Source organism: Aulostomus chinensis, chromosome 21 (assembly GCF_037954235.1).
Source record: "Aulostomus chinensis isolate RoL2024-O1b breed Wild chromosome 21, RoL_Achi_v1.0, whole genome shotgun sequence".
Taxonomy (NCBI): domain Eukaryota; kingdom Metazoa; phylum Chordata; class Actinopteri; order Syngnathiformes; family Aulostomidae; genus Aulostomus; species Aulostomus chinensis.
The window spans coordinates 5,362,293-5,650,650 of NC_141340.1; the positions used below are offsets into that span (position 1 = coordinate 5,362,293).

A 288,358-nucleotide genomic window follows, 5' to 3' on the forward strand; every position below is an offset into this window, starting at 1 on the left:
CAGACTCTCAGCAAGATGAGGGACATGCTTTGCCACAGATTGTCTGCTGGAACATCGCTAATAGAGTTTGACCTCTTCGCCTCCTGTTAAAGAAATCATTCTCTGCCGTAGCCTTTTGGCTCAACATGCATCGCAGGTGTCTGGGACCATTTATCACCTAATTACTCCCCTCTGTTTATAATCTGCTGAGAATAACAGCAGTATTGCTACTTTCACATGATTAACTGCTCAATTTTCATCATTATTAATTGGTTTAAGATTTTGATTAACAGTGTGTGCGGTGTTGGCGTTTGTTCAAACCCACGTATGTAAGTGGTTAATTGTGGGGCGATTCATTAGACGTACTCCGATAAAAATAAGCTTTCTTTGTTTCGGGGTTCGAGACATTTACCTCCGGTGTGAGACGCTTTCTTCTCTCACGCAGAGGATGATAAAATGAGATGAAACATAACCTCAGCCAAATGGGGTCTTTGCATACTTATGCATGCGGGTGAATATTTATTAGCGCGATTAAACAGCAGGAAACAAAACTCCAAAGATACTCTGTTTTCTTCCTTCTCGCACATAAAAAATAAAAATAATCAGCTGCTGGTTGATCCCAGGGAGCCTGATGGTGGTAGAGAAATGGGGCCCCTGCTCCGGTGTCAGCTGGACGGCTCCTCACTGGTGCTTTGAACAAGAGGAAAGGAAGGGAAGGGGAGATCAAAGGGCGCCGCGGCAGTGAGGTTTATTCTCCATCTCTCAGCGGTGCTCACAGTCGGCCTGTCTTCAGCTAGAGACACATCAGGCCTGAGGTTTATGTACTCTATAGCTCCACCACTCTCATTATACTGGTCCCAGACCTGCATGGGCAGTATAAATAATTCTCTTGGGATGTAGGTGTGTGTGTGTGTGTGTGTGTGTGTGTGTGGGCGAGCGAGCGCGCATGCAGACACAAAAAAGGGTCAAAAAGGGGGAGGACAAAGAGAAGAGATTAGAGGGACTGGGTGTCAAAGAAGAGAAATTCACGATTTTTGAATTTGAAAGGGAAAAACTCTGAAACTGACTCATCGTCGTTGCATCAAATTTCTCTCAAAGTTTGGGCCAAAGTTTTGAAGTAAAATGTGAACTACGCTCACCAAGACCAGGTAGCTGCTCAGCTTTCAGCGACGGCTCCTTTAAAAGGTCAGGAACGACGACCCAACAGTGGGAAATATGGGGTTTTCGCTCCGTAATGTTTCAAAACGCTTCAGTTGTTTATGTATTGTCGCCTTCTTAAAATAATTGCCTGTCATTTTTTTTCAAGTTTTTCAGAAAAAGAAACAAAAACCTGGAGACAAAACATCATGAGGAGTTGATTCAAGCAAAAAAAAAAGAAGAAAAAAAAAAGCAGCAATTATTTTAAGTTTTAAGAAGGTGACGCTATGTGGCTTGGAATACTTATCTTGTGTTTTAAAAGGTTTTATTTCTGTGCTATGTTTTTCTTGTTACACATCAAAAAGCCTGTTCATCACAATCTGTCCAGCCTTGTTAAGACACTACAATGAAATGGTGGTAAAAATGCCCGTGTTGCTAAACTATGTCAAATGAACGTTTAGCTTCAGTTTGACAGGGAGGACGGAAAAAAAAAAAAAAAAAAAACAGTTTCAGCTGAATCATGTTTTCTCACATTGCCCCACTTTTCATGAATCCTGACTTTTTTATGTTTCTAATTCACTCGAAGAAGACACAATCTCTGAATTGTGCCTTTTGACAGAAAAACCAAAAAAGAAAAGCGATGTCTTACGCAGAACGCAATCCTCTTACTGGCTGTGACGTCAAATGGAGTTGTGCCTTCCAGCTGTAGCTCTTTTGTATGTGACAGTTACTCCTGTATTGTAGGTTAGCATGTAGCGTGTACATTGTGACCTGTGCAGGGATGTGGGAATGAGTCCTAAAGTTAGCAATGTTGCTAATTAATCCCCCTGTTGCAAAGCTAATCGTGTTGTTTTTTTTTTGTTTCTTTATTGGTTTGCGGCTAAATGCATGAAACAAAAGCTGTTGGTCACAAATATCGGATATTTTACCTCTCTCCTACAAACAACAACACACGAATAAGAACTGTACCCATGTCATCACGCCCAAAAAAACGGAGGAAGCGTAAAGATCGCCGCACTAACTGCCACTCAGTGTGGTTCGTTCTTAGCATAACGTTAGCTTTGCGCTTCTGATAAAAAGTACCTCGTTTTTTTCGGCAAAGATAAAGCTGAAAGTTACGGTTGACTTCACATTTGAGCTTAAGTGTTTGATTTAGTCATTTCAAACCAGAACCAAAGATTCTTCAGTCCACCGTCCACACATCAAACACAATTTTCACTGACGCATCTATTTCCCTCAGATATGGCCACGTTTTTAAAAGCGACCAGTGGAAGAAGATATGACTTCAGTAGATGTTCATTTTTTTCAGGGACGGCTCATCAGAAATAAAATGTAATACAATTCCATAGGCTCCTGTTGAGATGTTATACATTCATTTTTGATATAGATTGTTGATTTTATGTGCTAAACTAGGTCAAAAGGCCGTTTAGATTTGAGCAAAATTAATTCAGTCTTCTTTCCTCACATTTCCTCTTGCCTCTAACTCACCCTGACTTTTTTTTTTTTTTAAATTTATATCTTTAAATTCTGATTTTCTAAAAGAAAACACGTCTGAATTTAATTGCCTTTGGTGGTTGAATGAAATTAAAAAACTTGAGGAGCAACGTCTCACACAACGTACAATAAGAGTGGGTGGACAATCCGCTCGCTTCGCACCAACCCCAGTTTTCACTCATTTTGAAGATTTTTTTTTTTGTCCATAAATTTGCATTTTAAACACATGACCAGAGTGTCAATAGTAAAGGAACGTCAATACAAAGATGAATTCAAGTGATTATGAAATGATGCACCGAAGCACGCTCTAGTGATGATTGGCAAAAAAAAACATGTCAGGGCAACATCAGCATTAATGAGCCATAATCGACAATGGCCTAATTAGCAGCACTTTGTACTTTTACGTGGTTTCATCATCATTAGCCAAGCCTGGCTTGATATAGCGCTGAACATGTGGGTGGCATAAGTGTTTGTTTATCATGTAGACACGGAAAATAGTTACATGCTACAACAGCCTCGGTGGAAGGAAGTGTTTCTGTAGGCCTGTACGTCTGCCATCAGGAGGAGCTTCGGGGCTAATTAGATCTCAAAAGACTCCTGAAACTGTGGAGGAAAATGTGCATATTTTAATAAACAGTGAGATTTACTGTTAGGTGTTGGGTGGTGGTGGTGGTGGTGGTGGTGGGGGGGGTGGAGGGGGTTCAAAGGAATTCCAGCTGCATTATACATTCAAATCAGGATGACTAATAAATCATCTATCAATGGGACTATTAAATCCATCAACAAAGATTTAACACCACTTCTGTGCATTTTATATAAATCACCATGACTTGATGCAAATCCATCCGGCTGAAAGTTGTCGAAAAAGTTCACAAGTTTGAATCCGTTGTGGATGGTATTCATTGATCATGTCTCCCGCTGATTTACATATTTTTACATGAGTCGACTCGCTTAATAATTCACCGGCTGGTTTTTTTTTTTTTTCTTTCTTTTTCTTTTCCCCCTTCTGTTGTCGTTTCAAGGTGTGAGCACGCCGGGTTATTTTCCTAATAAAACTCAATAGTACAATGAGAAGATGGAATTATCCTGGTTGTATTTAATTGAGTTTGACCAGGTCTCTGCTCAGTGTCGGTCTAATCTCCCCGCAGCACTGTAGTCTCTCTCCCTGGGAGACAGGGGAGGCCGATAAACTTTGAAGCTTGCGCTGAGAACCTGCTCGCTGCACCCTCTGCATTATTCATGATGCAGGGACTAGAGCATCTTCAAATGGCCTGTCATTTCCTTTTACCTTCCATCACAATAGCCATATGCTGCACACACTGGAGACGGGATGGAGAAAAGCAATCTGCGGCTAAGCTTAGCCAAACAGGAACACATACATACTAACAGAAACATTCACCGGTAAACCCACACACGGGTGGTGCTGGGTGGGATTGGGGGTGGGTGGGGGGGGGGGGGTATACGTGGGGAGGCTTGGGAATTCGAAATCCGCCGTGGCATATTTCAGGCGTGTGCCATTCAAAACTAACCTCCTCCTACTTGCTTCCACCCCACGCAGGCGCTAAAGTAAACAGATAAAATCGCGTCGGTGAAAGGACAAACAAAAGGAACAAGCTTAACTTTTCAACAATTTTTTTTTGGTTTTTTTTGTCAAAGATCCATCTGAAATTTTGTGACATTTTTGGAAAGGTAAGAACGACGCCGGTATAATTGTTCTCATAGGAGATGGATGCCAGCGAGGTATATTTTTTTTGTTTTTTCTTTATTTTTGTTTTTTTTTTCACTGGGAAAAAAAAAGTGCGTAGGTGTAATCCTTCTTCTCATATAAGTTGCATGCTCTTCAGTTCCTTCGTTCTCCTCTCAGATCCGTGACGTTTTGTCATCCACCCCTGAGTCCTCTCAGACAATGTTCTGCAGCGTTATTTGTATTTATTGAGTTTGTTTGCGTGACAGAACCACACAACACACGTCCCTCAGAGGTAATTGGGATTGCCGTCATTTGTCCTCCCTAATGTCTGCCATTCAGCGTTAACATATCATTAACTCTTACTGGGACCGTTCACTCAGAAAATTAGAGGTCTCCATAGACCCCCGGCTCCATCAGCATGGCAAAACCGGTTGACACCTTTCCTTTGTAGTTCTCAGGAGAGAGAAGGAGTGGGAGTAACGTTTGAATTTTAGGTGGTTCTTGATTGTATTCATTTGCTTGTCTTCGTGGTTTCAGCCGATGGTATATGATATTTTTTTTGTTCCCCTCGCTTTCACCTTGAAGGAAAAAAAAAAAATGGCGCTGACAGATTGCGGAGTGTGATCAAATTGCAGAGCTCCGAAAGGTTTGACTCATATCCTCCTCAAATAACCTGAAAGTGATTCATTAAATGGTATTGTGAAAACCATGTCCTTGCTGAATGGTTGAGATGAACCCAGCCGCTTTGATACCTAATGACAAAACATCTGGTCGATTGTTCCCATGCTGGGATGGAATTGCTGTAGCTCTTGGTAAATACCTTGTTTTGACACATATAATGGCATGAAGTGTAACTTGTTTTTGTTGTCTCACACATTTAATAGGTAGGCGCTGTAAAGTGGCGCCGTTTGTCTTCTGTGTAATTAAAGGGTAAAATTAAAGAAAAATAACTGTTGTTGGGGCTTTTTTTTTTTTTTTAATGTTCTATTTCAATCCAAGGTCAAATTTCTCACTTTTCTGAAAACTAAAATATGTTGGATAAGCAGTGGGGAACAAGACGTGCAGTGACAGGATATTAGCCATGTTTCTGGAGTGAGTGTCTCAATAAAAATGTTCGGATGAAGGCTTAAAGTCAAAAGAAGGAAGCCACCAATGGCCAGGACAAACAATTGCTGTAACCTTTCCTCTTTGGTGGCTTGTATTTGTAAAATATTTGGGGACAGCCTTTCCAGCTTTTCATTTGTTCAGTCTAAAATGTCCCTGAATCTTTTGAAATCTGGGAATGTGAGTGTGTAACAACAGGAAGCCAGTTAGCAAGCTAGTAAACAAGTTAGTTAGCAAGCAAGTTAACAAGCTATTTAAGAAGCTAGTAAGAAAGCCAGTTTTCGAGCTAGACTCCAAGCTAGTTAACAAGCTAGTAAGCGAGCTAGGAAGTTAGCTAGTTTGTAATCTAGACTCCAAGCTAGTTAACGAGCTAGGTAAGAAGCTAGTAAGTGAGCTAGTTTGCAAGCTAGACACCAAGGTAGTTAGCAAGCCAGTTAATTAGCTATTTGAGAGGGTAGTAAGTGAGCTAGTTTGCAAGCTAAAGACCATGTTAGTTAGCAAGGTAGTTAAGCTATTTAAGAAACTTGTAAACAAGGTCATTTGTGAGCTAGACACCAAGCTGACACCACATGAAAAAGAATCCTAAATGGTGATTCAGGAGGGTACCCCCCCCCCCCCCCCACGCAACATATATTTGTACCCTCAGAAACAGTACCTCTCGCTTACGTTGCTTGACCTGACATACACCGTACCAGGTCTCTCACCAGTGGATACCTAATTACAACTTCTCTCCATGCTGTTGTGATTACTGTCAACCCCAAAAGGGGGAAATAAATGTTGTTTATTACAGCTTTAAAAGGAAATTGGGCCAAAGGGCGCATCGTCCCAACTTCTTAACGCCGTCTTATCAGCGTCCTTGCTCAGACACACTCCTGTAAAGTTTCATGGCTGCATCCAACACGGTTGTGATGCTAGTTAGGTGACAAAATCTGTCTACACACAGACCTGCCAAACTGCCAAAACTGCCTCAGGACAACATTCTGCAATGATGACACACACTCACAGACTCACAAGGTGGCAACACCACCAGCCAAACGCTGGAGCAGCTGGGAATGATGTTCATAAGCTGTTCCTGACAATGTGGGAAAGTTATGACAAAAATAAAACATCGGGGTGCCAAGGCTTCCAAACAGAAGGACTCAGAGCACATGGACAATCCTTTAATTCTTTTTTCATGTATTTGTCATTTAATGGGGGCGTATTTATTTTTTTGTATTGTTATATAATCAAGCAAAACCTAACACCTCCCATTACTTTATTTAAAGAAAATTTGTATTGATTTCTCTAATTGATGAAGAAATTAACGTAATAAAATACTTATATATTAAGCTATATTACAGGCTTAAATACTTTTATGGAAAACTCTGTCAATTGAAGAATATATATATATATATGTGTGTGTGTATATATATATATATATAGAGAGAGAGAGAAAGAGATATGGATATATAGATATAGATACATATCTACAGTTATGTAATGATATCCCCCCCAGGCCTAGTAAACAAATAAATGTATAACTTATTATTGCTGTTATATGAATGTTAACTACCATTATCCGAATGAAAAGTTACAGCCAAGTGAGACCGCTTGAAGCAGTCAAATTAGAAACATATCCCCGAGGTTTTCTGGCATTTGAATAATAATCTCTGTGGCTGCGGGACAAGTCGGCTCTCTTATGGGGGCGAACACCACATACAAGACAATGGATGGTGGCAATATTTTCTATGGATGGCCATTAGGAAGTCACCGTACAGAGGTAAAGGCTGTCTAATCCCCGCTGCTATGTGTTTTAAATTCAGCAGACAGAAGGAAGCTGATCCAATTCCCTGCATCCTGCAGGACATAGTTCTGCATTTCCTCTGCACTTTGATGAAACAGCAGCCAAGCTGTCCGCCTCCATTAACAGCCCCTCTGATTTTACACTGTGCTCTGACAACTCTCTGTGTGTCTGCTGGCGTGTGTATCTGTGGGTGCATATAATAAATATGGTGTGTGCATATGCCTGTGATATATGTCTCGGGATGTGTATGTTTATGCTTCAGCTAGGAGCTTGAGGTGAAACTTCCTGACTGGGATGGAAAAACACAAAACATATGGCGTATATTTAACATTTTTAACAATGTATAAAACCACATTCAGAAACGTAGCAAGCCAAACAACTACATTTATTACAGAGACCCATTGCCCGTCATTTCTTTTTTCCGTATTAGCTTGTCACACCATATATCCTTGTGTTTCTGTTTGTTAACAAAATGTCACATTTGTCTGTGTCCTACACGTTATCAGAAAAATGGTGTTTTGATGCAATTTCCTTTCTGAGAGCTCTGGAGGTTCGAGGCCCAGTGGGTATGTTGTTTTGGCCAAACAGCAAACAGAGTTATCTCCCTTTACTAATGGAGCAGGTCAAGAACTCTGCACTCTTTATACTCTCTTCAGGCTAATTTAGATCCTACGACTCCCCATAAGAAAAACTGGGGATTAAAACCTGTTGGACTTGTTGGTGGCTATCTGCCTCGACCAGCAGGGGGCGCAGGAGAGTCTTTGACGTGGTTCAATTGAGATTCTTTCCATTAAACAAAAGTTTAATGTTGATTATGTTGTTGATGATGTTGTTGATTATTGCTAATGTTTCCCTTCATTTACAGTGCAAACGTGTCAGAGGGTACAGAGGACAGTGCACCAAAGTCTTTTTATCAATCAGAACCGTGCGGTAAAAGTTCCAAATAATCACAGTTTTGATTTGAAACCATATCGCCCAGTGCCAACATATGACAATAACACGTCCTCTTTCCAATTGTTTTCAGGTTCAGTCGGTTAATTTTGGAGAAAACCTTTCATTAAACAGCGACAAAGTCACAGTGCGATATCAGCCTCTCAACCTCGGATGCCTGCTGCAGCTACAGATTGAAGCTTAACTACCTGCAGCATTGTGACAGCAGGAAGCCGGCCGTATTAAAACAACATGCGGGGTATTTTTATTGTCAGATGTCATCTCTTTAGAAATGTGTTGTGAGACTGAGGCAAGGTCACTCTATTGTGTACCAGACTTGCTGCTTTTGTGCCCCCCCCCCTCCACCATTGTATTTTCTACATCACACAGGATCGTATCAGTGAGAACATGGCTGGTGGCTTAAGGGTCTTGTCAGTTATGTAGAACCACAGGGTAAAAAAAAACCCCAAAACAACAACAACACATGTTTGTGTTCCGTGATGACGTCTACAGTTAACTGCAATAAACCGGTTAGAGTTTGGCCCGTGAGCTGCGGCGAGCTCGTAATGTGCCTTAAACTGCACGCGTGCCCTTTCAGGCAGGAGAACAAGCCTCCTCAATGTCAGCTTTCTCTCCCACATGTTGAGCGCTTAGTTTGCCATGCAATACAAGATCTCCAGGCCTGTTTAGTATTCACCCACTTGAGTTTCCTAAAGGTTACCAAACCTAATTAGACATTTATGCAGGATCTTCAAAGGTCCCTTCGTTATTAATGATGTGCTACTTCTGAGGACTGCATCGATGGCTTTTTTTCTGACTCGGAGAGCACACTCCTCACAATATGTGCATACACAATGGAGGCGAGAAGACATTGGAAATGCAAGGGGAGGCTGCTGACTGGCTGGTGCTGATTACTAAAATACTACCAGACTAACACTCACACACACATACATGTGGGAACATGTTATTTCGCGATAGTCTGGTACAGTGTCACATACTCAGCTGTCAGTGCGCGAAAAAGGAAAACATGTCCTTGGAATTGTGTCGGAGGAGCAGAGGTGGAGGGAAAACTTTCCAGGGTAACCCGTCAGCGAGGGGAGATTGATTGGTTAATTGAGTGGATTATGGAAAATTACACTCAGCGAGCCCTGCCCCCTTCATTGCTGTTGCTACGGCTTTGAGCGCTCAGTCCTCCCGTGGTACGTAATGAGTTTGATAAGGCAGCGGAGTCGGCGCTCTAACTTGAGGAAGAGCAGACCGGGGAGGGGCCGGACCACAGGTGCCGTCGTCGGCCCATAACAAGGCAAGAAGAAGGCAAACGTAGCCTCTTCACGTGAGTACGGGACATCATTTTAAAACAGACTGTGAAAAATGCTCAAAGTGGATTTGATTGATTTGGACTTGAAAAATCGGAATGATGCTGAGAAGCTCGACAACAGTTCACCGGATGAGCCAATCAGCTTGCGGGAGAGGAAGTGGGCGGGTCCCAGCACGAAACCAAATGAAGGAGCAGTTCCCAAGACCATTTTGTGTTTTTTTTTTTCTTGCTTTTTCATGATCAGATGAGAAAAAAAACATTTTATCAACATATTTGGAGATCAACATATTTATGTGAAGACTGATTCTGAGGAGACAGGAATATCTGGAGTATAAATATTTGCATCTCAATTGTACACTGAAGTGAGTCAAAGCAGGTTCTTCGGCTGTAGATTGGTTCGGATAAAACAACTTTTTTCAAGGAGTATTACACACGTTAGCAATTTCTCAATAAAGACTAAACCAAACAACCAAGTAGTCCTAGTAGTAACAGTACTAGTAGTAGCAGTAGTAGAAGAGGAAGTTTATACTCTTCAAAAAGATCCCATTTAATACAAGTATATTAAATATTTATTCTTTTTCAAAAAAAGCCAAACACCTCAAGCAGGAGAAAAACTTTTTTTGCTCAATCTGAATTTCGACGTTGTCGTCTACCTTTTCTAAAGCAATACTTCAAAATACATTAATAGAAACCCGATTTGCATTGGTGCCTTAAGAGCAGGACCAGCAACCGCTCAATCATTTCCTCGTGCTTCGAATTTTCAAGTACTTCAGGAAAAAAAGAAAAAAAAAAAAGAAACACAGTTGTAAAGAATAAACTGCTGCGACACCTCCGGCCTCTCCCTGCCCTTTCACACCACAAACCAAATCTGATTAGCAAATTATCATGCAATTATGCAGCCGTGCTTACATCCAGCCTCAGCAGCTCCCAAAGGTAAATGTAGTTGACAAGACACCCCAAATAAAACGCAAAGGTCATGTATTATTTACATTCAGAATTGAATCAATAATGAATGACAGCTAATTAGGGGGGGGGGGGTGGCGTCGCTCTCTGCGGTGTCAAAGTCGACTAAATCTACTGTACGTCGCTGTGGAGTTGAACAGAAAAAAAAAACTTCTCGCTACTTTAAAGATTTTGGGTGTCTTTCAGCTGAGGAGGCTTCACTAATCATCTGTGAAAGTGTATTGTGTGTGTGTGTGTGTGTGTGTGTGTGTGTGCGCGCGTGTGCGCGCAAGCTGGCACAAGTGTGTGTCATCATGGGCGCGTGTGTGTTTGATAATAATAAGGCGAGTGAAAATGAAGAGGAGCTAAACTGTGTAAGTCATTTCTCATTTCCTTGCTTCAGTGCCTGTCAGAAGAAGTTGTCTGGGGCTGCATTTTGAATGATGGCTCCGACAACAAAGAGTGAACAACAAACCCCGTGGCTCCGAGGAGGAGGAGGACGACCGACTGATGAAGGGAGGAAGAACACAGGAGTGCAAACACGCTCATATTAACTGTGTTTCTTTAAAAGAAAAAAGAAAAAAAAAAAAAAAGACCATGCAAACATGCAGTAAAACACTAATAACATGGCCTGGAAAATACTCTGCAGTTGAAACAGAATAGCGGGAGAAAAAAATGACCGGTACATTTGGCGCTGGTACACTTTTGGAAGGACCTTTCAAAGGGCTGATTTAATGTGAGAGCATCAATCCTTCAGCAGCACGGGGCCTTGACAGCAAGTGAAAGTAATCTCTTCTTTATTAATGGGACTTTTCACTTTGGACCTGAGGCCTTTTGGTATTCTGTAATAATAGATTCATACAACAGACTTAAGGAAAGAACAATATGAAATCAGATATGTTATGAAAGATAAGTGGAAAGTATTTCTCTCTAAATTCAGCCGTGTCCTTCGAGAAGAGGAAGAAGAAAATGAGATCGAAGTCTGTAGTCGGAAAATAGCTTCCTCGCTGTGAGTTCTGATGCAGTGCCTCATGGTTTGTTCAGGAGACAAAAATCCTCGGAAATAAACCACCATTAAGGAAAATGTGTTATTTAGGTACTTTAATGTGTTTCGTGCCCAACATTTAACCTCACTCATGAAATCCTCTCACGCGCAAACACATTCGGACTTTTTAACCCTCTGTTCAGTCATACAGGCAGGAAACAAAGATGTGGAGCGGCTGATTATGCTCATGGAGGAAACTGATGACATAAACAGCAGGAGAACATTAATAACCAGTAGCTTGGTCACACACAGACTGGTGTAGGAGGTTTAACATACCAAGCTACATCCAGCTGAGATCATGCAGCGCCCACGTGTGTCTCAGTTGAATTTAAATGCTCATAAAGCTGAAATCAAGAAATGGAAGTGTTGAGAAATCAGTTGAGGCTAGAGGCATCAGGGAGGTTTGGAACATCGAAATGCTCGTGCCGCATGCTTGGCTTCTGAAAACGATGGTCCTACTTCACAATATGTGACCCTTCCAGAAGGTGTGGACCTTTATTGTGCATTTGTGTATGTGTGCATGAACAAATCTGTTCTCAGAGGCTCTCGTTCTTTACCTGATACCTGTTGTAGTGTCAGCCTCATGAAAGACTAAACTAAGGAAGGAATCTAAAGTTTGTACGCTTAAACTGTTTTTTTTCTTCTTCAAACTGATATAAGAAATACTGTATCAAAAATTATGAACTGAGATAAACCTGTGAAGAGTTCCTCCTGCCCGTTTGAAACCCAGTAGGAAACTTAGTTTGACCCATGTCTTGCTTTTTCCTTTTCATGTGGGTTTTCCAGAGTCCCCTCCCTGCTGCTTAAGTCCATTAGATGGAGGCTAACATTTCCAGGGTAATGGCCAAAGTCTTCTTCCTTACACAAAGGTGCTCGAAATATGGATTGACCTCCTTCAGCTATAAACCCCCCCCAAAACTCCACAAAATTAAGAATTTATGACGGAATGAGAAACATGACGGAAGAAAAAAAAAATCTGTTATAACTGATAAGCTCCTCATGGGTTCCCTGGCCAGGTGGAATTTAAATTTTAACACTAATTTTTAAGGCTCATAAGCGGTTAGATCGAGAAAAAAAAAGACAAATGTGTGTGTGTTTGTGTGTGAACAATGGGTGTGAAATGTACACACAATCTACATGCATAAATGTGTAAATATGTTTTTAAATATGTACAAAACATGTATAAAATACACACATACAGAGAGACATATATGAATCTCTGTATTTGTGCATATGTATGAGTGTCTATAGGAGTATACACACAAAAGTGCATGTGTATGAATGTATGTACATATGTATACATGTTTGTGTTTATGTATGTGCAGTCAAAATATGAACATATATATGTGTGTCCTAACACTTTTATGTATGTGTACATTTATACATATTTGTGTGTATGTATATATTTACATACATAAAGATACACAAATACATATGTACGTAAATGTATACATATAGACAGATATATACAAATACATACACATACATGAATACATACACACACCTATAAATGCTACATACATACAAAAATATATACTGTATATATGAATATAATCACATTTATACACTTACAAATAAATACACACATACATACATATATCCATACACATATAGGAATATAAGTATCTGAATGTATGTATGTGTGTATGTACAGTATGTGTGTATGTTTGTGTGTGTGTGTGTACATGTACATAAACATATATAATTCACACATGACTATGTACATCTATATACACAAACATACATACACATATATTCAAACCTACACACATATACATAAAAGAAATACATATACACATAAAACAAATACATATATACACACATAAAAATCTACTTACATACTCAGACAAATGTACAAACATACTTTCACACACATACGTACATAGACGTACGTATTAACAAATAAAAAAACATACATACAGTATAAACACACATACAAATTTATATTTGTACTGAAAAACACATGACCCTGATGTTGTATATATATGTAAGTGTGTAGATTTATGTTAATATGCAAGTGGTAATGAGTGTGCAGATATCTACATATACACAATATACCTGTGCTTATATGTATACACACACACACACACACACGGAAATGCATGATGTATACACATACTCTTATATACATACATATGTGAAAGACTATATGTATGTATACATATGTAAATACATATATACATGTGTGCATATTTAGACAATTATATATACAAGTACACATGCATGCATAAACAAACCTTTATATGCATATATGCATATGTATATACACACTTCCACATATGCATGGATACACACTTCAATATTTACACGTATTTAAATGCACAAATATAAACATATATACATACAAACATAAACACATACATAATATATGAAAAATACACATAACATAAAATTAATAAATCCATAAATATATCAAACACAAACATTAAAACATACACACTGATATATACACAAACATATATACATACATACATACATATATACAAATATATCTACATATATTCATACAAATACATTATGCATTCATATATATACACAAATACATACATACTGTACACACACATACATAGATACATCCATGTGTGTAAGTATCTATTTATATACAAACATACATATACATTTATGTATGTCTATAGGTATTTGTGTTGTATATAACATGTCTCTATGTATATATGTGAATAGACATACACACAAAAATGCATATTTATACCCACATAAAAACATACATATATTCACATACATGTTCACGCATACAAACAGGCATAAATAAGTTCACACATTCATACATACATACATATGCATAAATACACAAAATCACACATACACAATATATACATTTATACACACATACATACATAGCACAAAGAAATATACATACATACACATAGATATTTATGCATAGGTTTATGTACACTTATGCATATATGTGTGTTTATGTAAATATGTATGTATGTATGTATAAATTTATGTATGCAATTGGGAGTGTGTTACTACACATGTATAAGTATGGTTTAAGTATGGTATGTGTATATTTATGTGTATACATGTATATTTCGTGTACATACATACATACATACATACATACATACATACATACATACATACATACAAATACTTATATACACAAAACACACATACACACATATGTATGTATGTGTGTATATTTGTATTAATGTATGTATGTATGTATATTTGTATGTCATTATATGTATTACGTATGTGTAAAAGTATATATGTGTGTATCTACTGTATGTATATATGTTTGTATGTGTTCATATATGTATGTTTATGTATGTATATTTGGACATATGTATGTGTTCTTTTAAGAAAATGTGTTTGTATATATGCATGAGAAAATGTATGTGTATGTAAAATGTATATATCTATGTGTGTGTATAAATGACTTAATGTGCATATGTATGTATGTTTGTAAGTATGTATGTATATTTGTTCGTCTAAATTTCTTTGCGTGTTCATGAATGTATGTTTAAATAACTTATGTATGTATTTGTATATTTGTATGTGTCTATATATTTATGTAAGTATGTGTCTATCTATGAATATTTGTATGTATTTGTGCGTGTACATATTTAATATAATAGACACATGCATGCTTACATATATGTGTCTATTTGTGTATGTATATATATACATGTATGTGTGTATATATTTATGTTTATTCACATATTACATATACACACATACATACACCAAATCATATATATATGTATATATGTATATATATATATAAACACATACATGTATTTTTGTTAATAAATACATACATAGACATTTATATGAAGTGATGTATAAATGTATGTATATATGTGTGTATTTATATATGTATGTACATAAACATAAATGTCTGAGTTCAAGTGTCTATATATATGTATACAAATATATGTATATATATATATGTATATTTATGTATGTATATATATTTTTACAGATGAATATGCATGTGTTTGTATGTATGAATATATATGTGTAAGTATATATTTATGTGCAAATAAATGTGTGTATTTATATGTCTGGGTATAAAGGTTTTTAAGTATTTATCTAGGTGTGTAAGTACAAATGTACATTTATGTGTATTTACGTACATGTGTATGTGTGTATGTATGTATATTTGTATATTAATGTGTTAATAAGTATGTGTATGTACATGTGTGAAAGTATGCTTATACATTTGTCTGTGTATGTAAGTAGATTTTTATGCATGTATATATGTATGTATGTATTTGTGCAAGTATGCGTATGTATGTATTCGTGTATGTATGTGTATGTATGTATGTATGAATATTTGTACGTCTGTATATAGCTGTATGTTTGTATGTGTTTTTTGTGTTTTATGTGCATATTTGTATGTCTACATGTACATATGTGTATACATGTATGTTTTTTATGTACGTATAAATATTTATTTTGTATGTATGTTAATTTACATATATACATATGCGCACATACAAATATGCATGCATACATACATACACAAGTTCATACATACATAAATTCATTCACACATTCATACACATGAATACATATTAAGACGAACAAATACACATACATACACATAAATGGAGAAATTTATTCATGCGCAATATATTTTCACACACAAAAACATAAGCATACACATACATATTTATATTTACATAAATAATAAAACAAATAGATATACATATATAACTACATGCATATACACAAACATACATTCATATACAAATATACAAAGATATCATACAATTATAGACACATACTGTACATACACACAAGTGTAAATACATAAATACACACATTCAACATACCTACATATACATATATACAAACACATCCACATAAACACACATGCAAAAATAAACATTTATACACTAACACATACATTTATCAAACACACATGCATTCATACATACACATTGATTTTAAAATGAACAACGATACATACATATACATATATACAAATACATGTATACATATATGCATACAAATACATAAATACATATATACATACAAACATACATACATTTATCCATTATTTCACACATGTGTGTAAGTATACATTTATATACAAACATACATATACATCTATGCATGTAGAGAGGTAATTTGTTTGGTATATATGTATGTGTTTATATGTATATATGTGAATATACATACACACAAAAACATATTTATACACACATACAAATACATAAATACACACATTCATACCTACATATATAAACACATAAAAATTTACATAAATGCAAACACACATGCATATATGCACATATATACATATTTATACAAAAATACAAACATACATAAATTCATTTAACATAAATTCACACACACATGCATACATGTTGAGACTAAAAAAATACATACATACCCACATACATTAACACATACACATATACTTAATGACATTTATACATACACAAACATATGGAAATACACACATATATACACATACAAACATTCACACATGCATATAAACATGCATATTTGTATATAAACACGTACATATATACAAACATACGTACATAAATAAACATACATTCATAAACATACAAACATACAAATACATACATATTCATGCATAAACATAAATATGTACTACCCTATATATATATATATATATATATATATATATATATATATATATATACATATAATTTATATATATATACACACACACACACATTCATACACACATTCATACACATATACATACATACAAATTATACAGACATACAAATATACATACATATGCATCAATATACAGAATCACAGATACACATACAGTATATACATATTTATACAGACATACATACATTCATTCATATACACATATGTGTATGAACAAATACACACATACACATATATATTTATGCATACATACATCTATATTTATGTATAAAAAGTGTGTGTATACATATATATATATATATATATATATATATATATATAAAATGGGGAGCATGTTAATATAATTTTAAAAGTGTGGTTTAAGTGTCTATATGTACATATTTATGTGTATTTACGTACATTATGTATGTATGCACATTCATGTGTTAATGCATATGTGTATGTATATGTGTGTGATCGTATGTATGTACATTGGTCTGTGTATGTAAGTAGATTTTTATGTATGTTTATATGTATTATGTGTGCAAGTTTGTGTATGTACTGTATTTGTGTATGTACGTGTATGTGTGTTTTATGTGTGTATATGTATTTCTATATGTATATATGTATGAATATTTGTATGTTTGTATATGTCTGTATGAATGCATGTGTGTATCTACTGTATGTATGCATATTTGTATGTGTTCAGATATTTTTATGTATATATGCTTGTATGCTTGTGAATATGTGAATATTTATATATGTATGTATAAATGTCTTTATGTAGATATGTATGTTTATGTGAATATATATATATATATATATGTATATGTTTACGTGTATCCATGTATGTCTGTATATGTGTGTTAATACATGTGTGTATTAATGAATCTATATTTGTATTTATGTATAAATGTGTAAATATGTGTATGTGTCTTTGTATGTATGCATATTTGGATTTGCACACATGTAACTAGATTTGTATGTCTGTATGTGTATGTGTGTATACATGTCTGTATGTGTGTATATATGTGTGTGCATATATGTATATAAATTCAGGTATCTACACACATATATACAAATGTACATATACACAAACACACACATATGTATTTATATTTATTTTATACATAATTTTTTGACAGACAGTTCCAACTCTCCCATCAAAATTAAATTTGTACAGGCACAGCCAGGACAGCTCATTTACCTGCATGTGTGTGTAAAGGTTAGTTACATCCTACAAAAGTGTGTATCCGGCCAAACAAAGGGAAAACAGGATATTACACAAACAACAGCCAGCGCTCCTTGCTAGTATTAATGGCGCTTGTGGTTGCACTCGGAGCTGACAGATGACCCTTTCTACCATTCATAACGACACTCTATAGCCTTTTGTGATGCTCGCCTTTTAGCTTTAATGAGCCGGGATGAACTGCAGTCTGATTTGTCAAAGGAAATGGAAGTCCGTGTTTTCTTTTTCATTTCGCACTGCAGTCAAAATAATGATTGGTGATTCTCACAACCTCAACACTTACATGTCAGTCTGATCGAGCTCCTTTTTGCTTATTTCAGGAAGAAGCTGCTGCCTCAGAAATTGAATTGCAAGTGTATGTTGCAAAATTGGACACGGTTTCCCTGAGAGTACGTGTTATTGTTATTTGTTTAAGGAGGGCCAACAATATCACAATCATCACCACAAACGATATATGAATTGGGCCAAATGTAGTCTGTATCTCACAGTGGGTTAATCAGTATTGGTGTGTATGATATCCTAAATGTGCCAATATGAAATCTTTTAATTGAAGAAAATTCAGAAAATGAAACTCTGGGTAATTTACCATTATTAAATTCCCTGTTTATTATTTCATCTTAATGCTGGTATTTTACAAAAGTAAATAGGAAGTACAATACAAAAGCCAACATTTACAACGAGATGTAATAACAACAAAAAGAGAGCACAGACATAAGCATCAACAAATCTAACAAAGAAAATGATACTTGAGGGCTTTTTAAAGTCATAAATTCCCCTTGTTTTTATTTGATTTCATTTTTTGTATCTTCCAACATTATTAAATATTACAATACAAAGGTTTACAAATATGACAAGATATGTCACAACAAAAATAACACAGACATAAACAAAATCAACATGTTTTCAACAGCAGAGATGACAACGAGATAAGTTTCCCAAACATGGTTTTGATATACTTGTTCAGTTGTTTTCAAATTTGACATTTATTGATTCCTATTCTTTGAATTTTTGCACTTAAAGTTTTATTTCTAAACTGTAAAAGATCATAACCCTAACATTTGAAGGTTCACTGTGAAAAAAAAAGTACATTCTCTCTCAGCAGACAAAAGGTTTTATTTTCGAGGAGAAAAACATACCCTATTACAGCGAAAGCATAGGTTCTGAGCACCATTACTGGATGGAGACGTAGAACACAGATCTTTACCAAGGTGGAGGTCAGAAATATAGTTTTTCACATGTAAAGTGGGTCGTGTATGAGCGCCTTTTCCTTGGACTGGCAAAAGTTTTTTTCTGTGAGCTGCTGTGATTGAAGAGGATTCACTTGAAAGTTTTGTGTTTTTAATGAAGTTGAATATAAGCAGTACAAGTGAAGCCTTTTACATCAGCACGGTTGAGACGATTGTGTTCATGACAGTTAGCACACGTACTGATGCAAGTGAATGCCTTGGTTGCTCTTGGTCCTGTCGCAGCTTCAGGAGAAACCAGTAGGCTGCTTCATTTTTATTAGCAACTATCAACCATTTGAGTCAAACCGATGCTTGTGATCACATGACCTCAACATCAGAAGTGATAAATTGTTCCAGTGAAAACAAGTTCATCACAGGTGCCAGTGAACAGGGAGCTAAAATATCTAGAACACTTTCAAAATGTATTGTAGTACAAAGTAGCGTCACTTCTTACATGCTTAGGTTCTAAATTGGATTGAAATTTGTTTCAAACATGTAGATATGGAGGATAAAAGTTACATTTTGGGGCGGACGAAACAAAAAAAATGGCATTTTTGTTTTGTTGCATCACCTTGATGGAGGTATGCGCCCTCTAGTTGATTTTGTAGGAATAAAATTTAATTGACTTGACTCATATTTTAAATGTTGACTCTCATGCACGCAACGTATGGCTCTGGGTTACAGGTAGAAATATGACCTGTAAACAAAAACGCTAATTTCACAACTGAACTTTTACTTGAACAAGATTTTTGGCAGAATGTAAGTTCAAACAAATTATAAAAGAACTCCATATATAAGCTTCCTCTATCTTGTTGGAAGATGTGAATACTATATCAGTGTCAGGCTGCGTAGAAGTTATGCATTCACATAATTTATTAATTTGGTGATCCCAGTTCCAGAAACCGTATGACCAGAGGCAGTGAAGACACTTGCCTCCATATCACAATAATCAATACTGAGCCCTTCTAACTAATTTACCTTGTTTAAATAAAGTGGCACCAGCAGAAATGACTTCCACGTGAAAGCCCTTTTTACATTCATCAGACTGTTAACACCCGCACGTGCGCGGGAGTCAAATCTGACAGCAAATGTGTTAAAAGATTATGCAAACTTTAATATTTTAGGATTTGGAGAATACATTTCCTGCAAGTTATTTCATGTGATCTTCTCGTCCATTAATGAGCTTCCCCTCATCGCCAGTTTCAGGGATTGTCAGTTTGAAATGAAATTAATAATTAATAATGCCGTGTAGAAACTTTTGTGTTTTGTTGCTCATCTGAAACTAACTGCAGGCTGTTTTTCGATGGAGAGGATGACAATGGCGGCTTGCTCTTGTGCTCTGAGGCAAATGGATTATTACCTCCACCGTGGAGGGTTTGTTTTAGTCCCCGTCAATCAGCAGGATGATGAAAAAAAATACATTTGCTATTTTTCATGATTGAGAACTTCCAGTGAACAGAAATGTTGTAGAATTGGTCATAAAACAATTTAAATTAAAAAAAAAAGTGAAAAAGAAGGCTAATTAATCTGAATCATAATCTTTCAGGGTCACGCCTTTATAGATGTCGCTAATATGGATAATATACAAATGAATAATAATTCATATTCTGCAAATATATCCATCCTGTTTCTGTAAAATGTCAGGCTGATTTAAGCCAAGTTCAGACATGCCACAAAAGTGGAAATACAAATTACAGCCATTAAAGGCCCACTTTGAAAATCCTGTTCTTCATGTTGCTCACATGTTCATGTGGCATTTTTCTGACACTACAGGACACATTGAGAAAAACTGAGCGCAAAATTGTGTTTCTGAGTATTTCTGCATTCAAGTCGCTGTGAACCAATCGAAAAGGCTCAGGCAGACTGGCTGTCACACATCACTAAGCCACTGGGCGGGCCTCAAGATCTTGCCCTGTTCGCCCCTCTCCGCCCGCTCAGACTTGTAGGAGTAGAGAAGACGACGACGGGTCGACAGATATGTGCTGTAGCAGGTTGCAATGCTAAGAAGAAACATTAGCTTTCATAATCTACACCTTAGTGGGACAGAGCAATGGAGGAGGTTTCTTGGTCATAGCAGCATAACGAACCACACATGGGTTTGTTGTCAACACACCACCTTAAAAAAGCTTATAATTTGCAAACGGGGCAGCGTGGCTCGGAGGTAGAGTGGCCGTCTAACAACCAAAGGGTCTCTGGTGCGATACTCACTTCCCCTGGTGACCATGTCCAAGTGTCCTTGAGCAAGATACTGAACCCCTAGTTGCTCTTGGTGACCCTGCGACGGACTGGCGACCTATACAGGGTGAACGCCGCCTATCGTCCAATGTCAGCCGGGATAGGCTCCACCCCCCTCCCCTGCGAGCCTTAAGGGACCAGTGGTATAGAAAATGGATGGATGGATGGATAATTAGCAAATTGAAGATGGGCTATGGACATTATACTGTTTCCATAAAAAGCAAAACGGCAAAAAATCCTGCTATGGAAACACGGCTTTAAAGTCTTGAGTCTAGGATCCGTCAGTTTGTAATCTACCTGCTCTATAATTATGCTCATTTTCCCCAACAGCAAATGAATGATGCCATCTCTCGTCAGCCAAACCTTAAGGCGCACGTGTCATTAATGATTCTTTTAATGGATCTCAAAATCCTTTCAGGCACCTTTTCAATCAACACACTATCTGCCAAATGAAACCCCCCTCCGGTGAGCTTTGTTGGGCTTTGTGATGACTTCAGGTTTGAAAAGAAGACAACCTGAGCTGCAGAGCACGAGGGCAGCTGACGGAGGAAAATCCCTCACATTGCTATAATGGGTATAATTACACAAAAAAAGGGCTGTTAGGTTAAATTACCCATGATATTCGGCGTGGGTCACAACAGAAATCCAAAGGTTAAATGACACCAGGAGTAGAATGACTTTTGACATCACACAAGAGAATTATAACAGAAGATTTTAGGGGAAACGCCTACAAATTGGACTCCTTGACGGTATGGCAAAAAGCATTTTTCTTTTTGTGCACATCTGTGTCTTGAGAAACCATTGTAAGACAATCATTTAGTCTAAAAGGCACTGACTGAGTAGATTGTTTCCAAAAGTGCAAGCTATTTGGAGGCTGACTTTGAATTGCACTGATGTCTGGAAATTGTCCTGCTGAGTTGCGCGCCTACTCAAGAGAAGCTGAGCAGATTCAAGCAATTATTTGTTTTTTCCCCCTTATCATATTTTACCTCTAGCATTTCAGCTACCTCCCAAATAGGCCTGTGCATGAAATTCTTCAATATTTTTAAGCAAGAACTATATCCTCTCTGGCTGGAATACTGACCTTTGCAGACAGCAAACAGCCTAATTAGCGGATGAGAAGGTAAAAGGGCTGGATCTTATCACCAAGCTATTACCTCAAGTCACCCTGCAAGCAGCCACCCACACTGCTAACTGTGAGTGTGTAGCGTTTGCCAAGAGTTTCATTTCCTTTATACATTTCGATTCAAGCCTCAGCCAACTTTCTCCTCTCAACCTTTGCTGGCGTTTGGCTGCCAGTCACTCATCTCTCATTGGATGACGAGACGAGTGTGACGGGCTCTCTGGTGACTCAGCGGAAAACAGAAAGTCATACAGCGTAGCGGATGTTCATCAGGTTTATTTGATACAATTGTGTAGATTCACCTTTGTGACAATAACCTTATAAGGAGGCAAATCTCGTTTAGAAAAATATTTGACCGTACAAGTACCAATCGGGAAGATACATATGAATAAATAAAGTACAATTCCAATACACACATAAACCAATATGAGCCCGACTACAACATATTCTTTAGAGTGGCACAAGAATGAGTCCTAAAATCCTGGAAATGAGCTAGCATTGTTTAACACCAGCTCCTTCGGATTTGAATGAGATTTTGGTTAAATGTCTGTGGTTAATACCAGCTTACGACATGTTTTGGTCTACGGCATTAAATACTTAAGTAAATACCACGCTGGTAAATTTTGAGGTGGTATAGAGGGGCAGAAGTAAGCCAGCATTGTTGGAAACCCCTAGTCCCCTGTTGCACCGTACCACGCTCCTGAATTCAACAGTCATATTATATGTCTTTAAAATGGCTAACAAGTGGCAACGAAGGCTACAGAGGTCGATGTGGACCTGAAACAACATCAAGGTAAAAACAAGTTGTGGCAACATTAAAGTTACGTGTCCACGGTGAAGTTCATCGATCACCAGATGTTAGCTTACAGTAGGACTTCCAGGAATTGAATTTACGCTTCCAAAAAAAAAAAAAAACTCACAAAAGTGGTGTTGATTTGTGATTATCTTGCTCAGCAAAATGTGTCTCAAATGTTTGTTGCAACAGGGTTCATTATCAGAAAAAAATCACGTGGCTCTTAGTCAATATGCTAACATCCAGGTTGGCCACAAAAAAGTACACCATCACTGCCTCATTCTATTGCATTTATCAAATATTGAAAATTCCCCCATCGGTAACACCGCAGGCACATTACAGAGCTAATGTCATATTTTTTAGAATGACAAAAACCACAATACTGTATGAGTCAGGTTGTCAGCCTGCCCTCTGACTGAAAAATCCCCTGTAGACTTCTCAGTATGTCAACGGCAGTTATGTGGGTGTATTACAGTTTATTTTTGGACCTGTGGATGATTTACATAGCCTGTTGATACACAGCTCAGTATCACTGCAGTTTGTGTACATGAACATGAGATTCCTGTTGTTGTAAGTAATATACTTAGAGTGGAAGTGTATTTAGTGTGTGCGCCACAATGTGGCGTTAAATATGTCACACATTGGATGGATGCTGTAATACTGTAAAGTCTGCAGCAACGCTACATTTGTAAACTGTCAGACGCCACACTGTTCTGCTGATCTTAAATTGCTCGTTTTGACACAGCGACTTCTGGAAGTAACTTTCTATTTGATGCACTGGAAGCCCATTGCCTATGGAGAACCCCTGGGTTTATTTTCAGGAGGGTGGGTACATTTCAGATTGACTTTTGTCTTGGAGATTTGATAAACCATGGACAGTGTGCTAGCAAAAGCAAGCTAACAGGCTACGAGTCAGTTAACAAGCTACTGATTTTGTATTGGCGTGTGGAAATGAGGCTTAAGCGTTTTTGTAAAATAAACCTAACCGGACCTTTACCATATTGGCATGTCACAAACCAAATTTTTCATTGAAACAAATTGTTATCCATAAATGACAATGTTTTGTAAGTGGTGTAACCATTTTTGACTGCCCCAGATAGTTGGTGAACCACGGACTCAATTTCTCTACTACCCCAATTTAACGCAAGCAAACAACTGAAAAGCCTCAAAAAAAAAAAAAGAGGAAGCTTTGTGACTGTGTAAATAAATCCACCTGCATAGAAGTGAGCATAGAACGACTCGGGGACGTAACTCAACTGAGACAGAACCAGAATGGTGGGCCTTCCGCGTTGTCGACAACATGTACTTTAGTGGTTACTCTAAGGAATACTGAAACTACGACGCGGTACAGCCTTACATGTAATCACTAGTTCACCATGCCTGGGAACATTTCGCTAATGCTTTTCAAATCAACCTATGAGACTTTCTTTCATTAACAAATACTATAATTTTCTCATCCCCTGCCCTATTACTCTGTAGCTGAAATGGATTTATTGATTGAACGTGAAGAAAGACGCTTGTGGTGACAAACTCACTGTGAATTATTAGCAGTCTTTCTTTCTTGTCACGCGCACTGAGCTCTGATGCAAACTCCTGTTGTTGGAGACGCATGCTTTGTGCACCCGTACGACCACCTTGACCTCTTATTCGAGAGGCTTTGCAGCAGCGTAATTATTATGCAATTCCCGTCTTCGCTGCTTATCATTGGCACAAACGCAAGAGTTCACTTGTCAGTAAAACGTAAACAGAAGTTCATCTTGGTGTGCAAATGACCAAAGGTGACATTGTTGTGGCGAGGGCAGCCTTGTACGAGTAGAAATATCTGCTTCTTCTAATCACATACGACTGAAGACGTTCGATTGCTGACTTTAACTGACCGTTGATATTGTATAGTATAGCTATGGATGCTGAAAGTTGATGCGGAATGATCATAGAATGTAAAAAGTTATGGAGAGAACAAAGTACAACAAATAAATATGAATCCAGTAAAACATATATGAGTAATTTCAGGCCTTGTTGGATCTTCTTGCCCGTCAGAAGACGGTGTCCTCGTCCCCTGCGCCGTACCAAGGGCTGAGTCTCACCAGGTTAGGTCTGGGATTGGAAACTTGCTGCTCAGGTTTGTGCTCATTTGGATTTGACTCCAATGAGCTCAGGGACCCTGTGCAAGACCCTGACCCTTCATATGCATAGATCCTGAGGCAGTCAAACGGAGGCACACAGGGATCCTGATCCGCCTCTTCCAGCCTGTCCAGAATAAACTGCCTGAAGACCTCATCCTCTGGCCCGATGAGGTGAGACTCTCGGAGGGACATCCGGATGCTCGCCCGCACGTCTTCCCTCTTCAACCTCCTCTCTTTCCTCCGTGGGTGGGGGCGCAGCGGGACAATGAGCTGGCTGAAGTCTTCTCCACCAACCTTCGGTTGTTCATAATAGAGAACCTTTTGGGACACCGTCTCTGGCAGCTCCAGCTCTTTCACCTCCACCTCCAGCTCCTCCTGCTGTTTCCGCCTGTGTCTTCTCAGTATCAGCATTAGAATTGACAGCACTGTGGACATAACACAGCAGGAAGCCATTACAGTTAAACACCAGGGCACAAAGTACCTCCGGCGCCGGATGGAGCTGGGATTTTTTTTTGGTGATCTATATGGAGCCCTGGGACGGCCATGGAGGGGAAAAAGTATATAACTTGTGGTCAAAAATTGCTATTATTTTGTAGCCACAAAATATAATTTGTTCAAGCAAGTGAATTTAATTTGTGGTCATGAAATGTAATTTGTTCCCAAATTCAATTAAAATATGGCAATTGGATGAAAGATATTCCCACAATTTCATTTATTTGTGGCCACAAGATGTAACTTGTTCCCACAAGTGGATTGATTTATGGTCAAAGAATATTAATGATTCCCTCAATTTAATTAGTGTGTGTTCCCCTCAATCATATCTTGTTTCTTAAATTCCATGAATTTGTCATCACAAGATATCTCTTCCTCCCGAAACCGAATTGTTCCCACTGTTCCATTAATTTCTGGCCACAAGATGTAACTTGTTCCGTCAAGTGAAATAATTTATGATGATAGGAAATAACTTGCTCCCTTCTCTCAATTTGATTAATTTGTGGCCACAAGATATAACTTGTTCCCATGCTAAGATTGTTTTGTGGGAACAAGTACCATCTTAGGGTCACTCATTGTTTTTCTCTCTATTGGCCACTGCAGGACTCCGTAGATTAACGCAACACTTTTCTTCTTCTGCAGCTTGTAGTACAGGTAAAATAAAAAAAAAAAAAAAATTCTATTATTATTATTATTACAATTATTATTATTAATTTCAGCCTCACAAAAGCGAGGACATCTCGTGGTGCAGCTGTCTTTTAAGCGGGTGCTTTGCTCAACAGACAGAATGTTAGCGTAGCAGGTATTGTCATTAATCTTTCATGTGATGGGCACAGGGAGGACACAAAGCAGCCGAGGTCATAATAAAGCTCTTCACTATGCGAACCCATCAACGTCCCAGGACAGCAATGCGACTGATGCATTGTAACCAATACGCCTCTCGCCTGACGTCACTGGCCTGCAAGACTTCAGCACCTTACGAGTGTGTGTGTGTGTGTGTGTGTGTGTGTGTGTGTGTGTGTGTGTGTGTGTGTGTGAAAGGCGTGCTGGTGAGGTGGTTTTTTTTGTAAAGGAAAAAAAAGGGGGGGTTTTGAATTAAGAAAAAAATATGTTAATGAAATTCCTAACACAAATTTATATACTTGCCAAAATGTCGTGAGGTGGAACAGCTTTAGCTGAACAAATCTGCTGAAAAAGAGTGACTTGTTTACAACAAAATTTCATGACAAAATAACAATTCTTGAAATTCGTTTTTTTTTTTTTGAATTCATGTTTTTTTTTATCCTGTCGAGAGTCAGATGAGTGGGAGAGAGCTGAGACTAACACACAGCAGCTAACGGCTAGTTATCATAGCACAATGAATGGTAGCAACGGGGAAATATTAGCAAACCTTCAAAATACTAGGCAACAACATTTACCATGAAATAATTTGAAATTACCAGACACTCTAAATTTTGAAATTTAACACATTATTGGACACTGCTTTCTCGGCAAAACTGCTGGGCTGACTGAGTTGACGCAGCACCTTCATTGTAACTTTGACCAACAGAACGTTTGTTGACTGCTGCGGCTAAACATGGCCGACATTGTGAAAGAGGATGAGGAGGATTACTTCTGGATAAACCAACATTCTGAACCTGAGCTAGCTGAGGACTTTGGATGGAGCTATGCTAACGTTTCCCACCCAGTCGTTCATTGTGTGCAGCTAACTAGCGGTTAGCCTGTTGTTAGCCAGCTCCCTAATTCAGCAGAGAGGAGAGAAGGGTATCTATCATCCTTCCTGGCTCTGGGGAGGATGGCAAGTTAGCATATTTCCCCAAAAGTTAGCCTGTTCCTTTTAATGACTACACCAACTTTTTTGGGGAGTATGATGTTTCTATGAATAACTTAAGAAATCAGATAGCTTTCATTATTCAAATTTTCACATCTCATTAGTGAAATCATTTGTGAATCCACAATGCAAAACCAAACAATTCCTAGTTCATTCTACCTGCAAACATCTGTAACAATCTTGTTTAGCCAGACATCTGTTCTGTCAATCTCATTGTGGTCTGAAGAAACACTTTCCAAAATATTGACTGAACAAACCCGGTGGTAATCCTGAAGTAGGCATTTTACTGTTTGAAGATCTGAGGATGCATAAATGGTTTTCTGGTAATACTGTGGAATATGTCTCCGGTGTGATCAGCATCAGCATGGCACTGGGTAGAGACGCTGAATAAAACTTCCTCTCCCCTCCGAGGGAACATTATTATTGATCATCTTTCATTTAAATGAGCTAATCATCCAACCTACACATGATCGCTCAGGATTGGGACAGAAATGATTTGGATGCTAGATAACGGAGCTAAAAAATCCCAAAAGGTCAGAGTATTTTCTTCTTCCTCACCAGTGAACGTAACCAAACAGACCAGTAACCCCAGCAGGGTCTGCAGGCTAACCCCCATAGACAAAGCCAGTGCTTCCACCCCACTTGAAGGACAATGGCCGGTGGGCTGGCAGCTGCACACGCTGATGGTTAAGGTGCTGGTGCTGGAGAGGGCCGGCGAGCCGCTGTCGGTCACCACCACCGGCAGGAGGTAGTGGGTTCTGTCCTTGCGGGTGAAGGAGCTCCTGCGTGCAACGATGCCCGCGGTGTTGTCTGAGAATGATGTCAAGAGCGAGAAGTGCAATTTTAAGTTACAAAATAAATCAAATACAAAAACAAAAAACAAACCATGAGCTTTCAGCGTGATATTTTTGGAGGGAATCCAAAAAAATAAACCCAACAAGTGAACCAACACACATAATGGGATTCAGGAAGCACGCTTTCAGTAAATAAACATTTCAGAGTGAATAAAAGTAGCTTGGAAAAATCTCTTTGGCTTTTTTTTTTTTTGTGGACTTATGGCATATGTTATGGCATTATGGCAACAAATTGTATCTTTTTCAGAAATGGTAAGACCATTTGTGTTTTAAATGTTTCGTTTATTGCGTGATTTATTATTCATTAGCTGCTTGCTGACAGGGCGGCTGCCGTTGCACGGACAATCACACAAACAGCAAACCTGCATAGATTTAATTTTCATTTGAAGTCGTTACCAGTGTTCAGACTCACTTTAGTGGGAGTTATTTTATAATTCAGTCTTTGTCCTTTCTTTAAATCTCCATGTTACTTTTTAGTGCATTTCATCCTCATCGTCCTGTTTTTATTTGGTCACGTTTTAGTAGACGATAGAAGAATATGCAGTAAATCCAATCTCAGTTCAAAGAAAAATGTAAATGTGACTTGTTTCAAATTGATTTACCATCGCAGTGGTGAAGCGTAATCAAAGCCTTGGAACAAAACTTACATTACTTTTAATCACAGTTTAGTTCATTTGATGATTTGAGTCACGGTGGTGCAGTGGTCAGCACTGTCGCCTCACAGCAAGAGGGTTGTGGGTTCGAGCCCCGGCTCCAGCACAGGGTCTTTCTGTGTGGAGTCTCCATGTTCTCTCTGTTCCTGTGTGGGTTCTCTCTGGTACTCCAGCTTCCTCCCACAGTCCAAAGACATCAAGAGAGGACGAGGCTGATTGATACTCTAAATTGACTGTAGGTGTGACTGTGAGTGTGAATGGTTGTTAATCTCTGTATGTTGGCCCTGTGATGGACTGGCGACCTGTCCAGGGTGAACCCGGCCTCTCGCCCAAAGGCTGCTGGGATAGGCTCCACCCCCAGTGACCCTTAACAGGATAGAAAATGGATGGATGGATGGATGGATGGAGTTCAGTCTCATTTTAGTTGATAAAACCTCAAGTTTTGGTCTGAGTTTATTCAATTTGATTAAATCAAGTTTAGTGGAAGAAACGTTTACGATGTTTTAGTCTCATTTTCATCATCAAATTAACGTCACGTTAACATTTGGCTAAACTCTGAGCCGTCTGAGTTTCACGGTAGTTAATTTGATTATTGGTCATTCTCATCTTGTTAAATGGGTAAAAACCTCTTTAATTTTTAGCCTTCGACAGCAGGACTCCCTGTTTGTTCGTCTCTGATTCTCGTTTCAGTCGACTAAATCTCTAAACTAGTCCCATTTTAGTCAAAACCTCTAGTTAGTAGTCAGTTTGATTGTTGTTCATTTTGATCATATTAAGTCAACTAAACCTACTAGAGTTCCAGTCTCATTATACTCATTTATAATTGTTTATTTCAGTCACGTAGTCGAAATATTCAGAGGATTCTGGAACCTGAAAAGGGCAGTCGATGGAGGAATGTTTTTTTTTTTTTTAATCTGACTTTTCTTTGATGAAATTAATAGCAAAATAAAGGGAATGACTCATTTAAGTGCGTAAACAAACAGCATTCTCATGAAAGTGGAACCTGTGAGAACATTAGTATTCCTCTGCTGCGCCCTCATGCAGTCGTACAGGCTGTGGTGAAGGTGAAGTTCACCATCGGCTCGTGGGATTATAAAACTGCATTAACTGTTTGGTTTTTTTTGTGTGTGTCGGGGGGAGGGGGGGCAGAAATCGTCAACACAGCAGTGATATATTATTATCTTTTTAAGCTGATATGACAAAAGAAAACAGCTGCTCACATTGCCAGCTATTACAGAGCAACTCTATCATGCCTCTGAAGTTTCGGCTACCCGGTGAGTGCACCTCCGAAATTCCCTTCACCTTCAACTTCTGTTTTCTCTATCAAACTTTGAGGGAAGCGTATGTGACATTTTAGTTGCTAAATCCTCCTGCAGTTCATCGGCTCGTCGCCGACTGTGCGCGTTTGACGTGTGGCGCTGAGCAGGTGTACGGAGGGTGTTTCAAGCTCGGTCTCTTTAAACAGCTGCCTGCTGAGGCTGTAAACACCGAGAGAACCGGGAGAGTGAAGGAAAACAGTAACGAGGCGGATAAATAATGAGCTAAAGCTCTCGTTGCAGGTTTAAGTTCATCATTACGAGTTGTATCTCACGTGGCTGTAATCCCTCCACGCTGCTGCGCCATTTGGGCCTGTAGTCCGTGATTCTGGCCTGTACGGACCTGGTTATGCTCCAGTGTGGGCCAGCTGCTACCTGGTCCAGCCACACCGGACATCCAGGACCCTCCTCCTAAACTCTAGTGATTTCTGAGCGCTGGCTTGCTGCTTGGAAAGCAAACACACGCCTCTTACATGTTAAGAGCACATTTACTGTAAATGCAATGTTTTCCCCCCTGCATTTTCTCAGTAATGATAAAATGAGAACGGATGAACTTCCACTCAAACCTTTTAGAAGCGTTGTTCTTTCTTTTAACAAGCTCCTTTTTTTTTTGTTCATAATCATTCCACAGAATATTCTGGGGTTCTTGGAAGATGAGTGAGAATGTTGAGAAACGCTGGTGGGTGAAAGAGTTTGTTGTAAACTTTTAGCCACTTCTAGCAGTAGTGATGCAGTACAACCAGGAGCCGGTAAAAACAACGGAACAATATTTTTTTTAAAGGCAAGATTATTTTCGCATAAGTTTTTTTTCCAATCATTTATTTGAATACCATGATCCATCTTTATACCCTCTAGTTCCATTTCCAACTTCAGTTACATCTGTAAATCAAACACTGCCGTAGCTCCAAGGCTTCGTTTTATATATATATATATATATATGTATGTGTGTGTGTGTGTATGTGTGTGTGTGTGTGTGTGTAATTATGAGTTGTAGTACTAATGGTTGCTATGTGACAAAAAAATCATCTAATTTCATCTAATTAGACATAACCTTGATTATCTCGTATGGTGAAGTTGGGATTGATGTGTTTCTCGGGGACCATGGAGAAGTAGAAGTGGTGTCCCTCGGCAGGGTCGTCCGGATCCACGGCGCTGAGAAGCTGAACGAGCTGAGGAGACACGAGGGGCGCGTGAGCGGGGAGCAGCAGCAGCACTGCAGACCTCCTTCAGTGGGGAGTCGGAGTCATGACATGCAGCCTTCAGATCCTCTTTCTGGGAAATATGACACTCAGAGCCAAATAGCTCCAGTTTAACGGTAACAAAAAAACAAAAACAAAAAAAACCCCAGAAATGCAGGAATCTAATAAAAGAAATGAGAATTTCACTGACCACTTTCAGAGGCACCCTCAATGCAGCGCTGTAAATCAGCAGCATCAGTGCATCATAATATACATACCTCCCCCGCCTGTGTCCCCTCACAGATATATGGTTGGTAATCTCTAGCAAGCCTTGGCACGTTGTCGTTTATGTCCAGCACTTTGATGAACGCCACCACAGAGGAGGATAAATGGTTTTGCGCTGCAGTAGTGAAGATAGACACTTGCTGTCCACTGGGTGCATGTATCATAAATGCTTTGTAAAAGCTCTGTCAGAATAATACTTAAGACCAATAAATGCTCCTTCAATCATGACTCTGCTATTTCAAAAAAAAAAAAGAAAAAGAAAGAAAAGGAAGGAGCGGTCGAGGGTTCACCGCTTTCTTCAACCAAGACAATAGGAGGAACGTTGTAAAACAGCAGAGAAGCACATTTAAGCGCTTGTTTGACTCCGGAGTCGCCAAAGGTTTATCGTCTTTGCACTGCTTTAAATATTCCTGACATGTTTCTCATCTGAATAAGGGTATTGTACCAGAGATTCTCCTTACTTGTTTCCATGGCGTCAACAGTCACATTGTACCAGTTTATTGTCTCTCGGTCCAAAGCTTTAGCAACAATTATAGTTCCATTATTTGGGTCTATTTTGAAAGCTTTTGCGGCGTTGCTCCTTTTGTCAATGGAATATCTGGAAGAAAAAGCACACATATTTAGCAGGGGAGGTGGTTTTCTGGGCAAACAAAACATCATGATACCGCAGGGAGATTAATTACGCAAACTGCTCTTTTGCAAAAAAAAAAAAAAATTGACAAATATTCAAGAACAAAGAGAGAAACGCACACACACACACACACACACACACACAGTGACCAAGAGACAAAACAAAGCCGTAATGCAGAAAGAAGGTACACTTGTTTGTCGTGTTTCATCGGTTTGATGAGTATTGTTTTTCATTTTGACCATAATTTCTCTTTTTTTGAAAGTTGAAAACAAACACAAGCTTGAAGGAGCTGAGAAACTAGTTATTTGATAAAAGTTACAAAAGATCAAACCGGAAATACGTGGGCACAGAGCGGCCATTTAGAGAGAAGAAGGTAGAACTGAGAAGTTGTTCCCGCGTTTTGAATAGTTTGAGGCCACGAGTTGGTTATTTGAATCTGCTGGCTTTAGGTTAGACAAACACCGGGTGATACAAGATGTTCCCACACTTTGATTAATTTGTAGCCCCAAACTAATTATTTCCAGTACCCAAAATCATACAAAGGGTGGCGTGAAAACAAATGAACTTGTTATCTCATAGAAAACAAATGAGTCAAGTTCATGGGGACAACTTATAGGTTCCGTCCAAAATGTATCAAATCGTAGGAACAAAGTTTGACTTTGTCTCCGCAAACAAAACAAATTGCGGGAACACGTTACATAAAGTGTAAGCAATTACTTCTTTACAGCCTCTCCGCAACTTATCAGTTTTCAAAACCTCTGCTTTCACACTAAATAAAATAAAGTAAATAACAGAATAAAAAACGTTCGTCACCAACAGACCAAGAAACGCAGAATCGTGTCTCACAGAAACCTTTGTCCTTTCATGACTTTAACGCTTCTTAATACACCCCAGCAGGACAACCAGGAACCAAAACACAGAGCAAGCGATCATTTCTGCGAGCCACTTCGTCAATAGGATGGAAAATAAGCCAATCTGGCAAACTTAATCATATTTCCTAGAACTTTGTAAACCCCTAGAATGTCAGCTTGAATTTATTAATCAATGAGACAGTGTCACCAAAGGGACCGTAATAGACACTAGGCCGGGGATGATATGCAGCACCTGCCACTCTTAAGCTCTGCTGAAATGGACTACAGGCACCAGAAGTGCTGCCGTCTCCTCTGCAACGTGCCCCACTTGCAAATGACATCAAATCTCAATTCCATATGCCACCTCGTACGGTGCTTTATTACATTCCCACGTCCTAACCACGTCGCTTTGTGATAATACCATGACAATGGGCAGAAAAAGCCTGGGAGGTTTAAAAAAAATGTTCATGATTTATTCAGCAGGGCTCATTTCCTACTAAAGTAATATGAGATAAATATGAACCATGTACAGGGTATCTGGAGATCAAGGGTAAAAATGGATGCACCGAGCCAGTAACACTATGTGAAATTGAATAATTTTTCACCCTTTGGAGGATGCTGTCTGGGGCAAGCTGTCTAAGGATGTTCCGCCCCCACCAGCCTTGGTGTCTACCTCGTCATTATCATACTGGCAGATGCAGTTCTTCCTCTCGACGCTTAGGAAGCTTCACTTTACCTGATGGGGCTGTTGACTGTGTCGGTGTCCCGGGCACTAACGCTGCCAACTACAGTTCCCACGGCTGCATTTTCTGGAACTTTCCACTCATAGACTGGAGCGAGGAAGACAGGAGGCTCGTTCACGTCGCTCACGACTATCTTCAGCGTTGTTCTGTCCGTGAACTCCTCCAGAGGCAGAAAAGCAGTGTCCACGTGATCGTTGACTGCCTCTGCAGCAATCACAAAACGTCTCTTTGTTTCGTAGTCCAAAGGCTGCGAAAGACAGAAAGGGTCTTCTTTATTAAGATTATTTTTTTAAATTTCGTGGCTGTTACAATCAAATCCGTCCTGAAAGCTAGAAATAAGTTAGCATGGTGTCTGCTTCTCTCTACTTCAGGTCGATGGCTTTTTGGAATTTTTGTTTTGGTTAAATGCCTAAAATGAGGCCCGTGCTTAGCACTAGGTTAAGTTATTTAAAATGTTTGATGTACAGCACTATAAAAAAAAAGCCACCCAAGAGCAGCGGTCGCTAACAAGGAAGGGAACCAAGATCACACCGAAACTACGAAAAGGGCGAAGTTAGTTGAGGTGACGCGATACTCTAAACAAAAAGTAGTAGTAGCAGTTGCAGCGTGCTGCTAGCAGGTAATGTTTTGCAGCAATTATCTTTTACCATTGTTTTAAACATTACCATGATCCACCCCAAGCTTTAAGTGCCATTATATTTGCTATTTTTAATGTAGAAGACTTTTTTGTGTTTAAGCACAGAACTATTGACACACGCTTACACCGTTAGCTCAGAAATTAGCCCAGTAACTACACATGACTTTACAGCAGTATATAGCTGTATAACCATCATAGTTTAGTCCATTTGATCTGGTAGCATTTGGAAAGTCACATAATTGAATCATTTATCCACATTCCAGTTAGCTGCCGGCTAACGGAACCAGCGAGGGAGTGTTGCCCCCGACGGAGCTTAATGAGCATTGTGTGAACTCAACTGGCGAAGGCACTAACGTAAGGGATGTTCATTCGTAGGTGGCGTACGACGCACTATAGCTTTAATTGCTACTTTCGTGCAATTCTTAAACCTGATCAACACAGGAAATCAGTGGAAAGCACCAATCAAGAAAAAAAAAACGAAGTAATTTTTCCTTTTCTGATGTTTCTATTCGGCTGTTGTAACTTTTATGAAATACGGTTTACAAGTCTGTTTCATTTCTCTGCTTGGCAATCAATGAATCTTTAATCTAACGTACTGTAAATCCAATGCAGAGCAGAAATCACCTTGGCCAGCAGAATCACTCCCTCTTGCGTCACCGGGTCTGTCTGGATGATGAAAGTGGAGCTTTCCTCCAGGTCTTCCAGGCTGTAGGTCATTCTGGCATTCATGCCAACATCACCATCTTCTGCCAAAATCCTGCCCACCGTGGTGCCCACTGCTGCATTTTCAGGGACGGCAAAGGTGTATAAATCTGTAAGAGCATCGTGTCGACACCATTAGACTGATAAATGGATGTTTTCTGGAGCAAAGACAACAAATAATACAAGTTGTGTGCGCTTAAATCTTGCCGACGCGGCAGTGAGTTGCTGGTGGCTGGTCAAGAGAACGTGTTAAGAAGGGAGGACATTTTGGTTGAGGGTCAATTTGTGTGAGTTACAGATAAATTGCGGCAACTCCACATAATCCTAGTCTGAGTCTAATAAAAAGATGAGAAAATATGATTGTGTCTGTGAGCCAGTCTATTTGGATGGCTGCCACAAGCGGGAAGAACTCAACAGGCAAATAGCTGCTGCTGCAAGGAAAAAACATACACACACACACACACACACACACACAAAAACCTTGCTGATAATAATATGCAATTATGTGACAATACAGAGGGCACAGTTCAAAGTGAAATATAGCTGTGCAACATTTATGCGGCCTTTTCACTGACCGCAGGATACAGTAGCTGGAGCATCGGATGTGATTGTGGCATTAATAGTTAAAAGTATCATCCTTGCTGTCTCATTTCTACTGAATTGATTTCTTCCCAGGGCATTCATTTAGTGGGCTTTATTGCTACCACGGCTAGGTTTGTTTCGAAAAGGTCATGACAAATGTCCTTTCATGTGTGAATGATTAAATTCATCTAGAGGCTGATGCATGTACGTGTGGACATGCAGATGAAAAGAACCTCTCTTCCTTCCCTCCGTCCCGCTCTCATTCTTTGACTGTCTCCTTTTAATTTTTGCTGCTGGCTGAATAATATATAAAGTCAAATGCAGCACGAACCACCCACCCGTACCCCAACAACGCACGATCAAATAAATACCTCCCGGGTATAATATTAAACATGTCTGCAGCCTGCAATGCTTTGTACTCCCTTATTGATTTCATTGAGTGTGTATGGCCTGCTGTTTGCATCAGAGTGACTCATGAAAGTGACTCACGTTGCTGGAAGTCGGGCCCGTTGTCATTGACATCAGTCAGGCCGACTGTGACCGTGGTGGAGGAGGAGTATCCACCGCTGAGGCCCAGCATATCCTTCACCTGCACCACCACCAGGTACTGCTCCCTGGCCTCGCGGTCCATGTTGGGCCAGGATGTTACAATGATCCCTGCAAGAGGAAGGAGATGAGAGGCGGCTTCATCACAACAGCACCCGTGAATCTGTGCTTAATAAACAAACTTAGCCTCAAGTAGTCCATTAGAGAGGCGTGCAGCATTGGCAGTAAACATAATGTTCTCGAGATTTAATCAATACCCAGAAATATATTAGGAGGCTTTCTGATGACTTGAAGGGTCCTCTGTTGATGGAATGGAGGCAACAATACAAATAAGGGTGAATAATTTGATTAAAAAACGTGGATGGACGTGAAAATGAGAGTGTGTGGATGGAAACAGCTTCTCAGCAGCCATTCAAGGACAGCGTGTGGAAGGCTACTCGCGATCCCCTGCCGACCACGTAGAAGCACTTGAGTTTCCATCCAACTGTCAGGTGAATCTCGCAATTTTTGGGAATGGCCGTGAGCCACATGAGCCATCCTACTGGTTTGGGGTGAATGAAGTCTTTTTAGAAGATGGCTGTAAGAGTGAAGTCGATGAAGAAGAGGTCCCCCTCGTCATCTGCTGCTGTCTAAGGGAGAGACTTCTGGAGGACTTAGTTTCAGTTGGTACGGTCGCAGTTGTCCTTTGGTCCCAGTTTGTGTTGCGCGCTATCAGGACAGGACAAATTTAGGTGACATCCATGAAGACGGCGACCCCGCGAGTTTAAGATGGGCCACATTGGAATTATTCAAATGCGCTGTTTCAATATTCCAGATAGCAAAAACTCTTTCAACCGTGTATAAAACTTTATAGTGTGTGTTTATGTGAACATGGGGAGCATTTTCTTTCAGAATTCTGACATTTGAAACAACCTTTTCCAATAAAATACTTGAAAAATACGTTCATGGAAACAAGACTGAAGATAGGGCTAGCGTTAATTTAAACTTGTAACTTCAAACTAATTTCAGCTTCAGACTCTTTGGTTCCTCTACAGACATTAATCTATAAAATGAGCTCCGATATTTTTTTTTTCTCTCTCAAAATGGACTTGCAAACAGACGGTCAGTGTGGTTTGGGGAATTTGCTACTTTCACAGAGGGGAAGTCATTTGATGGTGAGTTTGATGCCCAATTTTTAAAAAAGAACATATCAGACAGTGCAGAGCGAGACAAATATGGAGCCCCATGGTCTAAAAGAATAAAAGATTTAGTACTTTTATCACATTTTTTGACTACAGGACACTGTATCCATGGCTCCAAAAGTAAAAACTGCCCAGTCTAATACATTCATTTACATGTAAACATTATTCCACTGTCAACAATGACCGCCTCGAGTCTTCCTCATCAAAGTCAACAGATGTGTGTGGGAAGAGCTGGAAATGACCTCTGTAAGAAAATGTGGTGTCAATTTGCATTTACTGGCCTTAAGTTTCTGTCAAAGATTAAAAGGCCCCAGAAGGAATGGTGTAATTTGTCAATAATTGAGACAAAGTTGCCTGGGGAATTTTAACAATATCTTGGTTAGAAATAATCTAAAAGTGGTGGGGAGAGGAGGGAAATCCTTAAAGCTGTCTTGACAAACTGAAATTAGAAACATTTGACCTTTCTGTCCTTCTTAGCCCTTTTTGTAAGAAATGGAAACATCATTTCCTGCATGGTCAAATCTCTAGTGAGTCTTCATAATGACTAAACTGGCTGTTCGGAGGGGAGTGCGCTCGTAACTGATGGTGGGTAGAGGAGGGTAGAAGTCAGCTCGCCGTACCCGTCTTTGGCTCCACGGAGAAGTAGGGCTCCCCCTGCAGGATGGAGTAGATTAGCTTGGCGTTGTTTCCAAACATGGGATCATCAGCATCTGTGGCTGTCACCTGGGCCACTGTGGTCCCTGTTTGGGAGAGGGGGGTTGGGGGATCATGCAGTTAGAGTTAGCTCAGGCAGCGGTTCCAGTCGACGGGGAAATAAAGTGATTAAGCCATACTCCCGCAGGGTCTGTCTGTCTGGCTCAGGGGGGTGGGGGAGCATCGAAAATGGAAGGGGGGGGGGGGTAGAAGAGAGATGTTGACAAAGGGCCGAGGGTTGGGGGGGAGGATGGGGGGTAGAGCACTGGCCTTTCACAACACAGTCAGTCTGTGCAGGTGTGTGTGACAAGCTCTCCAGTCCTGCAGCGATATCGCTCACACTATCCACCTGCCTCTCATTTGCTCTGCTTTCCAACTCACCTCTCTATCTTTCACACTTACTAGCCTTCTCTCAGATGACCATATCCTTTTCCTCACCTTGCTCTCCATCTTTTTTTCCCCTCTCCACTCCCCCCCCCTCTCTCTCTCCTCTTGTCTATCTCACTCTCTTTTTCCAGTGAGTGCTCCGTCCTTCTCACAGGCGGGGATTTACTGCAGCATTTCTTATTCGAAAGTCATCTGCACTCCAGCACCCCACCCCACCCCCCCACCCCCACACACACACTTTCTCTTTTCAAGTCAAATGCATTATGATTTATTACAAGAGAGATATTATACTGCAAAAGCAGATTACATATAAATTGAAATGGTAATGTTTGTGGTATGAAAGGGCACTGGTTGTAATAACATTATTTAAGAAATTTATCCATAAAGGCATCCAAGCAATGATACAGAATCCAATACATTTAACTTCCTGAATGTGGACGGATGACAGACATTCATATCAACCTTTTTGTTCATTATCGTCAGCCAGGATTGCAGTTGCCGGGAAAAAAAAACAAAACTCTTTGAAAATGTATCCTTGGAAACAATAAGCAGCTCATTTAAGTTCAGAGCGATTGATTCCAAACAGGCCCTGCAGGTACGAGCCATTCTAGTGAGGCTGTTCACTATAGAATGCTAATGTCAGCATGCTAACTCGCTCATGTAAATGCTAATACGCTGATGCTAAGCAGGCTGTGTTTACCGTGTTCATCATCTTGGTTTAACTGCTAACATTTGCTAATCAGCGCTGTATTTGACTATTAAACAAAGTACTTGACAAATTGGATTTTGACTTGGTAATAGCTCATCAAAGACTTTCAGAAGCATCCTCCGAGGACCAGGAGCGTTATCGCCTCTGTCAGGTTTTATGCTAAACTCGGTGGCGTTGTCGCCTTCTTGGATGAAAGTTAGCAGCAGAATGTCTTTTCAAAATCCGTGGTTTCCAGTGGGTCCAGGGAGAGTTCATAAACTGGCATATAAATAGTCAGTGACGATCTATCATGAAATGATGGGATGTATTACATGAACTAGAATAAATAAACATAATACCCCAACCATCCAGGTGGCGCTCACACGGGCTTTACCACGGTTGGTGGGCTTCAGCTGCACTGTAACTGGGCTCTGGGTGCGTTAAATATGCAGGCTAGCCGAGGTGGGTGCTGCATGGGTCGAAAGTGTGCTACATTCTTTTATCATGGGCCCTTTATCAACCCATCTGGGTGAAACCGTAAGGGGACCTCAATGGAAACTGCAAATCTGAGCGGGCCCCAGATGGGTGCAAAGTCTGGATTTGGTCACGTGACCATACGATGTGCAATAGTGAGTAGTAGGCGAGTACTAAAATTTTTATTTTTTTTTTAAATACCAGATAGAAATGCACAGAAAAGCCAGATGAACTAAATTCTTTTAGGTTTGGGATAAACAGCATGACCCTGTTGTAGCTGTTGGTCAATGTTAGCGCAGCAAGCTAATCCAGCATAGCTTGGTCATGCCACATGTTTAGTAATATGTCTTCTAAATCAGCACTCAACTTTTAGATTGGTGAGTTCAAGAGCTTTCCAAGGGACGGGTATCGGAAAGATCTTTTCAGAATTAACAGTCAGCGCGAGTGCGCGCGGCTGTTTTAATCAGTGCTTTCACGAGTATTAAGCGCATATAGGAGACTCACCTCTGCTCCCAGGTGCTGACCATCAGAGTGCTGCCCACAGACCTCTCTATTCTCCACACAACAACCTAAACTCTAGATTCAGCAAAATCCAACACACAGTTTGCAAAACATATACACGCCTTAAGGTGTGTGTGCGCTTGATAATATTAACTATGCCCCTCATAATAGCTTGCACAGGGGTGCATCCTAACAACCTTACGCCTCAGACTCCGGTAGATTTTGTAAAAAGATGTTGCTGGTGAATTTTTTATATCCCACTTCCCATGTTTTCCCATGTTGTGAGTAACACAAATTAAATTAAATTGAATTTCATTAAAGTTGGTTGGAGGCAGAAATCCCAAAGACAGATATTAAAAAAAAAAACAAAAAAAACCAAACCTGAGCAGATAAATCCAAACAAGCTGCATGCTTAAATTTAATTTGGCCTCATGTTTCTGAAACATACCAGGTGGACACATCTCAGGGATGCTGGACACATACGGTTCGTTCTGGAACTGAGGGGCATTGTCATTGATGTCCTGCACCTTGATGATGAACTCTGATTGGGGCTCTTCTGGTTCGTTGGATCTCCTGTTGATAGCCTGAGCTTGAAGGACATAAAAGGCTTTTTCCTCACGGTCAAGCTTCTTCGTTGTTCGAATCTCGCCAGAATACTCATCTATCTCAAACACATCTCCCGCCCCTTCTCCTGATAATATGTACTTGATGGAAAACTCGCCTCGGTCTGAGTCAGATTTGATCTGTAAAACAACACAAAAAAGGGAGGAAAAGTACATGAGAGCTGGATAATGAGGGTTTTTCATGGTTAACTGTGAAACATGCATTTTCCAAAGGAAGTGCTCTATCAAGGACATGGAGGGCATTCAATCTGAAGCGGTACCTGGCCAATAATGCGAGGAGTGGGATCTTCCTCGGGGACAAACATCTGTTTCCAGATCCAGCCTCTCTTCAGGCGATGGTGAACATGAGTGGACCCCTGGGCCAATTGTTGGGCTTCCAGACTCTGAGTGGCTCTCGTATCGTTCAGCATCCCGCCAGGAATCATAGACAACACCGCCAGCGCAGCCAAAACCCTCATTTTTACTGTCCATCCTCGCGTTGCCTCTGCGCGTCTCATGGTTAGTGGAGAGACGATAGAGGTGTCACTGGTCCAGTGCTACCAATTCTTCACTCAACAGCACAGTCATTCATGATCCCGGCAGTGCTGTAGCCCAACTTCTTATTGTGTGGTTTGTATGCAAATTCATGTTGCTGAAATGGAAGTTAAGAGTTTAATTAATGGCTGCAGTCAGAATTTACCAGCAGTGCTCAGAGTTTGCAGAATGAGGGTATTGAAAGATATACAAGTGTAGTCCAACAACCCCCCCCCCCCCCCCCAAAAAAAAGAAACAATAGTAAGTGGTCTCATGCAGTTAGTCTGGGAGTCCAGTTTCAGTTCATCCAAATGATCCTTGTACGAACCAAAACCACTATAACACTTTTTATTTTATATATATATATATATATATATATATATATATATATATATATATATATATATAATTTATATTGAGCAAAACAATATTATAGATTAAGTACGGAGGCTAAGGACGGCATCAAAACAAAACATAAAAAAAAAACAGTTTGGATATCTTGAGATTAATTTTAAATGATTTGGTTTCCTTTTTTTTTGTATTATAAGATGAAATAAGGTAAAAACATAACCAATCCCGAGTGAAGTTCAGGTTTTTCTTATCTTATCTCATCCTCTCATGCAACAATCACCCTGCCATTGCAGTGTCACAGTATTTAAAAAGACAAAAAAAGTAATCTGAGATAACCCAGCTGTTTTTTTTTTCATTACCAAATTACAGTTTGAATTATCTCGGTATCTCAACCATGCATTAACTCGCTAGCTCGAGGAAAAATTAGATAAGAAAAATGAGCTTGTTAGCACAAGAAAACAAGCTTGGTTATCTAGAGATAATGCATTCATTGTTAACTTATCTCGAAAATGAATAGAAGTACTGAGGTGCTGGGCCGCTCTGAGCTTCCGTACATTATTGTATCCTCTCAATAACATTGCCAACTGTCTGTTCTTTAAAAATCAATTCCAAAAAGAACCCCTATTTTTAGGACGTGGCAGGTAGTATCGACAAGAATGTAGCCTAGTAGGGCTGTGATGCCGCACCATACCAGGAACCACGTTGCGCTGCGCAGCTGTATTCTCTTTGCCCATCTGTACTGACTGGAGAATTCATTGCACAACTGCAACTCAGACAAACAAGACAATTTTTTGTAACAAGACAAAGACAACCACTCAGTCGGACCTATTCGTGTCTCTCCTTTGTTTTACTTGTTTTTGTCTTGCATCCTGCCGTCCTACACGGGCAGCTGAAAACATCCCTCAGTTTTAGAATTCACACAAGGCCCTGCATTGTGTCTCATGGTGGTGGTGGGGTGAACATCCTGAACGTCATTCTTTAAGCATGACACTGCACTCTGCAAAATGACTAATGAAGACTTCTAATTAGATCAATGTCCCCCCCCAGACATGGAAAACAAGACGCACACATGCCGCTGACAAGCTATGAGTAGAATCAATGCGGCGATTACAGCGTGCGCAGAGATCAGGGTCAAGGAGGACAATGAGAGCCAGAGAGGACAGCAAATGAGTTTGTACCATGAAAATGAAGTAAACTGGTGTAAAAACCACTAAAGATAAACAAATCAGTCAGTTTTCTTCGAGGCTAAACCGTGATTTCTTTTTTTTTTTTCCCTCTTGAGGGTACAGTGTACTACATTTGTCCAAACAGCTCAGTGTCTAATATCTCGTATCACTGCTTTGTCATCTTACATGGCCGCTGCAATAACTGGTGCCCAGGAATATTTAACCTTTCATTTTCCTTCAGGATTTTTCCAGTACAATGAGAATATGGTTACTCTACTTGTTATCTCTTCGGTGAAGGTTTGCCCTTCCACTTTCCCAGCATTAAGACTTTCTACGTCTCCGCTGCAGTGAAAAGACGTCGGCTGGAGGCATTGTTGTTCCAGTGATTATGTATGCAGACTATCTGGGTCGCCTTGAGGGAATTTCTCCAAATTTGCCTCAAACATCAACTGGGACTCAAAGACGACCTGGCGGTCAAAGGTCACTGTTGCCTCACATAAACGCCGTATCTCTGGGATACCTTCGTTCTGTAAATCTGCAACAAATTTCCACGGGGGCTTAGAGATGAACTGAAAAGATATCTTAGGAACACCTTGAGAACATTTCTCAACTATGAGAGAAACATCCACTGGGACTCAAAGATGAACTACAAAAAAGGTCACACCGACGATCACACATCAAGGAGGCGTACAACCGAGATGTGGGATTTCCAGCTTCACATCATTTGAAAAGCAAAAAACACCTTTTGTCAAAACTCAACCAGCACTCAGGGAGCTCAGTTATTATTATTACTGCTCTTATTATTATCATCATTAGTATTATTATTACTGGGTTGTGTAAAATGACAACAGCCATAATTCTAAAGAATTTTAGTGGAGCTTTTTTTGGGGGGGGGGGGGCATTTTTATAGCAGTACATAATGGTCATGTTTAATCTTGTAAAAGTAAATGAGCTGCCAAGACCAATTTGTAACAAGCTGCTGAAATCAATTACTGTTGTGGGTTTGTGAAATTCAATTTCGATAGAGAACATGAAAGAGTGTACGCTTATGTGTGTCTTTACAGGCCGTATTCATATCTCCGAGCATTGTGAAGTGACATTCCAATTAGTGACCAGTGAATCGTGAGCCGTTATGGTCTCTCACGGCCCGGCCAAAGTGAACACCTTGAACCAAAAGTAGACAACAAGCCTGCGCATGTTGTTGTTGTCAGCCTTTTGCAGGTCACCAGATGTTTAGGTGCCATGATGACAAGATTGCTAGAAATATGTGATTAAATTATGGAGAAATGACGGGCAGGAGAAACACTCTCCGCTCTGGGTCTGTAAATAGCAGAGGTGTGGGCACAAAAACTAGTGGATGTGTGACAACTTTCACGATAGTGACAAGACCGAAGTGTGATTTCTAAACCATCAAATATGGTGATTGATATTCCACATGTAAGCCTCTCTCAACAACACAGGAGGGTGAAGGAGTTCCGAGGAAGGGAAAGATCAGGAAGCACCTCTGAAGTCTGGTCAACTTTCTCCTACCAGAGGACGTTTCTTCACGTAGTATGCAGAGCACCCTGTGCTTGACAGCCATTCATTACCTCTAATGGGCCTTCCTCCCTCCTCCTATTTCAGGCAGACCTCCAGTAGCCTGGATGTACAGTACACTAGTCGAGCACATGACAGGATGACAATGAGCTGCAGTTTCACAATGTTAAGCACTAGATGCACTGAGACAGACACATTATTTTCCTATATGGGGGTGTGTTGCGCTGTGTCGTGGAAATGGTTCCGGCATGCTAATAAAATGTCTAATGTCTAATGTAGCGACGCGCAGCGTGAAACGCACCAATAAAGAAAAGCAGCTTTGGCTTGACATTGTGGATGACACATCAAGATCTACATTCGCTGTCAGAGTTAAATGCTGCTTGGATCTATGTAGGAGCCTTACGGGTAAAAAGGAACTTGGATTTTGTTGGGCGGAGGTTTTTGCACCCTGCGCGAATTTCCTCGCAAAAGTCATGGTGTATGTAGTTGTCAAGCAAACGTTTAAAGATGCCCTCAAAACTTGTTACACATAGAAATACGCCAAACAAATACTATTATGTGCCAAACAGCAGTTACAGTCACTACGCAAACACCACCCACTCACATCCCAATTCCAATTCCATGAAAAATATGTCTTCTGCTCCTCTGTAACGTCTGTTCTGATCTGGTCTCCGTTACGTGTGTCAGCTGAATTTCGGACCGGGATCCAACAGATTTGTGATGTCACAAATCCTGCTCATGGGACCGCCTTTTAAAATCACATAAACACCGAGCTACGAGAAAAGGTACTCTTTCCTTATGTAATGTTGTCAAACTCTGCACATGCATCATTCTACACACTACAACTCAAACATTCAACTGTGGGAACAAACAAATAAGCAAAAACACATTCTTGACCAGATAAAACTTTGAAGATCAAGTAAGTGACGGCAACTACTATTATTTTTGGGCAATTATTTTATTTTGAGGGAATAAAGTAGGCGACCCAGTTTTACTAAAAATGGGTGTACAGGCAATGCTTCATGTGATCCTTCTTTCACGTGCAAATTGTGATCGGTCTTTCCTGCCAGCTAGAGTCGGCCATGTTGTCAGTCAGCTGATCGGTCACAAGAGAAAGATTCACTGTCGGAGCTTATCCAAAAAAATGGGTTTCCATCTGTTGTTTTGCCCATTTACTCATTTTCAACAAAAGGCAAAATCCACCTCATGCAAGTGTGAAGACATTGCTGTCAATTTGAGGGAGTTGTTTTGTCTTCTCTCTCCATATTTTTCAGTTTCCATCAACCTTTTCTGATGTGCTACTTCGGAATAGGGCACTGATAACACGGCCATGGTGCACTTCGGTTGTTCCAAGGGAATTCACGTTCGCTTTAAGCATGTTTCAATTCATAAAGCTTTTTCTTCTTGCACAAAACTTCTGACTTGATCTCGTGTCTGATGACCGACGATGTAAATGTTTTAGCTTCATTCTAAATATAGGATCAGATCTTCTGATTCCTTCAAATTTACTTGCAATGTTACAGGAATATAAAAAAAACCAACATCTGTTCAGCCTCGCTTCTTTAAGATCACCCTTCCGAGACAAAACGTCCTTAATTGGTCATTTGGGAGCTCGTGGTGGGACTTGTTGTTTACTGTTCAGCTCTGAGAGACAGTAACACTGTCATGGAGTTTGTTTCCTAAATCAGGACCCCGCATGAGTCCACGGACAGAGTTACAACAACAGGCCAATGTCATGCAATCATGTACTTGTTAGAAGGTCATTTGATTTTATTACACGCGCAAGTGGAAACGTACTGTGTTTAGCGATCCGTCATGAATTTCCACTGACATTCATCAGCGATGGTGCTCTTGTGCTATTATGTGCCTCTTTTCTAGTCCGTAGAAGGAAAAAAAAAAAACAACAACAATTAACTGAAGCTGCTGATTGCAAAATAAACAAAAAAATAGAGGATTAAATTATAGGGGGATCTATGCAAATCTGATTAGCATGATGGAAAGACGTTTTTTTCGGCAAAGTTGAACATCAAGTTTCAAGCAGCTGTAAATTAAACTTAAGAGTAGCAAGACGTCGAGTCATTTTTGTCTGCGAGCCTTGAAACCCGGAAGTCACTTCATATTTGTCTGATTGTCAGAAGTCTTTCTTTACACACGGTCCTGCAGAGGTGGGTTGGATATTCGTTCATCACAGTAAACTGATCTTGTAGGGATGAAGCTAAAATAACAGCAAAAAGAGGTTGTCACATGTTTGCGATTACTCCAATAAGAAAGATTGAAAAAAAAAAAGGTTAAATACTCCGTAGAATACTTTTTCTTAATGCCGCGCTCTGAACGAGCTGCGTGCACAATTTCCCCCGTGATAGAATTCCCAGAAAACTCGTGTTTTTTTTCGTGACATACCACCTTGTGGGTTGTAGAAATGTTGTCTTCGCTGAGACTACCAGTTTAAAAAAAAAATAACGCAGTCTTTTTTTTTTAACTGTAAATGACTGTCATTTGATATTCTATTTGTGGCGAAACACTGTCCTATAACAGCGGGGAGAGAAATGCACTGATTTCTCACTGCGACAAACACAAGGAACCTCAGAACTGACTTAAGATTGATCGTACAATTATGTATTCAACCATTCTCTTCCCTCTTCATGTTGAAACCCTTTCTTTTTTTTAACATTTCTCGATACAACAACCCCACAAGTATATGAAATTGCATCTAATTAATTTTTGACAAAAGGAGGCACTGCATCCTCCGCCACACCCACCTGTTTGTGTGAGCCTGCTGTCCCCCAAGCCACTTTTCACCAACCGCCGTCTAGAAAGATCATCACGGGGTGTAAAGAAACACAATCTACTTAACTAAATACCCCGGTACTGGAAAGCAATTCACTCGCCACAATAGCAGAAGCAAATGCGAGAGGTTCTCACAATGAGTAATCCCCTGTGCTGACGACCTCCCCCTTTTTTTTTTCTGCATCTTCTCCCCCCCCCCCTTTTTTCTGTCCTTCTCAAACTTCCCGGGAAAGAACAAACACAGGCTCTATTGTCTTGCGCTCGCATCTGCAGAACACTCACGGCCTTCATCGCCATGCAAATAGTCAGAGCCCAGACTTACAAATGGATTTCTATCTGTTGGATTTTTTTCCTCACTCTCTCTTCTTTGTGAACAATCCAGTGCTTATTAGAGTGGAGCCAGAGCATGGAGGGATGCTAATTCATCCACTGTAGGACCACTATTTCTGCTAGCGATAGGAGGGCAACAGGCTGTTTTTTGACATTCAAGCCGAGGGAGCACGCTGTTCCTACACGCCTTCCTCTGATAACGCTCGCATTTAAAACTTGACCTGTCATGACACCGTGTTGCAAAATCCCTCGAAAGACTGTTTGTCTTCCACGTTCTCTGAGTTCTTTTGTGCTCTGGTGAGTGCGGCAACATATTTTCATGAAACATCAGCTTATGAAAAGTTATGCACAATTTTTAAGCAGTGTCCCGCCGCACGAATGCCCAACAACACACGTAATCTGCATGCCTGCATAGCAACAAGAGCATTCCTTTCATTCTTAATTAAAAAAAAAAGCAATATCTTCAGGTAAATGTAACACAGCTGTTAAGGTTTGGTTAGGGTTTGGGTTACAATACAAATAAATACATGCAAGCATCCGCAAATATCCTCGTTAGAAAAACCCTGTTGGTCCCCATCACAACGGCTCCAAAATGTTCCTACGTCTCCTTAAAAACGCTCACTTTGTTGCCTGAACTCCTATAGATGCCCAGATGTTTAGCTGAAATAATTTAGGATAAAATTATTGCAATTTCCCTGGCAGAACATGCAAAAGGGATTAATAAAGTAATTTGTCTGTCTGTCTGTCTGTCTAAAAGAGAAAAAATGCCCGGTCCTTTCACCAGGAGAAGCGGTGGAAATGTCCGGCCGAAAACACTTTGCTTTGTTGGCAGTGCAATGGCTGCGATGTTGTCCTGCCAGCTCATGATTACACGGGTTATGGATGTAATTAAAAAGAGAGTGAGCAGAAGCAACCTGATAGCCACCATTGCACTCACAGGTTTGTCACTTTTCAGTCATGGTGTTGGTGACTAGTGATGGGCAGTAACCCGTTTCTGCCATCAAATTTGTTTTTCTGTCATGGGGTAATCGAAGGCCTGATTGTAAGAATCCAATCTGCTAAAACCTCTGACAGGTAAAGCATCCATCCATTTCCTAAGGGTTATCCTGTTAAGGGTCACTGGGGGGTGGAGCCTATCCCAGCAGCCTTCAGGCGAGAGGCGGGGTTCACCCTGGACAGGTCACCAGTCCATCACAGGACCAACACAGAGAGACAGACAACCATTCACACTCACAGTCACACCTACGGTCAATTTAGAGTATCAATCAGCCTCGTCCCCTCTTGATGTCTTTGGACTGTGGGAGGAAGCTGGAGTACCAGAGAGAACCCACACAGGAACAGGGAGAACATGGAGACTCACACAGAAAGATCCCGTGCTCCAGCCGGGCCTTGAACCCGGTGCCTTCTTCCTGTGAGGCGACAGTGCTGCCCACTGCACCACCGGGCCGCCCCGTGATAAAACATATCCAGAAAACACCAGGTGATTCCTGTTTGCACGAGTCACAAGTACTTTGATTACATTCTCAGGTAACACCAACGGTTTTGGTGACCAAACAACATTTTTGGATACAATAACCAAAGGTCACTCAGTCTCCTGAACATCATCTAGACATGCGAACACCTGAGAGCTAATTACAAACCGAAAAAAATGCCAATAGATGCTATCTTCAGAAGATCTAAGGAGGGGCGGTCCAGCATTGTTGTGTTTCAATGTCGCCCAAAGTGCCTGTACGAGCCCTACCTCAGAGCCTGTGACAGGGTGGAATTTGCTATTTCGGAAGTTGAGATTAGTTCTCCGTGTGAACTTCATGGCTCCAGTTCTGATTCCATATCAAACAGAGAAATGTCAGGACCTGCTCTGTGACATTTAAAACCCCCACTGTAGACCTTGTCTAATTGAGCCTCCCTCATTATAATGATGGATTGTGGACCGACCACAGCAAAAAGAACATCAGGGATGAAAGCGACGGTTTGGCGCTGGTAAGAATTATTTACATTCCCGCTCTCTTCTTCTCTCTAAGTGCAGCACTGAATCTGACTATCTCTCAGTCTCCGGTGACATTTCAGGGGCTGTCAAATAATGAGCACAGAGTAACGGTCAGCATATTTGCGACAAGATAAAGGTGAGTCTGGTCAAATCAGCATTCAGCGGGATGTCATGTTGTATAAATAATCTAGGCGCTAATGGTGATATACTGCTTGCGTATCCTGTGTTAGCTGCTATCAGCAAAGATATCATTTGTTTCATAGGAGGCTCCAGCAGAAGATAATGTGGCTCTGACATAAAACAGACGATTTTATTCAGCCGATTATTGAGTCCCCCCCCCACTCTGTTGCTTTCTCTTTGAAAAACAAGTTATTTTCTAATCAAAGAGTGACGCGAATATACAGTTCACAAGTTCAGGCTAAGAAGAGATGAAGGACTGGACTGTTCACACGCCGTCATGTTCGTGGCAGATGTGCCCTTCACGGCTTACATCCATATTGGCACATCGTTTCGCTGTAATTGGAAGATGACTAAAGCGCCATTGGTATTCAGCTCAGTCCACATGTGGTGAATTTGATGAGGATGTCACATTAAAAATGCATGTTCCTCATATGTTCTTTGGCCTTTGTCTTTAGCCATGGGAAACAGCGGACACTTATGACAAATAAGGACGGCGCTGACGCCGCCTGAGGTGGATCTCTCCGTTCGACAGGAAGCATCAGCCTCCCACCACACGTGCGAACGTCAACCACTGATGGAGTGGAAAAGAAACCGGGTCGCCATTCTTAGAACTTCATTACAAAAATAATTCCACGAAAAAAACCTACTTCTTCACCTGCCATGAATCTGCTACAACATGCACACTCAGCACTCCTGGACAGCGAGAAAACTCCTGGAACGAGACAGCTTTATTGTCTTCCAGACGACTGATAATGCAAACTACAGCTTGAATTAATTCACTTTCAGGGTCTGTTTCTAAAGCTTTCAGCAGCTATGGCGCTGTGTTATGTTCCCAGCTGTAACAACTCATTTAAATCTGCTCGGATGTTCACCTCTGACTTTCTTCCATTCTGTAGCCAATTGCATCTTCGGGCTCTTGGGTACTTAAGCATTTAGAGCTGTCTGCGATGACAAATTAATAGACAAATTGTAAAAATAGAAATATTCATTTATTCATTATCTATACCATTTATCCTGTGCGGGGTCGTAGGGAGCTGGAGACAATCCCAGCTGACATTGAGCAAGAGAACAGCAAAGGATGTCCTACCCCAGAACCTTAGTGCTGTTAGGAGGCACTGCAGAACCACTCTTTACCATTCGTGAAAACACAGAAGGAAGCTCGTGATCAACTCATAAACACGTAAGATCGTAGTATGTGGCTGGAAAAAAAAACAGATGCTAATCTGAAGAATAAGTGCCGTTTTCATTTGGAGGATAGGGCCTAGGACAGCGCGCTTAGCGGGAAAGTCTGGACCTCCTGGCCAGCTGGGGCCTTTCTGTGCAGAGTTTGTGTGAGACACATGCATATTAGCTTAACTGGCCATCCAATAATACCAGACATTGGAAAGATCTCCGCTTACTGATGTCTGGGGGTTTCTGACTGCCAGTTAGTTGCCTGAACGGTAATGAAAACAGCTGCTGACAAACCGAACAGAGCCCTTACACTTTGTCAAGGACACAACTTCCTGTACACCTACACCACCATGCATGTCGCCGGCCGGCAACTGCCGCTCTTCGCTTCTCCGTTCTGCGATTTTAAACTCTGTTTGTCGGAATAACACCGGGGATCGTCCCCGATCTCTCTGAGTGAAGCTTTTAGAAACTGACCTGAGAGTCTGTGTTAACTAGTAACTCTAAAATGTCCCGTAGGTGAGAGTGTGACTGGGCGTCCGCCTCGGTGCGTCATCCCAGTGATTGACCGCCGATCTGTACCCTGCATCTTGCCCAATGTCAGCTGAGATTGGCCCCGGCTCCAGTGACCTTGTACGGGATAAGCAATATAGATAACAGATGGATGGATGGACGTTATTACACGCACACATATAATGATAATTTTTTTTTTGTTCCCGAACAACAGCAGGGGATGCTGGACAGACAGAGAGCACTTGTCGTTTTCTCCATTTATTTTTCAACATTATGAGATCAGAAAACACGATTTGTTTGTAGGGAAACAGCAGACATGCTCAGCCCTCTCATGCTGTGAGGATCCCGAGAGCAATCGTGGTTTAATATCCGAACAATCTGAGGAGGAGGATCAAATAAGAACATAATTATGTGAGATTTGCGATGCGAAGGGAAAGCTTTCACGTCACTCACTGGGTGGCTTTTGATATCAAAGTTTCCAACATGTGGCCTGGTATTTTGGTGCCGAACACTTTGAAGTGTTGCTCTTTCAATGTGGCAAACTGAACAAAATTACATGTAAATTGATACTTTTACCAATTTGCCTGTGCATGAACCATTCCAGTTCTCATTAATTGGTGAATTGTTTTCCCACAGATGTTTTCTTCCCCCTCCTATTTTATTTCTTTGGCCCTTTTGGAGATTCACAAATTTAGCTCGTAGCTAATGGTAGGCTAACACGAGCTACAGTACAGCAGCAAAACGAAAAGAAAAAAAAAAGAAGATGAATTTTACAAACTCTCAAGTGTGTCCGCATCCGTTTCCTCCAGCCGCATGTTCAAGACCAAAATCAACAAACACTTGAGCACTTTGAGCCAAAAACATGCAAACAAAAACACTTCCTGTTCAGCGCTTGCTCACGCTAGCAGTCAGTCGAACCAGCGCCACCTCATGGTGGTGGTTCTCTCGGATTCAAGCAGATGTGGATTATATGGGACAATCTTCTCTCCAATTTGTAAAGGGACATTTTTGGTCAGTTTTGCTAGGTTTTTTTTGTTTGTTTGTTTTGCTGTCACTGTTTGCCAAAAGTTGCCATTAGCTTTAAGCTAAATACACGTAGCAAGCTCTGTCAGTATTGTGGAGCCACAAAGAACGAGGGGGGGGGGGGGGGGGGGGACTGTCATCATGACCCCGAGATACCTGTTTAAGAATACTTGAGGGGTAAAATATAGTTTTTGGTTGAAGTATCACTTTCAGGTATTTCAGTTTCAACACTAATCACTCAATTGACCAAATTTTTAGAGCCCATCCACGCTCGCCTCTCTTGAAAGACAGTCATCCCGTTGTTTTCTATTCGATGTCAGCAAAGCTTCATCTTCTGAGTGTGAGAACTGACAGCGTTTCTCAAAGGACTCACTGGAGGAACAAGCAGACTTCTCTCTGTTCTCCAGGGAAATATAGTTTTGAGTTGAGCGTGTGGTATCCATCATGCTGATGAAATGCATAATTAATTCTCATCATTCTTATAATCCTTCTCCAGACTTGACCGCGAAGATGAAAATTACAAGCTGGGCCCATGTCAGCGTGCTGGCTGATATCTATTGTAGTTTTCTCACTCGTGGCGAAGAAATGCAGATGATAAATCGGCAAGGTTACAAAGTATTTACACAAATAAGTTGAAAACAATCGATCCAGTGCACCACTCTGTCATACCCTTAGGGATGTGGTTCCCCTGGAAGAATGCACAATCCCCCTGGCCTGGGTTCATTTGAGACGCAGATTGTGTCTGATTGATCAATGAGAACCACTGCTGAGCCATCAATCTAACAGGAGTGGAATAGGAAAAAGGGAACATTAACATGTATTAGCTGCCGTGTCCTGACAACGTCCTCTACCTTGAGTTGGTGGGAAAGCAGCCACCTCTGGGGACATGAACAAAAGTGGTGAGACCTGCGACAGGTACACGTTATATAAGGAAAACAGGGACGATGTCAACATCTCGGCTCCTTTGTGATCTCATCTCTGTCACAACATCGGCTCCTTATCTCTGTGTCTGGCAGGGGAAAAAAAAATAATAAAAAAAAATCATATCCTGCTGCTACTCCCACACAGGTTAGAGAGTTAATAATCTCAGAATTGAATAAAACTTAAATATCACCTTCCAATGCCCTCCAGGTAATCATGAATGTAAGCCACTGATGGAAAGCATAAAATTGCCTTTTTTGACACGTCCGCGCTGCACTTTTCAAGACAAACAGGTGATTAATGAGTGATTTGAGCAGGCATTTCTGCCAGACAGATGTTCCATATTGCAGTAATCATTGGGCGGAGCAGTTAGGAACTGTTTGTCAAGGTCCTTCTGAAAGAGTGCCATGCATGCGAGATTCATTTCCAGGAAAATGGCGAACATGTTGTGATAGAGGATCTGATAGGATATTCAAGCAAACCCCCTCCGTATGTAGAAGTACTTAACATCCACTTTTAGGCAGGTTATAATTCTTCTCTTATTTGTTTGAAGAAATATAAACTGTGATGAAACAGCAGCTATTCCAAAACATCGAGTGTATAAAAGGTGGACACGCGTCTGAAAAGTGACCTTCCCCCCAACACCACCCTCATACATGCAGGTTTTTAAACCTGGGTAAAGGCGACTCCAAATGTTCATCCATCCATCCGTCCATTTTCTATACCGCTTATCTGTCAAGGGTCGGGGGGGGGGGTGGAGCCTATCCCAGCTGACGTTGGGTGAGAGGCGGGGTTCATCCTGGACGGGTCTCCAGTCCGTCGCAGGGCCATCAGCAGCAATTAGGGGTTCAGTATCTTGCTCAAGGATACTTGGACACGGTCACTGGGACCAGCGACCCTTCAGGCAACACAAGAGGCACCAGCGAGGACTTAAGTTCATATGCTTTGCTTCACTCCAGGCCTTTTCACCTCTGTAGGACAGTGGGAGATGATAAATATCCGCGTCCACTGAGGGATCGTCTAACCCAGGACGCCATCCTGAGTCAACCCTTTCCCACCGCCGACGGAAGCCAAATCTCATCTGGGTTGTTGACAAGCGGAGCAGGAGCTTTACTTTAATTTTCAAGCAAATTAAAAAAAAAAACAAGGCTTCAAGCTTCTTCTTTTTTTTCCTAATTCAGTGTTTTCACTACCACCACCGCTGTTGATCTTTTCAAAGCATTGAGTGACTTTTTTTTTTTTTTTTTTTAAATATCTAACCTTCAAGAAAATAAATTGCTTGCCAGTACCTTTTTCCCTGAATGATTGTGTCCAATCACCTCACACATAACACAACCATTGCGGCTGAACATTTGTATCTCTGGAAAGGCCTCATGGCCGAGCTGCTGGATCGTATCTGATTGCAGAAGTGGACTTGAGGAGGTTGCCTGTGGATTTGAGATATGGATTTAGACCCGTGATGTCACGCAACTGCTGAATTAGTGCAATTGTTGGGTCCAATTCAGGCACTTTGCCTTGCTACCTCAAACAGAAGCTTCTGATTACAATTAATAATTCTCATCTAATGGGCTGAACTCTACTGATTGGTCCCCAGCTGGATATTTAAAAAAAAAAACAAAAAACAAAACATTCAGAGACAGAATTGCAGCAATCAAATAACCAGTGCTGTTCGTCTGTATCAAGCGTTTCACATCCCTGATGAACTCGCACGATTGGCTGAGGCAGAAATTAAAATAAATAAATAAATATATATATATATACAGTATATATGACATTTAATTGACCCATTTATATCAGTTTGACTGTTTCAAAGTAAAAGGAAAAAAATACTTGATATATTTGTAAGAAAATACATTGGAAGTTCTTTCTCACTTTAAGAGGATGTATGGTCAAAAAAAAAAAAAATTAAAAGTATTGACATGGTACAAGAAAAGCCGGCGGATCTTGGCTTGTTGCCCGAAAAACCTTTCATTACAGCCTCAAGCATCAGAAAATGTTGGAAGTTAAAATGTTTGCCAAAGGGCATCTTGACACCAGCTGACAAGCAGTGAGAACATCTTGTTAACTTTTGCCACCTTGATTTTAGCACCTCATCTCGGATGTTGAGAAAGTCATATCCCGGTTGCCTCCTCCACCACTCGGCCACTTTTCCTGCATAAAAAAGAAGCAGCATTTAATTTTACACTGCACATCCAATATTAACCATTAATGTGTTTACATGCACAAGTTTAGCACTCTGCCCAGTAAACGATAAATAATAGATGAGTTTACAAATTACTACAGATTCTGACATTGTTTTTTTTTGTTTTTTTTTCCCCCCCTCCCTCAAGCGGCAAAAATAACTAGAGGTGAATAAATGTCAGTTTAGGGGTTATGCAGTGTAAGTTTAAATATTAAAATTTGAATTGCAGCAAAAATCTGTTTTCGTAGCAGTCAGCCACAGTCATATTCTGCTCATGGCATTATTCATTCAGTCCTGCAGACATGCATCGGCGCTAATCTTTGCCCCCAATGTATTTCAGCTGGATTTCACCTGTTCAATGAAAAAAACAAATCCATATCCATATCATTCTGAATGGGGAATAAGATTAGCTAATATTTTGAAATTGTTTCGAGGATTTATTGAACACTAACATGTTGATGTGTGTGTTTGTCTCTGCCTGGAAGGCTGCTGTCACACAACACACAGTCTTTTCGACGAGGTATGAAATGGTGAAGTCTTTAAAACTGTTATTAAAATGATGATGTGTTTTATGCTCAGAGAATAAAGTAATCTATTTCTGACATTTATGCTTTAGTCCACATTTTAGTGTGGCTTAGTGTCACTAGGCTGCATTTTGCTGTCTCATTTGGTTTTAGTTTTTTTTTTTTTGGTTGTAAATTCCTTTTTTCTTCAGCTCAAACAGCAGAATTGTTTCGAGGGGCGACTCTGTAGCCATGCAGATGTTGCAGGTATAACTAACTTAACCCTTCATATGGAGTTTGAAACTAGGGATTAAATGCAAAAATACAAACATCAATGCATCATCATTACATTTTACCCAATGTTTTGTGGAGGTGAAATGATTTAAATTGCAAATTCCCAACCACAAAATGCTTCTATCAGTAAAAGTGTACGTTTTTGAGTTTGGATCCCCAAAAATCCATTTCCATCTTAAACCCATTTTCCCTCTGGCACTTGCTGCTTAGCTGATTTTACATTTTAAGGGCTGTTAGACTTTAAAAATGTGAATCAATTTAATAAAAAAGGGAAAAAAGCGTTCAGTTTTATGATGCACCACATTGCCGTTTTACAACCCCAAATTGAAACAAAACACTGTTGTTAAATCTGAACACGTCTCATAGCTACAATGCTGTTTCCTGTTTGACAAATGTGTTCGTAAATGAATACATCCTTCCTGCCGAGACACATTTTCATCTCAAGCTTATTTAATTCAAGTAGTGCAAGCAAACGGGGTAGATAAAGAAGGGGAAAACAAATTATCTTCAACATTATAGCAATGTACAATTCAGGTTGCTGAAAATCTCCCAGGATCAATTCAGTCCACTTAAAAGACAAAAAAAGAAGAAGAAAAGATATCAGTTGGGAAACTAGTAAACTTGAATTAGCCGAGTTGGTTTTTTTTGGAAAATACGACTATATGGTGCGTTCAGATTGAGCTCAGCCAAAATATGTGAGCACGCCACGACCTCCTCACAGCACATTGCATGGCGACAACACGACGTGTTCAGATTACATGGTAGGTATTTGGTACGTATGATAATCTCCTGGTTCCGCAGCATCATGTAACTGTCGCACATCGTATTTAAAACACCAAACTTTGGCTTGAAATAAGTAAAGTCCTCTGCGTCGCAACTTAAACCCCAATTTAGATGTTTTTACAAACCTCAAAACCAAGTATTTTTCATGCCTAATCCTAATCTGACAATACTGACTCTTAATGAGACACTTCAATCTTCCAACAGTGAAATTAATCTCATGAAGCTGTCAGTTCTAAAGGATCACCTGAGAAAGATGTCACCGCTGAAACTCGTCTGTTCCCAACTACAGAAGTCTCCGTGTGGGAGTTTTCTTTTCTTGTCATCAGTTAGCCTACGCGCCTGTCAATTTATAGTTGTGCAAAAGATTTTGCTTCATGCAATTGAAATGATTAAAACGAGCTTTTCTAAACTACAAAACAAAATCCCCATCATCCATATTCTACATGCCCATCAGTTGTCTTTAGCGTGGAACCGGAACTCAAATAAACTCGGTTGACACAAGCCTGCGTGTTTGCCGTGGTGCCGCCGTAAAAGTCAGATATGGTGTGACACGGCATTAAGAAGGCGTGGTTATTTTCTGCGCGTTTGCGTGGTGCGTTTCATTTCCTGTTTCACCGAGAGGCTTCTTTGAATTAAGCAGAAACACAATAAACCAAAAGAAATATATCCTACAGCAGGATCCAATACTTCGTAAAGATCATCAAGTTGAAAAATTGATTTTAAAACATGAGCTATTTAAGATTCTGTAAAACTCCATAATCCAATATGGCTGCCGCAGGACAATAGCAACAAAAAAAACGACAGCGGCCTATCTTAGAAGAGACTTAAAGTTTGTCAAGGTTGATCATAAGTTAGCCAAATGGTTTTTGCATTACAGCGTGGACACAAACACAACCGAGAAGCTCCAGCAATACAAAAAAGTATCTTTCACTACGACACCGTACGGTATAGGTGAGGGGAAGTGGAACAAGGCTTTTTGAAACTCATGTTTATGTGCCCTTGCAACAACTTCACATACAAATGCTTAACTTTCCCATTTAAAGAATAGCTGTTTTGTTCCCTCTAACCTCACGAGATGACAAGAATGAATGCTGCAGGAGCCTCAGCCCCAGACAAAAGGACACCTTGAGGGAGAGGCAGGTCTTACTAACTATTTTCACTTCACCAAGCAGTCAGAGATGGATATGGTGTATAAACAGTGCTGACTCTTTGGTCAGAGAGTGGGGTGAAGTATCAAAGGTGAAAAATGAGGGAAGATGGATTATTTAATTGAGTGTGGGTGTTGAAAAAGATACCAAGTTTAAACGTCAAATATCAGAGATTATGGCTGGGACGTGTGGAGGATAATACGAGCGGGAATGGGAACCGAGGAACAAGAGGACGCCTCAAAAGGGCAAGATGGGGAAACAAGTCTTCCTCACAGCGAGAGGTTCCACCCGTCCCACCTGAGTAGCTTCACATTGGGCCCCGTGACAGGCTGGCCACATGCCCATAGTGTACTTAGCCTTTTGGCCAAAGCATGCTGGGATAGACTCCAACCCCCTGCAACCAAAATGAGTATGACAGTTAAGGTCGTACTCATTTATGTATCTATCAATTATTGAATATTTTACTGTACATTCAAAACAGTTCTAAATGTGTGTGTCTGTGTGTAGATGAGTTAATTAAACCCTGATCAATCACTTTACTGTCTCACCTGAGATCATTATTTTCAATCTAAAGGCGCTACATCATTACTGAGCGAGGGTGAGTTTTCCCTGCTGGCCGAACAGCGATTATCCACCTGGACACTTGAAACTTTCACTCTCTTTCCTTTTAATAAGAACAGAGGGAGTGTGTGAGCAGAATCTCCATTAGACTGGCAAACAAAATTGCATTTGTTCTTGAGCTCAACACAATATCCAAAAGTGGTTTCAGTTTTTAAAGAAGGGTGAAGACGGGCAATGATTTATTGCGTTTTTGTAAAGACGGCTTGATGTTACGTGCGCAGTTCAAAAAGGTGCTGAGAAAATAAATGACTTCTTTGGATACAGGAGCTCCTCCTTATCCAATAAGTTCTCCATAATGAGCTGTAACTTTTAGGGCCATTCAGATCAATTCTGGTGACGTCCTCTCTTTTTATTTCAGTCCTTGGTATCATGTATGATCTCAAACTGTATGGAAGGGAAATTCTCAACTTTCGGGAGGCTCCACCCTAGTCTGAAGTCTGAAGATTTCTCAGAGCCCGACAGCAGCAAGAACAGCGGATAACAAACCCGCACCCCTTCCCCCTTAGCTGTTCTGGCTTTCCCAACTTGCCCGGATTCAGCTGATTTCTTTGGTGTATGTGTACACACATGGTTACTTTGTGTCCTTTTCTGTCGATTACTCGCCTTGTATTCCTCAGATTATGCTTCCAAGCCACTTCTGGGACACGCCTGAAACGCGACGCAGCCTTGGCTTTTGGGAATTAGGGATTACAAGTCATTGTCAAGGGAAATGATGCTCAGATCCAACTCTCCTCCATAGTTAAACAAAACAGAGACATCGCAGCATCAGTTTGTAACATGGGGAGAGCTTTTAAGACATTAAAAATGGATGTGCAAAGCAACATTTTTGATCCATCAATTGTTTTTGCTGCGAGGAGTTTTCATTGGCGGCTGGGCTGGGCTTTCCAATAATGCAAGTGTTTAACCGCAGTGGCACACAAAAGACTTTGAGAAAACCCTGCATTGGCGAACCAGTGCAGACTCTACTTGTTTCCGACCATTTCTACCAACGAAACCATTGAATGTCCCAGTCAGAGTGAATCCAGTAGTCTGGTTATACTGGGGTTCTCATTTTAGAGACTGAAGTGTAAGATCGAAGGCACTTGGTGCAAATTAATCTGCTAAACAATTAATATTCTGGCCGTGGCGTTTTGGCATATAGGGGGTAGTCATACGTGTCTAAATTAATCATTGGTGTGTTTTTGGCGTGACACTGATGTAGCAGTCACGTCTCTTTACGAGCCAGGTGCACCGACACTGGTGACGGTTAGGTGGCGTATCTGCTGGGTTGGAGACACAAACGGATTCTCTGGTCAGGTGGCGACGTTTCATGTGTAATCACCAAAGTTAGAAAGACTTGATGAAGAATTTCAACGGAGAAGAGGGGGTGTTAATTTGGATGCATATTACATGTGCAGGGCTCTGAGGGCAAAGGGCTGTCTCACAAAATGTTAATTAGATTTTATAAAACACATCTGGAGAGGCTGTCCCTCAAGACGTTGTTCCAGGAAACTAACACACTCGTAGTGAGAGGAACAAGGGGGTCAAGACTAAAAAAACTCAATATACTCACATCCACAAAAAGCAAGAATATTATTTTTGAGTATTTTCGGTCCATGCCACTGAACAATACTGAAGTACCAGCAGGTAAAACTTGTACCTCTCTCGCAGCTGCGAATTTCCGATTTTATGCGGCAGAACAACACACCGGATACATCATTATTTTGGCTTCCATCGGAGTAAAACCCAGTTTGAAAGACTTGGACAGATTAGGACAGAATGTGATGAGAGCGTACTAACATAGGAACCGATCCTGATGGTTGGGACTACATAACCAGCCCCCCACTGTCACTTTGTCCATCAGAGCGTCGATCCACAAGACCTTATCAGGCTGTGTATCTGAAGCTAACGGGATGGTGGGGATTCACTTGGCAAATCTACCTCATCTAACTTTTCTTTTGATCTGAGCAAGGCCTCTCGGGTGTGTGTTTCCTAATCAGCAGAGTTGAACTTGTCTGGCTCGACTTCACTTGTAGACAGAGAGATGGAGTCTCTTTGGGCGAGTCAAACGCCACCTAAAATTTATTTTACCCAATTCTGTCAGTCCAGGATTTATCGGATAGTGGAAAGAGTGCATCTTTAGTAACCATTTAAAAAATTCAACCCCCCTCATTCGCATATTCATATGTCACGCAGCTTGTTGGCTTATACATTTGTGTAATGTTTTGTTAATGCGCCTTGTGTAACTATTGCATCATAGATTACAAAGAATTTAAAGCGTCGGAACATCAGTATCATCAGAATAAATTGAATAATTGCAATAGTTGCACTGTCTGGGGTTATTTCATGATGACAAGAGACAGCGGCATACATCATGTCACACTTCCTCACACTTCCCAAAGATGACACGGAGCAGTAACACTTACAGGCAGTTCCTATTGAACGCAGGGGTATCATCCTTCAAGCGGAAGACTAATGAGAGGGGAACAAGCAATGTTGACATACAAAGTGTGTTTCCGTTGTGAGGTGTGCAATCAAAGAGCAACAGACTACTTTAGTAGAGTAAATGAGATCAAATAACATACAGTCGGAAACTAATTTTACAATAGAGATAAATCAATAACCAACAGTTCCCATTAAGAATAGAGACTTCCTCATCCGTATGATTTGTGGTGCTTTTGAACTGCTACATCCTCCTAATTCTAAATATTAGGAATGAGTTGGTTTCATTCACGCGATTCCAAATCTCATGGTTTTAGTCAAAAAGATGGACGTAAACACCCAGCACTGGTGAGGTCAGAAACGGTACAGTCAGCATGCAAATGTGCCGTCAAAATATCTGCAGAACAACATGATGAGTCCATCCAGTGCTGCCTCCACCTCTGTATTAGGATATTTCATCCCTTTTGTTGACGTCAGGTGACTTCTTACTTTCCTTTGTTCATTATTCCCACAGCCACTAGATGGCATCAGTCATTAATGCATCTTCATAGATCTTTTTCACGTCTGTCTGCTCGTTCTTCTGGGGTACGCATGTGAATATCAGAGCAGGCCGGGGTTCTAGGTGGGCAGCCATCTGCCTCGACCAGCTGGGTTTAACTCTGGTGGAACTGTGGCTCACCTAAGTATCATCCTATCACAGGAAGTTGCTGTTCTTTTCATTTTTTTCCCCCAGTTATTTATTCCCATAAACTAACTTGTACAGGTAAAGGCAACAGCATTTTGTCTTTTGCTTCGGCGCTTTAATGATAGAAAGCTAAACTAGTTCAGTTTAGTAGTTAGCTAGTTAGTTTAGTTCAGACGTGAACTAAAGCCAATTTTGACACAGTGATGTCGCTCCTCTCTGCATCTGGTTTAAATATGTGAAAAGAAAAACTCATCATTACGACTTGTGTTGTGACAGAATTGAAAAACAACAATATGGTGTCTGGTTTATGCCAATTTTTTGGGGGGGAATTCCTTCTACTTATTTTGACATCTCTTATAACATTTCTTGACATTAACCAGTAAGATGACAGCGTGATCACACTGACTCACATTGCGGCATGTGTAGAAACGAGGAGGAGGAGGAGGTGGTGGTGGAGGAAGAGCGTGGCTGTTGCTGCTGTCAGGCGGAACGAGGGAAGGGGAGAAATGTTCGTTGAGCAGAGGCAACAATTCCCCTGCCTAATATGATATTTTCATAAAGGAGTGCTGCACCGAGAAAGATGAAATAAAGAAATGCCGTCACCTCCTGCAAAAAAGCTGTCATAAATTTGCTGGGTTACCTGGTGGCACGAGATGATGAATCGACCAGCGGCTTGGTTGTCGACTTTTGCTTAAGTTTGATTTTAAGGAGAATTAGCCACAATTTATTGTAGGTTTTGCCCTGTGTCGATTGTTTGGCAGATGGACGCCATCAAGTTCAGCATGTGATGGTTGAACTGGACAACAGTTCCTACACCACTGCCTTGCTTCATATATGCCGTATATACAGCAACGTACCAAGCTCACATATACACACAGCTGTGTTTGGTGCTCTCTGGACAGGTTGAACGCACCCCAGATCGACTACCCACCCGATACGACTGACCCTGACCCTGCTACTGTGGGTTTCTGCAGGCCAACTCCCAGTTTGTGCATTCACACTGCTGATTTATATTTTCAGAAAATTTTGCCAGCGGGATGTGTCAAAATGTTGCTGTGTGCTCAAGATATTTGTGTAGCAAGAGAACAGAATCATTTACATTTTGTATAAAAAGTAGAAGTTTGGGGGGGGGGGGGGGGTTCTCCGTAATAAACATGGAATACCTGAAGTAGAGAAAAGGAATATATTTAAACACGTATAGTACAAGGAGAGCACTAATTGTCCCCAATAATTCCGTATGCACATACTTTCAGTAAACAAACCTAATTGTGTACATTAACGGCATACACAAGGAACTAATTATTCTTCTGTTTTAATGTATTGACTAGATTACTGCACCCACGTTGCCTCTTTTACATTATTTAGACAAATCCACCTTAAATACTTGTGTGTAATGTCATGCATTTATCCAGATATGGAGCAGAGAGACCAACATCGCAGGAACATGATAGCATCAACATTTTTCAGTTGTGATATCACAGCACATTGAAATTCATTTGATACATTTCATTAGCTCTGATATATAAGCCTGTGCAAATTGAATATTTGTTCATTCGCATACTGACAAATAAATAGCAGTCAGTCAGAGAACATCTAATCTCTAAATCATCTAAATTGTGGTTTTTCTCCTGGCTACAAAGCTCTTAATAGCCCACTAATGCAATATGCATCCTGAAGCAAAACACAGCTTAAAAACAGGCTTCTCCAGGAAACAGAAGTTCGACATAAATTGTCAATCAGTATGAATGCCTAGGGAAGAATGCATGAACCGCATTTACCGTTTCCTGGAGCCATGCACACAGGAGCAGAGCGCAAATCTTGAGGCCATGCAGCCATCGACACACTTCAGCTCACTGTGGTTTGTTTAAAAGTGCAGGGCAGATTACACAAGCTTACACTGGAATCGTCATCTTTCTTCCCCCTGTATTCAGAGCAACAGTCTGACGCCGTGTAAGAAGGGTGATACTTTAACTTGAGTATTAGCAAGAACAGCTTGGTGTCTGTAAACATTATCCAAAGACAGGTGCGACAGATTTTTGGGCAAAGCATAGATATTTTTCTACGGTCCGGCGACAGGCAGGCTTGTAATTTTTTTTTAACGCTGCTACATCAAGATTAAATGTGTTAATCTCGAGATAACTCGGCTTGTTTTCTACTCACTGATTAAACATTTTTACAGCTTTTTATGCCTTTTGTCGTCTCAAGATAACCAGATAAATTAATCCCCTGCGGATAAGACCTGCTATCATCGCTATTTGATGATTTCGAGGCATTATTTGCCGCGGAGGTCCGATGAACTTTTTGTGCTGGTTAGAAAATAAGTTTCACATTAAAACTAGTAAGCACTCAGGAGTTCATACCTCCGCTAAGGTGAACTTTTCTGCCTGTGGTTGTTCTGTGGAGTGAGAGGGAGCTGAAACATGATCATTTTGGGGGGATTTTGCATGAGCGCACAGACTAAAACTGCTCTGTGGTGCAAGTATCACTTCCCTTGTCTACCAGGGGGCGCTAGAGGGCACAATATGTTTGTCACCTCCTGTAAGAGCTAGTTGGCTTGGTTTTAAAATGCTAAATTCACATCAGTGCCTTCAGGCTGGGACTGTAATCCGACATGTGGGGTGCAGGTCTTACGGCTTTGCGTTCTATGGCCGAGTGGTCCACATTGCCATGGTAACGCAGTTTGATGAAAACTCTCCATCTTCACAGTTTTAGACATTTTTTGACCAAACCAGAGACGGATTAGGTCAACCGCCTTTGACGAGGACTTCAAATTGTAAAAATAAAACATGTAATTTCATGTTTTCACAAGATGAAACCCCCCCCCCCCCCACACACACAAACACACACACACCCCACAGAGGTATTAGTTTGAGATTGGAGCAGAAGATATAGTACACACACAGACAGATACAGGTATATCCAGGTGAGAAGTGAACAGTCCAAATGTCAGAGGACCAGACATGGCATTTCCAGCCTTGTTTTCAGCTCTCTCCTCCACCAACTAATCTTCAGATTGCTGAGAACGCTGAAGAATTAAAAACCCTCCACAGTCTTCAACCCTTAGCATTAGCATAGAGCCCGATGCTACAGAACCACACCGCCACACAACTGTATGTTTGTAGATTATTGATCATTTGCATAAAAATAAGTATGACTGTAAAATGCAAAGCCTGCTATTTTCCCCTCCACATGAGGGATCATCCCGGAGCCATGACAAATCCTGAGCTTTGTTCATTGACCCTGCGGGGTCAATTACGTTTGCAGTGAAGAGACACGGAGACCGCCTCGGGTTCACAAGACCGTAGTGTTGGCATGTTGATCGATGGCGGGGATGCTTATCAGCCACAGTGTGTTACAGACACCTAATTGCAATTGATCCCCTTCGCTGTTCCATTAATTGTAAATCCTCTCTCAATCACAAACTCCACACTGCACGTGTTGTACTCTAAAACTAAAACTTCATTCATCAGCCGGCTCCACATTGGTTTTCAATATGAGTACAATGTGGAAGACAGTACCAGAGCTACGAGACACTCGGAGGGTTACACTGCTGAACGTGGCGCCCCGGATGGTTGAAAAGGTCAAGGTTGATAGCAGATAATTGTTCTCGCCGCAGTGTCAACTCACCGGCTCGTGTTATCAAGTCACCAATCACAGATCCCAAGTAGAAGAATAAATCAGGAGGAGCAGGGTTGGTCAGACGAGACTGAAATATCACGGAGAATTTATCCATCTGCAAATGAAAGACTTGCTGATCAGGAGCATGTTAGTTGGCTACCAGCGTTTCAGTTGCAATTTTTACCTCCCATGTGTTTCTGACCAGTACGGCGGTCCATACGTTACAGCCGACTGTGGGGCCTCCTCCTAAATGGATTGGCAGTATTTGGAATTATACTACTTCCAGGGGTTCTCTTGTAGGACAGGTTCCACGCATGTGCACAAAGCTGATGTCTTCAGGAAAAGCGACAGTGACACATTCCCTCAACTCATCTTCCCAACCCCAAATAGGACCAAGTGTGCCTGTGGGGACCCCCCCAAACAAGCCGGAGGCGACACACAGAACTGAACCAGCCCCCTCATGTTGGTAGACAACACAATAAGCCCCTGCACTACCTGGGCGCCTAATAAATAATATTCTAAACTATGCAAGGATCTCTCAGGGAATGTGATTTGTATCTCTCCTGCTACATGTGCTGTATTGCTCACACCATGCAACACTTCCTCCGAGTTTTATTGGAATAAACACAAGAAGAAGCATGGCGAGAGGCTTGTGTTTGACTACAAGGCCAACAGCAATGAAGCGGCTTCCTCCCCCTGGCAACAGAGTGTACATAACTAAACAGCAGCTCCTCGGCAGCAAAGAGAGACTTGCCCAAAGGACAAACTCCTCCAGGAAGCCTTGAAAGAAATTGGTTATTAAATAAGGAAGACCTGAGATAAAGATGTCAGCAGTAATAACGCTTTTTATTTTGACTAGGCTCATATTTGTTTGGAGGGGGAGGTTGACATGAGGGTTTCTCCCACTGCTGGGAGGCTGATCTGTCAGCAGATAGCCTACATGGCAATGCTGTTTCACTGTCGCCCTGCACTGGTGAGCACAAACTAATATAGGGGAAGTGCAGAGGCGGCGCTTTCTTGCTAACACACTTAATACTCCATACACAACTACACCAGTCACTGCTAATGGTATTTTCAGCCATGGTGGTTACACTGGTTTATAGGTCCCAGTGAAAAACACAAACGATGGGACGAACTCTCAGCTCCAACTATTGGGTCATCCTTCTGTCTTCGTGTCATGCGTCTTTCTGTGGGAGCAGAGGAGGGTGCGAGAGGAAGAAGAGTCGCCTTTTTTTCTGAAAAAGAAAAATAGGCTCTCATAAAATCTTATTAATACAGCGTGTTAGATAAACATACAACATAAAAGGACACATAATGGAAATCACCCGGAGACACAATTACTCGAGGAAGTTAATTAAAGAGATCAAAATAATTAAGAAAATTTGCATAATTGTCGTCGAAGTTGTTTGCGAGACTGAACAAATAGGAGCACGGCAACAAGAGTTTAACGAGGGAACTTTTCCCTTTTTTGTTAATTGAAGTTGAGCTCTAACAAAGCACCGGATTTTTTGAGGAATGTAGAAAAATAGCAAGCAGCTTTATCGGGGTTTGTGACCCTCTGACCACAAGGTCGAGGTATAAAATGATATTTGGCTGGAAGTATTAAACCTGTGGATGTTGCCAATGTGTCAGCTCGTGCGAATATACCTTTATTGGCCTTTAGAGAGTCACACAGATGCAACTTTATGGTAATTTTAGAGTCCATAGTTTATGGTGTAATAGTGAAGTAAGACGGGCATTTTCATCTCTGATAAAGCAGGGTGTGTGTGTGTGTGTGTGTGTATGTGTGTGTTATGCTTTCAATTATCTCGCCTGTTTTACCTCAGCAGTCAAAGTACAGTTGCAAAACCATCTTTGACTATGCAGCAGCATGTGTTTCTCCAGCTAACGTGGCCGCATGTTCTGGCCACTGTCGCTGGTAATTCAATTTGGCTGTAGTTAAATGTCCCTTTCGACGGATCGACCGTAAAGCTCAGAATACAGGTTAATCACAAATTCCAAAGGCAGCCGGTTTGACTACGTTGCACCACATGTACGGAAGACTAATTTGGGTGCCGAATGTGGAGTTGTTCTGGACACTACTGTAAGTAATTCTGTAATTTGGCTGCCAACAACTGTCCCTGGGCTCTATTCATTAAATCTACCATAAAGCGCAGAATACAGATGCACACCAAAATTTCAGGGGCTGCCAGTTTGACTTTGTGGCAGCAAGTGATGTCAAATTTGACAGCAACTGAAAGTAATGTCTAGAAGAACGTCACATCAGGCAAAGTGTCCCCTGACAGCTACCTGGGCCTTGACATCTACCATAACGCTTAGAATAAAGGTGCACTCGCAACTTCCCAGGCGGCCAGTTTGGCTATGTAGTAGCTGGTGACGCAAAGGCTAACTTGATGTTCAGGACACTGTCCTCAATAATCCACTAATTTAGTGGTTGTTTAGTGTAATTCTTTACAATGTTTCAATGCATCTACTGTAAAGCTCCAAATATGTGTGCACACCAAAATTACAGGCTTGACCAGCCGGTGTGAGGTCTCTCTGGAAGCTTTCTGTGCCTCTCCATCTACCTTGTTACTGGTGTCTCTTGCTTTGTGGTGTTTAATGTTGGCTTCACCAAACTACCACAAAGGTAAGAATACAGATGCACTCCTAATTTCCAAGGCTGCCAGTCTGACTAGACTGCACTGTGTTTCTGACAGTTAACTTGCCAAACTGATGTTCTATCATTAGTAAATCCGTAATTTTGTCCTTGGCAAGTGTCCCTTGCAAGTGTCTGTGTGGTTCCATGCATCTATCATAAGGCTCTGAATAAGGGTGCACACCAAAATTTCAGGGGCTGAGAAACTGAATAGAAGCTGTTACTACGAGTCCCCTGTAGCTTTTTGGACCTTCGCATGTATCATAAACTTCAGACTACATGTGCACTTGCTTTCAGGAGAGGCTGCTTTAAGTAGAGACATGCACACAGTGGCTTTCCCGAATGTCAATGCCCGGCTCCATCACAGGATCTTTCTGTGTGAGTCTCCATGTTCTCCCTGTTCCTGTGTGGGTTCTCTCTGGTACTCCAGCTTCCTCCCACAGTCCAAAGACATCAAGAGGGGACGAGGCTGATTGATACTCTAAATTGACTGTAGGTGTGACTGAGAGTGTGAATGGTTGTCTGTCTCTATGTGTTGGCCCTGTGATGGACTGGTGACCTGTCCAGGGTGAACCCCGCCTCTCACCTGAAGGCTGCTGGGATAGGCTCCAGCCCCCCTGCCACCCTTAACAGGATAGAAAATGGATGGATGGATGAATGGATGAGCAGGAGAAAAGGACAAAGCTTAACAGTAACTTCATTACTGTATGAATTAAAATTCAAGGCTCCTTTTGTGGTTACAGAAACATTCCGGTAGCCTGTGTCACACGCAATCACCAATCCAATTATTGCGTGTTGCCTGTGCCTCTTTGTATCATTCTCAACACAGAACGCCTGAGATTCGTTAATGAAATGCACATACGGCAAAATAAAGTGTGTTGGAAGCGCGACCAGGGCATTATCTCTGCAGAAGGTTAAAGAGCTCCGATTGGACAACTGACAGCAAACCACCAACAGAGAGCTCTCATTAATAGTCACTCCATGACACGCAGGCTGGCTGGAGCTCAGTATAAGACGGACGCTTCCACTGGCAGGCTCTCAACCTGCCCACTCGGAAATTTTTCGGCAATAAAACATACCTCAGCAAACCAGATGGCTGAAAAAGCAACCGGAAGGGTAAACACATTTCACTGCAGAACAAGCCAATTCTATTAAATATTTATATTCCCCTTTTTTCTTTTTTGCTTGGTCCTGGTTTTTATTTTAGGAGCAATAAACAATCTCCTGTTTTGTTTTGTTTTTTCTTCAGAGAGGCAACAGAAACATAAAACATGATCAGTATGAATCCACTGGGTTTTGGCTTTATAGCTGACTCCTAATCCACCATAAGTGTCTGGTGTCAGAACAGTCTGAGCTGCTGCACATGTTTTTTTTTGTCTCTGTAGAGACCCTGTGGAGGAAGTGTTGATTTGATGACACTGTTTCCACGACGTCTGGACCCAAAAACTATTTCAAAATGTAGCATTCATCGATTTAGATGAGAAAATGAGTACTGAATTTAATGCACGAGAAAGAACAACACATTCAGATTATCTGTGCGTCCATGCAGACCCCCAGCATTTGACCCTAGAAAAGATGAGCATTTATACTTCTGCGCTAAACGTGTGTGTTGAGCTACGATTATAGCGCCGATATTCTAGGATCTCATGCTGCCATGTTCCTCTATGTGCTTCAGATAGCGGCAGGTGAAATAGAGGAAATAGCTTTGGAGATGAAGCTGAAAAATATTCCAAAACAGTCACTCTAACTGGGATAAAAATAAAGAAGGAGTGTGTGAATGCGTAGAGGGAGAAGAAGAAGAAATCAGGCTTATTACTGGTCAAAGTCGGCCGCTCACTTTTGTAGCAACATTGTTCGAGCGCGTAAAACTTGAATTATTTATCATAAAAAAGGATGTTTGTTAAACAGCTGCTCGCCAAGCATTACAGTAAATTCACTTGAAGAGAATCCTCAGAGTGCCCCCCTTCTGGACCAACGGTTTCTCCCTGAGGGGACACAAGTCTCTTTGCTGGGCTCCAGTTATCTTGGAGCAGACTTTTACAACATCATTTAAGCTATTCTCGTCCTTTACAGACAACCTATTAAACCAGCAAATAGATGACAAAGTTATACGGCTTTCAATAAGTAATTAATAAAGTCTTTATTGCACCTGAAATAAATAGGAAATTCCTTACTTGTTGATACCTTTAAGGCAAAAGCGTGATCATCAAACAGTTTCAGAGAGGCGCAGGGGTAGTCTGACTCAGCCTTAAAGAAGAGAAATTATAGGGTATTTCTCAAGAGAGCTGCTCTTATAAGAAATCATGCAGCTTTCTCTCTGTGCACAATAAAGCAGCAGGGGGACGGGACACAAGCCTGCTGTAACCCCATGAGACCTCCGGTGTTGGACATGAATCCAAACATGGCGCTACGTCTTTTATAAAGAAACAGAAGCGGGTAGGTTTGTGCAAAAATAGCGGTATCTGCATTATTTAAAAAAACAAACAAACAAACAAACAAACCAAACAACAACAATCTATTCGTCATGTTATTTCAATACATCCTTGAAAATGTAATTTGTAATGTAAAACATTATTTTACTCACAGAAAAGTATGTCAACAAGATGTGTACACTAAGCCATGTGGCCAGGGGCAGCCATGATAAAATCTTGAATGCTAGCTAACATAACTAGCTAGCAATCCTGATACAAAATTGATGCACTTACCTAAACCTAATAATCAAAATGCCTGATTTGTGACTGGAGGAATCGGGGATTTTACCCTGACAGAGTTGGCCCGGTCTCCCCTGTAAACTGTCCTTAGAGAAAGTTTTACCCAGACCCCTAAACAAGTGCACTCTCATTAAGCTAGAACTCTCTCTCCATGTGCTTCAGACATCAGATAGAATCAGGACACAGGAGAGAGAATGACACAAGGGCATACTCGCCCCAGGGCTATAGCTAAAGAACAATCGAGGACACTGAAGCCGTGTCCTCACTTTTTTTAGCCATCCAGAGAGGGTTTGCGTTCTGCAACTACAAACACGTACTTTGAGTCCTTTCAGGCCGACTGACTCGGCCTGGCTGTACAACGAAGTTTAAAAAGGATGTAACGCTCATTTACCACGACCACCGCTAGCGATTCTTAGCTTGATAGCAGAAGAAATGAAGGTTTAGGGTTGTGGTTTCTTCTCCTGAGGGGCACATGATAACACCAAATCGAGGATATTACAGGGAATTCACTGGACAAAACACAGTCAGACTGCTGGCCCCAGAGGGGGCACAATTCTGTTTGTTAGACACCAATTATACCAAAGCAGACTTTCTACAAAACCATTCAGCCTATTTTTGTCCTTAATAAACAACCTGTAAACCCTCTGATGCCTACATAGACCAAGGACCACCTGGGAATAGTGATGGGCAATTATCAACCTTACTTGTTGATGGTCAGCGAAGTTGTCGTTACACAATCAGACAAAGAGATACAGGGCGCAACCATCTTCTAGTGACGGCGTAGAGGCTGAAGGCGGCCATGTTTAGGAGAAGTCTGTAGTCCTGAAACCAAACAACAGGAGGTTGTAGGATCTTAGGTTTACGAACCAATGCCATTCATGTGCTCGAGGGAGGTAACATAAGAGTTCCATCACGTAACCCAAAGCTCCCCTCCCATGAACCAGTCTGCTATCCGGTACACCATCAAGCTGGCTTGCTCTCCCTGGCTCCCCTTCCAGAAGCTTCCTTCCTCAACTGTTATTAACATTTCCGTGTTTCCCACATTCTGTATTGTAAACTGTTTTCTTGTCTGTAACAACATCTCCTGCACGTCTGTCCCTCCTGGTGAGGGATCCTCCTCTGTTGCTCACCCTGAGGTTTCTCAGATTTTTCCCTGTTCAAAGGGTTTTCTATGGAGTTTTTCCTCAGTCGATGTGAGGGTCTAAGGACAGAGGATGTTGTTATGATGCCATGTGAAGCCCTTTGAGACAAACTGTTGGTGGAAACGGGCTCTACAGATAAAATTGCCTTGCCTAAACTTGAGGCTTTTTTTTTTTTTTTTTAAATTAAAGACGCCAGCATGAACGTTTGTTGAGAGGCTCTGTGGGGGTGGGACAGCCGAGCTTTCACTGTTAGCAATTACGCCCAGGTGCCTTTTCTGCGGTGAAATTTGGGATCATTTGCGAGCTGGAGCTGTAGGGGACTTACTGTGTATTCCAATTTAAACTACTGCATTTACTGCTATCCAAGCTACCGGTTCATCAGCAGCCCCGTGTGCAAGTAGCAGTCACACTCCACAAGACCTCCCATCTATGATAACTGGAGTTTTAGCACTACAGAGACAGACGCCAGCTGCAAACCTTGCTCTTCTCAACTCTAACTGCCCATCACAGACACCCGGGGAAGGGCGACTTGTCCCTGTAACGTTAAGTTAGCATGCTAGCGGGCACAGCCACCTTCAGACAGCAATGTGCGCCACCTCGGATATCCCTGCTCTGGATACACATCAGATACACTGTAATTCCTTTCGATCAAAGCCAAAACTTCACCGTACCCGAAGGATACAACAACTTTAGCAAATATTACACATTTCAAAAAAAGCAAAATAGCCTTCCTGATCGTACTGCGCTCAAGGAAATTCCAGACAGACAAAACACTGGGAAATAAGATAAAAATGCACTGTTGATTGAGGACAGTACTGGAACCTTTTAAGTAGTACACGCACAATCAACAGTTCTCCAACAATTAATCAATCATTTAAGAGCAAATTATCATCGGTGAATGCCACGTTGCTTTATAAGGCAAACTCGGCCCAAAGAGGGCAGAGAGAAACTTTGGTCATTTAGCTCTGCCAGGTTGAACTAAACTAATAAGATTACTTTTGCCTCTGGAGCAGCTCTGCTTCTGAGAAATGTTTATACAACTAAAACTCCAATTTGCTTAATGTAAACAGATTGTCTCTTCAGGCCCTCCCTCAGCTCTGTCCTCCTCCCAAACAAACCTGCCACTTGATCATTCAAGTGCAGGCTTAAATCCCTCTGACAATCATGGCTACAGCACACCATTATGTTTACATTTTGTGCTGTAGATGTTAAAAAAGAAAAACACTTAAACGTTTCTGATCAGTAGGAATGTTTAAAAAAAAAACGGCAATAGAAGTCTAATTAAAGTTAAAAAGGGACATGCGTTAAAAAAAGTATCCGCACACACATTATTTAAGTTTGTTTTCCGCACACCAACAATGGGAAGAAAACAATTTTGTTGCATTAAACAGTCTTCTCCATTGTACTCGCAGGCAGAGCTAATTTGGGGTATGAATAAAATTAACTGGTTAATTGTTACCCTGTAATTAATTCTCACTAGTTTACAGTCACTGAACACAGAGACAGCAACATATGTTTAAGTCACTGTGGCTAGCACTTAAAAAAAAAAAAAAAAAAACAATGACAAGAAAAGATGGTGTGATTATTCCCCATAAAGTCCTACCCCTCCCCAAGTTCCATGTCATGAATAAAGATGTAGGTGTGCTGGTGAAGCGTGTTGTGCAGTGGTGAATTTGAATACATGGTAGTGTCTCATTTCATTTGTTGTACAGCTCTGAAAGAGGTTTACATGTTTGTGTGTTAACGCTGCTTTTTCGTAGGTAATTTAGGTTTGCGTGATGATAAAGCCGGTGTGCAGCTCGCAGGCTGCTGTGGAGGTACAGTACACATCAGATTCTATAACTCCTCTTTGATGTGAAAATTTCCTAACAAAAAGATATTGGGACAAGCAATTTGCAATGTTTTCCCATTGGCTACAGCAGTATTTCCTCTATGTCAGAGACAATAGAGCTTAATTAAAAAGAACACAGTTATCAACCTAATTATTGCTGTGAATTTAGGCAAGTCAACCCAGGTCTCTCATTTAATTAACTAGCCTTCAAAAAGCTGCTTAGCACTCCCGAAAAGTGAAGCCCCCCCCCCCCCCCTCCCCCCGTCCCCCTCCCCTCTTCTCTTTTCTGTTCAATGCACAAGAACAAACAGATAAAACCACCACAAGGTATTGATTTTTTTCTGTATCACATCGGTTCAATTTCTGGTGACGTGTGGCCCAAATTGCTGTTATTCCGAATACATGCAATGAAATCGTATGAACTAACGGGCAAAGACGGGACAAAGAGCCCATTGCTGATGGTATTTGAAGACTTTAGAGACAAACAGGTTGAAGCACACATGAAAAACAAAGATAGCCCGTGCAAGTGCAACTCTTCAAGACTTTCGAAAATAACCTAAAGTCCTCCAAAAAAGTGAAGGATCAACATTTTTGACAATATCACATTTCTATTGCGAAGATCTTCTGAGGTTCAGTGTATTAACCAGTTTTCTCGGTTTGTCCAATCTCGCAACATTAATCTGTACACCAAGCGTCACCGTAACTTGAGGTGGCGGTGGCTCTACTCCCGCATGGCATCTGGATCCTCACATTTCAACCACTTTCACATGGGGTCTCATTCCCTATCGTTACCAAACGCTCGATCAGGGACGGAGCGTAAATCAACGGGTGAAGTGAGACCTTCACCCAGCAGCTCAGCCTCCTCCTCACCACAACAGGCCGCTGCCGATGCCATACAGATATGCAAAGGTGCGTCACTTTATTATGTCAACTCCATCTTCCCACCCTTTTTTGGGAGGGGGGGCTGTGAAAACAAAGGGAGTATAAAACTACCGCATTGTACCCCCCCCCCCCCCTACAAATTTAGTAGTTGGGCTAATGTTAAGTCTCTCAGTTTAACATTAGCTACCAGGTGATGGCGTGAGAACGTGGATGAATTAAGAGTCGTCAAGGCACGGAAATGCACTACAAATGACCAAATTATTGAACATACTCAGTCTACACCATCCAATTAAGTTTGTCTCACAAAAGGTAGTAGCAAACTAAGGCGCAGCTTAAATAGCTAAGCTAACGTTAAAAAAGCTGCTAATTTTAAATACCAAGTGACTAAATTGATTAAAATCAAGTCTCGAGTCTTTTTGAGGACCCAGTTCCCCGACCCTTAACGGACAGGTGGTGTAGAAAATGGATGAATGGATGTGTCCAACCCAAGACTTAATTCTCAGACTAGAGTCCGTCTCTGCCGTGCTGGCCTTTATTTTGTTGCCACAGCTAACGTAAGCTAAATGTAGCCTAGAAACACACCCACTTGGAGAATTTTAGGCACACGGTGTGTAGCAGGTATCATTTTCTTAACATTTAGTATGTAACATTTGCTCTAAAAGCACTAAAAAAGTTAAGAGTGGTTTTGGTCTGTAACCACGGGGCTCATTCATCTCTCACATTAGACACAAGGGGTCCACTATTGAATTAATGGGTGTTTCAAACCGAGTTGCCCTCAATTTTTCCCTCTTGAATTAATCAATGCTCTCACCTCTCCGGGACACCGAGGTGTCACTGGCAACACAACCCCCATCAATGGCCCCCTACTCGTCGACCAACACTCACCTCGGCGAACCTGTCACCAGGTCCGACGTGTTGAGAAGGATGTGAAGATTGAGACGAGGCTGGGAGCTCGTTACCGAGGCCCTTTATTTCTCTCTCTCTCCCTCTCTCTTTTTTTTTTTTTTTAATTACACAACCTCCAATAATAATCCTCATATCCCCAAACTCTGAGCTTTGTTCTCAGCCAGGCTATCAATTTTGTCAAAGCTTGAATCACTGTAATTATATGTTCCTACCAATGGGCCCAGCGGCATCGTCTGGCTGCTCAAATGTGGGTCGTGAGTGTTTTGTGTTTCTTTCCTTTAATCCAAAATATATTTAAGGGAGACGGGAGGGCCAGGCAGGACATGGCTCTACATCAGCCGGTGGGGTGCCTGTCTGCCGTAGCCACAGGGTCCAGTTGGGTGATTTATACCTCAATACCAATGGCCGTGATGGTAATATACTACAGGTAATTGAAAAGAAAATTGAATTAGGTCAACAGAAGCAGTGACAGTCATTGTATGTCACACAAAGGCTTTACAAGTACATCATTGCAGCACAGGCACTATTAAGTGTCTTGTCACCAATTCTAATATCCAGCTACGAGATAATTGTTGCCATATTTCATTTAGACCCCAAATTGTAACTCAATCTAACGTGATCCATGTACTGTTGTTACTGATAATGTTTTGTTTATGGTGTCTAAAACAAGATAAGAGCTTATCTCAATTCTGCCTCTGAAACTGCGAGGCAGCATCCTCAGTGGAGGTGGACCTTCTGTACCCTGTCATGATGTACTGGACGGATGCCCAGGGTGGCTGTAAAGAAAGAAAAACATTGTAAATCCTAACTTGTTCCCAAAATTTGATTAATCAGTGACAGCAACATGTGGCTCATTCTCACAGCTTGATTCATTCATAGCTATGAGAGAGAATTTATCATTGCTTTTTTTTATCACTTATTTTGTAGCTATGAGACGTACGTTGTTCCCACAATGTGATTTATTTGTGGCCACAATAAAACTCGGCCCAGCATTCTCATTAATACACGGCGAGCCCGTATCTCATGGCCAGAAATTCACCAAATTGAGGGAAGGTTGCGTTCTCTGTTCATTTGTCTCATTCTCATCCATGTGAAACCTCAGAAACCCCTTGAGGGAATTTTCCAGTTCGGTACAGACGTCCACTGAGACTCAAGGATGAACTTAGAAAATTATAGAGGTCAAAGTTCAAGGTCACTCCCCTCTCTCACAAATCGATATCTGCCAAATTCTGATTTTCCCTCTGTGGCCATTCTGCTGTTTTCGTGTATGGACTGTGATAAACAGCAATCTGTTTGCCATTTGAGTCCATGCAAATTGTGATATACACACACACACACACACACACACACACACACAGAGGAGTGGTGCAGAATGAGCTTCTCCTAAACGTCAAAGGCTTGAAACGCACGAATAAAACGCCACCTAGAATGTAAGCGAGGGAAATGAAGGTGCAACCCATTATTCACTCTCAGCATCTCTAATGACACACAATGCAATTAACAGATAACAAAAATTAATTAATTTGGATTTACTGCGACATCTTTGTGACTTTGAAGTCACTTGTTTGCGCGAATTAAGCCGTTTTGTTGATGCATGGCTGTGGGAGCTTTTAAGTGCCATGAAGACGTGAGCCATGAGCGGAGTCTGAAATGAGGGGAAGACGACGGTCCAGACTGTATTCCACTCGGAGGAGCATGAGACCGTTGTGAGCGGTGCCAGCTTTACCTGCACCGTTGTCACAATTTGTTAACACCATGCTGCACACTTAACTGTAGCAATCTTGCGAGGTGTAGATATCGCAATTTGCACCTCGAGTCCCTGGAATGCGGCTCTTAATTTTGTTTTATCGAACGGCTTTAAAAAAAAAACAACAACACACACACACACACACACAGCGTGTTTAAATGAACATGTTTGTTTTGCACAATCATATCAGGTTAGTTGATTCAGTTTTGGTGCTGCAGCAGAACTCCACGACTCCCTGAATAAACATCAATGCAATTCCCATGACTTCAGAAATTCTCTGTGATACGGTTCAATTTCTGCTCAGTACTAAAATAAAAGGGGTTTTTATTGTAGCACACACCTGCTACTCCGTTTTTGTGCATTACAGCAACAATCGGGAGAGATTATTGACAGAGCTCAGCCAGGATGAGAACATTAACTTCATGTCGCAAAAATGTGAGATTATTTCAGTGTTTTATTCAGCTCGGTAGAGTAAAAGTTCACAGCTGCCAGTGCAGAAATGAAGGAAAGGAAGGGAAATGAAAGTATAATATGCATTGCTTTCATTCACACAATTATTGCCTCACATGAGGATGGTAATATGAAATGTTCCTATACCAGCTGGGTCGCAGTCTTCTTCCCCGTGTGTTGAATATATTCATGATCTGGCCAGAGGATGCTAATCTCTCCCTCTCTGATTCCTTATATCCTCTCTGCCGTGCGTTGAGCAGCGGTGAAGCTGATCAGCATGGACAGTTTTGTCTGAGGGGATACAGGAGAGGAGACAGGAGTGACACAACTGTGGCCTCCTGCTGTGAAAAGAGAGGAGGTAAAGCAGGAGAAGAGGCCAGCTAGTAGATAAATAGACTAATCTAATTTGTTACCACAGCCAAATGTATTCAAAAGCCTCCTCTGCGCCTCGCTGTCCCGGCCTGTGGTGGATGACGCTAAAATGTTTAGGCAGGAAGGGACACAACTGGGAGAGACTTTGCCCAGAGGAAGTTCAACACCAATACAAGGCCCTCTCTGACACAGTTACTGTATCCTGCATTTAAAATCCTCCTTGCTGCAATGAAATGCATATGCAAATCAAAATCCACGGAATAACCAATGAAACGACTAATAACGCATCTCCACAGTAATGTGGCGCCAACGGAAAATGAAACTGAGAGATGTTGTCTCATCGGAGCAGAAACCAAAAGTACAGATCAATTTAAAATGGCAAATGACTGTGCTCCCAGGGCCCATTTCTAAGAAGTGAATAATAGATCTCTGATCATAGGCTATTACAGCCTGGTCGGACTGGGGCGAGGCTGCCTGACGAATACAGAGAACATTCCTTGACTTTTACATCAAAAAGATGCCTGGGAGAAAATCCTCGGAGCCGTGGGCACCGGGGATCTCTGGGGCCGCGCTACACGAGAAGTACAGTCGAGTCTTGGGTTTCATCTTTCTCGCTGGTCTTTATTAAGAGTGGCGGGATTCTTATTTGGAGAGTAGTGCTGAGTTCACTGATGTTAATGGCGTGTGCCTGTTTCAGATGGGGGGGGGGGTGGCGGCGGGTTGGGTGGTTGGGGTTTTTATGGTGGGTGAAAATGTTATTCATTGAAAGCAGGCTAGCAGCAGCGATTTGAGATGCTAATGCTGGGTCAAAAATGTTCCAGATTCTCAAAACTGAGAGAATTATTGATATCCGGTATTAATAACGTAAAGGTGTTTCACACAGATCAGAGGGGTTTTACCATACACTCGAGTTTGATAGTCAAATGAAACATGGTCTGACACACCGAGACCCAAATTACCCAGTGGCTTTTAAGGTCCTCATGAAACAGCAGAACAGAGTTTTGACTCTGCATATCAATGCGTTTCCAGTGAAAACAGGAAGCTGGGAAGTGACTTTAGTCGGATATTAGCTGGTTTTTACAGGAGCCAAAAGTGCAGAATGACGACATGAGCTATTCCTTAAGGTTAAGACGCGTGTTGCAGGAAAGTTGAGAAAACATTGCGACTTTGTGTGATTGACATTTACCTCCGCCAAGCAAGTAATAAGATCCCGAGCGTGTGGCTGATTGTCCAGAACATGCGTGGTGAAGGCGTTTGACTGCCATAAACGTTCCAAAAACGCTGCAAAAACTCCAAGGGCAGGATGAGGCCTGGAATCCAGCAAAGGCATTGTTTTGTTTTAGAGGCCTGGGAACAAGGCTGTGGCTGAAGCCTGATTTATGCTTCTGCGTCGTGGCGACGCCGTACCTACACCGTAGCCCCTACGTCGTAGCCCCTACGTCGTAGCCCCTACGTCGTAGCCCCTACGTCGTCATTGTGCATTTATAGTTCTGCGTTGAGGGAACGCGTTGCTCTGTAATTCACCGCCAAGCCACTAGAGGGGTGTGGCTTTATCTTCGTATGGTTTTGGGGGACTCTTGTCGAATTCCTTAGTTTTCTTCCGGTCATAGCACATGGGTCAGAGACAGAGACAACAATGGAAGTTGTAAAGGTGGTCATACTTGCGAACCTCCTCGATAACTCTTTCTTCGGCTTGGTCCATTTTTTTTGCGTGTTGCTCTCACCACAGAAACTTAAAAAATAGCGGTGTTGTTGTGCTGAACCGGAAACGTCGTGTGAGCAGACCAATCACAGTCCGTTGACGTTCACGTCGCGTAGTGACGGAGGTGCACGTCGGGCTACAGCGTAGGGGTCTGCGTTGACGGCGTAGGTACGGCGTCGCCACGACGCAGAAGCATAAATCAGGCTTGAGGAGGACTAACGAACTGACAAGACAGGTGATTCAGTCCCACCCCCCCCCCCCCCAAAAAAAAGGGGCGTGAAAAAGACAAAAACAGGAAGTGTAAAACACGCGACAACACATCAGGGAAGTGGGGAAGTGCACGAGAAAATAAAACAGGAACTGACTAGAACCCGATCTAAAACACAAACACAAACTACAAACACACAACTGAAAAAGAAGAAACACCGCTTGGCTAAGAAGTATGAAACTAACTGAACTAAAACTTCCCAACTACACTTTCACACCGTCTCGGCGAGACCGGGACAGAAGAATCCTCCAAGCAGAGCCACATGAAAGACCACACCTTTTTGAGGAAGGCCAATTTGTTTTAATTATTGAAGTATCTCGTCACACTTGTCTACAATGAGAACTTCATATGTGAAATGTAAATTCATATGAGCCAATGCAAATGGAGAACTTTTTGATCTGACTGTCAGAATTGATAGGTGGGTCCTTAGATCACTTTACCGGTGTGATGAGAGATGAGAGAGGAGAAATTTGAATTTCAAATTTCTATCTTATTGCAGTCTGTGCTAGACATATACAGCGTCGATGAGAGTGGACACACGGTAAATGTGGAGTATACTTTAGCCAAACTGGCAATGCTAAAGCCCTCAGAGATTAGGGTTATAAAAAAACCAAAAAAAACCTGCTCATTCCTCTCTCAAGGTTCCTGTCTTTGTAACAATCCTGCTGGCTGGAGTGGTGAAATGAAACACTCCCCAGGTCAATCTGAGGTTTTGTGTGCCTTAAGGTTTGGAATATTTTGCTACTTAATGTATCAGTTGGGGTGTTTCTGGGTTCACCAGGATGCATAAACACCACCGAAAAAACAAAACAAAAAAAGGCTGTGTTTATATAGCACTGCCTTTAGTGTGTTCTTATTGATCAAAGTTGACAGCTACACATGTTGGATAAAGAGAAGCATCATGAAATGTATCTTTATTGCATTATTTATCACGGCTGGCCTGGAAGGGCGACAGTCCCTGAGGTAATATGTCTCCTGATACATGACATCAGACAAATCTCCTGTTCACTCAGGAGGGGTTTTGCCGGAGTTTTAGAAGGCTTTCATTAGCTGTTATGTAACATTTATGTTTGAGGTTGGGAAAATGTGTGTGTGTGTGTGTGTGTGTGTGTTCCTGTGTTACATGGAGAAATATCACCAAATACGAGTACCTAACACTAATTTCAGGTTTTCTTTACAGGACAATCGCACCACAGTCGTATGGGAAAGGTTTACATGGTTGCTAAGTGTGAGATTTGTTTTTTCTGCTGAGCAAGCTCGGCGAATTCAATAACAGAAAAATTAAAACAGATATGAAACGGAGGCTGATTGTTATGACCAAAACATTACTTCACAACTCAAACCACACGATGTTATTAAGAGCATTTGTATTCACGCCGATAAAAATACAGTATCCCAGCTGTACGCGTGCCTAACTGTTATTAAAATATACTAAAACGTATGTTTACAGCTAAATATGCTAGCCTCCAGCAAGCTAACTAACAGACCGCCAAGAGTCTCTGAGCCAATAGCATAAACAAGCTGATATCATGTGTTATCGATGTGTCGTCAGGCAGGAGTTGCCTGCTGTTGGAATTCCTGACAAAATGCCTGAGGAACTAAGGGTTTATTCAATATAGGTCTCAAATGCTGTCGGACCAACAAAGGAGCAAGACGAGGTTCAACACAATGTAAGCCAAAAGACCAGAAAGGGGCCGTGGCCACTCTTCTGCTGGACAGATAAGCTAACGTTTGCTAACTTTCGATAGCAACTGCTCAAGTTAGCAATTTTAGCATCTGACAGGTTCATGTTGTTATTGTTAGTGTGTGATATCATACTGAAATGTATCGCGACAAGATCGAAATGTAGTCTGTTGTGCTTTTAAGTCAGTCAGATCAGATAAACCTTATCAGGCTGAATACACCCAGAATGCACTGGGCTTGATACCATCCAAGGCTACTCTCAGGCCTCTTGTAGCAAAACCCTGTCAGTGCTGCATGTGCTCAATGCTCAGACGTCTGTTTTGCCTCATTTTGTTCGACAGCATAACTGTTCGGTTTTTTTTGTTTTTATTTTCAAGTGGTGAAGAGATCAATTTTACCGTGTAAAACGTGATTTTGTGAAAACTTCCCCCTTATGCCAAACAATGTGCTGAAAGGTCAAGTCAAGGAATGAGTGATAGACTCGGAATCTCATACGAGGTAGGTCAACATGAATCAATCATAACATGCCAGATTTGATTAATGTGACATTATTAACACGCTTTGTATCTACAACACTTGTAAACAACTTAATAGGTTTACCCACATAATCAGAGTGAGGGCAATTATAATGAGAGTACTGCATGTCAACACAGCAGCAGTACTGGTGCTGATGACACGCTCAGCCCCGGCTGTCTGATCTGGCCCTGATTAGATGCTGAAGGCCCACATGGAGATGGAGCGGTAGTTTTCAGTCAGGTGATTGAAAGATGTTTGCAGTTCAGTGAGTGCAAAAAAAAAAAAAAAGAAAAAGTAAAAGAGAGGATGGAGATTTTGAGTTCCTGAAAGAAAAAAAAAAAGAAAAAGAAAAAGAGATTGCTACCAAAACACCCATGGAGTTGAGAGCTACCCACAGAGAACATGACCGGCTAGGAGGGAAGCTCATTTAGTTCATTTTCACAAGAATCAACACATCAGTGGGAAAAAGACACAAAGACTTTTTATAGATATGAAACGTTGTTACACACACACACACACACACACACACATATATACTGTATATATATATATATATATATATTTTTTTTTTTTTTTGCGGTGGAGATTTAGCTTTTCTCTATCTGCAGAAAAGGTTTAGTGTCTTACGATTCCCACACCTGGTTGCTGTTGTTCCTCATTTCAATGCCAAGCAATATTTTCCCCGTTGCTTGATTGCAATGAAAGTGACAAAGTTCGCAGTTCTTCCGCGTAAAGGCTGCCATCATTTTTAGTGTAAGTATCTTCCAAAATTGCAGTTTATTTTCAACTAAATGATCACTTTTTTGTCGCACGTAGCAGTAGCAAACTAGGAGCAGCTGAACTTTAATGCATTGATTGAAATAAAGAATGTGGCATAGTTTAGGTATTTCATTGCAGAAGATTTAAGAAGGAAATGTGCAACAAGCCTCGGATCACTTTAGGCTACCGGTGATCCTTTTAATCAATGTTCAAGCATGAGAGTATTGTTTTAATGATCAAAAAATTGTGTACCTCTTCGGAATGAAGCAGTTACCATGAAGGATGGACTCTATTATTTCCATGTACACTCTTCACCACATTTCAAATTCAGCTCCTTTCATATCGATTGAAAAATGATGACTTAATTATGATAATTCGGTTTTTTCCCCATGTAATTTCCCACTCTCCGCAGAGAATTGTAATTAATCCATTACAAACAACACCTGTTATTCAATATGTTGATGAAGACACCGCTGAGGTAAAACATTGCAGTGGTGGCGATAAGCAGCGCAGCGCATCAATGCATGTGACTCGTACTCTTCAAAGGGGCGATTAAGCTTTCCTGATTGATTTCCCCTGATGAATCATGATAACAGCAGTGGGTAAACACAACAGGCAGCGCACCAAAACACAGGAAGGAGCTTTTTTTTTTTTTTCCCGTTCCTAAAAAGACAGCGTGGTGATTTGTGTCACTATGTTACCGTAACAGGTTGTTAACCTCTTCAACATTAAAAGAATACTTTTGACACGTCCGGAAACGTCCTTTCACACTGAAGCTAGGTGGGGTGATTTATACCACGACAACAAAAAGCGATCACTAGCAGCTATGCTAACAATAAAGATTGCCAGTGCAGGGGAAGGTGGTTAGGCAGCTGTCTAGCTAACTGCAGTGGAAACAAGCTAAACCAGGCAAATTAAAATCTCATCCTCTAGAGCAGGGGTGGGCAACCATGTGCCATGGAGGGCCGTGTGTATGCAGGTTTTCCTTCCAACCAAACACTTTAACAGGTGATTCCACTGATTAACACTCTTCTGTTGCTGAAGGTGTGTTAATCAGTGGAATCAGCTGTTAAAGTGTTTGGTTGGAAGGAAAACCTGCATACACACGGCCCTCCATGGCACATGGTTGCCCACCCCTGCTCTAGATTAATCTTGTACCAGTGAATCCAATCCAAAAAGTGTCCTTTTTTTTTACAGGCTTAAGGTGTTGAGCTTTAAACTGGCTCCCGACTAAGCAACAGCAATGGAATATTGACGTTGGAGCGTCACTAATCACATGGAGTATATAGCATACTTGAGCTTGTCCAGCAGCAGTAGCTAGCATGAGCCACATTTGAAACCAAGAACAAGACGCCATTGACAATTTTCCTCCAGCTTAAGTTGTAAAACATAGGTGCCACTAGGAGAGTGGACTCTCGTGATTTAATGTTACAAATCTGTTCAATCTGTTTTTATGTTCGTGGTAAGAAAAATAAAATTTTGATTATAGATGCTTGATTTTGTTCTTTCCTTTGGAACGAGCCGTTTCTGGCCCTGCTTACTTCCTGCACGCCAACAGTAAGCAACAGTTAAATATTGCAGGAATAAAGTAACTGTTGTTGATTTCTCTTGTTAGCATTTCTTGCCATATCTGTGGATTTAACACCATCAAATTTTATGCAAGGGTTTTGTTTTTTTTTTTACTAATATGGGCACTTGCAAAACTGTGCACATTCCATTTTAAAATGTGTGTGATTAGATTATTGATAGCCAGCTTACCATCTATAATGATGTTTGAAAACTCTGCCAAGCACATCTTGTGAAGATGAACAACAGCTACAAAAAATGTTTAAAAAGACAGCATTCAGAAATGATAATTGTAACCCAACATGAACCTCTGAGCTCTTCTTGTCATTAACTGGAGATTGACGGTGCTAAAAACAGCTCCAACAATGCCTGTCTAAACTTTTTCATCTGACTGAGATGTACACTGAGGCTGCACTGTGAATTCCAAGCCAGAATGTAACGTGATCCTCAGGAAATCATCCTGGATTAAAGTCAAAGTCACATTTTCTATCATTTAACATTCATTTGCAATGGATCAGCTCAGAGCGAAGTCAGACTGACATTCCACATTACTGCACAGGACAAGTTTTTCTTTTCTTGTTTCAGGTATAAGGAGACAGAATTGAATGTTCACTCAGGATTTGAAGTTAAATAAGAAGAAGTCTGACAAGTCGAAATATATACTGTGTCTTTCAAAAAGGCTGCTGTCGGTGCACTGTCACTGTTTATGGTGTTAAGGATACACTGATGTGAGGAATATATAAACACATCTCTCTGTAGCATCAAGTCTAAAATTCAGGCGGCATGTTATTGGTCACAGTTGCTCCACCATATATTAAGGCCTTCAAATAATCCCTCCGGATGACACGTTCTTCTTCCTATAGCCAGCCTTTTCAAACAGCTGCTGCTTTATTGTCTTGACATTTCTGGGGAACTAGTTATTATTCAGACATGTTTATTTAGACTTACTGTCTGATCTTGTATTATTAAACTCATTCTCTCTCTCTCGCTATGCTCCGCACGCTCAGAGGCAACGCGTCTTTGTGAATATCCGAACCGAAGTGAATTTTCAACAGTAAACAATCACGTTCCATATGTCATGAGATGGCAGCTGATACATAAACAGTAGAAGTGTTGGTCTATCTTCACCTGCAATAGGATACAAGAGAAAACTGACTTGGCCAATGCAAAAAGAAGAAAGGGGGGGGGAAGCCCCCATTGAACAGCTTGTGATACCGTCTAGACTCTCAGCCCAAATGCTCCTTTGAACTCTTCAAAAATAGTAAGTTAAAAGCAAACGAAGTGTGAAAGGACTCTAGAGGATGCGGTAGCATGTTAACAAGGTCTGTCATGAGCCGGCAGAAACTTTCAGACTTTTCCTATAATCACAATTAGATGCTATTCACTGAAAACCATAAAAGGATACTCGTTGAAAAGGTCAGGAGTAATTTTTTGAATAATGTGGCTAATGATTAATTATGTTCGGAGATGAATGTACAGATTACAGTGAGGCTGCTCGCTGTGGTTTGTGTGTGGGCGACCAAGGCACTAAGATCGCCTGTTAAGCAACTTTGAAAAAAAGGAGCAAAACATTTTGGATCCAAAATAATGTAATTAAAGAACATGCTAACTTTTTTTTTGGGGGGGGGGGGGTTACACACTATTTATTGGCAATCCTTCCCACAGATAAGAAGAAAAATACCATTTTTTTCCCCTCTGCTACTTAGCTATGACTGCTACTTAGCTATGCTAACCTGCCAGTACAACTGACTAGTTGACCGCTACTTAGCTATGCTAACCTGCCGGTACACCTATTCTATTTTTAAGAGACAATTGAAGACTCAATTGTTCAGAGAGCACCGAGGCACTTAACCTGACTCTTCTCCTCTTTGTCCTGTGGGGTAGAATCAGTCAGAGGGTCCAAGACCCAGCACTTAGTGATTATGTAGCACTAACTGTGTTGTGTGATGTTGTATGTTTGTCACAAAAAAAAAACCCAAAAAAAAGAGGGAGGGGGAGAGCGACACTTCTTCTGCCACTAGATGGCAATACCTGTGACCAAATCACAACTGAAGCACTTTTGTGCTTACTATGGGTTTTTCCTTAAGTCTGAATTCTTGCTTGTGTTGTACGTCGCTTTGGACAACAGCGTCTGCTAAATGAAATTGTAGAACTATTCAGTGCGCTAAGCTAAGTAGCAGTCAGCATGAGATTGGCTGACCGCTACCTTAGCTATGCCAACCTGCCAGTACAGCTGAATAGTTGACCACTACTTAGCTATGCTAACCTGCCGGTACAACTATTCAGTGCGCTAAGCTAAGTAGCAGTCAGCATGAGATTGGCTGACCGCTACCTTAGCTATGCTAACCTGCCAGGACAACTATTCAGTGCACTAAGTGGTAGTCAGCCGGTCTCTGGCTGTGTCACAGCTCCCTAAAGCTCGGCCTCCACTGAGAAGACCAGGCTGCCGCTCCCGGTTATAGAAGTAGGTTTTGATTCTAATGCTGTCAATATAACTTACATTAAGGAGCAAACCGCAGCTCGATGCAGTGAAAGAGGCCAAACAATGACACTCTCAGAAGATGTACTGCCTGAATATCAAGGCCCAGCAGAGGCCTGGACGCTCTCCAGATCTCTTGATATCCTGTCCACGATTATAACAAACACTCAGTAGGACATTGTGTCTCTTTGCTGGAGACTAACCTCTACCGTGAATGAACAAGAATGCAGACACTCTGCATCTGTCATTCTCTGTGAGACCTGAATATTAATGATCATAAGAGAGACTTCCAGAAGCAGCATACCCAATTCCTCAGAGCACATTCCCACAGGATCCTTTTGGACCTTTTGTACGGCCAATAATATATAAAGACTGGGAGAATGTGGCCCACAGAAGACATAACTATATTATTACTTTATTTCTCAGTATTCAGAGGTTATGTCCTGATTACCAGGCTTCATTACCTCACTTGGAGTGAATCAGAAACACAACACTGGCCCTTTTTTGACATTGTTTTATCCGTCTGTCCTGGCTGAATAGACAACAGAGTTTAAGTGGGTTTTTTTTCCTCCTTATTTTGTCCATTTTGCTTGTGCCTACTTTTCTCAGTTCCTATGCACTTTGTGCTTTAGTCCACTATCCAATCTCAAATGCAAGCTTTGGTGCCGTCTTTAGGTTAAGAACGTGGTCTCATGTTGGCGTTGGGTGATAATGGACGATATTCTCTGCCTTACTGTGTCTGAATCTCTGTCAAAAATAGCCTGAGCTTGTATTTTAAAGGACTCATGTGGAAAGCTGCTTCTGGCCCACTTCAGAAATGCGTTATAGTGTACTTTTCGGAATCACTAACATTGTCTAGAATGCCATAATCTGCTCCAGCGGCCTCAGCTAGACGATGTCTTGGCAGGACCTGCCAGTTAACCCAAATATTCAAATTCAGCCTTAATGTTGCGATCAATTACAGTGCATCCCTGTAAGCTTTTATGACTTAGTTGTTTGTGGGTTTGGTGGGAGTCCCAGTTTCCAGCACCCTGACTTCTACCGCACCACATGTAGAATTTTCATTTTTTTTTTATTTAATCCCGAGTACACTCCTTCTGTGACTGGAAAAAAAAATGTTCTCATAACTGTGCAAGACGCAAATTACTCAAACTGCCTCTTTTGTAGTTCCAGCTCCAGTCGACGTGTCCAGTGATGGCATAGGGATTACAGGCTGGTTCCACTTTCTGTGAGAAGGATTAAAAACTGAGCTCCAAGCATTTTTATTGCACTCTTTTAAAGACAAAGAACACAGCCGAAAAAACAAGTAAGACGCGTCCAACGTCACTGTTCCTGAAACCTCAACGTGGCTTAAGGGATGTCTCAATCATGACACCCTGATATCTCCAGCCCTCATTATTTCAGAACAGATCTTGTCCACTCCTGGCACCTTCCTTCTTCAGAGACCTCTGCAATGACCTCTGCCAGAGTGATGAGCCAGAAATGTCCAGAATCTTTCACCTGTATCTGAAAGATGTTGAGATTAGTTTTCCAGGCAAAGTGTTCCCCTCCATCTGTGTACTCCTGAGTGCATCGAGGACTCATTTACCCAAATCTCCCTTGGGGGGTCGGGGCATACGGTAGTGGAACCAGACTTGTGATATATGGGGTGGCCCAGACTACTTCAGGGGAGTCCTGGGTTTAGCAGGGTTGCCAGAAAGCCAATTAATCATAAAGAAAGGCTATTTTCCAGCAAATGTGGTAGGAAACTGTTCAATCTGGCAACGTTAGGGCTCATGGATTTGAAAAAGACTCCAATTAAAAGTACATCAGCAATAAAAAAAAAACATGGGGCATTGAAGGCGGCCAATCAGAAATCAAGGGTAACCAGGACCAACCTGGACACCCCCGGGGGGTTATTGAAAAAAAGAGGTAGGTATTGAACTTCTTCCCCAGGTTCTGAACTTTTGTAATTTAAATCCGGCCATTGTTTCATAGCACAATCAAGAGAGCCATGGTTTTGTTTGGCATACATTTTGCCAATTTGAACAACTATGGAGCCTTTTAAGGTGAGTATAGCCTGGCCAAGCCCTCTACAGGCTCCCTGGCCTAATATTCAATAGCTCCTCGCTTGTATCTCTGATACCAACAAAACTTGATTTAATACGTCCAGCCCTAAGCCCTTTTCTCCTCACCTCCACAAAAGTTAACTTAAGAAGGATCAACAATATATGGAGACAAATGAACATGAGAGAACACAAATATAACAGACCCCAACATCTTTTCTTTACATTACTCATTCTCTGCCATGAACAATCTTTTTCCTATAATGGTGAGTCAGTGATGGGCTGGTAGCGAGCAGTGTGACTGGGGATGCAGATGACCAGAGCAGGGTAATTGCTCTGGTATCAGGGGACTGAACCAAATTGGAATGAGTCTTGAAAGTTGGAGCCACATTGATTGAGAAGCAGACACGATGGCAAGAAGGGCCAGACTTCCTCCATGGGAGAACAGATAAGGTGGATGCAGACAAAAAGACAAGAGTGACCCAGGCATCTATTAGAAGTGTGTGTGTGGGGGCTGAAAGCAGGGACACACATGTAAGCAAGCACTAGTTTTCTCTGTAATGAGCTGAATTGCTGTGAGTGCAAATATTGTCTGGCCTCAATGTGGGAGGCTTCTTTCACCTCACCTCAGGCTCTGCCACTGCTTCATCGCAACACAGTCATCTTGCATCGACGAAGGTTTATTAGCGGCGCCGCGTTCCTACAAAGCATCATTACAACGCGTCTGCTGCACAGGCTCAAACATGTGGACAGTCGTGACAATTAAGCAGTCACGAAAAAGCCAGTTACATTTTATAACTTGTGGAAAGTTGTGCGCAATTCTTGTCGCATCTTTCTACGTATGTCCAGCAACACAAGCACTCAGCACACCCACACAGTCTTCTGCAGTGAGAACCTCAAGCTTAATGCTGAACTTTACTTTTCTTTTTAGTGGAATACATAGAATTTTAGGACAGCTGTGAAAACACTGGGAATGAAGGTTGATTTTGCTATGAAAACACATCCATCCATCCATTTTCAACCGCTTATCCTGTTAAGGGTCGCAGGGGTGGTGGGGGGGGTGGAGTCTATCCCAGCAGCCTTCAGCGAGAGGCGGGGTTCACCCTGGATGGGTCGCCAGTCCATCACAGGGCCAACACATACAGACAGACAACCACTGACTCTCACAGCCACACCTACGGTCAATTTAGAGTCTGGATTAACCTGGTCCCCTCTTGATGTCTTTGGACTGTGGGAGGAAGCTGGAGTACCAGAAAGAACCCACACAGGAACAGGGAGAACATGGAGACTCACACAGAAAGACCACGTGCTGGAACCGGGGCTGGAACCCGGAACCTTCTTGCTGTGAGGCGACCGTGCCGACCACTGCACCACCGTGCCGCCCCCTACGAAAACACAAAATACTAAAACTGCCACTGTCCAGCACACAGATTTAATTATGTCTCGCACAAAGAAACACCCAGTTTTGTTAGGCAGAAGAACAGCTCCGGATATCTCACTAAAGCCACACGGTCTTGTTGATCTGAACAATGTCTCCAAATGTCCTGACATCTTGCTAGAAGCCCACGGTTTTGTCACCGTGGCAACAGCTGCCCTAGTGCTAGCTGCTACTAGCTAACTAGGAGGTCGGAACTCTCAGTTCACTCTTTCATCACCATAGTAGACAGCTATCGGCAGCACCAGCGGTTCCTTTGCTCCCTGGGCAGCTCCAGCAGCCCATAATTTCATTTAATGAACATTTTATTGACAAACTGCATAGTAAACATGTAGAAAATACATAAGTAGTTAAGAGAATAAGAGAGATGCCCACTTCAGGCTGATGCTTCATGAGTGTTAGTGATATGTTTGCAAGCAGAGGCAGCGGCGGCATTAATGTCAAGGACAAGGTTTACGAGACTGCTGGGGCCCAGGGTGAGGGTGATGACAACCTTGTTGTAGCCACAGACCAGAGGCTCCAAACGCCACGCCAGTGATAAGAATGGGACACGAGGGACATCTAACATGTTTACTAGCTCATAAAATATAGCTACAAATTGAAATACACACAAATGGAGGACCTGATCATTACCGGACGGCTGACCAAGCACCAAACATATGCCGGGGCGGCGTCAAGCACAGTCAAAGGTGCAGATGCTCTTGTACACAAGCTGGAACAACAACTAAAACAGTTTTTGAGAAGAAAAAATAAACAAAAATGCCCACTGAAAGCAACAAAATTGTGGCGTTTCATATACTTTCCAAAAATGACAGTTGCAAAGCTTACAATTATAGTTTTCTGGGTAAATCAGAAAAGCAAGATTGGGCTTTTAAGACAGACGACGGATGTGTGTTAAATCAACACCTCAACGGCAAAACAAAAAAAAAAAGAAAAGAAAAAAAAGAAGCTAACAGGTGCGCATTTGACAGCAGAACGAAATAAAAGTCACTCAGATGATGAACTGTAGAGTGATGCTTCATCTAAACGGACCTGCTGAGACTGCAAAGGTAGTTTTGGTGACAAAACCACAAGAAAACTTCATCAATAGAGTAAACGATCGACACTTTGGAACAGCTGTAAACATCTGGGACAGATGCTGATGGATTTGATGGCTTCGTGGATGTATTGAAAGGACGGGGGCAAACCACTTTGAGGTAAAATACGTGAGTAGACAATGACTGAAGGAGAGGCTGAACAGTGTCTTGCCACTGAAAGACATGGACGGGTCTGGAGAAAGAGCTCGAAAACGTTTGAAGACGGGCAGTGTCATTTATCCTGAGGAACAGCTAAGCTCCATAACTACAAGAGCACTTAGTGAGAATTCTCGTCTCCTCTGAAGTCCTCATACTGTTTCCAGAGAAATCAATGAAAATGTCGAGTGGTATTTCTATACCTCTACGCTGACGACAGCTTGAGGCGCTGCGTCATCCAGGTTTTCCGTCCAGCTCATCTCTGTTACCTCTGTAGCACTTCCAGGGATTTTGGGTAACATCTGAAGCTGGAGTACCAGAGAGAACCCACACAGGGAACAGGGAGAACATGCAGACTCACACAGAAAGATCCCGTGCCTGAGCCGGGGCTCGAACCTGGAACCTTCTTGCTGTGAGGCGACAGTGCTGACCACTGCACCACCGTGCCGCCATCACATATCACAAAATGTATTAAAAGGCCTTGAGAAAATTTTCCACAAATTTTCTCTGGGATTCAAGGATGAACTTAACAGATTGTGGTCAAGGGCACCGTCCGCTGCAGCAGCATCTTTTCAGCTTGACCCGTCCATTCGTCCGTCTCATTTCCGTTTACGCCATATTCTGTAGACCCCCGCCTGAAAAAAATTAGAATAAAAATCTCCACAAACATCCACTGGGACTGAAGGATGAACCGTAATGTTTTTGTTTAGTTTTTTTGGTGAGAGTACACTTTCCCCTCACATAAAGACAATGTCTCAGGAACATCTGGAGAACATTCTTCAAGTGGAGTGCAAATATACCCTGGGATTTAAGGACGGATGACCTGAAAAATAAATGCTGGTGGTCAAAGGTCACTGTGACAGGCGTGCATCACAAAGGTAAACAACTGCAGCGTTGGCCTTTGGACAATCACGTTCTGTGTACGCTCGGGACTATGGAAACATACTGCGACTGTGGCGAGAAGTACTCCGACAGTACTTTTGCTGAGATCAATGCACTGATACAAATACCACAAATAGAGTATCTTCAGTCAAAGCACTTACTCCCCTGTGACCATTGCACTGATCACATACAAGCCTCGCGCCATCATACAGCACTGTGTATCACATCATGGGACGATTATAACTCATGTAGTCGTATAAAAGCAGGATTTTATTGTACTAGTTGGTCCAGGTGGAGCGTTCCTCTTGTTCTCTTTGAACAAAACTTTATTCATGTTAAATAAAGTATCCATCCATTATCCCTGATTGGTGGTTTTAAGGGCCATTTTCTCCTCCTAGTCCGTTCCCATCCAGCCCAGATTGAATAGGAGGCACTACAGAGTGGCGGCTGTGTAATTAATAAGGTAATTTTAGATTTTTTTTTATCTTTTTTTTTTTTTTTAACCACAAATAAAGCTGATTTGGCTACTTTGCATGCAGCCCCATTGTCTGGAAGACCCTGAGATAATTAGAAGAAAAGCGGGAGCATGGGGTGATCTCTGGATCCTCATGCACAGCCATGGAGCTCGCCATTCAAGTGCCACTTGTGATCCGTCGGGGTCTCCGCCCGTCGGGGTCACGACACCGGCCCAGCTTGATCAAGCATTCCTGTCTTTTGTTCCCCATAGTTTTCCTCTTTGGTGTTATTTTGCTCTCGGCAGACGTGCTATGTTGTATACGAGCCTTTGATGGTGCAAAATTAAAATAATTTCACGTTTTTAATACACTGAGAGGAAATTAGCGGTGCAGGTTAGTATGGTAATTAGTATCATCTGTGTATCTAATCACAGATATTGAAATTTCTGCCCTCTACCAGCTCTACAAAGCTCACGCAGGGACATACAGATGTCAGTGTCGCTATGATGCATGGTAGCCAGCCTTTCTTCTTTATCAGTGCAACGTACTGTACTCTTCAGCTCGCTCCCAGCAACATACCTCCCCTGACTCCCAGATAAAACATGGGGTCTGTCACACAGACTTGTGCTGAGGCCCAGCAGGGGAGTCCTAATGATTGCAATAAAAAACAAATGCAAATGATTACCTTGGGGTTCCCTCTTGTGTAGAATCTGTCGCTCAGCCGCTGGCTGTCAGGATGGATCGCTGCCATCGTCTGTGGACATGGAGCGTTAGGAAAATAAACACCAACTGGGCCAACGCAGGCAGCAACAATACAATAACACTAATACTATTATGTGTTACATTGTAGTGTGGCAGCCTACGACCATTTTTGGGAAAGAGTAATGGGTCACGGCTGAGCAGAATCCCGCTCTGCCAATCCTAGTGATCAAATTAGCTCGTGTTCATTTGTAAGTTTGGGTATCGCGCTGTTTAACAGCCTAAGCAGCCGAGTTTCTCATTTTTCACAGTGACGACGAGGAGTGTTCTCAACCCATAAAGGACCACTTAAATTATTCAGTTTATTTAAAACTTCAAAGCCAACAAGAGGTTTTGGGTTGTTGTTTTTTTTTCTTCTGCGTATAATGACGCTACATATGCCGAACATTCTGGACAACTGTCGATCTGTGAATCTTACAGCAGCAGAAACGCACTGCTGCATCTCATTTATGAATGAAATCAAAGATTACACAAACTGTGATTATGAATCTATCAAACCGTCATAATTGTGAAATGATTTAAAATGAACACTAACCCCAGATGAATATTCAAGTGCTAAATCTCCTAATCATTTCTTGACAGCGTCTGCTAGCCTTGAAGGTTTATATCACTCAATATAAATGCCAGCTTTCTAATATTAGAATTATGATGCTTGTCGAGATCTCATCTGCAAGTCAAGGTTGTCGTCTATAGAATAGATCAGAGGTTCTCAAGCTGGGGGTGGAGGACTTCTGGGGGTCGGCAAAGAGCCGTGCGGAGAACAACAGTTCCACCGTCAGACTGCCGCCTGTAACAGTTACATAATTTGTCTTGGAACAGTTTTAATTGAGTGTGCGAGGTAAAGTGTGCTTGCAATCGAAAAGTATAAAAGTAAGTATGAAATATAAACTTTATAAAAACAAAGACGGGACTTGTAGAACGACAGTGATTCACTGTTTAAGCAGTCACCTCAGGAGCATGAATGTTGTTCTTTACATAACAGTTCTTTTACATGAACACACGTTAACCGTATCAATGTAAACTTCCCCACCGTGGGACGGTTAAAGGTTTATCTTATCTTATCAAAATGGAAACGAATCATTCTGTGTGGTTAGAAGAAGAAGAAGGGCCAAGAAGACCAGCCTCTTTCTTTTTTTTTTTTTTTTACATTTCAATGTTAGACTGTGAATAAAACAAGCTCTTTCTGCTCCTTCCACTTTGTAAATTTTAGGATCATCAGCATTTTTTTCCTACTGCAGGAAGAGAAAATGGAAATTAGTCCTTGTTGTTGAATGGTTCAATAAAAAAAAAAAAAAAAGATGAGTCACCACAAAATGTGAAGCTCATGTGTAATTAAGTATTTCTATACCACCGTGTTTCCCACAGCACATGCAGGGTCTGTAAACCCGGGTAAAGCCACTAAAACCAGGCACATTCAGTTCTTTCCCTCAGTGAGTATGAGCTGGTTTATTGCATCTTTTTTTGTTTTTGTTGTTTTTGTTTTTCTTCCCCTTGTGAGTCACTTTTGCTGCTACAAATTCAAAGCAAAAAAAAAAACAAAACAAAACAACAACAACCAAAACAAGGTAAACAAACACAAAGTAGCAGAAAGCGGCGTGGAGAGCAGCGGCAGGTTTTTTCCTCCTGTGAGCTGAGATGACAAAAAGCCGTGTAAATTACACTGTCAAATAACTGCGTTTCTTTTCTTTTCTTTCTTTCTTTTTTTTTTTTTAGCAGATGGAAGCCGGAGCTGAGGTCAAATAACCCAGGATTAAATGCAGATTAAACCTTCTCCCATGCATTTTAGCCAGTGGGAAAGGGGCTTAAATGTGTCAGCTTAGAGGACAAGGGAGGTCAAACTAAGAGTATGATGCCCAGTACAGTACATCAGTCTGTCATAATATAAAAACATCCCTGACTGTGTGAAATGAGGCCTCAGGGGCTGCATGTTCCACATGAAATCTCCTTGGTTGGTCCTTGGTGACTGGAGCAGGAATGTGATGTTGAGTATCCGCCTGCAGCTCTTGGTCAACAGGTGACTTTGTGGTGATAGCGCTGGGTGAGATTAGTTCCGTGAAAGTTTTTTGTTGTTGTTTTTTTTCCCTTTTCCTTCAGACAAACACATCATCTTTGGTAAGCATTCTACAGTTTAAGCTGGACTAATCCTCTGGGCAAGATGTACAGCTAAATGGAGTTTAAAATAGATCGCACTTAAACACAGATTCAGTACACATTGATTCAAGGTCAACAGGAGCCTCCACTGATCTCCCCGCGTACCTATAAAATATAAAATAGTAAGATTACAAGCTTGAGATCGCATTACAGCAGCGAAATACAAACATAGCCGCAGCTCTATTGCTACAGCTGGAAATGCCTGCTTTTCTATTTCAGCTATTTTTTATGGTGTGTTGTAGTTATTAGGTTGTTTGGGTCCTTCAGGGCTCAAGGTGCCTATCGGTCAAAACAATCTAAACAACAATTTTATGATTGATTTGTCATGCAGTTATATAACAGGCTGGTATAAAGTGCACACAGGGAAGAGCTGAGAGAACAAATATTGTATGGATATTAATGATGATTCTTTTTTTTTTTGTACAAGGCAAAACAATCCTCTGTTTGGCTCATTTTCTACTGATGTCTCCATCATCAAAGAGGATTCTGGGTGAACAACAGTGCTTATTTAAGGGCTCAAATATGAGAAACAGCTTTTAATATGAATGAAAACTGCTCTTTAATATTAAACAAACAACTGTAATAGTTGGGAAGCTTATGTCTGACGGACCAAAAAAAGATGTTTGGGCCTTATCAGGTTGCACGAGCAAACAGAAAGATTTCAAGTCCTTCATATATATATATATAATATATATATATATATAATATATATATATATATATATATATATATAATATATTATATATTATATATAATACATTATATATATTATATTATATATATATATATTATATAATATATAATATATATATATAATATATATATATATATACATATGGAGTGAGTAAGTACAATATTCCTTCTGCAAGAGGAGAGAATTCCAATGAGCACATAATGTCATTAGGGCCATTCTCAGAGTTTTAGGTGGACTTAACTGTCGGCTGAAATTACTTTTCTAATGAACTAAATTTGAATAATGTATTCGCAGACAGATTTGGAGCGCTGATATGGTGATGATTAGGATATATGACTAAAGACCAGATGCGGCAAACCACCTCTGTGTGATGCATGACACTTTCCCATGATTAATGATGACTTGTGACGTTACGCGCTAGGTTACTCAAACGGCAGAGACAGTTTCCCTTACAGAGAAGGATAAATGCTGCAAAGAACGAAAGTGAGATGAGGATTCTCTTCAGCGCAGAGGAGACAAATAGAAAGCTCAGATGCTCCTTTTTTTGGGGGGGGGGGGGGGGGGTCCTGATAGACAATTGTTGGATATGGGCGAGATTAGCACGCGCACGAGGGTCTGTTTCAATACGGTGCATGTGTTGAATCATCAGAAACGCCGCTCAGAATCACTGATGTGCAATTTAAGAGGCAAAACATGATTTTAAAAAATGACCTACAACTTGTTTCCCCCTCCTTGTTTTTTTTTTTTAACAAAAAAACCAAACAGCCCTATCAGGCCTGCCTGCACACAACCGCGCCTCAAAGGAAAAGGTTGCATCACCACTCAATATTTGAAATGCTCCTGCTGCTTAATCAGTTTTGAGCGAATGATATGAGCAGCACACAAATCAGGGTCCTTTCATTGCTGATAATGTCCTTGAGGACACTGGTGACTATAGACAACAGGAGATTAACCTCTCTGTCTCTCTCTCTCTCTCTCTCACACACACACACACACACACAGGATAACACAGCGCACTTCTTTTTTAGTTCCTGTAAACTTGAGATGTGGTTTACACTTCTTGCAAGCAATTAAGAAAGGGCATTACACTTGAGCCGTGGTGTTAAGTTTTATTTTCGGCGTTGGAGAGCGCGCATACACACAGAAATCAATTGCCTAATAATGCAGGAGTTGTTTGTGCTGCAGAGACACCTACTAGGGTGGATCTCCAGCGGGTTCCAGCGGCTGGTGGACAGAGAGACGTGTATATCTGCAGCGTTTCAGATTTGGACAATTAAGTGTGTGTTTGGTGTTTTGCTTTTTCCTCTGCAAACAAAGGCAGATGTGTGTGTAGATTGGGATTTAAGATTCTGATTTAATTAGCTTTGACTCCCGGGGCAGCCTCTGAGGTAGTTGCTCCTACATGCTGCAAAACTCATTATGGATGAATTAATGAAGTGGGATGTACACTTGGCATCATCCATGTGGCATGCACTGATGCATTATGTATTATTATTTTAGGGGACATTTCATTTCGCATTCCATTTAGGGTGTATACTTGCACATTTCACCTTCTCTCATATTGGTCGGATTTTCCAGTCAGTGGACTACGAGGAAGGGAAGTCTCTTTGTGTACTCAAACTTCATTAATCGATATTTTTCATTTCAATGATCAAATAACAACGCGTAAGTGAACGGAGTCGTCGGTGATGCTTTACATACAGGAAGCTATCCTTCGACTCTGCAGCCTGATGGAATGTTTTTCATCTCAGCTCTTTTATAGCAAGAAACGCGTGTGCAGGTTCACCACCACATTGAGGTCTCACTGCTCTCATCAACACTGATGCAGCGGCAAGCAGCAGATTAACCCTCCCTTTGCTTCGTGTTCGCCTCCGCATTGCGAGTTAGCAATTGGCTGATAGAGGAGCAGCAGATTTTGGGGGTGATAGAGGCCAAAACAAGTCTTACTTTATTAAAATCAACCAAAAACATGCATTACAGTTGGCCTTTGGTGGATTTATAACTTTTATAAAGTAAGTAGTCTGTACTTTGACCCTTGATTCCAGTGAGGAAAATTAAAACTGTCACGGGGGAAACAGTGGAGGATTTGCTCTCCCAGGATGAACACCAACATGCAATAATTTGAAGCACAGACCAAATTAAGAAAGTCACTGTATAAACATGTGATGAGAAACAATTCTGCTCCTAATAAAGATGCATGTGACAGATCCAAAAAGTCCAGCTGAAACGGGGCGGCGAGAGTGCCGAACAGCTATCCTGACACGTGAAACAGACTGGAAAGGCAGGAAATAATGTTAGGAGGAATTTGATTGGGCTGCTAAAAAATGGGTGTGTCAAGGGTGTGTCACAGTAACGTCAGGTGTAGTCACGGTGTGTCAGCAAGAGAACAAACAGTTCTTGGTAAAATGGTAATATTGAGATTGAAAACGGAACCTGAGTTTGTAGACATAAACACAAGAGGAAGCAGGACATTGTTAGATGCTACTTGCTGATGCCTGTTACATGAAAACCCGTTGGATTCTGAGACAAAAATACAAATAAAGGGATTTTTTTTTTAAATAAACTGTTGAGGAGAACGACTTATGTAAACAACATAAAGGGTTAAAAAGACAAGCCAATACTGGTCCACCTTGTAATACCACTTTGTCCCTCTGGAGGCAACAGTGACTCAGCATTCATCAGCTGTTTCACTTTCAGCCCATGCTAAGGAGGTTAGCATGTTTCTCACAATACCCCAACTTTCTGGTGCTATGCTGCCCCCTACTGATTTGGAGCATTTTGTTGTTGTTGTTTGCGCCGTCTTGTGCAGATGAGTTACCAATTTCACCTTTAAATTCCTGTCATGAAAAGAAAAATCCATAATTTTACCTAAAATTAGTATGGATATGGAGTTTTTTTAAGCATGCAGTGCATTACTAAATCATTATACAGTGTCAAATAATCCTGCTGCGCAGAGGCAGCTTGTTTATAAGTAGTAAACCTTTGCTTGCATCACCTATACAACCTGCATGTGAGCCGTGTGCATATGACATGACTACTGTAGGTGATAAACCTCAACCCAGCTTCATAAATATCCTCGCCTTGTTTATTGCATCTTATTGCGCGCCTCGTTCAACAATGCATCATTAATTTAAGAACCTTTCTAATGATTGTGAAATGAAAGACTCTCAAAGAAGAAGCCCTCTCTTCTGGCACTTAGTAGCACGGTCCATACTTGTGTGCTTGTGAAACTGGTGAGCTCATCCTTCACCCATGACAGAAATTACATGATTCAATGGTCCAGTGAAGGAGCTGATGGGCAGCCGGCTCTAAAATCTTAATAAACACACTGTTTTATATACCAGCTCCTCATTTTTCCTCCAACAAATACAGCTTTAACCTTGTCCTACCTCCCCCCGCTCAGCCGCAGAGGTTACGCCTCTACTGACACCTGCAACTCAATTGCAACCCCTCCCCCTTGCTTTTTTTTGTTTTTTTTAAAAAGGGATATGACAATAGTTCAAAATGGGATTCAAGTTCATGTCCTTGTCACTTGTGATCACATCGATACAGCAGAGTATGAAAGCAAATAAAAGCGTGGTTAATTTTCAGTGGTGCGCTTGACCTTCCAGTCGCTCAGGTGCTTGTCCTCAAGGAAACACTCCAGCGCTGCCCGAGGCTACGTCCGCCGCGCTGAACCCACATAGCACCCCAGACAAATGCTCCCATAAAGAGCGTGTTTTCAGCATCACTCAATATGCCGGAGACACAATGCTGGTGCATGTGCAGTGAGGGTATGTGAGCGAGAGAAAGATCATCGATCAGTTACATTTGCATCTATACGAGATAGTGATTTGTGCGCAGACATGCAAAAGAACACAAGTGGAATTTATGGTTGCTGTATTATCACAAATAATAATATTGTACTATATTTTGTACAGCATCTTGTTCAGATCAATGAATGATGTGCAGCTGGAGTTTCAATATCCTCTACTGCAGCTCATCAAATGACAAATTTGCCCTGAATATTGTTATGGGTCTTTTTATAGTGTATTGACCTTTCACAATGATGGATGCTCTTAACCACTGTAATAAGACTTTTATGGTGTGTGTGTGTGCGTGTGTGTGTGTGTGTGAGAGAGAGAGAGGTAAGTTGCACTTTTTTCCTTCTTAAGGTAAAAACAAATTTTCATGGGGAAACAAAGAGTGTAGCCGTGAATGATTCATGAAGGCGTCACACGTCCTCCAACACAAACCGTTTCATCACATTACTGGGATATTTACAGCACTGCTACGTCTCTGCCAGAAGAAAGAGTGCTGAGAACATGATTATCTTGAGAGAAGTGATTGTAGTGTCATTTAATTATTGCTTTAATTAATGCACAGTTCTGCCATCACTTTAAAAGCAGATGACGCTGTCGTAAATCCCAACCTATAAGGCAGTGCCATCTAGTGGAGGTTATGTGTAAGTACATAAAAAACTTGAACAACCCAGTGTTCCCACAGGGGGGGTAGGATCCGCCAAATAAAGCTATTTTAAATATCGGTTTGTTATCAAAAATTCAAATTTATCCAATTTTAAAAGTATGCCTGTGTTAGAAATTAATTTTGATTTATTTTATTAATCGCCAACAAGAGACAAGAAAAATAATTTTGGCCTTAGATATTCATTAAACTAAAAGTCCTGTTGATATCAATTCATTCGTTTTCATCTGAAATTAAAAACAATGCGATCCTGTTTTTTTTATTATGCTTCTTCTTTTCATGAGAAATCCTTTTGGCCCCAAATTCTCATTAAAAATGTAATTGTGTTTTTTTTTCTGAATGAATGAGAAATGTTTTAAATGGACAAAGACAGAAAAAATCAGCTCTGTTTCTCTGAATTAACAACATAGACATTTACAGATACATTTTACAAAAAAGAACATTTATTCAGCTAAAATATAATCTTTCCCTCGGGTGAATGTAAATACACTTTCAAATGTGTGTGCCTACAGTTTTTAATTACATTTCATTTCCAAATATGTGGTTCATCCAATCGTCTGTCACCACTACAGTACAAATCCTGGAAAAGGAACAAATTAGGGATTATAATCCACTGTAATTCCAGTGCAGGAATCCTTCTTGTATTACAAATTTGTGACCACAAGGTGGAGCTCATTCTCCTTCTCTGGTCCAGCCTGCAAGGCAACATGATTTGCCTTGAGATTGAATGACATTTGGTAACCAATACTTTAATTAAAAACCCTGCAGGCTGTAGAGTTTTTGAGTGAAGGGCTGATCAGACCTCAGGTTGTTCACTGAGAAATTCCAAAACGAAGCTCCACTTTAAAAGTGACAGTAGAGAGAGAGTGAGGGTGCCCACGCATTCCCGAAAGGAGCGTTAATCAGAAATAAGTGAAACCATGTGTGGGCGAGCCATGGGTGTGTTAAGACGGCAAGGACCTTAATCTGGTGCAACTGCTATTATGCTTCCACTTCATTCTGCACAGACCACCCCGTCTCTTTGTTTGTTTACGTCACCATGAGGGAGCACATAAAATATATCTGTTCCGCATTGGAATCACAACCAGGGCCCTCGTATCTTTGTCAATCAGACGATAATGAAAGGGGTATCAACCACGCACCGCGATCGCTTCATGTTTGTCTACAATGTCCGTATGAACCGTAAAGCAAACGCCAAACGAGTAATTTCAAGGGAAATTCACTCGCAAAGGTTTATCACTGCGCGCATCGAGTCAGTCCAGTGAGTTATTTTCATCTACAGCACATGGAATGATTCCCCTTCATCAGTTTTAATGGGCTTTATGGGAAATGAGAGAAATAAATTGCCCTAAATGATCAGAGTTGGAATGAATGAATCCTAATCAGTGAGTCAGCATAGTGGAAATGCAGAGATGGAGCTGATCTGACAACAACAACAACAACAACAAATGGTTTGCATAATAATCTGGAGTTTAAAATCATCACAGTCAAGCTTGTTATGTCTGACATTTAAAATCTGTCTGAAAAATGCAAATGAGGTAATTGAGTGGTTCCATGCTGCAAAAACTACTGCGACAAACAGGGCAGTTACAGGAAGACATTTCAAAGTTGCCTCCCAGTTCTGTTTTGTTGAATGTCAAATGCGTTTATTTCGCAGTCATCGGTAAGTGTTTACTACCAAGACTGAGGTTACACAGCTTCCACTCATGTAAAATTTCTTCGGATAAAAGATAAATATGCATAAAAGCTCCCTTCCTCCTCCGTGATCAGCACTCCCGCCATCCCTCGTACTGTTCCTGCAGTATACACAGTCTTTTTGTATATTGCACATATGTTACATCACTCATTTCTGTCATTGCACATTATTACAATCAGACTGTGAACATTCACTTCATACTGGTGTTGGCAAAGGTAGGTACATTTATGTTTTGTTGATATTTCTCTCATTTATTTTTACTACTAGGCTGGACAGGCTTCCACGGCTACTTTTCTGACCTGCACTTGGCATGGCATCTTGATTCACAGTGAATTTATTGGGAAATATTCGCTTATTTGGTTCGTATTCGGTTTGCCAAGGGTCAAATGAGAAGAGTGACTGCAGCTAGCAATGCAGCTAGCAATGCAGCTAGCAAGCCCCGCCCCCTGCTTCGTTACACAAAGCAACGTGACTTCCTCCGACATCAGAGGTTCTAAACTCCGACAGAACACTGTTGCTACTAAAGCCAATTTCAGTCGGAGGCACTTGTTTTGAACCGATATGGTCAAATGCGTTAACCGTAGCGGTTGAGAGGAGATGTAAGATTTAGTCCTTTCCCCAAACCCAAATCCAAACCTGATGAATGTCTGCTGTGCAGGTTAGCCATTTACTGTAGGCTAGCTAACGTTACGTTACACAAACAGTTGATGGTAACAAGGTGGCTTAGCCTACTTTGTAGCAAGTCTAAATGTTCATCAGCGATAAACGTTATTGATAATACTGACCAAAGCAATGTCACGTGGGCTGACTTTGCTGCTAGAAAAGCTTGAACTCCTGTTGTTAGCCAGTTGATCGGTCAAGTTGGAGATAACGTACACCTGATGTCAAAATGTAACTTCATGGTTTTTGATCCACAGCAAACATTTATTGGGGTTGGATTTGGGAAAGGAATAAATCTTACACCTCCTCTCAACCTCTCCAGGTAACGTGTGTCGCTATTGCATGTGCCCCAGGCACAGCGTTTGACCCTGTTGGTGGCCTAAGCATGAGTTATTTGATCAAAACAAGCCCGTCCGTCCGATATTTGCCGTAGTTGCAACAGTGTTTCGTCGGAGTTTAGAACCTCTGATATCTGAGGAACTAACGTTGCTATGTGTAAATACGCAGGGGGCGGGGCTTAAGCAAAAGGTGAATTAGCCCATAACGTCAATAATCCTGCCAAACTCTCTCCCAAGATAATCCCGCTGACACGTTATATCTAATTTGTTTGTTTGTTCTATGTACCTGTTGAGGTTTTGCAGAAGGATGGCGACGTGTCCTTCATTGGCCAGTAGGTTTAACTAACAGTAGCCACGTAATCATCAATGTGATGTAATGCTTTCTAGTTATTGCACTGGACATGGTCGCTGGAAATGGCAAATCAATTTAACGAAAATAATATTGACACTGTCTTGAGATTTTTTTCTCATCAATTCACAAACAGTAAGCGCAAGATGTAAATCTCTCTTGCCCTAAACACAATCTTCTGATGAAATTACTCACCGCGTTAACTTGTTTAACCATTTGATTGACATACTTAATCCAAAATGTATTTGAAATTCACTTGACAGTTAAATGGAAATATGATATGAAACAACACACTGCAAACTCACCTGTTTCTGCATATATATATATATATACATATACATATATACATATACATATATACATATATATATATACATATATATACATATATATATATATATACATATATATATACATATATATATATATATACATACATATATATACACATACATATATACATACATATATATATATACATACATACATATATATATAGACACATACATACATACATACATATATACATACATATATATATATACATACATATATACATACATATATATATATATATATATATATATATATATATATATATATTTTATTCTGCAATAATATAAAAACACCCTGGCTTCTTGTATTTCTGAAAGCAAATTCTAATTGCTACCGTGACGGCACCGTTGCAAAATAATGTCAGGAATAAATCCAGTTCTGTTTAGTTATGTTAATATATTGGTCATAGATCGTTGAAATAATTCATCAAACAAACGCCACAGAACTGTCTTCATATTCAAATTCTCTGTTAAAACTTCAGATTTAACGTCTGTAGGTTGTGACTAGCTTGCTAGCTTGGAGTTTTTTTTAATTGCTGTTTCATGTCGCAAAGGGGGGAAAGAATAAAAAAGCATACAAAAACCGAAAGGGAGAGCCAATACTAACAAGACTAATTACAAAACCAGCACATTTTGTGTGGATAAATGAGATTGGTATGCTAACAAGCGAGTTCCAGATATGCTAACATAAGGATTTTGTCAAACTTAATTAGAACAGTCAGGCAAGCTTCCTGCTTTGTGATAAGCTAACCAGCTACTCGTGGTATCTTCACATTTAACAAAGATATCAGAGTCTGAGAAGGTAAGTAAGTGTTTAAATAGATACTAAACTATTCCTTTAAATCCTGCCTCATTTTGTTTCTTCCACGATTTACGATTTATCCATTTGGCCCGCCACATGTAGCCATCTTGTCATACATTAGTCAGACAAGCTAAAATTACCAGTTCAATGAAAATCAGAGGATTTAAATGGAGGCAGAGTTTAGTTGCTGTGCATGTGGTTTCCTTGGAGATAAGGGGGAAGCAGGTTTAATGGATACTCAGCCTTGAATGAGTTATTGGCTGTTTGTTATTCTCTGCCGAGAGAACCAATTTGCGGGTTACAGAGCAATTAGCTTTTTATGTACAGTGCATAGAGTGTGTGGAGACACCTAAGTGGGACCATCCAAGAGCCCTACAGCTCCAGCACTTTTTTTTTTTTTTGTGTTTAACCTGAGTGTAAAGTTTGAATAGGTGTAAAGTGGAACTTGTCTCATATCATCTAACTAATAGAATATAAGACCTGTCCAATTAAATTGCCACCATTAAAATTACAACTGGGTTATGTTATGGCGCCATGGGGGGAAATGGTGTGACTCAAGTTACCATAAAATATCGGATTCAGTGTCATGATGAATATTCATAAATTGCTTTAATGAAGACTTCACATTGATTAAGCCTTTTCTAATGGGCTGTATCATTGTGAAAGCCAGGATGTAATTGGATTACGGTGACTTTGGGAAGTACTTTGAGACAGTGCCCACATTGGAAATGAAGATGTGCAGCTCGCTAACGCCGTAATTGACAAGGATGAAGATGGATGTATCCAGCCAACTCCCACGCTCTCTCGACACCAAACAGCGGAGTCCACAGCAATGCCCCCTGAAACACCAAGGCAACATTTAATAAGCTTTACAGGCCTTTTTAAGGAAAACCTGTTCCCTTGAGCGATGCCGGTGAAAGGAAAACAGCTCTGCTGACAGTTCAGAAGGTACTTCTTAAAAAGACATCTTCATGATAAGTCTTTAGGAAGTGCGATCTGCGAGGCCTGAATTATACGCGGTTTTTTCAACCCTCCAAATTGAGTCGAATCCCAGTTTAATCCAATCAGGTCATTTCAAATCAACACCTATGGTACCAAGCACTCGCGCCGACCGCCGGCAGCGAGAGAAAGGTTTTGAGCAGCTGGGTGATTGTCAACATCACTTTTTTAAGTTTCAAGTGAAACAAGTTTTACTGAATATTTAAGTTAAAACTCCATTCGGTCTTACGGTCTAAATGAGGGAATTCATTTCTCTTCTTTGATTGGTTTTGAATGCGTTATGCGGTATTTCATGTATCTTCATGTTGTTATGTTGGCTGTGCTGAAAAGGAGAGAGTCTAAAGTACTGAAACTACTTGAGGTTGAAGCTTGACTCTGAAGACGACACAAGGCGCCGTTAGCTTGTTAGCATTTGCTGAACTGACCGAGCGCCCCAGATGTTTATATTCAAACTGTTACAGAGGCAATCTGGAGGAAAATTCCAGTGCAGGTGCTGGCAGGTGAAAGGAAGTGTGACAGGAAGTGATGCAAGTGAACGTCTTCATGAGCTTCGTGCGTCAGTAAGCGCGCTGAGCAATGTATCACACCCCAACTTCCAACATGGAGGATTACATTATGGTGATGAGAAGCTGCCGGTCTTGTGTAAACCTCACCACCCTTTATATGACGAGCTCATTTCAAAGGCAATCAGGATGAGTAGACATCAAAACATGAATCATTCACTCGTTGCAGCTGAGGAAAAATAAAATCTTGCATCAGAAATTCAACTCACACACCAATGGACAAAAAAAAAAAACACTTGTAAGGAAACTGGACATGTTGTGAAGCTGAACACGTGGACGGACACTGCTGCAGTAACAACACTGATTTTCTAAAAGGGAGTCTGGACATAAAACAACAATAGATGAAAATACCTCCTTTTTTTAAATCTAAATCGTCAAGTGCAGTAAACCATCCTGTGTGTGTCCAATCCATAAAATCATGTATTCAAGCCAAGTGCCAGCTAGTAATGCAGGAAGCCATTTGTGTATTTCTGATCTACATAAAGCAAAACATTGCACAAAATAACGCAAATCATTTAATCAAGTCGCCGTCCCGTTGAGATGGGAAAGGCCTTTAGAGGTGCATTTAAACTGTCTGTCTGGCCGCGGAGCATCGGCGGGAGGAAAATAAATTGCCGATGTCGTACATAACTGCTTTATGCTGTGCAGTGGTCGCGGACCGGGACGACGTGAACTCCTTATTTTATCACTCGCGGAGGCAGCAACACAGCTGTAGCACACGGTCGCAGAATTGTGCACTAATTAATGAGATGATAGGCAAGCTTCACAAGTAAAGCTGACGTCTCCCGGGCCCGATTACAAGGTTTGATAAGCTTTTTGGCAGATGCACAGAAATGTGTCCCCTTGCCTTTGTGTAGATAAACGCTGCAGTTTGTAGACTTTAGTTGAAGTTGGGTTTTTTTCTTTTTGTGAAACTACACCGGAGTGAAAGACATATTACACGTTTACAGGCATAAGTGCCTCGTTTTAAAAACAGTTAGCACATAATGTAATAATTAGTGACAAAAATCCCACCCAGCTGTCTGTGCGATTGTAACTGAGCTACCACAAGCTGAGACTCTCTGTAAAGTAGTTATTAAAGTGCCTCATAACAACTGACAGCTTCAACTCAACCATTCAGCAATCTTCCGCCTGAACAGAGCAGAAAACACGTGTGAACAAAGATTATAATAGCATAACCAGCTGTTCCCAGAACAAACCCTCAGTGGAATGTGCACAGGTGTGTCAGAGGGCAGAGAGCGTCAGCATTCTTGCTGTCAGTGTCAACACAAGTGTGTTCTTAGGCGCGTCAAAGTCTGCGTTGAGAGGTTTTACTTTTCCTATTTAACAACGGCCATCTACACACTTTAATCCTAAACTGACGTAACATAAACTACCAGCTGGCTAAAGGCCAAAGATACAGGAATTTTTGCAAGAGTACATCTGCGTATTCGTGCTGTGCTCCTCTGAATGCAGGGCCGACTTGAGACTGGAGCAGAAGCTGGGCTTTTCACACCGAAACACCAGCACGGACAAGAACACAGCTGGAGGAAGGATTTCCAGGAGGTGGAGAGGAAGTGGATTTTCTAACTTTGCTGTAATTCAGTTTAAATCACTTCAGGGTCCCGAGATGTCTGTCACCAGGCAAGTGTGGTTAAAGGAACATTTGGGGGGAAGTTTCCTCAACATTTCGGTCCACTCCACTGGGACAAAAGGATGAAGTCTAATGGATTCAAAGTCCCCCAACACCTTGATGGAATCAAATCAAATTTGGCACAAATTTTCCTCGAGGTTGAACTGGTCGTATCTACTAAAGGGACTTTCCTGGTCAAAGGTCAGGCTCACATTTACTTGTTATCCTTCCCATTCCAGCTAACAGCTCAGGAACGCCTCAAGAGATTAACTTCACATTTGCCATGAAAGTCCACAAGGACTCAAGGATGAAAGGGTTAAAAGGTCAAGTGCAGACTTTGTGCAAGCATATAACCAGGATACGGTATTTCTATGCTCTTTTCTGCTCTGTCGAAATGTGTTGTTAGCTCTGGAGAATTCTCTCAAATGCTGTTTGTTCCACACACTAAAAAAAATCAACCCGGTTAGGATAATCAATGGCTGGTCTACTATGGTGAGATCAAGCTCAGTCGCAACATCCAGTCACGTCCACATGGTTGAAGTGCAGGATTACCAAGCATGACCTAAAGAGGGTTAATCAAAATTTCAGCGTAAGCGCTGTGGCCTCTGAGCGAGTTCCTATGGTACAGTCGATTCAACCTCAGGCAGTTCCTCCACTCACACTCACACTCTCACACACACACACACACACGCACACACTCTCTCTCTCTCTCTCTCTCTCTCTCTAGACATGGATCACTCCAGCAGCCACAGCCTGAATCACTTGAGTGACGCTCAGTAAAAGATCTCCTTCGATCTCTTGAACATGGGCTGAAACCTTTTCACAAGTTCCAAAACAAAAACCCGGAAATCATTCCTGTGCTGGAAGAATTCTTCACACTTTAGATAAATCTAAACTGGAGTGAGAAGGGAGGATGCTTTGTTTGTCAGTGAAATATGCACGTACTTATCTTTTAATACCGTGCAGGCTGAAACGTGTCAGGCTCACAAGTTTGGAGCTCCGTGTTCAGAACTGTTGCAACACCTGAAGTACTAAACCAGTTTTTCACCCAAATCTAGTCTGAAAAGTTGTGTTGTTGCCTTGTAACTTCGAGTGAGTTCAATTTTATTTATAGCACCTTTTTAAGCTTACATTACAAACTGCAAAGGTCGCAGAAAAGAAGAAAAAAAAACATACAAAGAAAATATGCCAGACCACGATGCAACATCAAGTTCAGGCTGGCAAATGAATGAGTTCTTGCGATTGCTAGGTTTTCTATCTTGAAGATACTTGACTGCAGCAAAATATCAAGGTACTTCCAAATACTCCATATGCCACATGTTTTTTTTTTTCCCCTTTGTGTTACAGTATTTCTCAGAGGAGAAATTTGAAAGCTTTTCAAGAATGATTTAAAAAGGAGGCTCGGTTTTTCATCAGCAACAAAGACCTCATGAAAATGAATAGCAAGCATCTAGGATGAGCGAGCGCAGCCTCGTCCGAATCAATTATCTGAAGCGTCTCAACCAACCAAAAATGATCTACAGCCATACGTGGGATCCATTCTGAGTTATTAGGGTAGAATATATTAATGACTCATTATTGTGTCCCTTGTTCATTCATCACTTGTTCCCTAGTAACATTACACAATGATTTGTGTAGTTAATTGTAAACTGGAACTATAAGCCCCCTTTGTCGTGGTGGGTCTAGTTGGGGGAAGGCATCTGGGTCAAGGATACACATCTTTGTGCGATCATTTCCGCACCAACCCAGCAACTTGTGCTGTATATTCGTAAGCTGAAAAAGAAATAATGTGTTGACAAACGAATGCGTCTACTTGAATCTTGGAGTACAAGGAAATGTGCAACATAAAGACGAGTGGCACTCGTATTTTGTCTCATGAAGACATGTTTATTTGGCAGGAAAACTGATGCATAGCAGAAAAATAAAGAAAGAATGTTTCTTTATGGCCATTTAAATCTTCGGATGACTGTCAGCAATGATCCCAAAGCACTTGACGCGCAGAGATTTATAACAAACTCATTCCATTATGATTCATTCTATAGCGCTACATTTCATTGACTTGTGATTAAAATGGAAATAAAGCAGCTAAATGAAAAGATCCAGTTGTGTATTTATTGCTACTGAAAGCTGCCTAATCTCTTTAAATTATAAATGTCAAATTACAGTCCCTGAAAATGCATCTGGAGTGTTAGTTTAACTTGACATGAAAAGTTAAATGAAATTAGTTTCTGGGGGCTGACACCAGTATGTTGAGGTGCTAAAGCTGTCAGTGTCTCACATTTTTTACCAACAAAACTTTTATCGCAGCAAATTGTGGGGAGATTAGCGCTGATCTGACACCCCTGAAAAAGTGTCGACATGAGAACTCAGATGAACACTGGCACCACAAAGGCCTCTGTTGGACAGCAATTTACAACTATTTAACAAAAACAGCAATATTTTACCGCGCGAGACAAGACGACTTGCATTTTTGAGAGTACGTTGCTGCTAGCTAGTCAGTGGCTAACTAGCTAGCTGGCTCGACTGTGACCACTGTGGTCTCTGGAATTGAAAATGCCGTTCATGTTCTCCATGAAGTTTATTTTCGGCCAAAATCTCGTAACCGTCCCAAGTCGTCTCGCCGCGAGCGAGCAGATTGGGAAACAAAGGTATCAGCCCCTGTAGAGGCCTCAACCACCAGTCATCGGCGGCCATTTTGGATTTGGTTTTGGGGTTCCTGCCATTGTTTTAGAGGAATCTGGCTAGAAACATGATTTCCCTGTCTGATGGGAAATGGGAAATATTTGTTTATTACATGTTTTATGACATCAGTCCAAGGTAAGAAGCTACAACAACAACAACAAAAAGGCAAATTGGTCACAAAACAGTGTTGGGTTGGGAGTATGGTGTGCATTGCATCATGGGGTGAGTAGTTCCTTATACACACAGTCTTGGACCTTTGCTCTATTCTCCAGTTTTCTGTTTTGTTTTGTTTTGTTTTTTGCCAAACTAAATATTTCATAGTCATATTTCTTCTGCTCACTGTCTGTCCTGGTTCCTGTTGTAAAACTGCTGAAATATCAATGAAGGAACTGGGGGGGGAGGCACTTCCGCTTCAAAGGCGGGTGGTCACCGATGAGCTCCATGACACCCTGGATCCTAAAAATGCGTTCCTACTCTGCCTTTGGCCACGTAGATAGAAATAATTAACGCTGTTTTGATGAGCAAAGTATTTTACAATTAATATTACAAAAACCCCAAGATGCTGATGATTAAATGAAGTTTCCACTCTGCTACCGTAGTTCTTTGCCCCTGCCGCTCATATATAATTAAGTGAGGGCTCAAAAATCATTATTTTTTCCAATTTCAGATAACAGAAAACAATAAGTAGATTTAGTTTTCGCAAAAGCAATTCCACCCGCTAGCTTCAACTTGATATATTTCTTTTGCTTTATCTTCCCAATTAACTGTCTCTGTACGGCAGAGTGTGCAGTAAGTGTGAAATGATTTGGAGCTTAGAAAGTTTACCGGGCAGCAAAACAAACCCAGAACCCAGAACATTGCATTGCCAGATTTCACTCACTAGTTTGGCTTTTACTTTCCTTAGGAAAATATAGTATTTAGCTTAATTGTACAGTGAAAACAGATGCTTGATATTGACAGAAGTGCAGATGGGCTAGTGACGCATTAGGTTTTTGTTTTTTTGATAAATTTGTATAATAGAAGCTTTTCAAACCGTATTCCTCAGCCAAACATGCCCTTCTAACATTAAAAGCAATCAACAATCTCTCAGCTACCTAGGAAACCTGCTTTGGGGAATGAATCAGCATTTGAAAACCAGTCAAAAGGATTTATTCTGGCACAGGCTCAGAAAACATTTAGGACTCATTCAAACTGTCAAAGCTGACTGATACCCAAAAAATTTCATAATGCATTCTGGTTAATTAGTAGAACTCAAGGCAGACGTGTTTGTAGAGCGATACAGACAGATGAATAACTGCCATTTGGCTGCGCATTAAGGATTACACTTCTGTTGTGATGCTCCAAAAAAAAAAAAAAAAAAAATCACTCGAAGGAAAACTGCAGATTTTTTTTGGTGTAATTTTGACTGGCAGCTGAAAATTAAATACACACGAGACATCCTGTGGGCGTGAAGATGCAATATTAGCAACCCTGGTCCAAACAGTCTCTTTAAAGTGGCGGCATCCCCTGTAGCACGGGAACACTCTCCAGTTGCACTATCAACAGTTTTAAATATTTAATCACATCTGTCACAGGATCTCACTTCTGACATTGACGTCAACCTTTACAAGATGAGCTGCCAAGTGTTTACTCAGGCGAGGCGGAGAAGCAAAGCAGACTCCTCCTGGGTTTGATTAGACTAACAGTTAAATAGGAGTTTTGACAGATCCATACTAATGCCCGTGCCAGTGCGCCGTTGGTGAAATACTATCTTGTTTTGGTCAAACCACGTTGAAATAAAAGATGTATCTCTTGTTGAAGTTGGACTAGAGATGGAGGTGTGAGTTTCATCCACACGCTCCTAGTGGATATTTCTTTATCAGGCAATAGGGGAAGTTAATTTTTTTTCCATCTTTCTTGTTTCTATCCTAGCTTTTCTCGAAAGAGATGCCCTCGTACTTCCGGGCTCCTCCCTTTATGACTGAATTATCTACGCGATTTTTCTAGCATTTTTTTTTTTTTAGACACAGAATTGCATCAGTGAAAGACCTTCCCGTCTTTAAGCTCATGGAATCAAATGGGAACTTTAGGCAATCCTCTAACGTCTGCATCATCGATGTCACCTTGTTACTTTATTTTGTTAATTTAGGCAAGACCCGTGCAAACATTTTATAAAGGCAACAGGTTCTCACAGGAATCGTATCCCTTTACTAGCAGTGATGCGTCATGGGGCGAGTGATTAATGAACTCTACCTTTGTAAAGCTGCAGTGTATTCTTACTTTTAAGTGCGTGTGCGCAGAGGAATATTATTTTAGCTCATTTTTCAGTTAAATAAAAACAGCATTGCATTGCTTAGCTTGCTCCTGGATTCTTGCCATTGTCTGAAAGGAACCCAGGGAGAAGGAGCTTAGAAGGAGCGTAGTTGCCTCGTCCAGCCAGAAGAGGGCAGTCATCCAGCCACTGGCACTGGTGTGCAGTTTTACTACCTTATTGATTGTCTCATATTCATTGATTTGTTTACCTGCAACAGACAGGCTCTCTATCAAACTGTTATTAGAGGCTTCATGAAACAAGTTTGCTTTTGGAAGTCTGAGCTAATGCCGCTTTTGCTATCGACGCAATCAATCACTCTGCAGAGGAACGGCAAGCTTGGAAAACAAACATTTGCTAAATTTTGCAACAGTGAGAAATCCATTACTTTTCTACCGAGCTTCACCTGTTCTGACCAAATGTTTCTCATCATCCCTGATTGGGATAATTAGGTGCTCAGCCGGTGTAGTGAGCTCCATCCTGAGTCACCGCCGTGTGTTTTAACCACACGGTTACTGTGTGTGAAGGGTAAAAGGTGTCCTTACGGCTCCTCTCATTCATCAGGACCTGCAGCAGCACGTACAGAGAAAAAAACATGACAAATGGGTCTGCAAGTGCTGCCCGCCTCTTGCCATCCTCAGCAAAGAAGCGGGCGTGGCTGGGAGGGTCGTAAACCCAGGAGGTCAGAAGGAGGAGGTCGGAGGTGTCACAGAAAAGGAAAAGCACACCGCGTGGCGTCTGATCTACTTCCTGTCTCACAGCCAGCACCATCACAGGCTGAGACTCCAGACCGGCATTTATCACTCAAGTGAAACACATCTTGCATCATATTGTTTGGATGGCTGTTGAATTTTTATGCTTTTCTGTCAATGTTTGTGAAGGAAGTCAGAATAAATTTAACCTCAGCTGAGAAGTGACGGTACACACAAACACACACACACACCACATTTTAATGCGTTTACTTTTTTTTGAGTTCCTGGATATGAGCTTGATTATTAAAAATGTATTATTACCATCACTATCAGCATTTTTATTATTATTATAATTATTAAATTTCCATGTTTGCTAATGATGGCTATACCTGAAATTTAGCTTAAAGCATCACAATAGTAAAAAGAACAACAAGACACTTCAGTCTCCCCTCTAACAAGTACAAATGTATATATTTGTAAAGATTTATAACCAGATCAAGAGTTTTGCAAGAAAGGAATTTTTTAAAATTTTGGTATATGAAAAATAATACATTAGTGTGAACTCAGTGTGCTGAGCAGACAGGATGTGACATCAAGTAGATGCACAAAACCACCGTTCCACCTTTGAGATGTGATGGTGAAAATGTTATTGATGTGAAAATGTACTGCAGTGACAACAGCCCTTGTCCCTGCTGTCAGTGTAGTAGTAGTAGTAGTAGTAGTAGTAGTAGTAGTAGTTGTATGAGCACTAGTAGTAATGATCATCTTTCCTGCCCTGGAAACACCTTTATGGTTCATTTCGGGTAGTAGTCAGGGTGATATGGATATTTTTCCAGTCACATTATTGCAGTTGCGCTATATAAAAGGGGGCGTGTTTTATTTGAAGCGCTACTTGTGCAGTAAACTAAGAAATATCAAGTACCTGACACCTCAAGTACCTTAGTCGACTTCAAGATAACAGGACGACTTTTGAAAGCTTTTTGTCTCTGATGTTTTCATCAATGTCTTACTTTCATTAACTTTTTCCTTTTGAAGGACATGAAAACCAATCAAGGAGGTTTTTTCTGTTTTTTTTCCCCCCTCCAGATAGAATCACGGTGCATGCGGACACATGCAATATTAATCCAATCAGTGGAGCTGGAGAGGTAATGGAAACTTGGCCCCCCAGGGAGACTCTGGCCTGGAAGCTGAACCAAGTTTATCTCCTCCGTACTCCATAAATAAAATCTCACCCTTCTTAGAAAGTTGTTGTTCTCCCTTTTCTTCTCCTCTTTGTTGATAATCTGTTATATAATTGATCGGTGAGGCTGACGCATCGTGAATATTCTTGCTGTGTAATTCTTACGATACGGCTGACATCAAATGTATTAATCATTTTGATGCAGTAAAATAATCTTCAAATTCAGGAAATAACTCACACTTCATCCGTCTGTAGCTTCACGGCAAGAGGCACTCGCACTTTTACGTCCCAGATGTTTATCAGGAGGACGCGTGACAAGCCAAAATAGAGGCGGTGTCTTTGCAGGGTAAAAGACAATGCTCTTATTTTATGACATGATTCATTATACAGGGACACATTTCACTGACACCATTAAAACGCCAATTAAACACCTCTGAAAATTAAGAGGGGCAGTTTTGTGCTTGGAACTGCCTTATTACATGAGAGTCTGTGCAAATGCATTTAGAGTGTTCGTTTAGCTTGACACAAAATTAAGGTGAAATTAGTTCCTGGGAGCGGATACCGGGATGCTGGTGTTTAAAGTGCTGCATCAGATTTTAGACAAACCACTTCGTTTAAGGGTTGTTGTTGTTTTTTTTGTTGGTTTTTTTTGAGGGGGCGGGGAGCAGAGGTGGATTAGGAATGAGATTATAAAAGGGAGAGTTTTGGAGAGAGGTGAAATTGAGCCAGTCAGGGCACGCGTTAAAAAGAGAGATGAGGAGGAGGAGGAGGGCGCGTTGGGAGAGGGATGATGAAGACGAAGCTGCCAGGCGAGAGATGAAGGTCAGAGAGGAAGTGGGTGGATGTGGTGAAGGAGGACGTGCAGAGACAGAGGATGCTGTGGGTTGATCTGCTGCGGTGACCCTTCACCGGGGCAGCCGGAAGGAAAAGGAAACTAGTCTGTTGAAATCTTCTTATGCGGAAAAAGCATCAACATAAGAACACAAAATACCGAACCTGCATTTGTTCTTTTTCCAAGTATTATAAATCTGCACATGCTGACACATAAACTGGCGTAGCTCTTCTCTCCGTGGAGTCTAACTGATTCACAAGGAAAACAGATTTTTATTGTCTTTGTCATTGGAATCGTCTCAAAGCTTCTTTTTTTTTGTCACAGATGTTTTTGCAATGGCTGTGTTTTCATCCACATCTTGCTTTTATTTGCTTAAATTCTTCTTTCAAAGGAAGCGAAAGAGCATCTAAGGCAATCGAGAGAGAGAGAGAGAGCGAGAGAGAGACCCCGGCCATGCAATATTAATCCAAAGTGGGGAGGTGGTTCGGGTTCCTAGCCAGCTCCTCCCCGAGAGGACGTTCCCATTACCCCTTCAAGTTTATCTCCTCATTCCTCCGTAAATAAGGTCACCGGACTCAAGCAAAAGTCAAGACCTTTCTTCTCGTCTTTGATGATAATCTGCCGCACAGCGGATCAATAAGTCTGATGCATCATCAATACGTCATGTCAGCCGTATCAGAATCAGTAAATGCAGCAACATCTTCACATACAGGAAAATGTAGAACTCACAATTCTTGCACCGGCACCTTGATGGCCAGAGACCGGTCTCAAGAACCCCGGTGAAAGGTCTCAGTCTCGCGGTTGCTGTTGGTCGGGACTCTGACTCCGTTCAGGCAGTCTCATGACAAGTTACTGCTTTATATCAGGTTTGGACCTGACAGGAAGACTTGTGACGGACACAAGCCCTTTTTGGACACAGAATGCGGCAAATTTGTGGCCCAGTAGAGGCGGGTATTTGCAGTCTTGTGAGCCGTAATATTCCTCTTAACAAAAGGGCCGCCACAGGTGGGCGTAAACATGTGACGGGACGTGCAGCACCAATTTGCACATTAACAGTGACGTCGGGAGAATATAGTATAGTATATTAAGCCCCGTGACAGTCCGGCAAACCTCATAGTATCCAAGTCCAACCTTACTCTGCCGCCGCTGCTGTTGTGGTCACAGACTTGGTGGTACTTTTTTTTTTTTTAAGTTTTTCAACTAGCTGGTGACCTGTTTCTTCATCCGGCGATAGCTCCTCCACGACCTTTTCATACAAGCCATCCTTCACAGTCCCGTGAGGTGGTTATGTGATGGTTAGCAGCTATCTGATCTCAGCGGCTCCCCAGGTGCTCATCTTGCTGACATGACAATGCGTCTGAAGAATATTTAGCCCCATGACAGTCTGTAAGTTTCAAAACAGCAGTTCGCCGCTCTGGCTGCCAGCAGCGGCGGTGTCTTCATTCCCGGAGGTGTTTGATGCGGCAGAGCCAGCAAGCTTTAGGTTTGCGACATCATCAACGCCTCCAACCAACTCCCACCAAGCGGCACATGGACGGCTTGGATTCACATAGCAGTGGAGGCAGTAATAAGTGCACCCTCGCAGGAGGAATAGTGCTGGGCCAAAATTGACCCTCACTTTGCCGCACTCTACCTAAAACCTTGGACTGAGCTGCAAAAAAGATGGCGACTTAGCTGGTCAGTGTGAGAGTGCCTACAGTTTCAAGGTAAAACTGTGGAAGATAAAACCGAAGAATGTAGAGATTCATACAAGATTTTATTCTATACACAATCATTATTAGTATGAATTCTAAACCTGACACCAGAATGTGTGTGTGTCATGTAGCAGTTGCTGAAAGTGTCTATCTTTATTTCTGTTCACTTCTTTTTGGAAGTTTCCCCCCAGAGTTCAAAAAGAATCGCTGATCCTAAAATGCAAGTTTTTAGCCTGACATGAAACATTAAGACCAAATTAGATTCTGAACAATGGGATCAGTATGTTTGTGAGGGTTGTTGTTTTTTAAATGTATTTTCCTGTTATTTTAAGTGTAGAAGGTCAAATCGGCAGAACAAACTCGGAATGCATTAACAGCATTAGCAGATTAAAACAGATTGGGTTTTAGTGGCATTGTAATTGTTCCAGAAATGAATACTGTTGCTTTAGGAAACATCAGTCAACCAGGTATATTAAATTCTAACCGCTCACACATGGAGAAGCAGTCTGCACTGCTTCTGGTACTGTCACAGGCGGAGAACGTACGACTTTAAGTAAGATCGAATACACAAGAACCCACTCAAATACAGAAATGCTTAAAAATGTCATGATACATTCTGGATAGTTTAGAAAATTCAATGCAGGGTCATGCAGATGATTGAGATGATTAATTGCTAAAACAATAAAGGTTTTATTAAGATAATCAAATATACACAAGTGTCAAGATGTGGCAGGAGAAAATTAACAGCCCCTGTCCACACAGCCTCTTTATAAAAAGGAACTGTATCCCGATAACACAGCAACACTATCCAGTTACATTAGCAACCGTTTTAAATATTTAATCGAGTCTGTCACAGGATCTCGCTTTTGAAATGGACATAAACCCCTTCACAACAGGGCTGCCAGGTGTTTCCATTACACAGCCTGTCATGGTTCTGCACCAACAAATCTTTAAGTACCTCACAGATCAAATACTCAGTCAAAAAAAAAGAAGAAGTTGATTACCTCCGGCCAGGAGGTTGATTCACCGCTTGTTTGTTTTTTCTGTTGCCAGGTTAAAACTATCAGGCTAGTTTTCACGACAAAGCGAGTTTGAAACATGGCGTTTTTCTTTTTTACGAGCTCTGAATCAGGTGGAAGTCCGAGCGTTTCTTACATGGACGTTGGAGTACAGGACCCATAATTGGCAGAATATTCACATTTAAAGAGAGAAAAGGTTTGCGTTTTCACACGAGGGAACTTTTAACCAAAAAAGACTCCCATTTGACTCGCATGATCCTCACAGCAATAACCTCAAACTGCCCCATAGACTCCAACGTTGAGTGAGACCAACATTGTGAGTGTATTTCATATATTTTTAATACCATATACAAATAATTTATATCACTGCACTCAACCGAGTCCCCCGTCTCTCACAGTGTAACAATTGAGGCGGTAGCATTTGTGGTCTTTGAGTAATACGTCTGCATTCAAGGGGGGTTTCTCATTGCGTAGAAACTAAGCAGTTAGCATCACTGCGCAACTTTGAACTGCAGTTGGACTCGGGTACAATAATCATACAATGGTTTATGAATGTTTTTTCATGAAAATAAATGTCTCCCGACCATGGTGGAGGGGGTCTCTCTGCCCACTTTGTGATGCATGTAATTTAGTTTTGGGGAGACATTTTTACCCCTGTAACTGCTGCCAGTCACTGTTCACTTTCACGGTGTATCCATTTCAACGAATCCTATATAAATTATTCATTTTTGGATATATGTAAAATAAATAAATAAATAAATTTTAAGTATTGCCTCATGTATAAAGTTTGAACCACATGTCGTATACATGTATTACTTGCCAGTTGACAGATGAGTGCAATGTGAAAGTACAGATTAAAGGGCACCAACCAATAAATGCGGGGATCATCATATAGCCATTACCACTTTGAGCAATCAGAATATACCCACCCAACTTTGAGTTAAAGTAAAAGAAGAACAGCTACAAGTAAGTCGATTACAACATGAAACTTAGGTTCTCAAGTCAAGTCTGCGTTTCAAATATACCTCATTACCTGTGGTGGCCCATTAGGACAACACTGATATGAGCCTATGTGAGGTGTACCTGAGTTTATTTAAAGTAAAAAGGCCAGGTAGAATGACTAGAGCTCTGTTTAATTGCTTGGAGACACTTGTGAGCTCCCACTAGGGTTCCTGCTCTGTTCACCTGGACGACAGCCTCAGTTCCAAACCTCACACGGAGCATGAATCACTCTGGGGCCGATCCCTTTGGCAGGAGCACCTTAAATAGCACACTTTACTCCCATGTGCCCCTGTCCCTGATGCTGCTTTACTTTGGGAAGGAAAGCAGGCTGCAACACAATCTGCAATCCACCAATTCGAGTGAGAAAAATAGCAACCGTACGCCACGCAAATGCATGGCACCATTAAAATGCAAGGCTCCCAGGGATTACCCTATTTGCACTGCATCCTGGCTCCTCTTTAAAGCACACCAACATGAACACTCATCTTTGAAATGTTTGGCCTTCTTTTCTTTTCTTTTTTTTTACTTGCCATTATTTCCTGAGCTTATCATCTTTTATTTAGTGGGTCAAATTTTCATTTCAATAATCCTATTGTTTTGCTTCCAAAAATTAATCTACATTGCAAATGAAGAATCTTGCATCCTCATTTATTTATTTCTGTGTTTGACAGTCCTGCCAATGCTGCTCTCTTTATTATATTGTGCTGGCACTTAATTCCTGGTCATCTTTTAATTACAACTCAAGCAGTTCGGTATCGCAGCCTTATTAAAAACATCAGAAGACCTGGGGTCAACAGTAATTACAGATTCTCTGCCAGGAATGTGGTGAGTAAATTATTTTATTTGAGGAACATAATTACATCTGCAAAATGCATCACTGTGAGTGATTTAACAGCAGCCATCAGTTGTTGAGGGGAGGGTTAATGGGTCGTTTTAGCAAGCCCTACTGGACATTATATTGACTTGGAGTGAGTTAGGATCCTCCTCCTCCTCCTCCTCCCAGCTGCATTGCAAGTGCTTGCTGAATAAGCAATGGACCTTGGGTCCTACGTGAAAATACAGGCGAGCTTAAAGAAACCATTGATATTTTCTATCAAGAGCTTGTGGCTTTTATTTACGGTTTTAATTCCAAAATGTCATGGGGGGGGGATTGTAAAATGTGCTTTTTGATCGTAATCTAATTTCGCCACGTCTTACTGTACGCTGATGGTGGAGGCTGCCCTCAGACTCAGAGTTTGTGTTTGTTCTTTTCACATTTAGGGTGATGCGGCAAAGGCCAGTGGAACAGTATGCAGATGAAGAATAAATGCAAGCAAGCAAGGAATTTTAACAATAATTAAGGGACGACTAACTAGTGCAGCAGGAGTGCACTCACGGGGGACATGCAGACCAGGCGAGAAAACACAGCCGAAAGACGAGACTAAATATACAATAGGGCGGGAAGTGAGTGATAAACAGGTGACGTTATCAAATGCAGGTGCTACACATTTGGGCAGGAAGTAACCTGGTGTGGAAGTAAATGGACACAAGAGGAAATCATTTCATAATAAACATTAAATGCATCAAAAACCCCAAAAGTGACATTCAGAAAGTCAAAATCACTTGAGCCAGGAACTAAAACATCTACATGTTTTTCCTGCAATGGCAAGATTTTGGCACCGTTAGAATGATTAGTCAAAAAAGTACCTCTTGATTTTCTTTGAGCACCACATTTCTTCATTGGCACATCAACCATGCTGCTTTTGGCTTGTGTCAAAATATGGTGATGTTGGAAAAGGTTAAAAACCCAAGTCAAATTATTTTTTTGAGGCAGGCTGCCTGATTGTGCTATCACAACGGCTAACGTTATTAGCCCGGTGTGAGCAGGAATCAACTTGAAGCCTTTCGCCCAACATACATGCAGACAGCACCGTGTTGGAATCAAAGTTAAGACCAGTACGAACTTATATTCATTTGCATAGATTCATGAACGTAATGTTGCCTTTCATTGACTTGTTGTGCTTTCCTTTGGAGTCAGTGGATGCTAAATTGAGTTAACCCATGGGATAGTTCCAGCCCAGGGGCCATAGTTAGCCTATGTGGTGGGAAATGGTGGTTCGTGGATTCTTAACTGTGGTGTCTGGGGGGTTATCCACCTTTTATTAGATGGCCATTCTTAACTTAATCACTTGATTGACTTATCCTGAGGTTATTGATATTTCATTCAAGAACAGTGATCAATCCGATCACTGGTTCCAGCTCTTAACAAGGTACGATTCTCATCAGTTCTTCAAGTAACTGATTTTACTTAGTTTTTCAATTGAGTGCCATGCTTGTGTGACTTCTTCACAAAAAAAGTCAAAACCAACAATGGTATCCAGGTCCGTGCTAGTCTACACGGGGACAATCAAATTACTCAGGCATTTTATTGTTACTGCTTCAATTTACAACAATGTAGCAACCGTGCCAAAAAAACCCTTTCCTGGGGTCTTTACGTTCAGGAGCAATTTCAGAACAGACAAACAAATCTCTCATGTTATATACAGGAGAGAGCTCGAATCAGTCGGATGTTAATGCTTAAACAGGAAACACAGTGTGATATTAGCGAAGCAAGTCGCAGGAGAGGAGATTCTCACTCGTGTTCAATATGCAGACAAGTTTATTACAAAGCTGATTAAAAAAGGCAATGCTATTAACATTTGACCTATGTTATTAAGGAATAATCATCTATATTTACGCGTGCCAATTCACGAGCTGTGCCACTTAATGTAGAAAATGTTCAATGACAAACCTCCAGGTTTTCTAAGCCTGTCTGATCAGACCTCATATGGAATCAAAGTGTAGCATTACATCGAATCCTCCCTTGCAACAACAATCTGAGAGCTATTTGGTTTCCAGACCTAATTAAACCTCCTGTAACCATGTTCTCACAAATGAAAAAAGCGTGTTCATACACAGTGTGAGTTATTCCTTTGTTCGCTGGGAACATAGAGGATTATGTTCTTCCTTAATGGAGCATAAAAGGATCCCTACCCAAAATAATATCTGCAGGAGAGCATCACACTTGACAATTACTTGTTTTCTGGTTGCAAACAAGGAACAAAAGGCCAAAACTGAATATCATTATGGTCCAGATGGGATGGTAACACCGAGCTCGCTGTTTCTTTTTATTGGGAATCTTTTTTGCTTCTGAATAGATGACAGCCTTGGTAACTCTCTACCCGCAAGACAGAAAATAAACATTCCAAAATGGTAGCACTTTATTCAACTAGAGGGAAGTTATTTCATTGTTTTAGCCATTGTTCTGTAAGTGTAAGTGTACCAGTCCAGTTGCTTTTATATTTGTACTGTCAACCAGTAAAGCCTGCCTGAAACACACTTCATTTTTATTGCTGACCTGTTTTTACAACGATAATAATAACCTGTACTTGGAACCTGACTATGTGGGCTAAATCAATCTTCAAAATTATTTAAATATACTTTATTCAATAAAGAAAGTTTCTACTGTCATGAATAGACATGTGGAATTTAACAAACCTATCAGTTTGAAAATCAGCAGAGTGACCGCGGTTGAATCAGGCAGGTCTGTAGCAGGTTTGTCCAAAGTGGGGCCCATGGGCTGAATTTAGCCCCCCATAATGTTTGACTTTGCCCACCAGATGTACAAGGACAAAAAGTCATCGTAAAAGTACATGCTGTTGGCAGTTCTCTTTATTATGGTATAAAAATTACTTAAATATGTAAGATGACTCATTTTCAATTGTTTTTTATATCATTAGGTGATCAGACACATGAACAGCACCTCCATTTGGCATGAGTGAAGTAAGGAAACTTGAAGATGCAGACTTCGGTCCAAGGTTTGGGCACCCCTGGTCTTTATTATTTGGAGACGTGGCAGTCCTGTACCAACATGGCAGCCGCAATGACTTGCAAGATTCAGCCGCACAGTAACATAGTGGAAAATGTGCTTTTTGCTTAGAAGAATATTACTGTGTAGATCGATGAGGGGATGTCTGACAGAGCCTTTGTTTTGAGTTGAAGCTACGGTTTGTGGTGGCTCAGCAGTGACTGGTGGTGCACCAAACCACTATGAGGAGGAAGTGCAATCTTTTGTTAAACTGGAGTGTCCTTGTGTAACATTGACAGCAATAATTTCAGCAGTACGCGGATAAGCAAGAACTGCATGAAATGAAATGAACCTAACTAACTCACTCACTCAGTCACTCACTCAAAAAAACCTGAGGTGTGTGACGGCAGTGACACTTATTTAGTCCAACTGCTTACAAAGCCACGGATTCATTAAACACAGGTGTTAGCGATGACGCCGACGGCCTTTCTGACAATCTCACACGAGACGGTTAACATGATTGGGCAACTCTGGACAGCTGTCACAATAATGACGGAGAAAGTGAAATTCTGAAATAGCACATACTGACTGCTTGTCACTCTGTAATAATGGCCTGTGGCCACAGTAGATCGAGGGAAAGATGATTTACAGGACTTTTACAAACAGCGAAGTGTAAAAGTCGAAGCATCCTTCCTATTCTATATGATAAGATTAATCAAGATGACGAGCATGTTTTTGTTTAACCTACAACTTAGCATGGTTTCCACCAGAGCTGCTGTGCGGCTATGGAGTTGCTTTCATGATTTTATAAAAGGCTAGAGGTGATGTCAGCGAATATCAATGCATGAAATGTGTTTTCAAAAGGCTTTTGGACTTTTGGAGCAGTTTCTTTTGGGGGGGGGGGGGGTATGAATTCATCCAATCAAGAGTCACTATTGATCAGAGCTGTCATGAAAGTTGCTTGGATTGTGTTTGATGTCTTACCTCCAAGACTCCCCGAAGTCTCCCTGCCAGTACTAAAAAGCTGACTTTTGCTTTGGACCTGTAACAGCATTGCTTCTGTTGGGATCACCAGGCACATAAACTTATCAGATAGACGACACCAAAAGGAGAGCAGGGGGACAGATTTTTTTTAAAAATCAAGCACAGGACTGGTGGACGTAAGAGGTGCATGTGGCAGTTCTGAGGCCAGAAAAAGTTACTGCAGAACTTATAAGTTCTGGGTTGAAGGTTTTATCCGTAAACATTGATAATGTTTGGTATTTTGGACTCCATTTTGTGAGATTACCCCCAGTTATGCCCAATACCCAACTGCTATGTCAATTAAACAGCAACGCATTCGTTTTTTTGCTAAGAGCTTGAGATGACTTCCTCATAAGATCATGTGAGAAATCATCTTGCCAGCTTGTAAATTTACGTCCAAACCAAAGCTGATGTTGACCAATCAGCATCTGTTAAGGAGATGCGGTCATGGTTTAGGTGCAAATACAGTGGGATGAGTGGTTCAAAACAAAGACGGTGGCTCCTAAAGAGATTAGCGGATTTTATAGTGTCAGATACATCAAAACTAGAGAGCATTTCTTCTTTGAAAGAAGGGTGAAGAACACCACTGAAGGATTTTTCTTTCTTCTACTGATTGCATGTCGCTTTAGCAATCGTTGACATTAACCCTTGATAGATGGAGTCACATGCAAAGCAATTTTTTTCGAGCATCGGGCCTTTTAGGAACAATTATTGGTGGTTCTTCGAAACAAACTTTTTGTCACGTCAGGTTGGGCCATTAAATGAGTTGAGTTGAAATCAACTTTGGACATAAAAACAGAAAAATATCAGTGTTTGTTGTCAGTGGATGTCCTGATGGTCAAATTTGGTGACTGGAGTCCTGTACGAGGAAGAAAGTTCAACACGTCCAGGGTTTATGCTCTTGGTTGACAAACATCCACAGTCCCAGTTGGGATAACTCGAGGATATTAACTCATTAAATCAACCCAGGGGTCCCTTGAAAGTGGTTGACCGACATGTCATTTACCATTGACCGCGAAATTTGGTTTAGTCCAACAACATCGTCCTGATGCGAAAGGTGTAGTTGGTGGTACCTGCATGTGTACTGGCTTGTAATCTTAACACTTACCCTTCTCAGAGCCAGCATTCATTACTGTGGTGATATACGGAGAGAAAAGAGAAACACCTTTTGTCATATCCTGTTATTATGATTACATACAAACCGCAAAGATATTGTCTGTTATTATACCTTTGTATTTGCGGAAAGATAAAGTGACTCTGCAAACCTGAAGGAAATTCAATTCAATTTTTTTTCTCAATTGAGGGACACCGCACAACAGCAGATACAAACAACTAATATGAAAGCATTCCGCTTCTCTATTATTTAATATAATGCAACATCATGTTTATCTCTTTAAAATCTGCTGAAGTCCAACTACTTTCAGTTAAATGTTATGATATTTATCATGAAACATGCTCCTTGTCCATCACTTGCAAAATATTGGAGGATTCTGCTAATGAGAACTTTCTTGAATCGGCAAATGACCTCTTTTATTTTTTCCTCCACATCAAATATTACCCCGGCCTCCTTGCCAATAACTGATGAAAGTCTATCGTAAATTGGCATGGTAACCAAAGAAAACACAGCTAACCGGGTTGATATTGACATTATGTCTGCCAAAGGCTGGCACTGCAATCAGGCAGGGCTGAAAAACCCTGATCATAAATGACATCAAATCAAGGAATTTAATTAGCAGTCCTTCAAGTTGCTACGTCGGCAATGAGTGAAGATGTACATTATCACGACCACTGAAAAACTGTTCAAATGGAACACTGAATTGAATTGTTTACCATGGGATATCTAAAATTCTGATTTATTACCTTGGTTTGTTAGTTTTCCAATTACTTGGATCCATTTGGAAACAGGAGTAGTTTTCTATTAGCAGCATTGCCAGGGTTTGGATGAAAATGCAAAATGTTTTCAACTTGTCTTTATCAAATTAAGTTGTCCTTGACAGAAAATGCTTCAAATGTCAAGAAGAGAATACAAATGGACGGCCTTTATCTAGCCGCCTGATGCTCAAAGGTTAGTAAATTAAATTCTGTGAGTTTTCAGTCGAAGGGCACCCTTTAATGTGACCACACTCTCAGCAAAGCAAACACCATTATGAGCAGCAAACCAACACGGTGGCCAGCAATCTTTAAGGCGAATCTGATTGATTTTCTGATGGAGAAAGGACCAGTTTTTCAACACAGCCATGGCAGCGAATGATGGGATGCAGAGGGGTAGGTTCAGACTACCTAAAGTACTTTGTTTTTATATATATATATATATATATATATAGATATATAGATATATAGATATATAGATAGATATAGATAGATATATATATATACATATACACACACACACACACACACACACACACACACGTAGGCTATTTAAAATATTCTCACTTCAAGAATGGAAAGAGTCTTAAAACCAAGTGAAGGAGTTCAATAATTGGGCTATGGAGCCGGCTATGGACCAGAGGATCAGAGCTGCAGGAGCAGTTTTTGGTTCTTTCTACCATCCTGTAAGAGAGCTAATCCAGAAGGCAAAGCCCCTGGTCTCCTGGTCAGTCTCCACTCCTACTCTCTCTTGTAGTCATGAATTATGGGTCATGACCGAAAGAACAAGATCTTACATACAAGCAGCCAAAATGGGTTCCCTCAGGAGGGTGGCTGGTGTCTCCCTTAGGGATAAGATGAGAGGTTCAGTCCTCCAAGAGGGACTCCGAGTCAAGCTGCTGCTCCTCTGAATCAAAAGCAGTTACTTAGGGTAGTCCAGCTTTCTAGTCAGGATGCCCCTTGGGCGCCCCCCTAGAAAAGTGTTCCAGGTACGTCCCTGGGAGAAGGATTCGCGGCAGATCAGGGACCAGATTTAGGGACTTCACACTAGCATGGGAATGCCTCAGGATCCCCCTGTCAGATCTTGTCAATGTTACTCGGGAAATGGAATGGTGTGTTCCCGGCTGGAGCTGCTAGTTCCACCACCTGACTTTGGATAAGTGGTTGAGGATGGGTAAATTCTCATTTCCAACTTGTCAAATGACAACTTTGTCAATAGTGTGCATTTCAAATTACAGTCCCTTTTTCAACCAAAGTTCCCCAGGAACTCCTTCTGCATGAACTATGGTCTAAATTTAGTACGGGGGTCTTTAATTTACACCCGTAATGTCCCACCTTGGGAATTTTTTAGGTTTCAGGGACGATGACTAGGTCTGAGAAACTCTCTGACCAATGAGCCGATGATGAGAGACAGGCTTTGCTAACTGTTTATGCTGAAGATGACATCTCGCTGCAATTAGAAACAGCAATGAAAAACTCTGGCAGAAGTCCCAGAACCTTTTGGTCAGAAAGAGGCTTATAGTGCTGAAGGCTCCCCTCAAGCATCAATTGTGGACATACATGTTTTCTTCAAAAGATGAATTTGCAGCTACACCCATGTCAATTCAAGGAAACGGTTCTTCCAAAATGAAAGGTTGAGGTCTGGTTTGGCCCCCAAAAACATTTGGTTGGGTTATAAAAACATTGTAGCCAGGGTTTACCTCCAAAAAATTGATGTCTTGGTTATAATAATTATTCAAAATTATTTCAGAAATCTAAAACCTGTGCCGGGAATCCAGTCATTGGAACATCATGTTTTGCATGTCCAAACTACAAAGTAGTGAGAGTTTGTCTGAGGACAGCTTGATTGGCACCGTCCCGTTCACTGCTTTGAATCCAACAGTCTCAAACAATATTTTGTTTTCACCGGTGAGCCAATAACCAAGAAATCTACTGATGTGTGATGGTCTGTTACACATAGTGGAAATGAAGGACATACAAAAATGGGAAGAAGAGATGGCTTAAGCATGGCTCCATTTTTATCTCAGTCAAAATCCACAACGAACACTATTTAGTCCAGTCGTCTCGGTCTCCTTGTCCTGGATTAACCTGTACCATGAATTAATAGAGCAGCAATGAACCCAGGACACCCGCACATCCTCCCAGAACTCTGCTGATGTAGATGACTTCAGGTCAACGGCCCAGGTTTCTTTAATATCCCTCAAGAAAAGAAGGAGCAAAGGGGAGAAGGCCCTTTTCCTTGTTTGACCTTAAGATGTTGGAAAAAAATTGGAATTGGAAAAGATGAAGTGTTCAGTGAGGTAAATGATGAAAGTTTGAAAAACTTGTGATGTGCCTTTCTCTCCAGATTGCAAACACTTGTGTATTTCCTATTTATTTAACCTCGGTGCATATTTTATACTGCATATTCCCCTCTTTTGTTGGTCAAACCCTATTTTGTTAGTTCCTGCTTAATTTAGGAGCCAAAGCAGGGCAGGCTGAGAACTCAAGGTAGTAACCACCTACATGGATGCTGCCATTTGCAAGTATGGCAGAACCAGCAAAGATGAGTCCGTGATCCTTCAGCAGAGCGACTTTGTAGCATTCAGGGGACAATCATGGGAAAACCTTTGATTTTGATCTTTTTCTTCCTCTGACTGGATCTCCGTGTGCTTGAACTACTCATCAGTGCTGGCCAAGTATGGCTGGTGTGCAGGTCATGTGAGGATGAGCCCCCAGTATGTCCAGCTCCTCCTACAGTAGGTCAGGATACTTAAATCCCATTAGCACCCAGTACTGTTAGCTTTTTGTTATTGCTCCTTTAATGTGTCTTTTTGTGTGTGCATTCCTTTATGTTGCCAGAACCCTGTTTTCGAAATCTGTCTCATCAAAAAATCATGAAAAATTAATTTCCTGTGTCCTTGCGCTCCCTATTCTTTGTAGCGTGATCGCCTGCGTCTGGAACTGAGCCGTAGACCTGCTGCTGCTGTTTCTCACCCGCTCACCGCCTTGCCCACCTGTGCTCCTACACCTGTATCTTGGTCCAGCATGTTGTGTCGTGTATTTTGGTTGCCTCTCTTCTTCCTCTTCATCATCCTTAGGTTTTTTTTTTTTCTCCAAAGCTTTGCCAGCTCTTCACCCTCCGCTCCTGTGAATCAGTCTCATTAACCGTCCCCCTACCTGTGTCTCTACCTACCAATTATCTCTTTCACCTGCGGTCACCCCTGTGACTACATGTTGATTTATCAGTTCAGTCACCTTTGTTGCGCCTCTCATCCTTTCGTGTGTCCTCAAACATGTCTGGTACTAGCCAGACTTTAGTTTATTCATAAACTCAAGCTCCCGCTTTCTTCATCCTCTCTGTTCTCGCACCTTATACTGATTTTACATTTTGTACTTAATAGCAGGAGGCGCAGCGGCCATCTAAACATCTTATTGATGTATTACGTCAACAACAGCTTGTTTTGGGGTTTTTTTGCGATGTAAAACTTGGAAAATACAACTCATTAAGGGTTGATAGAAAGAATAAATTGGCATTGGAATTTTTTTTTTTGTGGAAGTCAAGATATGTCATGACCAGTACTAAAAGATTAGGAGCAATACACAATTCCATACTTCTGTCCTGAATGTGATTGATTATCCACTCGCTTCTATATTGTTGCCTTAATAACTCCTTCAGTTTCTGCATGTTCATCTATGTTAATGAGTAAATTGCTAAGGGGAGGTGGTTTTTTTTTTTGGAGTATTTATAGTTTTAGTATTTTTTTTACATTTCTACCTAACATTTCTATTTTACTATTTATCTTTATTCTTTATTTTCTGTAGTTGAAGGAGAGCGCATGCAACGCAGCGATATCCCCCTGGGGTTCAGTAAAGTATTTCGGATTCTGAACAACGAGCTGAATCTCTATCAAAAGCATGAAACCAAGGTGAGCTGCAGAACCTTCACTAGTTCCTGTAAAAATATAGCTGCTGTAAAAATATAATGAAAAGACCTCAATCTCTACCTTTTCAAATATTTATCTTTTCCACAGATTTTATACCAAGAAGCCCCAAAGCTCATTCGGTTAGGGCAAATTGAAATGCTTTTACCGCTTGTTTTTGTCTTTTACTCTCATGACATGTTTTCATTGTTGCTGTGTGGGGAAATGAAACAGATGAAGTCATGAACATAAAAAGACTGCATTGGAGTGAACATATGAAATCAAACACTGGCGGGTGTTTCAACAGTACTGGACATGTGGTTAATGAACTGCATTATGGGCTTATTGAAGCTGTTAAATGCCCCGAGGAGCAGAGAGGTTTTCTCCTCATGAAGAGACACAATCAACTATTTGGATTCTCTTGGCCCAAAGGCTTTCAGTGACAAATGATCTCAAGTGTGTTTTTCTGCAGATAGCTCGAATGACTCCTTAACAACATGCTGATGGAGCAGGGCAATTTGTTTACCAAGTTGGATTACTCTGGTGAATTGTCTGGACCAGCCGATGTGATGTTTTTATCCCTTTTGAAAATGTTTAAAAAAAGGACCAGCCAGTGGGATAAAAAAAAGTTATAGTTTTAAACCGTGAAACTTCCTTGCTAGACTTTGTGACTCAGCAGCAGCGTTTTCGTGACTAGTTCACACGCTGAAGGCTTCTCTGTACGTGTTAAGCATGTTTTCTTATGCTGACTCCGTCCTAAGTAGAGCAATGCTGAGCAACGTAGCTGCTGCTGCACCTGCTTCTCTGAATAGAAGACCTGCTGACCCAAATCTGAAGGTAAGAGCCACAGTATGGACGGCTACCTTGTAAACCCCTAGTCAGTAACTCAAAAATGTCCCTTTATGGAATTTCTGTCGAATCTGGAAATCCGAGTGACACCTGCGGAGGGAACTGGTGTATCATCTCATGATACACCAGTTCCCTCCGCAGTCAGCTATAGCATTACAACCACTGTCCAATGTTATGGAGGTGCCCCTTTGACGCCAAAGCAGCTTTGACCAATTGAGGCCTTGACTCTGGTTTCTGGCCGTGAGCAGCACATTCTTGGAAGTCCTGTGAATTGTGAGGTGGGGCATCCATGGATCTACTCCACCATATCCCACAGACGCTCCATCAGATTGAGATCTTGGGAATTTTGTCAGAGTCATCATCTTGAACTTGTTGTGTTCCTCATACAATTCCATCCATCCATTTTCTTCCACTTATCCTGTTAAGGGTTAGCCTAGTCCCCATTTCAATGTCTTTGGACTGTGGGAGGAAGCCGAAGTACCCAGAGAGAACCCACGCAGGCACGGGGAGAACATGCAGACTCCACACAGAAAGATCCTGTGCCTGAGCCAGGACTCAAACCGCGACAGTGCTAACCACTGCACCACCATGCCGCCCCTCAGACATTTCCTGAAGCGTTTTTGGAGGTGTTGCAGGGCACGTTACCCTACTGAAAAGGGCCACTGACATTAGGAAAAACCGTTTCCATGAAGGGCTGCAGCGGTTCTGCAATGCTAGGAAGGTGAACGCATTGAACTGACATCCACAGGTTGCATCAGCACCGTGGCATAGTCGAGAAGTAGGCGGAGCAAACCCTGCTCCACCCAAAATGGCCTCCATGGACAAAGATCTGCTTCTGATGTAGATATAAAGGGCTTATTCTGAATATCAAAATACACAACACAATTTTTTTTTTTAAATTTTATGAAAATTCCATTTCTGACAATAAACAATCCTAAATTCCACACGCTGGACCTTTAATGTTTGCCCTGCACTCAGCTCTTCTCAGACAGGTGCTGGCTTGATTTGTTGTGGACACCATGTTGTGCCGTTGTCATTAGCTGATAGGTCCAGCACCCTGTAAGTAATTTTTTTGTTATTCTGTTTATCTGTTTTTTCTCCAGAGAGAGCTGAAAACTGCTGAGGCCTCCAACCTTTAACATGACTGTAAACATCCTGCGACTGCAGCTCCAGCTCTGGGACTCATTATGCTGCACTCGCTGCCACACAGATATTTGAAGAAGCAGCGCTTAGCGTCTCTTTGCACATAGCAGTTCCACCTCTTCACTGCGCCACTTTAGGTTTTGAGATTTTTAGACACTTTGGCTCATTTGCAGTGACAACAAACCAGCACAGAAATGTAGTGTTTCTGCCCGTTGGACTTTTTTCACCTGCTGCAGGTTTCTACCTCAGGCTCTGTAACACCTGAAATATGCAAAATAAGAGCTGGCAAACCAAATTAGTTTTGTGACAAACTATTTCTGCTACCAGTGTCTTTCTGGATATTCCAAAATTATGTCTTTGTCTCCAGATAGGATGCAACTACAACTTGCCCAACTGAACGTCATTCAGCAAGACCTCTCGAGTTTGTTCCTGTCATGAGTACCGAAATGTTCCCTGTACTGCCATCTACTGATGAAAATATGCATTGCGTCACTTAGCTTATTCACTCCGATGGGAATCCATCTAATTTGCATTTCTTCTGTTATGACATTTTTAAATTTTGCTAAAAATTTTCTTGAAAAACAGAAGCTAGTATATCCCTAGTCAGTGGTCTGGTTTCCCTTGATAACTTATTCAGTATTCCCACTAAGAGTCAGTGGTTGATAGAAACAAAGGACAAATCAAAGGGTGGATAAATGCAGATAATCCCATTAACTGAATCCTTTTTGTAGAAAATGAGGAAAGTGAAAGGACACGGAATACACCGGTGGAGAAACAGGATGACAATGCCTTCATTCGTAGGCGGTACTTAATTTGTCCCGGAAGGTATACAGAAAACATGCTGAAAACAACATACAAATGCCCACTTGCCATGCTGTGGGACTTACAAGCCTCAATTTCAAATAATATAAAAGTTATGACGATAATTTAGTTATTTTAGGCTACTCTGAGCAGCACAGGCAAATGCCCACATCACCACAGGTGGGACTTACAGTCTACAGTCAGCAATTCATTTCTCAACAGGTTTAACTTGTAAAACAAACAAAAAAGAACTCACAATAAATCACACAAATATTCCATTATTATTACGGTATTTAAAGACTGGCACGGCGGCCAATTAATAGACAGTGTGCTCACCATTTAGTTGTCCAAAACACCCCACATCACGTTAGACCCGGCTTGGCTAGCTGTGGCGGCGCTAGCCTCCTGCCCGGCTCGGCTAGCTGTAGGTGAACCAGGCTAGCTGTGGCGGCGCTAGCCTCCTGCCCCGGCTCGACTAGCTGTAGGTGAACCTGGCTAGCTGTGGCGGCGCTAGCCTCCTGCCCTGGCTTGGCTCGCTGTAGGTGAACCTGGCTAGCTGTGGCGGCGCTAGCCTCCTGCCCTGGCTTGGCTAACTGTAAGTGAACCTGGCTAGGTGAAGGTGAACCTGGCCAGCTGTGGCGGCGCTAGCCTCCTGCTGCCGCCGATGTTGATCGTTAACATGACCGCTGCAGCTGCCCTCGTCGCCGCTTGTGGCGTTTTTTTGACATGTTGGCGCTGGAATAGTAACTGTTTTTATCTCTCTTCTTGCTCTTCAGATGCGGCGAATTTCATGTCTTATTTTGTTGTTAGTTTTTTCGGTATCAGGGGCGTGGTTTGTTGGCATCAGCGCATCAACAGATCTCCTACTCTTTCAAATGACGTTAAATCTTAATAAACGACATGAAATTCATAGGATTTGTTCTGTAAATTAATATATGCACATTATTATTTTAAACTTTTATATGTTTATATATTTGTGTGTGTATGTATGTATATATATATATATCAATATATATATATATATATCAATATATATATATATATATATATATATATATATATATATCAATATATATATATATATATCAATATATATCAATATATATATATATATATATATATATATATATATATATATATATATATATATATATATATATATAAATACAAGATGTACCCAATGTGCCAAAATAAGTACCGGAACACAGGTAGGCTAAAATTCAGAAGTGCCGGATTTTGTTCTGGCAGGATCCGGCTCAAATTAACCCCCTTTGTAGGGTTCCGCAGGCCATTGGATGTTTAGTCTGTAAATGATCTGAAAAGTCCATCCAGTTCTGTCTGTGTGTGGCGTTGGCTCGATGAAAAAGTTTTTCTTTTTCTGCCGTTTCCCACCTCCACCCACTTATCCCGGGTAAAAATAAACTTCAGAGATCATCCGCTAATTAACGTGCTTAGCGGTACAGCGGATTCAAGAGTCAGCGTAGCCACTGTCCGCCACAGATGACAACTGAATGGAATTGCAAGGGCGCCGGTGCAGTTCTCCTCTGGTGGTTGTCGAGAGAGTGCAGCTCTAATGTTCCCAGCAGGAGAGCTGCTGGTCCTCTGGCTAGAACTAGCTGCACTGTCATTAGCAGCTAGCTCCATCTCCACTGTCACCGGGCTAGCAGGTAGTTTGTGCTGACTTGACATGTTTTGAGCCATCTGTCCATTCATGTATTTGGATGATCGTCTCTCGCTAAAGTAAGCTGTTCACTGTCTGTGGGTTTTGTAACTGTCTTTTTGCTTTCTTTGCTTGCTAGCATTGGCTCTGACTTACATGTGTGGAAAAGATGACACGTAATACTTAGAAATGTAAGCGATACGAGTGTGAAATGGAAAAACCTGATTTGGCATTGCTGTACAAAAACAAAGGAGGAAGAAGAATCCAATTTGCTGGTTCTAAATCTGAATTTGCAAGTTTCACGCTGGTGTGTCAGCGGGTCAGAGCGCGGGGAGACGGGAAAAGAGAATTTGACCAGCAACCGCCAGAAAAAATAGAGATCCCTACAACATACGGGGTCAGTTTAGCTGCTCCAGTAAATGTCAAGGCTCGCTGACCTGCTATGCTCGCGTTATGCATTACGCTGGCCCTGAGTCAGCACCTTTACAGCACGCCAGCATGGAAAGACACACTTTGATATCCTTCTAGAGAATTCTAAAGTGCTCTGAATTTCAACTTTTCTTGTTAATTTTACCATGAAAAGTAACGAACGACGATGGCTCTCCAACCCATTGGCTGAAGCATTGGTTGGCGATTGGTTTCGTGCCTAAACCTAAACACCTTTTGTGTTTTTAAAACAAATATTTCCTGCCTTTATTTTTTCCGCTCCTATCATTTAAACTCCATGTACTGTATTTTAACCCATAAAAATAAGCCGAACCTCCGTGCTGTTATCAGCCGCCGTGTCATCAATCGGAGGTTGTGGCAGATAAATGTACCTGGAACCCCACAGGTGACCTACCAGCAAGTCAGCTACAGCTGTGGAACTCATACTTTTACATGCATCTGTTGTACAAAATATTCCTTGAGTAAACCACTTGTATTTACACTTTATCGACCGTTTGAAGAACCTTCCCGGTGATTAACTTGGTAATGCCTGATTTTACGAGTTGACGCAGAGCGCCCAAATGCATCATTAGTTTTAATCTGTGAGGATAAACTGTCTCATTTGAGGATGAGATGAAGGTTCAGCCTCACCCTCGGATGCCGCCCCTGAATTCGAACATCGCCGGAGAGAAGCCTCGGTGGTGTTTTTAGCAAACGCTTGCTAATTCGTTATGGCCCTGTTGCTGATTTCCTGACAGCTTCATCTTTTATTTATGAAGGAAACTTAGAGGAGATGAATGACGCACTCAGATTGTTTAAACTGACGCTCTGCAGATTGACTGAACACCTGAGCTGCACTTACATGAACAACATAACTTACAATATGAATCTTTTTCATACAGTAAATGTTTCACAGTTGGCGCCTGTGCAGAATAACAATGGGGGGGGGGGGGTCGCTATGCATCAACTGATTAAGTTCACACCCAATGGAACCACTTACGCTGCTCCGACAGCACGCACACGTACATCCACACCCGCACACACTCTCCCCCGCCGTGCAGGATATTTTCAATTAATCAAGCTCTCTCATCAATAATGCATCACCCCCGCAGCCAGTCACTCTTCTCCAGCCATTTAATGAGGCAGCCTAGCCAGAGGGACACCATCCAGACATTACTGCCATTATAGTCGTTGCTCAGGAGCAGAGCCACTGTGACCACGGCCGCTTATTAAAGTAATGCCATCATTTGTACCCTCAAGTCAAATCAAAGGCTGTCAAGGAGCATTTGCAAAAGGACACAAACGACAATAAACAAACACCCCGGAAGCGCCGGCGCCGCCAAGTCACCTCCCAGTGATTGAAAAGCTCAGTTTGCTTAAAAAGGACCAAAAAAAAAATCAACTGCAGGGGAGGTTTGTCAGGAGATGAATAATTAAAATCAACTTTGCTGTGAATGTTTGATAACAAAGTTGAATTGTGGTTCAAGATTCAAGACGTAACCCAGGAGTGGCAACTGTTGAGGATTACCATTAATCACACAGCTTACACGCACACAGTTGCGCCTCTGAAAAAGTTTTGAGTCGTAACTGTAAAAGTTTGGTGTGTATCTCACATCTTCTTTTTTTTTTTTTCTTCTTTTTTTTGGCATTGGTGGTAAAGAGTGATTACGAAATGTGCTCTCGTTCTTTAGTCAACCTGAAGAGAAAAAAAAATTGTTTCAGCTTTGAAGTGACTTCCGTTAAGTCCCTGATAGAAAAACACAGCTTTGGTATTTTTCCTCTTAATTTCTCCGCTCTCTCATTACAGGAGCGTTTTTTTTTTTAAATCACTCGACTGATTGCATTAGATCTGCTGAAATTATTAGAAGAGCCACGTCTGATCTCTCCTCAGTCCCTTAATTTGCACCTTACTGTGCTTTATCTTGGAAAGACACAGAAATCTGCTCTGGCTTTGAGGCTTCTCTCTTTCCTTTGCAGGAAAGTTTCCTTCCCTGAAGCGATTCACTGCTCTTGCAAACTACATACTTCTTCCATTTGCTCCAAACTGCTGTGACTGCTTGTTTAAATTTAAACCCACTGATTCCAGTGCAACAGTGGATTTGGTAAATTAAAGGAACACACCAACTTTAAAATTTTTTTTTTTATAGGAAATAGGCTGATCTGCCTTGTTACCAAGAGCCAGACAAGAGGACCGATACCTTCCCTTCTTCTGCGTGCGCTTCTGTGAACCCTTTCAGCTAATCTAAGTTAGTTAGCTTAGCTGAATTCATGTAATTGAATGGGAAGTGTTAGCATGCCTCCAATAGTGATCTAGTCTATCCTGTCATTTAAAATGTTTTTTTTTTCACTGTGGATGTGATGCACAAGCACAGTTACATTACAGCAGGCCAACACTGTTTGTAGAAAAGTGTGTCTAATGACTTTTGATTGTATGCTAGCACTTACCAGCCGCCACCATTGATTGTGCTAAGCTAACTAGCGGTCACGAACAGATGAGAGAGGGGTATCTTCTAGTTTAGCTCTGGGGAGCAAATATTGTTGGCCAATCACATGATACCAGGTTTGGAGGACACACACCTGTGTACACGAGTTTGAATCAGAAATATTACCAAGAAAATACATTAGTTCTGGTGGGGTTCACAGTTTCTGACCATAAAACTAAATGTATTCTTAAAACTTAACAAACAAGATGATTTTTCTTCCTCATAAAATATTTGCAATTCAGATTTAGTTTGAACGTGTTTTTAAATACTGTATTGTTTACACCTGTGTGTGCTCAGCTGCTCGGCATGAAGCGTATTTAGCAGGAACGTGCGCCACATCGCTGCAACCTTGTAAAACTCTCGCTCTCACCTTTTCACCAAGATCTTTTACTTTTCCGATCACCCTTCTTCAAAGTAGGTTATTGTGGTCTTGTTTAATTTATATCATTTCTTAGCATCTCCCCAGTCTAATATATTTTCATGCCAAGCAGGCCAAGAACAGCGCTCTCGTAGGAACTCGACCATATGAACAGAGAATCTGACCATCTGGCTCCCTTCACAGTCACAAAATCGCAGGGGATAAGAGAAGAGTGACGAATATCCCTCCTCTCTCGCTGCCTGTCAGTGTCAAGATGTCTCTCTTAAAAATAACACTGTTGTCTGGAGCGCTGCAGAGCCAACAGTGCAATTGCAAAGTCCTCTTGGAAGTTACGAAGACGAGAACGGAAAGTCAGCACGAAAGGAGTGGAACAAAAAAACAAAACAAAAACAAACCCAAAACTAATTTGAAGTTCGGAATGTTCCCTGGACCGATTCCAGAGGTGATTGCCTCACGAGGTGGGACAGTTATGGGAAGAAGGGATGAAATCATATCTGTTCATAATGATCCCAGAAGCTCACCAATCCCTCACTTAGTCATGTCGCCTTTTATTTATTGCCTGGGCCGAGTGTTGTGGTGCCGTTTTGTTTGTCCGTCGGCAGGATTACATGAAACTACTGAGCCGATTATAATGGAACTTTGGTGGAGCGGGGATGACATTTTAGGGTATTCCATCAAGCACATTCCTAATAGTTCTGGAAATACGTCTGGACAAATATGATGGTTTATTGTGGATTTGCATGTAATAGAAGGGCTGGTTATTGGCTTTCTGTGAGGCAGCTTCAAACCTTATGAGATGAGCATGTGAGGAAAGGCAGAAGAAATGAATTTCTATTAATGTCTACAGACTTTTACACCGAGCTGCTGCTCCACTGACCGAGGCAGACTGGGACTCCTGCTCAAGATATAAATGCCACTAATTAGCGATCATGCATAATGTAATGAAATAGATTTATCTTCCTTGTTTCTCCCGTATTTATTATGAAACATGAAAATGATCCGCGGGCTCTGCCCAGACGCGGCCCAGGCGAGCGCCGTCCGCGGCACCTTTCTGACAGTTGCGTTATGGTGTCTGGGTCGAAGTAATGAAGAACTACTGAGTGTGTCATCCAGGAAAAAAGCCGCCCCCCCCCCCTTCCCGTCTGTCCGTCGGCCAGCCAGCTGGATTCAATCCTCCACCTCAGAATAACAGAAGGCCTTAAATGCTGTTGCACGGCCTCGAACAGGCAGAAACAGCTCATAAAATGACAACAGCGGCTACCTCTCTCCATAACAGAACCAGTACGCTCACATTAGTCAGACAACAGTTGCACCATTTGGGTTTTTTCTTCTCTACTAATCTTTTTTCCAGCTTACACATCAGTTTTGCACGGTTAGAAAACCACAATGGTGGAAATGGGAGGAATAAAAAGAATCCCTGAACCGTAAGGCTCAGTTTCCAAGAGCAAGGAAGCTCTGTCTGCCTAGCAAACGCTCCATGATATACAGAGCGGGGGGAGGGGGGGGGGGGTATTAACCAAATGTCAAGAGTGGCGGTTTAAGCTGACAGGTTATTGGTATATACTGAGGGGTCTCGCTTTCAAAGTCAAAGAGTCAGAAACTTCTGTCACAACACTAAGCAGGGAAACTGAATTTTCCCCAACTCGAAACCAGAACGAGGATCAGTCTGGAATTTGTTCAGACGGTTGTAAGAATCTGTTTGCATAATACAAATAAAAGGATGGACTCACAGCATACTTTACGCAGAAAACATAATCAGGAAGAGCATCCAGCAATTCCATCAAGGCGCAGCACACCACACCTTCACCTCGGTGATTCCAAGGAAGTCTTGCAAAGAACTTGCTTGATAAAATAAAATTCATGAAGAAAAAAACGAACAATCGCCGAGGAGGACAGCCGACAAAAAAACAGTTGCGCTTGCAGTTTTTTGCAGAGAAAAGCAGAAAAACTGGAGGAAATGAAGCTGTGAAGGGTTAAGACGGTCCTGATGAATCTGACATCAGGTTCCAGCACAGGGAAGTGTTTCTGAAACCAGTACAGCTTAGAGAGGGAACGGGTTTCACAAACACATTCAGATGAGAGCCCGCGTGGGTCACTCAAGATTGACTGAGAAAATCTCTTTTGGCTAATTAGTTCAGTACGTGGTTAATCAAACCAATCGGTCATGAATTTTAGTAACTGCAAATATCTTCTCGTACATTTTGACATGGATCTGAGTTCATTTTTCAGCAGGTGTCTCGGTGAACGTATGGTCATGAAAACTGAGCACAAAAACCGTGAAAAGCCAGAGAACTTAATGGTTAATAACGCGTCTGAAGCCTGTCGATGATTGAGAGGACGAGTGTGGTTTTTAGATACTTCCCAGCGCGACGGAGGCTAATGCGACCCAGCTAATGCTAGTGCTAGCTAAGGCTGCAGCTTCGTGGGGCTACTCGCTCTCATTGGCTGTTAGCTGTTGCAGGTTTCCGGTTTCAAACGTTACAAGAGATCAAGTATTAAATATCATTGAAGCTGAAGGAGACTCTGATCCAGTTGGAAACATGAGATTTATGTCTACAAACTAAATCTTCCGTGTAGATAATCTGCTCTGATCAGCCTGGAACCCAGAAATCATCAGGAGAAGTTCAAATCAAGCTGATTATCCTGCGGTGTGGTACCAGGTTCAGAGAGCAATACTTCAGTATTTAATGTAGAATTATCTCATTTTGACAAATGCAGCTGGTAATTATATATTCACACCGAGAGGAGAAAGGGCTTGGCAGTGAGGATGCTTTAAAGCCTTCAGGACTATTTAGACATTCAACTGTGTGTCTGCCTCCGTATAGAGAGATTTGCCTGAAGTGAAATCCAAAATGCCTCATCTGGTCTGATTTCCCTGTGCTATAAGACCAGACTGGGCTTCATTAGCGGATGCCGCTGCGTTTTATTGGCAGGGAAGATCCCATTTTCACAACAGAAATTACTTGCCACCAGCTGCAAATTGACAATATGCCATATTTCCTCGCGAGTCATCTCTTATTAATCGCTGAACCTTGGATGTGCTCCTCGCGATAGCCAAACAGTATCATCAGTAGGTAAATCTGGACAGTGATAAGTGTTGCTCACCAGACACAGAAGCGTCTTACACGCCTTCTGAGTCTAAACGCGTGCTGAGCCGCTCCTCTGTCATTTGAGGGGCGGACATGTTGAGTCATGAAGATCAGATTCATATTTAAGCTTTGAAAATGTTCACAATGATGGTGTTGCTCTCTATTCACATGCTAATTCTGCAGCACAATGGTCGTATACAGTACATGATTACTCCTCCCTAGAATATGAGGCTGCCTGCTGACTGATGGTTGCTGCAGCAAAGGTTAATTAATGAGCTGTGGCAGGAGCGATGGCTGCCGGCTAGGGAACTGTTCTCCTGGGACTTGGACTCACCAGTGTTGAAAGATAAAGGTGGAGTAAGGAAGGCTATGACTACTTAGCTGAAATTGAGTCTCAGTTTCAATCTGGATAACCTCCGTGTACTTAATAGTCTGAGAAAGCAACCTGATCACTCACTCCAACTGGCGAACGCAATGAGATTATCACGGAGCTCCTCGTCATTTTCCCCACAAAATAACCTCCTTAATGCACTGATTATTTATTGGTTATCAAGCATCAAATATAATCTAGGAGACATCCTCCTAGTTTAAATTAGTTCTGCAAATCTGCTTCTTGTGATCAGACATCAAAAGGATTTCTTAAAGAATATTTGTCTCTCTCTCTCGGTGCTGCAGGCGTTTTCTGTGTTATTTTCAGATGAGAAATAAAGGAAAATGACTCTGACATGTGCTGTAGCTTTATTTTTATCCTGTCTCTTAGATGCCTTTATATTTCATCGCCAGAGATTGACATTTGACATGTCAGCAGATCAGCTGGGCCGAAGCGAGGAATTTTAAGAGATAGTACAAGCTTAAGGACAGGTTTTGGAATAACTGTTGTAGTATAGTCTCTTTGCAAATATAAATACATACGTAAATGGAGTCGTACATCAATTGCGAGCGTACAAGGTGGATGCTGATGTATCATTAGCCAAGTTTGTGAGTGAGGTATTTATTATACGTGTTAAATGTGTATTGCATCAGTACGCAGCAGTTTACTGCATCATCTGGTGAAGGGGCAACTATTGAAGGAGTTCAGATTAATCCAGGTCACATGGTCTATCTTGAGTCATGAGATAATTATTTAAACATGAATCATTTTTAAAGTTTGTAATGGAAAATCTGCCTTTGAGGCCAAGAGCTTGTAGAACAAACAGGATCGCAAACCTAAAGCAAGCAGATGATACATCAAGTACAACTGAAGAAGTCGAATGGATTTTTGATGCTAAATTAACATCCAGTACCCCATACATATATATATATATATATATATATATATATATATATATATATATATATTTAGTTATTTTCTATCACTATCTGCTAGTTGCAGTGCAGTTAGCTGGTTTTCACAACCACCAGTAACAGCTTCTGACCGATCTCAATGGTATCATCACACAATCGATAGAATAATGACTCGACGGCGTGGTAATGCTTCTGTAGGTGAGTTGATCCTGGGCGTTATTGAGATTATAGCACCACAGTAAACTAACGTGGATAACAGCTGACCAAATATGCTGGAACCTTCCATCTGGAGCATTTGCCTGAAGTTCCTCAGTGAATAATGCGCCTCTGCACGGCGGGATTAGACAGAGAAGACCCTGCCAAGCTTGAGTGTTACGTTGGTGGTGGGGTGGGTGGGGTGGGGGGTTGGGGGATCAAGAACAAATGAGTAATAAAATGACTGAATCACTGAGACGGCTCTCAGATGCCAGACGCAGCTCTTTTCCCCCCCTAGTCTTCTCCGGTTGGGTAATGCTTAAGTTCCCCTCTCAGTCAGAGCGCGACTTTAGAATTTCCTGACATGTTCTTAATTGTTGGCTCCTCCTTGTCATGCACCCCTATAAGCAATTAGGCTTCTGTCATCCATGTCCAATAACATGGAGATTTCATTGCTGCATAATTGTGGCAGCACAGAGACATCTTGCATGAGTTGACATTTTGCTAGTGGGTTAGCAGCAACCGTAGAGAAGGAGGAGACTGTTTGAAATGAAAATCTACCTCCTGCCTTTTGTGGAGATGGATAACTCGGACATAAGCTAATCAGGACCGATGCATAGACAATCATGTTGCCAGGCACCGTGAAATAAAAAAAAATAAATAAATAAAAAAACTTGATTGCCAATATGTTTTTGATTTTATTATTTTTTTTCTTTCCCCTTTTAATTATCACCACCATTTTGCTCCGGAGCACACAGAAAGTTTAAATAAATGATTGTGATTCAAGGCCACAGAAGCAAGGAACCATACCCCCACGAGCAAATACAAAACAGTTGGTAACAGGATTGCAACACCAAAGTGAAAGCATGTCTGCCAAGTGTACACATTCAAAATCCACAAACACCAAACAGATTCTCCAGACTGTCAAAAGGTTGCTCGTAGAGAAGAACACGAACCGGCTGGGGAAGGATTTCCAAATGGCCTTTTAGTTGCTCCTGATGTTGTTGTTTGCAACGGTTTTTCTATTACGGAGAGAAACATCTGCATGATAGATTAGATGTTATCCATACACAGCACAAGAGGATGCACAGCGTGTTGCAAAGACCAACCAACAAAAATAAAAATAAATAAAAGCATAACTCATATCCTCAGCTGCTCTCTGAGCTTTTTTCACGACCAAAACGCCCGCGAGATCATTGGATATCTGATTGACCATGACAGGAAATAGATGCATGTTTGCTGCGTGCCCTGGTGAAGACAGTAAAACACAGCCTCCTTTAAGGCGTTTTGCAGATTAATATGAGCAGCTGAGGGGGATGTTTTGGAAATTGCTTTGACTCGAAATGTGTCAAGGCTGACATTTTTTTTTTTTTTCGGTTTGATCCCCATTAAGCACTTTCCTCTGATCTAATTCAATAAATGCCAAAGGGAGTTATAATAATCATAACCATGCCCTGATCCTTTGGGATACTTGTCTTTGGAACTCATAAATACTTTTTCTTCTAGACATAAAATCTTCAGAGGTTTATATATCTTCAGATGTTTGTAAACTAATCAAGTATATACAGTAAAGTTAAGCGATGGGGAAATTTGCTGAATTCAATTTAAAATCCCTGTGAAAGTGCGAAGCCAGCAAACTGTCATGACATCACTGAGTTTCAAATAAAATCTCTCCACTCATAACTTTTTTTTTTATAAATAAAATACAATTAATTTCATTTATATATGTCAATAAAGCATTGTCTAATTCCTCTGCTTTGCAGAAGTCTATACATGGATTTTTTAAAATTATTTTTTCACCCTAAGTTCAGATATTTAAAATTCATTACAGCCAAATTACCCCCTGTGTAAATTCTGCCCTAGAAATCAGAAGACTTGGCCTCATTCATAAAAACTTCTTCGAAATTTGCTCTCATAAAGGCAGGGCTTCGTTTAGCCCTCAGTTTTGTCTCACAGGCAGGAAGCAAAACCTGTTAGCTTCAAAACAAATTGGATTGAAATCAACCCAATTTTCCATTTTCAAGTAAAACTGAACATCTGTCGAGTTGAACGTCATTGAGATGAAAATCTGACGGCCAGTGTCAAATAGGAAGTACAAGTACCTTTTCATATACAAGTGTAGTACTCTCATGAATAAGAACAAATTTATGCAGCGGAGCGTTTCATGAATGAGGCCCACGGTCAATAAATACTTCTTAATAAGTTTCATAGCATCTGCTACAAACCACTGTATAGCCGTCGATCATGCTGAAATAATCCCAGTAAATACAGATTGCACAAACATTCTGACATCACAGATTAGGGATGGGAAGAAAAGTTTTTTTTTCCTCACTAAAACACACATGACGCTATATCATCTTCACAAAGAGCTGTTAACGTTTACGCAGAAATTCAGCATCGTTCCTCGTTGAGACACAACTGCATGTAAAACAAAATAAGAGCGCTAACTGTAAGTGTGTGTGTGTGTGTGTGTGTGTGTGTGTGTGTGTGTGTGCATGCGTGTGTGAGGAAAAGTCGTAAAAGAAGCGCCGTCCCACCCACTTTAATGTAAAATGGTCCTCGTAACGAAACACAACAGAAACAAAAAAACAGTTGCAGTCCCACTTTTCCCTGTAACATCTTTTTTTTTTCTCAAATTTATGGTCAGTGCAAAAAACAATTTTAGAACTCAATGAGTGGCAGCTACAGTAAACAACAATATCAGCTGGATTAACTGGCAAACCTGCTGTAACCCAGCCTCTTCATCACACCCCCACATATGTCCTCTGTCAGTCTGATGTCTCTCCGTGGCATTTTCTGCCTCCACATGTTGATATTGGCTGGTGAAATATCTCCTTCATACATCAGATTGTACAGGTTGGTGGAGGTGGTGAATATGAGCTGGTTGAGGGCTGCAGGAGAGACGGGCACCCCCAGAAATGTGTGTATACTCTCGGCGGTTTCCTGGGGGAAGTTAACCACGTCTTCAAACCTCACTCTGAGGTGGGACTCCTCGGGGAGGCTCTCGCTGACTCTCAGCACTGCTGCGGTGTGAGCTAGCCACAGATGAGCCAGAATCAGGACAGGGTTTGTCTCTGAATAGGACAGCAGTATCTTTATTATTTCAAACTCTGGTGCCACAATTGGGCATCCGTCCCTGACCGCATTCTCCTTGAATATCAAGGAAAGGTGCTGCGGGATGTTTTTAAGGGAATAAAGGCTGGGTTTGCTGTTGTGCACCATGAGATAAATCCATGCTCGAGGGTCTCGGACAACATAGATTGTCTTCAGGGAAGGTCCAACGACCTCGTGAATGAAAGGCAGCTTAAGTGCCCAGCTCCCACTCCGCATGTTGAGGACCACACGAGTGTTAGGGTACTCAGCGACGTGGCGTCTCATCTCCCTAACGTACTCTGCATCTCTGTCCAGACTTCCTCTCAACTCAGATAACAGCTCCCTCCTCATGGAGCGCTTCTTTCTGTCCCTGAAGGAGCTGACTCTCTGGGGCTGCGTGACCCTACTGCCCTCCACCAGCTGAATATTCTGCAAGTGCATCTTAGTACTGTGGACCAGTGAATGCAGCCAGCCCTGAATAATCTTAAACCGTCCATGCACAGCGTCTGACCTTGACCACTCGCAGCCATCGACCAGAGAATCAAACTCAAACTCAGTCTCTGGAATGTCCACATGCTCGGTGGGGACTCGAATGTAAACAAAGTCGGAGCTGTTGTAGAAAAGGTGCTTGAGGATTTCAGATCCCGAGCCAGGAAGGGTTGTTATGAGGACAGTTGGGAGCTGACGCTGCTCGTGCGTTCTGACTTGTTTGTTTACTTCACTTCTGGCGCCTACACCTTTCCATTTTACCCCACAGAGAAGCTGATCACAGCTGTTGGACACAAACAGCAGCTCGGCTATCCAAACAATGAGCACAGACAGGAGGGCGTAACGCATTAGCCTTCGAAGCCTGAAGCAGACATCATAAAACTTTCTCTGCATGGTCCAAAAGCCTATGGCCACACAGAGAACAAACCCTGCCATGACGCTGGCTGTATATCCAAAGTCAAACACCTGATTATCGCTATTGACTTGTTTGGGGATGACTTGAGTCCCGAGGCCGTACCTCGTGATTTGAGATTGATCTTCAACTTTACAGTGACCCCCAAATCCTAAATAAGACAACCTGGCTCCGATGTCCTTAAAGTTTGTAGCTATAGACACAATCTTCTCTGTGTTGTTAACTGTTAGAGAAAGTTTAACCCCGTTTTTGCTGTTATCAATGAATCTGCAGTTGGATACTTTAACATAAGGTCCATGTAACACGTACGCTACTCTACTGACTGTACCGCTCATTGGAAAAGTGACGTTAACGAACTGCGTCCACCTCTTTTTAAACTCAGCTGCCTGCTCGGCCTCTTGGATACGAGTGTCGGGGCTGTAACCTTTGGTGTCGAACCAGAACATTTTATAGTGAGCATCCCACACATCCATCATTGCACCATTATATTTATCCATTAATTTGAAAGGTACGTATTTAAAGTCAATGTCGAGGTTGTGGAAAAAGGCGCTGAGAGACGTCAGGGGCGAATCGTCGGACTTCTCCACATGATCGAGCACCAGCAGAGTCTGCGAGTTCAGCAGAAGCAAAGCCCTATACACGCTCTTTAGCTTCATGGCGGGGGAGTACGCCGACACGGCCTCCCCGCTAACAAACATGGTGTCTTTATGCGAGGATGCAACAATCACTTCCCCTCGCGCATCACCCACCCCTTCATCAGTCCAGCGCAGCCACTTGGCGCACTCCCCCAGCTGACCCTCCCACGGATTGTTACACTGGCTGCTAGGAGACGGGCCAAACACCAACACATTGTTGAGATAGCTGAATTTTGGGCCATAAAGTGCTTCGGACACAAATACTTGTCCATTCGGGGCGAAGGTGAAAGAATTCTGATCTGGGTGTTCATGACCTGGATTAAAACTGTTCCAGCCGTCCACCCAGGAGTAAGGCTTGTCATGGACAATGTCATAAACTGCGCGGCCACCCAGCTTGCCAGACTTAAAGGAAACAAAAGTATTCCCCTGACCGATAGGCAGCCCTGCTCCGTAGGTAACCACACCCCAGTTTGAGAATATATGCATCCTGGATTTACCAAAGTTGTGGGGCGGCTGTGGCGTGAGGTGGGAGTTGTACCAGATGTACTCTGTGTGAAGTGTAGCCCAGCGGTGGGAATACGACTGTCCCATGGGACCATCCTTTGGCCTGTGCTTTCTAATCTGTTGAGCCAGCCAGTTCCCGGTCCCGTTCTTCATGATGAACGTGTCGAGGAAAACAAGCTGGCTCTCCGGTCCGTAAAACCAGTTGTAGTTGGAGTCCGCAATGCCAACTGACCTCTGAAAGCCCGGCAGCAGAGTGGCATAATAAAACCAGAAGTGTCCTCGCAGCCAGTTGTTCTGCGTGTTGTCGATGTCGAAGTGACGCTGCGCTAAGAAGACGTACTGCGTGATGGATTTGGCGGTGTAGCTCCCATAAGCTACACCTTCATCCAGGGTGCCATCAACAACATGATTCAAGAGAAACATTGTTTTCTCCATATAGTTCACCGCTACTTGTTTCCACATCATGGACTCCGGGACATCATGCGATCCCACCACTATTGCACCAATCATGATGGCTAGTACGTTGGTGGTTTGGTGATTGTGGAGATACTGCTTCCCCCACCCTCTGAACTTAAGGAGCTCATATAACTCCTCCGTCTCCGAGCGAATTTTTTTCAGGTAAACCTCTCTGCGTGGTTTATCCAGGTAGGAGTAAATAAAGTCATAGGCAGTAGCAAACCCAGTGAGAGAGTGTGCAGCGGGGACTTCGTCGTTAGGTGCAGTGGTCACCTTCCAGTCTGGGTATTCAGCCATTTTATCCATAAACTTGATCAGAAACTGCAGGGCAGCAGAGTCCTCTGGGCACAAAAGGCAGTAAAGAGCCAGGGGAGGTAGGTTGTTCCCATAAATCTCATTCCACTTGCTTTTAAAGTCCTCGTGTTTTGGAGGAGGCATGTAAGAGGGAACATTTGACAACATGGTGAGCGCAGCAGCCCGGATGACTTTAAATATGTGACCGTGAGTAGTGGATGACCTTTGCTTCATATGCAACACGTCCACTTGGTGAAAGAATAAATTGGGGTGGGAGTCAGCAGTTGCCCGCTGCTCAGCCGTCTTGTCTTGAAGGAGCTTGACCTGCAGCAAGTCATCTGAAAAACCCTCTCCCTCTGAGGCGTTGAGGAGTCCCGAGAACGCTGCTCCCACTGTGACCAGCGCCAGCACAAACACAACCACCTTAACTGCCATATTTCCTTGGAAATTGTTGTTAGTTTTTTTGTTTTGTTTTGTTTTCTTTCTTTTTTTTTAAGTTCAAATAGTTGTCATGTCAAGAGTCCAGGTAAAACATTACAGTTGCAATGGGGGGGGGAAAGTCTGGTGCATCTGGAAAAAAAAAACAACTTAAGTGCAATAAAACTCATTTCCTATCCACCTCTTTTGCAAAGCACATCACGGTGAATGTCTGATGGAGAAAGCACATGTCTGAACTGCAGAGAGGTTGATGCACGCTTCCCTCATTTGGCGCCCCTGAAGACATGTTGATCTCCTCTTCAAAAACATTTCTTCTCAATCAGTCAGCCCCAGTCCGTGTCCGGTCCAATCACAGCCACCCACAGGCTCCGTGTGCAGCCCGACACAGCCGCAACATCCATGGACATGAACCTCAGCAAACAGCGCTTCTCCGCAGACAACATCGCTCGGGTATCCCGCCGCAGACACCTCGAACTGCCTCGGTTTGCTTTAGAACTGCTAAATCTGCCGTGGAAACGGGTCCGCTTGCATTGTTAAATCCCCCTCCTGTTTCTGCAGCGCTGCTTTATCCTCCGCGATGAAGAAGTCCCGAAGAGAGGAAAGTTGTCGTCACTCCTCAAGTATTCAAAGAATGAGACATTTTCCCCCCCGATTGTCCACAGGAAACAGTCCATCAGCCTCCAAAAAAAAAAAAAAAAAAAAGATAGATATTCCAGATCCACGCCGGATGAGTATTTTAGACGACGTGTCAGTTCTTCAAACACACATCTCACAAATGCCACTGTTGGGGTGTGTGTGTGAGTGTGTGCGCGTAGTCTCCGGATGCTTCTCAGTTATGTCCTCCCGACTGTTGAACACAGATTGTTTTCCTGCACCGGATAAAGTGGAAAATTTCCACTGTACCAACTGTAGAGGGAGCCGTGACTTCAGAAGCCCGGACTCATCTCTCATGAGGAGGAGGGAGGCTGAATTTCAGAGTTTCTCTCTCTCTCTCTCTCTCTCTCTCTCTCTCCCTCTCTCTCTTTCTCTCTCTCTCCTAACAGGACGGATGACTGATGGCTTCTTGCGCAATATGACGGCAGAGAGCCCAGAAGATACGGAAGTTCAAAGCTGCCGTGTAAAAAGAAGAGGGGGGGGGGGGGGGGGGGGGGGGGACCAACAAGCTCAAAGTATTGATAATAAAAAGATTCCACTTGGATGCCATAATTTGGACATTTTTAAGCAAAAGTCATAAAAAAGTCAACCGTGAGAAAGTCACTAAAAAAACAGGAAAAAAAATAAAAGATTTGTTATGACTTTTAATCAAATCATTTTGATTTGTTTCATTTGGAATTTTTAAACTTAGTTGCTCATCATTTTAAATGATCCCAAATTTAAAAAAAACTAACTTTTTTGTTGAGGGCATGGTTTTTCCCGTTATTATGTCAAAAATTGTAAATTTTCTCACCCTATTTTTGCCTCACTTTTTACTTACCTTTGGAATACTGCTATTAACTAGGCTAAGTATTTCTTTACTAACTTTTTGTCTGACTATTCTAAACGAGCACCAACCCTTCCATCCATTGGATGGGGGGGGGGGGCGCTATCCAATCTGACACTGGTTATAATGACAATAAAAGGCCCTGAACTGTCCTGTACTTTTGCCTCCAAGTGCAGCAGCAGCAGTGTTCAATTAGTAGAAAGTATTATATTAATTATTACTTGTACAGTGACTTGTTTTGTTTAGAATATAATGTTTTGTCTTTTAGTGAGCAACTTTAACTTGTGGATTTATTGAAGTGATAATATCTAATATAGAAAAAACACTTAAGTCACTAAGATGCTACTTCTTAATTGAGTGTCTCTTATGTTAAATGTACTATGTTTTTGTTGTTGTTGTCGTTTTTCAATAGAAATTGACATCGGTGTTTACAATATTTGAAAATATGCTTCTCCCCGTCGAAACAGAGGGCAGATGAGAGCATCATTATAATATCAGTCCATGCAGTATGGGACTTTGGCTAGCAGCTAATTAGCTTGGGGGGGGGGGCACTGGGTGAAGAAAATCCCCCTACCCATGTAATTTGTAGAAAAGACATGTAAAGACATTCGGGCTGCCGACTGTAGGCACATCGAAAGAACAAATATGAGAGCGGGATTTCAGCCTTCATCTTCCGTCTAACCGTCGGCAAGGAGGCAAATACAATGCAAAATATTCAACTGCTGCCCTTAAAAATGAACTTCAAAGTCTTATAATTTCAGCGGCGCATTTATTCAAGTTTTTCTTCACCGTGTGACATTTGCGCTGACATTTGTATAAATGTAATAACAGTTTATTCCTTTTTTATTCATTCTTGAGGAATTATTGCAGCTTCTCTGCTATTCAATAGTGATATTACAGTGTGGTTACGGTTTGGAATTGTCCATATCACACCAATAACGAGGGTTTAACTAGAGTTTGCGCAAAATATCTTATTTCTCCGGACTGTTTTTAACTTCAGTCTCATTTGCAAGCCATAGTTGCATATTTCCTGAAGCAACTAGTAGCCTCAAAACTGTCTTTCCTGTGACAAGTGTGACATTTGCCCATGCTAACACGTGGGACCACTGACTCACTCTTTGCAGCATCTTCATTAAATGATGGATTACTTTCTCTATACCCACTTCACATGTGTGTTCTGTGCACGCTCTCCCTCGGGGGTCACTGATGCATGATGCGTTTCCTACCCCCACCCCAACACACACACACACACACACACACACACACACACACACATCGAAAACACATGCTACAGGCACACAGTTGGCCTTATCAGCATCGCTACAGGAAACACAGTAATCTCTCTTAGGACACAAACATATGGAGGGGAGATGCAGTGCAAAAAAAAAAAGAAAAAAAAGGGGGGGGGGGAGCATCCTCTTTTTAATTTAAAATTGCTAGCATATGTTCCTCTGCTGCACCGTGCCCACTCAGCAAAGGATCAAATTGCTAATTAAAAGGCCCCTTTTAGCCTTGTAATCCATTGTAATTATGTAATCACCCAGTATCCTTTTACCGGTTACTGGTAAATGAGGCAGGTTCATTTTTCATTTTAGTCAATTTCCCTAATGTTGTATTCAGTCATGTATTAAATCAAATAGAAATCTGTAATTTTTATAGGTTTGTTTTTAGGTTTGTTCATTTTTAAAGAATAGAAGACAGTGTTTTTATAGTTAAAAATGTAATCCCCCAAAAAAGTATAAAAGGACATGCAGTACCAAAAACACCCATGGGGGTATAGTAAAAGTGATAAAAAAAAGATGATTTACTGAAAGGCCAAACTTTTTTTCTGAAATACCACCAAATACAGTAGTTTGTGGTAATCAAATCTTTAGCTAGCACCAGCTAGCATGGAGACAAGTATGCTGCGCCTGCTTGTTTTGACCTGCAGTGGAAAGTCAAAATACACTTTCACAATTCTCAACGTTTTCTACTACTGAGTAAAGTTTCAGCAAAATGACAAAAGAATCAAAGCGTGAAAAGCTCAACAAATTATTTCATATCAATTCAGTCCAGACTCCCTTCAGAAAATCCATGATTTTACAGCAGCAGTGTCCAACAGTCTGTTTGCTCGGACTGCCTCAGCAGCATGGAAATGGTGCTGGCATCCAGGAAGCGTCCTGAAGCCGCCGCCGAACTCTTCTTGCACCTCAGCTTCTCTCCATCCGTTGGCAAACATGGTAGACCTTCCCTCCGAAGTAGGTGTGCAGGCGAACCAACAGACTTACAGACAGACAATATTTGGATAAACTGTGGTATGTTTGCATGACTTAGCTTACATTTATTTATGGCTGACTGCGTCGAAAAGTTGACAGTTCAGCATAACGCTGAAGATTCTGGAGATGTTACGGCACAAGCATTGTGCTAAAAACTGTATTCTAAGAAATGTTAGCTTAAACAGCCTGTTTTCTTGCTCATCTGACTTCACTTCCGCCCTTGCAACTTCCCCTTTCAACAAAACGGCAATGCACAACATTAGCACTAGCCACTAGCCAAATGCTTGATAAACTATGCAAATGGCAGTTGGATTAGCTTCCGTTACCAGCCCCCCCAAAAAAACCAAAAACTTCATCATGACATTCCATCTGGTGTAAAATTTAAACATTCATTCACCATTTGGCTGTTTGACAAAAAGTTAGCTTCTTGGCTAATGTTGTAGCCACTGGCTAATCATATTACGCTTCTGACTACATTTCACTGAGTCATGATAGCGTCATTATTATTATTATTATTATTATTATTATTGTTATAATTCTCTTTCATTTCCACCGGTAGCAAATTACAGTCAAACTTCAGCTAGCTAAAAGCATAACACTTATGCTAATTATGTCAATGGGCTGTTATGGTGCCCTACACCGTTCGCCACGAGGACAGGATATGACTAGACTAACTCCTCTTGAGTCTTCTCATGACTACTTTACTTCTTTCACTTTTTAAAAATGATCTATGAACAAGTTTGTTGCTTTTAATTTCACATTGTATCCTGTATACCTTATATCTTTTCTTTAAGATATTGATTAATTCTGTGATAAAAAGGACTTGGCTTCATTAACTGAATCCATATAGCTGTCAGCTCTACAGTGTTAATGTAACTGCACAGCCCAGGGTTTCACTTCCATTGATTGTCCATCTGTTCAGCCTCCCACTTTCTCAGCAGAATACTTTAATTTTTTAATTTAATCTCCATTTCGTCGGCTCATTTCGCATCCTGTCTCCGCTGGAAAACTGCTCCTCCAGATGCCCCGTGAGTGAGAGAAATGTTTGTCGCACAACCGCAACCCTTTTGAAGATGTACTCCAAAACTAACTGGAATCACTTCTCTTCGTCACAGCACAGCGTGTCGATTCCTGTCCGTCAGAGAGAGAACAAGTTCAACTGAGCATCCTAATTAGAGGAAGCCTACATGTGCTGCAAAGATGTCAGCCACGGTAAACTGACACCCTAATCACTCTCATCCACAGCTGCTCAGGCTTCGGGTTGAGCAGGAGGTCTTCCAGTTGCTGCCCGCCACTCGTTGCCTAGCAACGTTTCAAGCACATCCGATCAGAGAAGATGCCAAGAATGTATCAAACATGGATCTGACGTTGATTGACAGGTGGCGACTATTGTCCCATGCTTCTGCAGGAGCTCTCCTGCTGTTTATGCCGGCTGTTTGAAGGTTTGCATATCTGTGCTTTGCTTGTAGAGTCAAAGGAACCATCAGCCATACATATTGAAAGGAAAGGTGCGCCCTGACAGCCAGTGCCCTTATTAAAAATATGACATGCTGGGAGCAAAGGCGGGTGCAAGCCAGGTCCATGAAAGAGTCCCCTCTTTCTCTCCCTGTAGAGAATTTCAATTTCTCCTACGAGTCTCAGGTTGCTCAGCATGCCGTGTCTTGCATCCGACCCTCTGGGCAGAGGCAGAGAGAAAATTGGCTCAAACCCTTCAGGTTTCAAAGAGGGTTCCACCTCCTTGTGTGAGGCTGTCCATCAATCACAGCAAACCATCTCAAAACAATGCACGCAGCTGCAGCGCCGCCTGACAACTCCGGATCATTCAGCTGGTGTGTAATCAACTTACAGCTCAATTAGGTCCATCAGACAGCTGCCATCGTCCCTTTTTACTGGAATGCATGTACGCCTCCACAAGGGCAGGTGGCGGTATCTCCCCTTACAGCAGGTTGCAACCAGACTTTGCTTCTAGTTCACCATTTGTGTCACATGACAAACAAGCTAGCAAGAGGCAATGACATAAGAAAACGCAGATTTGTTGCAACAGTTCAACTACAAAGTGGACACATATGTATTTCCTTATTTGACTGTATCGGAATATTCTTCTCCTTTCGTAGCATCTTCAATACTCGCAAGATCTGTTGGGTTCAGTCTAATAAATATAATTAACAAGGCCAGTTCAAGTTGAACTGGAAAAATTAATTCACATTTTATTAAGATAATGTTCTGATTTTGCTCCCTCAGAAATGTCTTCTAATGCAGAGGAGCAACAAATAGTAATGAGACTGGAAAGGAAAACACACACACACACACACACACACACAAATAAAACATCTTTCAAAACTCTGAAGAACCACCATGACACCAGTGAGCTTTGCATGCAGATTTCATCTCAGTAAAATGAGGGGAAACCTTGCAAATGTCAGGCCTTTTGTTGCTGGTAACACCTGAGGATGATCACTCTCCAAGGCTGCTGATGAGCACAGCCTCCAGACTCATAATGGAAAGACCTTCGGTGTAAAATGTACGTTTGAGTAGCATTCACAAGATCACCGTTGAGGTTACGTTTTCCTCTCACACCGTACTGACTAAAAATAACCAGGTTTCAATTTGATTTCTCACTTCTGAATGTATTTCAAAGCCTACACTCCTATTAAATTCCTCCATTCTTCTTATTGTTGCCAATGACCGCGCTATGTTTCTTTCAGCTGGCATTTGCATCCGTCCTTAATACCTGCTGCTCAGTACAGAGCGGCATCTGTTGTCCTTCTGCCGATGCTCTTTCAGTTCGGTTGGCTCATCGCCTCTGCGGCGCATTACAGACGTTTGAGTTTACGCATCACCTCTGTCTCTAGCGGATGACACCATCCAACACGCTCACTCTCATGGCGCCTTTAAAACCCAGAATAAGAACGCAACAACACATCCATCCGTCAATCCATTTTCTACTGCTTATCCTGTTAAGGGTCGCGGGGGGGGGGGGGGGGGGGCTGGAGCCTATCCCAGCAGCCTTCGGGCGAGAAGCGGAGTTCACCCTGGACGGGTCGCGCAACAACACAGTTTTGGCTCAAATGGAACTTTATTGATCTCCCGTAGCACAAATAGCACTTTTTTTTTCCTGTCTCTATTTTTTTTTTTAAACTGGTGGTTGTGAAGATGACCTTGAAGCATTAAGTGATAAGATTATTTCATACAGACAGAAAAGCAGGGGTGTGTGAGAATTTGAGTTTATGTGTGTGTGTGGGGTGGTGGTGGTAGGTGTTACAACACTCCAGTGTGATCCACTCTCACTACAGAGGAGAATTCTTTAGGCCTCGTATTCATTTCTCCTGTATTGGAAGGCAATACAACACAATTAACTCGGACTGGTTTAGTGCTGACTTTTCCTCACAATATGGGATTACATGTGCTGCTGTGCCATTTTTCATTTTTGTGCAAATCATTAATCTTGCTAAACTGTTGTCACTTTACAACATAGATATTGATGAACTCTGTAAACATATCCTACTGAGACACTGATCATTTTTCTAGTAAGGAATGCTGCAAAAGTTCCAACAACCCCTGTATTTAATGGCAACAAGACAAGCTGATGTTTTGTTAAGACACAAGCCAAATTTTTTTTTCAAACTACTGCAAATGTGACGACGTCGGGCTCGAATAAGGGCCGTCTTGATGTTCCACTCTTGGCTTGCGATCACTTTTGTGGGCGTTAGCTGGCAGCGGGAAAGAGAACATATCGACTGTTAGCATTTTATTAGCTCTTGTAGAAATATCACGTTGTTCTACTGAAATACACTGCAAACAAGCAAGTAGACAGGAATCAACTGCCATCGTTGTGCGCAGTATTCTGGCTTAACCTTATACAATTTCTCTGTGTATTAACTCACATTTACCTACAAAACGAATAGCTAGTTTTGCTGAATTGAGCTTGGCTTTTCAACCGTATCTCGCTGAATTTGCAGGACTATGGTCACCTACTTTATAGAAACGATGGCGAAACAGACAGGACACAAGCGTGCTATCAGGGTATCTTGCACTATTATGCTTAAGAATCATTTTGACACCTGAAAAACAACAAATAAAAATAATAATGATAATAATAATAATAATAATAATGAGCCCAACATGTGCATATCACCGAGGATTCTCTGATCTGCTACACGGTGCCAATAAAAAATGTAGGAACAGAGGCGTTGTTGAAAGAGTACCTGTACCAACTCCTCGGAGGTGTACCGAACAAGTTCAGAAACATGCCATGAATTTTTCAAGAGCCTAACTTCAGCATCCCAAAGGATAATTTGAATTTTAAAAAGGTATGCCTTTATGAAAGGTGACAGCAGAAGAGATGAAGATGGTAAAATCTATTTAAAAACAGCATGAACCAAACGCGTCGCCAATTGAAGCTCACAATAGTCTCTGTCACCGCTGCTGTCACAACACACAGCCTCTCCTGCTGGAATTGATTTTTTCCTGTTTCCCCATTTGCTGATACAGTTATGCAGATATTGGTTTGTGCAACACAACACATCGACTCTGTACAGAACTGAATAAACAGCCCTCAAAACTAATTCCAATCCCGAAGAGTGATGTGATTTTCTCAGAGGGTGCCAAATTAAACATCCCAGTGTGAGTGATACATCATTTACTGCCAGTGTTATGTGTGAGCTCTTTGCCGGGTGAGATTACAACTCAGGCAGTGTTAGGAGTCCTGGGTTTAATGCGATGCTGTCGGGAGTCATCTTTTTACTGCAAACACATCAAAGACTCTGGGAGTGTATTTTTGTTCTCATAGGTGCATATTATTCAAATGGGCAAACTTGCTTCTCAAAGTTTGGGTCCTACATCTTGTCAGCTTCTGCTGCTGACATGTCACTTGAAGCAGGGGAATAGAGGATGAGTTTCTAGTGTCACTCACAGCCGCATCCAGTGGGGAAACTGCTGCAGCGTCTCTGAAAAGGGACTAAAAGATGAGACGCAGTGCAGCGATAACTGCCTCCTTCACATCATGCAGTGTTTTGGCAGGAGAGCACAGATCAGCCTCCACCACCGGCCCTATTCCCCCAGCGCCGTCTGTGATGCACACAGTGGTGTATGAGAGCTTTACATAAATTCATGAGACTATTTGGCCTTAATTAAAATCCATAAACAAGCAAAGCGCAAGTTCGTCTGCAGTTCACAGCAAAATGTCTCATTGATTTCTTGTGTTCTTGTAAAAGCCGTGGAATTCTGAGCGCTCTGGGCAAATTAATCGATTTGCAAATAATCTTCCTCTAAATTGATTCTACAAAGAATAAATATCATATTTTGCATTGTGTTTTCTTTTCAGTCAGGGAATATGTCACCTTCTAATCTTCCTGCAACCAATTATTCTTTTTTTCCGTGATTGGATTGCCATGCTAAATATATGTGCACACTACTGGTGGGCGGACAGACTCTTTTCACAATATCGATCCCATCGAGTTGATAGATGAAAATGTAGAGGACTTTCAGACCTTTTGATAGTTTTTCCTCAGAAAAAAATGTTGTTTTTCTTCGCATTTAAATAAAAACGACGTTTGCATGTAGTTATTTATATATATATACATATATATATCACCATATTCAAGTTAACCTTTTGAACTAGAAGGGCTTACAGCAGAAAAAGTTCAACAAATCACCAGGGAAAGTTACCCGGCGTTTAAAATACTTTTTTGCCCAAATCCAAGCGATTCTTCTCATTCTCTCTGATTCTGTTGCTGCAGAAGATGCAAACCAACAGTGAGGGAATGTGTGAAGTTTTGAGACTAGAACGGGAAAGTCTGAGAAATGTTCAACAGACCGACCTGGGACACATCGGACATGAAATAGATTTGTTCAAAATGATTTGATCGTTCAGAATCACCCCCCCCCCCCCGACGCCCTCCTATGTACCAGTGGGTTTTCAGACAAACCTACTAAAACCTCCAAATGTTACCTTTCCATTGTGAGCGGGGTTTCTTCCCTTCATGTTTTGTGGTGTGTCATGTTCAACGTCACCAACATGCCGCAAGACAGGATAAACAAACCATATGGAGCTGCACAGAGGGCAGTGATTTTGTTCTGGTGCTTATTATTTTATAACCTTTGCACTCTTTTTGTTCCCATGATTCAGACCTGGAGCCACCTCTGCTGCAGTCTCACTTGACCCGAGGTCGAGTGCTGATTAAACCTGTTCCCTTTGCACACAAAAAAGCCAGATGTTAGCCAGTGCTAGCAGGGCTTTTTGGCCAGTGGAAAAGAGGCTTAATACACACACAAGCAGTAATTTCACTGCTATACCGAGAGTTGTTTTTAAATATTCTGCTAATACTAGTTCATGTAAGTGTAGTCATGTGCAGATAGTAAATGTATGTGTGTTTGGGGAAGGGGTAGCAGGGGCAAGTTTGACCCGTTTTCACTTCCATCTGTCCTCTGGGGTTTTCAGCACGTCTGTATATTGTCAGACTGCCATTTCCTGCCTGGCATGACTGGTGCTTGGAGGCCTGGCCCAAAGATGATGCTCTGCAAGCCGCAGAGACTCTGACTTCAAAGGGAGTCAGTATTCACAGTGACCAGTAGCTAAATGTTCCCCTGCATAATTCACTGGCAAGCCGGAGCACTGTTCCCTCCTTTGTTTAGGTCGAGAGTTTGACCCGAAGGCGGTGTGATTGTTGTCTAGTTGCTAGGTTTCTCAAGAATACAGAATACTTAAACATGCTTTAAAATGCATTGAATTCTGTAGATGGAAAAGCGCTACATATAACAAGATTATGATAATTTGAAAATAATTATGCGTAGTAAGCAGAGTTGGATTGGAATTTCTTGTAGGAAATTTATAATTTTTTCAAGTTTTAAATTACTTAGGGAGGACCGGTAGGGAATAAAATAAATGATAAGGACAGTGGATTCCCTGTTAAGATGTGTCTGCGGTTCACTGAGAATGTTGAGATTAAAACGCACTTTGATGAAAAATGGAATTATGAACACAGGCATGTCCTCACTGACGGATGCTTCACGAGAAAAAGGGCTGTCTTCCTGAGCCTTCCTTGATGTAAATCCCCTGACATCTCCTGATGTGATTTTTAATTAATTCTGAAGTTTCTTGTAAAAACACTGAAAGTTTCCCCTCACAGGGAACGTCCCTTTGACGACGGGGTATGACTTTTATGAGCATGTCTTAATTTAGTGGCAAATTACATCGTTTCAGTGACAAACAGCATGAAGAGACGTACAAGCAAGCGGGGTGAGAGATCACTCCCAGCGCTCAGCGTGACTCACGTCACCCCGGGTCCGACCAGCTGCTGTATCAGTGGTGGGGATCAGGCGTCTATGCATCGTCCCACCGTTAGCTTCGTTAGCCGGCATCCTAATGTTGTTGGCCGCAACAGCCCTTATCTCATTAGTCCTCATCTAGCGCATCGTTCTTCTGTGAGGGTGTAATGAGATGGGGACATTCTTTATTAAACACAAAGGAATGACATCTGTGAGTGGAGACAGCTGCACACCCAAAAAAAAAAAAGGTGAGGAGGACGTACGCTGCGTGCAAAACTATTAAAAAAAGAACCTCCAAATACAATGAAACACTCAATATTTATGCTTGTATAAAAGGACGAAATGCTGTAAAAGAGGAAATTCTTATTAAAGCCGTTTCCATCGAGTGGTTTGAAGTGAATAAAGCAGATTAGGTGGAGTCAGAGAAGAAGATTGCGGTTTGGGCAATGACATCATGGCAGCATTTCAGAAGAAAATGAGGAAACGCAATCACGCAAACTTTCATAGCAATTTTCCATTATTGAACCTAAATTAAAATATTCCTTTTAGTCTAATGACTTATTAGTCTGGTTGCCTGTCTCTATGTGTTGGCCCTGCGACGGACTGGCGACCTGTCCAGGGTGAATCCCGCCTCTCACCCGAAAGCTGCTGGATGGATGGATGGATGGATGGACTTATTATTCTCTAGCACGAGCCACCTTGTAGCGCCCTCTTATGCTGATCGGGCTGAATATGACGGATCCATCAGACAATGATGGTTCAGGGTTTTCAAACTGCCCAAATGTTTTTTTTTTTTGCTGCATTAAACACAGACGTCTAATTGGGTTCCACAAAAAAAAATAACAAAAAAAACACAGCATAATTAATTTTTCTCACTCAACAAACAATGGCTGCTCTCATTCAAACAGGAAGTGTTGGTAGGTTAATAACAGCCCGAGCTTATCATTTACTTATCATCTTTATGTAAATGTGACAGCGGTGGCGAGACAGCCTTTCAAACACAGCCTGCAAGACAAATTTACATGTGTTATAATAGCGCTGTGATTTACACAGACGGCAGGAGGTGAGTGAATCCGATCATACTACAGGCTGTCGGCTCGCTCCAAACCTCCACCGGTAAGGGGGAAAAAAAAAAATCACATTATAGTCAGCTTGGATTGATTAGCTTCAGGCTACTGCTTCTTGATTGGCAGCTTCAATTCTGCGCCACTCAGCAGGGTAACATAGTATCATGTATCAAAGTGCTCCACTGATTTAACTCGCCAGACAAAAGCCACGACAGTGAGGGAGCTCTGAGCGCGGCCGGGTTGAGTTACACAGCTCGGAACATTTCCATGTCATCAGGGCAGCAGCGACCGTCAAGAACACATTCTTCTGGGAATCTGGTGTGATGTTTGGAAACTTACAATTAAAACTCAAATAGAAAATTCTAGAAGTTTTGTGTGTGTGTGTGTGTGTGTGTGTTTTGGGGGGGGGGGCGTAATGTAGTGTTGATTAAAGGGAAAATGCGACAAACTTGGGGAAAGTTAATTGCAAGTTAGAATTTGGTGATTTCAAAATTATACTTGTGGAAAGTATAATTCTAAGTGAAAAGTATTAAGAGGCGGGTAATGTGCATGCCTTTCTTAACCTCATGACCTCGAAAGAAAGACTCCTGGCTACAGCCCTGCATATCCTGTGATATGCAAACACTCTAATATGGTGACACTGACAAGGGGCTTTAAAGAATTGCACACAATTAAATTTTTTTGCATCACTGCATTTTATCCCAAGGAACCATTGCACAAGTAATTTGACTTGCGAGGCTTTCCCCCGTTTTAACCTGGACTGCCCTCAGTGTCAAGCAGACTTAGTCAACCTAGGTAACGATCTGGGTTCATTTTTTTTCTGTTTTTCATTATTAAAATATTTACGCTAATCAGGGTTTGCAGGTTCAAAGCCATGACATTCATTGAATTTTAATGCCATTTCAAGGCCTGGAAAAGTTGTATTTCACCGTGACCAACATTAAAAAAAAAAAAGTTTGGAAAATGGTGGAAATTTGCTTCACATCGGATAACCCTCTCTGTTGATTTGCCTTAATTATGTCAAACCACGTAGCTTCACTCGTGCTAGTTAAATATTCTCAGGTAAATTCTGACATGCATTTCTTGCTCTGTTTTCTGTGTGTCTTTTTCTTGGTTTTGACGGAGGTTACAGAAAATTTACATTTTTGAAAATGTTCCTCAAAAGCCTGTTAGGAGACGTGGAACTGTACGAATAAAAAAAATGCCTATGAATTCTTGCAAAGTAAAAGGGCTGATATATTTAAGGTTTGAGGAAGACAGTGACGATGATAACATGCTGAGGTTTAGCAGATGTTTACCATCTTAGCTTAGCACGTTAGCTTGCTAAAACTTGCTAAATAGCGCCAAATAAAACTGCTAGAAATGTCTGTTCTTTAGTCACCTAGTTTTGACCCAGTGTCTGCTCTACAAGTGCAGGACGTTACACGACTAATAAATTGACTTTTGGTACAGTTCTTATGACAACGTTAACCTGTAGCTTAACGGCGGAGCGTGTAAATGTGAATTAAAACCATATTCTGCTGCTTTTAACTTCTCTCTCTCTAACTTCACTTGAAATATAGCTGAAATCCCAGCACTGCCGTTGACATTTACAGCTAAACAGTGTGAAAGTGACTGCAGGGTCCTATCGTAATCCTCCTGTTGACTTATACACAGGAAGTAATGTGTTTTTAGAGCAGCTTTATTGTGAAAGCATCAGCAGGAGTGGTGCTCACGCCTATGGAAGCCTCTAGTTAATTTTTCAGGAAATACAACCAGGAACATTTCAGGTCTATTTTTAATTCTTATTTCTTGACATGATAGTTTGCATACGCAGATGGCAGCGCTCTGTGAGTGCATTTCTGGTGCTAATTATGTGATTGAATATTCATTTGTTGTTGATGAACTAGAGGCACGCTTTAGTATTCTACTAATACCTGTGCGCGCTGTGCCAATAAATGTTTTAAACTCAAAGAGTAGTGGTCTTGATGCGCCCCGGCAATGTGCCCACTCTCCAGCCATGAACCTACCGCTGTAAATTTAAGACTGAACCACGTTTGTCAGCGGCACAAATGTCTGATGTTGCCAGCCCAAGTAGAATCAAAACAAATCACAGAATCTGCAGTGTAATTAACCTCTCAAAAGTGAGAGTCGCTTGCATTGCTACATGTATTGATTGCAATTAACATCCATTAGCACGTTTTGTGTGTGTGTGTGTGTGTGTGTTTTGCAGCAATTAGCATACGTAGCATGATCACACCAGCTTCTGTATAGTTGTTTCTATTCATTAGGTTGCTCTTTGCCTCAGAGGTCACAGCTCCTGGTTGATAAGGTCATCCTTCTACCCTCTCTGCAGCTGATTTGATTAATCGACATTAGAGCAGCTTATGGCGGCCTGCACGAAGAGCCCAGTTAATGCCCCCTTCACTGTATATCTGGATGACACGTCTCTTGCACATACCGGGATAAAAGCACTTCTCTTTTCTGCCTCAGAGCCACAAATCAGATGTCACACGGACATGAATGCTCACACATTAGGAGCATCTCTGATGATGGTATTTGTCAGAGAGCGGCGTAATTTAGCATGGCGAGAGTGACTTCTAGCCAAAGATCTGTTGAAGGGGAAAAAAAAAAAAAATGCAAGCTTGTTTCTCCACATTGGTGAATAAATAGCAGCGGCAGTGAGTATTTGCATGGCTGGGTAGAGAAGGGCCATCTATCTTAATCAGGATTAATATCGCCATCAGGGAGATACTGGGGCAGAGCTATCTATCACATTCCTCCCCGCTTTTCTCAGGGCAAAAAAAATTACTCTTGATCAATCTGTAGAAGCAGATAAGAGAGGCTCAGAGGTTCATCGCTTCAAAGAAGGTTGTTGAGGGGGGAGCTGCGCGGTCCAAAATCCACCTGGGATGAGCTATTGGACCACACAGTCGAGACTAAATTACAGTGATCGCTGATGGAAATGATCCCCCCGAAACATTAGCAATGCATTGTTTGCATTTTTATTCTGCAGATTGGATGGTCCCCTTATTTGTGTTGTACATCGCTTTGGACAAAAGTGTCTGCCAAATGAAGTTGTAGGATTGTAGAACTTGTTATTTGGCCTGGGGCAGCACAGTGGTGCAGTGGTCAGCACTGTTGCCTCACAGCAAGAAGGTTCCGGGATCTTTCTGTGTGAGTCTGCATGTTCTCCCTGTTCCTGCGTGGGTTCTCTCTGGTACTCCGGTTTCCTCCCACAGTCCAAAGACATCAAGAGGGGACCAGGTTGATCCAGACTCTACATTGACTGTAGGTGTGACTGTGAGTGTGAATGGTTGTCTGTCTCTATGTGTTGGCCCTGCCATCGACTGGTGACCTGTCCAGGGTGAACCGTGCCTCTCACCCAAAGGCAACTGGGATAGGCTCCACCCCCCACCCCGCACCCCTTAACAGGATAAGAGGTAGAAAATGAATGGATTGATGGTTTAAAGGAGTTTTTCATTGCACTTGTCAGCTGGGTGACTGGCTGCTGGCAAAATTTGGAAAGCAGGAGCCAGGGCCGGAAGCAATTCAGGCAGGGAAGTAGGCAGATGACGTGGGAAGACAAGGAGGGAGACTCAGGTTGCCAACTCAAGACATGTCCCTCATCAAACTGATAAGATACACACTGTTCCAGATTTTTTGAGAAGTAGTGACAGATCAGTCATTTTGCAAGAAAATATTCGTATAAATACAAGAAGCAATAAACTGTAATAAAAGAGCAATAAAGACTACAGCTGATTTGGAGTCTCTTGGAGTTACGTGACATGGAAGCTATTAAAAGATGCAAATGCTGTATTTTGCATGATGGGAAAAAAAAAAAGTCCTCTAAAATATTCATTGTTAATGAGTCCTGTTAGTGTTGCTAAGACCTCTCAGCAGAAGTGACGTGCATTCGCTAACAGACTTCAGGGCTAATTTATTTTTTTTACCAATTTGCATGATACTGTTTACCTCTACCAGTGCGCACATATCACGTGTGTCGTCACTACAATTATCTACATAGTCATTTGCAACTTTGTTTATTCGTCATGGATTTGTTTGTTTATCTTTGATTCTTTAAATTGCCCTTTGTTTGATATCATGGCTTTTTATATATATATCTTTTTTATCTCGGCATTGTCGTGGACGGCAGAGCAAGAATGGCATCGTACAAGGAAACTAGTTTCTTGCTGCTTTTATAAGACAATAAAACCCTCTGATGTGACTGCTTCGTTTGGTCCATGGGAGCTTTCAGGAAATGTGCATAAACACGGACTACGTCAACTGTTGGGCCTTCGTCAGTGGGCGACCTGGTGATGAGTGGATGGAAAGTTGTTAATAGACTGCTGGAGTGATGGTCGGGAGCTTGTTAGCCACGCCCACGTCACCAGGTGCATGAAGGAGACAATACGGAGATGGGGGGGTAGACATTAATTTGGTATGCGCTGGTTGGCAAATTAGCCGTTGAGTGCAATGTGCTGAAGACACGCACTTCGACATCTCGTCGCTGTTTATCTTTCCCTTTCAATCACAGCACTTTCATTTAGCGGGTAAGTTAATAGCACTTCTAAGGCAATTAATTTGGAAGTGATTTGAAACGTCTGTGGTGTCATTTGTTCCCTCATTATTTAGATGCAAATTCATTTCAAACTAAATTAAATCCTCCCATGTTGTTGTGATCTTTTCGAGAGCACCTGGAAAAGCTTTCATTACAGAAAGAGAGAATGCGCTGTCAGAATGACGGCTATGCCTCACAGGACATGACAGCAAGGTGCTTTTATGCTCTCATAAATGTGTATTTTCCCAAACAAGCTAACACATCTTCCCATCAATCGTTAGCGGGATGCAACAGAGCGGATGGCATATGTCAACATCGCGACGCTCCGTCGTCCAGGAAAAGTGGAGGAGTCGCCGCGACCACGACATGGGGATCAACCGAGCGCTCGACATGGCAGAGTGGCTCAGCAAACCCGGCCCAGAGCCTCCTGCTCTCGGGAGCCTCTCATCCCTCATCACAATCAATCCACCACAGACCAACCATAATCCTATTTGTTCAAATAAATAATGAAATAGCTGCAGCCCCAGAGTGAGGCACACAGAGGGTGGTAATTGCTGCGTTTAAGGCTGGATCAGATGGGCTCTGTGGGAGGCTGGCTCGGTTCCACTGTGACCTTGTATGTGTTTGTAATTTTCCACAAGCTTAGTGGATATGCAGCAAGCAGGGGCCCTCGGTGGGTGCACAGGACTCCCAGCACCTCGGGAGTGTACCAAAGCTGTCCGAGAGAAGCGTTTGGTGCAATGACGCCTTTCACATGACAAAAAAACAGCCCTAACGCTAAGTAGGGAAAGATGACATGACAGCTATTAGGAAGTGCCGCGCTGTAGAGTGTGATGTCTTCTGCTGTGCTCCGATGCACTGTAATTGTTCAATTTGTTTATGTGCAATGCCTCAGTGCTTAACAAGGACTCATGAGAGGGCAAAAAAAAAAGTATTTCTCTTCTCGAATTGAACTCCTCAGCAGATTAACCTGTAATACCAGACCTTCGATTTTTACAATTCATGTTTATCCTACGCTGCCAGGCTCATAATCCCATTATCCCTTGCAAAATATTCCATTATCTGGAATATTTCGCCTGTTGTCCTGACCAGTTAAGCCACGGGTCATGCTTTGTTCATCTCAGCAGCAATCTGTGCCGTTTGACATTGGCCGTAACATCTATTTTCAAGGTGAAATATAGCACCCAGGTAGGTTTTCCCTATAGGTCCAGATGGCTGGTCATTTTGTAAAGTTATGGGAGGCTGTTGTCAGGAGGGCGTGATTGCAGTGACTCTCACGGCCCATCTCTCCGTACTGCTCAGACGTTAAGCAGAGTCACAGAAGGGTCACGCCACAAAACATCGCAAGAGAATGAATAAGAGTGATCTACTGTCATGGCTCCCCATGACCATTTCATTTCTTTAAAATGAGATGTCATCAGCCACATGAGAGCGCTGTCAAAAAAAAAAGAAGAAAAAAAACTGTATCCGTCTGTACAATCAATATATTTCATTAGACCTTCTGTTTTCACAAATGATGATTGAATCCGGTCAATGAAATGTCAAGAATATTTGAAAAGGTGAATCAAAAAGATGAATAACCTTTTCATTTGCGTTGCTTCTTTTATTCGTCCAATAGTCCAAAACCCCAGGACTTTTCATTTCCTGTCATAAATGACCAAAAGAAAGCAGCGAATCCTGATATTCAAGAGTCTGTGGACCTGGTGTGACCTTGCCTAGACTATCAAATGAACCAGGGAGTCTCATCCGAGCAACGCACCTTCTGTGGTTTGGGGTTTGTTCACTCACCTCAAATTACTAATTGGACCACAGAGTTTAGAGGCACATTTGGGCGCCCAGGTAGTTCACCGGTCAGCTTCCCTTTGTTACCTCCAGCTTGGTTGGGCATCCAGGCAGACATAATTGGCCACTTCTGTGGGTGGGAAAGTGTATCCATCCATCCATCCATCCATCCATCCATTTTCTGTACCGCTTATCCATTAATGGTCGTGGGGGGTCTGGAGTCTATCCCAGCTGCTTTCAGGTGAGAGGCGGGGTTCACCCTGGACAGGTCACCAGTCCATTGCAGGGCCAACACATAGAGACAGACAACCATTCACACTCACAGCCACGCCTACGGTCAATTTAGAATCACCTATTAACTTAACTTATATGTTTTTGGACAGTGGGAGGAAGCCGGAGTACCCGGAGAGAACCCAGAACATGCAAACTCCACACAGAAAAGCCCTGGGCTCAAACCCAGAACCTTCTTGCCACAAGGCCACAGAGCTCACCACTGCACCACCGAGCTACCCCAGTGTATAAAAGGCATTTGTCCTGGTTTATGCACTCGTGCGTCCTCTGGTCTGTCGGGGGAACTTTAAGGAAACCGCATGATCAACTCGCTTCAATCACTTGGTGAAACTCATCAACGTTTGACGCCACAGTTGATGGAGAAAGCATGTCGCAGTCCTCGATGCTCCCTGGGGAGGCAGAGGGGGCCATAAAGATTTAGCTAAAGATAAAGGTTACAAATGTCAATTTTGAAGAATGGGAGCACTTCATTAGATAACCAATCTCAAGCAGGAACAAAAAGGTCTTTCCTGATTGAAAAGTATCAAAAAAAGAGAGAGATTTGTGTGAAATTACTTTCAAAAGAAAGAATATAACAAGAATATAAAGAATAAAATTACGTGTTTTTTGATAAAAGAACTCTCATGACATTGAACAGCAGCTGTCTGACTTTGAGCCTTGAACCCATGAATCCTCTACTCAGGAACAGGGTGAGAACTGAAGGCCACAAATCAAAGCTGTTCAAAAGCGAACATTTCATTTCAGTTAAACCACAATCCGACTGCCATTCGTCAGAACAAACACCCGGGATCAAACTCAGTAGGTACCAATAACGTGATAAGTCAGGTTTTTATGTGTGAGAGGGAGAAGGGAAACCTAACGCTGAATACTGACTGTCATGCAGCTCTTCTTCAAGAGTCACTTATTTAACAATTGATATGAAATTTTAAATATTAAAGAGACTTTATAAAGAGAACAAAAACACAAGTCGTGGCTCACTAATGCTGACTGTTCGGAACAAGACTACAAGATAAACCCTTGTACAAGGTCAACGAGACCACCTTTCACCACTGGCAAAGAACAATCTGTGTGGAAAATGATTTCACAAAATTGCTTGTTGTGATGTTTTTGCCAGAGGCACACCATTCCTGGGGGAACACGCTACAGGAGAAGCAATTGTGTGTCATGGTTTTATTAGATTTCTAATTCCACCATTCAGAGAAGAATGTGCAGTGCATCTGGGCATAAAAACTCTAACTTGGGCAAGGATAAGACTGCAGCCTTGTTAGCTGTTCTCCAGCTCTTCGCTTTGAAATCAATAAACAGCTGCGGTAGTTTGTCTCGTCACAAAGTGTAGACTTGTAGATCAGGGTTCTTCAGCCCCTGCAGGTCAAAAAAATCCGTAATCTTTGATTCATCCGTGCCTTTTACCTCTCATTCCTATTCAGAGCTCAGCTCTCCACTATCATCAATCATTCATCATTCCACCAATGTCTCCCTGGTGTTCCAAGGCCCCGGACCTCCACACATTCAAAATATCAAGCTCAATGCAGATCAATTCAACGGACAGAAAATGTAACCCTTCATGTCAAGGAATCGTGATTAACACCTTTTTTAAAGTGATACTTCACCCTAAAATGATCGTTCTTTATCAGTTACTCACAGTTAGATGTCTTGAATTCATGAATACTTTTTTTTTTTTCCCCACCCTGGATGACTTCTTGGTGAATGCAAAAAAAAAAAAAAAAAAAAAAACGCATCAGAAAATATTAGCCTTATACTTGTTGCTTGAAGTTACCGCAGAATGAAGATTACCAGCAAAAAAACTATATGAAACATTTTTTTACAAACTTTCAAACCCATTCAGCGTAATTTAAGTCTTCTCCACCCATCCGCACGCTCAATACTTCAGACACTTCGATTTGAGAAAATACCCATCTAAAGTTCAGTTTTAGCATGTTAGCAGTGTTAGCACGCTTGTGTGTTTGAACTTAGCTTGCGCTTGCTAGTTTGTTTGGGTTTTTTTTTTGCTAAAAAATAAGTGTGTGTGGTGAAATGAGGATATGACAGTTTAAAGTAGACTTGGATTACACTAGACGATACATTTGTGAGTATTATGGACGCTTTTGAACAGTTTCACTGTTCTTAATCTCTGGTCTCCGTTAGCATCCAGCAACAAGTTTGTAGCTAGCTATGTAATTTTCTGAATACTGGACTCACAAAGAAGTCCTGCTGGGGGAATAAACTTATTCATGGATTCAGCTGACAACAAATGATCATTTTGGGGTGAAGGATAACTTTAAAACAAACGTTACATTAAAGTCTTCCAATGTCTGGCCAATCGCGAGCACTAACCTTCGCTAAAGTAGAGACTTAGGTCACAGATGTCAGCCAAGCAGCGGTCAAACCAGTGACTGAGCGTGATGTGCAGACAGGACTTCACCACAGCTCTATGGATTACAGATGAATGTGTGTGGTTTATTTAACCATGCAGTGCTTGGAGAGTTTCATGGTTCAGCAACTGGCAATAACCTAAGGGGTGTTGAGCCAGCTGAATGTGCAGAGCTCGCTGCAAGGCAGGAGATAAGCATCCAGGCTGTGGCTGGTTCACAGGAAAGGTGCAGAAAGGGTGGCCAGAGAGTCGTGATTTAATGCTTTGTGGTCAGTGTGCATTTCCACCTGAGCATTCTTGCCTTTATTAAAGACATAGTGAAAATGATTTTGTGCCGACATTGCCACGCTCTCTTTTGCTTGAAATATAATTATTCAATTTCCCTTTTATGTCACCGAAGGCTTTTCTGCCAAAAGACATTTTGTTCTGCGACACACAAACTTCTCTCCAGACTGTCAATCCAGCTGCGCCAGAGTGCCCAAAGAGAGTCATGCTCATTTCAATATTTATTGAAATGTTATCGAAACCACTCAGGGCGACTCAGCAATCAATGTTGTTTAGACTCTGTGCTGCAGAGGTAGGTCTCCCTGCTCTTTCTTGCAATGTCCATGTCATTCACCCTCATCCCTCAGAGGAGGAGATGGTACGCTTCAGCTTAGATTGCATGCTGATTGATGTATATTGTGCACACAAGAGAGAAGCACAGGAACATGGTAAAGGGCAGCAAACACTACGTTGCACAGAAGGTCTGCCCTGCAGGGTTCCTTTATATTTCGAACGCCATAATCATTTGCCAATACCAACAATTTTCCCTCATGGTAGTTAAAAGCAGCAGTTAGCCTGAGCCGAATGATCATTGTTTCTGTTGTAAAGCATGTAACCCCACATGACAGATACCAGCAATCTGTTACACTAATAGCAGGTCATACAGGAGAAAATAAATGATAAATGAAACAGGAATCCACGGGGCGACCGTATTCATGGGAAGGGAAACTGGAGCACTTAAGTGCCGTAATTGCGCCGTCATCACTGAGCCTGAGACAGAAGTCTGTCACGAGCTTTGTGTTTCCAACAGCCAAAATATCTGTCTCTTACTGCATTTATAAAAGGCAAGGAGAGAGAATGGATTTGCCTTTTGGGCTTAAGTGGTATAAGAGAGGATGTATTAAAGATTCATGAGATAAACAACTGAGAAACTCAAACCTGGAGTCCACACTATTCAAGTCACAGCAGACCTGCATCAGCAGCAGCATGTTCGGAAAAAACAATAATAACCTACCCTCAGATTATTTGCATTTCTAGCATGCGTTACACACAGGAGAGTCAATGCTAGATATTTATATATTTTCAATCAATGTAATTGCTCACTAGTCATGTTTTGATTTAATGGTCAAGCGGGTCAGAGAGGAAATGGGAATTAAACTTGTTTCTATCAACTTTTACAAAAGGAATAAATTAGGCTGCGTACTTTCATAGATGATGGAAGTAGAGGCAACATGAAGCATGCTAAAACAGCCGTCCCAGCCCAACTACAACAAGTTGTCGCTAATACATTAGCATCACTGGTTGCTTCACACGTACCACCTTGTACAGCTCGCTATGCGAACACCACTTGGACAAACAGCCATTACCTTGTGTTTCCATCTCCAAAGAAAAGAAAAAGACAAAAGCGCAACAAAAATAAAGACACCTGAAATTCACCTGATTCATGAAAGAATGACGAGCTATTGCACTACTGGGTAGTTCTGGAAGCAACACCATCTACCAATTACTTGGAAGTTCGGTTTGTTATTTTGTGCCAGAAAGACCACGACAGGAAAAGGTCAGTTATTGAAGATCTACTGTCAGAGCTTGTTTCCTTCCCCAATTTAGGGGCATTTACTCTTTCAAAAGAGGCGAAAACCACCTCAAGCAACAAGACATTTCTGTGAGATGGTAAAATCTCACCATGTAAAAAAAAAAAACCCAAACAAACCACGAACGGGACAAAATCAAGTACTCAGGTCTTAGAGCTCAACATAATAATTAAATAATGGCTAAAATGTCAAAGGTATAAAAAAAAAAATCAAAAAAGTGCAACAACATACGCTGATGGAAACACCTCTGAAAATCTTAAAAAGGCACACATAGATTTTTCTAGAAGTTCCCAATATTATATTACACATGCATTTGGGTATTAGAGCATATTTTGAATGTCATTACGATGTAAAATAGACAAAGAATATGAATCTACAGGAAGCCTGAAATCCAAAGGAGGAAACTGGTCCACTTTCTCCCACTGTACTGGGAAAGAAGGCCCCCTCAGGAGAAGTTTCTCTACAAGGTCACTGGTATTGACTCTGTATTGTCTGATAATCACTCAGAAATTCTTGCGGCTGCATTCCACCGTGATGGGTCGATGCCGCTGGTGTGGTAAAATTGGTATTGGGTTCTTGGAGGTTGCAGTGTCGAACACGCTGAGGCAGTAAAATAATGAATCCAGTCATATCCCTTCATTCTGCTGATCATTTTCATCGATGTTTTCGGTTACTTATGCCTGCCTCCTGGTGTTGTGTCACATGACTAAGGTTGACAAAATGGGTTCTGGCGAGGATTTTTCATTAATCCGAACGTAACACTTTTAAATAAAACAAGTCCACAAAGAGCCTAAGTGGTGTGTTGCACTATTTGGATGTGAGTGCATCTGCCCGCCTGTAGAGTGCTTGAGGCATTCTTTGGATGTGACAAATCCTGATCCAGGTGTGTGCAGGTGCTGCCCCCCTCAGGGACAGGAGGCCCTTCATATTGAAAGGACAAACAGAGTGCGGCCATCTGGTTCCTCACATTTCGACTTATCATCCTGCCAAAGGTACAGCCATCACTGGAGCTGAGCCAAGCATAATGGGCGACCTATCACAGCAATGCATTGATCTTCTTTTTTAATCTTCATTTTCACGCCATAATCTTCAACACGCCTTGTTTTTCCTGCACAGCGAGTCATAGATTTATTGCAGAGGTCAAGTAAGAAGTACATCGCAGATTCCCGTGGATTCACTCCAGCCAGACAGTCGATGTATGCACAACCCCGGGATCTCACAGGACACCGACTAGAAGGCAAAACCACACAGTGTCAGCATTCCCCCCCCCCCTCCCCCCCGGGGCAACCTGAGAGACTGGCTATGGTCAAATGAAACATGAGACATCGCAGACACCTTCAGACTCTATTATTGCCTTTTGCTGACTGAGGTTGCTTTTGAAGGGGAAAGTGAAAACACAGTTATGAGTCTCCTGAATAGATTCCCTCCAATTCCATAGACGATAAACTGCCCAAAAAGTGCAACGTTGCTGTGTGGTCGGTGACACCCCCGCTAGCCACAGGACGTGTTACATACCGGCCTTTTTAACTTAATGTTTGCATGTAGCTTCATGCTCACAGCACCAGTTAAAGTTCGTCTGATTAGCAGCATGGTACTGCTTCTGCTCCTGCGCTGGGTAACTTATGCTAGCTGGGCACAGATCGCCAGTCAGCTTGTGGTGCTGCTTTTAGGAATTTGCTTGGAATTCTAAGGATGGATGGGGGGGGGGGGGGGGGACAGAAGACAACGTTTACGGAGGAAGCCAAATCACCTCTGCTGCTTCGACCACCCCTTTCTCTGCCCACCAGTCGGTCCCCATCCACGTCTACCATAAATCTGACTCCTGCTTTAAGCCCGACTGCTGGCGAGAGCCCGCATCAAACACTCTTCGGCTCACCTCAGAGACGGCGAAGATCACCGGTGCCGTGTCTGTTCAGAAATAAAACTATAATTGCCTCATCCGTCTTTCATTTCAAGTACGTACAAACACCAGAGTTTTTCACAGAGAAAGGAGGAGATATTCCCTGACAAAAGAGTGTGTTGGGTTACGATCACCGACTTAAGCTTGGAGAGGCGTAAACTACACACCAGTAATACATTAGAGATTGAGTTTCACTCATATGTGGCTGGCCTTGTTGCTGATAGAAGACCATGTAGAGAGGGATTGTCCTCTGCCCGGCGAATCGATCGTCTCCATCTCTAATTCCATCCCATCTCCAATATCTTCAAGAAAGGTGGCCAGCCACTGTCCAGATCCATCACACGCAGAGAATGTGTTGTTGGATGTGAAACAATTGTTTATTGTTTTTTCAGCTTAACTTGCCTCCTGATGAAGTCCATTGATCTCTAAAGTAATCCTCGCGCCACATCATTTGTTGCCGTGCTGAAATGATTGGTTTGATCTCGAGGCTCGGGCATCAGCTGTAATTACCGAGATGGGATTTCAACTGTCAGAGTGATAAATGGACATTTGAATTTATTTGTCTTGGCTTGCCATTGGCTCCCAGCACCACCTGTCATTGAGGTATTCTTTTTCCTTTAACTCAGCATCACACACACACACACACACACACACACACACACACACACACACACACACACACACACACACACACACATGAATCAAACGCCCCTTCCATGGCTTCCATAGAAAATCTTTTCTTAAAAACTGATGATTCTCTGACTTGATGTGTGAACTTCTTGTATTTACAGATTTGTTTATTTATTTTTTATTTTTTTTACCGGCTGTCTAATTACACCTCTAAGGTTCTCCAAACACACACACAAATTAATAACACTGACTTTTTCTTTTTTTTCCTTCATTTTGTTGCAAATCATTAAGCTGAGTTGGAGCAGGAATTCACAGGGGGCGAGATCTCGGGAGGTGTTTTTGTGCATCAGTGAATACGGCTTCAAGCCCTCGCTGACCTTAGCCCTTTATCCCTGTGAAAGAATCAATTGTGTATCCAGACAGCCTGCTGGAATAAGAACACAACTCTAACAACAGTGAGTCACGGCAACATTTACTGGGGTACTGTAATATTGTCTAAATGGACTGTTGGGTTGTATTCAGCCAGAAAAAAAATCAGATATAAGAGTCAAAAATAAGTGGAGCGAGTGTGTTGATAGCCTTGACAGCCTCGCACAATCGTGGAGAATGCTCCTTCGGAGGGAAATGCACACATGAGCTGAATGTGCTTCATTTTCTCTTCAACAAATCAAAAATTGTAGTTATTCATTTGGCAGCATTTTTTTTACCAGGCGGCACCAAACAAAAGAGCCAGCACAATGGCGAGTTGTCAAAAACCATCATTTCTCCTCTGCCCCCAGCTCTTCAGAGCCTTTCATTTCTGCGTGACAGTGCTCTTACCAGATCAATTATTCCCACTAAAATAAGTAAGAGGTTATGAAATATTAAAGCGGAGGCTGAGCAGGGGTTGAAAGCTTCCCTAACGCGGGGGTGTTGTATGTGTTTTATATTTCATGACGATGGAGGGACTGCGGCGAGCAAGAGGCGCTCTGGTCGCTTTGGGCCGTTTTCGTGGTAGCTAATTTAGTCAGCAGCAGCAGCAGCCCCAACCTACTGGATGAAGAACCCATCCAGAGCTGAATGAAGTTTAAAGCTCAGAGCGCAACCCCCCCCCCCCACACACACACACACATACACACACACCATGCATGCACCCCAAACCTACTGTTGCCTATTAACCATAAAACTACTGTTTATTATTTCATGGCGCTGCAGCTTCTTTTGCTGACTCAACCGGCGTCATAGAAGGTGAGAAGAGAGACAGTTGGTTCTGGTTGCCTCGCAGCTTCGTCAGTGTTTTCTCCTGCTTTCATCTTGGTACTTTAGCTTAGCTCCTTCAGGCAGAAGCTCAGCATCTCACTAAATGGTGAGATTTGTTTGCTTGATTGAAATGCAACTCAAACCTCCAGCGCAGTATTTCTACTGCGCTTGACAAATACATATACATATCATTACTCCTCTTTTTTTTTTTTCTCCCTTCCTTGTTTTTGATGGTATGAAACTTCCACGTTTCGCCTCCAGCCCGCACAGTCCGACACTTGCTTCCCATTGTTTAGAACCTTGTTTAAAAATGTTGCATGAAAAAGTCATGAGCATCAGCCCCGTTCTGCACAGTGCCTTCCTCAGGTCACTTCCCGGCATGTTTGAAGGAATTCAACTGTTTCAAAACATATGCAAAAAAAGAAGAAAAAAAAAACGAACAGAGAAAAATGAGATTAAAAATAAATGACCACAAGCAAGAATAGCAAGCGATGAAAACATATTGAAAACTACTTGTTTGAAAAAAGTCAAAGGAATTACGATGAAGACTTATATTTCCAACCTGCCTCTGTCATAACATGAATATGTACGTTATACATAAAATCTGTTCCAGTTCTTTATACACTCCAACAATATAAACTATCATTATTCTACGAGCAACCTGATAGAGTTAACAATTTAATATGACTTTTAAATACAAAATACTCTGTGTACAAGCCAAATATCCACCCTGAGTAAAAGTATAACGATAGTCATCCTAAATAATAATAATAATAATATTAATTGGGTTAACCAAATAACTGATTATTTGAGATCATAAAAGATATCCCATCAAAAAAAAAAAGAAAAAGTAATCGCTCCTTCACCGCCGTGCCTGGATTTAGCTTGTAAACACATAGAAGTGAGTAACCAGTAGAGGGCAGGAATGAGTCGTGGCATCCAGAAATTAAAAGAAGACGAACCTCCAGAATTGATGTGTGTGATTAATTTAAATTAATTCCAGTAAATGTAATTAAATTGATCGTTACGGCGTGCGGGAAGCCAGATGAGGGTACGGGTCCTGGTTGCTGCACTAGCTCCTCCTCTGGCGAGTCGGCACCAGGGGAAATGCTACGCCATCCCCCTGGTGAAAGCTTGGGTGAACTGACGATGTGCAACAGGGAGATTTAGACGCAACAAAATGAATAAAAATGATATAGAAAGGTATGTACCTCTTCAAAACAATGGTTTGTTTTATTACTCAATGTGATTTTTTGCTCTCCTCCTCCCTGCATTATGGAAATGTGGTATTCGCGCATGACACCGCAGGAACTGTAGCATGTCTGGGAACTGGGGCAGCAGTGACGAGGCTCATCTCGCCCATGGAGCTTCAAAGAGTTTTGTTATCGCAGCACGCAAGCCGAGCATCAGTGTGTTCCTGATCAAACACTACATTTGTCACTCTAGAACTGACATCGAGAGGATGGGATTTTTCTTCATCACACCTACAGAACTTTTCAAACAACACGGTTCACTGACTCAGAGGAAATGCTTTGTTGGAATTCAATACCGATGTAAATTCACTCTTTTGTCTTTATTATAAATAATACAAGTTTCATTGTGGTGACTTTGCCAGACGAGATAAAATTATGCAGGACAATGGTAAAAAAAAAAAAGAAAAGAAAAGAAAAAAGAACGTTAGCTGGAGGCTTTGAAATATTGCTTGTGTTTATTTTTTATCTACAGCTTTCCTAAATAATATTTCAAATAATATTTCTTTTAAAAAAAAAGAGACAGTTTATAGATAGTCCCGCCTTAGGAAACCGACGCGTCTCTGGTGCTTCATAGGCTGCAAGTGTAACTCAACACTAGTGAACGATCGACAAAATTATTTATTACAAATAGTTACACACACACACACACACACACACACACACACGCCCTTGCAGTCCAGGGATGGAACAGATGCTGCCAGTGCACCCTACAGGAAGGTGTCTCAACCTGTCAAAGCAAACAGATGCATATTAAACCACCTGTTTAGGCCCTATTAAGTAACACATTTGTCCTTCTGGTCACCCAGAGTCAATGTGCCTTTGGGTCCTGGTTTACCAGCTTTTTGTCCGAGGTATTAAAGTGAGTAAACTTGAAATAGTATTTGTGTCTAAACTTAATAAGGTGCAATGTTTCAGCCACTGGGAAAAAAAACAACAACAAGAAAAAAAAACTGTCTTTTTTTCTGAAGAAGTTATAATAAGAATGAGTTAATTAAATGAATTTGATTGCAATTATGAGGGAAGTGTGTGAGAGTCCTCTCCTAATGTTGATCTCTCGCATGAGTCCGCAAGAAACTGATGGTGTCCATGAGCACGTGCTGGAACACACTCACATACCCACACACACATTTTATAAATAATACATAAAAAAAAGCACCATGGCGACCGATTTGTTAATTATTATAGCTACGAGGCATTTATTGCACGGGCCTTTGAAAAGTCAGTGTTGCTGGTTTGGGCGTTTATTGCCTCCACTTCGAGTTTAAATCGTCTCTAAGTGTTTGGTACATGCAAGTGCAGTCAGATTAAAAGAAAAAAGGAGTGTCTCGAATATGTGTACATGTATGTACAGGATTTTTGTTTGTTTGTTTGTTTGCATTTTCCTCTGTGTTGTGCAACACTAAACACACAATTGCAAATTGGACCAGACCACTGATTATAGGTGGTAATGACCTCAGGTGAAGTGCAGCACCGAGCCGAAGACAAACACCCGCGGGGAGGGCTGGAGGAATATGACACGGAGACGCAGAGCCGAAGTCGGTCCTCGGAGGTAACGAGGCAATCGCTGTTGCAGTGTGTGAATTACAGCGGCGGAACATGAATATTTAAAGAGTGATCAGGAGAACGCTCCATTATGTGAGCTGCTGAGCTGTTATGCGGAGGCTGATTATGAGAGCAGGGCTGCTTCACGTGTTACCGTCGAGCTGCCACAATCAATCCTGCTCTGTTGTGAACGTATACGCAAGCAGACGCCGTCACTTTCCTCGCAACCCCACGATGATTCTCGGGGAAATAGGAGTGGAAATTGTGAAATCTTCAACCTTCTATCGAGCAGAACAGTGTGCTTTCCAAACCTGTCATCATAGATTGCATCAGCGCTCTTCCTTGCTGCTAATCTCAGGGTCACTGCTGCAAATTAGACTGTAGCACTGATAAATTACAGCGTCAGCCCACTCCAGATTATACTCTCAATTTAGGTGACTTTCCTCCAGCAGTGAAAACGGACTTTATTTTTAAAGACTTCTACAGAAAAATTACAGCTATAAATATGAAGCCAGCTGTTATAATTTATTATCGTACTTAATGTTAATAGATCACCTTGCCTCAACATACCCAACACCAAGGGCACGTCAGGTCAGTCAGTCGGGTCTCTGCGTAATCTTGTTATTTCTGAGGTCCGGTGTGAAAGTAGCCTGATGATAAAATACTCAGTATTTCTGTTTTAATTTGTCTTCTGACTTGGCTGGAGGATTTTACGTAACCTGGGTGATATAAACTCCTGTCTACTGGGGAGTCAAGCTTGTTTTTCTCCAGGCTATGAGGCAGATCACACTCACATCCAACGAACAGGAACAGGAAATCTTCGACTTCTTCACGATGCCTTTGCAAACCTGAAGTATGATATCACTTTACTGCTTTGTTTACATTTGTTCTGTCTCATGAATCGTGAATTACAGCTGCCATGTGAACCATGTAACTAAGTTGTGCAGAGTAAAGGTCAACTCTATATGCACTTACTCATGGTTCAGTTATTTTCTGGATTATTTTGGACGAGGGGGCACTTGGGTCTGAGTGCTCTTGGCCCACTTCATTTGATTAGTACGAACACAAGTGTACCGTGGAAGCCTTGGCCAAGTGAGCTTAAAAGGATGGTCCTAGGGCACGGTTCATGTTTACTGGTCAGCAGAATATATGAGGCAACCATGCCAAAAACAAGGTGGGCTGCTATGTGACACTCATCAGCCGGTCTGATTCTCCCTGTAGAACAAACTCGAGTGGCACTTCGCATGTAGAGCCGCCAAGGCCCTTCACAACATCTCTTCCTACCTATCCGTGCGTTACGACCCCTGCTGAGCCTTTGAACTGCACCACAGATGTTAAAGCAGGAGTGGAATATGAGAGAAACGTGGTCCCCAAAATAATCAAACCAGCCGTAACAAAATGAACTCCTTCTTCTTTGTGAGTAGAATCTGATTGGAAATCAACTAGGTGTGTAATTGCCAGCAGCCGTATTGGACTGTGCACTTTTGGACGCAGGAAAGACTTTACTAATGCGACAGCTGACCAGGGGGGGCAATCAAGCCTGGGCAGGGTCCAAAAGAGTTGTAACTAACCTCCAGGTATGGGTACCCTCAAGATGCTGGAATGTACTGGAACTTTTGGACTTTTTTTTTTCAATTTCTCTTTTTAAAAGCACATTTTTTAGTACATTACATTTGCATTCTACTTGCACGTGGGCATGTTATCTATGCTCAAATGTGACAGACGACAACAATGTGAAGGGTTAATTCGTCTTGTGAGCTCGTTCAGTGTATCCTGGTCCAATCAGAATTGGTCAAAGCCCCATTCAGCCCGTCCTCATTCATTGGTTGTTCCAGTGGCTGCAAAGGACGCAGTAACCAACAGCAATTAGTGTGTGCAATTAGTGTGAGCAGTTATGAGTACAGTGGGAAAGTCTACTTCACGTTGGTATGTTCCACAGGCGGATTATTTGGTTAATCATTTTTGAATATGAAAAGTATACGTTTCATAAAGTGGACTACACCACTGACACGTCATTGCATCTTTTTGGCATTAGGATACCTTGGAGTTTTAACTGTTAAGTCAGTCAGGGAACTAGAAACACCAACAAATGTATCACAGGAGAAAGACGAGTTTTTTTCCCCTCTTTCATTCTCAGCGAGCAGGCTGCCTCCCAACCACACGCTTGCGATGGAGAGGTGGGTCAACAGTGATGTGTTTGCTTTGCCCAGAGGGTCCAAGTACTCTTAAATAACCATTTCCTACTGGCCAGGATGCTGAAAGCTGTGTTCCTGCTTAAAAACATCTTTGGCCAACTGAAAGCCCTCGCGGACATTCCCAAAAGAGGCCAGGAAAAGAATTAACCCCCGACCTTTGATCCTCACTGTGAACAAGAAAAGACCCTTCATTAAAATGTTCAAATCATCAATGTGAAAACAATTAGTGAGCTCCTCCATGGTGGGCTTTAATATCAGCGGTTAATCAGCATGCCCCTTTATTGCTTACAATGCGATGAGGGGATATTACTGAGATTCGGCTTTACAGGGTGCGCCAAGTGGGCGCTTGTCATTATAAAAACTCCAGGCATTTGGCTCTGGCACACAGAGCAGTCAGACAGAGCCAGAAGCAACAGTATGGAAGCCTAATTGAACTCCGTGATTCCCTCTCAAGGGCTATTCTCAGTGCTCATTATCTTACCCTTGTCCCTGTAAAGACCAGATGAGTTTGCTTTGACTTTGAACCCCCCCCCCCCCCACCCCCACTCCAAACAGGTCACTCAAGCTCTCTTTGTCCTTTCATCTTCCCTTTGGCTTTTATAAATAAGCGGCTCTGCAGTTTTTCTCCAGAGGCATGATTGCATCACTTCAGACAGCTGCCAGCAGTGGCTCGACTTAGTACAAAGTGGATCCAGGCAACTCAGCTCTTATCACGTTGGTCGTATGTGTGCTGAGTATGCCGACCGACCCGAAAAGGGTAGGAAAAATAGGAACTTCTTTTCTTTTAATTACACTCGTCATTGTTACGACTGACACCATGACACCTGTTTCCCTGAAAAACTTGACGTACATCTGTTGGTTTCCATCCTGCATCACAGGTGTAAAAAAAAAAAAAAGGTTGGAAATGACGGCAACAAATCTGGTATGAACAGCAACCTGCACCACAACTGGACACGAACGTACTGTGAAGCCAGAGATCGGCTCTCCCGTGGTCTTCACCGGGTTCTGTCTTGTAGGGGTTAAGGAGATGGGCTCCTCAAGAGGACGCACAATTTTATCATTGGAGTTAATGTATCATTTTTATGACACGGTGCCTGAAAATTCCAAAAAGATCCTTGTGGAGAGCTTGCAAGTGGTCTCCAGAGACACATGCGACGACACAGGTTCAGGTGTCAGCTCTGTACTCGGAGCATCGCACCAGGGTGTGAGGGGGGCCTAAGACACTCAGCTGCCATATAATCTGGTAATCTGACGTTTTCCATTTGTACGCCAGCAGGATTACACCAGAACGACCAAGCCAAACAATCTGGTGAAAGGAGGAATCCATTAAATCTGGGGGAGGTCTGGATTTTTTTCCCCCTCATTCCTCTTGAAATTGACAATGGGTTGATTCGAGGTGAAGTTCATGACGTCTCGATTTACTATCAACAAGCCTGAGAAACCTGCCGGTTGCTCATAGCTACAAGCTACCAAAAACTGTCACGCTTCATAAAGTCTAAAAATAAAACCTAAAGTACAACAATGGTATAATCTGCAGTACATTTTACTGAAAGAAAGTTTTTAAAGCAGTCAAGAAATTAAACTTTTTAATCCTTAAACGATAAAAAGCTGTGAGGTGGAATTCAACAGCAAGGCTTTTTGTTTTTCCTAATTAAAAGACGTATCATATAATCTTTAATTAGCAAATTTATTCAAAAATGTTTTAATGCCACATTTAAATGCAAACTTCGCGTGATTATGACTGAGAGCTTGAAGTGTAGAGTTGTTCTATACCCCTGGTGCGCGGTGGTCCAAACCTCTAGGGATGCGTACTTGACATCGCCCATGAGTCCATTTATATTTGAACTTTTAAAAAATGACATTTTGCTTTAAAAGCACTCAAATAAAACACAAAAGGTATAGAAATTCATGAGGATGAGGCGTCTTATTTGACCAGTGTTCTCTCCATAAACCAGGTGATGCATGTGTTGCACGTAACCTCCATGAAACACACACCTGTGTGTGAGTAGAGTCGATGTGAGTGCCTGCGTTCTGATGCACTCCAGCCTCAAGTGACCTTGGACACAAGTGAGGCCGAAACGCTCCCCGAGTTATTTTTCATTTATTACAGCACACAGGTCATTTGTTGAAAGGGAGCCCTCCTTTTAACTCGGTGACCAAAACTGCCCTGCAGTTTTGATTTTTCTTTTTGCCTTCAACCCCCCACCTCCCACCTCCCACCAACACCACCACGCTTTCATATCTTCTTCTATACCCTCACACCCTTCACGCCTTCTGTAAGACATCTGTACAAACCACGCTGGCGCCTGAGCTTTGAAGTTTGTTTCAAAGGTACATCAAAGGCAGCTGGAGCGCAGATACGCCGATGACAGAGCTCATTTAGTTACGCCCAATTTCACACAGCATTTGGTAAATGTAGGTTATCGATTTAATTGTTGAGATGGATACACAGAAGCAGGACCACCTCTTCTCTTAATAGCATCGGCTCGATATGTCTCCTCTTGACGGTGGAAGTACATCACAAAGCTAATTTGACACTAAGAATACATTTACCATTATGCATTTCACTGAATACTCCAGCTCAAGATGTACAACACCTCACACCATCTACATCACACTCCAGTGTGTCACTCAGCTGCGGCTCTCACACACCTCATACACGCACATGATGCAATTAACTCCTCAGCTCCAGAATCCATTGACAGGCAATTATACTGTTTAAACATATTTGAATAAACAAACACACACACACATACACACACACCCTTGTATTCATATCTTTGTGAGGACTTTCATTGACGTAATACATTCGCTAGCCCCTCACCCTAAACCTAACCATCTCAACTGACTGCCTGACCCTGACCTTGACCCTAAACCTAACCAGAACCTGATTCTAACCTCGACCCTAAAACCAAGTCTTGACCTTCAAACGGCCCTTTGAAGATGTACGGACCGGCTAAAATGTCCTCACTCTGTTGGTTAAATATGTATTGTAGTAATCAATATGTAGCAAGAACAAGAACACACACACACACACACACACACTCCATAGTGGAACCTAAGTTAACCATGTGTTTACTGGGAACCATCAATATTGAATTTTTGAATCTTTAAGTGGTGGGGTCATTTAAATTTGACCTTTCACCTCTACAGATAGAGGCCTCAAGATATTAGACCGCAAACCCACTTGAGTTCAAAGCTCATTTTTCCTCCACGCAAATGTAACAATACACAACGTTTAAATGATTTCCGACGTTGCACCGAGGGCAGGTTTGACTTCACGTTCAAGATTTTAAGTGAATAATGACGGTCAGCTGGTACCTCTGCAGTTGCTAAGAGTTCTTCTACTTGAAGTGGACCTAGGATTTGATGCTGGACTTCCTCTATATTTTTTTTTCTTTGGGTGGTGGGGGTGGACACAGCTGTCAAACATGTCCAGAATCTTTCATACGCGTTCGACTCAGGTTAAAGCGATACGTCAACCCAAAAAGTGCATTTTACACTTCCATTTCACAAAGTGCTGACCCTTCCAAGTAATGACAAATGGATGTTTTGAACTCACACAGAAGTTTTGTGTCCCCCCCCCCCGTATTTCTTCTCTGTGGCTCCAGAATGCCAGCCATGTATAGTTAGCTTGAAGCTAATGGCGACTTGGCAAAAGAGCAAGACGACCCAAAAAAAAAGTCAGCTCACAAACTCGCAGGAGCATCATCCAGTATAATCCGCCTCCTATTTATCTCGCTGTATGATCAGTAATCCACTGTTTGTGTTGAGCTTAAGACACAAAAGGTATAATAAATCCTGGGTACAGGATTAGAGCCGGCTATTGACGTCAGTTCCACACGGTGGCTAAACTGTGTTACTACAAGTATGGCGTCCATCAAGGGAGGCTAACAAATACATTTTCGCGTAGATTTACATCGTGAAAGAAGCTGCAGTAAAATGGTGGATACTTTTTTCCTTTTAGCTTCACCACCCCATGAAAAGACTTGTTTATCTGTCATAGCTTTTGAAAGTCTAGAGGGCCCACAAGATTAAATCATTTCCAAATGACAAACCAAGTCAGAGTGTGCTTGCTCTCGTCTCCCGGGCTTGCATGAACACCAGCGTTTCCTTCCCACCTGGAGGCTGAACCGTTTCTGCTTCATGTGCCACTCAGCCTCCTTCACAGGAGTGAACGGGGCCCCTCGTCTACTTCTCTGATACAACCACGGCGCAAGTTTGGAAAACGCACATTTACCAAGCAAAGCATCTCACATGGAGGCTCCGACACTTGACAGGAGCACCAACCGTGAATACAAAGTGGATCCATTTATACCACTCTGCGCCGTAGCTGGCGAATCACTCCCGCTAGTCCGGGAAGTTTGTGACAGCAAATGTGACACATCAGGAGGAAGAAAAAAACAACAACCCTGAAATCTCAGAGAGAAAGTCAGTGGAAAGGAGTAAACCGCCTATTTTTAGCATGTTTACCTGTGTTTAATCTCCTGCATGTACACGCGTTTTGTCAAACACGTTTGACAAATTACCAGGTTTTTTTTTTTTAATCCAAACATCCTGCAAGTTAAAGATTTTGTGTGTGTGCACCTTTAATATCTTAATGAAAGAATCACCTGTAAACTTCAGTCATAAGCAGCTGCTAAACACTTTGCCAAAATCAGTAAAAGAAAAAAGCGGAACACCCCAATAGGTAGAAACACTAGTGTTAAATCAGTTAATAATAATATCGTTTATTCGTATTTGGACATGACGGAGGGGCACTTGAGCTCGTGTGGCTGGGCCATCACATAACAACAGACTTGAGAGGACTTAACCAGACAAGCCAATCTCACTGTCATCCTGCAGCTTCTAATACCTGCATGGTAAATAAGATTAGGTCAGCATTCAAGAAAAAGTGTCAGATCAATCTGAGATTCATGTGTAACTGGGATTTTTGACATTGTTACATGGGATAAAGATTCAATAATAATAACACACACTGGCAATATGACAGGAAGCAAAACGGTGTAACTCCTGGATTAATCTGCTGTTTCTCAACAACAGATGCAGAGAAAATACATTTGTCTTGCTTGCTGAAACGGTCATCGACTGACTGGCAACTAGCAAGCGGACTGATTGATTTTCAAATGTGCATCTCACTCGTCCAACATTCTTCCTTCAAGCTATTCTTAAAGTTGTAAACAGCCTTTAAAAGGAGATTAAGATAATTACTCTGTGGTCATAGTAGCAGCGTAGGTTCCTTGTGTTGACCTCCGTATGGAGCGAAGTCCTTGGGAATTCTAAACTACATTAAAATACGTACACACACACACACACACACACACACACACACACACTGCATCCCAGAGAGCTACTACTGTATGTCCCTCCACTGTGCTTTGATCTGATTTAAATGAAGGCTAGCCTCAACAAAACGGCCTCTAATTATTTTGTCCGACTCTCCAATGAGAATCCACACGGGGGCTCCGGTGGAGGTCTGTGGGAGCTGCAGCTGAAGCTCACTTTCTTCATTTTTCCCTGCAGTCTATAAGCTCAAAACACCGCAACAATGAGAATCAAGAGAAGTGCTTGCTGGATTAAATAATATTTATTTAGGGGTCAGGGAACGGAGAGTGAAGTTAGTAAGGTCAGAGTTTCAGGAGAGTTTATCGGTCTTTACCCCCCCCCCCCCCCCCAAAAAAAATGGCACCTGCCTATTAAATTTAATCTGCCCTCCATATCAACATATCAGCTCTGTGTTGTAAAAGAAAATTTAAAAAAAAAAAACTTGTAAGAGAAAAATGGCATGGCAGCCTGCCATGCCTCTGCTGAGTCATTACAGTCTTAGCAAGACAGAAATCTCCTTCCAGTTCTCACCTCTCAAATTCACCTTGACATTTCTGGCTAACGACATTGTCGACACAGAGCTTTGGACTCTTTACGGATGTGGTCGTGTGCGTTCCACGTCTGTGACCCGACCGGTAACTGGTTCTTAGACATACCGTAATTATGCAGGTCCCTGACAGCTCCGAACTGGGTGCAGAGCAACATTCAGTTTTTAACAGCAGACACTTAGAAGAACTAAGATTTAGGGACTAGCTAGAAAAAGTTCCTTCAGTCTGAAAGTCTCTTCTGTTGTGTTATTACTTCCACTGGCTGTAACCAGGTATATTTAACATCAGCCTTGATGGAGTGACTCGCACGTTGACCAGTGTCGTAAATGCCTACAATCCCGAACAAGAGTATCACAGTAGTACTGTAGTAGTATCGCTTCTGGGCCAGGAGCTGTGTTCTGTGTCACTACAGCAGGCTGTACATTCCACACAGTAGTGGTGGCAGCCGGTCTCCTAAATCGATAATAACTCGCCGTTTGGGGTCGACCAAAACGTTGGGGGGGGGGGCACCTTCATTTGTTGTCACTAACGACATTTCAATTGAAATATTCAGGTACTTAGCTTGAAATCTGCATTAAATCTACATTTCCACTCATGTAAAAGAATGAATTAGGTCATTTTAGATGTTATTATAGGATCATAAGCTGCATGCTGTGCTGCATCTCTATGTTAAACAAGTATAAAAGTAGTGATCCGGGGAGAGCGGCGAAGTGTTCTTATTTGCTCTCTCTCTCCTGGGGTTATTCTCCACTGAATTCATGAAGCCTGTAAATGTCTCATGTGAACAGCAGGGGATAACTGCTGTTCTTTCTTGGTTTGGAAGCCTCAGAAGCCTGCCTTTGATTTCTCTCTGCTCTCAACTTTGCATTGATACCATCTGGCAGGAATATTGAGCTTGTGAGCAAGGGAGGGGAATCATGGAGTACTCCACTGTCTGATTAATCATGCTAATCATCGGAGAGGGGTTAGAAGTCCATTAACCTGTTCGGAAACACCACAGATTGCTGCGTCTCTCAGGGCACGGACCCAGCGGAGCTCCAGCCACAGATGGGGAGCCAAAAACTGGAGAGGAGAAACACCTGTGCTGCTGATGGGTGGAGGAGAGTTGACAAAATACAGTGCATAAATACAGCTGCAACCCTGCTACCAGTCAAAGAACCATTAGGACACCTGCCTCCGTTTTTGTCTACAGAGGAAGCGGGACGACCTCACGCTGGCTAACGTGTGGGCTAACATCACAAATAGCCACTGAGGAGGCCAGCGTTTTCATTTAAATCATAATGAGCTGGGAGATTAAAAAGGCAGCCAAATAGCACAGCGGCATCTAGTTTCTCCTGAGGCGTCCAGCAAAGCAACATCAGACTCGTTTCATTCTCCCTTACAACTAAAACTCGTGGAAAACAAGCCACCATCATTCAAACTGAAGCCACTTATGGTGAGCCAGCAGTGTCACCATTGTTCTGGTGACAAAAAAAAAAGGAGTTTTCAAGAGAAACATTCAGACATTTGCAACAATAAACGACAAAAGTACGTTTTTTTGGCGAGACGTTGGGATGTTTGTTAGCAAAAACAGGTATGTTTGGCAGGACGCCAAGACGGGTTTTTTTTTTTTTCAAACATTCAGCTGAAAAAAAAAAATATTTTGTGTGATGCTGAGACAACTGTAGCCGTAAATCTGGCAACAAAACCAGGTTTTTAGTAAGACTAAAAAAAAACAACAAAAACAGATGTTACTTTCAGCAAGATATCTGGACATTTGCAGGCGTGGTTCTGGCAACAAAACCGGTTGTACTTTTTAGTAAGATCTTGTGACATTTTAATGAGAGATCTGAACATTTGCAGCTACTGTTTTGGCGACTGTTTCAGGTGACCTCAAGACTTTTTCGGCTGTTATTCCGGTGACAAAATATTGGTTTTGGCGAGACATCGGGAGTTTTGCAGGCATCCATCTGGGACCAAAAACAAGTGTTTTAGTGAGACATTGGGACATTTGTTCCAGATGTTCTCATTCAGGTGCCATGAGAGGAAATGAAATCACTAAAGGGCTGTGTTTTCACTTTTTGTAAAACTAGGTGTGAAAGAAACGCCACAGCTACTGTTGTTCTCATATTTCAATTTGATTCCTCTGAACAAGAGAGAATGGTGTTTTTGTGACCGCTGCCAGTAATCAAAGCGTCTATCTGAAATGAACATGGTAGGGACATTTTTTCTCTCCCTCAGCACAAAAGCAGCATTGCAGTGTTCAATGGGGGTGTTTTCCTTCAGACTGCCATGCATTTCTTTCATGGGTATATGTGAGGTTTTGTGTGGAGATTTAAAAAAAAAAAAAAAATCCTTGGAAATATCGAAGGTTTGGCAGCAGCAGCATCTGAATCAGATTTCTTTAGTCTCTAAATGTTGATTAAACCTTCCCAAAGGCAAAAATCCACCTTCAAACACACCCGTATCTTACGGTGTCGTGAGTATTTCTCTCCCACACTCAGAGTTTATAAGGCTTCATGTATCCAGAGGCACTATCCTGGAGGTTTCCTCAAGTTAAAGTTTTTTTCTTGATGGTATCAAGAGCTTCTGCCCCTGGCATTGTTGTTTCCACCTTCGGGAGAATCGATTTGTTTGTGTTCACAAATCCAAATTGAGGAGATAAAGGTTACTAACTGTAAATGCGCCGGCCCCCTCACCGATAGTCTGTGGGGACATGAAGATATGAGCCAGTCTCTTAACACTCTCCACTCGTGTCTGTGTGTGGGTGAGGCAACATGCAAAGGCAGGAAATACAGAGTCTACAGATGACGGATCTTTCAGAAGGGATGAGCAGTTTTGGAAATAAACCGCTACAGATTCATTGGAGCGTGGAAAAGGCACTGCTCCCTTTATGTCCCATAATGTCAATACTGGTTCCAACAACCTACTTTTTTTTTCTTTTCTTTTTTGCATTTATTCTCTTTTTATAGCATCGGCTGAATTTCTTCAGTCAACAGTATTATTTATATGGCTATACAGTATTTGTAAGAAATATCCGAATCTCTACGATATCTTCCATTCTGCTTATCTTAACGTGTTTGGTGGATTTGGAAGATAAGAGAGGTCAAAAGTTTACTGTTGGTTATGAAAAATGAGTCTTGCACGTCGAAATATCCCAGCGCCATAGCATAATATTTAATGGATGTATAGAAGCAGCAGGGGAAAGAAAAAGAACGAGTTTAAGTCATCCACAACTCGCTTGACTGGCTCAACATCTTTGCACACATCAAATTCCATAAAGGCCTTGTTCTGTTTTCTTCGTTCCTGTTGCGATACCTGTACTGAGAATCCGTAGCAAGCTTCCAGACAGCTGAGTCAAGCTGAGCGTTCCGGCAGTTATATACCCTTCTTCTTGTCAGCTGCCGTTGGCTCCGGCTCCCTGTACAGGATAAGAGGTTCACTTAATGAATCAAAGAAAAATATGTGAGGAGAAGGATTGCGAGAGGCAACCTTTCTGATTACGACAAATCAGTGTATCGTCAAAATGATACTGCAATGCTGAGTAATGTTGGTTTGAGGTTACAGTCCTTGAATACCACATTGCAAAGTCTGGTGTTTTGTAAAAACTAGAAATGACATTGACCTTTGACCACCAAAGTCCCAGTGGATATTTGCGACAAATTGGGAGAAATTCCCTCAAGGTACGACAGAGATATGGGTTCTATGTTTAGTGACAGTGACCTTTGACCACCAAAATCTTTTTAAGTTCATCCTTCAGTCCTCAGTTTGACATTCGATCCAAATTTGAAGAAATTCTCTGAACGCCTTCCAGCGAAGTCACAGGAATGAAAATTTGGACGGACGGACAGAAAACCCCAAATCATAACTGCGGCGGACAGAGGTCGTTTGTTGAAAATCTGTAAGTCTTTAATCCAAACACCAGGCCGCACGGTTATTTTTCGTTTCCTGCAGACGTCATCACATTCCCCCTGTTGCTCGGGTCAAAACCTACTTTCTAAGGCTGTTAGAGGAAATCCGCACTGAAAAGCTCTGCACATCAAAAACTTCATTTGTACCTGTAGAGTGTAGTGTGATGTGAAGAGCCACTGACCGAGTGTCCATATTTGATAAAGCCAGAACGAGTTGACTAGCGGGTCATATAAACTTTGATATAAGTGTATGTTTGTGTGAAGCTCACTCCAGTACAGATAGTTTTTACCCATAGTTGAGTGGTTTGCATTGAGCTTCGGTTTTCTGACGTTTTCTCATGGCCGTTGAAGTGAGGAGATGCTATCGCCAGCTCCTGTAAGCAAACTTTCTGCTTTTGTTCTCCTGATAAGAAACAAAACATCTCTCAATTCAAACAGACTTAATGTTGCTGCAGATGAGAGGAGTCTTCCCGGCGATTCATTTGGACTCCTATGAATAGAATACCCTGCCCGTGAACCTGCTGCAGCACTGATCTGATGCCGGATGTATCAAATGCCTCACAATGCAAAGAAAATATACAATTAAAGCGCATAAAGATCTTTTGCTCGGTCAGTTTAGTGTGTCGACTAATCACCCGCTAGACTGAGCAGATTTTGAAATGCAGAGGCTCTGCTAAACAGCGTTCTTATCTTCCCTTTGCAGATCTGAGGAGCCCCAGATTACTGTATCGGATTCTTGAGAGTCATTGTGTTTCCATTTAATTGTCAAGCAAATTTCAAGCAAACAGTGGATATGTCACCAAAAACGACATAAGCATTAGGTGTGTTTCCCTGAATTGGTACGTAGCGAGTGGGCGGCACGGTGGTGCAGTGGTCAGCACTGTGGCCTCACAGCAAGAAGTTTCCGGGTTTGAGCCCTGGCTCCAGCACGGGATCTTTCTGTGTGAGTCTCCATGTTCTCCCTGTTCCTGTGTGGGTTCTCTCTGGTACTCCAGCTTCCTCCCACAGTCCAAAGACATCAAGAGGGGACGAGGCTGATTGATACTCTAAATTGACCGTAGGTGTGACTGTGAGTGTGAATGGTTGTCTGTCTCTATGTGTTCGCCCTGTGATGGACTGGTGACCTGTCCAGGGTGAACCCTGCCTCTCACCCAAAGGCTGCTGGGATAGGCTCCACCCCCCAGTGATCCTTAACAGAATAAGCAGTAGAAAATGGATGGAGAGATGGATGGATGGTACGGAGCGAATAAAACAAGCTAGCAATGCCACCAGAAGATGGAGGTGTAGTTACTGTACACATGGCTGTAACAAACGGCAGAGAGGAAAAGAGACAACTACGAGCAGGAGATGAAGAGATGTCTTGTGGATCTACAGTTGGCTGGGCAAGTTGTAATTGTTCTAAAGTCCCAGCTGGTGTGACATATCTGTCTGGAGACGAGGCCAAAGTCTGGGATGACACTAGTGGAAGACCCGGTCAGTCACATGAGTTAACGATCCATCTCTTGTTCCACGTATTTGCTCTTTTTTTCCAAAAAAGACAGAAAATTCTGCGGAATTGGAGACTTTTTTTTGGAATCTTGCAGTTACTTTTTCTGACATGCCTCAAAAAGGGGTACCCAGGTAGTGCAGTGGTCTGTTGTGGCATAGCCTGGCACCTGTTTAATTCCCTAGTGAATAGATGTGTGTAAGAAGTGCCTAAAATTAAGTTGTTGGTAACCCAACTAGTGACTTCCTTTGGATGCTTTAATCTGAAATAAAGCTAAGTTTATATTCCCAACATTTTGCTTTGCTAACCTTCCATTTTACAATTTTACATTCCCTTTTTTAGTCACACGTTAATTCCTTAATGGTGCCCCACAAAACAAACAGAACGCATAGGGAGTGCTTAATGGCAGGCCAACAGCAGTCACATTAGAAAAACCTGTCACAAACCCTACATGGTCAATATATCACTCAGGGCATTATGTTTCTGGTCCAACCCTGATAGGATGCAGGCCAGGATGAACATCGGATCTGTGATTCATCACTATAAACTGCATAACACGAAGGCAGACCAGGGAGGGAAGAAAAGAGGGAGGCTGGAAGAAGTCATATTAGGAAGAAGCTCACATCACCATCGGATTGATTGATGGGGATGAGGAATCCATCCTGTCATGGTGCAATTACAGCAGTCCAACAGGATGTGTTTGAAGGACAGAGCCGCAGCGGGCCGCGGACCAAGAGGATGAAGTGATTTGTGCTGAAGGAAACAGCAGAACAAATGATGTCACGGTCTTGACTTTGTAGCTGTGATGAGATTCATCTTTCTCACTAAATATTTCCCTGTGAGAAACCCTTGTGCTGTTCGCTAGATTTCTTCATTATCAAACACCTCATGGCCACTCACTCATGTGTGACAAATGTAGCAAAGGTTAAGTCTGTAAGTGAAGCCATTTTGTCCCCGATTATTTTCACCGGCAAGACATCAGCAGGAGAAACCAGTGACGCGGCGTTTCTTTGTCAAAACAAAATTGAAGTTCTCTTCTTGTAAGGTGCCATAATCTGGCATTGACTTCTGTGTTGTTTTCTTACTGCTTTATTTTGTTGCACATCTAGTCGACGGAACAATGGACAAATTAGTTGGTCAGGAAGGAAGAGACCAAATAAGGCCAGCAGGCAGGAACCGGTCCTGGAGGGCAACTGGTCCGTTACGTCCCGGTAACCCTGCCCAAGACCATTCTCCTGGGAACAGAGGAATGCAAACGGTGCAGATGCCAAATGCGGAAGTCTTAATTGAATCAGAGAATGGACGAGCCACACCACTGTGGCCGCTCGAAAGAAGAGGCCTCCATTGGGTCACCCCAGTGAGCAGTCACAGGGTGGGAGGGGCGCGTCAGGACAGACCTCACGTGTTGAAATATTCACTTTACTTGGTTGTTCTTGCTCGTTTTCATTGTGATCTCACGCCCTAACCAATGGAACCCTGCAGGGGACACGGAGATAGAAATCAGTTGTAGGGGAAAAGTGTATTTTTACAAGCTAAATTTAGGTCAATGTAGGTCCAGGTCGCTGAAACCAAAACAATGAGCGCAAACCCGTGGGAGAGAGACACTGATTTGAAATACAAGTAAAGTTTTAGGATAAGTGAGAGACATCTGAAGAGTACCAGGGGACACGCCCTTGTCACATAGACTACTCTGACCGTCAAGTTTTTTGCAACAAATTGAAAAATAATTGATATTGGGGGGTTTCCCAAGCAGTTTAGAACCACTTCAGTTGAGCCGTAAGTACTACATGAATACTTTGATGAAACCTCAGAAAAGTCCGCTTTTCTTTGTGGACCACGATTTTCTTTCCTTCTCTCCGCGTCCCCTCCAGGGCTCCAAACAACCCTGCTTCCATCCCATCCATGTCTCACTTCTTAATCAGTCCCTTGTGTATCTGGTGAGGGTATGCAATGATGCAACTGTCTCCTAGGACAGAGTTGCAAAACTTACTGCAATGTTGCTGCTTTAAGTTTCTGGTAAAAAAAAAAAAAAAAAAAAATAGTTCGGTTGAACTTGACAGCAATCCTTAAAAACTTCCTGAAGAACCAGTGGAACAGGAATAATGACATGTAGCCAGGAATCCGGTTTGATTGTGACAGTGGGGAAACACACAAGGCAAAGCCTGAATGTTGTGTTAGATCACCCGTGTAATGGCTCACACTCCAGGAGCTCGGAACATTGTATTTTAGCGAAACATTGACACGGCCATTGAACCAAACAACAACACCCACTCTGGCTGTAAACATTAGAGATGAGTGGGTGCCGGTGGTGTTGTTGTCTGAAAATGGTGGGCTACCGTTTCTCTCCAGCCATTCAAGAACGAGTGGGAAAGGAAAAAGAGGCAATGTTGGGAAAGGGTTGAATGATGTCTGTGTAAAGTCAGAATAAAATGAATATTGAATCACAGTTAATGTCATTGTTGTGTTCATTGTGTCTCATTCCGCGTGTACTAAATTATTTCCTTGTTGCAAATGCTTTTTGCGTGTATGTTTTTTTGCAAGAATACACAGAATCATGTATTCTTACTCGTGTGTGTGCGCGTGTGTGTATGTGTATTTATGCACAAACATATAAAATGTACCAAGTGGGTGAGATATAAACTCTGAAGTGGAGCATTTATAGGAATATGCACGCTATCCTGAGACCGGTATTTCTGTTCCTTCGCCGAGGTGGTCGCCGCCGCCTGTGGAAAAAAACAAAAACAAAAAAAAAAACAAAGCTGTTGATGGGTTTTGAGGCTTGACATTTTCAGGAAAGGTGGCTGATGTCAGCAGCCAAATAAAGGGGAAAACAGTGAGAAGGAGAAGTTTTCTGTTCACTGCGTTCTGCGTGTTAAATGCATGTTACATCTGCAGCATGTTTCATTTTGCTACATCTGGTGGCTTATTGATCAACTCATGTCAACGTGTCAGAGATAATAAGCAGTGTTATGTGTCTGAGCGGCGTGGCCTCGGGGCTCCAGCGGTTCCCCACGCCTGACTGCAGGCTTCATCGCCTCACTGCTTATACTGAATTGAACACACGGCTTCCCATCCCCGCCAAGATTGTAACCAAACCCGTTTGGAAGCATTAGTTGTCAGTTCTTTGAGACACCATGAACCTGGTCCGGATCTCCTTGTGGATTTTCTACTGTGTATCCTGGACGTCTAGCTGTGACCTATCAAAGTCCCATTTGGACTGTTCAGGTTTTAGTTCTGGACTCAGTTCATATTCTCATGGACCTTAAATTTCAGCCGCTGTGGTTTTTCCCTGTTTTCCTTGATGTCAACAGTGTGAGTTCTACAGATGGAACCCTTTGTCACTTATTTTATTATGAAATCTACTTCCCTTCTGTGTGTTCGGATTTACTTCCTGTCTGTTTCCCACCTTTTTTTTTAGTGATTCACCAGTGCCTCTTTAGTTTATTGGTCCTCATCAGCCTCGTTCCCTGGAGTTCTCTTGAAGCAACTGTTTCCGTTCTAGTTTTATTGTTCCGCTTTTCCAATCGCTCCATCCTTGTTTTTGCTAGCTCTTTTCTCCCTGTGATCACCTGTTGTTTTTGTTCCTTGATTCCCAAGATTCATCAGTTCCTGCTTGGATTTCCTTTTTGGGTCCTGTGAACGCCCCCCCCGCTCCTTCATGAGCCAATAAACTAGCCTACTTACAGTGACACATATCACATCCAATTAAAAAGCTCCACACAGCACCACAGTCGAACCACCGCGTCCTGTCCTCTACAGGCGACCTGGTGGGCAAGCAGGAGCTTTTACTACAGGAGTAAAAATATGCAAACTGCCAGTTTCCCTGATTTTTTAACATGTTCCCCAGGTCTCAGCCACGCCTTCTGTTTGTACCCCCACCCCCACCCTCGCCCACATTTAGACTATATTTTTCTCCACATCCACCAGACATTTTTTCTCCCCTGTGGGTCATTTGGACCCCTGCCGGAGCCTTATACTGCCAACCCAGGTGGTGCTGTATTCCTTTGAGAGGGTGTCACACACCAGCTCCCCCCTTGATGTACAGCAGATTTTACCAGTCTGCTCACTGTGGGCTTCAGCTACTTGGAAGAGAATCTTGAATTTTCAATCGACATATCATTTAGTGTCTGTGTTTGGACCCCTAAAAGTCCTGCGGAGGCCTAAACAAATGAAGTGGTCGCCAATGTTGGAGATACAAGAAAAATTTCCAATGACAAACCATAATTAACCCAGTAAATCTCAATGAATAGCAACAAATGGTTTGGTGAGCTGGCCAAAAAGAGCAAAAGCAGGAAAGTTCCCCAGACCAGCCCACATAGGGCCGTCGGACCTGGGTCCCTTCCCCCTACCCCAACCGAACCAAAACCTAACAGGGAACGAAAGACACGAAAACAGGACTACCAGTCTCACCAGACAACACAGCTAAGCGCTTAAGTCGTAACAGCCACTCAAACAGGAGGTGTGTTGGCTGGAGAGGGGGAAAGCGAGTCCCCGCCTTTATTTAAGTACTTCCTCATCAGCAGGTTGATCAGAAGCACCTGAGAGGAAACGGCTCAAGCTACATTAGCAGTATTACAGGGTCACCAGCAGGGGGCACGGAACGCAGCAGGGTGGACATCCAGCTTCCCCCGGAGTTCTTGGGTCAGTGAACGTTTTCACACCAGCCTCCTCTTCATCTCAGCCTAACTTGCTGTTGTACGATTCAAATTAATTCTCTCGTCTTATCAGGGGACCTCCAGATAAGCCCCCCCCCCACACACACACACACACACCCCCCTTTGTGCAAGTCATCTGCTAACCATTGTGCACTGCTTTCTAGTGTGTGTTTGTGTGTCCTTGTATGTGTGTGTGTTTTTTTTCTCACATTAGAAATCAATTCTGCATTCCAGACAACTTGATTGTTGATGTTTCCTGACCTCCTACTTGAAGAAGTACACCGGAACGCTGCTCAAAGTTGGCATTCCTGCTTGGAAAACTCACTAAGAATTAGCGTCCTGGTGTCTGTGAAACAACTCGATCACACACACGGTTGTCAAGCATGTCACCACAGGAAAGGACATCTGTGTGTGTGATCTTCCTCCGCACCACAGTTATTCTGAAAAACCTTACAAAAAGAAAAACAAGAAGAAAAAAAAAATCATACAACATTTATTGACTTTGGTAAATCATCTCCTGCTGAAGCGTGATGGGAACACAGTGCTTTTATACAACACATAGGCAGGAGGCCGTCATCTTTTTGTTGTTGCCATCCCACAAAGAAATCAGTATATTTACTGTTTACATGCAACTGCAGCCTTCTGGAATGCCTTGAAGTCAGAATTTTGAACTGGGAGGTTGTCTGGAATGCAGCACAAGAGCAAGTAGGGGGCAACTTATGCGCAGCAACACTGCTGCTGCTGATACACGCCCTCCGTCAATAGGTATCATGTAGTAGTTGTACTTCCTGCCATGAGGTTTATTTTGTATATGGTAAAGTGGCATAATTGCACAGTTAACATCCACTTTCCCAGCTGTTTTCCAGCCGATGAGTCACCTCTTTCCTGTTATTTCAGCTCCTTCCCCAGCTTCTCGATGCTGATGAGTTTATCCCTGGTTATTCAGAGGAAGGGTCCGGCTGTATTGATTTTTCCACACATGAAGAATTTGAAAATTCGCCTAAGCTCTAAATTATGAAACGGTTGTTGTTGTTTTTTTAGCCCCCCATCCTTGCAGCTACTCTCGCAAATTCTAATAAAACTTGTCAAAATTGCGAACTATTTGGGGAAAAAAAAAGAAAAAAAGAACGTCTCCGTGCTTCCTGGAAACAAAATGGGCTTGAATTTCAGCTCAACGCTCAAGAACTGCGCTCGCAATATGTCAGATCTTTAATCGTCTTTTTAGATCGTTTCTGTCGCCAAATTGGAGCTGAAATGATTTAGCAAACAACAGTAAAATCCTTCAAGCTGGAATTATATTTAGGCAGATGCAATACAAGGCCCTCAATTTAGGCCTGCCAGTTTTGGTGTACGAAGGCCAAACAAATCCTTTTAAAAAGCACAGCGCCTTCATCGGCATTGTTCCAGGCTTTTTCATCCGAGGCAGTCCTGCTGATGTTTGCACTAGATTGAGCTCAGACATGGAACAGAAAATGTAGCTTTCAAGATGTAATGGAAAAGCTTTCACCATGTGATGAAGGAAAAGTGAGTAAATTGCTGCGTGAGTTTCCAACAGGCAGTCGTGTTAAAGTCAGTGTTACAGTCATTACTCTGCCGGTACGCTACAAGTTTCTCAGTAAAGTCGATGAGGTCAGGCAGGGGTGACCCCGCTCACTTGAGGACCCCCGTCAGCAGTCCTGCACATCTGCAAGGGACCGACCTCGAGCTGAGTGATTTTGGGGGATTGGTGATGGATTTGCAATATCCTGCCTTACTGTACCTTCAAATCTGCCATTTCTTCTCCTTCTGTCCATCCAGCGTGCATCAACTCCCTTCTCCTCTAACTTTATATCCTATAACTCTCAAAGTTGTGTCTCAGTGTGAGACGCTGAGCCTGACATCACTGCTGGACTCAATCCAGTCTAACTGTCATTGGCAACAACAAAGAAAAAACAAACAATGGAAATCGATGCCAATAAAGATCTACAACCCTTGTTCAAACCGGCCCTGTGATATGTCACGGCGTATTACCATCTGTCATGATGTCATATTGGAAAGCAGAAGATGATCTAAACTGGCTGAGGTAGGAGAGGAAAACATTAATTTCATCCTTCATTCAGTGACAGAAGAAAGATTTACGGCGTCCTTTAGAGAAAACATCAATAGTCCGCCGGTGCAACACATTAGAGAAGTGCAACGATATGCAAAGCTGTCATCAATTTTAGAAAATCTGGATCAGTGAATCACTCGTCTTGAGAGGCGCGACCCTCGGTGACCTCTCCTCTAATTAAATGTGCATTTATAGAAATTATAAAAGACACAACTCAGATTGAAGCCGTACCCACAGCCAAACCTACCGTAACATTAAAGTCCTCAATGGTGAAACTATTCTTTTTCATTATATCATCTCTTATTGGCATAATTTGAATTTTATGTGCTGACATTTGACTACTGACAAGGAGGATATATCTTGAAGGTGGGAGTTGAAAAGAAAATCATAATATGTTGCGTCTCAAGGTTACAGAGTATACTTTTATTCTAACTTTTATTTATTTATTATTATTTATTCCAGAGGTTTGATTTGCTGTCTCCCATTCCACTGTGGATGTCTTAAAAGTATGCAAATCGCAGCAGTCAAACCTGGTTCAGACGTTCAAAACTGCAAAAAAACAGCAGTCTCAGTCTTTTTAGAAACATGTCAGATGCATCTTTTATCAAGATAACGGAGCTCAAATCCAAACAAATACTGTCCTATGCTTTATACAGTCTACAATTCTACAATTCTACCATTTCATTTAGCAGACGCTTTTGTCCAAAGCGACGTACAACACAAGCAAGCAACATTCTATGTTATATTTTCACAGCCTCACTTTAGTCATTGACAGCCTGTTCTTTTGGCCCTACTATTTCATTTGTGTAATTTCCTTTTTATTCATAAGCATATTGTATTGCACTGTGCTGTCTCAGTTGAATGTATTTTTATTGTTGCTGTCAGATTAACTGTTTACCTCTTTGAAAGGCACAATATAAATCCAAGTTATTACCGGCGGCAACAAGCAGAACAGCCCAACCGCATAGAAGTAGGAGAAATGACTTGCTCACACGACCTCAGCATCCTTCTCCTCCTCCTTTTGTTGTTTAGATCTTTCTGTTAGTGAAAAGTTCTTGAATTAAATTGACTTTTGTAAACTTTATGATGTTTCAATTACAGTCACGGCCAATTTAGGATCAGGAAGAATTAAAAACTCGGTTAAGGAAACGCGGCTGGCAAAATGAAACACATTGTTCCAAACGGGATCCGAGCTCGTCCCCAGCTGTCATTGCTGATCTCAGCCACCATCACAACCTGGAGGCCTGATGTGGACTTCTACCAACAGTGACCAATGCCTGTCCTGTGAGCGCCCACCTCAAAAACCCATCCATCCATGGTGGACGCCGCTTTGGAGTGATGGGAGCCTATCAGGTGAAACAACCGTCTCAAATTAGCCTCATTTCCATGTCTTTAGTGCATGGGACTAAGCCAGAGAGAACATGCAGACTACTGTCGGATTCAAACCTTCTTACTGTGTAGCAACAGCACTAACCGCTGCACCGCTACCCCGTAAAGTAGAACTTTACGTTTCCACTGGCTCACTTTGGTCGGGTTGGTATGGGTGCGTTTCCTCCAGCACTGGGTATCACGTCAGTTTGGGTGGACTCACCGGCCGAGAGTTCCCCGGCCTATCTTGTGTGCGACACAACAACAACAACAACAGACAACGTGGAGGCAGCGCTGTGCCTGTTGCTCAGTTTGTAGTTTTTGCTTAAACTGAAAGTGAGGGACAACAGACGGGCAAGGCTTCAAGCGGCAAAACAGAGCACCCAAGAAAAGTACAAAAGACTTCACCAAGCGATGACCAGTGTTCCACCAAGGGCTGATACAAGATGACACCAAGATGATACAAAGTAGACGACATGAGCAGGAAAGTGATCCAATCAGCGCCCCGCTACGTGTTTACGTCACGTTTTAGGCCCCGCTTAACTTTCTTGGAACCCCAGCAGACCGGGGACCAAAATGGTAACGGTTAGTACCGTGTTGGGGCCAGTGGAAACAAGGCCAAACCGACCAGACCTGAGCCGGAGTGAGCCAGTGGAAATGCGCCCTAAGCAACCCTGGTCAGTGTTTGATCGTCCTGGAACGGCGGCCTCCCACTGCAACGGCAGCTTCTGGTGTTCACCATTGATCCTGCTTGAACTTTCTCACCACACACCGAAATCATCTTTTAACAAAAGTGCAGTTGATGGAATTAGACGACGTTACAGTCCTTTTAACACTGACCAAAGACAATTTAGGTGCTTTCATCTATCATCTATCGATCATTTCTCTGGCGAGGACGCTTTGCTCGAGAACATCTCTGAATGCCATTATGACTCCAGCCAAGCGCGGAACGGGACGACATGTCAATTATTCTAAGACAGGACGGGGCCGCTGAAGGACAGTTATTGCTTTGCTTTATGGCTCAATAGATTTTTACATTAATATGCAACACTCTTTTAACTTTCATTATTAGCCTCTGGGCAAGACCAGTGTGTGAATGACACATAACAAAGAAAAGAAAGCCCATCTCCCGTGTTGAGCACGAGTGAGAAAATCCAATCGTGAGCTTAGGAAATGAAAAGAGCAGTTTGATAAGCGAAATGACCGGGAATGATTTTCTTTTTCCATCCCTCAGTGCGGAGCGGCTCCATGAAAGGCCAAGAGTGTCTGTCACGAGTGATTCTGTTTTCATAGAGTGGTCTAATCCAGGCTCTCCATGCTGTCAGGTCCACTGCCTCTCTATTGTGTTCCTTGCCTATCTGATTATCTACAGCATTACAAGTGGCCAGAACCATATCACCTCATTGTTGAGAGAATAATATGTTTTTTTTGGCAGATCAGAGCTTTTCAGAATCATGACTATGAACTAGTTTGAATGAGTTCACCTCAAAGTCTGTGGAGAACTGTAATGACATTCATAACCTTTCCGGTGTCGCCTGCAGCAGCCACTGATGATGTATTTCCCTTTGGGTTGCCAGCATTATGGGCCTCAGCTAAAACATTGGTTTGTACACTTTGAACATTGCGACTTTTCTATTTCTGAACTCTGATGTATGAATAAACAGGAAAAAAATGTATGGGCTCATTGCTGACATTGACTTTGATGAAATTACCTGAAATAACTCTCTCCGCTTTTAAGTAAATGGAAATTCAACTCATTTTCCGACTTCATCCTTCAAGGCGAGAGCATAATTGGACATATTTGTGGAAACATCCAGCAAACATCAATCCTCTGGGTGGAGTTGTACCATAGCAACATTACGTATCCAAAGCATTGCTAGGAGACGTCTGTGGTGTACTACCAACATTCCTACAAGCCTACAAAGTATTGTTTATGTTCTTTCAGTCCTGTAATCTGCTCTTTGTATGAGTTACGTCGCCTATTTGGATGCAACACAATGCTACTAGGTTTGAATTCAGACCTTCAAGTAGAAGCTAGCAAGCTAGCCTTTGAAAAATAAGCAACATGCAAAACATGTTGAACCTTTCAAGTTTTGATGCTGTTCCTAGAAATATGGCAGTTCCTCTAATGATTAAAATAATGATTTTATTTCAACGACTCTGCATCCTACTTGTACAGAGTTAAACTGCGGAATCCTGGAAGGACCAAAGAAAGACTGATTTTGCAGTTTTTTTTCTCAAAAATTGCAACAAATTTATCCATTTCTTTTCTATTTGCGATTTGATGAGAAAGACGCGATTTGTTTGTTTGGTTTGGCAGATCTTGCATTAACGTAAGCAACTGCTGAATTGCGATTTTCTGGAATTCCAAAGAAGGTTCCATCGTTCAAGCTCACCCGGTGCTGATGTTGCCAATCCGTCTGATTCAAACAGTAAATAGACTTTTATTGGTTGTCTCATTTGCGCTGAGCTGAAAAGGTGAAATGCCTGGTTCCTCCCTCCAGTTGGAGGACATTGGTTAGATGAGGCAAACGCGTACAACCATGTCCACTTGCCCTTAAATGTCCTCAAATAACCACGACCCAGGTGGCTAAGCATCACGGACACAAAACAACGGTTTTATTTGTAGTTGTAGAACATAAAAACATTGACACTAATCATTGGTCATTCACCACATCTTATAATAGCTCATAAACCAGAGCTCGGTCTCATCACCATAACAACCCCGTCTCCAGTCTGATCATCACGAGTGCACAAAAGATTCTGTACAAATGGCAGCCAAAACATCCCTCTGCAATCACACCGATCGCTGTGCGAGCCTCTTATCAGGCCGCGTGCACCGACAGAGCCTGAAGCACAATCAGATCCGCCTCATGAATGAACAAACACAGACACTGACTGCTGCTTTGAATTTGATTGGGCAAAAAGTGAATTACTGGAGGCACGCTGGGAGTTTGGACAAGGTTGCAACAAGTGGGGGTGAGGAAACTGCATGCGAAGTGTATTATGAATGATTCCTTTGCCCCTTAAAGGCAGTCATTAGAGCTCTTAATCATAAGATATTGCTCCTTGGGTAGCAGCAAGCCCAGCTGTCCAGCATAATTGAGTGGCGTCGCGTGCTTGTCACTGTGTGAGGAAATCATCCCATCCAAGACCATTCCATTTCCAACACTAGGGAATTTTATCTCTTTTCTGGAAAAAAAAGAAAAAAAAAGGAAGCGTGGATATGGTTGCTTTTGTTCAGAGGGAAGAGTATTAGATTAGGTCGTATCCACTAGCACAAGAGATGGCGAGTGATATTTCACTGTTTACTCCAGTGACGTCCCCGTCGGGCAGCTAGTTTTTGTGTAGCTAAAGTATCATTAGCCTTCTCGCTAGCTAGATGATGTCGGCAACACTGTTATTTCCAAGATTTACCTCTGATCGTCACTTCATTTCATTTATTGTGATGAGTTCATTATAACCTGCCTCATTTACAGCGTGTCCTCCTAGCGGAGAGCTCCTGAACCCTCAGAGAACCCTTGGGGCTTCTGACCAAATTTGAAATGTCGATCCACGTCGAGAATTTACAGTTGTGTCGTTTTTTTGTTTTTTAATTAAGGTAATTTCCTGTTACCACCAGGTGTCACTATGACTAATCTGCCCTTAAATTTCATGGATTTTTACATATAATCTTGCTGACAAACGGGCAAAAAGATGCCAGTGAACCTCCTTGGCAGAAGTAACACATATGCATCATGTTCAAAGTAAACCTTCCGTCTTTTTGGTATATTTTTTCTAGAACTTGGGTATTTTCATTTTCTTTTCATCTGGATTTAAAAATGTGAACATTTCTGGCTTCCATCTCAGGCCGTCTCAACTGTTTAGACTGCTTCCTGTTGTGGTAGCGGCTGTGCTTCTTGACTTCTGACGTTCTGAATCTTAATTGAAATTTATTCAGTCTTCTCTCTTTGTAAGAGCGCATTCACTTTGCTTGGCTGATTGATCATATCAAAGTCACTTCCTGTGTGCTCCTCCCCACAACTTCCTGATTGCTAATACAGCTTGGAGAGTCATGCAAATGCAGCAGCACAAGATGGGTTTGTCTTTGTTGCCTTGCAGCTGCCTCTTCTGCACTCCAAAGAAGGTTGAAGATAAGATATTCTATGTTCTGGCACTCTTTTTTCCTCTTTTTTTTTTTTTTTTTTTTTTAATCTTCCAGCTCACACGTTAGCCGTAGGAAATAAAACTGTATAGCTAAAATGTCAAAGCAGCAACAGAACAAGAACTTATTTTTATTTCTCACTGATCATGAACATGCTTTGGGCGATATTTTAAAATAACATACTTTACTTATCCGTGTGGATCACAAAGTGAAGCTGGAGATGTTTTATTCAGACGCGTGTCAAGTATAAACAACTGATTGAACTGAAAAAAAAAATCATTAAAGGAACGGTTGTCAATTCAATCAAGTGGAGGAATAAACTCGACGTTAATTCAAATCAAATCAATGATTCTTTTCTTCTTTTTTGCAGCTGCCAGTATGTTTGACCAGCATCTTATGTCAAGTGATGAAATGAGTTTTTGACACGTGCCGGGACGTGTGCTGAATATTTATCATCTCTCAGGCTTACTGCACCTCGGAGATTCTCGGTGCTTGACCTCCCCCGGCAGCTCGAGGCGTTGAGCTGGAGGCCGACTCACTTCCATGGCAACGACCTTCTCTTCCATTGTCTTTAGCAGCTTGAAACGTTCCATAGAAATGAGCTCAAACTTCCAGAAGTGACGGTTTGATTCATCAGTTGGTGAACGCCATTACAGTGTTGGCTGGCTGCAATTGTCTGATATTTATGTCACTGGGAAAAAACAAGCACACTTGAACACGAACATCGTGTCATCAGTGGTCATGAATGGTCTTCTTGGCTGACTCAGGAAATCTGATGGAAATGAATTGTGAAAATACCACTAATATCTAGAAAAGTCTTCAGGTTCCAGGATTGACAGGTAATCCAAACTGCCTCAGAAGTTCTATGAAGTGTAATCAAACCATGAGTTCTTGAGACGTATAACGCACACGCACACACACACACACACACACACACACACACACACACACACACACACACACACACACACACGTGCATGCTGTTGATCATATGACCTTGTAGGTAGAGGTAATCCAGACATTCCCCTGGGCAGAATCTCCTGAGTGTCACAATCGGTTTGATGTCCTTCAAGGTCTGGGGGGGGGGGGGGGGGGGGGGGTTCAGCAGTGTTGCATTAATTATTCAACATGACTTGGAGTAGCGTGATTTAATGTTTATGATTTGGCCTCTGATAAATACATAATGTAGGGCCAGATGTAGTCATGGACAGTAAATGTGATATAATATAATCTCTATAGGGTTATATACAGTATGCCCAGGGATTATCTCCAGATTTACGTGATGAGTACACTTGAATTGCTCATCTCTGTCTTCCTCGATCTAAATTAACACGATTAATCCCGATTTCTACCAAACTGCACATTCAGTGATGACGCAGTTCACCTGCACTTTTTTTCTTTTTTTTTTACAACCAGTGTGTGTCACCTCTGACCCTAAATATCCGCTTTCATGTCAATTCTTGAATTCCTGACGTTCCAACTGACATAAATCAAAGCGTTCTGAAATATTAATGCGGTGATGCTATTTTTAGGTGCAAGAGAGTGAATGAATCAGCAACCCTGAGTCTGGAAAGATCCCAAAACGACGGGATTAATTGCAGCAGTGAGGGTGATTCAGCACCTGCGGGTAGCACATCCATAATTTTAGCATGCACCTGTATTATGCAAGTATTTGCCGACAGGTCTAAAATAATTTAATGTTAACCTACTTTTATGTGTTCCACATAAATGAGAATTTTACGAGAGTTGGTCTCCATTCCTTCTGTTGTATGAGATATTTTCTCAGTGGGATGTGAAATAAAAAAGAGCCCACAAGACTCCCTCGGACAGGATTTCAGCATTTTTACACTCTAGTGAAAGACAATGAAATAAGAAACTTTATTCACATAACAATTAATTCAGCTACAAAGTGCATTAAATTTGAAAATAGAAACTTTAAAATTATAACTTGAAGGGACAATGGAGCACATGCAAGACCATTATGTTAAGTGGATTTGCCTATTAATTTGCGCGAAAATAGCTTTTTTTTTTTGTCACGTTGAATGGATCTGCCCCAAATATGAGAGGTTATTTTTTGCGTAATCCTCCTGACAGACAGACAAACCAACAGATGCGGGTGATGAGACCATAACCTCCTTGGTGGAGATCATAATCCTCAACACCGGAATCAAGAGAATGCCTTCGCATAAAAATAAGCTCTAAAGAGTGACTTAAAAGATTAAAGTGCATTCAGAACGCAAACCCTGTAAGGACACACTCGTGAAATTATGTTTTTAAGAGGGATTTGAACAGAGGATAAGGAGCCCAGCAGTCTGATCTCCTCACGAAGGTTGTTCCAGACAGTAAAAGAAAAGAAAAGGCCTGGCCACCCCTGGTCCTCAGCCTAGACAGTGGAATGGCAGCCAGAACCTTGGCTGACGACCTCAGGGTGTAATTGGCTATTATGACGTCAGGAGGTCTGAAATGTACTTGAGCAAGAGTCAACAGTGTGGCCATGAAAGTAGGCATCCTCCAGGTTCTAACAGAGCGTAAAACCACCTCATCATAGCGCATGCTGGCGGAGGTAGTAAAGGAGCACGCTGCGGCTGACTGCTGCCTAGCTTAGCACAATGAATGCAAGTGTGTGGGAAGCGTTAGCATATCTCTGTTGAAACTTATCAAGGTTCAGAAAGGTTCTTGATTTGTTCAGAATTAATCATCATCCTCAATCTCTCTCAGAATGAGATTAGGACTAGCAGTCGCTCCTCTTGTTGGCAAACAATTATTAATTTTTAGTCAAACTTTTGAGGCATTGCAAATCACTGCACCAAGGCAGGAAAGTAGTTCTGACTGGCCTGATGATAAAATTACTTTTTTTGTTATTGTAAATCGGTTATTCATGGTGACTTGTATGCACAACTAGTTGTATTAATGGTCCATTTTGGAGAAAAAGTCTATTTGACTCACGACAGCAGGAATGCTAACACTTCCCAATCACCACCATTTATTGAGCTAAGCTAACTAGCGTTCAGAGGGCTATCCAATAGGTTGCCATTTTCTTTCAAGATGCAAATGACTTCAACCAGGCATTTCTTCATATTCCATATATTCTAAAAATCCATGGCTTTACAAGTCGTATTGAGCGAAGTATCGCTAGAGCTTGTAAGCTTTTGAACAGCACGGTTCATGTAAAAGCATTTTGATGGTCCATGCCTGCAGACAGTGCAACTGTCGAATATCAAGTCACAATCATGGAGATTGTCACCAAAATTGCACGGCTCTCTCTGATCGTTACTAACACTTCTCTGCTCCCTCGATCTACATCCTCACAGGGTGACACGGGAAAAAAAAAAACCACCCAACAAGAACTGGTAAGAAAATAACCTGTGTGCAACGGATGAAAATGACACTTGGGTGGCACAAAAGCCCCAACACCCTCTGTGCAATGTCATAAAAATAGAGCCTTGGTCCCTCCAGAGATGTTTAGAAGCATGCTCCCTGGATAAATAACAGAGCTGGAGCTGAGAGAACTGGAAAAAAAACACACACAAAAAACCTAAGAGCCACACACAATTGATGACTTGGAGGAAATGTTTGCCTTCAAATGAGATGCTATATTAAAAAGAAATTGCTGTCTGGGGTTTCTATTGCAAGATTTTGTATTTCCATACTATAAAATACAATATTTGTTCTGCATTTTATTCTTGAACACTGCACGTATACTGTATAATCTCTGAGGAATGTACTTCATGCATTACATTTTGGAAAGCATGGTGCGGCTCCCTGTCTTTACCTTCTAATTTACCCTCAGCTTTGTCTTCACTGCATCATCCCATGTAATCCCTTCACTCGGTTACTCACGGCAGGCCACTCAATCACCCCTTCACTCGCTGGGTTCTGCTTGACAAATAGATGTGTTCCTGCCAAGCTTTTCCTAAACAAATGTGTTTTCTACAGTGTACTGCCAGACCATGCCTGGATTTTTTTTTTTTTTTTAAACCGAAGCAGGAAAACAACATGCCGTTTGTCACTTCAGAGGTCTGTATCTGACTCCTCTGGCGATAGGTATTTTTCAGGAAGACAGACGGATTCATCAGTTACCTATTCACGGCTGACTACACCACAAATAAGCTGCCCGTATCGATACGTAGTCCGCTGTGTTCTTGTTTCTGAAGATAAACCGCACCTAAGTACAATTCCCCCTGACATCCTTAGATTTGTCATGTTCTCCCAATAGAACACAGACAGAAAACCACAGTTTGCATGAGAAAAGCTTCTGTTCCTGACTGTCATGTGTGAAAATAGATGAGAACAAAACACTCCAAACTGACAAAAGCTAGTTTGCTGTTTGCTGATCTAGCAGGTAGCAAATCTTTTTTTTTTTTTTTTGAAGTCCAGGGAACGACTTCATTAAGGTTAAAGAAAGAGTTGTAGCGAGTAAAATTCCTCTGCCAGCAGCTCTGCTCACTAATTAACACTTTTATTTAATCATTATAAAAATAAAGTAAAAACAAACTGCGTTTTCAGGGGTGGTTAGGAGGTAGACTAATTCTTGGGTAAAGTCCCAGAGTCATCACAATGACTTTTTATACCTTTTTTTTTCTCCAGAACCATCCATTTTACCTCTCATTCAACCTCTGCAGTCAATTTTCTCCAAAAAAAAAAAAAAAAAACGGAGAAATGTTGGCCAAATTAACCTGTCAGCCCATCTAATTGGAGGCTACATGGTTCCAAAATTGTCATTCTCTGTACTCAAAGACCCTTACATGGTGGAGATGATGGCAGCGTACTATGGCATTGACGAATGGCATATAATCTTCCACCTTCCACTTCACACGTTTGCTAATTTGAGTTTGTTCTCCTCAAACACTTATATTTCCACGGCAACTTGCAAGGCTGGTTGGCCAAAATATGAGCAGACTTGTACAGACTAGTGAATCTTATATAATATCTGTATGACAGAGTATTTTCAGATTTATACAGAAAAAAAAAACTTTATTTGAATGACAAGTATGATAAAAGCCAAAAAATGTTGTCGCGGAAAGACAGAAAAAAATCTCAAGGTGAATGCTGCGAAGTATTTTAAGATTATCCATCCATCCATCCATCCATCCATTTTCTATACCACTTCTCCGTTAAGGGTCGCATGGGGGCTGGAGCCTATCCCAGCTGACATTGTGCGAGAGGCGGTGTTCACCCTGGACGGGTCACCAGTCCGTCGCAGGGCCATCAGGAGCAACTAGGGGCTCAGTATCTTGCTCAAGAATACTTGGACACGGTCACTGGGGGAAGTGAGGATCGAACCGGCGACCCTTTGGTTGCTAGACGGTCTCTCTACCTCTGAGCCATGCTGCCCCTTGTGTTTTAGCCATTTGTTATTCAAAATCAACAAAGCTACTGATGATGCCAACGCTTGAAAAACTACGTTGGAGTAATACAGCATAACCACACCTACGGATGTTGATGGAGGTCTGTTTCTGCTGCTAGTAACCATCTTGCACATATACTGACAGAGAGGTTTGTCAGAGGAACAAGTAACTCAAGGAACTTTACCAAACTTATTTTGCCATAAAATGTTAGGTAGGTGTACGATTACTCTCTTAATTTGTGTGTGTAAGGCAAAACTTTGAGCTTCTTTGCAGCTACCTCGTGTTGCAGGCTAACACACTGTATGTACTGTAACTTAAATGTTAGCTTGACGTTAGCTTCTGGCTATTTGGCACTGTCCCGCCATTTTCATCTCTGTTCATTCACGTGCTGCCTGGTAAAGACCTGCTTTATTCTGCAATTGCACAGCGACGTTTACAACATTTATCAGTACTACTGGCATTGACTGATGGAAGCTACAAAACGGCATGTTTAACTCTGACTTGGAGGCGTTTGTTTGGTTTTTTTTAACCTACTGTTTGGTAGAAAAACGTGTTTTACTCTGCAAAGTATGGACTTGTTATAACTAGGTTGAAAACAGCCATTTTTTGGCCTACCAATACAGTCCATTTTTTGTGAGTTATAGTAATAGTTTGATCTTTTCCACTAAGAGAGCTGTGAGTCAGTTAGTTTCTTATTTAGTACAATCCCTTAATATCCTGTAACTAAATAGCAGACCAAATAAAAATGGCAGCACTTATACCCTGTACTCTGAAGTTATTACTTGCGTGAGAAGGACACCATTTATTGATTATCCAACTCAAGTAGGAAGTGGAAAATCTCGCCTGCGCTGAATGTTTTATGCATGTTTTTCCTGCCTCGGCTGAATTATCAAAGATTATCGTCCAACGCTGTGAAACATGCTATAGTGGAACTTTTGAATTGCAATGCATAGTTGCTTTTTCATGTGTCAAACAGACCTTGAAATTGTATTTTCACTGGTAGATGTTATTGATGATATAGAGCCTTTGATTATGTTTAGGTGGGCAAGGAGGAGAACGGTTTAATGTAGTAAGAACAATCTCTATCATTGTGTCCTCTCAAGCTGTTTGGAAAATGGCCATCTGTGTTTCAGCTCTACAAAGGTGTCATTGGTTTATTCTCTTTGAGAGGCGGATATTTTTGTAAGAAATATGTGCAGAGGTGCAATTTCACTCAGTGGCAAACTGCTAATAGATTCTAGGCGTAATTCTAGACAGAGCATGTTTATGCTTATTGCATCCAAGACAGAGGTCACGTTCATCTGTCATGTGTTTGTCTGTCTGTCCTTCCTTGGGAGCCAGGTGGCTCTTCTTCAGCTACGAAAAGAAAATATGATTGCAACAATAAATTGGAGGAACTGTATCTGTAGAGTGTGCGCAAGTAAACTGGAAATTGCAAATAATATTTGGGATTAATCTAAAACGTGTGCCTGTCACAGTGGCCTTGACATTTGACCACTAAAATCTTTGAGTTCATCCTCGGTTCTCAGAGGATGTTTGTGCCCGAGTCCCTCGGACCCTTGACATGACAGTTAACACTGCGTAAAACAGTGGACTTTTTTGCACTAAAATACCAAAGTGCAAGTTAGGAAGCAATAAAACACAATAAAAGTGATGTGTCCTTTGCTTCCAGTCTTGGTCTAAGAGCCGGTGCTGATTTGGAGTCCCTGGGTCACATGACATGGAAGCTATTAAAAAAGAAAACACTGAATTTTAAAGTGGACGAAAATAAAAACCATGAATTTAGCCAAAAACATTAATATAAAACATGGAAGGCAATTAAATCTAATAAAAATAGGTGTGTGCTATACTTCCAATCTCATACAAATGCATGTACTCATTTGGAGTCCCGAGCATATGTGACATGGAGGCTACTGAATGAAGAACATGCTGAAATATGCAGTACATGAAAAAAAAAAAAAAAGGAATCGTCTCAAATATTCATGTAAAATGTGAGAGAGTGAAACATCCATTTAAAAAGGAGATCTGTCCTACGTTTCCAATGCTGGACTAATAGCTGGTACTGATTTTGAAGTTTTTGATCTTTAACAACCAAAATCTTTCCGTCCTTGAGTCCAAGTGGATGTTTGTGCCAAGTTTGAAGAAATTAACTCAAGATGTGCCTTAAATGTGGTGAGAATTAAACAGATGGACACAGACAAATGAAAATGGATGGATGACCCTGTAAAGTATTTGTCCCTCGGCTCCCCACCAGATGCAGCTTTTGTGTTGTGTGTTGGTAATTTGCAGCATATTTTCTTAATGTCACTCATATGTTGTCAAACTGATGTTCGTGCTTTTGTTTCATCTTTTTTTTTTTTTGCATGTGTTTTCTTGCTGCTGTGTGGAGAGCTCTTAGTCCCTCTGTAATTTTGTCATTTCAGGCACTCGATGCACAGCACCTGCATACAGCCCCAGTCCTGCCGCAGCGCGATGAGACAAAGCGTACAGCATCAAAGGCAGCATTGCTATAACCCACTGACATACCAGTGATAACAGGAGTTTTAACTTCAGAAAACCTGCTGGAAACACCCAGTAATATGCATATTTTGCCACTTCAAACCCCAAGTCTTAAAAAAAACCAGATGAACAATGGCGATGGAGTCTAAAAATATCATATTGATCTTGTCGGTGCAGCTAATTTACACTTGAGTGTAAGGCAAAAAGAAAAATGTTGACAATGAAACCCCAACGCGTGATTGCATCAAACACATGATATCTCGTCAAAATGTGTATTAGACTCATCTCCTGTGACAGGAATCCAATCTGATAGTGGTGTGTACAGCTCAAAAAATAATGTCGTGGAGTACGTCTCTGAGGAGTTTTCATCATGACAAACAATAACCGTCCATTTTCCTGCCCCTGTTTGAATCCGCCTGCAGTTGTCTCCCTTTAATGAAAACCCCAAGAGGTGTCAAAGGCCCCACAATTACCAGGTCTCGGGGAGGTTTTTGGTGATGTCTGGTGACTTGAAGTGAAGAAGCCTTTTCTTTAATAAATGACCTGTTCTCTATAATTACGGCTGGAAATATCTCTGGCTCTTGGCATCTTCCTCTCCATCAAATAATGAGCTGCCTCCAACCTCGCCCGGGGTGATTTCTGTAGCTGCTCAGACGAATTCACACTTCTGAACAACTTTTTGATTGTATGAAAGTGCAGCAGTGGTGGTCTACACTTGCACTGGTCTACACTGGGTCTAAATGTTTGATAGAAACACAAAAAATTATTGTAATGAGTCCTTGTTGGAGCAAAAATGCTACATTCAACTTCCTGTCTTACTTGTTTTTGCCAGTGAGTCAGATTGTTGTTATTATACATGTCTTAACAAACATTATGGGAAGAATCCCTCCAGAGATAGATGCGTGTCTAACACGTAATTGAAGTGTCGCTCAAGGAGGAGTCGGGCTTTGAAATCTCACAGGAGGGAATTTGCTGGAAGACAACAGAGAGAGAGAGAGAGAGAGAGAGAGAGAGAGAGAAATCTGAAGAAGTGAAGTGTAGTCAGAGTGCAGAGCCTAATTTTGTGTTACCTAAGAGGCAGCAAAGTCAACAGTGGATGATTTTTACAGTTGTGACGTGACAATGGCGTTTGGCCATGCCCTTATAAGTCACGGTGTAATTACGTATTGTGATGCGTATCGTGAAGTATCAGATACGAAAGGTGTCGATTTAAACTGCAAATTTGGAGACAAAAAAAACCCCTTCAATTTCACTAAAAATCATACATGCAACCGCAATGCAATTTTTTTGTTTTGTTTTTAACAAGTGCTGGCGTAGCGGATCTTCTATTCCGACTTGTGACTGACCGGTTGCCATCACCATCCCAAATGTCTGTGTCTCAACACTTGCATACATATCCAACACTTGCTGGCAGGAAAGAACCATAAATATATATATTCATTTATATACGTTCACACAGATGCCGCCTTCAGGTTTGTGTGATGTGTCTCTGCCACCTGCCGCCATCTTGCTAACTTGCTCAGATGCCTTCAGACTGATAGAAGAAGCCTGACTTTTGTGATGCTGTCTGGGGGTTTGGATAACGGAAACGTCAAAACGAAGCAGCAGTAAGTAGCACGACAGTTTGACTGTTGATTAGAACGAACCCTCATAAGGTAAGTGACTGTCCTGATAAGATGATGCTAGCTTATTTTGGGTAAAGGTAGGGTTGCCAACTGTCCTTTATTAGTGTCCGTTATATTTGGGCCAGATAAATATGTCGCGTACAGCACCAGCCATGTAGCGGCCATTCATAGGGGAAGCAGTGGAGCGAGTATGGTGCTCGACATCTGAATGATTTCTTAAAAGCAACAAATCTGAGTTTGTTTTTTTTTTTAAGATTTTCAGTTTGGTGTCATTCCCCTCCAGCCTCACCTCACCACTGACAGGGATCGAACACGGCGTGCCACGGCTGACAGCTCTGTTAGCGGGATGAACAACCCTCGCAAGCTTTGACTGTGTCGCACCATGAACACAACTCAAGCTGGAGGAAAACGCAGTGCAAACCGTCATCTTAGATAAAAAGGGAGGGAGGGAGAAGAAAAAAGGGAGCGGGAGCGAGTAAAGAACAACTGCAGCTGCTTCTGTTTCTCTTTTTTTTTTTTTGACTCTGTTTGTTACATGCATGTGTAACCTTGCCTACACCACCGCCTGCTGCCAAAGTACTCATTGCTTGTTTATTCGCTTTGAACCAGTTGGATTCCAAAGTTTACCAAAAAATTTACTTGCCAGTTAAATGAAAACGTAACAATACGCCAACTGGTAGAGGACACAGACATGCTGAATTCATAACTAGTCACATCACACACGGATTGAAACACGCCGTCCATGCTACGCCTCACAGGTCGGCACATTAGCAGTGACCATTCAGTCCTGGATAACTAGTGCCTGTCAAATGAGAGAAGAAATCCTTCTAATTTTTCTTGCTGAGGGAAGCCACAGAACTGGTCACATGACACCTTGGACATCCTGCCCTTCATCAGGAGGTGGCGTTACCTTGTTCTTGCTCAATATTAGATAGATTCAATTAATTTCTGTTCCCATTCATCATTTTGACACGCAAAGATGGGGAAAGAAATTAGGACCCGGGTTTGAAAATACTGAAATCATCCTTTAATTATGCAAAAGAAAATGATGATTAAATCATACAGCCAAGCATGATAAAATTTGAATTAAAAGTATGTCAGTGAGATTAAATGCAGTGGAGAACACCCACTGTCAAAACTCAAGGTGTGGAGAAATTAATGAATAACCTTTAATGTTCATGACGGTATTGCATGGTTGAAATATTCGCATGCCCTTAATGACTGCGCGCTCCTTTCTCAGCCGACATATCTGAAGACTACCTTCTCCTGCTGAAAGTTCTTTCCAGTCACATCGTAGAGCTGTTGAGAGCGCACGGTCCATATGGCGCGTTAGAAACGTTTGAGAGTAAACACTGCCTTCATAAACTCATGGATCATAAAACTTTAGATTCCCCCTAAAAATCTGTCTGTGACTTAATTGAGACAAAAGTCCTCAGCAGTACAAAAAAGAACTGCTGCTGACTTTAAGTATGTAAGACAGCTTAACCACAGTTTCACGACATTGCCGTTCGTTGTTTGAGTCCATCCATTTTCTACTGCTTATCCTGTTAAGGGTCACAGAGGGGTGGAGCCTATCCCAGCAACCTTCTGGCGAGAGGCGGGGTTCACCCTGGACAGGTCGCCAGTCCATCACAGGGCCAACACATAGAGACAGACAACCATTCACACTCACAGCCACACCTACGGTCAATTTAGAGTATCAATCAGCCTCGTCCCCTCTTGATGTCTTTGGACTGTGGGAGGAAGCTGCAGTACCAGAGAGAACCCACACAGGAACAGGGAGAACATGGACACTCACACAGAAAGACCCTGTGCTGGAGCCGGGACTCGAACCAGAACCCTCTTGCTGTGAGGCGACAGTGCTGACCACTGCACCACTCAAGTCTTGACGGATGTTTGTTTGGATGTTTGTTCTGAGTTTGAAGATTTTCTGAGATACCATGTACATGTTAGGTGACAGTGACCTCGCTCACTTCAGGTTTGACCACCGAAATCTTTTCAGCTCATCCGTGCGTCCCGGTTGACATACAGCTGCGAATTTCAAGAAATTCCCCAAAGGCGTTCCTGAAATATTATATTAACAAGCATGTCTCCGGGGTGGAGGCATGAAAAAAGCTTTCAAACTCAAGAGAAAAATTTCAACAAAACTAAATACATCATTAAAATTTTAACCAAGCTAAGGCCGCTGGGAGTGAGGCTGCCATGTCAAGAAAAATGACAAAATATCTATATTTTCAGCAGGTGCCCTGAATCAAAATATGGCTTTATGAAAATGGCTGCGTTAAAATGTTCTTATCATAAATAAGGAAAATGTAATTTCCCAGCAGGTTTGAGCAGGGTAGTTGTTGAATAGTACATTTGAAGGAGAACTGCAAAGGTGGCTCTGATGTTCAAATACACGTAACAGACAGCACACGTCAGTCCCCTCCGTTATCATTAATCATCGCCGCGTCACCAGTATTTAAAAGTCACTGCTAATGAAGGCGGGTGCACTCTCGTGCCATCATTCTTCTGCTTCCAACGGTCACCCTAAACAACTGCTGCTTCCACTGTAGCGATGCCATTATTGTCTGGCTGCTTCCTCTCGTCTTGTGGGAGACAATAAGCAACCGCCGTCGCTACAATGTTGCCTAGTGACCAAGACACTAGCGTAAAGGCTACCGGCAGGGATTTCTGTATGAATAGAAAAGGATATATTTATTTTTCACTGTTAGCATTTCTGTCCTGGCTTTAATCCTGGTGCAAGACACTCGGGGACATGTTGACTGATGAAGCCATGTTTGTGCTACGCACAGTGTTGTCATGTATTATTAAATACATAGTTTGAGCTTTTTCGTTTCATCTGAGTATCGACTAAACTATACCATATGGATGAGAGTCCCAGTGGGATGTAAATTCACTTTGTTATTTAAAGCCCTGATAAACAAACAGTAAAAGGCATATTGTAGTATAAAAGCATGCCGGGAGTATTACTAGTGCTGAGAAGTATATGCAGTTTTTATTTCAAGCACCAAATATTCATACTTGTGATGGAGCGAGCTCATTAAAAGAGACCCCGCGTTACCTTTGGAGAACGTAATTCAATCTGGCCTAATAATCTGTTGAAGTGTTTTAATGGGACAAAAAAACAGGACCTGATGCAATAAAAAGAAATATAAATACAATAAAAACAACCAGCTTCTCTGTCAGGGATCATACTGAACCATAGCAGGGCATTAGTTCTAAGATGATAATTATTAAATTTCAAGTGCATTCTCAGTCAACAGGGATTCATTATCCAAAAGTGCAATCTAGCATATTTAGCAATTAGCATAATCGGAACAGTAATACAAATTTCATTAACAACAATTACAATAGAAATAATGATATTATTAACAAATGCCGAACAATCTTTTCTTCATTGTTAGACCCCAGATCGAACAAACAAAACAAAAAGATTTCCACTACAAAAAGTGGCATTCAACATTAAAGGATCTCACGTCCCACTCATGGGCCTCGGCCCAGTGGGTGAGAAACACGGCTGGGCTCCTTTAAAACTCTGAGTTATTTGTACTTTTCTGGACTGCTTTGTGAGGCTACTTTACATGTATCTTTTTAAAATTTTTGACAAGTTATTAAACACGTTGTTACAGATTTATTGGGCCCTTCAGATCTGACAGGGCTTCCAACTATAAACATCGCCGTACTTCCAGGTAATAAATACAATCAGACGCCTTCTTTATACAACAGCCTTGAACTGACACACTGTATCTTAGCAACACAAATGAGAAATGCGCATGTATTTCCATATGCTGTATGAGAAGTGTTTTGTTGACTGGATCCCACTTTGAATAAACCCAAGTTGTGAAATATTTGTTTGGCTGGGACACTGGCGATTTCCTGTTGACATTATTCTCTTATCTGGAACAAGTGACGCTTTTGTCAACAGCTACAGCCCATCACCTTGTCCGGGTGGCTGACAGGAGAGATAAAGAGAGCGTCTCAGCAGGTCTTCCTGACAGACGGCAAGAATAGAGGAATGGAAGCATCATTTTGGTGTCTGAGGAGGGAGGACACTTCCCACTATTGGCTACGGTTCTGCATACTGCATCTCATAAGAGAACCGTGTGTGTGTGTGTGTGTGTGTGTGTGTGTATGTGTCCAAGTGTACTGCTGACTGAATTTAAAAAGTAAGACTCGACCATTACGTGTTCCTGAAAATCCACAGTCTGTACAGTACAAAGAAGCATTTGTAGCCTATGCTAACAGATTCAACATCACTTTGATAGAACACTGCCTTTTAATTAGGTTCAGGTTCTCTTCCCATGGTTCTGGGTTATCTTGTTTGTCTCCCCCGGCTTGTTTTACTGCTTTCAGCAACTAGAATCTTGGAATTATCAGGTCAAAGCACTACAGGATGCCTTTGGCTTCGGTTCGGGGTGACTGAAGTTGAAAAAATGTTCAAGTTCATATAAATGCTACTCTTGTCACTGTCAGTTTTTCACCAGTCATCCAATCACAGTGCAGGAGGGGCGGGACAAATCTCGTCTTGATGATCTTGACACTGCGGAAGATGTTTCCTGACCCACAAACTCTCACAGAATTTCCTTGGCAACCAAAAGCTGAAAAAAAAAAACCGTCGTGCCACCCAGGCACTGTGATATGCTCCCAGTAGGGTCAGTCTAAGAGGCTTTTGGCAGTGAAAAACATTTTTCTAACACACAAAATAATACAACCTGCCTCCCATAGTGCAACAGTAAATTGTTGAACCAGGGAAGTTGTGGCTGAAACCATAAAAATCTGAAATCTGGTGACAGAACTGCAGAACCGGGCTCAAGAGAGGCGGCCATCTGCCTCGAGCAGGTGGGGTGAGGGTGAGACAGGCGCGGAGAAGGAGAAGATGTAAAAAAGGTCTCGGTTAGTTTTCAAAATTCTTTGCTTACGTGTAGGCAAAAAAAAAAAACCAATAAAACAAACATGCCAGAACAGGCCCAGGCTCTTGGTTGGCGGCCATCTGCCTCGACCAGTTGGACAGATGGAGCGTCGGGTTGCTTTCGCTTAGTTTTAATTTCCCAACCCACAACTGGTTTGTTTGGGTTCGATCCCACTGGTGTGATGCGCTCGCGCCAACTGTCATGTGTTATGTGGGGGGGTCGTCGGTAGACTACCCACTCAGCACCAACAGCTCGTGACGAGCTGGTGAACGTTCAGCAGCTAAGTGGCCAGATATCTCCAGTTGGTGAAGAATAGAAAATAAACTCAACAGTTTGCCAGGAACACAACTCCACATTAATGTTTCATTTGTGTTGTTGTTCTTCATGAAAATGGGCCAACACTTCCTAATAATCAGTCTGAACAGCGATGATATGCCAGTGTTGCAGTCACAGCTTCTCCCCCCACTGCAGAGAAAATGCACTTAAAGGCCGCATTGTATTCAAATATGCAAGCAAAACGCTCCTGAATGTATTTTCCCCAGTGATGCAATAACGATGAAACATCGCCAGTTGTAGCCTTGCTGGGTGGTTGACAGTTATGTCCATGTTGACTTATTGCGCCATTAAGAACAAAAGCTCCATTCTGCCAGAGGAGACATGACAACAGTATCGCCACAGATCTGACGGCAGCACACATCTTTCCAGTGTCATCTCTGACCTCTGTATCTCTTAGCTCCAGATAGATGCATTTCCATGCCTGGCTTCAGGCTCGAACACTACATTGATTCATTTGCAATATGGCCCACAGTCAGCCAGGTCTCTGATTATTTATTTTCCTCTCGAAAACCTCCCTCCCCCTCCCCCCCCCCCTCTCATCCGTCCTATTAAAATGTAATGGCAAAGAAAACCCCAGTCTCTTTCTATCTGATGGTGCAGAGAAAAACAATTTTAAGGGATTCGTGATGGTTTATAACCCATGGCTCCAAGAGGAGAAAACACTCAGAGGTCGTAGATGAGATAGACCTCCAAATCAATCACTACCGCCAGAGGATTCCTCACTGATGCTGATTGATAGTGCTCACTTCTTCTCAGTGACTGTCAAGCAGGGACACCTGCTTGGGTTCAACTTCATGAGTTAGGAAAGTGTGAAATTGAAGGTTTTGTAACCTGATGCGTCAGACGGTTCTGTGAAACAAGCCATCTGAGAACTCGCCCCCGAGGACACTGTTTGGAAAAGGGCAAAAAATACTTGGCAAGTGATTGGGCGAACCATCTATCAGCATCTACTCTACCTTCAGCAAGTCAGTCCAACTGCGTCGAGGTTGAAGGCAGTCAGTGGAGGAGTGAACACAACTTTTCCATCAAGAAAATCCTTCCTGTCCTGGTCCGAAGCTTCGTTGTTCACAGTCCGTATGGCATCTTGTTGAAAGACACAAACACGAGCAGATCGTTTTAAAAATTCGCCACTTTACACCCAATCAGCAACTTAAAACCACTACAGTGGCTTTGTTAAATCACCAGACTAGCGTTTTTCCGATGTTTTACTTAAGCCAAAGCCCTCCCTCCCTCTTGCATCCCATCTGGACTGTTTACGCAGACTCAGGCAAGGCCAACGTGATTGGGTAAAGCTTCTACCCAAAAAAAAAAAAGGAAACTATCTCGTGATATTGGGATCTTTGGAAACCAGCTGCCTCGAAAGGTAGAAGGTTTCTGGTTATCAGGAAGTTTGGGATTAAATACAACATATAAAATATTCAGAATGGATTTCAGTGTGGACACATTCCTATGAAATATGGATTTAAAACTGATTTCAAACCCCCTGAGCCAGCTGCCTCCTAATCTCCCATATATAATTTTTTCTTTTTTTTTGCCAAGGTCACTCCAGTTTTTTTTTCCAAGGAATGTTACTCATACACTGGTATTTCAGCTCCAGCTGGCACAGGATCTGAAATCTTTAAACACAGATGGTTTTCCTAGACTCTCCTAGTGTGTGTGTATCTGTGTGTGTGTGTGTGTGTGGCAGCCAAGCAGTTCGGCCTCTTTACATTCTAGGGGGAAGAGATAGCTGACCACATTGTTTGAGGCACGCCCGGCCCTGGCGGTCTGAAATGAGAGATGAGGGAAACCTGTGTCCCTAATGCCCATCTATCGGTGTGGAGGTTCACTGAGGGGTGGAATACTGAACTTAATTGAAACCTTTAATTTGGAGACAGAAAAGTTAGAATGGATGTGGCAGCTTTGACTTAAAAGCCTGGCCTCAGGAGAACCTCAGTGGAGAGAGAGGAGGAATCCAGTCATTTACCTTCAGACTTGATATCAGGTCATTACTGTGCATGTAGAAATGTGCGCTTTGCAAGATAAATAAAGACGTTACCCCCCATTTACAACCACAAGCTTGCAGCTCTGAGTCAACAATGTCCCCTAACTTAAGCACGTGGTTACTGTCGTAACCATGACAACGTAGGTCGCTCGACAAAGCAGCAATTTTACCCCAAACCACTGTGTTTACTTAAGCTTTACAAAATACTTATTTGAACAAAATCATCATCTTGAGTGTTTTTTTGTTCCATCAACTATATCACCACCATAATTACACCACGAAAAACATGTGTCTTTTTAAACGGTTATTTGTCTTGGAAAGTAGGAAGAGAAGGATGTCCTGCCTTGATACGTCAGATCAGAGGATTGCGTTGACCGACAAACTATTTGGCTTTTTTGTTTGTTTGTTTGTTTTTATGTTGTTACTAACCAGATCAAAAAGAACTGTGGGGAACACCACGCTTGGTTGATGTGCTAACAGAACTGTTACCACTCCGTTAGGTATTTTTTGACAAAGGTGGTTTAAATTTGATCATCTAAGCCTTATAACACCAAATAAAGACTATTTTTCCAAATTCCCTGCCATTTCAATTCAGTGCTGTTATCATTTCCCACATTACGCCTTTTGTTTATTGCTGCTTTTTTTGTGTGTGTGTCCTAATTTATTAAAACCAGCAGCTTTATTTTCAAAAGGCAGGATTCATGAGGGGGAGAGTCTCATGCCAAGCATGACATCCACATGTAATAACTCCTGTCTGTGCACCAACAAAATAATAAAACAAAAATAGATCACGCTTTCTACAAAGACACATCTGATGTTTTGACATGCAGATGGTTGCTATTGGCAACATAGCAAGGGGCACTGCAGAAAATCCTTTCGAGGGTGGTCTCTTTCTCTTCTGAAAGCTGTTAAGGATGTCACAGAAAGGATTTTTTTTTTAATTAAATCAGTTTCCCCTCGTTTTTAATTTAATATTGAAATGTCTATTTTAAAAATTCACTAAACAGTATAGCCTGTAGCAAGAGCAATCCATCACATCACACTCTACACACTGTAGTCACACATCCCATATAAAAATTCAATTCGCACAAACCACAATTCATTGCCCTGATCTAACTTTCTGTCTATTTGGCATAATCAATGCTTTTTAATAACCCTGTCAGATAAACCTGACATCATGCTTTATTGAATTATTCTCTGTGGTGTTCACAAAAATGACAGCAGCAGAATGGGGATGTATTCCATTATGATATATATATATATATATATATATATATATGTGTGTGTGTGTGTGTGTGTGTGCATAGGGCGTTTGAGTGGGTGTGTGCGCACATTTGTATGTGTGTGTGTTTGTTTGTTTTCTATCTTGTCTTTAACCCATACCACAAGAAAGGTTAATTGCCCTTCCTGTGAACCAGTCAAAGATGGTTAAGTTGACCAAGCACAGATCTCGCCCCAGGGTGGGCCTTCGTTAAAAGTGAGCAAAACAACAACAACAACAACAACAACAAATCGCCGTGGAGCAAACGGGGGATTCTGCATGTTACACAACTAGCTCGGCTGCTCTCCTCCTCCTTTTCAGATACCGTGGTTTACAATCACATAAATAAATTGTCTTTTGAGACAGAGATTGTCAGAGGTTGGGTCTAGTCCTAAGTATAAGTCATACTTTCACACAAGTGAAGCCAAAATCTCAACATATGGGATTCAGTCATTGTATTGACATCAGTGTACTCTGAAATATCGCATTGGAAAATGATGTGACGCGACTGGTCATCTGTATCCGGTCTCTTCTTGGATATTCCTATCAACTTGTCTTCAGACAGATATGTTGACTGACACAGAAGTACAAGTACGAGACCAGATAGTTTTGTTTCTGGGTTTAAAACCTCCTCTGCCGACATCTGATGAAAATACACGTCGCAATTCCAAAAAAACACGTGTGTGTCAATTTAATGGAGACCCTGGTGAGAGTTCAGATTATGAACCAACTCCCAATTAAAATGCCAATGGTGTCACACTAAAAGATACTTGTTGCCAATGTTACTGTCCTTGAAAGGCCAGTTAAGACCAAAGATTTATGACAAGACAGTGGTTTTAGTTGCAGTCCCCCCGGTCGGCTTTGTGCTGACTGGGGACAACGCCTCAGCTCGCCGAAGGCTGGTATTAGAAGGAAAGGGTTTTTCTGTGTTTTTGTGGCTCCCAGAGTTCTCCAGGTGAGATCCTGTCTCAGTACTTGGTGTTCTCTCTGCTTATTAGATGTCACCAACTTCTCGAGAGACAGGACTGCTCAGTGGAAGCACCCAAAGACAGCTCCAAAGTCTCGACCCTATTTTTTTTTTGTGTGTGTTTTCCCCATTTCCTCAGTGCTAGAACTTCAAGTGTGGCAACCCACAATCTCAGATCTCACTCATGCAGCAGACGTGTGTTGCTATAAATATCTCATCCAATTGTAGCCATATAATATCTCATCCAATTGTAGCCATATAAACAGTATTTAGAACGTTGCAGACCCAGGACAAAGCTGCCAAATTCAACTTGTCCCATTGCAAATCTTTAGTGTAAACTGGCCTGTAGAGAGCTGACATGAAACTTCTGCCTTCTATAATTGAGGTAAAAGTACTAACAAAATGAACCACCTTCACCCGGGGCTTACTGGGACACCTACTTTCCATCTGAATCTCTACTGCCTTTGGCATTTTTCTGTCCCAATCACTTTTTCAAATACTCATGTGACCAACAACTGGGGTAAAACAATCCTCAGGCTTCTGCGTGAGTGTGTTTGCAAATTTAGAAATAGAGGATGTTACCCTGGGGATGGTTTATTGTGTACAGTGAGAAAAGGGGGGCAGTAAATTTAAAGGGCAACATTTATCAAGACATACTTTACTGCTATGCCAAGCCATCCATTAGCGTTAGCCTACAGCTCAGCGCTGTCAAATATTTTACTGCATACTCAGCCGTCAAATTGTTTAGGTTTTGGAACCCCGCTGAGGGTTCTAATTACAAAGGTATCGTCTCCGTGTGAGGTAAATGGGAGGCAAATGAAGGTGAAATGTATTTCCACACTGCTGTGCCTCGGCTAAGAGGTGAAGACTAAAAATATCCTAACTGTATAGATTTTTTAAGATTAAGTCATTCACTCTCACATTCAATATTCTCAAATCCTTATCACCTTCCAACATGGCAGAGTGAATGACATTCAGCTGCATGTAACAAAAGGCACTTAGGTCCTTTCAAATGGAAATTGCAGCTCCTTTCTCTTGGGATCGTTTCTCTCTCTGCACCTCTGTCTTATATTATCCACCAGCTAATTCCTGCTGGATAAATTTGAACAATCTTCAGGCGAAAGGACACTCACTTCATGACATCGTGGGTAAACATCAGAAACGGCGTGTGCGGCACAGAAATAAACAGTGTGGATAGGGTAAAAAACAAAAACCCTAATTTTTTATCTTGACAATGGTGTGTTCATTCATTAAAGTGTTCCATACCATGGAGCTCGCTGTCACTGATACCAAATTCAGCCGCTGAGAAAGGAAAGCTTTTGCTTGCTATAGCATTCATTTGCAGAGGTGGATTTTAAATGGGTGGGTAAAACTTTCAGCAGTGAATGCTAATTACACATAAGCCACTGAGGAAGCTTTTACAAAAATGGTTCGCGATTTAACCGATTATTCTGCTGGCCATGCGCTCCACCTGGTAGATCCTCTAATGTGGCCTTTTTGGTCTCATTATTTCGGGGCACAGCGGGAACGTCTCTTGATATCAGTGGTCAGATGCGTTCAGATCAAAAGATGTGAGGATTTGCCGAGTACCGCACTACTGTGTCATGATTGTAAGGGGAAACAACAGATTTTTGACAAGAACTCTGTGACAGGGAGGCTAAAAATCCTGCATGACCTTAACATGCGTTTTTAAAAAGAACTAAAGTGCTGAGAAATCTGAGGTTCTTCTAGTATCTGAAAGCATCTTTCCAAACTAGCAGGACTGCATCTCAAGTTAAATACCGCAGTGCGGAAACTTGAGTCAAAGCTCGGTGAGGAGAGAACGTATCGTCCCATTCACCTCATCACAAGTGTTCCTTCAGTATAATACTCAAACTAATAAATTAACCCAATATTTCTCCCATGAGAAAGTACTCAGAGACAGTGGGGACGAAATACTGTGGAACCAGGCTAGAGGCGGGTGGCCATCTGCCTCGACCGGTCAGGATGAGACATAATGAGTGGCAGAGAAGGAAAAGATGTGGTAGAAGAAGCCCTGTAAGCCACAGCTAATTTAAAAAGAAATCTTTTGGTTCACATGCAGGCAAACATTCATCCACTACAGCATCAGTCGAAACAGCTCCAGAGGGACTGGAGACCAAAACTATGAAAATATTGTATACATTATACTTTGGCATTTTACCATCCCACAGTGGCATCAGCAGTACCGGAAACACTTTCATATCATGTCTGTCAGATTAGATATTAACTTTTTAAAACACATTAAATGACTAACATTAATAAGACTTTGAGCTTGTAAATTTGTTGGAGTAATTTCAAATTATAATCTCAGTTTATTAAATTCCCTTCTATAACTGCTGTGACATGTATATAAGCGCAAAGAGGTACACAGGTGAATAAACGGCACCAGAAACAACCCACCGAGGGCAGACGATTCGGTTAGATTTGGCTGTCATGTTTGCCTGGTCAACCGAATTATGAATATCATAAATAAGGACGACCAACGATGAAAAGATCCAGCTCGTCATTGCCACGCTCGCTTCTCAAACATCATCCTCAAAGATGGGTGGACATTTTTTACCGTCCTTAAAAAGGTCCACCACGTCACATGACATCATCCTTTTTCATTGCTTCAGTAATTGTCACGCAACGCCAGGAGTTTTGGGTAGAAGGCTGAAATAAACCACTGCAGCAGACGGTAAAGAAAGTATGGAAATTAGATCACCATGAGTTTTGTGCTGTTTTGTACTGACATCAAGAGGAAAGAGTGACCTGGACAACACGACACATAAATCGTCACGAGCACCATCTGTCTTGTCCTGCTTGCAAACCACCAGCGCACACCCACATACACAGATTTCTATTTAAATAAAATCTGAATCTAATAGTCAGAAAACAAGCTGTTAACATTGTTTTTAGAGCAGCATGGAATAATGTGGCAATTCTGCTCAACATTAAACAATACTGTCGCACCAGGGAGAATAATTGCGATCCCTGATTCAATCTCGACCGCGGCAACAAACAGTGATCAAATACTGGGGATCTGTTCTCCGTATGTTCAAAAGAACGGCGTAAGCAAACACACACCCACAAATTTACTGTATGAGACGGAGCCTTAAGTCCATGTCACCTCATTGTAATGACAATATAACAGGCCTAATGCTCATGTAGCAAGAATATTTATTGCACCAAAAAAAAAAAGGACGATTTCATGAATCTTAATGCAAGTGTAGGCTGCAGTGGTGGGAGGATCAACTGCACAAAAAGGAGCCTTGATGTAGGCGGTGTATGGCGCTTTCACAACCCAGCATTTAAATGTTTTAATCGAACAGTGGCGTAGTTCATTTGGGCACTTTTGAAAGGAAGCCATCATATTGTGGTGTGGATTGAAACCTCCCTTCAAAGACCACCTGTCCCCAAGAGTCTGGGTGTGTCTCCAAGAGAATCCAGGACCGGTTTGCTTGCTTGTGAATTAAGTAATCGTACTCTGGTACGGACCAAAACAAACAGGTCCCAGACCACCACGCCTGAACAGTCTCGGTGGGTTTCCAAGCAAGCCCTGGTGCTGTTCATTTGGGTCTTTGTCCAAGCACGAATCATACTCTGGTTTGGACCAATACAACCAGGCCCAAAACCACCTCTCCCAAACTGTCTTACTTTGTTTCCAAGCAAACCCAGGAGCAGTTCATTTGGGTGCTTGTGTAAAAAGTCTTACTGTTTTGGTGCAGACCAGAACATCCAGTCCAAGACCATCTCTGCCAAACAGTCTTGGTCTACCTCCAAACAAACCCTGGGAATCATACTCTGGTTCTGACCGAAACCACCAAGTCCAAAACCATTTCTTGAATGATCTCAGTCCATTTCTAAATAAACCCTCGAGCGTCTGATTTCACGAAGAGAATCATCTGACTGACTCACAAGGGGAGGATCAAAATGTAGGGAATTATGGGCTACCTGGACACAGCATTTGTCCAAATGTGGGCAAAACAACAGGTACCATGACAGGGAGGACTGGCTCGGACCTCTGCTAAAATCCCAACATCTGGGCCAAAGAGTTTTTCATTTCGTGATACATTTTTGACCAATCAAGGAAAACTGCTGTGAGCACTTTTCCGGTTTTGTTCTTTCATAAACTCCCCTCAGCAAATACATTCTTTCTTTCTTTTTTTTTTTTTTTTTGCTCAACTTGAATTTGTGCAAAATTTCCGGTCAATTTCAACTGGACCCTTAGAGTTCTCAGAAGAGACCAATGTGTTCTGGTGTAGTACAGGACTGGTTTGGACATTTGAATTGCCAGAACTACAGCAAAGGCTCATTCCAACTATCATGACAAAGACAGGGTGACCAGCACGTTACAAGTGCTTTGCCTGAGGAGAGAAAGAAGAAGAAAAAACAAGCCGATCTGCTACAGTGGTTGTCGTACGTTCAGGTGGCACCAAAATTGTTCTGAGTCACCGAATCAAATTGGTACGTTCAGGAAATTTCACCTGAAAAAAGGTCACTTCGCTGGCAATAGCACTGTCACACAGCTGTTAAATGGGCCCCTTTAGGTCCAAGCATTGTCCTGGAAGAGCACTTTGGTGGCGAATAATGTGTTTCAGTCAATGCTCTTTGACACTGACATAAAAGGAAAAGGCGCCTTCCCTCACTTTGGTTTCACATAACGACGAAGGTTTACGGGCAAGAGCTGCAGGGTGGAATAAAACTAAAAGCTTTCTGCTCACATCATTGTAGTCATTTGAGGGTTATTTGGTGCCACTTCATATCAAAAGGACTTTTATGAAATACAGGAGCGTTTAACTTGTGACTCATTTTAATCAGTTATATCAACTTAGAATTATTCGGTTATGGCAAGAGCAGCGTGTCTTTCCTCTCGGCTTATACAAATGAACAAAGTGGGGATGAAGACGACAGATGTGGTTGTCGTTGGAGTGTCACCAGCAAGTGAAATATCACTCTACTTAATAGATTTAGTACAAAATAGTTAACTTTTTCCTTTTGAGTGTGTTTGGGCACAAACCGACGTTTCCTTCCAAAATAAAATGACTGGCAACAGGGCTTTCTGGAGAATATCTGGATGTTATCTGACTGCGTTTCCTGGTTCTTCCAAGAATGTCAGCGTACAGAATATTGGTACCAGAAAAACAAGCTGCTTCAGTTTCTCTGCTTACTGCCGTTCACAGTGTGCATTCAGCGGCTTAATGTGAATCTTGTGTGTCAAATTAACATTCTTGATTTTCATAAAGTTAGGAGCCATTGTCCGGTCTATCAGTCTATCGACTGTATTTGAGATTGTGAGGACCACCTGATAATCACTGGTGGTTTTGGGGGGTTGATTAGCGCTGATTAGCAGGCTTGGAAGCTTAATTGCTGCTGATGAAGTTTAAATTTGGACAGCCACGTAGCCTCCAAATTTTCACATTATTCCCATGAAGAGCCCATATATGGAATGAATTACCCATCCATCCATCCTGTTAAGGGTCGAAGGGGGGCTGGAGCCTATCCCAGCTGCCTATCCCAGCTGCCTATCCCAGCTGCCTGAACCAGCGTCAGCTGAGTTTTTTACACTTGTCTGACGCTGGATCACAAAGAGCTAATATGAGTTAAAAGCTGGGGTGCGTAGCGTGGTTTTTTGTTGGTTTGTTTGTGTTGTTTTGGGGTTTTTTGAGCCACAAAACCACAACATTCATTGAAGTCTGGCCCCTCCTCCCACACACAACAGCACCAGAGACATACATGTTTAGCATGTGCTAACGTTGGCTAAGACGAGTTAAATGCCAGTGAGGACAACCAAACCAGAACAAACTAATGTTGTGCAAGGTTATATTTTGGGATATTTTTAAAAGGAAAAAGCTTCACATTCTCCCTTTAATATCAGAATATTTCCAAATCTTACTGCTTGTGTCACAGACAGTGAGTCTCCACATTATTTCTTTGCCTCTGTGCTGTTCACATCCTTTAAGCTCCAGTTCTTTAGGTTCAGTACCCTTTACTGCCCGTCTAGACTGCCTGACTCATTTTCTTTTCTTTTTTTCCTTTACACTTCCTCCTTCGTTCTTCTTTAGGTTTTCCCTTCTCGCCAGCTGCTCACCAGCAATTTTTACCTGGTATTATTCTGAGACCACTTATTATAAAGCTCTTATCCCCCTCTCAAGTCACTCACTTTGCAACTTTGGTGGTTAACGGCGGGTTTACTTTCAGATTCCCCTCAGTCCGCAATTGTGTCCCACTCCCCCCTTCTTTCCTGACAAAATGAGTCAGCCATTTCTGTTCTCTGTGGAATCTGCTGCCCAAAGCCCAACCAGCAGCCCACAGAGATGATGAGTGTTTGGCATCAACACAACTCTGCTGTATTGACATTGAACATTGTGGTTTAATCTCAAACAAATGATGGGAAACTAAACCAACGGGATACCTCAGCGGTGTACCCTGTGTGGCGTTGCTTTACTGTAACTGTGAAGTAGAGCCACACCCTGTCCTCTGCTTTTTAAATACTATAAAGTTGTCAAAAATAGTAATCTCCCTGTTTTGGAGCTTAAACCAGGACCTGAAGGAAACCATAACACGCTTCTGTATAATTTCTTGGCACATGCTGGTATTTTCAATGAAGCAAATAGTGAACCAATCTACCAGACACATTCTTTTCATCCTAATTAATCTTTAATGGGAATTATATTTGCTGCGAATAACAGCACTCAGGCACAGTTGGGCTGCAAACAGCTGCGCTGGGTGGTTCAGCCCAAACAAAGGAGAGGCTGTACGTCACAGGTTCCCTCCAACGTGAGTCATGCTGCTGAGCCATATAATACTTTCTCTTTTACATATTTGATGTTAATGGTGTTGTTTTTTTACAGTAACAAGCATTCATAATTGGATTTTAATTCATTACAGAAGGAACAAGCCACTTTTTTTTGTTGCCGTTTTCGTGTCAGTGAATGCATCGATCCTGGTGTCGTTTCTTGTCCCGAGAGGTGTGTATCTCATATCCAGCAGGGCCTCAAACATCTCAGGTTTTTGCTAACGCTTTACTTTTTTTTTTCTTTTTTCAAATAGCCGTTAGATTGAGATCCAAACAATGCGACTTGATTGAACTTAGAACCCTGTAAGTATTCCTCACTTTGTGTTGCACTTCATGCATCATTTGTATGTACAATCAATTCTCCTGCTCCTCTCAATCGATGTCATCCCACAGCTTCCAGCAGCTGTTTGATGAATATCTAACACACGCACGCACACACACACGCACGCACACACACACGCACACACACACTCACCTCGCCACACACGAGTTCCAGCAACATCAGTGGAACTCTACCAGAAGAAGCCACATTGTGCCGTTCAGATTAAATCTTTGTCTACCCCTCGTGTAGTCACAAAAGAGATTTATTTAGTTCTCCTGAGACAATCTAGACAGAGATAAAAACTAAAATTAGTAGCCAGTGATGGTAACACATGGTAATACTCCGGGGAAGGAAATCTCATTTGGCTTCATTTATGTGATCCAATTTTTAATTGGGAGCAACACAGAATTTAGGGATTTGCATTGTGGCACTATTTATAAAATCTTATTCACAATGTGTGGTCTCATCGTTTTTATTCATTTAGCTTTTTATCTACTTCAAGCAAGAATCGGCAGCATTATTTTTCACGTCCCTGTTTTTTTTGTTGTTTTTTTTTTGCCTTGATACCTTGTTAAGCTTTTTAAAGACCATTCATAATTATTGTAAGTGTCTTGATTAAGCATTATAAGTCGCTCTTCTACATTTCCTGGCATCTACCTCCTAGTGCAATTATTTTTTGAGCTCTTTTCTGTTGCCAAGAGCCCAAATACCTCAAATATGCACAAGCACCAGAAGCTTCGAGTCAGCAGAGATTACCCCAAATGCAGTTGGACACACATTTCTAAGAACTTCATACGTTTGTAATCAAGGTGCTCACTGTCAGGGTTCATTTATTCAACATTATATAATGATTTCTGGAGAGAACCCTTCAAGCAGACATTCATACCAACCAAAAAACAACAACAACAACAAAAAAGAACCTAAATCCTATTTCTTTGGCGCTATCTTTAAATCTTTGCTTTCTTTCCTCCTGCTTTCCATTTTAATATGTATTTATCAGAAACAAATCTTTTAAAGGACAGTGATGTATATTCAAACGTGAGGTGCCCTCCTAAAAAGCCCAGATATCGTATGTCAGGACAGAAATCCAGCTGAATACCCCCCTTAAAGCCGCTCTAAAGCCCCGTTTCACTGCTGGATTCAGCTTATTTAGAACAACTTGCTACCTCTCATCATCCAGATTATATCTCCGGCAGCGGTTTTACACGCAGAAAGAGCCAATGCTTTTCCCCCTTTCCCCATTTTCTGGAGAACACAATGGTCTGAGCTCCCATCCTCTTACCAAGAGCGAGCTGAAGCTCAGAGTGCAATATCAAACCGGCTGGCAGCTTATGTTGCCATGGCGATAATGTTTGAATCCATTGTCTTTTTTTTTTCTTTTTTTTTTTGCCATGTTAGTAATTCGGCTCTTTTAGTGTCAGAGATAGATCTTGTCACCGATGCAGCTGAGCGGCAGAGATCACAATAAAACAGGAATTAAATTCCGACAACAAATGTGTTCGCTCACTGCTGTCGATGTGATTGAAAGACATAGAGAGCGCGCAAATGGAAGAAGTCAGAGAGGAAATGTGAGAAAAAAAATCACATTAAAGTCCTTATTCACTGCAAACACAAAACTCATAACTTCACTCATTATGTTTACTTGACATCAGAAAGTTGAAACTGTGTTTGTCCGACTTAAACTTACACCTTACCTTAATACAAGTAAATATGCTAATTTGAAGTTGTGCTGAGTCCAGGTTTGCAAAGTCGCCCTGATAACGCAGTTTGGAATCAATTAACTTGGCTCCAGGTTAGCGCTCTGATCAAGTTCCCCAGGTCCTGCTGCCAGTAGCCTGGAAATCAATCGCGCTGAGTCAAGGGGGTACCATTAAATAGCTCATTAAATATCCTGAACAACATCTTTGACGGTTGTTGAATCGAAGTCGGCGTATGCTAGCTTGTTTGGTATGCAACACAACAGGTCATCTGTGTCAAGATGTGGTGAAAGCAGGTGGCTCCTGAAACCAAAGGCAGGAAGGTCTTGATGTATCGTTAATAATAAACAGGTTGGATTAATAAAAAAAAAAAAACTGAAGTAAAGACTCAGGCGGTAGAACCATGAGGAACAAGAATGAGACTGACGAGGCACAGGTGAGGCTCAAAAAAGGCGGGAAACGGAGAAAGACAGGAAGTAACTCCTGAGGGGGGAAAAAAAAACACTTCAAAATAAAACAGGAACTAGCAGGAAAAATGAGAGAAACTGACACTAGAGTACAATAATGTCCAAACTTTAAGTCCATAAATGGAAACGGCCCAGATGGGACAGTGGAAAAATGGACTAGTGTGATTGCAACTAGCGGTAAGAGGGCATGCTAGCACCTCCCATTCCAGAGGTGGACATACTTCTGTCGATACTTCAATTCCTCTCCAGTTCATGGTGGGACAACTACAACAGTCCAATTAATTAGCCTGAGAGCTCGATTGCAACTGTGCATGTAAACAGTGAATGTCTCAACTGTCTCCGATAATGCTAGAAAAGCATTCTTGCTTAAAGATTCTCCTGATTTATTACACAAGCGCTCCTTTCTTATTGTAAACGGACCGTGAAAATGATACAGGGAGGAGACAAGACACCATATTTTTCTCTAACCGTTTTAAATCAAACCCTCATTTTACCTCGATTGTATCAGATCAGCCATTGTGTCCAATTATGGTAGATGAGCTAAAGTATCATCATTATGTTACATTATGTGCCATATGTTATTCACCCAATGTCTGATGTCATGCAGTGCTGGGAGATGTAGATTCACTGGTGCATCATGTTCTCCCACATACTGCTGTATACTGCAAACCAAAGTCATTTTAAACAGAGGTTGATATTTAATAATAAAATGCATGATTGGTCAAGACCCACAAACCTCTGACATCGTGTTAGCTTAGCACAATGAATGGTAGTGGACGGGAAGCGTTAGCGCAGACTGTCAAAAGTCGAAATGGTCTTTGCCTTTGTCAGTAACACTGGGGTTTGTGCTTAAAGTTTGCTATGAAATAGAAATGTACTGAAATGATGACAAACTGTGTTATTAGAACCAGGCAAGAAGAACTACTTTCCTGAGGAAAACTGCCAGGCGCTGTGATTTGGCGCAACACCGCAAAAGTGGCATTGTGACTTCACCAGAACATTTTTCCCGGGGAGGATGAGGAAGATGTCAATCTAGACGGTCCAAGATGGTGCATCGTATATATCTGATGAATTTTAATGCAGGTATGCCAACACTTCCAACACACTGCCATTCACAGTGCTAAGCTAACTGGCGGTCAACTGTTATCTGGCTCAGCTCCTGAAGGGACACATCAGAGAGAAGGGTATCCATCTTCTTCTCTGGCTCTGGGGAGGATGGACAATAATTTTGATTGGGCATGCCTATTCACGCTCTGTCTGTGGGTGAGGGGGGGACACTCCATTCCCCACCAGCCCATTACTGTTGGACTGCATGCAGCAACCATGGCATGTGGGATGTAGCGCCCCAGTGGAGCAACGTATGCTTGGACAAGTAGGAAGACTCATAAATGTTTAATCTGTGAAAGCTTCAGTTTAAAATAAATCCAGCAGCACTAAGCCACAAGCGTTTCTGTCTTACAGTGCAACCAACATATGTAGCTATTGACCAATGTACAGTTTTCGAAGAATAATACTGATGCTGACCTTAAATGCCTTCGGCACTGAATTCCGTAAGCATTTACTGCAAACTACAGAGTTCAAATTAAGCGTATCTTGTTTAACAAGGCAGAAAAAAACTGACGACCTTCCTGAAGTGTGTCGTACATTTCACATCCTTCGGTGATGAATGTGTACGCTCAAATTACAAAATCGGCCGTTCCAAAGCCAACAACTATTTCTGAGCTGCTCTTGCCAATGATGAGGTCCATTAATCACCCTTCTCCTTCTCCAAATTGCCCGGATAACTTAAATAGAAACTGACTGCAAATATTAGTATTCAGACACTGTGCTGTTCAATCAGATTTATGCTGTACATTCAGTGTTGTGGCCAGTGAGCATTTCCTCAAATGTCTATATATATATATATATATATATATATATATGATGAATAAATAGAATTATAAAATCTGAGATGGATCAGAGGTGCAACGCATTTTCAGGAGTCATCTCGTTTGAGAGTCCTTGAAAAAGGTTGATATTACAGATCAAAAGTGAAGAAGGGGTGATTTGGTAATGACCTCAGTCTGTTGCACTTCCACAAAAGCTGGTGAAGTGGCTTGAGGATGATGAAGCGCATGTGATGCCGACCCCACACACACACACACACACACACACACACACACACACACACACACACCCTGCAGCAACCCTGTGAAGGAGCCAGCGATGGCAGCCTCTCGCTCCCTGGATGCACTTAAATCATCCAGCCTGATAAAGACGCTGCTGAATGTAGCCTCATTGGAATTTTAAAAGTGCAAGCTGCACAACCATAAACTAGCATGCTACTTTTAGAGGTGGCAGCGGAGACGTAGCATAGACTGTTACTCCAGGGCCACCGCTAACTGGCCGAGAGTCCTTTTTCTCTTCAATTATCCTCAACCCTGCACCCTCCATGATTCCCAGCTGGGAAACTCCACGAGGATGATGCTTTACAATACTTACATACATTTACTTCAGCAGAGGAGGCGTTCATAGAGAAACTGCTGCACTTTTTTGACACAAGCTGTAATATTGTGATAGCGAAGAGAAAGCGGACAAAGATACGGTAAATATGACAATCTCCATATGGCAGCCGCCACCTTGACTGTGTGGGATTAATGAAAAATAAATAAAAGTCGGCATTTCGTTGGTAACCTCACCCCGAGGGACGTTATCAGTGTGACAAGACTGGCTTCATGTCGCTCTGAAATGTCAGACATGCAGACACCAGTGCCGCTGGTCCATTCTTAATGACTGGAGACAGGCGCGCTGTGTTCGCTACCTGCCAACTTCTCCTGAAAACGCACAAAAGGAAAAGGAAAAGGGAAGATTGTTGCTAGCAGAGGATAAAAGCAGAGGGAGTGCGAGGTTCAGAACTGACATAAAATATCCAGGAAATTGCTTCCATCTGAGAGATACTTGGAGCAAAACAGGGCAGATCCAAAGACGAGCACTGTCACATGTTTATGGTGGAAGTCTGCCTTCTCACTGACATGATATAACTTTACAGCCAGAGTCTGTGTGGTTAGAATGCGTAAACAGACACCATGAAATAAGACTGCGAGGCTGGGACAATGCGTCATCGCAGCGATAGTAATGAGAGCTGTCACAAACTGAAACCAGGGGATAAAATGTGGATTTCTAGCTGCTTTAATCATTCCTTTTTGTCAAGAATAAGGTATATCCTGCCTCTCCTCGCCTGTCGGCTGCAGGGCTCTAATTCAGGCTGCTTTAAAAGGAAGTGCTGTTGGTCGCCATTTCCTGCAAACAAACGAGAAAGACCGCAGCAAGCCTCCCTGACATAATTTCATCCAGCTGTTTTAGTCATCTCCAAGGAGAAATTACCATATTGGAGCCATAAATAAAGTACTCTCCTAACGTGCTCGTAGCAAACATGTAATTGGACGGTGTCACAAAGCTGCAGAGAGATTTAAAAAGGTGTGATCCATATTTCTGGAAATATTTCTCCACTGCCAAAATGTAACCGGTTCCTGGACTCCAAAATGTCCAGTCTTGTCAAGTGTCAAGCGCAGAAACATAAAGTTAGAGGACTTTCTTCTTTGACACCATCCTGCACCTCTAAAAAAACAAAAGGTTATCGTAGAAAATTTTAAACGTCTTGAATATGAGGTTGCATGGCACCTGAAACACACTCGAGACACATTTGTTTTGCACAGCCTGCGGCACAAACTGAGCTGAGATTATTGTAAATGTCCAGAAAACTGCAGTGTCGTTAAAAAAAAATAGATCTTCTGCGTAAACATCCATCCATTTTCTTCCGCTTATTCCTTTTAAGGGCTGGAGCCTATCCCAGCGGCTACGGGCGAGAGGCGGGGTTCACCCTGGACAGGTCACCAGTCCATCACAGGGCCAACATAGAGACAGACAACCATTCACACTCACAGCCACACCTACAGTCAATTTAGAGTATCAATCAGCCTCGTCCCCTCTTGATGTCTTTGGACTGTGAGAGGAAGCTGGAGTACCAGAGAGAACCCACGCAGGAACAGGGAGAACATGGAGACTCCACACAGAAAGATCCTGTGCTGGAGCCGGGACTTGAACCCGGAACCTTCTTGCTATGAGGCAACAGTGCTAACCACTGCACACCATGCCGCCCAATTGATAGGGCAGACATTCTAATGCTAATCCATGAAATATAAATCAATCTTTCCACCATATTTCATCAAATTCAGCCGGTTGGTTTTGGAGATCTCCTGCTGTCAAAAGCACGCTCCAGAGATCACGCTGCCTCGTTGGTGGAGGGTAACGACTCATGGAAGGTGTGCAGCCGGCGACAACGAAAAGCGCAAAAGCTTAATTATGCAAATACAACAGGCTGCTCTCTTTCCTCCCAAGAGAGATGACATATGCTGGAAGTGCAAACAACCTATATTTAAGCTGAAGTGACAGATGCTCTGGTGGCTGGTGTAATTATGACTGGAGCAAGGGATGAGACATGTTATGGGTTGAATTATGGGTCAACAAACCAACCTCTCTCTCTTGAGAGAGAGACAGAGCGAGCGATTGCTGTGATGGCCACGCCGACCCCTGACCTCAACCGCGTGGTTATCACTGTAACCATGACCGAGGTCAAGTCGACACAAACTACAGGGTTTTTTTTTTTCAAATCGGTTCTTTTAATCCAAACCATGAGCTTTCTGTTAACCAAATGTTTTAGTGCCAAACCCGAACTTAACTTAAGCCACGACCAATCATAAAACACTACTGTCCAACACTGATTTGACAGAGACGGATGCTAGCGAGCTAAAACACCTCTCAACTCCTAACCTTCGCTCTCTCTCTGAAAGTGAAGTGACCTGGCAGCACGGTGGCGTCATGTTCCTGATGATGTGTAAAAGGCACTCCTGTTTCAAAGGGCTTGTGTTTCCATTTAGGGGCGGCACGGTTCAGTGGTAGAGTGGCCGTCCAGCAACCAAAGGGTCGCTGGTTCGATCCTCACTTCCCCCCGGTGACCATGTCCAAGTGCCCTTGAGCAGGATACTGAACCCCTAATTGCTCCTGATGGCCCTGCAATGGACTGGTGACCCGTCCAGGGTGAACCCCGCCTCCCACCCAACGTCAGCTGGGATGGGCTCTGAAACAAAAATAGAGCTTTGGATTCTTTGTAAACTTTCATTTGTTCTACTGCTCATTGAATGTTTTAAAGGTCACTAAACGTTGTGGATGTGGCTTCAGTTCTTAGAGGGAGAGCATTAAATGTGTTTTATTGGGTCTAAATTACTTTCCTCTTTTTTCACTTAAATGTTTTAAACAACATGAGCTCTGTTTATAACAACTGAATATTTGTCCGTATTGGGAATTTTAGGTGTTTTTTTTTTTTTTAAAACACATCACTTTTTTTGAGAGTGAAAAAAGGAAACTGATTATTTTACAAACACAAAATGCTGCAAGCGCGTCAGTGATTAGACAAATTTGTTTTTATGCAGTGTCAAATTTATAAAACATAGATACACTGAAGCCCCCAAAAGAAAAACATACCACTCTTCTTCAAAGTACTTCAAAAAATATAATGAATTAATGAGCAACAACTTTCTGCCAAAGTGCTCTGAAGCAACACGTTCATGGGCTGACATCCTGGTACACTGTTTTGGCTTTTTTTAATTGTATTTTTACCACTTGGTTGCAAAGAAAGTCTTATTTCCTACTTCAGAAATTTGATCTGATGGGACGAATTCACTTCAACAGGCTCAGATTTGAATGTTTTCAAGTATAATGCCGCTTTACAGACCAGAGGCTTCATCCACGTGTCAGGCTGACATTCAGATATTCCTGCAGTTCGCTGTTGTTATGTGCCGCGACGCCACATCTCGTTTCAAGCTACCCGCTCAGAAAGAGGAAATATATTAAAGCGAACGATATCTGAGTCTTTCAACGTATGATATAAATAAGCAGACTATTTTTGGAGGCCTTCTTCCTGACATCATCCTTTCAGGTGCCCTCAAACAAGAATTATTTGTGAGAGTCAAAGGTAGTTTTTGACTAAAGTACAAGGTGGTGCGTTCAGTGTGCAAGGCGGCAAATGTCAGACGTTTGTTTGGTGAGAAAAGTCTGGAAACATCAGTGCTCTTTTGCTGCAGTATTTTTGAGTTCAGTACAGAGACAACGCGGCGGTGCTTTGGGGATCAAATGAAGGCCTTTTTATAAACAGGCATTGTGAACGGTGCATTAGTGACACTTTGTGATATCACACACACACACACACACACATATGCGAGAGCCAACTTTTTCCTCAAGTGTGTTTTCTGCAAGACGAGTCATTTGAACTGTTTATCCAACTAAGCTAAGTTTGGACTGTATTACTTTCCTGGGTGTTTTTGAAAGAAAGCAAACACACAATCAACCCTGCTGCTCTTTGACTTTGGAAACAACATTTTTCAGCTGAACATTTAAGGGTGCCGAACAAGAACGACACCGAAAACTGTCAGCAATCTCTTGTTTAGATCTTTTTTAATTGGTTTCTTCAACAATTAGCTGTCTTGTCAACTGCATGCTGACAATAAACACACGCGCACGCCACCATGTAAGGTCGACCGCCAACAGGCTTGTTTATATTCCATCAATTAGAGGCTAGGAATAAGAATGCGTGGCTTCTCTCGGTGTCTGTGGTCGTCTCACTAATCACTGATCATCCGGGATCAAAGGCCGAGACAGACATTTGTTCACGTTAGTTGTGAATCTCAGCTCAGAGACGGCAAGACAGACGTGGGCGTATTCAGAAAGAAGAAAAAAAAAAAAAACCTCCCTCTTTTACTCAACCTGCTTGCACACTGTCAAATGCACTTTCTGCAGATAACAGTTTCCTTCTGGAGACTATGTAAATGTGTGCATTTACACACACACACACACACACACACACACACACACACACAAAACACCACAGGCAGAGATCTTACATTTCGTGTGCCTGAGGTAATCAAATTCTGCCTCAGCGCTGGGGGTCTATCTGCAGATGAACACTGGGTAAAGAGGATTTGGAATCTGCCTCTCACGGTATGCAAAAGGTGGAAACAGCTGACATTTCAAGAGTGGTGTTTGATGTGAACATGCATAAACATGGGGAGGTAAGTACTTCAGCAGCGCTCAAAGAAATAAATTAATGTTTTTCTTTTCCAGTAGACTAAATTTGCTGGCTTATTATTTGTATTGCTGCCAATGATGTCCTCAGGCAGTGAATACAAAGTTCAGCCTCTAGTATACACTACAGTTGACCAGCAGGCCTCCAGATTGTTAAACTCACTTTTTTTTTTTTTTTTTTTTTGCCCAGACACACACGACTGCGCTTCTCTCTAATCTGCCCGGCCCTTATGTGTGCTCCTTGGCCTGAAAACTCAAACTGCTGACTAGCTTTGCCATCCAGTCGGAGCAGGATCCCTGGGCCCTACGGTGCTCTGAGTAATGCTAGTAATGAGTGCGAGGAGGCTCGGTAGCAGGGATCAATGTTGGGAGCTGTGAGTCTGAGCGCCAGCCTGCTGCCCTCCATGCACCTGCTGACACCGGCGCTGTTAAGACTTCCTGGGTGTCACTGGGCCTCAGGGTGTGGATTTTCCCATAATCACCTGTCATCACTCTTGCACCAACACCTGAGCCGCCGGTGAGGTTGCACTGAACATGTAGTTTGGAGGACTTTGCGCTTTATATAGATTTTATATTTATATATAAAACACGTGGAGAGGACTGCTCCAGTTGAGCTCAGACAGTGTGTGATATGCGTCTGTGGAGAGTTCACGAACTTTCACTCCTCTAGAAGCAAATAAGATTATTTCCCAGAATGTTTCATTTTTCCTTCTGTACACACTCTTCTACTTTCTTGCCTGCTGGTACAACCCACAACTTTTTTTCCAGCTCAACTTAAAGGACCCTTTTTTTCCCCAGCCCTTTTAGTTGAGACTCTTCCTCACCCTTGTTCAACTTCTCAAAAGTTGGTCAATTTGTTTTTTTGTTTTTTTACTAACACCACGACAGGTTCCTGTCAGAGACATCTGACCACCAAAAGACTGTGGACGTTTTATGCCAAATATGAAGATGTTCCCTCATGGCGTTCACGAGCTCTTGCATTCACAAAATCAGGACAAATACTGTTAACATGTGAGGTGACAGTAACCTTGACCTTTGACTTTGGAACACCAAAATATTTTTAGTTCATCTTTGAGTGCAGGTGGAGGTTTGTACCAAATCTGGAGGAATTCCCCCTCAGGCGTTCAAAAGATGTGCTGACGAGAATGTGACGAACACGAGTTTTGATGATCAACCCGGAACCACGAGTCCTGAAAATATATTTCTTTGCATTTTTGCATCAAAACCCAATGAGATATTTCCTAAATGTAACTAAACTAAATGTAACACCTTCTTACATAAGCATGTACCCAGCTGCTTCAACAACTCTTCGAAGCACAAGCTAGGTTGTATTAGCTGGCGAGCTGGCAAAAAAAGAGGAGGCAGGTTTTTCTTGAGCTGCTAGCCAACTAGAACCCTATTCTATGTCCCCAAAGTACCACGATCCCAGACTCACTGGCTCCAGTGTCCATGTGGAGGAGGCAGGTTCTTCGACAGACATCAGGGGCTTAAATAATTTGACTCTGGATAGGCAACTTCCCATTCTCCAGTCAAATTCCTTCTCTTGCCATTTCTCACTTTTCTCAGTAACCAGCAGTTAGACATGTATAAATGTTGTTTCAGCTGGAAACAGGAATGACAACTGAGATGATATAAGGTCCCTGGAGAGTTGAATCTTCTCATCTAACTCTCCACAGGAGAGCAAATAAAAGTATTCCCCAAAATGTATTCATTTTCCTTTTATGCGCATTCTTCTGCTGTCATGCCTGCTGTTGCAACACTTTAAGTAGAAAGATTCTTTCTTTTTCTTTTTTTTTGCTTAAAAAGTACAACATGAAATAAATAAATAAACGTAGAGTTTACCACAAAAATAACTAAAGAATAATTACATCATAAGCCTTTGGAAAAGTTCCCCGTAAGCCTTGCTGTCACTGTGTATGAATTTTCCTGCAGAGAGAGAGAGAGAGAAAAAAAATGGCTATTTAAGGGAACCAAAAAGAGGAAGAGAATAACGCTGTTTCTCCTCATTAGCAAATGCTAACTTCTCCCAGAAAATTAATGTGGATGAAAGATAAACGTGTAACTGGAGTAACCAAAAGAGGCGTTGAGCGAGAGTTTTAATCGCTAAAACAGATACTGAATAAATGAAATATTTTGCCCCTGAAATACATTTTTTCTCCGTATTATCAAATCTTCTGAGAGATTTATTCCCGCCCAACTCGATTTCGCAGCAATAAAAAGACACTTAGCCTCATTAGTCTCATATCATAGCATGTTTACCCTTATGAGTGTTCCCCTCATCATTGTTTGGAACTGATGTTCGGAAGAATCAATAACACATTAGATGTGAGAACCCGATCCATTCATTTTTACTGATGTTACTGGCACGCCTTGATGTGGAAGGAAGACCTGAGGGAGCAATAATCTCTGAATAAATACAGTTGATACACATTTCCTCAGAGTTGCATCACTTGCTGTCCAGAGTCATTTTGAGAAAAAGAAATAAGTGACTCTGGACACAGTTTGAGACCATGAGCCATTTGTTGCCGCGCAGTGCAAATCAAGGAGCGTTTCAGAATGGATGAAGGATCTTTTCAGGGGCTCTCTAAACCACCGTATCGCTGCTGAGTCATTGAGCAGTTGAAACCTAAATGGGCTGATTACGCTCCGTGAGTGGACTCTCACATGGAAATAAGAGCAAGCCGGCGAAGCTCCAAATAGTGAGGAGCGAAAAATCAGACTGCCGGGTCACTTTTGCTCAATTGTGTAATGCGTCGTGTTTTAGTATTTCATGAATGCATTGGTCAGAAATGTTACCCGTCGTGGCGCGGATGTAAGTGGAGCAGGAAGCTGACCTGAACTCAGGTAATCTACTCTGCCAAACTGGATGTTTTAGGCTCCACACAACTATGACAGCGATACTCTGATCAATGCATTTGTATGCAACACAAGTTATGTAGTGGCTCAAAATACTTTTGTAATGACAACAGATCCATCCATCCATTCATTCATTGGGGGGACTGGAGCCTATCTCAGCAGCCTTTGGGCGAGAGGCGGGGTTCACCCTGGACAGGTCACCAGTCCATCACAGGACCAACACATAGAGACAGACAACCATTCACACTCACAGCCACACCTACGGTCAGTTTAGAGTATCAATCAGCCTCGTCCCCTCTTGATGTCTTTGGACTGTGGGAGGAAGCCGGAGTACCAGAGAGAACCCACGCAGGAACAGGGAGAACATGAGACCACGTGCTCCAGCCGGGGCTCAAACCACTGTGCCTTTTTGCTGTGAGGCGACAGTGCTAACCACTGCACCACCGTGCCGCCCCCATCCATCCATCCATTTTCTGTACCACTTATCCGTTAAGGGTTGCGAGAGGGCTGGAGCCAATCCCAGCTGACACTGGGCGAGAGGCAGGGTTCACAGGGCCATCAGGAGCAATTAGGGTTCAGTATCTTGCTCAAGGACACTTGGACATGGTCACCGGGGGAAGTGAGGATTGAACCAGTAACCCTTCTGTTGCAAGACAGCCACTCTACCTCTGAGCCATGTCCCCCAAAACAACATGAGTGTCCGAACAGTAGTGAACCCAAAAGGCTCAATAAATCCTGGTTAAAATCCCAATGCACTTAAAAAGCAAGGGAGTGGCTGCTATTTTGGAATCCTTCCACACAGACTCTAGATTGTTTTAATTTAAAAAAATCAGCTAAAAACATTCTTTTCAATGTTGTTCTTTCTATAATCTCTAAAAACACTGGGTAGCCTGTATTTTTTACGAACTGTAGTAATAATAATTAACGAATTGTTAAAAAAAATGGACTTAACGTAAGAAAAATCAAGTAAAAAATTGTGTAAATTAGAAAATCCAACATGGCTGCCACAGGAAATTAGCCACAGGAAGCAGTTACATGAGAATAATACTCATGCAGTCTTTCTATCATCTTCTAGACTTCTTGTTATATACTTATTCATTATACACTCAGTTTTTATTATTGTACCTTTCGAGTGCTAGCTATCTGTTAGCACAGTTGCTAAAACCAGAACCATGAACAAATAGCTAATGCTAGCAGCACTTGAAAGGACATCCTTTACTCCACAGGTTAACAATCATGTGTTTTAACCTGCTGCAGCACACAAATGGGGTTTGGACATGAAATAAAAAGCATCTAGAAGGGCAGGGAGGTAAACAACCGTGTTAGCTGACATTTCCCAACATTTCCATCGTTGGCTCAACCTTTCAAAGTGCTCTGGTCTGACCTACACCAGCTCCACGGGGAGGCCCGTTGCCACCAAGACTCACACAAAGCGGCCTCCTATCGATTGGCCTGCTGGTAAAAATAAAGTCAAGGCCCAGCTGTGACAGAGAGGCGAGCGAAAAGCCTGTGTGCGAGAATCAATGGTGACCTAGAATTTTATGTCCTGAATCGATTGGTCCGGTTTTTCTCCCATGACCTAATGATCAGTAGGAGTGTCTGACACTCTCCAGACATGCAAAGACAGAAAGAGTCGGGAGGCAAAAAATAATAATTGTATCCACAGAAAGCTGTCTGTGCGTCTCTGCTACGGTAACTCCTCCAGTGTTTCACCCGACCCTGAGGAGCCTTGAGCTGTTCAATATGGTCTCAGCTTGGATCGCTGTCGTGTTTGCTCGCCGCCTCCAACTTCCTGTGGCAATACTGGACCGATTATTTTATGTCATTTGCAGAGACATTGGGGCATTTTCGGCTGTCGTTCTGGCAACAAACCCAGATGTTTCGACAGTTATCAGGCACATAGAAATACCCATAATCCACATGGTATCGTGCGAATGTTTCATGAGCATACGTGATATTGTTACCATGGCTGTATTTTTCGTTTGTCATCGCTGATGCTAACTCCTCTGGAAGCCTGTTGCATTGTTTTTCTCCTCACAAAGCTTAGATATCTCTTTGGCGTGAGGACCAACACTCAGCAACTGACCACTTGAAGTTCATCCGAGTCGTTTTGTATTTGCTTTGCTTGTTTTTGTTTTTTTCCCCCCAATCAGAGTTGAACCCCAAAATATATAAGATACAGGCTTGAGGGAAGAGTTAACTTCCTCTCTTAACTTTAAGTACAAATTTCAAAGAGATGTCCAGGCAAAGTAAAAAATTTAATAGGCACATGTACAGTTTTGAGGCGCTAATTGCTACGGGGGTCATTCCTTCAACTTTTCTTTCTTTATCTGGTCCTCACTTAATCTTTCCTCTCACTTTCCATTTTCCCCAATTCCTGCCAGGCTTCCTGTCTCTGGTTCAACTCTATCTCTCCCCCAGCATCTCGCAGCAGGAGCTCTGCTTGCTCCAGGCTATGCGCTATCTCCCCATATTTCTGTCTAGTGAATTTTTTATCTCGCCTTTCAAGTATCATTTTCATACCGAAAGAGTGCTCGTGTCCCGCAGTGGTTTTACCCGCGTTCGTCGAGAAACATCTCTGTCTCGAATGAGGTGACAATCTGTTTGGGCTCCCGATCAGAGAATGCAGATCAAGATTTAGGAGTTGAAATCAACAGAGGGTCACGGAGGAGGGATGACGCCGGTCATCTGGCTACACGCCGCAGATGACAAGCTTAGATTTAAATTCTCTTCATATTTACCGAGGCTTCCGTGTGCATACATATATGCTGAAAACTTGAAAAACTCATTATTTTTTCTCGTCTTCTCCCCCCCCCCCCATCTCCTGCTGTCATTCCCTCCCATCCTCCTCCTCTCCGCCCTGAGTGACTGTAATTTAAGCTGTCAGATATTCCAAAATTCCCGACTCACATTTAGGATCGCAGGTTAGCATTTGACTGATTCATATCCTCAGGCTTCGTCCCCGGAATCCCGATGGTAGAGGTCCAATTCATTTTTTATTGCAGATGGTTAAGAAGAGGTGAAATGGAAAGAGCGAGAAGAGCGAGAGAGAAATAAGATAGCGGTCAGTGATTATGGAATAATGGATAAAGGGAAAGGACATCGGGAAAAATCTCAAGAGCAATCTAGAGTAATATTTAAATCAATATGTGTTTATCCACAAATGCATTATTCATTGGTTACATTCTCTCTGGAAGAAAGAATGAGCAATAACTTGGATTTGAAATGCTCTGGCCTATGCATTAATTCAGTATGACACTATCTGTGTGTGTGTGTGTGTGTGTGTGTGTGTGTGTGTGTGTATGAGGTGCACCCCCCCCCCCCCACAAATACATACTGATAGACGTGTGCTAGTATAGTCAGAGAGTACACGTCAAATACTTCCTGCTACTTATCAATCATAGATGCTTGCTGGTATAACAGATATTCCCAGAACTTCAGCGCACTGTACATTAGATTTATCCATTAAGTTCCCCGTCTCTCGCAAGAGAGAGAGAGAGAGAGAGAGAGAGAGAGAGAGAGAGAGAGAGAGAGAGAGAGAGAGAGAGAGAGAGAGAGAGAGACACAATGCAGGGACACAAATAAGTTTTGGATTTAAAAAGAGAGAGCATGAGCCATCCATAATTCAATTCCCTGCCACTGCAAGATCTAATAAATCAGCCTCTCAGCTTCCTGTTGGGTGATAGTCAAAACCTCAGATCTGGGTTGAGATTCAGCGGAGACCAAATCTGGGTTAGCGAGCGATTTGAAAATGCTGAAACAACAGAAGGTGATAGAATCCCAGCAAGTGTACAAACACCGTCGGATTGGTAGAAATCTGCGTTTCATGTTCTCGCACCGGTTCATCAAACACTCCTCAGTTTTAATCTCAAACTAAACTCAAAACACACTGGCATAAAAACTCTTCAGTGTGTGATGACTACACCTAATATACTGTCTGTATACAATATATCAACTGTCAGTAGTGGAAGAAGTACTTGGATTGAAGGGGAAACTTGTAACAATATTACCTGCAGCAGCAGTTCATAAAGTGGTACGATGAGAAAATGATCGACATACTTTGACGCACATGATTTAAATATCGGTTAAGAAATGGTCGATGCAAAATTTGCCAAAATTTTACAAGAATCTTTTCAGCTTGCTTGCATTGGTTTTGCCGCATTTCTTAAAAAAAAAAAGGGTGCGTGTGCACTTGGTGGTTCTTGTACTCTGTTCGGGGCTAGAATGCTCAACGTGGCCTATACTGCCATCTTCTGACGAAAACTTGCATCACGTTGGCTAGTTTATTCTTTCCAAACCAGCTGACGGAAATACCACCAGACTCTGGACGCAGACATTTTGGGCTCTACCGACGCTCGTGATCAGATCAAATTATTTTGGACGTACCTTTAGAAAGTTACCTTGGTTGCGTCCGAATTGTCAAGTAGGTCGAAGGCTGTCCGAAACCACAACTGGCGCGAGCAGCGACCTACTTCGCAACCTAAATTCCAGCCTAAACACGCCCACACTGTAGGTCGGTTCAGGTGCATCCTACGGAGCTACCTATGGCCCACAATGCACCGCGGATTTCTTCTTCGTCCCCTAAAAACTTGTGGACCCGCAAGCCAAGTTTGCGCCACCAACAGTCTCCCATTCTTATGCAACACCAACATTTATAGTCGTTGTTGATGACTAAAGGTGTGTTCACACCAAACGCGACGCGTGTGAACACAACTTTACAGGTGCGTTAATGTGCTTAATAAAAGAATGAATGAAGGGTGCGCTCAGAGTGGAGTGCAGTACGACAGTCAGGCCAGCAGGTGGGGCTTTCGTTGGTGCTGTCTACCTGTTCTATCTGTGCTCTGCCAGCAGAGGTCGTGCTTCACCATCAATCTTCTGGGGTGTCTGAATGGTGTCCGTGTTTAGGTCGTAGGAGTAGGCAGGAGCGGTAGGTCGTAGCAGGAGGACGTAGGTTGCCACTTGGCAATTCGGACGCAACCCTTGTGGCACATGTTGAGGACATTAGCGTGTCCTCGTTCATGTACGTTGGCCACAGACGCTGCTACTGCCCTCTACTGGCATGGAGCACGAGCCGCAAGCACAGCAATGTCAGAATATTTGACAGGGTTTTACTGGGAGAACTGGAGCCAAACGCAGACAGCAGCCAACGGGAGGGCAACAAAAATTATTTCAAAAACCAAGATGACACTTGGGGGTCAAAGGCCAAAGAAAGGGAACAACAAATGGGTGAACAGGCCTGAGTCCTGGACGATCTCAAGGCACAAACAAAACCAACTTCGACATAAGACTGAAAGCTAAGGACTGACGGGACACCACAGAGGAGATGGGAACAGGAAATGGAGGATGACCATGACAATGATGGTGACAATGGGCGTGACCATGACCCGACAAGACACAATGGGACACACAGAGGTTAAATACACGAGGAAATGAGACACAGGTGGTGCAGTCATACACAGGTGAGACACATGAGGTAATCACAGCAGGGGACACAGGAAGACAGGACCTGAACTTCAAAAGAAAACAGGAACCAAAGGCAGACCAAGACAAAAGGGAGCACACAGGAAGATTAGACCTGAACTTCAAAATAAAACAGGAAAACAAGATATGTATCATGACAATATTCTGCTACAGCTGCATTTAATTCTTGGTACAGCTTCCTTTTTTATCCATCCATCCATCCATCCATCTACAAATAAAACTTTCAAAGTGACAGTGTTATTTTATATATAGCATTATTTCTATTCATGGATTAACCTATGAGCAGCTTTTGAATGTTGTAATATGTTGTGTCCTTTGCAGGTGGAGCCATGTCAGTCCCTCCACCTCCACACTGAAATGTTACGCCGACTGAATAAAGTGCTGAATTTTGGAATCGGCGTCCCCTGTTGATGATGTTCCTCTTCTCACTCCCCCGTGCAGCTGACATTTCTGTGTTGGGGTTCTTTTTTGTTGTTGTTGTTGTAATTTTGTAATAACAGCCACCGATTTGATTTCCGTCAGTTTTGTGTGCTGACGTTCTTGTACCTGTGAATGAATTACAATAACTTTCTTGAGGTCAATGCAATCACAGCGCCGTAACTCTGCCTTTCCACTGACCGCCATGAGACGCAATCACTCAGAATTCTACTCCGATTCATAGAGAAGATATTAAAAACCTGCATCTAAACACATTCATGCACTCTTGTACTTTTCTACAAAAGCAAAGCCATTCCTGCAACATGTGTGCTACCCAGTTCAAAACAGAATCACACACTGCAGCTTCCTTGTCTTTTGTTTTGTTGCACTTACCTCGGTTACATTTTGCTGACTTTCCAGAACAATTATGATTTGAAAACAAATAAAATTGCATTTTTTTAAAACTCCTGTACGCTCCCTGTCTGTATGCAGTCGTAATCCTGTTATGAAGCCATTCTTTTTTTTTTTTCTTTTTTCTTTTTTGTTATCTCATGTGAATGCAGGTCCTCTGTCGCAGCAGATCATGCATGACCTGGTACCTGCTGAGGCTGTGAAACCATCGGCTGAGGACCCTCACAGCCAGACGCGCGCACACACACACACACACACACACACACACACACACACACACACACACACACACACACACAAACACAAGATTTCAGCTGATATCTACCAAAACCTGCTGGTTGACTTGACACAAATCCAATCTCTGGGCACTTCTGTCACTGTGAGCATACATTGAAGTCATCAAGCCGCCCAGTATGGCGGCCTGCCCATGCCTGATGCTCCCCGGACACAGTTTGGAGCCGGGCTGGCCAGCGATGACAGATGGGCGCTGAGATTTAGAAAGCTGCGTGGTAGTCACTTTTCTACCCGCAGACAAGAGTGTGTGGCGACAGCAATGAGCCACCTAGAGAGCAGAAGGAAGGGACGCGGGAGGAACCCAGAGATGGACATATGAAAGAATGATGGGAGGGAGATAGAGGCATCAGGCTCCCCATTCCCCCCTCGGTTATCAGTCACCGGAGTCGCAGAGAAGCTGCGGGTGAGAGATTGCACTGACGCCGTGACATAAGAGCCCCGAACGGCTGCAGCATCACCGCAGTTTAGACTCCACAACTTTCTCTACTTAACCGTGAAACCACTTCTGAGAGGGAAGCTCACAGAATCACATCACCACAGTTAAATCATACACAGGACACAATATGCACCATTAAAAAAATACAAATCTGTTATCAAAATCAGTGCAAGATATTAGAAGCAGATTCAAAGTATAGAAAAAAAAACTTTTTATTACATTTTATGGCCCACTATCTTCTTACATGAGTGCTTTTGTGGAATTTTCATTGTTTTTATCACTGCAAAATTCATCTTTTCTTTCTTCAGCAGCTTCCCTGTCATGTGACCGAGGGACTCCACTTCAGTAGCAGATATGAGTAGTTCGCTGGGAATACAGGGAATGGGACATTCTATTTTAATATTTTAGTGCAAACACCTTTTTTTTTTTTGCTCATACATGCAAAAGTCATCAGTTGTTCTTCTTTCCGTTGGATGTTACTGACTCTAAAACAAGTTGCTGATCAAATTTAAAAACCTTTTTTTGTGAACTCTCCCTCGCCGCCGCCGCCTTTCTGGGGCCGTGTCGTAAAAAGTAAATAAGGAAAGTTATGAGGCCGCATCAAATTTAAGATTAAACATGTAAGCTATTCATTACAGATTGAGCACGGGGATCCTTCGGGTTTAATAAAAGAGTTCACCGGTTTTTAAAGGAAAAACTACGCTTTAAGATGAATGAGGGAAAGAGGAGAAAGTGGGCTGCATCCTAACTCTACTTTGCACATTCTAAAGTGTCAGCATATTCACAGCCCTAACTCTATCAGTGTGTTTTATTGCCATAAAAGCTCGGCAAGATCTGTGATAGCTCATCATTACGCCCCTTGAATGATTTCACAGCTCATAGATTCATTTGGTCCAGTGAATAATGCCACAGTATTGCAGTCGAGCTAATAAAATTCCTGCTGAGGCGCACAATCCGACATTTGTGTGCCAGAGAAAAAGGATAGTCACACTATAGTAATATCCGCTAAGAGCATGCGTGCGTGTGTGTGTTTGTGTGTGAATGACAGAGTGTGTGTGTGTGTGTGCTGGCTGCAATGATCATTGTCATGACACAAGGGTTGTTGCCAATGAGTCATTATTCACCTAACAAGCTAACGCGGAGGCCTTCTGATCATGTTGCATAAAGGCTTGCAGTGAGAGGAGGGCGTATGGGGGCGGCGTGGCGGTTAGAGAGCGCTTGTTAGCCAAGACAACAACGCTTCATTAGCACTGACGGAGACCACAGCCTCGGCGCTTCAGTCCCTGACACCGGAGAGGCAGCCATCATCGTGTTTATCTCTCACAGGCATACTGATGTCTGGATTTAATTCAGAGCAGCAGAAATATTGGAGGGAAGAGCTCTTGACTTTGTTGGAGTAGAAGCTGCTAAGTCTGCAGCTTCAAGTATTCCCATCATTAAGATTTGGAGTTTACGACATGACGGCGCTGTCGAAAAACCAGACAGGAGCTCCGCTCGCTCTACCGGTCTGACAGCCGAGCCACCGGCAGCAGGTTCTCAGCTCATGCAGCCGGGCAAAGACTATTACAGATTTTCTGCTGTTGTTCTCCATCTCAGGTTCACTTTCACGCTCAACACTGCACAAACAACAAAATATAGGCTGAGTTTAGTCCAAAATACCAAGCTTGGGCTGGTAATCTGGCCATGGACAAGCCTGTTTAGAGATTACATGGTCACGGTGACTCTTGCATCTGTCATCACCCCTCTTCCTCCCGTTCCTTCAAAGGGGATCCGGCCACGTCAAGGTCAAAGGTCAAGTGGGGGGGGGGGGGGGACAAATGAAGTGGAGACAGAAAGAGTGGTGAATCTAAAAACAAATGAAGTGAAAGAAAAAAACAATGGATAAAATTGGAGGAAAGAGAACAAAAGCTGCTGCATGTGAACGTCATGAGAAGAGAAGGGGAGGACAGACGGACAGCGGACTGAAGTCTCATGAAAACACATTTGATGACTGGTGTTCATTTAAGAGTAGAACATCAGATGACCAAAAATATCGTACATGTGGTCTTTTACTCCTTCAGCTGCCGCCTCATTGTGGGGGAGGAGTCTGTGTGTCCCAATCATCCTAGGAGCTAAGTTGCCGAGGGCCACTGGTAGGGTCTCCCAAGGCAAACAGGTCCGAGGGAAGGGACCAGACAGGGAGTAGCCCAAAAGACCCAATGAAGAAAAACAACCTTGCACTGAGTTTTCCCTCACCCAGACCCAGGTCACCAGGGCCCCCCTCTGTACCATGCGGCCCAGCCGGTCCCTCCCTCCAATGGCCTCACCACTGATGGGAGGGGCCAAAGAGGTCAGTTGCTGTGTGGGATCAGTAATATTAATTATCTCAGTATCTAAGTGTAGATGATGAAAGGAGACACCATCGTTAAAACAAGTCATTACCGATCTAGTCGAACTGTAGCTGCAACTCGTCAACACAACTGTCATTCAACCTTGGCCCCTCCTCCCGGACTCAACCCCAACAGAGGCACTCCCACCCCCGACAACATGAACACCCCCACCTATCCGCTAATACACACATGTCTAGAGCCCATAAGTTAAGGTTGATTGTTTTACAAGTCCTTTAATTTTTTTTTTAGGACAGTGCTGCAAACTCTAGCTCAGTAGTGGCTGATGGATTCTGAATCCTACTTTGCAAACGTCCTTCAAATTAAATTTTTGTAGTTCCCTTCAGAGGACAACACCGACAGAACAACACAGCGCGCGCCCTCCGAAACATTGTGAAATAAATATTTTTTACGATGCCACGCCGCCGCGGAGCAATGTTCTTTCAGAAGGTTAATAAAACATTGTTATCCAGGTTAAATTTCCACTTTATTAAGGTGACTTTCATCATCATGGTAACAGTAATGTGGTCTTTGTGGCACCATAATAACAGTATTTGCTCCCTGTAGAGCCTCTCAAGGACTTTGTCACTTGAAAATAATAACACGTGTCCTTTTTGTCCGTTTGCTGAAACACCGGATGCATATAACATGAAGTTCCAAGTGTAGAAACCCAAATGCATGACAACTCTGGATCCCCTCAAAGGCTGCGGCCGCTGTTCTGCTCCCATCCTCGGTGCTTCTGCGGCAAGGACAGCGTTAGCAAAGATGATTAGCTGCGTGCGGGTCATCCAGTTGAAGGTTATCACTATATAATATGTCATCATGCTGCCCGGAGTGCCTGCTGTCACGGGGTTAGCATAAACACTAGCTTATTCGAGCTCCAATTTAAAATGAGCACTCACTGTAACCATTTAATCTTTGATTCCTCTCGAGATGCAGACTGTAATTTGAATTTGAACTATTTCTTCACACGCGCAGAGATGGTGTGTCTCTGGCATGCTAATAAGTGGAGAATAATAACTTTTTAGATCAAATCCGGTATCAGACGGTGAGAGCGGAGGGCCGGAGGGTGTGTGCATTTAAAGAACACAAGCGCCCCGCAGCATGGGAACACACAGCACGTGTCAGTGTGTTTTCTACATGCGTGTCATTCACTGTGAATCAAAAAGACGTCACCTGGGCTGCGGGCTTTCCGATAACTGCACACAATTCTGCTGTTGCCACATTCATTTTAGGATGTCATCAATCATATTCATTGGTTGTATGTTTCATATGTGACATGTACTCACTCTGCATCATCATTTTCACATTTTATACTCAATCTTTACAGCATTCCTCACATCAGAGGCGTTTCAGGAGCGATTTTTGCATCAAACAAAGCAGCTTCTTTGTTGTGGAATATTTGAAACCCTCCGTGGTGCGTTTATACACAGGTGGTGAATGAGTGGAGGAACAGGATGACAAGGGCCCCCACCTCTAGGGTGCAAGGGGTCACTGAATGGTTTTATGAGTATGAAATTGATGCCAATCAAAAATCAGGGCCTGAAAGAGATGAACGCCACGGGCCATGCAGAGGGAGACGGGGCTCAGTGGTCCGGTGATCGGTGGTATGGCAGCAGGTCTCAGTCTCATGTTCTAAATACTTCCTGTCATATGAAAAGTTTTCACTGAATAAAAGTCTGAGCATTTTAGTTGGTGTTTTACTGCCGATTTCAGTCTTTTAGTTGATGTAAACTGACCTTTACATCTTTTGGTAGCATCCTGGTCTCCTCTGGGCAGCTGATATTCCTTCCCTAAATGTCGTCTTCTTCTTTTAGTCACATTTCAGAACTTTGTTGACTGTTTATTTAGGTTGTTACTGGACCAACGTCGCAGTGGAGTCCAGTTAAGTTGAAGATTCAATCAGACGGCGACTGGTTTGATTCCCTGCTCCTCTAGAGACCTTGATGAAGTTTCCTTGAGCAAGACACGCACGCCGATGCACGAACTGCACTCTTTACACGTACGCAGACACGGGAGGCTCGAGGGGAGGCAAGAAGAAAAAGCCACATGGGAGGATATGAAGCTGCAGGGAAGGTGCATGTCTGTTTTAGAGCTAAATTGCTCCGATAAAAGCAGGGACCAATTATATGGATCCATATATATTCATATGGAAAATATGGGTAATTCATGCGCTTTCACTGTTAGGGCTGTTTTTAAATGATTGCCTCTCATCTCTGAAGTTTTTGACTGGTACTCTGCACCACATATACTACATATAATACTCCTAAAGGTGCAGGGCTCTGCAAAACAGTCAAATATTAGACTCACAAGCCTGTTAATAAATGAGTTTCCATCGGAATTGAGCTCTTTGGAAATCTCTTTATTCATATTGTTCTACTGACTCATTATTTTTCAATATGACATAATGCGTAGATTATTTCTACATAATTCATTGCGCTGAATAAATCCAGTTGATCTTCATCAGCAGTAAGAAGTAAACCAAAAAAAATGGGAGAAAAACAAAACAGAACAAATAGCCCCTTCTGTCTTCAAGGTCCATTTGATGGAGAGTTGTGAGCGAATGGGAAATTAAAAAATGTGTAATTTGCAAAGAGAGACGCACGGATAAAGCAGCAGAGCCTGGGAAGCAACATTCATCACGTTGTGTTGTGCTTCAGTCCTGCCTCATTATTTTTGTTCTGTCGTTCCTTTACGGGATGAATAAAATATAAAGTTCAGATTCTGAACGCGCATAAAAAGATATAAAGGCAACGGTTTATCAGCAAAATACCGAGCTGCTGCAGTTAATGGAGTTGAAAGTTCATTCAGACGCTGATTTAAAGCAGCGTGTGGTTGTGGAAATGCGATTGTGGGATGTGGAAATGAGTTCCAAGATCTTTAGACCGACAGGCTTTGGGGAGTGAAACCATGCTGGGAGATGATCTTTGGTGATGAATGCACTCTTCAGGGCAGGCCCGTTGACATCTGTTTCTCTTTCTGTGTCATGTTGCTGTCGGGTGAAGCTGACTGATACAAAACGGTGCAGTAGAGAACTCTCGAACCGCCAATGCCACCGCCGTCCTGCTCGCTCTCACCTCCTGACAAATGTAGCCTCTAAGGAGCTGTGGCAGGCTGTGATCCTGCAGGACCCTTCATGTTTCGGATGAGTGTTAAATTTTTTTTCATTAACTCCAGGTGCGCCGCTCCATCATCATCGGCCAGAGCTGGAATTTTTTTTTTTTTTTTTTTTAATGCAGATAGAGCAGCAATTCCCCTCTCTGCTGGGTTTGAACGGGGCCCAGGTATCGGCAGCAGCCTTTGGTCTCACATGCAACACATGTACATCACACAGTTGCAGGAGGCGACCCACTTTCTGGGGGTGGGGGAGAAGGGAGCTGAGAATCTGCCTCTGTCCTTGACGAACCTCCAGGCTAGAGCCTCCCGGGTGGCCTGAGCAGCCAGGAGCTCTGAGAAGATTTATCTGGATGCTTGACAACTTGTGGGGCGTTCATCCAGGCTGCCGGTGTCCCCTCGGAGAGCGCGTGTCACTGCCTCAGGAGGTGATGCGAGCTGACGATGCCATTGTGAGGTTGTTCTTCGACGGTACCCGCTGTAGCTGGGGGGGGGGGGGGGGGGGGGCTTTCTTTTGTTTGTTTGAGGGAAAAAATTCTGAGGGAAATTTCTTTTCTTTTTTTAGCATAGTAGCAGTTTTTTTTTTTTCCAACCTACTGTTTGTTCATGTAGATCCTCATCAGCTGCTGTATCCTGGAACCTGGTCTCAGATTACTGGAGAGACACAAAGAGATGCTGCTGTGCTGGAGCCGGGGCTCCAACCCGGAACCTTCTTGCTGTGAGGCCACAGTGCTGACCAAAAGCAAAAAAACATCAAAATCATTGATGTCTTCTTTTAAATGCTCCCTCGCTTTGGTGTAGACGTTTAATTCTTGTATTAATGGATGCTGACACACACACAAAAAAAAAAACAGGGTTCTCAGAAGAGAAAGGAACCAGGAAGTTGAACAGAGGGAAGCTTCATACCAGCAAAACGTCAAGAGAATAGAAAGACAGAGGGGTATGCGGTATTTCTGATCCCGGTTAAAGATTAATGTTCGGCCCCAGATGCGGGCCACGTCAGAACCAGAAGTGCTGAACGTGGCCCAGATGTGACTGCTATCTGGGGAATTTCTTCACTTTCCTACACGCCACTACTTCAGCGTGATCCCTGAAGACCATGTGATGGTTCGCCAACCAGAAACAGTTCACGGGGGGTCGTGTCACTACATGTTCACCAACGCCAGTGTCATCGATAAGTGTTGCATATTCCCGATGAGAAAACTTGATCCTGTCACTTTACAAGCAGATGCTGAATTATTTGCTAATAAACTCTCAGTCGCAGTCTCAATATTTTTCGTCTTCCTCGTATATTTGATATGTAAATCTTCTCAAACTAAAATCCCCGAATGGGACCGATAAAGTTGCTGGCATGGAATCATAGAGGAGCTGCTGTTCTTCCTCATTTGGATGTAGACACGAGGGAATAAACCACACACAACTCTGTCCGCATGATGTAAAGACAGGAGAGTCCACAGCAATCGCTGCAACCCCAGCTCATTCCCACAGCAGCGTTTTAACATGTTTTTGGTCTTCATGATGAAGGCACGAGAGGAAGATTCTCTTTATGAATCAACTCTGTGTGCAGCGAATGTACCCTCACGTTAGAATACGTTCTAAAATAAGCTAAAATATTGTAAATCCAGCGATGTTTGTTACTTCCTGTATCCACCAGGTGGCGCTACGACTCACAAAATTTTAATTGGATTTCATTCTAAAGGTCTCTTCCCTGGGCCACACGACACACCTCCTATAAGTTTGGTGAAAATCGTCCTCATCGTTTTTTTGTCATCCTGCTGACAATCAGACAAAAGAGCGGCCGCGCGTCACCCCAATCGACCACTGAAGCGAGTACTTTTTAAAAATACACATTCGGTTCGTTTAAATGAAGAATGTATTAAACAAACTAGTGGAAGCTGGGAACAAACCAGCACCATGGACAGCTCACGCCACCCCTGATGGCCTCCCACAGTAAAACCCAAAAAACTGGAATCAGAAAATCCGTGTGACTTCAAAGCTTCACAACAAAAAGCACAAGTTGCGTGTCAACCTTTGTGGAAAAAGACATAAATGCTCGAGTAAAGTACACGTACTCGAAAAATAAACTGAAATGTAGCCCCAGGGAGATTCTAAAAACCTTGAGTATTAATATTAGCGCAACAATGCCCCGGTGTTGTTTAAATAATGTGCTCGGGTCAAACTGTGACCTCTAGAGACGTTTTCCTTTTCTTGGCAGCCAAAGGAAGCTTTCAGGGAATGCAGTAACAAGGATTAAAAAGCTCCTGTATTATTACAACCGACGAGGTGAAGCAAGCACACGCGTCCCTGAGCGGCGGCCCTGGAACAACTGGTCCCCACTAACAGCAACAGGCCTCCAGCTTTATTACCGGCTGTTTGTTTGTTTGCTTGTTTGTTTGTTTGTTTTTTTAAAGCCTAAACCAACTCCTATCAACAAGAATGTATCTTAGGAGATTCATTTGCACCTTTGGGCCTTTTTAAACCAAATAACTGCTCACAATTATGTTTTCCTAATTATGATTATTTCATGATTACATTAGCGCGCTCCCATACCGTAGCAAACACAATGTGGTCTCCAGGCTATTGAGGGATGGAGGGAGGAGAGAGAGAGAGAGAGAGAGAGAGAGAGAGAGAGAGAGAGAGAGAGAGAGGTGACAGTGTCAGTGAAAGCAATTAAAAAGCTATCAAAGGGAGCTGAAAAGAAAACATTTCCTATTAGATTGCTAAGTTTAACCAGTGGCCTGCTCCAAACGTGGCCACTGAGATGTTATTAGCCTCTGTGGGCGCCGGCTTGTTATTCCCCGTGTTGTTTCGGATGCTAAAGTGAGCTCCGTAATGACCACTGAGAGTACTTCTCACCGCCGCTCCACAGACGAGCACATCAGGAGCCGTCACGTGTGCTCCACCTGATGTTGTTCACACACTGGAAACGCTCTCAGGCGTGTCGTCTCCCCGTCCGTCTTTCGACAGTGTTTGATCAAGTTAATGTGTGTTATATATTAGCAGTTGGAGCCCGTTTGACGCTGATGATGTTGCGAGTTTCTTCCCTGTCACAGGACTGAAATTAATGTGTATTCTTTTCTTTTTTTTCTCTTTTCTCCAGTTCTTAACCCTAAATTCAAAAGCTCTAAACAAAGGTTTTAGCTGCCCAACTGTCTCAGGGCTTCTGCCGCGCTGGTGTCCCTGTGTGCTAACGCAAGGAGCAGAAAGGGGGGAAAGAAACACGAGAATTTATTTTTAGGGGGTAAAAAAAATAAAATAAATGTAATTCAACAAGATGCCACAAAAGTTGTGCAAGATCTGAGAAAAAACGTATTGTATTTTTTCCCCTCCCAGCTGTGAATTAGAAGAAGAAAGTAGATCCTGAGTGAAAAGTTCTGCAGGATCTCACCAAAGTGCTGCATTACTTCTTTTTCCATCAATTTTTTTTCTTCTCCCCGTGTCGCCTCTGCTGCTTTGTTCATTTTGGATTTAATGGAGTTTGGTTTTATTCTGCTGTGAATATTTGTTTAAGTGTGTGTGTGTTTGTGTGTGTGTGTGTGATTCGGCCAATAACCTGATCACCAGCTTTAGTTTGAAAGTTCGCAACACAACTCAATAAATTGCGAACAGGCTTTGATTTTGATGAAATTGTAATCGCATGCCAGAGCTGAGATCAAAGAACAGTTGATTGGGTTTAGGAATTGATCCAGAACCTGATCCAGGACCTGATCCAGGACCTGATCGGATGATGTCACATTTCTTTGGCGAAAGTCTCCAAACTGCCGGTGGCGTCGTCTTGATTATTTATCAGGATATTTCCAAAACTGGTGTCGGTTTTGATTAAATTTGGTTGAAAATAAGTTTGGGAGAGAAGGATTCTCGGTTTCTCACCATTGCCGTTGTCTCTGCGTGTCATAAGACTCACTTGTATCAAAATTCCCCGGCGGTGCATAATCTTGAAGAAGCACTTTTGACGGTTGGTAAACAAGTCGTGGAGAGATTCTGATGATGTTCATACTGCGTTTCCACGTAGCCTCCTGGGTGAACGCATGTTCTCCCAGGGCTTTTCTACAAACAGAATAAGAAATCTGACTCTGAACCGTACAATGCTGCAATAAAATAAAAGATAAAAGGGCGGAAAAAATGAAATGAGACATCAAACCAGTGATAAATTATTGAATACATCAGTATTGATCTTAGTCTTTAAGTAGGTCTTAAAGACCCATTGCAGGAACTGAACCTGACTCAATCAGGTCCTGCATACCTGAGGTGCTCCAACATGCAAACACGTTGTTTTTCTGATGTTTTTTTTTTTTAAGTACAGTTTAACAGGCACTTCCCTCCTTATTCAAGACACATCCCTGAACAGATTATCTCACTAAAGCTCTTAACTTCAATAAATCCCACTTTCGCCGCCGCCGCCCCCCCCCCCCCCCCCCCCCCCCGAAATGTAGCACTCAACTCCTCATGCTATATTTCCTGAGATATCAGCTTTTCAGGGGTTAAAAGGATTCTCAGTGTTCAGGTCGGCTGTGTGTAGGTGTGTGCGTGTGTGTGTACATTCGTGTAGGGGAGAGTTGTGACTGTGTGTCATTAAATCCCAGCTGGCTACAGTCAGCGAGGGGAGCTTGGAAGTAAAGCTCTGGATCCAGCCGCAGCGTCACGTAATGCTTCTGCACATCTGTGTGACGCCGCTAAGGACCCGATTAAATACCACATCCACACATCCACGTGTTGATGGACCCGCTCCTTCAAACTCTTCGGATAATCAGGTTGGTTGCGAGAGCTGGTTTGATGCACTCCTAGACACCGTGATACTGCGAGTTAGCCAGGCCACCCCGAGGGGACAGGTCCCTTCAGGAAATGACGGTGACCTGGGTGACATCATTAGCCGCGTGGTAGAAAACTCACTCGGCGGCGTGATGAGCAGGAACACTCCTCTGGGAGATGTTTACAGTGCACTCGGAGGTGACAGGGAGAGTGTCGGCGCTGGACTTGTTGTTCTCGGCTGAGCAGCGTTTGTGCACTTGAGCTGGAAAGATTTGTTCAAAACTCGGAGACGGAGTCTGGATGAGGCACTGAGCTGCAATCAGACTGAAGTGTGTGAGATACCTAATTGACCCTTCACACATTTACTACCCTCCCCTGAGCGCTGATTGTCCAATCAGGGCTTAGCAACTGTAACTAAGCACACAAGGTATGTCAAGACTTTGATTTCTCCACGTGTTGACGCGGCACTCTCACACCTCCGGTGGCAACAAGCTGTTGAGAGGATGATCTGTCTTTATTTGTGTTTGCCGTTATTTGTACTTTTCAAAAACCAAAAATGTGAGCAAAAAAAAGAGCAGGACGCATCACAACCTCAGCCTGATGTCGATCGCAGTAGAATTACAGCTACATACATATGCATGCTGTCTGATATTTTGCTATACGCACAAGCTCCTGCCTTATTCATGACATTTTTCAAGCAAGCCTTTGTTCTCACACACCTAATTACTTTCTAAACCCTCAATTTAGTCTTAAAGGTGACTGACATTTACCAGAGACGTCAGGAGAAATGACTCGCAATGAACCATCAGGCCTTATTTCCCGCTGGTAAGACAGCATCGAGGGTTCGGAACCCCAAAAACAGTTTCGTGGTTGTACGCGTACCTGTCACGGTCACCTTTGACTTTTGACCTCTGACCGCCAAAATCTTTGGTCCAAGTGGCCATTTCGGAGAAGGCACTCTGGAGATATGGCGTTTATTTGAGGTAACAGTTAACCATGGTCATTGAACACTAGAATCTTTTCACTTCTTCCTCTAATCCCAGCGGGAAATTTGGAGAAAATCCCTCCAGATGTTGGGAGGGATTGCATATATTGATAGACATTCCATGTATTAGAGGTGGCAGGGACCTTTGACCATCAGAATCTTTTTGATTCATCGTGAGTCCCAGGCGATGTTTGGGGCAAATTTAGCCAAATTTCCCAGGGGAATTGCAGGGATGTGGCATTTCTGCGACGTGGTAGTGTCCTTGACCTTCGGCCGGCAAAATCCTTGGAGCCAAATATAAAGAAAATACGCAGAAATATTGCAGTAATGGAGGGGGTGGGGGAAAACTTCATGCATTTGGCTTTTGGTGTAATAAAATCACAGAAAGGTGGACAGAGAGGTAAGAGATGAAGAAGGCGACGTGACGCGGATATGATGTCATGGTGTTCTAGTAGCAGGACCCCAACGAACAAAAATCAGGCAAAGCTGAAGAACTACAACTTCCTTTTTTTTAAATGAGAAAAATAAACCAAAAATTGAATGTACAGCCAAACGACCACGACGGGAGGAACGCGACAGGTGGGTAAACTAAGCAGAGACTAAAATACCTACTCGACTAATGATGCAAGCAGAAACAGGTGGGGCAGGACGAGGGCCCGGAAGGAGTTGAATGGATGAGAATCGCCAGGGAAGGAGGCTGTGACGGATGAGGGCTGATAAACAGACGAGATACAGGGGACGGAGTCAACAAAAGGAGGGAACCAGACAGAGAAATGAAGTAACACAAAGCTGGACGCAAGAGGGGAGCGGACAAGGCTTCATTACGACAGTCTGCGTTTGCTTCCAGCTACAGTCGCTAGCAGTTCCTTCGCCGTTCACACTGGCAGTTCCGTCACTCAGGCTCCGAGGTGGGAGAGCAGAACAGCTGAGATGGCCGGCAGACATCTTTGCGCAGCCCTGAAGGAGGGTTTACCAAATCGTCAGACAAAGTGTCATCTATGGACGTGACAAGCACCAATTAAATCCAGATGCAGCGATGACAGGAAGTTGCAGTGTCAGAAACCGTTGAACGGGGACATGAGGGATGATGTAACCGTGTGTGGTGGGAAACGCACTAAAGATGCTTCCTGATCGGCGGTAGGTGTCAAATGTGGCACCATTTTTTTGTGACGTAACCGAGCACTGAGGTCTTTCCTTGAAATGACAGGAAACAGAAGGACCGGGAGCCATGAATACAAAAACTACAATGCTGCGGAGAGGAGCTGCAGGAGAAAGAGTGTGGGCTGGTTTCCATGGTGAGCAGCGTTACTCATTTTCACATCTTGTTGAGAGACGCAGCTCCGAATACCCTTCGAACACAGGCTTTTTACCGCGCGAAATAACCAACTACCTCTTACCTGGACCCTGAACGTGACCCTAGACCATTAAACACCTCCCGTGTGAGACAGGAATAAGATGATTACCATCTCTTCTTCATTTGCCATTTCGGCGTAAGACAGACGTCAGAATGAGCAGTGTAATTGCCCCTGTCTAGTGCCGAGTGTTGCTTCTCCTGCAGAGAAGAGACAGGAGGCCTCCTTCATTTACCACGCGATGGAAATCATTCCCAGAATATATAGCGAGGTAATTGAGCGATGAATAGCTTTTTGCATCAGCACCGCTCACAGTGACACAGATTCTGATGTAGTAATATATTATCTCCTCTTTGGTGGCAATTTATGCCCCGAAATGACATCCAATTAAAAAAAAAAAAAAGGGGGGGGCGTTATCAGGACCTGAGAAACTTCATGAAAGTGTCACAACGCGGGGTCATGCGTGAGAAGGTTCACCATGACTTAGTGCCTTGTGGTCGCATGAAGTCACGTCCGCAGGTCGCAAGAGGCGTTATTCCCTAAAGAATGGAAACAAGTGAGTTGTACATCAAGAAAATAAAAATCTATGGTTAAACCTCTTAAAATGCCGCCGCCGCTATCAAACTTCTCCCTAAAAACACATTAACTTGTGTGATAATTACATGGAGGAACAGATTGAAAGAAGGGGCAAGGGGGGGTATTTATCAACAAGGGGGGAAAAAAAGAGGACAATCTTTATTTCAATGTAATAAAGTGTGACAATCTCAATTCAAATCCCAAGTTTGGCAGAGAACGGTAGGCAACTACAAAGAGGGTTCCTTTAGTGCAGTTTCACAGTAATAAGACAGAGCAGATCTGAATGTGGGAACGACAGGCGAGTTCAAGTTGAGGTGCCGACGTCAATCCAGGTACGAGACTTACTGAACTACAAAAGCCTGACCGAACGAGCCACAAAAGCAACGCTCTGAAAAAAAGGTTACAGGATGTATTGGATATAATTGGTTCCAATAATGTGGAGAGTTTGGGATTTAGATACTTGAGGCCGTAAAGTAATGAAGTTTGGGGAACAAGTCACATCTTGTGACCACGAATGAAGGAAATCATGGGGTTGGATTCCACCTCAAGGCCACTGACAAAACAAAATATGGGAACAAATGAATTTTGGAGCCAGAAAAAAAAAAAAAATCAAAAGTGTTGGAACGTGTTGCATCTCCTGGTTACAAATGAATCAAAATATGGGAAGGAGTTACATCTTATGGCCATGAATGAATCAAAGTGAGGGAACTAATCACACCTCTGGTCACGTGTGAATCAAGTCATTTTCTGTTTCTCCGGCTGCTCCGGGGCTCCGTAGCACAAACCTGGGGTCGCTGGGGGCATTAACAGCACAAAAACATTCCTAACTCTTTTGACCAGTCGTGAGTTGGCGCAGGGCTGGCGAGTGGATCTCCGGTCAAGACTTCTTTCGCTGCGTTTCCTGCGGTCAGTTCTTGTGCTTTCATTACGGAGAGAGGAACCTGTCACGAGAGCTTTCTTTGCTCTGATAAGATTCCTCTTCACAAGTTGGTGTTTGGGTGAATTTAAAACAAACAAACACAAAAAGTCTTTAATCAGCAGGTTCCTGCACGAACACACCGTTATCTGCACAGTCTGTAACCACCGTGTATTATCTTGTTCCTCGCCAGTTTGATGCAGCGAGTTAGATAACGGTGATGTCAGGAAACTGCACGAGTAGATGTGAGAAGCGTTAGGAGCTGTTTAATAAGCCAGTGTTTACAAGTAAGTTTCATCGCTTCGGACATCCAGAGATGACAGCTGAAGCCAACCTTGGGAAGATCTGCCTCTGACAAAAGCTACAAGCCTGTTGTTAAAAAAAGGAGAAAAAGAAGGAAAAAAAAATACAAACCTGCATCTTAAATCTTAAATTAATTCCCTTTCGCAATCTGGGCCAAGTTTTGGATGATTTCAATTACATGGTTCCGGGTTTTGTTCTCATCTGTGACGCAATTTAGTCACATCTGACCGACAGCTACAGCTGAAGCTTGCAGGGGGAAAATACAGGGTTTTAAAATATGAAAGCTGGTGGTCCAAAAAAAAAAACAAAAACCCGACACTTTTTAAGATTCTAACCAAAGCCAGGAGACACTTAAGTTTTCTGTTAAAACTGCAGTGCGCAGCTTTTTACAAATGAATGTCCCTTAACTTCACACCGCCACAAGCTCCTTCAGTTCATCAGCCAGGTACACTTTTGTCAGAATGCTTGATCAACTTAAAGGCCTAAAACAAAACAAGCGTCCCCGCTCTAAGACTTTTGTATGTCCTCCATGTCAGTGATTGTTTTTATAACTTTTTTTCTTAGCAAGAGCCAGAAGACTTTCTTGTATCTTTGTATAACGTTAGCAAGCTAGTTAGCAAGCTAGCAGTTACGGTTGGGCAGCGGGTTTTTTCAGAGACATGACACTACATACGTTGGTTGCTCTAGTTTTTCTGAACCAGACTGCGGCTGTAAGCTGGCCATCGGGCGATTTTTCGTCCTCCTCCCTCTCTTGATTTTTGTCCCCATCGATATGACACAACAAACTCAAAGTGGGTTAGCTCGCGAGTAGCAAACTGTATACCCTATAAATGGCGAGTGTCGGGCACAAAATAAGGCAGGTGGGTTGGGTCAATGGGCAAAAGGTTGCGAAATATACTACCAAGTTTACTAACAAGTTTCCCAAATAGAATGTGGTTTTGTCGGGATGTTATTAGCACAGCCCACGACAATTATGATTTGCTTACAGAAATACAAACAAGCCTCCTCCAGGAACCGTCACCTAATCATGGTGGAGGAGTTTGAGTGCCTAAGGACCCTAGGAGCTATGCTGTGGGGGGCATTTTGCCCCTGGTAGGGTCACCCAAGGCAGACTGGTCCTAGGTGAAGGGTCAGACAAAGACTGGTTCAACAGGTAATGACCAAAAGAACAAGATTGCGAATACAAGCGGCTAAAATGAGTTTCTTCCGCAGGGTGGCTGGGCTCTCCCTTAGAGACAGTTTGAGAAGCAAAGCCATTCGGGAGGGACTCAGAGTAGAGCCGCTGCTCCTCCATGATGGGAGGAGTCAGTTGAGGTGGTTCAGGCATCTAGCGAGGATGCCTCCCTCGGGAGGTTTTCCGGGCATGTCTGACCAGTAGGAGGCCTCGTGGCCGACCAGGGACACGCTGGAGAGATTACATCTCTCGGCTGGCCTGGGAACACCGGAAGAGCTGGTGGAGGTGGCTGGGGTGAGGACAGTCTGGGCTTCCCAGCTGAGGCTGCTGCCCCCACGACCCGGACCAACCAGATAAGTGGAAATCAACGATCAAACAAAATATAAACAAGTTAGAATGTTTCTATTGTTTTTAGCCAAGCAAAATGATATGAGGAGAGAGCTTGAGGCCAACTTCAAGTACTTTTGGTGTGATTACACACATATCCATTAGGGGGAGACAAAACTTCCACACTGTAGCCTTCAGTAACATAGGGGACATAATTAAAGCAAATGAAGATTTCAATGCGTCTCCTCACACTTCATGGTGAACATATTTGGCCGTGTTGCTGTGCAAAGAAACAAATTCAAGCCCACCAAATCCAAAATGACATCCTGAATGTTAACATGTTCTTCTCCAACTCTGCCTGAAGGAGTTTTTGGTCACATTTTATTCAAAAAGATGCACTGCAGGGTGCATTTCTCATAAAAATGGTTTTACACAGAGTTCAGCAGATATAAGGAACAGTTATTCTTTTATGCAACGGCTTGACAGGTGAATCCGGGACAAATCTAAACACCCCTTTTTGATTTCAGCTCTGAAAACAAACTTTAATCACAAGAAAATAGACTTGAAACAGTGGCTTGTTCCAAAAAATAAGCACGAAACTTGGATGTTCTTTATATTTTGCACACTCATCTGGGTGTAAACATCTTGCCGAATGAATTCAATATAGCAGCCAATGATGGGCAACAGATTGAAATCAGATGGAAGCAGACAGAGCCGGTCTGAAGGATATGAGTTGTTAAGAGCTGCAGGAGTTACTGATGCATGTTATGGAGGTCGGCTATACAGGTAGAAATCTGCTCTACGAGGAATTCTGAGCGAGGAGGTCACGTTGGGTTGAAATGTGTTTTTAGATTTGACATTGCTGGAGCAGACAGACTGATGCCAGTTCCAGCTTTTCCTTTGACTCAGACACTGAAATGGCTGGTAATGGAGTGCTGCAGGGGTGAGGTATTTTTGGAGGCGCACCCGGAAGTTAGCATTGCCATGTGTTCCCCTCCAGGAAGAAACAATGGGATTGTTACATTGGATTATGGATTACAGCTGAGAGTAAGATCCGTGGCAATCCAAAGTTTTAGACTTCTACATTTGTTGCACAAGATAACCTTCTTAAACTTTATGATTTTTGAATGCTATCATTAGATGCTAACCTTGTGCTGATTACGAACTACACCACCGTCAACGTCACCACAACTTAGCTTTGTGCTTCTTACATTTTGGGTGTGATGATGTTTAACGCCAGCAACATCCTCTGTAGTCACGTTTAGCCACTTGTTAGCAACCGACAGAAAGAAAATGGCTTCAAAATTCACACGTGTGGCATTGACTGAGATTTTATACTGTAGAACACAAGGTTGTAATATCTTCCACTGCAAACAGACCATTTTCACACATTTCAACAGGAACCCATGAACTTGAAGACGAGGGAACAGGACGCGCTACAATGCTAACTTATTTCCGGGTTTTGGGACTCATTCCGGCGCCCTTCTTCTAGATGGGAATATTTGTGACCGTCTCGGCACTGTGCACCTCTAAAACAAGAAATATAATCAGGCAAAAACATACAATAAAAAAAAAGCACAATTAATTTATGGCAGATTTTCCATCTTGGGCACTTCTTCTGCTTCAATCACTCTAAGGACAAGCCTACGCTTTGGGTTGGGGGGAGGTAAATTCATTTTCTATTCAAGGCAAGTTCGACCTGTTTCTACAAGTGTAGCTTAGATGTAGAAATCAAAAACGTACCTGAAGACCTACTTCTTGGTATATGACGACAAAAACAAAAAAGAGGGTGTTCAAGTGGTTACACAACAACTAGTTTAAGGTTCACACATCACATGGGATAAACCACTGGTTCGTGGAATCTTAATGAAGGAGGGGTTTGTCTGGTTCACTGCCACCCCCTTCCTCTCTTGAACTTTGTGTGTTTATACTCCGGCATTAAAAAGGCTGTTTTATTCAGCTGGCCTCGCTGACCTTATACGCTAACACACAGAACTCAAAGGTGGGAGAACAGTCTGTGCTAGAAGGGCTCCAGGAGGAAGTGAGATGAAAACAAAGAACCGTAATACATTGATATGTCTTTGAGTTTCATGTCACTGCATTTGACGAGGCCCATCATCCTCTATCCAGCGGGAGCCCGCATTAATCCGTTTTCTTCTCCTCGGGATCCTTCTGTCCCACCTCCTCTTCGTCACCCTCCTCAGGTCCCTCCAGTTGGGCAGTGTGTTGCCTCTCCTCCTCCTCTTCCTCTTCTTCATCAGTCAGGCCCTCCCTCTTGACCACATCCATGTCGTCCGAGCCGTCGTCCGTCTCAGCCGTGCAGATGCCGTAGCACATCAGGCTAATCACACCCAGCGGAAGGCCAAACAGGAAGCAGCCCAGAAGTGGAGAGCTGCGAAACACTGACTGATGGAGCGATGGGGAAGACAGGGCGGTGTGTGAGGGAGGGAGCACATGTTCAAATAGATGTGAGGGAATAATCGAGACAGCAAGGGCAGACAGAGGGAACAAAAGGAGAAGAGTAAGCTTTCTATTTCAATCCAAATACACAACACTCTGTAGAGTAAATAAGAGGCCCACATCAAGCTCCACACCAAGGAAGTCAAAATGGTATAAATATACAGAGCAATTCATGTCACAACCGTCCACAGTCGACTCACCATGAACTACAGAAACAGAAACTTAGTGATTTGCACCTAGCAACATCATCCAAGGCACACGCATGTGGTTCAGGCTTCGGGTCAGCTGCCGGTGCACAACCATCATCCAGTACATATTTATAGGGTTCAGGCTACAATTGGGGGGGTTCAAGTCATCCAAAAACAAAAACAACAACAACAATGTAAAAGGTATTCAGGTCAGCCAGAAAGCGTTTCTATGACAATTTGAACCCAAAACGTGATCATCTTCCAAACCGAGCCCAGTTTTTTTGATGCACAAACCAAACCTGAACAGACAAGAAACCCCTAAAAATGACACATCAACAACATAAAAATAAGTTAAACACAAACTGCTGAATATTTATAGGCTGCTTAATCAGCTCACTTCCCTTCTAAATCCTTCTTTCCACACCAGCTTTCTGACAGAAATAACTCGGGGCAAACTTTCCCCACTACCATGGAAATATGGTAATACAGCAGTTGGGGGGGGGGGGGGGGGGGGGGCATGCGCTCACATTTGGCAGCAGCCCAACAGGCTATAAACCTAACGGTAACATGCAGTATTATCAACGTAATCACATAGCAATCAGCTTCCCATTTACTGATCCAACGTATAGAGAGCAACATATATTTTGGGTCACGCTTATTTTGCCAAGAAATCGCCCCCCCCCCCCTCCTTTTTTTTAAACAAGTCCTAATTGAAACTCATAACTGTGATTTTCCAACTTGTAAATAGCACGAACATCGACAGACACATCCCCTACGTGACATTAATGCAGTATGGAAACTACCGGGATCTGTCAATCTGCTGTGATGAGAGGAGGAGCCGATCTATTAGAATATAGACCAACTTTGATCACTCATCAGAGCTCCCTCTCTCTCCCTCTGCGCATGAAAACGGATGAGTCGACTAAAAGAGGAATATTGTGGAGTTAAAAGACTAAGAAGTGCCGAGGGGAACTGCAGCTCAACAGTGCACTAAAAAAAAAAAAAATGTTTCCAAGGCCAGAAATAGGTGAGGCGTATCTGATCAGAGCTGCCTCGTGTGAGGGGTTTGCATACGCTACAAACCAGCCACACTTCCGGTCCGCCACCAGAGGAGAGATTATTTTTCTTAGCGAAAACAGATGCAGATAATGATGTCTTCCGCTCGCGCCTTGAAAACCTTGAATAAAACCTTGTTAGGTTTTTCTGTGAAATCTTTATTCCTCCACCTTAGAAGCAGAGAGAGACAAGATCTCCCGTCCTTGCTCAACAATAAATAAAACGATGAATAGGTAAACCGGCCTGCACATCACCTCAGGTCTTAAAGGGCCCGGGGTGAGTCAACAAACACACTTCTTTATCAGTATTTTTTTTCTGTTCCTCACAGAACAAGTTCAGCATAAGTCAACACAGGTGGGATGTCACACATCTGATATTTTATAAATGCAACACCTCTCTAGTAAAAGTGAGTGTTTGCAACTGAAAGAATACTTCAGAATTTAAGATTCTGATTTTGCAGATCAAAATCATCGGTGACGCACTGCATAGAGCAATCTTGCGTTTTCATTTTTGGTCACTGGGTTCTTTTTGCTTTGCGCACACGATCATTTGCAGAAAGATTTAGTGGCGAGAAAGGAGTGTTTGCGGAACAATGTTAGAGAATTAGCGTCGTTTCAAACCGACGCCCGCAGCAGAAGCAGTTAAACCTTCTTAGTTCGCTCTCTGGAGGTATTAGGAGGTGTTTGGAGACAGACCCTGAAGGATCTGGTAGTAGACAACCTAAATGTAGTACATGCACTAAGCCAACACGTGAGTCCAGCTGGCTAGCTGTGATTAAAGCACCTGGTGTCCTCAACCTGCACAGAAAAAGGAACATTTCTGTGACAGGTACCCCGGCACTACTACAAAATGCATGACCTCCCATCTCCTGGGGGTAGAAGCCACAGAAGGACAAGTTCTTCTTAAAATGATTTTGGCGAAGAAAGTGAGTCATTTGGCCTTAATACATGAGAGAATGTAGCTGGGAGGAAGTATCCACTCATAACGTCTGTTCGCTACTGAGCTGAAAAGAGGAGAAATATCAATGTTCCCTGCAGTCATTGCCACAGGAAGAGGGATGGTAATTGCTGGTGCTGTGATGCTAGATGAGGCAGAGGTGGGTATGCTATGCTAACACGGCTGGCTATGAGTCATTGGGCATAATGTGGCTGCTTCCTCATGCTCCTGTCAGCCGTGCATTTAGACAGGCTGTCTGGGGGGCAAGGTGCTGCCTCTCGATGTCACTGTGAGCAAGACTAGCCGGAGTGGTGCTTGTAGCTCACTGACATGGTGGCAGCAGGAGGAAAAGGGCATTTCCTTGTGCGGGTTTACCACACCAGAGGAGATAACTAATGATAACGAATACTGTTTTCTTTTCCCCCCAAACACTTTCCTCTTTCTGGATGGTGTAATTCTTCCATTCGTTCAATTATCCCGCTGTCCCGCTGTGCACACATGGGTTTTTCTCAACCTTCTAAAAAAAAAAAAAAAAAGACAAGAAATAGAAAAAGCAGATTGATCCTCTGACACTGCAAGTACAGTTTTGTTTTTCTTTTTTTCTAGTGCGTCACATTCAATGTAACAAGTGCAGTCAACAACAAGGAGGGAAAGTAAGTAAAAGGCGTGTGAGTTTGGTCTCTAAGGCTCTGATACTGTTCTTTATTTTGCTCCAGTCGAGTTTAACCGCTGCAGAGACATCCAAGCTAGCCAATGGATTTTCGGGATGATTTGTTTACGTGGGCGCAAGCTTGGCGGCCCCGTCTGAGGCTGTTGTCAACAGGGATTGTAGGTGCCGACTGTCAGGTGAACAGAAGCTGAAAGCTAGCTAGCATGCTAGCAATCTCCACTGGCTGGGAGTGCAACCAGACAGATGTTGCACTGGCGAGAAATAGTCTAGTTTTAGTCTTTACACAGATGAAGCGCGTTGAGGTTTAACACTGGCTAGGAGGTCTCTTGAGACGTTGTCAGGCATGTTAGCTACGAGTGGGAAAGCTAAGCTAACCACTAAGCTTTGGGACACTTGCTGGAAACCGTGACTAGAGCACAACCCTGCTTAGCCTAAAGATGGCGAATTGTAAGCATCATCGACGTAAAACCACCACAGATTGAATGTGGAAACTAATCGGGTGCATCTGGTATCAAGTGATACATTTGATAGGTGCAATGTAGCTGGCCGTTCACTCCGATGGCACCCAAATCTAAAATGAACGCGTTTGTCACGCTGCTACCATGTTCCTCTCAATGCTGATCAGAGCCAGAGCTGATAAACACCCATGTCTACTGCAGTCATTTGACCCGGGACTGGATGCTGATTAAACGTGTTCCCGCTGGGGACAAAAGCCAGATGTTGGAGGGGTTTTTGGGGCCAGTGGGAAAGGGGCTTTAGCTCAAACCCTCCCTGACAATTAGACCTTCAATAAAGTCACATTTTAGGGAATTTTCACTGTGAGATCTATAATTTGCCTTTAGGAATTCTCTGCATCATTTGGAGGACATTCTTAAAGGGTAGTATAAATCTCACCCGTGGTTACAGTATAACTGTGCCAACAGCATAGCGTAGCTGCTTTTACATTCCTATCACACCCATGGTAAAATAAACACCAGTTCTCCCAAAAGAACCGACTACTTAGGGTAGATGTAGGAGGAGAAGGCAGTTCAGCCTCATGACCCCCTCTTTTCTCTCTCTCTCCCTCATCACTCTACCTCCTCCACCTCCTCCTCCTGCTGCTCTGCTGCCTTTTCCTCTTTCCGCATACTGCTTGCATTGCATATTCTCAGTTGTACACTTCGTGTTGTCCTCTGAAAGTTGTTTTTCTCCCGGTGGAAAAGTGCAAAGCACCGGCGTATTTGTCCTACTCCTGTTACTGTATGGGAGCAGATTGTATATGCAGGGAATTTATCCTAAATTGGTAAACACAGTCAGTCAAGGTGAAGCGTATCAACAACAGCCCAAGGTGTTCATTAGAATCAGTATAATGAAGGGTTTAACTGCAGAGCTATAGAGAGCCACAGCACCTTATACAACAAGTGACGGTTACAAAGGAAAACCTGCAGGAGACACTAAAGACTAGAAGAGCACCCTGTAGATCGCGTACCTCCGGGACTTCTTCCTAAGGAAATTAAGCTGGTCGTTGGATAATCTCGCGAATGGAGCAGTGCAGAACAGCGGCATAAAAGAAAATGCAATTTTTTTTTTTAAATTTTAAGTAGAATTTGCCTGCTTCGTTGTTGACTCACGCCACACGTCAAGCGAAGGCCGCTTTTACTTTTTGCATAAAGCAGGAAACATTCATGACAACAACGACAAATACTGCTCAACACAAAGTCACACCAGTCAATGTTTTGGTTTAAATATATAAGAAAACGTATTTCAGCTCATTATCTCATTTTAAATGGTTGAAACTTTAATGGTTTTCATTCACTCTCGTGTCAGACACAGACCCCTGGTTTACTGAGTCAAATGTTAATGTTCTCCTATTTTTGCCTGACTGGAGCTGAGTGTATCCCCTGTGTCCTGGAGGTCCTGGAGTGGCAGTCTTAAACTTCTCTTTGCATTCATCATTTTTGGCAATAATCCAAAATCCAGTGTAAAAATCCGAACGGCTTTTAGTAGAGAGAAACCGTAGCAGTGCTAAGTTATGGGTTGACCTACAGAACGACATCATCCCCGCGGTACTCCGTTACCCCCCCCCCCCCCCCCAAGCTTCAACTCTGCTCTGAATCCCAGGAAACACACGCACCGTTCATTCAATTACCTCCAGAAACTCAGCCATATTTGAAAAACAAACGCTGTAATAACTCTACCTGGGAAACATTTTCTGTGTACATGAATAAACTTACCATGATGGTGGATCTGGCATCAAACGCCACACGTTTGATCCTCTGAATGATACCGTCCCCTCCATGAGCCTGCAGGGAGATGAATTGAGACAGTTTGTGTCCTAATTTTTGTATTCACCACTCACAGTATCAAGGATTTGTTGCAATTACTCGGGGACAACACTACAATCCTTAAACAGCAAAGCAATATGTCGGTAGAAACGGCTCGCGCTGCAGAATCGCAGCCTCGGCTCATATGCTGGGTACATCCCCGACATTTGGAAGAGTGTCAAATGATCCTCTCCCCTGCACACCTTAGTCATTGTCTTTTAGTTCTGCTCTGTCTGAGCTCACTTATCGGCTACTTCACCTGAGCAGCCAATGAGTGATCTGTTCCGACTGTAACTCGCCGGGACGGCCAATTAGTGAGCTCTGGCAACTTCTGGAGAAAAGACGGTTCGGTGGAATCAGCTGTTGTATAGGATTTGCTTTGGCTGTGCACTTTCAGAAGTTTGGAAGATGGCTAGCAGGTTGTCTCTCTCTCTCTCTCTACATCAAATTCGGGATTGCAACCAGACGCTGCATATTCAACATGAAACAAAAGATGAATCACGCACACACACACACACACACACAAAAAAACCCGTTGTATGTACTCCAAGAGCAGAGGAAAGACTTCAAAAATGTTAACTATAGGCTTAAAACCTGCAAGAGAGATGAGACAGCCTGTCATTTCTCTTCTCTCATGGCTGCCTCATGTTTCATGCAAGGCTAACTATGCCTCCTTTCATGCTTATTGTGACTGACAAGACTTAATTTAGCTCATATCTGCACATCTATCTGCATATATGTCAGATGACTGGAAGCCCAAGTACAGAAATGAGAGAAGTACATCAAGATTAAAAAAAGAAGAGTGTTCTTCATCCAGCAGAGGGGAAGTTTATTCTTCAGCTGTGCAGTAAATCGTGCCATCCAGTTCACCGCTCCGTCAAAATCAAACAAAAAACATAATGTGAGGGAATTCTATCTATAATTATTGGTTATGTAAAGAAGTTTGGGGTCATACACCGATTTTACGCTATATTTTAATCAAGAAGTTTCAGATCTTACGTGCTCTATTATGAAGACATTACTGCACTGTTATTTAGGACTGATTTTTATTTTTGCTTTACTATTGTGGTGTTTTCATCATGATCTTGTGCACTATCTGCTGTGGATCTGTGCTGTTTGACAGGTAGGATGATATTCACAGCAAGAGGCCAATGTTTACGGCCAGAAAAAGGGGGAATGGAGACAAACACAAAAACGGTGAAATGAGAAAACACCAATATTGGACAAATTAGTATTTTAAACATCGGTATTAGTATCTGCCCAGAACTACACACCTGGTGCATCCCTAACTGATGTATAAGTGTTATTTTATCCATCTTATGTCACAATAAATACAGGGATTGATCAACTAATTTATAGTTTTGGGTGCATTTTGATATTATTCATTGATTCTTTGGGTTTTTCAGTGACATAAGTAAAATTCAAAAGTAAATCTACTTCACCTTCAAGTCCTGCATCTATTGGGTAAAATAAAAACTTCTGCTCTGCACATTTGAGTTGGATATTGCTTTTTGCATAATTCATATTATCTAAAATTTCCCTTGCTATGCTGTATTTTGTGTATTTATACATGAAGTATGAGCCAGCCTTGAGAGAACTCCTAGCGGCCAGTACCGTGGTGACGGGGAGACACAGGCCTGGCTCTGGCTGGAGCTGAACTGTAGAAACATGGAGGTTACTACTGTTGGGTTTTCTTGGGGTTTTTCTTGGAGTTGGTTTGTTTTCCTGAGCAGAAAATAGCTCGGACCTTTCTTGGAAGAAGAAAAAAGAAACAAGGAGAGGACCTCTGGCTGTTGGACTCGTGGTTTCATACATCTGGTGACTTCAGCAGAGTGCAGGGTGAACCAGGGATGACATTTCTTTCCAGGCGGTGTACAGATTAGTGTACACACTACAACACAGAGCCGTGTAGTAATCTCACTGTTTGACTTCGAAGACAGAATTATTGTAGATAATCTATTCAGGAGGGATAGCAGTATGAAATCTAAACATACAAAAGGAGATTGCAAAAATACCTCATCTGCTGAAAATATTTTCCCGGGGTGGGGAGGGGGGCTTAAAATGCAAGGCAACATGCTTGATTAATGAAGACTACTGGTGTGATTACAATGGTACAACAGGGGGAGAGAGGTAAGAGCTGAATGCATAAACAGGGAGCAGGAGAGAGCGAGAAGAAAAGCAAGATTTGGACCTGTGCAGAACCGTTCAAAACACTGCTGATGAATTGGACCAGCTGCTCCAGGGTCTCGATCGGCTCGCCGGGCAGGAAGTACTGCTCATTGGATGTGTTGAGGATGATAACAGAGGGCACCGTCACCTCGCTGAGAGGAGAGGAGAAAAAAAACAAAACAGGAAACACTGCTTTTAATCTTCTTAACCTCAACACCTTGGACTGCCTTTATCAAAGTGCATCATTAGATGGGAACAAATTGTCGTTACGTGAAGAACAAATTGCAGCAGCGAGGGTAAAATATAGTGATAAACAAACCATTTGTACTCAGAGAAACTTAGCTTTTCCCATGGGTATATATTCAAAGAGATTTCAGGAGGAGCAAGGCAATGCAGCCTGGCCTATTTCAGCGTGGCATTTCTTCCGATTCTTTATGCAAACATACAACTCCTCTGTGTCCCTCACAGTTAAAGAAACCTTCACAAATTACAGCTGACAAGTGAATCGAATGGAGTCCAGGGGAAAGAGACTGCTGCTTCCATGCTGAGGGGACGTCAGCCCAGTCGTCCGGTGATCTTTGATGCTTCGCTCCAGCAGAATACACAAACTGAGGCCTTGGTCTGACTTCAGGCAAATCCGATTTGCTTCTCTAATTTGTTTGTTTTTCCCCACCAAAACTGTCGGCATTGGTATTTGCAGGTGATGAAATCGTCTCTGTTGCGATTAGACGTCATCGTCTACCTGAAGGATTCATAGGTCCAACATGCTGGGGTGCACAGCTCTCCGTCACCAAAGCATAAAGAAAATGGGAGCCCGGCTGACACCATCCGTACATCGTGTTACCATGACAATACCTTAACCACATATTACCATGACACAGCGATTCTGTCAGAACCCCTCAAGATACATTACGAGTGTTTTGAGGTGTTAGCAGAAAAATATGACTACTGAGATGAAAATAAGGTCGAAGATGCTTTTCCAAGTATCAGGATGTACTGTGGTAACGACGGTTATCCCAAACCCCTACACCCCTACTGTTGGTGTCAGTGGAAACGGGATGCAAGTGATGCAAAACAAACACTTCTTAATTCTTACACTGCAGAGCGTCCAGACTGAGATGCATCCGTAGGATGTGATCGGAATAACACCTCAATCCAGCTTCAAATGAGGTTTGGGTCAGTTGTGCAAAAATGTTATTTTATGTGTTGTGTTGTTTTGAAGCCGTCCAGACTGTCTAATATCAAACTGAATACAATCGAGACATACTGACAATCTGATAGGGTCTGGCAGTTTGAACAAGGCCTAGAGGACACAGCAACTGTACACCCTCAAACCAACTTTCTCCAGACAAATCAGCAGAGGAATTACAAAACTCAGATAACAAAGAAGGTCAAATAAACAAGCAATCATTCTTTTTCAACACCAAAGCCTGGCTTAGATAAGGTATCCTGGTGCTTAGACACACACACACACACACACACACACACACACACACACACACACACACACACACCGTCCATCACGGCGCTGCCACCTCACATCCCCGTGGTGCTACTCAACCCGGCAACAAATTGCTCACAGACACGCACATATCCATCACTGTCCCAACCCACCACCCAGCTGAGATCAGGAGGGCAAACACACACGCCCATGAGGTAGAGTCATCAATGCCTCACAAGTCCATCCAGCTGAGATCTGCAATCACATGTAGACACACACACACACACACACACCAACACACGCACGCACACACATCGAGTGTGTGTTCCATCGGATATGCAGACTGCTCCAACAGATGGCACCCATTTAAAATAAATATGGATTAGCCTAGTCACCTCTGAGTGGAGAACACTGGAGGGGTGGTGGCGGTGGTGTGTGTGAGTGTGTGTGTGTGTGTGTGTGGGGGGGGGGTGTTACCACCCACAGTGGTGGGTTATATTCACTGTACCTCATACAACTGCAGCTGACAGAAAAAGGCATTCTTTTAACGGCCAACAAGGGACAAATCCTTTTTATTTTTTCTTACAAAATCAGTTTATGTGTCTTATCTGTTTTATCCACGTATAATTTGATTATTAAAGAAAACGTGCCATTTTACTCACTATGATCAATGCCACTTTTATGTGGTAATTATGTGGCAGGGCCTAGAGACCGCTTACGACAGCATAAAACTGGAAGCAGAGGGAACAGCAAGACTGGCTCTTTCTAAAGTCATTACCTGCAACTGTAAAGCTCACTTAGTGACTCCTGGATCTGTTGTTGTTCTTTAAACCTCTTTGGTACAAAAGCAAAACACTGGTGGCTTAATGGGGGGCGGTTAACTGCTTTTGTGCCCTTATGATCCTTTATTGTCTGTTTGTGATTTTTTTTTTTTTGGTGCTATAATCACTGATGTGATAGGTGACGTGTTAACACAGCAGCCTTCTGAAAACCGCTACAAGTCGACAATGAGTTCTTTCTAATGATGCGTCAGGTCACAAAACCTGACCCTGATTGGTTCTTTGTGAGCGAGCTTCAGATTGGACAGATGGTAACACACCAGTCTGCTAATGTTGACTTCTTTTTTAACATACAGTTTCCACCAATCAGCGCGGAGCAGACGAGTCGTGCAAAAGTCCGTGTGAATAGCATGTTAGCTTTAGCGCCGAACACAGAATTAAACAGCACAGGTGTCAACAACCAACAAGAGCAAAAAATGAATTAATTAATAAGACAATTTCCCAAAATGCTCGACTATTTATTTGAAATGGTAAAAATGTGATGGGGGGGGGGACTCGAATTAAAAGGGGTAGGAGTACGTAAGTGTACTTCTTCCTACTCCTTTTCGTTCATGTAAATTGAGTTGTTAAATGAATAATAGACGAAAATTATTGTTCTGTTTGTTTTGTTTTCAGTTCTCATTGTTTACTTATTATTATTATTCAATGTTTTTATATATTGTCATTTTCATGATCAAAATAAAGACATATAGTCAGGGGCAGGGACAAAGCATTCGGCTGACACCTGGTTTAAATTGATTTACAACTTTTTTCAAACAAATCTGGATATTTTTAAGTTTAAAAAAAAAAAACTACAGAACTACTACAGAAGTCCTGCGTGTGGGGCTTTCACCTGAGATATTACGAATCTTACCTTCACTGACTTTTCCATCACCTTGGATCACACATCGAGTTTTTCAGAACCCACAATAAATTCAATATAAGGAGTTAGCAGTAATCCAATGTTTAAACAGAGGCGGATACAGCTTCCGACTCTGAGTGGTGCTCATGCAGTGTGTGTGTGTGTGTGTGTGTGTGTTTGTATCAATGAATTGGTGCCTCTGGTGAAAGCGGGAGCAGCCGTACGCCAGACAGAACGCTGCCAGAACACAGTAATCGCTGTGATGACAGAAAGAGGGATAAAAAGCCATCAGATTTATTTCCACGGGCCTCCTAAGGGAGAGGATTAGTGGACATTGACAGGCCAGGATTTCATTCCTCAAAGGAGGGCAATTAATCCTGTGCTACAGTGTCCAAATTCAGCCGTGTAAAACCAAGCGAAATACATATTGTATGTGCTGATAGAAAATCAGGAAGGCTAATCACCTCCTTTATCCTTAGTTATCAACACTGAGGGTCTAATTTCAGCTGTGCACCAAGAGTCCGTTTTTATTTCTTACACACTTTTAATTATTCTATAACCTCCCCTCATATAAATAATAACTTCCTTAAATTAAAATGAGATGCTTCGTCAGTCTGCAACAGATTCTCACACAAACTAGATTATATTAAGATACATAATTAGATACTGTACGTTGGTAGATGGGAAACAGACACACCAACGTTCTGGCCTGTAACACCAGCGGCGCTATGTCTAATTAAAAGTGTGGGATGTCAGTTGCAGGGTCTCGCCGAGCGTGACACGTCCATGGTCGTCCTCAGCCAGGGCGCCAAGCTACTGCAGCCAGGGCTCTCTGCATCATTAGCACTGGGCTTTGACACCCTATTAAAACAAGGGCTACAGATCTAATCCTCGTACACGCTTACGTGGAAATTTCTCACATTTTCATCTTACCTTCATGCAGCGGGCATACTCATGATGATGCTAAAAACGAATCGCCTGTGATAATTGACTCCGCCCACACGAGAGCGGCTTGACAGGCAGACATTACGAGGCCTGGATACAACGCTGACAGTAGGTAACATGAGGTAGAGAGTGAGCTGCAGGATCTACTCACCCCATGATGAGGCTGTTAATGTAGTCATTCCCATCCATGTGACCAAACTGGAAGTCTCTGTAGACACAAAACAAATCATGAGAAAGATGCAGTACAATGAAATAAAGAGAGAGAGGGGAAAAAAAGTCACAAAATTTCCTGTCTGGGTGGAACACATGAGGCATTAACAAACTGGGACAAAACTTTCCTCCACAATAGCATACAAAAACCACATTGGCTGGAACTGCCTGTTCTCACTGTTAAAAGACTGGGATCACTTTTGTGATTGTAAGGAAAAATCCCAGAGCTCCATCCCATTCCTTCGCCTCTTCCTCGTCTTTCCCAGCACAGATAGCACTCGGGTGATTTATCTTCTAAACGATAAGGCAAGCAGGAGGAATTCCATTTGTATCTCATTGTACTGCACTATGTCAGAGCGGAGTGTATTGTGGGTAGACTAGGTAAGGGGGTTGCATGAGTCCGAGGGAAGCCGGAGACTCTGACTGATTAAGGGGGCCCCTGCATATATATTATATTCATATTGAATCATGCCTCCATCTAGCACGTTTGTCCCCTGGGTGCTAAACAATACCGCCTGCGCTTATATCAGTGACATGATTATGAAAAAGAAGCAACTACATAATAAATCCAGTGAATGCAATATAAAAATCAGTCTAGGTTAGTGATAATCCGGCTGACAACAGCGGGACAGCTTGGGAATAAAACTCATCAGACAGTCAGGCGTCGATGGATCTGCATGTCTAAGACTGATCTATTAATGGAACCGCTGAAGTATGAAGGTCCACAAGGTGCCACTCCAAGATTGAATTCCTTTTGACGTGTATTAATTCTAATATTTCCTCATCTTCATAATTTAAAACATTTACAAGTAAGTTTCACTTCTTGGCTTGACAGCCTGACATGGTGACATGAAGGGATGGATTAAGGACTAAATACCAGAGTGTACTGCAATGTTTCCTGGTGAATATTCTCAGATTCTTATAATAGAAGAGTGGATTTGGGCTGTTTATTTTACCTCCCCCTCTGGTAATGAAAAAGTGACTCAGATGTCCATTTACGGGATATTTATTGACCGTGTTCATTAGGAATTATGGTTCTCACGGGCAGGAGGCTGATTTATAAGACCACATTCCAACAGAATTAATATTGTAGAGAAAGTGGATGTTAAAATATTTAGTTCCACTGTTGCAAAAATCTGTTTTCCAGGACTCCACAGCAGCCACTGTATATTACTAAAGGTGGTTTATGATACAGAAGAATATTGAGGGCCATGAGAATGAATTGTGGGCCGATAAACACCAATGTTATTTGGCCAAAAGATGGCGCCAATTGTGGTGGGATTTTGGTGGTTTTTTTTGTAGTTGATCTTTAGTCGTCCTTTTGTGTCAGGGCAACAAAGTCATTATTGTGGAAAAAAAAAAAAAAAAACAGGAGAAGTTATCCAGGAGTTTTTCTAGTTATTACCACATCCCCTTTGTGTGAACTTTAGTCATTCACATTTCCAAAGGAACATTTTAAGTGTTACTTCACCCCAAACGTTTACTCTGAACATTGAAGTACTTACAAATCGGTGTCTTGACCTCACAAAGTTGCTTTTTCACAAATACGGCAAGAGGCGGCCACATATTAGCTCGAGGCTAAGAGCGCCTCATTGCCACCAACTTCAAGCAACAGCAAAACTGTCCAAAAACATCTGTTTATACACCCAAAAGCAAATAATTCAGGAAAATCCACACCTATTTAATCCACCAGCGCTTTGATTAGAGGGAAAAACAAATTAATAACTTAAATCCTTCCAGTTAATCCTGTTTGTAGTAGCGCCGAGCAAAGACCAGCTGGAGTGTGGAGCTGAACCAACGTGCTTGCGTTAGTTCCCAGAGGTGCAGAGTCAGATTTGGATGATGTCGGTCCACGCGCTTGAGAGTTTGTACACAAGACTGGAGCAGCGTCAGCTTCAAGCAGGGCTAAAGTGATGAAAAAAATATATCTTTGTGACCTCAAGACACCCATCTGTGTAGACTTGAATACACTTTTGAGGAATCACTGATGTTTCACTCAAAAATATCAAAAATTAAAAAAAAAAATCAAAATATCAGCCACTGCCATCTGCAAATGCCGTTTCAATTGGCAAACGAGGCAAATATCAGTTGATGTATCGGTGCATCTCGATATGCCTTGAGAGAAAGACCTGCTACACACCAAAAACTAGATTAAAAAAATACCACGTCAGGCAGAGAATTCACAATAACCACTGGGAAAAAAGTCTGTTTCAGAGAGTTTTGAACATTTGCGAACATAAATCTTATTGACAGGGAAGAGGCATCTGGGAACTATGGAACACGACACTATTCTGGGACAGAAAGTCATGGGACAAAGGTCTCTGTTTGTGCTAGGCTAAGCTTCCCACAGCCTTCACAGTAACGACTAGTGACGAATCGCAACCCAATACACAACCACCAACCAACAAACAAATCCAGGCTTTCTCACAAGTACACACACACACGCGCGCTAGCTCCCAGATCTGAGATTTGTATATTTTCTGTCATGAGGGAGGCTGAACTGACTACTGTGGCATTTACTGCATCAAACAGGTCGCTCAAACGTCAGTCATCACCTGTAGTCTGTTGACTCGAGGCACTGCCTCTGCCCCCACCAGGGGAGATACTCCTGTGACTTGTAATTACAAGTACCGTTTAGGTACGTCAGAACACCGCAGGCAGCTCTGATCTCAGCGGGGGTCTCCCACTCACAAGTCTGGGTAGTGCGGCGTACAGTAGTTTAATTGATGATAGGGATCTGTGTAATTCAATCAGTCCTTATGGGAAAGCCTGAAGAGGGAGGGACACTTTGATCATGGCGGTTTGAGATACAATAATCTATCTGAGCAACGTGGTCAATGATGAGGCAACGTGGTGATGGGGGGTGTTCTTTTTTTTTTTCTTATTAATCCCACATCCTCTTGTCGCCTGCTGCACTACGAGGGATGAGAGATAAGCATCAGCTACAGAACAGCAACCTTAGATTTGAATTCAAGCCACTTGAGCAGAGCACATGTTTGCAGACGCGGGAGGTTTGACCTCCGTCCTCTAGCTGAAGGCTGACATACCAACTGTATTCATTAAATCTTCCTGCAGCGTACACGTACACACACACACACACACACACACACACACAACTTGATTCAGCAGTAATATGCTGAACATTTAGGTGTCTGTGCGCTTGCATCATCTATCTTCCACTATCTCTCCCTACAACTTTACTGCCTCCAGCAGCAATAATAATAATAATAATAATGTCATGAAATTATTTGTTATTGCCACCGTGAATTCCGCATCTTGTTAAATTGGTTCCTTGGTTCCGAACAAGGCACTGTCTACGATAAATGATCCACCTCTAATTGTTATTGTACAGCCTGTCGGAGAAAACTATCTATTTATGTCCAACTGAAATGTAATTGCAATATTCCCCACACTATAAATTCATCTGCCATTTAATTTGTTGTCCTGTGTTTCTCTATGAGGAAAAGGGAAGATTACCTTTATCTATTCTAACTACAACAGTTTGTTTTTAGGAACAAACACACCTCTTATCCGTTATGAAGTATCTGTTAGCATTCTAGACAGCTAATTAGCGATCTAGCATGAAAGATACCACATGTACGAAAAGGCCAACTTTCAAATTGATTTGTGCTCCGAAGGCCAAACAAAACTGGGCAGCCCGCAATTTAGGTTACAGGCCACAGTTCCTCTCCATCCACTCATGAGGGCTGAGTGGATACTGAAAGACAGGATAAGCCAGTGCAGTTAGCATGCTAACATCAGTAAGGATGGGCTGATTGTTTTTTATTTTTTCACATTGTACTGATGAGTTCCTGAATCGAATCCCGAGGCGTTCCCAGGCTGGCCAAGAGACATAATCCCTCCAGCGTATCATGGGTTGGCCCAATGGCCTCCTACTGGTCAGACATGCCCGGAAAACCTCCTGAGGGAGGCGTCCAGAAGGCATCCTCACCAGATGCCCGAACCACCTCAACTGACTCCTCTCAACATGGTGGAGCAGCGGCTCTACTCTGAGTCCCTCCTGAATGACTGAGCTTCTCACCCTCTCCCTAAGGGAGAGCCCAGCCACCCAGCAGAGGAAAGACATTTCGGCCGCTTGTATTCGCAATCTTGTTCTTTCGGTCATTACCCAAAGCTCATGACCACAGGTGAGGATTGGAACGTAGATCGAATGGTAAATTGAGAGCTTCGCCTTTTGGCTAAGCTCCCTCTTTACCACAACGGACTGGTTTAGCACCTGCATCACTGCGGATGCCACCCCAATCCGCCTGTCAACCCCCCTTCATGTCAAGGTAAAATACTTAAACATAGCACATTCAGACACACCTGCAAACTGCACTTCCCAACTGCTAACTGCTAAGGCTAACACTGTGCCTACCCATGACTTATAATGTAGCAAAGATGGAGGTAAAGCAGAAATCAAGTCTTATTTTTGGTGTCAAACTGGGCTATAAGAAGCTATGGCTACAAGCTAATCCAACATCTCAACTCCCTCTAGTTGGCTATCGTGCATGCCTGATCAATAGCTGTTCCCTTTCAAACTGCTATTCAGAAACAAAGAGTCCCAAATCCACTCAATGCCATAAGGATTACATCTGTAAACCCCTTACTCTGCAGGATCATTGGGCAGAAAACCTGTTCAGACCAGCCCCGAGTCGGCACTGACCCTCAATTGTTGGGGGGAGGCGAATCAAACCCAAAAAAAAAAACATTAACAACAACAACAAAAACGCCGGTATCTATGTGGTCCCAGCATAGCACAATTATGGTCAATACTTTAAAAAAAAGAAGCCATTATTTTTGCCTGCAAAGGAGGACAATTGAATCCAGTTGCAGTCGGACTTTAACACAACCGGAGCTAAGACTCTGACTGACAGCAGAGAAAAACTTATATTTGGAAGCTGACATTTTGCATAATTACCTTTCCACTGAACCTGAGCGAACACAGTTGTGCCATAACAAAGGAATAAACATGCCTGTGAACAGGCAGTGTTCCCCGGCGAGTGCACCGTGCTAGAATAAATGTAGAAATTGGATATTCATCTTTGATCTCATCGTCTCCGCGTGCCTTACCTGTTAAAATGCTCTCTGTATTCCTTTGCCACCCTCTGAATCAAGGTCTTTAATCTAAAAGCAAATGAGAAAAGAGTGAAATACCACAAGAGTCGAAGTCTGAACCTTTTTTAGCCAGTGCCTGCAATTTGTGGGAAGATCCAAACAATTACAGCAAGTCTTATCTTGATGTGACAGCCATGCACTTAACTATTGTGGTTACCATGGGAGTGTATGGCAGAGGAGCCATGCCTTTTAATTTTAGTGTTCTTTGTACCTGCCACTCTCCTCTGTGGGGTCCTTCTCATCGATGACTGCAATCGCAACCAGTTTGCCTAAGGTAGCAGACAGGGATTACAAATCACAATCACACAATAAGAGGTTGCGAAGACAATGGCGGGGAGATAAGAGGCTCTGGAGGAGGCCCTTCGCCTCTCGATGGGAGGAAAAAGAAAGGAGAGACACCGAAGGCTTGATTTATTCATCACTCAAACATTAAGTTAGCTTGAGCTTGAACAGGAAACAAGTGGTCACTTTCTGGAAGAAGAGCTATTTCAGTGTCATTTAAAACCAATGCCAAGACAAATAGTCCTACTTGAGAAACGGTTACACAACTTAAAAGGTGTGTTATTCAAACTCGGAGGCTACAAACTCCTTGTTGCTTTGATAGGAGTGCCAGCCTGCCCCCTGGTGGTTACTGGTGGTGCAGCAAAGTTATATAAAAGCAGTGGACAACTTGGCATCATGAAAAAGAACAACTTCTCTTCAAAAAAAAAAAATTAAAATTCTGGTTTAAGTTATTGAGAGGGCAAGGAAACAGTTTGTTAGCATATTGAGGTCTTCCTGCTCCAGGAAATCAGAATATCTGAGGTACTTCCTTGCACCATTGTACAGTTTTGCGGCAGTTGAGAAAAAGCACAGCAATAAATACTTAATTTATGGTTCCATGGAGGAGTTTTGTTTGCTTTTTTCCCCTTTTCCTCTTCGTGGAAATACAACCTGTGAAAAAGTGCATAATTAACTCTGTACAGTCTTGTAGCCTCTAATTAGGAGCGGGGAATCTACTGCTGTTGAAGCTCCAGACCGCATTTAATACTGTCTTTTCCAAATATTGTGTTGATATTACTGAAGAAAATGTCACAATCAGGTCAAACAATTGTTCATTTGTGTATTATGTCTTATTACCATTGCTGTTTTGTGGTATATTAAACACTTGTTCTCATTATTATTATGATTATTACTATTATTATTGAGGGGATAAGACTTCCTCTCGCGCAATTGGACTGAAAGGCTTTAGCAGATCTTCGGCGGTGTTTTCACCCTCTGGCTTCAAGTCTCCCGGCGTGAATGTTTTTGCTATTTCTGACCCACAGATGAAGCTGGAAAATAATGGACTGGTGTTTAGAGAGCTAATGGGATCCGCATCTTTCATAGAGACATGATGTCGCTTCATTTACGATGCACCCTTTTAACAAATGTGTAAATATCACATTTCCTGAGGCACCATAAATTGGCCCATTTTCTAATCCATTATTTTAGGGACTAATTTATTGCTGCAGGGGGCCATGAGACACTGAAAAATAGTGGTTTTATTTTCATTGGCTTTAATATCACAGGAAACCAGGGACTCCAGATAAGTACCAGGTATTAGTACTAGACTGGAAATACATGGAACGGCTCTTTTCATTGCCTCCATTAATTCATTTGAATATTTAGAGCAAAATTCTTTTTTTTTTTTTTTTTTAAACGTACTACCTATTGCGTTTCTTCTTCTTTTTTTTTCCTTCCCCAAAATCATCAAAGTCATGTGACCATTTCAACTTTACTTCGGCCTCAGTCATGGCATTAGATTCCCTCTCTGGCTGTAAAGAGAAATCTTCCATGGTTTGTTTGTTTTTTTTCTCCCAGTACAAAGATGATGGCGTTGTTGTTTTGATTCCACTGAATAGATTTTGTTTACAACATGCCATCAATCTCAGTACTGCTGTCCCTTAAATAAAACTAAACAACAGGGCCAGACTATTCATTGAGTTTGGGTACACTGGTACTTAGGCGTGAGTTTTGTGTCAATATGAGCTACAGTGTGTGTCGGATGAGGGCTTTAGAGCACAAAACCTTATTCCACCAGCTCCACTGAGCCCGAGCACTTTAATAAAACGCCTTTAGAGACAAAGCTGGCAAGTTGCTTTCACAAGTACACTTCTAAATATCGTTCTATTTTAAGGCAACAGATGGAAGCCACAGACTACGGCGTCTTTAATCAGTGTTTATCCCTTGAAGACGCATTTCGGTACACAAAACGAAGCACTAGGTGTAGGTGGGTCAAGCCTGTGAGCAGCAATAGCAGAATGCAACCGTCGAGCACCAGTTAACTACACATTAAGGGGTGAAATAGCGTGTCTAATATTAGAAAGCACAGCTTTCTCGGTACGTGGCGTCGGTTTACTGCTGTTTAAGAGACAGTTTGTATTTCACTCTTGAGCTTACATTTCCTGTGGGAAGGAAGGTAAGTACGTTTGAGTAAGTGGAGCCACATGGCGTAAATCTAGAGAAGCAGCCTCAATACAAAATTAAGACTGATATATTTATAAGGGAGTCTTGGCGAGCGCAGCTCTTTAATGCACGATCTTGGGCTGGAGATTTGAGCGGAGGACGTTTAATATTCAGGATTTTAGTATGACAGCCGGCTGTGTGTAATGTATTTTGTAATTATGTGATTTGTAACAGTAATCACTGATGACAGGAGTTTTTGCAGCCTGATGCAAGAAAGCTTAGACTTAAAAAATGCAATGCAATTTTGAAGAGCATATATTGTGGATGTCACGGGACATTGGATAATGACACATTTTATGAATACGCCACCTGT

General features: G+C 42.2%; 3 protein-coding genes and 4 long non-coding RNA genes across 14 annotated transcripts in view; 3 read left to right on the forward strand and 4 right to left on the reverse strand.

The window, feature by feature from the left end:
* Window positions 1–4,062: 4,062 nt before the first annotated feature.
* On the forward strand, window positions 4,063–8,289 carry LOC147241435 (uncharacterized). Its single transcript, XR_015110875.1, has 3 exons — window positions 4,063–4,299; window positions 8,050–8,114; window positions 8,209–8,289. It is a non-coding gene; the product is annotated as an uncharacterized LOC147241435 (long non-coding RNA).
* A 14,855-nt stretch (window positions 8,290–23,144) lies between these two features.
* cdh19 (cadherin 19, type 2) lies at window positions 23,145–135,113 on the reverse strand. Of its 5 annotated transcripts, XM_086192031.1 has the most exons (15): window positions 134,619–135,113; window positions 94,742–94,810; window positions 92,923–93,354; window positions 56,176–56,251; window positions 41,884–42,254; window positions 41,449–41,743; window positions 38,878–38,997; window positions 37,020–37,187; window positions 35,871–36,058; window positions 34,603–34,856; window positions 32,846–32,982; window positions 32,378–32,499; window positions 31,973–32,090; window positions 28,657–28,908; window positions 23,145–26,200 (listed from the first exon to the last, which is right to left on the reverse strand). In XM_086192031.1, exons 5-15 carry the CDS (start codon window positions 42,118–42,120, stop codon window positions 25,686–25,688), a joined length of 2,406 nt encoding a protein of 801 aa, XP_086048157.1. In that variant the 5' UTR covers window positions 42,121–42,254; window positions 56,176–56,251; window positions 92,923–93,354; window positions 94,742–94,810; window positions 134,619–135,113; the 3' UTR covers window positions 23,145–25,685. The 5 variants fall into 5 exon arrangements, 4 of the variants coding, with proteins under 4 accessions (XP_086048157.1, XP_086048158.1, XP_086048156.1 ...); XM_086192032.1 differs by lacking the exons at window positions 92,923–93,354; window positions 94,742–94,810; window positions 134,619–135,113 and adding an exon at window positions 66,365–66,765; XM_086192030.1 differs by lacking the exons at window positions 56,176–56,251; window positions 92,923–93,354; window positions 94,742–94,810; window positions 134,619–135,113 and adding an exon at window positions 47,949–48,116.
* Window positions 109,100–135,209, forward strand: LOC147241437 (uncharacterized). Its single transcript, XR_015111031.1, has 4 exons — window positions 109,100–109,679; window positions 131,392–131,495; window positions 132,254–132,326; window positions 133,442–135,209. It is a non-coding gene; the product is annotated as an uncharacterized LOC147241437 (long non-coding RNA).
* Window positions 135,210–144,480: 9,271 nt separating this feature from the next.
* On the reverse strand, window positions 144,481–151,088 carry dselb (dermatan sulfate epimerase like b). The gene has a single exon (XM_086192029.1). The coding sequence runs from the start codon at window positions 150,114–150,116 to the stop codon at window positions 146,508–146,510; it is 3,609 nt and encodes a 1,202-aa protein (XP_086048155.1). The 5' UTR covers window positions 150,117–151,088; the 3' UTR covers window positions 144,481–146,507.
* Window positions 151,089–190,846: 39,758 nt separating this feature from the next.
* Window positions 190,847–288,358, reverse strand: part of tmx3b (thioredoxin related transmembrane protein 3b) — a 111,870-nt gene continuing 14,358 nt past the window's right edge. Inside the window, exons 10-16 of one of the 3 annotated variants that reach the window (XM_086191284.1) lie at window positions 288,355–288,358; window positions 285,770–285,827; window positions 285,514–285,567; window positions 280,382–280,438; window positions 276,187–276,316; window positions 273,906–273,974; window positions 190,847–191,059 (exon numbers count right to left, since the gene is read on the reverse strand). The exon at window positions 288,355–288,358 is cut by the window's right edge and continues 95 nt beyond it. In XM_086191284.1, the coding sequence (XP_086047410.1) occupies window positions 191,036–191,059; window positions 273,906–273,974; window positions 276,187–276,316; window positions 280,382–280,438; window positions 285,514–285,567; window positions 285,770–285,827; window positions 288,355–288,358 (396 nt within the window). In that variant the 3' untranslated portion in view covers window positions 190,847–191,035. Of the gene's footprint in view, window positions 191,060–263,734; window positions 266,383–266,418; window positions 268,789–273,905; window positions 273,975–276,186; window positions 276,317–280,381; window positions 280,439–285,513; window positions 285,568–285,769; window positions 285,828–288,354 lie in introns of those variants that run through there. The other 2 variants (XM_086191283.1, XM_086191282.1) reach the window with 2 other exon arrangements.
* LOC147241440 (uncharacterized) lies at window positions 195,605–247,981 on the reverse strand. The gene is made up of 3 exons (XR_015110870.1): window positions 247,868–247,981; window positions 220,969–221,095; window positions 195,605–195,758 (listed from the first exon to the last, which is right to left on the reverse strand). It is a non-coding gene; the product is annotated as an uncharacterized LOC147241440 (long non-coding RNA).
* On the forward strand, window positions 231,149–238,535 carry LOC147241441 (uncharacterized). 2 transcript variants are annotated; one of them, XR_015111045.1, is made up of 4 exons: window positions 231,149–231,195; window positions 231,278–231,326; window positions 234,415–234,592; window positions 238,426–238,535. It is a non-coding gene; the product is annotated as an uncharacterized LOC147241441 (long non-coding RNA). The 2 variants fall into 2 exon arrangements; XR_015111046.1 differs by lacking the exon at window positions 238,426–238,535 and adding an exon at window positions 234,666–234,685.

Coding starts and splice junctions, on each gene's coding strand:
- cdh19 (XM_086192031.1), bottom strand. CDS start 42,120: ATGAGACGCGCAGAGGCAACGCGAGGATGGACAGTAAAAATGAGGGTT. Junction 36,059..37,019: donor CGGGCCCGACTTCCAGCAAC/GTGAGTCACTTT, acceptor ATGCTCTTACAG/ATTTATACACCTTTGCCGTC. Junction 28,909..31,972: donor CACCATACGAGATAATCAAG/GTTATGTCTAAT, acceptor CATCATTCTCAG/ACAACACCGCGGGCATCGTT.
- dselb (XM_086192029.1), bottom strand. CDS start 150,116: ATGGCAGTTAAGGTGGTTGTGTTTGTGCTGGCGCTGGTCACAGTGGGA.